The sequence below is a fragment of the Podarcis tiliguerta genome, assembly GCF_965153285.1.
Source record: "Podarcis tiliguerta genome assembly, chromosome: Z".
NCBI lineage: Eukaryota > Metazoa > Chordata > Lepidosauria > Squamata > Lacertidae > Podarcis > Podarcis tiliguerta.
The window spans coordinates 49699280-49945031 of NC_139553.1; the positions used below are offsets into that span (position 1 = coordinate 49699280).

General features: G+C 45.8%; 12 protein-coding genes, 1 long non-coding RNA gene and 1 pseudogene across 46 annotated transcripts; 6 read left to right on the top strand and 8 right to left on the bottom strand.

The window, feature by feature from the left end:
• Positions 1 to 2917: 2917 nt before the first annotated feature.
• LOC310669072 (UDP-N-acetylglucosamine--peptide N-acetylglucosaminyltransferase 110 kDa subunit) lies at positions 2918 to 81610 on the bottom strand. 3 transcript variants are annotated; one of them, XM_083422573.1, is made up of 22 exons: positions 81257 to 81610; positions 74714 to 74864; positions 64967 to 65210; positions 61677 to 61745; positions 57398 to 57514; positions 54707 to 54786; positions 51654 to 51849; positions 48475 to 48615; positions 47612 to 47712; positions 46469 to 46622; positions 43549 to 43650; positions 42507 to 42686; positions 32962 to 33120; positions 30584 to 30673; positions 28396 to 28521; positions 25142 to 25312; positions 24913 to 25029; positions 22495 to 22656; positions 14752 to 14904; positions 10843 to 11095; positions 10027 to 10150; positions 2918 to 4844 (listed from the first exon to the last, which is right to left on the bottom strand). In XM_083422573.1, exons 1-22 carry the CDS (start codon positions 81291 to 81293, stop codon positions 4670 to 4672), a joined length of 3102 nt encoding a protein of 1033 aa, XP_083278699.1. In that variant the 5' UTR covers positions 81294 to 81610; the 3' UTR covers positions 2918 to 4669. The 3 variants fall into 3 exon arrangements, with proteins under 3 accessions (XP_083278699.1, XP_083278698.1, XP_083278700.1); XM_083422572.1 differs by having other exon boundaries at positions 74714 to 74894; positions 81257 to 81585; XM_083422574.1 differs by lacking the exons at positions 57398 to 57514; positions 61677 to 61745; positions 64967 to 65210; positions 74714 to 74864; positions 81257 to 81610 and adding an exon at positions 55177 to 55200 and having other exon boundaries at positions 54707 to 54833.
• A 1595-nt stretch (positions 81611 to 83205) lies between these two features.
• LOC310669092 (BTB/POZ domain-containing protein KCTD16-like) lies at positions 83206 to 97191 on the top strand. 3 transcript variants are annotated; one of them, XM_083422636.1, is made up of 5 exons: positions 83206 to 84494; positions 86407 to 87213; positions 91880 to 91936; positions 96077 to 96205; positions 96586 to 97191. In XM_083422636.1, exons 2-5 carry the CDS (start codon positions 86418 to 86420, stop codon positions 97110 to 97112), a joined length of 1509 nt encoding a protein of 502 aa, XP_083278762.1. In that variant the 5' UTR covers positions 83206 to 84494; positions 86407 to 86417; the 3' UTR covers positions 97113 to 97191. The 3 variants fall into 3 exon arrangements, with proteins under 3 accessions (XP_083278762.1, XP_083278763.1, XP_083278764.1); XM_083422637.1 differs by having other exon boundaries at positions 83206 to 84485; XM_083422638.1 differs by lacking the exon at positions 83206 to 84494 and adding an exon at positions 84511 to 84694.
• On the top strand, positions 90157 to 91354 carry LOC310669126. Its single transcript, XR_014507026.1, has 2 exons — positions 90157 to 90632; positions 91035 to 91354. It is a non-coding gene; the product is annotated as an uncharacterized lncRNA (long non-coding RNA).
• Positions 97192 to 97309: 118 nt separating the features above from the next.
• Positions 97310 to 105333, top strand: LOC310669108 (Krueppel-like factor 5). Of its 2 annotated transcripts, XM_083422695.1 has the most exons (5): positions 97310 to 97955; positions 98555 to 99331; positions 100478 to 101024; positions 103744 to 103803; positions 104641 to 105333. In XM_083422695.1, exons 2-5 carry the CDS (start codon positions 99257 to 99259, stop codon positions 104817 to 104819), a joined length of 861 nt encoding a protein of 286 aa, XP_083278821.1. In that variant the 5' UTR covers positions 97310 to 97955; positions 98555 to 99256; the 3' UTR covers positions 104820 to 105333. The 2 variants fall into 2 exon arrangements, with proteins under 2 accessions (XP_083278821.1, XP_083278822.1); XM_083422696.1 differs by lacking the exon at positions 103744 to 103803.
• A 262-nt stretch (positions 105334 to 105595) lies between these two features.
• LOC310669099 (Krueppel-like factor 8) lies at positions 105596 to 115442 on the bottom strand. Of its 4 annotated transcripts, none has more exons than XM_083422666.1 (5): positions 114657 to 115442; positions 108075 to 108559; positions 107604 to 107706; positions 106920 to 107059; positions 105596 to 106699 (listed from the first exon to the last, which is right to left on the bottom strand). In XM_083422666.1, the coding sequence occupies exons 1-5, from the start codon at positions 114917 to 114919 to the stop codon at positions 106518 to 106520; spliced, it is 1173 nt and encodes a 390-aa protein (XP_083278792.1). In that variant the 5' UTR covers positions 114920 to 115442; the 3' UTR covers positions 105596 to 106517. The 4 variants fall into 4 exon arrangements, with proteins under 4 accessions (XP_083278792.1, XP_083278793.1, XP_083278794.1 ...); XM_083422667.1 differs by lacking the exon at positions 114657 to 115442 and adding an exon at positions 114450 to 114607; XM_083422668.1 differs by lacking the exon at positions 114657 to 115442 and adding an exon at positions 113749 to 113890.
• An 878-nt stretch (positions 115443 to 116320) lies between these two features.
• On the bottom strand, positions 116321 to 133916 carry LOC310669106 (ras-related GTP-binding protein A). Of its 2 annotated transcripts, XM_083422688.1 has the most exons (10): positions 133812 to 133905; positions 131434 to 131467; positions 130328 to 130427; positions 126650 to 126716; positions 125142 to 125364; positions 121371 to 121466; positions 120157 to 120279; positions 118884 to 118975; positions 116807 to 116922; positions 116321 to 116561 (listed from the first exon to the last, which is right to left on the bottom strand). In XM_083422688.1, exons 2-10 carry the CDS (start codon positions 131458 to 131460, stop codon positions 116464 to 116466), a joined length of 942 nt encoding a protein of 313 aa, XP_083278814.1. In that variant the 5' UTR covers positions 131461 to 131467; positions 133812 to 133905; the 3' UTR covers positions 116321 to 116463. The 2 variants fall into 2 exon arrangements, with proteins under 2 accessions (XP_083278814.1, XP_083278815.1); XM_083422689.1 differs by lacking the exon at positions 121371 to 121466 and having other exon boundaries at positions 133812 to 133916.
• Positions 133917 to 134089: 173 nt separating this feature from the next.
• LOC310669079 (H(+)/Cl(-) exchange transporter 5-like) lies at positions 134090 to 165142 on the top strand. Of its 4 annotated transcripts, none has more exons than XM_083422597.1 (14): positions 134090 to 134244; positions 137881 to 138037; positions 138538 to 138692; positions 139887 to 139986; positions 142404 to 142594; positions 151188 to 151310; positions 156080 to 156286; positions 160195 to 160275; positions 160826 to 161055; positions 161264 to 161573; positions 161851 to 162037; positions 163529 to 163933; positions 164126 to 164342; positions 164799 to 165142. In XM_083422597.1, exons 2-14 carry the CDS (start codon positions 137899 to 137901, stop codon positions 164887 to 164889), a joined length of 2436 nt encoding a protein of 811 aa, XP_083278723.1. In that variant the 5' UTR covers positions 134090 to 134244; positions 137881 to 137898; the 3' UTR covers positions 164890 to 165142. The 4 variants fall into 4 exon arrangements, with proteins under 4 accessions (XP_083278723.1, XP_083278724.1, XP_083278722.1 ...); XM_083422598.1 differs by lacking the exon at positions 134090 to 134244 and adding an exon at positions 134849 to 134984 and having other exon boundaries at positions 138541 to 138692; XM_083422596.1 differs by lacking the exon at positions 134090 to 134244 and adding an exon at positions 134908 to 134984.
• A 1763-nt stretch (positions 165143 to 166905) lies between these two features.
• On the bottom strand, positions 166906 to 171356 carry LOC310669112 (protein bunched, class 2/F/G isoform-like). Its single transcript, XM_083422706.1, has 3 exons — positions 170664 to 171356; positions 167971 to 168016; positions 166906 to 167850 (listed from the first exon to the last, which is right to left on the bottom strand). The coding sequence occupies exons 1-3, from the start codon at positions 170864 to 170866 to the stop codon at positions 167521 to 167523; spliced, it is 579 nt and encodes a 192-aa protein (XP_083278832.1). The 5' UTR covers positions 170867 to 171356; the 3' UTR covers positions 166906 to 167520.
• A 613-nt stretch (positions 171357 to 171969) lies between these two features.
• Positions 171970 to 183148, top strand: LOC310669107 (myelin proteolipid protein-like). Of its 5 annotated transcripts, XM_083422690.1 has the most exons (9): positions 171970 to 172315; positions 175340 to 175451; positions 178241 to 178327; positions 179510 to 179696; positions 179977 to 180232; positions 181185 to 181353; positions 181896 to 181969; positions 182099 to 182164; positions 182447 to 183148. In XM_083422690.1, exons 2-9 carry the CDS (start codon positions 175448 to 175450, stop codon positions 182516 to 182518), a joined length of 915 nt encoding a protein of 304 aa, XP_083278816.1. In that variant the 5' UTR covers positions 171970 to 172315; positions 175340 to 175447; the 3' UTR covers positions 182519 to 183148. The 5 variants fall into 5 exon arrangements, with proteins under 5 accessions (XP_083278816.1, XP_083278818.1, XP_083278819.1 ...); XM_083422692.1 differs by lacking the exon at positions 178241 to 178327 and having other exon boundaries at positions 171977 to 172315; XM_083422693.1 differs by lacking the exon at positions 171970 to 172315 and having other exon boundaries at positions 174907 to 175451; positions 179977 to 180133.
• A 1297-nt stretch (positions 183149 to 184445) lies between these two features.
• LOC310669103 (ribose-phosphate pyrophosphokinase 1) lies at positions 184446 to 190397 on the bottom strand. Of its 2 annotated transcripts, none has more exons than XR_014507013.1 (7): positions 189706 to 190050; positions 188230 to 188413; positions 187783 to 187881; positions 187228 to 187352; positions 186623 to 186796; positions 186185 to 186387; positions 184446 to 185533 (listed from the first exon to the last, which is right to left on the bottom strand). XR_014507013.1 is itself a non-coding variant. In XM_083422683.1 (7 exons), the coding sequence occupies exons 1-7, from the start codon at positions 189825 to 189827 to the stop codon at positions 185441 to 185443; spliced, it is 957 nt and encodes a 318-aa protein (XP_083278809.1). In that variant the 5' UTR covers positions 189828 to 190397; the 3' UTR covers positions 184446 to 185440. The 2 variants fall into 2 exon arrangements, 1 of the variants encoding a protein (XP_083278809.1); XM_083422683.1 differs by having other exon boundaries at positions 186185 to 186344; positions 189706 to 190397.
• A 3028-nt stretch (positions 190398 to 193425) lies between these two features.
• On the bottom strand, positions 193426 to 209073 carry LOC310669070 (FERM and PDZ domain-containing protein 3-like; the record flags this gene model as incomplete). Of its 12 annotated transcripts, none has more annotated exons than XM_083422560.1 (15): positions 193426 to 195894; positions 197160 to 197717; positions 199961 to 200090; positions 201423 to 201602; positions 202034 to 202123; positions 202221 to 202338; positions 202950 to 203086; positions 203390 to 203509; positions 203919 to 204050; positions 205007 to 205114; positions 205533 to 205619; positions 205750 to 205795; positions 206022 to 206124; positions 206243 to 206504; positions 208797 to 209073. In XM_083422560.1, the coding sequence occupies 14 exons, from the start codon at positions 206388 to 206390 to the stop codon at positions 194450 to 194452; spliced, it is 3402 nt and encodes a 1133-aa protein (XP_083278686.1). In that variant the 3' UTR covers positions 193426 to 194449. The 12 variants fall into 12 exon arrangements, with proteins under 12 accessions (XP_083278686.1, XP_083278687.1, XP_083278685.1 ...); XM_083422561.1 differs by having other exon boundaries at positions 206022 to 206150; XM_083422559.1 differs by having other exon boundaries at positions 205007 to 205135; positions 206022 to 206150.
• Positions 208313 to 218999, top strand: LOC310669080 (gamma-aminobutyric acid receptor subunit beta-4-like). Of its 4 annotated transcripts, XM_083422601.1 has the most exons (10): positions 209396 to 209616; positions 211762 to 211912; positions 212899 to 212987; positions 213665 to 213732; positions 213937 to 214157; positions 215332 to 215414; positions 215968 to 216105; positions 216289 to 216441; positions 217209 to 217426; positions 217545 to 218999. In XM_083422601.1, the coding sequence occupies exons 1-10, from the start codon at positions 209508 to 209510 to the stop codon at positions 217860 to 217862; spliced, it is 1548 nt and encodes a 515-aa protein (XP_083278727.1). In that variant the 5' UTR covers positions 209396 to 209507; the 3' UTR covers positions 217863 to 218999. The 4 variants fall into 4 exon arrangements, with proteins under 4 accessions (XP_083278728.1, XP_083278727.1, XP_083278729.1 ...); XM_083422602.1 differs by lacking the exons at positions 209396 to 209616; positions 211762 to 211912 and adding an exon at positions 208313 to 208349; XM_083422603.1 differs by lacking the exon at positions 211762 to 211912 and having other exon boundaries at positions 209493 to 209616.
• A 1020-nt stretch (positions 219000 to 220019) lies between these two features.
• On the bottom strand, positions 220020 to 239327 carry LOC310669071 (phosphorylase b kinase regulatory subunit alpha, skeletal muscle isoform-like). Of its 2 annotated transcripts, none has more exons than XM_083422570.1 (30): positions 239182 to 239327; positions 237201 to 237359; positions 236478 to 236525; positions 236103 to 236271; positions 235706 to 235788; positions 234210 to 234290; positions 234019 to 234117; positions 233237 to 233383; positions 233070 to 233123; positions 232799 to 232921; positions 232622 to 232717; positions 232437 to 232544; positions 232282 to 232360; positions 230791 to 230925; positions 230059 to 230168; positions 229645 to 229789; positions 227416 to 227494; positions 227128 to 227207; positions 226568 to 226744; positions 226406 to 226488; positions 225867 to 226003; positions 225396 to 225552; positions 225196 to 225275; positions 223881 to 223959; positions 223537 to 223666; positions 222753 to 222854; positions 222436 to 222665; positions 221999 to 222052; positions 221318 to 221518; positions 220020 to 220973 (listed from the first exon to the last, which is right to left on the bottom strand). In XM_083422570.1, the coding sequence occupies exons 1-30, from the start codon at positions 239257 to 239259 to the stop codon at positions 220800 to 220802; spliced, it is 3477 nt and encodes a 1158-aa protein (XP_083278696.1). In that variant the 5' UTR covers positions 239260 to 239327; the 3' UTR covers positions 220020 to 220799. The 2 variants fall into 2 exon arrangements, with proteins under 2 accessions (XP_083278696.1, XP_083278697.1); XM_083422571.1 differs by having other exon boundaries at positions 239017 to 239323.
• Positions 239328 to 241402: 2075 nt separating this feature from the next.
• LOC310668919 (small ribosomal subunit protein eS4-like) lies at positions 241403 to 243490 on the bottom strand (annotated as a pseudogene). The gene is made up of 5 exons (XR_014515519.1): positions 243424 to 243490; positions 243187 to 243281; positions 242641 to 242812; positions 242197 to 242354; positions 241403 to 241561 (listed from the first exon to the last, which is right to left on the bottom strand). The product of XR_014515519.1 is annotated as a small ribosomal subunit protein eS4-like (transcript).
• Between the last annotated feature and the right edge of the window lie 2262 nt (positions 243491 to 245752).

Here is a 245752-nt window from a genome sequence, read left to right on the forward strand (position 1 = left end):
TGCTGTTCTGAGAATTAAAAGGTCTAAGACAGGGGTCAGCAACCTTTTTCAGCCATGGGTCATTCCACTGTCCCTAGGACCTTGTGGGGGCCGGACTATATTGGGGGGGGGGGGAGAGAATCTAAACCAATTCCCAGAGAGGCATTTTAAATAAAAGGACACATTCTACTCATGTAAAAACACGCTGATTCCCGGACCGTCTGGCGGCTGGATCCTTAAGGTGACTGGGCCGGATTTGGCCCCCGGCCTTAGTTTGCCTACCCGTGGCTTATAGCACGGGTGTACAACGCATTGATCCTGAGCCCCCAGTCCATCCTGGGGTTGTTTTTGGTCGATCGCAGGGGCTTTCTCTGCAACCTCTGCTGCTGCCATTCTCCACAGCGCTGCAAGCTTGAGCGACTGTTCTGTCCTCCTCGTTCTCTCTCATGCTCCTTCCTCCGAAGCTGGCTTGCCATCCTTCCTGCTGTGCTCTTGGGGGATAGTGTGGTAGGGAGGGGGATGTTGCCTTCACAGAGGGAGAGCTGGAGGGAGGAAGGGAGGGAGAGAGAGCAGCAGTGGAGCCTCCCACCGAGGACAAATAGAGGGCTGGCAATGGGCAAACGGCAGAACGGCAGCGGTGGGGTAACGCCAAGATGTTGCCCGATGTCAGTTTTCCCTTTGGAGGCTTGCTGATTTTGGAGGGTCTCCTCACTGAGGGAGAGACTGGAGGGTTCAGTCCCCCCCAGCCCCCTCCCCCAAAAGAGGCAATTGATGGAGCAACCGTTTAATGTTGGAGCTTTCCGTCTCCTGCCAGCAAGTTGCAAAGCGGGCAACAGATCAGGGTGCATTAAAAGCAAGCGACAAATTAGTGAGATGGATAGGGCTCCAAATTACCCTTCGGAGTTGACACCAAAGTAACATCACAAGAGGCAAACATGCCTTCCTAAGCAGCGGAGGGTTTGCTAGGACATAGGCATGGCCTCTTCTCTTTGTTTGGTTCAGATCCTTCTGCCCCCAGGAGACAGCTGTGCATGCGCATTCTGCACTTTTGTCATCAGAAGCCCTTTTCTCCGGGTTGGGGAAACCCTGATGCTGCTAGAAGGTGCTGTCAGAGAACCTCCCGAGGCAGTCCCCTGCGCTTGGTCCCAGAGCAGTGGGGAGCCTCACCAGGAAAAGTGATGGTGGCGGCGGCGGCAGGATGGGACCAAGCAACCATCCTGGCTTGTTGTTTGTGGCCAGAGTAGGGTGTGTGCTGCTGCTGTTTTGAGGGGCGAGAGCTGCTTTAAACTCCCCCCTCCCGCATTGAGTTAGCCACCTCCTTCAACACAAGCACAACCTGCATGCAAGCGTTAATTGGGTCTGTATTCGGATGGTGCTGCTGCTGCCCTGAGCAGACAACACAGACATCACTGGCCCACTTCAGAGCTTCTTTCTCTAGCCCTGGCTACTGCCCGGAGAAGCAGCACCCAGTGAGAGCTCTGCAGCACACTCCACTAACACGGCCAATGACCTTCTGGGGTGGCCCCGAGGGGGTGTAAAATAAACACAGCTTAAAACACGTGTCAAGGGAGAGTATGTTTAAGTTGAAGAATGACAATGGGTAGATCACTGCCATTTTTTGATACTGAGTAGTAGATCACAACCTATTTGAAGTTGGACTAGTTTTCTATCTTGTGGTAACCTCCTTTCCAACTATGCTCAGAAAGAATGTCCCTTATCCCACCCCATAGATATTCTTTTAATTCTTCATGGATGCTGCTCCATATTTTTTTTTAAAAAAACTTTTTCGCATCCCCATGTGTGATTTCCTTTCCAGTTTTCCAGCTGCTGTGATTGCATATAGCAGGGTTCAGCAAACTTTTTCAGCAGGGGGCCAGTCCACTGTCCCTTGGACCTTGTGGGGGGCCGGACTAGATTTTTTTTGGGGGAAATAATGAACGAATACCTATGCCCCACAAAAAACAGCATAAACCTGGTGAACTTTTAATTCCTTACCCCAACAGTTATGGTTCGTGGTTTCCCATTTAATTTGATTTTGATTTCCAATGTGAGTCAAACTATATTTTAAACTAATCGTTTGATATTATGTTTTTTAAACTAATCATTTGATACTGTGTTTTTAATGTATTATATATTTGGTATTAGCCGCCATGAGCCCAGTCTTGACTGGGGTATAACATTAATTAATTTCTCCTCCTCCTCCTCCTCCTCCTCCTCTGCGAGCCTGGATCTGCTCCTACAAATATTGCAAAAATAGCACCCCGCACCACTCTGCTGTTATGAGAATTATAAGGTCTAAGACATGGGTAGGCAAACTAAGGCCCGGGGGCCTGATCTGGCCCAATCGCCTTCTCAATCCGGCCCGCGGATGGTCCGGGAATCAGCGTGTTTTGACACAAGTAGAATGTGTCCTTTTATTTAAAATGCATCTCTGGGTGATTTGTGGGGCATAGGAATTTGTTCATCGTCATCATCATCATTATTATTTCAAAATATAGTCCGGCCCCCCACAAGGTCTGAGGGACAGTGGACCAGCCCCCCGTCCACCCTAACCCTTTTTTAAAAATAAAGCACTTGTAATAGTAATATCTCAAGGCAGCCCTGTTTAGGGAAGTTTTTAATGACTGACATTTTAATGTATTTTTAATCTTTGTTGGAAACCGCCCAGAGTGGCTGGAGAATAAGTAATAACAACTTATTATTATTATTATTATTATTATTATTCAGTAGGGAGTCGCCCAAAGTGGCTGAGGAAACCCAGCCAGATGGGTGGGGTATAAATAATAATAATAATAGATGATGATGATTTTTATGGGCTAGCTTGGGGGCAGGTTCCTTTGCCAAGCAGCCTCTCGTTTTAAAGAATGAATCCAATATCCACACTAATAAGCAAACTCAATAAAAAATATTGCCCAAAAAACAGAAGAAACGCTCCAAGTCAGTGATTTTCATTTTTATTTGTCCGACACTTATCTGGAAATAGAAGCCATTACAGTGAGCAAGCAGAAAGAAACACAACGGGAGGAAAGACCCCTTCTTCCCTCACCTTTTTAAAAACTACACAAAGTGGTTAACCTTTCCAGGACATCTTCTTCTGGTGGAAAGCGAAAGCTCAACTCCCTAGTTTACTCCCAAGTAGATGTGTAGCCTTTCTCCACCGGCGGCAAAATTCAGAATTCTTCACCATGAAAAGAAAGCGCCGGGCACTGGGGCAACTAAATGCTTCTCGTCAATATTATTATCTATATCTAGAGAATCAATATAACCGAGCCCATAATAAGCCCAAATGAAGGGAACTGGTGCTGCAAAGATTGAAGATTTAACCTCAGGGCCCGGGACAAATGCTTCTTGCTGATATTATCTATATATAGATCATCGATACAATCCAGCCCATATTAAGCCCAAATGAAGGCAACTGGCGCTGCAAAGATTTAAGGGTTGACCCCAGGGCTCGGGCAACTAAATGCTTCTTGCTGATATCTATATATAAATAATCCATATAATCCAGCCCATATTAAGCCCAAACAAAGGGAACTGCAAAGGTTTAAGCACAGCTCAGGGCGACGTACCTGAGGATCAAATTCGGAATATAACGAAAGGCGCGTGAGGCCAGCCACAGATATAAATTATTGGCACGGATCCATGTGCAGCACCACCGCGAGCACAGAAAATGCACCACTCTTAATCTTTTCGGCGTTGGGCAGGGAAGCAATTTGGAAAACAACCCATCAGATACAAGCATTGCCCTCCAATCAATCATTTTATGGGCTAAAAGCTGGTCAGCAATACTTCGGATGTGAAAAAGGAGGTTTGCGCTCGACCGTGATATTTCCAAAAAGCTTGCTGAAGTGGAGGCGGAAACCCATACTTACCTGGAAGAGCTGCATTTGACAAAGTCAAAGCACCGGCGGCCCAGCACATAATTGTTCCATCAACTGAGAAGAGCACGTCCGAATGCGCCAACCTGGGCAAAAACCAACGCTCTTCTATTCAGTTTTCAGCCTTGATGGCGGTGTGCAGGCCTGCACCTCTGTACATAATTTGATGCCTCCCTGGAAGGATGCGCGGTTTGGCACCGGGTTGCTATCCTCCCCCCCCCCCCCACTTTACGCATTTTTTGGCGCAGTCAACCCTGTGTGAATTGAAGCTGAAAGAAACAAAACTTTAGGTCTTAAATTGCGCTTGCTTTTTCTGCACAGTCGACCCGGCATAAATTGAAGCAAAAAACAAACAACAGTAGCCCCAGAGAGAAGTCCAAGATTAAGAAAGCGGATGTTGGTTTGAGTGGTTTATAAAACCCGTAAAAGCTGCGGCGCGTTTATCCCTTCCATCAACCTTGGAAGAAGGATGCGGACTTAAAATGCTGTTAAAAGAGAGCCACTGACGGACCAAGAGGAATTCTTAACAACGTTATCTTTAAAAGCTCCAGATTTGTGTAGGAAGGGAGGGGGGGAGAAAAGAGACTTGTTCATTGGAAATCCGAATCAACTGACCATCCGTTCACGCCTCCCCGCGGCAAGAAGATCCAGAAAAGAGGGTTTTTTCAGGGGGTCAGAAATTGCTGGCCTCCCCGTCATGCAAGAACTAGAGTCACCGGTTGCTACCCAAATCACATCCTTGGCTCCCGCTTCCCTCTGCTCCGGAAGGAGGGACATATCCTGAAGGATTTATATTCCGTGGCTCCGGATCTTTAGGCTGATTCCCCAGTCTCGGCAGGCTTGAGGATGTGGTCTGGTTTGTGGCCGGCGGAGAAGTGGTCCCACATCAGGAGGTAGAGCCGCTCCAGTTCCAGGGTGTACTGCTTGGTGTTGAAGAGGGGGCTGGATATCCTCTGCTTCCACACCTTGCCGCGGATCTTCTTCAGGCTACGTGAGAAAAACGTTTGTTTATTATTAATTAATTAATTATTAGTAATCCATTTATTAATCAACATTTAATTGATTTTCCCGAAAAGAAAAAGAAAAAACAGGGGAAATCACAATCAAATTAAACAGTAATTCGGGTGGGGTCAACCTCCCTCCGCTCCCCCCTCCAGTTCCATTCTAATACTTATATATTTATTATTGCAAAAAGGAAACATTCCTCCAATTGTCCAAATTAAGAGGACGCCAGCAAGGTGGAACCTTTCTGTAAAACAAGGATTTTACGATTCCCAAAAAGAATCCCCCCTCTTGGTTCCTTTCTAATATACGTGTTCATGCACGTCCATGAAATCTTATATACCGTATTATTTTTCCGTCTATGAGATGCCCCCCATTTTTGCAGCAACAACCAATCACCAGTCTACCCTCGGCACTATCCACGTATAATTCGCCTGTCTTTAACACCTGCTCTTTGCAAACTATTGTTGTTGATGATGATGGTGATGATGATAATCATAGAATCATAGAGTTGGAAGAGACCACAAGGGCCATCGAGTCCAACCCCCTGCCAAGCAGGAAACACCATCAGAGCACTCCTGACATATGGTTGTCAAGCCTCTGCTTAAAGACCTCCAAAGAAGGAGACTCCACCACACTCCTTGGCAGCAAATTCCACTGTCGAACAGCTCTTACTGTCAGGAAGTTCTTCCTAATGTTTAGGTGGAATCTTCTTTCTTGTAGTTTGGATCCATTGCTCCGTGTCCGCTTCTCTGGAGCAGCAGAAAACAACCTTTCTCCCTCCTCTATGTGACATCCTTTTATATATTTGAACATGGCTATCATATCACCCCTTAACCTCCTCTTCACCAGGCTAAACATGCCCAGCTCCCTTAGCCGTTCCTCATAAGGCATCGTTTCCAGGCCTTTGACCATTTTGGCTGCCCTCCTCTGGACACGTTCCAGTTTGTCAGTGTCCTTCTTGAACTGTGGTGCCCAGAACTGGACACAGTACTCCAGGTGAGGTCTGACCAGAGCAGAATACAGTGGCACTATAACTTCCCTTGATCTAGATGCTATACTCCTATTGATGCAGCCCAGAATTGCATTGGCTTTTTTAGCTGCCGCGTCACACTGTTGGCTCATGTCAAGTTTGTGCTCAACCAAGACTCCTAGATCCTTTTCACATGTACTGCTCTCTAGCCAGGTGTCACCCATCTTGTATTTGTGCCTCTCATTTTTTTTGCCCAAGTGCAATACTTTACATTTCTCCCTGTTAAAGTTCATCTTGTTTGTTTTGGCCCAGTTCTGTAATCTGTCAAGGTCGTTTTGAAGTGTGATCCTGTCCTCTGGGGTGTTAGCCACCCCTCCCAGTTTGGTGTCATCTGCACATTTGATGAGGATGCCCTTGAGTCCATCATCCAAGTCGTTGATAAAGATGTTGAATAAGACCGGGCCCAAGACAGAACCCTGTGGCACCCCACTAGTCACTCTTCTCCAGGATGAAGAGGAACCATTGATGAGCACCCTTTGGGTCCGGTCAGTCAGCCAGTTACAAATCCACTGAGTGGTAGCATAGGTACTTGGCCCTTAGAAAATCTATGTCTCAGCACGTTTGTTGGAAAGACATTGAACCTAGCTCTAATGAAGGCATATCGGTGAGACGCGGCCATAAGCGATGTTAAGTAGGACGGAGCACGGTAGATAGGGGTTATGCCGAGATTTAGCGGTGAGCATACTCCACCACCAGCTACGAAATTTTGGTATAGCTCCGCATCATCCAGCCTTTGATTTATACACCTTTTTGCCACATTTAGATCCAGCTTGAGCAATTCAGTGGGCGAGATCTCATAGGACAGCAGTTTGGCATGGATTTTTCCTGACCACAAATTTGTGAAGTTATCTCGCCACATGCATTGAATGAGATAGTGGTCCGGGAGTTTATGCCAAAGTGATATCCAATAAATCAAAACTCTCCTCCATATAACTAACTCCACTGAGGGGATCTTCATTTCTAGGCGAATAGCCGCATTACTTACGCATGTTGGTAATTTTAGAAGTCGGCGTAAGAATTGGCTTTGAAGTGACTCTAAAGGTGAGAGGTTTGCAAAGACAGCCCATAGAGGTGCAGCATAGGCTATTGTGGCCATCACTTTAATGCTATACACTTTCAAGGCCGCCGGGATGAATAGGGCCCCCTCAGAGTAGAAAAAACGGAGGAGGGATTATGAAAGGGCTTTTGTCTTGTTTTGAAGATATTCAACGTGCGCTTTCCACCCTAAGTTGTATTGAAAATAAATTCCTAAATATTTAAATTTATGTACTTGTTCGATTTTCGTGCCCTCCAGTTTCCATGAATAAAGTTTTCGACTCCTTGAAAATATCAGTACTTTGGACTTGGTGTGGTTAATAGACAGATGATTAGAGTGGCAATATGTCGCAAAGATCTTTAGTGCCCTCCTTAAACCCACTCTGGAGTAAGAGAGTAGTACCGCATCATCTGCGTAAAGAAGTAAAGGGCAACAATAATCTGCTATACGAGGGGTGTGGATAAATTTTTGTGCTACGGCTAATGGGTTCCTCATATCACTGATAAGTAAGTTAAAAAGAAGAGGCGCTAGAATACAACCCTGGCGTACACCCCTATTTACTGGCACTGGATTGGTCAGGTCTCCAGCAGGGGATAATCTCACCCTGGCCACGGACCCGGCATGAAGTTGGGAGATAAGCCACAGGAGCCTTCTATCTATTCCCCAACAGGCAAGTTTATCCCAAAGTAAATTCCTCGGAATACTGTCAAACGCAGCTTTCAAATCTATGAAAGCTGCGCAAAGTTGACCACGACGAGGTGTCGAGTATTTCCGGGCTAAGTGATAAAGAATAATTGCCTGATCTGTTGTGGATCGGTTTAGTCTAAATCCAGCTTGCTCAGGTCCAATCAGGTCAGCCTCAACTGACCACTTCATCAACCTTGCCAGCAAGAAACGGGCATATATTTTCCCAATGGTCGAAAGCAGACTGATGTTCCGATAACTCCCTGGGTCGCCAGGAGGGCCTTTTTTGTAGATAGGGATTATAATGGCCTCTTTCCACGTTCCTGGTATTAAGCCCGTGGCATTTACTTGGTTAAACCAAGGGGCGCCAGATTTGAAATGAACATTTTTAACTCCGTAGGTAGGAGAAGTAAAAAAGCAAGTTAAAACTTCTATCAGGCAAGAAAAAAAATTCATACAGGTAATAGGATCACGCGGGACTATTCCTTCGTCTGGCTGATCCCCAGAAAACATTTCTCGGATAAAATCCGTATATCTATGAGCAAGAGCAGAGGACTATCTAATTCCCTTTATTTTAGTGGACGACTCCACCATCACCGGGATTGGGTGGGAGCGGTCGAGCAATTGCCAGTCAACACATAACTTGGTTGTCAGGGGAAGATGGTCACTAAAATGGGCATTATCAATTTTAAAAGAGGTGACGTACAGGAATAGATCCCGGGAGACCAATACATAGTCAAGAACACTGTTTGATTTTAACCCCCAGGTAGGTGAACTCTCCTGGTATGTCTGGAGGGCACCTGCCGTTTAATATAATGACATTGGGATATTTAATATAACAGGAAAGTAAAAAATCCTCTAGGGATTCCCATCTGGGAGTAAGATCAGCTGCTAACCCTCCCGGAGGTAAATAGACATTTGTAACCAATAAAGAGAAGTTTCCACCAGAGATCAGTCCGGTAATAGCATAAGGCGGAAATGCATGCACTAGTGAAAGTTTAACCCGAAGTTTAAGGGAGTTACCAATTGTAAGGCTGCCTTTTGGGCGGCCACCATTCGCTGACGGGTTAGCAGGCAAACATATAAACTCAAAGCCATTTAACTCGATTTCTTCCTCCACCCAGGTTTCTTGTAATAGTATGATAAGGAAGGAATTAATATATTTTTGGAATTCTGGATCTAATTTTTTGCTTTTCCGTCCAGCAATGTTCCAGCTTAGTATTGAAGGCTGGGGGTTCCCCGATCCTCCAACTGACTGTCAATCGGAAGGTTGGCTCAACTTTAATGCAGGAAGAGGGGAGCCAGTAAAGAAATCAGTTATCTTCCTCTGATGAAAAACTGCTCGTAAAGGCTGAGTGGGATTTGCAAAGTCATCAGGCTGTTGAGGTGGGCCACTCGATCCAATAGGAGTAGGACCATGAACAGGGGTGGGCCCCTTTTCCGAGAGAGTTTGGTGGGCCTATTAAAGCGGCTATTAAAGGCTTAAGGGATTAGCGGATTAGCTGCTAAAAGGCTATTAGTGGCTTAGATCAGCTGATAAGTGGCTTAGATCAGCTGTTAGGCGGCTTAGCCATCAGCTGTCAAGCGGCTTAGCTAACAGCTGTTAAGCAGCTTAGGGGCTTGGGAAAAAGGGGAGGGGGGAAAACCCAGGAATCGCAAGACATTTTCGTCTTGCGAAGCAAGCCCATAGCAAATTCGTTTTGCGAAGCACCTCCAAAACGGAAAACCCTTTCGTCTAGCGGGTTTTCCGTCTTGCGAGGCATTCGTCTTGCGGGGCACCACTGTAAGTGAAAGATATTATATGGAAAGATTGATTTGCTTTTAACTGTTTCTATTTTGTATCTTCTTCTTTTTACTACTTTTTATTTTTATTTTATTTTTATTTTTTTCTTCTTTTTTCTAATTTTTGTAACATATTGAAAACTTTAATAAATATCTTTAAAAAAAAAAAAGATGGATCAAACCGCGCACCACTGTCCTGCAAGCTCTGAGCAGCTAATCAGCCACAAAGAAACACACAAGAAAACCCTTTTTGCTCCTTCTTCAGCTGCTGCCCTGCAATATTATAATAATAATAATAATAATAATAATAACAGGCATGTCTCAATGAGTGCCTGTCTTTAGCAACTGCTCTTTGCAAACGGAAGCATGGCACTGAAATTGGAAGCGTGGCACTGAAAACGGAGTACGTTTGGCTTCCAGAAAAAGTCCACAAACCAGAACACTTCCTTCTGAGTTTGCAGCGTTTAGCTTCTGGGTCGTTTGAGTGCCAAGGCATTTGAGCACCAAGGTGCCACTGTATTCTAGGAAGATTTTTCTCCAAAGAAACATGATGCTGAATGCTACCTTCGGGTTTCGTGAGCTGCACAACCAATGTCGCGGCCTCTCCCAACCCCAGTTGCATGTCTACTTACTATTCTGGATCGGTCCCCAGTTTCACGGCGACGTCTTCGTATTCCTGTCGACTCTTCGCGATGAGCTCAGGGCACCCGAGGCAAGTGAGCTGGGAGGCAGCGACGCGTGAGGCCAGGGTTTCCCCTGCAAAACGGAGAGCAGCAGGTCATACAAAGCTCTGTTGCAAGCATGGTCTGTCCTCCTCTTGTTGAGCAAACTAAGTGCCAGAGGCACTTAGATCTAGCCCAATCGCCTTCTTAATCCGACCCGTGGACATGTGTTTTGACACGAGTAGAATGTGTTCTTTTATTTCAAATGCATCTCTGGATAATTTGTGGGGAATAGGAATTCGTTCATTTCTTTTTTCCAAAATATATTCCGGACCCCCACAAGGTCTGAGGGACAGTGGACCAGCCCCCTGCTGAAAAAGTTTGCTGACCCCTGCCCTATCCTCTATCCCTAACTCCTATCTCTAGCCCCTATCCCTATTTCTAACCCCCTAACCCTAAGCCCTATCCCTAATCCCTGCCGACAATGTTTGCAGACCCCTGTTGTTGAGGAACATCTTCTTGGTGGATTAAGGGAAGCACCCAAGTAGAAGGGCCCAATGCCCAAACTGGATAACCCAAGTCTTCCTTCCTTCCCACTAGCGTAACCATCTGGCTCACAACCAAGCCCTTGGGATACATAGGCCAACCTCCTGACAATCCCCCAGAACACCCCCCTCGTGGGAATCCCCAGGTCCAACTCAAAGCAACGTGTCTCGGCACCCAATACCAGAACAATACGCATAATCATCGTAATCATCACAATATCGACTCAAGCCGCCATCTCACCTGGCATGGTCACCATGGGGGTTCCAGCCCAGAGGACATCCATCCCGGTGGTGTGGCCATTGCAAAGGGGGGTGTCCAGGCAGACGTCGGCCAGCTGCCCCCTCCTCACATGCTCCTCTTTGGGTGCGACCGGAGAGAAGATGATCCGGTTCTGGGGGAGGCCCATGTTCTGCGCATACTGCTGGATGTTTGGTTCCCCCACAGCTGGGAAACGCAGCAGCCACAGGACGCTGTTTGGGACACGTTTCAGAATCTGCAAGTAATAGCAATAACATTAACAATAACAATAATAATTTATTATTTCTACCCTGCTCATCCAGCCGGGTTTCCCCAGCCACTCTGGGTGGCTCCCAACCGAATATTAAACAGAATAAAACATCAAACATTAAAAGCTTCCCTAAAGAGGGATGCCTTCAGATGTCTTCTAAAAGTCTGATAGTTTATTTCTTTGACATCTGATGGGAGAGGGAGCCACCACTGAGAAAACCCTCTGTCTGGTTCCCTGTAACCTCACTTCTCGCAGGGAGGGAGCCACCAGAAGGCCCTTGGGTGAGGGACCCCGGAGTCCAGGGTGGAGATGCTCCTTCAGGTGGGGTCTTATCCTGCGTCCCAGACGGAGCTGCCCTGGACACAGAATGGACCTGCACCTCCATGGACAGAGGTGAGTCCAAAATGACTCCCAGGCTGCGCACCTGGTCCTTCAGGGACAGTTACCCCATTCAGAACCAGGGAGTCCTCCACAGCAGCCTCTCCCCTGTACCCCAAGAACAGGACTTCTGTCTTGTCAGGATTCAACCTCAATCCGTTAGCCACCATCCATCCTCCAACCGCCTCCAGACACTCACACAGGACCTTCACTGGTTCAGATATGAAGGAGAGGAAGAGCTGGGTATCATCCACATACTGATGGAAACGCCCAGCCCCAAATCCCCTGGTGATCTCTCCCGATGCATTCATATCAATGTTAAAAAGCATGGGGGAAGAGGCACCCCACAAGTGAGAGCCCAGGGGTCTGAACACTCATCCCCCCCCCACACTTTCTGGATGTAGCCCAGGAGGAAGGAGCAGAACCACTGTATAACAGTGCCCCCAGCTCCCAGCCCCTCTAGACGGTCCAGAAGGATATTATGGTCGATGGTATCAAAGTCCGCCGAGAGATGCAGCAGAACCAATAAATAATAATAATAAAATATTTATACCCCGCCCTCATTGGCCAGGGCCAGGCTCAGGGCGGCTAACACCAAATATAAATTACAATAAAATGTAATAGAAAAAAACCCCAATTAATTAAAATACGGCTTAAAATACAGCCTCATTTTAGTAGTAGCCCATAAATCAAGACTATAAAGGGAGGAAACATCAGCTATTCACCCGAGCCAGCTATCCATGCTGGATGGGCCAGTATGGGCCAGCAAAAAAGCCACGGGAAAATTTATATGCCAAATCCCATATAAGGTGTCAGAGTGAGTCTAAGCCGAAGGCCAGGCGGAACAGCTCCGTCTTGCAGGCCCTGCGGAAAGATGTCAAATCCCGCAGGGCCCTGGTCTCTTGTGACAGAGCGTTCCACCAAGTCGGGGCTAGAGCTGAAAAGGCCCTGGCCCTAGTTGAGACCAATCTAACCACCTTGTGGCTCGGGACCTCCAAAGTGTTGTTATTTGTGGACCTTAAGGTCCTCTGCAGGGCATACCAGGAGAGGCGGTCCTGTAGGTACGAGGGTTCTAGGACACATAGGACTTTAAAGGTCAAAACCATCACCTTAAACCTGACCCTGTACTCCACCGGGAGCCAGTGCAGTGGCTGAATGTGATCCCGCGGCGAGGACCCCGTAAAGAGCCTCGCCGCAGCATTCTGCACCTGCTGGAGTTTCTGGGTCAGCTTCAAGGGCATAGAGCGAGTTAAAATAATCAAGCCTGGAGGTGACCATCGCATGGATCACTGTGGGCAGATCAGGGCGAGAAAGGTAAGAAACCAATTCCTTAATACGGCGGAGGTGGAAAAATGCCACCTTTGCTGTGGCTGCAACCTGCGCCTCCATGGAAAGAGAGGCATCGAAGGTTACACCCAAGCTCTTGACAGAAGGCTCTGGCACTAATTGCGCCCCCGCAAGAGATGGGAGTTGGCCCCCCAACCCCATGTTGTCCTGACCCAGCCAGAGGATCTCGGTCTTCGAAGGATTTAACTTCAACTGGCTCCCACGCAGCCACGGCTTCCAAGCATCTGGTCAGTGGGTCTGGGGCCGAGTCAGGGTGGCTGTCCATTGACAGATAAAGCTGGGTGTCATCAGCATATTGACGACAACTCAGCCCTAAACTCTGGACAATCTGGGCAAGGGGGCGCATAAAGCTATTGAAAAGCATCGGGGAAAGGATTGTGCCCTGCGGCACTCCACACAACAAGGAGTGCCGCAGTGACAACTCCCTTCCTGGATGTTTCATCCAGAAACCTACCAAAATGTTTGGTAACCGCTCTCTCAATTAACTGGGCGGTAATTGGATAGATCTAGAGATGTTTTCTTTAAGAGGAGACACACCATTGCTTCCTTCAACTCCCCTGGGAAAGTCCCTGTGCCAGATTGATGATCTCACCCGGGGGGGTGCACCTCGTCCGGACATGCTCTAATCAGCCAGGACAGGCACAGGTCAAGGGGGCAAGTGGTGGGCCTTCCGCTCAGAGGAATCTGTCTACATTGGCAAGGAGAAACAGTTTTCACCTTTGTCCCTAGCCCGCTGGAGATCCTTGATCGGCACGACCAAGGCAGTTTCAGTCCCATGATGAGGCCTGAATCCCAACTGGAGAGGATCCAAATGGTCTGCATCCTCCAGGCGTGCCTGGAGTTGTTCTGCAACCACCCACTCAATCCCCTTGCCCAAGAATGGAAGATTTGAGACTGGGCGATAGTTGGCCATATTGGCCGGGTCCAAATATGTTTTTTAAGAAGCGGTTTAATGACTGCCTCTTTTAGTGGCCCTCACAGAGGGAAGCATTTGCCACCCAGTGGATCCCATTGCCTAGCTCTTCCCAGCTCGCTTTTATGAGCCAGGATGGGCAAGGATCAAGGAGACAGGTGGTTGGTTTCACTCGTGCAAGCGAGTGGAACAGATTGGAATTGATTCATACAACTCGACTAGACAGGACTCTTAGCTCTCTCCCGCCCCATCCCTGATCCCACAGTGGAGTCTATCCCTTTCTGAATCTGAGCGACTTTATCTGCAAAAAACTTTCCAAAATCATTGCAGGAGATCTTGGGATCTTTCCCAGGCCCCGGTGGCAAAGGTGGTTCTGTGAAATTATGAACCACCTGAGTCTCCTCCTGCTGTTTTCTGCAGATGCAATGGGGCGGTGAAGTAAGTCCTCTTCGCTATCACCACTCAGTAGGCTCGATGTTGAGCTCTAACCCGTGTCTGGTCCGATTCAGAATGAGTTTTCTGCCACCGGCGCTCTAGCCGTCTCAGTGATTGTTTCATCACCCTCAGCTCTGGGGAAAACCATGGGGCTGTCCGGGCTCCATGCAATTGGAGAGGGCGCTTCGGAGCCAGGCAGTTGATAGCCCTGATTAACTCCGCATTCCATCACCCCCCAGGGAATCAGCTGAAAGGCCATCAGCATGGGATAAAGCACCCTCTACCACTCTCTGGAAATCATTTGGATCCATTAGGTGGCAGGGGCGGACCATCCGAATCAGTTGTGTCTCCTTGCAGAGGGGAATCAAACTAGGGGTCTCCAGGAGAACATCCACCACGACCTGAATCAGCTTGGCCAGGGAATCTTGGTGCAGCGGGGAGGTCGGTACACCAAAAGGAATCCTGTGCTGCCCCTATTGCCCAGCTTCCAGAACATGCACTCAGAGGACTGGGTCTTCCCAAATGGGCGCCCAGTGTGACTTCTGATTCGCCGCAGGGAGCTACTCACATTGGCCCACATCTGCAGGGTGGCTGGGTCAATCTTGTAAAGCTGGTTGAAGTTGCAGTAGACGACAGAGTCCTCCGGCAGCCCGTACTGGGAGCGGGTGGTGACAATGATGGTGCGTGGCACCTCCTCACCCGTTGCTGCCTTGTTGTTGATCTGAAAGAGAAGCCAGAAAGGAAAGATCAGAAGGAAGCTCAAGGGGCAGAGCTTTGACTCAACACTATGCAGCGTCAGATCAGAACCCAATCAATAGGCCAGAACGTTTATTTATTGACCATTTTGGCTGTCTCTCATTGATTTCACTCTGGCAACTTCTGCCTTTGGTGATTGGACATGAACCCAATCAATAGGCAAGAACTTTTATTTATTGGAAATAGAGGACACCATGGTGTCCTATTAGAAACATTAGAAACAGCAGCGCGGGGGGGGGGGATAAATATGGGCACTTAAATGGGTTACATATAGAGGTGGGGTGAGGGGTGGTGGATGGTGATGGGAAAAGGAATTATTTGTGGGATTGAGTGTAAGTATATCTGAAGACTTTTAAGGATTGTATGAAATGTATGTTTGTATGCTTGTATATAATAAAAAAAAATTTAAAAAATCGGTTATGATTAAATGGGCACAAGAGATGGGACACAATATCCAGACGGAGGAATGGGAAAAACGATGGAAGCATGAGATAAAATTGACAGCATATGTGGCGGTTAAAGAAAATTATATGAAAAGGATGTCTAGATGGTATTTAGCTCCAGTTAAATTAGCAAAGGAAAGCAAGTGTTGGAAATGCAAAACAATAGAAGGGACATTTTTCAGATGGGGTGGGATTACAAAATTATAAAGAATTATTGGGAAATTATCTATAATGAAATCAAAAAGCTTTTTAAAATAACTTTTGTTTAAAAGTTACTATCTTGGCTGTCTCTCATCACAGACCCAGTTCCACAGTTGCTGCTCACCATGAACCAACGCTGGCAGTATTAGCAGCAGATCTCTGTTATGCTTCAGTTGATATTTCATTCTTTTGCCAATCGTGCTGTTTTAAATATGCACTTTATATTCGACTACTTCAGTAATGATATTGTTTTAAATCTTAAGATTTTTTTAACTTTGCTGCGTTAAATGTGTGCAATCTATACTTGACCTCTCTTGTAATGTTTTATCTTGAAATCTTGGATAAATAATAACAATAACAGTAACAACAACAGTAACAACAACAACAACAACAACAACAATTTATTATTTCTACCCCGTCCATCTGGCTGGGTTTCCCCAGCCACTCTGGGCAACTCTCAACAGAACATCGAAAACACAATAAAACATCAAACTTTAAAAACATCAGTTGTCTTTTAAAAGTCAGATAGTTGCTTATTTCCTCAACATCTGATGGGAGAGTGTTCCACAGTGTGGGCGCCAGCACCAAGAAGGCCCTCTACCTGGAATACTTTACACCTGACTTTATTCCGCGCTGTTTTATCCTGGAGTGCTTAATTTGATGTTTTAACATCAACTGCTTTGGGATTTCCCCACTTAAAAACATAAAGCAATATAGAAATAAAAAGAGGAACATTGAATAACAACACTAGGCCTTTTCAAGCCCCCTGCATTTTGGTTATTTGCGAATGGTCCTATTTTATGAAGTCACTCCTTTTTATTTAACTGCATCCAAGTTGCTATAGATTACACTGAACTCTTAAAAGATTTAAAGCGGGCATGTCCAACTTCCAAGGGACTGAAATCTATTTCCACTATTAAAACAAAACAAAACACTGCCCATTGGATCGACCAGAAGTTGTGGAGTTTTTTTTGTGTGTGTGTGTCTCATTTTCTCTTTGTAGAATAACAAGGAGGCTCACAGGTCCTTATAATATTGGGGAAAACAGTTTGTTCTGGTGAGTATTAACCACTTTCCATTTTAACCTGAGGTCGGCCACTTGTCCCCTTTTAACTTTAATTTATTTGAATTAATTTTGGGGTGCATTTTAATTGATCGATTGCTTCTTTTTATGGACATTGTATTATTGATATGATAGCAGCCACTCTGATCCCGGCTCTGGACGGGGAGGGTGGGGTACAAATAAAAATTCTCCTCCTCCTCCTCCTTATTTTAGGGAGCCAAACTGTTGAGCTTTTTTCGGGGAGCTGAAGCTGTTGCGCTTTTTTATTATCATCATCTTAATTGCGGTCCAACGACCTATAACATGGATTCAGAATAAAATAGATTCATACAGACAACCCCCCAGAGAAGGGAGACCGAATCGTTATCTGTTTAGTCATGGGTATGTTGATCTTTGATTTGTATGACTACTGAAAGAAACTTTGCCACGGCCACTGTGATATCATTGGACTTGTCGTCCAGAAGATATTTGATATAGTAGGCTTCAGATTGACCCAGCCGATTTGCCAATAGTGGTTTAATCTATTGTTCCCTAGCTTGATCATATTGTCTGCAATGCAATAAAATATGCCTCATGCAGTCGACGTCCTGAGAGCGCACACAGATCCTATTTTGATAAGGGATACCTCTCAGTCTGGAGGCAGTGAGAGATTTTACTTTCTTGGGCTCCATGATCACTGCAGATGGTGACAGCAGCCACGAAATTAAGAGACGCCTGATTCTTGGGAGAAAAGCAATGACAAACCTAGGCAGCATCTTTAAAAGTAGAGACATCACCTTGCAAACAAAGGTCCGTATAGTAAAAGGTATGGTTTTCCAAGTAGCGTTGTATGGAAGTGAGAGCTGAACCATAAAGAAGGCTGATCGCCAAAGAATGGATGCTTTTGAATTATGGTGCTGGAGGAGAGTGTTGAGAGTCCCATGGACTGCAAGAAGATCAAACCTATCCATTCTGAAGGAAACCAGCCCTGAGTGCTCACTGGAGGGACAGATCCTGAAGCTGAGGCTCCAAGACTTTGGCCCCCTCATGAGAATAGAAGACTCCCTGGAAAGCCCCTGATGTTGGGAAAGATGGAGCGCACAAGGAGAAGGGGATGACAGAGGACGAGATGGTTGGATAGTGTTCTCGAAGCTAAAAGCATGAGTTTGACCAAACTGTGGGAGTCAGTGGAAGACAGAAGTGCCTGGCGTGCTCTGGTCCATGGGGTCACGAAGAGTCGGACACGACTAAACAACAACACCACCACCTCTCAGTCTGGCGCTTAACACTTCTGATGGGAATACATTTAATCTGGCTTGGGTGAAAAAATGCCGGTATGTTGGTACAGACAAATTTCTAAGACATGCAGGTGTCTGAAACTCGAAGCCATAGTGAATTCCTACTTCTAATGGGCCACAGATAACATGAGATTGAGATCGGAGATCACTATGTGATATGTCCCAGAGGCTTGCTGGCTGGATTTATGTTAACAGAGACCACATCCTGCAAGAACTCAATGAGATTATCGTTAGAAGTCAGGGAAGAATCTGTTGATATCTCAGCTACAGTAGCCAGCTCGGGTGTCCATTTTTTCCTACACAATGCTGGAACATTAGTTTTATCAATTTTCTCTTGTTCTATGTGAGAGCACTGAATTGAATTTTGGCCAATACAGTGGTACCTCAGGTTAAGTACTTAATTCGTTCCAGAGGTGCGTTCTTAACCTGAAACTGTTCTTAACCTGAAGCACCACTTTAGCTAATGGGGCCTCCCGCTGCTGTCCGATTTCTGTTCTCATCCTGAAGCAAAGTTCTTAACCCAAGGTAATATTTCTGGGTTAGCGAAGTCTGTAACCTGAAGCGTATGTAACCTGAAGCATATGTAACCCGAGGTACCACTGTAGTGGAGATGATCAGAGGCAAATGATCACTCTCAGTCCTGTTATCGATACTGAAGCTTTTGATTAATTTAAAGGCCTCCCTGTTACTGAGACAGTAATCTACTGTGCTAGCTCCATTAGAATTTATGAACTCTCCTCTGTCCCCCGGTAGTGCCCCGTTAACAATCATGAAGTCAGGACTTATTTGTAAAGAGGCCAGACAAAAGCCGGCATAGTTGATTTGGTGGTCTTTAGAAGACCTACGGGGGGGGGGGGGGTGCGCTTAAGGAGAAAGTCTGTTTTCCTTTAGTTTCATTAACATTGGAAATTTTATTTCCAGGCAGTTGTCATTTGAGCCTAGTCTGGCATTGATGTCTCCCACTATGTAAAAAGGTACTTAATTTGAAGGTACTTAATTTGAAGAGAGTAAAGGAAACGATGGAATTTATGCCATGTACTCTCAATCTGTGCTTGCACTTTGTATGGTGGAATGTAAGCTGAGACGATACTCTTGGACTCATAGTGCAAGGTGATCCCCTACGCCAGGTGCTCGAGAACTGAACACTCAGTAACCTGTGACATCAAGGAAGTGGAGATCAGAGTTACTGCTCCTCCCCGTCGCCAGGCCCACAAATTCAGGGGACAGCGGGAGAGGCGCAGCGTGCCTTTCCCGCTGTCCCCCGACTTGGTTAGAACGCTGGCGGAGGGCTTCCCCCTCCCCCAGCCCCGCAAGCTCCCAGAGCGATGCCAAAGCTGCACGCAGCTTCAGCATGGCTCTGGGTCCCGTTCTGGGGGTGGGGAAGCTCTGCTTTCCCCACCCCCAGCCCCGCAAGCTCCCAGAGCAATGCCAGAGCTGTACGCAGCTTTGGCCTTGCTCTGGCTCCTGTTCTGGGGGCTGGCGTCGGGGGAAGCTCGGGCTTCCCCCGCCCCAGCCCCGCGCCTGGGGCGGGGAATAAATTTTTTCCCCTTTATTTCCCCCACCAAAAATCTAGGTGCGTCCTATGGGCCGGTGCGTCCTATAGGGTGAAAAATACGGTAACCATCAAGGACTATGTTGTCCAGGTTTCCTGCAACGTTATCACATCAAAACACGTTATGTATTCACGTTATGTATGGAATCAATTTCAATCCGTTACCCCCGAGGATGTGGACAGGCTGCTTGGACGCGTGAAACCAACCACCTGTCTCCTTGATCCTTGCCCATCCTGGCTAATAAAAGCAAGCCGGGAAGGGCTGGGCGATGGGCTCTGCGGGGTGGTGAATGCTTCCCTCTGTGAGGGAACATTCCCAGATCCGCTGAAAGAGGCGGTCATTAAACCGCTTCTTAAAAAACCATCTTTAGACCCGGCCAGTATGGCCAACTATCGCCCAGTCTCAAATCTTCCATTCTTGGGCAAGGTGATTGAGCGCGTGGTTGCTGAACAACTCCAGGCACGCCTGGAGGATGCGGACCATTTGGATCCCTTCCAATCGGGATTCAGGCCTCACCATGGGACTGAAACTGCCTTGGTCGCGCTGGTTGATGATCTCCGGCGAGCTAGGGACAAAGGTGAGAGTTGTTTCCTGGTTCTGCTGGATCTCTCAGCGGCCTTTGATACAATCGACCATAACATCCTTCTGGACCGTCTAGAGGGGCTGGGAGCTGGGGGCACTGTTATACAGTGGTTTCGCTCCTTCCTCCTGGGCCGTGTTCAGAAAGTGGTGGTGGGGGATGAGTGTTCAGACCCCTGGGCCCTCACTTGTGGGGTGCCTCAGGGTTCCGTCCTCTCCCCCATGCTTTTTAACATCTATATGAAGCCACTGGGAGAGATCATCAGGGGGTTTGGACTGGGTGTCCATCAATATGCAGATGATACCCAGCTCTACCTCTCTTTCAAATCAGAACCAGTGAAGGCGGTGAAGGTCCTGTGTGAGTGCCTGGAGGTGGTTGGAGGATGGATGGCGGCTAATGGATTGAAGTTGAATCCTGACAAGACAGAAGTACTGTTTTTGGGGGACAGGAGGCGGGCTGGTGTGGAGGACTCCCTGGTCCTGAATAGGGTAACTGTGCCCCTGAAGGACCAGGTGCGCAGCCTGGGAGTCATTTTGGACTCACAGCTGTCCATGGAGGCACAGGTCAATTCTGTATCCAGGGCAGCTGTCTACCAACTCCACCTGGTACGCAGGCTGAGACCCTACCTGCCCGCGGACTGTCTCGCCAGAGTGGTGCATGCTCTGGTTATCTCCCGCTTGGACTACTGCAATGCGCTCTACGTGGGGCTACCTTTGAAGGTGACTCGGAAACTACAACTAATCCAGAATGCGGCAGCTAGACTGGTGACTGGGGGCGGCCGCCGAGACCACATAACACCGGTCTTGAAAGACCTACATTGGCTCCCAGTACGTTTCCGAGCACAATTCAAAGTGTTGGTCTTGACCTTTAAAGCCCTAAACGGCCTCGGCCCAGTATACCTGAAGGAGCGTCTCCACCCCCATCGTTCTGCCCGGACACTGAGGTCCAGCTCCGAGGGCCTCCTGGCGGTTCCCTCATTGCGAGAAGTAAAGCTACAGGGAACCAGGCAGAGGGCCTTCTCGGTAGTGGCGCCCGCCCTGTGGAACGCCCTCCCAGCAGATGTCAAAGCGATAAATAACTACCTGACATTCAGAAGACATCTTAAGGCAGCCCTGTTCAGGGAAGTTTTTAATCTGTGATATTTTATTGTATTTTTTGTTTCTATGGAAGCCGCCCAGAGTGGCTGGGGAAACCCAGCCAGATGGGCGGGGTACAAATAATAAATTATTATTATTATTATTATTATTATTCACAAAATGTCTCATCCCCTAGTTTGTTGGCCCAACCCGCTACTTTCCACGAGAAAATATTGCGGCTGCTCAATCCGTCATTGGCTTGGCTTCATTGTGGGGGACAAATTTTGATCAGCTCCCCCTCTGTCTCCGTAATAACGCAAACATTCTTAGGATGTAAAAGTTTTTGTTCCTGGGGTTGAGTTACAGAATTGTCCATGTTTTCAGCAGTCAGCTTTTTTTAGGGGGCCCAAGCTGCTGAGATGTTTTTTAAGGGGCCGAAGCTGTTGGGCTTTCTTTAGGGGGCCAAAGCTGTTGGGCTTTTTTTAGGGGGCCAAGCTGAAGCTGTTGAGCTTGTTTTGGGGGGGCCAAATCTCCCAGGACTCTCTCAGAAGGTCAAGCTTGCTTTTTGGAAACGGAGGCTCAAGGCTGTGCAAGTTCTGTGCAAGCTGGGTGGGAGGGGTATAAATCATAATAAATTCTTCTTTCACTCATTCCTTAATCAATTATCATCATCATCTCGTTGAATTGCAGGCGGATTCTGCTTCTGAGCAGTCCCAGCCCCATGGCTCCTCGAAAGTCCCTCCATTCCGTACATTTTATAATATATGGTGGGAATGCAAAAGGGTTAGAAATAAATGGGGAATGATATATATTGAATTAGAAAAAAAATGTTTAAAAAGACTTTTCTTAAGAAACCAGAAGCATTCCTCCTAGGAATTTTAGATCAAGATTTAGAAAAAGAAAATTAGAAATGATTTATCAATGCAACAACAGCAGCAATTAGCACAAGCATGGAAGACAGAAGAAATACCAGCGAAAGAACAATGGCAAGGGAAACTTATGGGATATGCAGAACTGGCAAAATTAACAGATAAATTACATGAAAATGATAGAAAAGACTTTAAAAGAGAATGGGAACCATTTACAACATATATATGAAGGGGCAACATAAAGAATTGGACTCATTGGCAGGGTTTGAATAAACCAGGCACCCCCCCCAACCTGCGGCCCTCCCGATGTTTTTTTTGGCCTACAACTCCCATGATCCCTAGCTAGCAGGACCAGTGGTCAGGGATGATGGGAATTGTAGTTCAAAACATCTGGAGGGCCGAAGGTTGGGGATGCCTAGAATAAACCAACACAATTGTATATAACCAAAAGCAAGACTATACACATTGGGGAAGTAACACCCAATCCTCTCACCTGAGTCGTTGCCAGCCCGTTGCTGATGTTGAATCCATTGATGGTGATCTGAATCTGCCCACGATTGATCATGTCAATCACGGCTTCAGCAATGGTGTTCATGGGAATGACTGGCATGCTGAGCCCAGCGGCGCCATCGTCCCCGCCGTCCGGACATTTCATCTGGAAGCCAAGATAATGGAATAATAATAATCCAGCCCCATGTTCACCACCTCGCTGCCACTCCTGTGCATTAGAAGCATGCATTGGAAGTGAAATGGATTTTGCTACAAAGTCGGCTACAATCAAGTTCTCAACACAGCAACCCCTCTGGTGGCTTTATTGTGTCCGCGTTTCAGGCATTTTAAAGTGGGGAGGGGGGAGAGCTATCATACGCGGGAAGATTGCAAGGTGATTATAAAAAAAGGGAAATGATATATAATGAACCGAGAGGGGGGATTATTAATCCCGTTTGCATTCCTTCCCATGGGAAAGTGTGCCTTGGTTTCGGAACAGACTTTCGGAACGGATGAAGTTTGAGAACCAAGGGACCACTGTGATTTCAAAAGAACCATCTTGCATTTGGCAAGATGTCACAATTTTAAAAGCCATGGGAAAAAATAGATTGAAAAGGCTCCTCATTGTATTTTAATCTTTTGCTGGAAGCTGCCCAGAGTGGCTGGGCATAATAATAATAATATCATCCTGTTAGAAGGGAAACCCAGTCAGAGTATAAATAATTTATCCTCCTCCTCCTCCTCCTCTTGGAAGCCGCCCAGAGTGGCTGGGGAAACCCAGTCAGATGGGCGAGGTATAAATAATTTATTATTATTATTATTATTATTATTATTATTATTATTATTATTATTTACTCCTCATGTGTTGGTCCGATGCCTGTGGGAAAGCTCTTCTCTTGTGGATACAGTGGTACCTCGGGTTAAGAACTTAATTCGCGCCGGAGGTCCATTTTTAACCTGAAACTGTTCTTAACCTGAGGTACTTTAGCTGATGGGGCCTCCCGCCACCCCCACGCCGCTGGATCGCAATTTCTGTTCTCATCCTGAGGTAAAGTTCTTAACCCGAGGTACTACTTCCAGGTTAGCAGAGTCTGTAACCCGAGATGCAACTGTAACGTGCTTTCTCTTTTTTCTTTCAAGTTTCTTATTTTCAATCTTTTATGTTTATTTCCATACACTCCAAACATTTTCCATATATACAATACTGGGATTAAACAAACCCCTTGGATTTCCCCACCCCACCCCAGTTTCCATATTTTGCCCTCTTTTCTTGCATGTAATTATAACAATCCATTATAGTCCATCTCCTTATTTACTACTCTAATTCATTTGACTTCATCAATGATATATCCATCCTGCCTGCAGAAAGCCACCTAATTCTATTTCAATTTGATCCTGACTTGTTTTTAGGGCAGGCTTCCTCAACCTCGGCCCTCCAAATGTTTTGGGACTACAACTCCCATGATCCCTAGCTAACTGGACCAGAGGTCAGGGATGATGGGAATTGTAGTCCCAAAACAGCAGGTGGGCCAAGGTTGAGGAAGCCTGGTTTAGGAGGTAATTTCATTATTATTTGATTTTTTAAAAAGTTACTAAGAACTTCACATAGTAAAAGACCAGAAACATATATTTTGGGAATATTGAACAGTGATATTCTAAAAGAAAAGACTTGATTTTTTCTGTATGCAACATCAGCGGCAAGAATTCTAGTGGCTAAGTACTGGAAGGGTAACCAGGTACTGACCAAAGAGGAGTGGCTATATAAATTATGTGAATATTTGGAACTGGCCAAATGGACGGATATAATAAGACTAAAGCCAATGAATACAGTCCAGGAGGAATGGAATTGCTTGAATGACTACTTAGAAAGACAAGGTTCAAATGTAAAAATTTGGCTGTGTCTAGAATGACCTGGTGAATGGAAAAGGGGAAATATACATATATACACATTTATATATTCAGATGAAAATAATACTAAAATACAGATAAAATATGAAAGGTGAAAGGAAGGGTTGTGAGAGTGATGGAAGTCTATTATTATTATTTTGCAAAATAGTATTTATTGTATTGAAATATGCTTTTCTTTATTCTTTGACTCTACTTTTCTTTGCATTTTTTTTCTTTTCCTTCTTTACTTTTTCCTTCTTTCTGTTTTATTGGATATTATTCTTTATGTATGCTTTTGTTTTGCTGTATTTACTTTGCAGTAAAAAATTAATAATAATAATAATAATCATAGTTTGATTTTATACTAATGTGATGTATTTGATGCTAGCTGCCCTGAGTCCGGTTTCAGACGGGATACAAGTAAGTTGTTTATTATTATTATTATTATTATTATTATTATTATTATTACTACTACTACTACTACTATTGAGAGCTAGACTCCAAAACCACCTACACACGCCTGGATTTTCCTGACCTTCACTATTTTCACGTCAGGCAGGCTGTCGAGGAATGCCTTCAGGTCGACACCGTTCAAAACAATCCGGTTGTCGTAGATGTGACCATTCGATTTGAAGTCGATGACGGCTTTTTTCTGAAAGAAAGACATATAATGCATCTGAAAAACACGGCAATTTGGATCTGGGCTTTTTTCCAAGAAAAAAAGACCACGATATGAAGCAGGCTGTTCCCCTCTTCCCAAATACCTTCAGGTGCGGGAACATATTGGCGTGATCACCAATGAAGAAGGTATTGGGCATGTAAGCCAGTTTTTCTGAATATTGCTCCGCCACTTCCACCGGGGATGTTTCCTGGTCAGTGATAATGTAATCCATGAATAAGGCCCCGCTGGTTCCCGGGTAGCCCAGCCACATTGCCTGGAAGGCAAACAAATGAGGGTTGTTAATTATTATGATTAATAATAATAATAATAATAATTTATTTCTACACCATCCATATCTGGCTGGGTTTTCCCAGCCACTCTGGGCAGCTTCCAACAAAAGATTAAAATACAATAAGGCAGCAAGGCAAGATATCCAGAGCTTCTTTTTTTATAAAAACTTATTCAAGAATTACATATATAGAGAGAGTGTCCAGTAGCCAATTAAGTTTGTTCTTGGTATAAGCTTTTGTGTACGTGGGCACTTCTTCAGATACAATGAATAATAATATAAATAAATAATATAAATAATATAATATAAATATATTAATATAAATAATATAAAGAACAAACTTCTTCAGATACACTAAGTAATAATATTTTGACTGTGTCAGACCAACTTGGCTACCTAAATGAATAAATAATATACATACGCTTAATTTGACAAAAAAGGAAGTGTCCATGTGTAAATCTTCTTCTATAAATTGCCAAAAATTAAGCTTGGGTTAAATTTATGCAGTCTCTTTTTAAGAGGAAGCCTCTGGCAAGATATCCGGAGTTTGCCAAAAAAACAAAACAAAACACCCCACCTTCTTAAAGAGGACCGTGTCTTTCGGCAAGATCTACAAAAAGGCCGCATAAAACAAGATAGTTGATCACATAATTAAGGATTTTCTTAAATCAGATTTTTTTCAATTTAAAGCAAATTTTTAAAATAAAGTTCTTTGGGAGGAAAAATCTTTCTAAAGATTCTTTGTTTAAGTTCCATCGAAAGCCATTGTGAAAGAAGGATTTGTTTAAAGTTTTCCATGTGTGCAGAAACTCAGCCTAAATTGTTGTTTTTTAAAAATTGTTTAACCACATCCGTTAACAAACATGGATGATGATGTTGTTGTTGTTGTTTAGTCGTTCAGTCGTGTCTGACTCTTCATGACCCCATGGACCAGAGCACGCCAGGCACTCCTGTCTTCCACTGCCACCCGCAGTTTGGTCAGATTCATGTTTGTAGCTTCGAGAACACTGTCTAACCATCTCGTCCTCTGTTGTCCCCTTCTCCTTGTGCCCTCCATCTTTCCCAACATCAGGGTCTTTTCCAGTGAGTCTTCTCTTCTCATGAGGTGGCCAAAGTATTGGAGCCTCAGCTTCACGATCTGTCCTTCCAGTGAGCACTCAGGGCTGATTTCCTTAAGAATGGATGCATTTGATCTTCTTGCAGTCCATGGGACTCTCAAGAGTTTCCTCCAGCACCATAATTCAAAAGCATCAATTCTTCGGCGATCAGCCTTCTTGATGGTCCAGCTCTCATTTCCATACATCACTACCGGGAAAACCATAGCTTTTACTATACGGACCTTTGTTGGCAAGGTGATGTCTCTACTTTTTAAAATGCTGTCTAGGTTTGTCATTGCTTTTCTCCCAAGAAGCAGGCGTCTTTTAATTTCGTGGCTGCTGTCACCATCTGCAGTGATCATGGAGCCCAAGAACGTAAAATCTCTCACTGCCTCCATTTCCTCCCCTTCTATTTGCCAGGAGGTGATGGGACCAGTGGCCATGATCTTCGTTTTTTTGATGTTGAGCTTCAGACCATATTTTGCACTCTCCTCTTTCACCCTCAATAAAAGGTTCTTTAATTCCTCCTCACTTTCTGCCATCAAGGTTGTGTCATCTGCATATCTGAGGTTGTTGATATTTCTTCCAGCAATCTTAATTCCGGCTAGGGATTCATCCAGCCCAGCCTTTCGCATGATGAATTCTGCATATAAGTTAAATAAGCAGGGAGACAATATACAGCCTTGTCGTACTCCTTTCCCAATTTTGAACCAATCAGTTGTTCCATATCCAGTTCTAACTGTAGCTTCTTGTCCCACATAGAGATTTCTCAGGAGACAGATGAGGTGATCAGGCACTCCCATTTCTTTAAGAACTTGCCATAGTTTGCTGTGGTCGACACAGTCAAAGGCTTTTGCATAGTCAATGAAGCAGAAGTAGATGTCTTTCTGGAACTCTCTAGCTTTCTCCATAATCCAGCGCATGTTTGCATGTTTGCAAACATGGATACACATGCCATAATGCTATTCTTTTACTTAAATTGTTTAAATGGTATCAAGGGAATGAGTCTTTTTCTCCTTCCAATCGAGTACAGCAGAAAAACAGTCCAAATAGAATCAAATCAGTCATTTTTGATAGGACTGTCAAAACCACTCTGAAAATTTATTCTTCCAAAAATGAAACCTTCCTCTTGTTGTAAATATTAATGTCTTAATCACATTTTTTAACATCACAGCGTTAACATCTTACGACTATGGTAAAGAATATTTTGGGCATGCAGTGGTACCTTGGTTCTCAAACTCTGAAAACCTGGAAGCGTTCCAGTTTTCAAACATTTTTTGGAAAGTCAAGGAGACTTCCAGAACAGATTAAGTTTGGTGCTTTTGTTGTTGCTATTTTGCGTTTCTGTTCTTCGGTCAATTTGTTTTTGTGACTGTGTGGACCCAGTTCAGCTACTGATGAATTGATTGTGTGACTGCGGAAACGAATAGAAGCTCCCCATCCAAACAATGACTTTAGCTACTGATGGATAGACCAATGGATGGACCGTGTGACTGCGGAAACGGATAGAAGCCCCCCATCCAAACAATGGCTTTAGCTGTTGATGGACAGATGGATAGAAGGATAGATGGACGGATAGCTACTGATGGATAGACGGACGGTGTGACTGCGGAAACGGATAGAAGCCCCCCATCCAAACAATGACTATCATCAGTGCAGGCAAGAATTTTGTTTAAAAAAAATTCTATCATCTACCATACTGTCTTATTTATTTTATAGTACAAAACATTGATGATTGCTTTCATTTGATGGATCAATGGTCTTGTTAGAGAATAAAATTCATGTTCAATGGCTGTTTGAGTGGTTGTTTTTCAAAGTCTGGAACGGATTAATCCCTTTTGCATTCCTTTCTATAGGAAAGCACGCCTTGGTTTGGGAACGCTTTGGTTTGGGAATGGACTTCCGGAACAGATGAAATTTGAGAATCAAGGGATCACTGTATGATGAACATTTCACTGTGACTTCCTTTACCTGGATCGGTGCCGGCCGGAGAGCAAACAGCTCGTTGCGGGCTCCTTTGGTGTAGCCATTCATGTTGATCAGGATATGTATGCCGTCTTGGTGAATGCGGTCAGCCGCCTTGCCATTGCACGGGACCTAAAACACAAACATTAGAAGCACGTTTATGGAAGTTTTGAATGGCTGGTGTTTTAATGTGTTTTTCATCTCTTGTTGTAAGCCGCTCTGAGTGGCTGGAGAAACCCAGTCAAATGGGTGGGGTACTTTAAGTAATAAAGTAGTAGTACAGTGGTACCTCGGGCTAAGTACTTCGTTCATTCCGGAGGTCCGTACTTAACCTGAAACTGTTCTTAACCTGAAGCACCACTTTAGCTAATGGGGCCTCCTGCTGCCGCCGGAGCACAATTTCTGTTCTTATCCTGAAGCAAAGTTCTTAACCTGAAGCACTATTTCTGGGTTAGTGGAGTCTGTAACCTGAAGCACATGTAACCTGAAACATATGTAACCCGAGGTACCACTGTAGTAGTAGTACATCTGCTAAGGTTGACTTGACAACCTAGAGACGATGTCCGAGCCCTCGAATGGTCCTTCTGAGCTTCTTTCCCTCATACAGTGCACTTGCCGTTGCTTTTGCAAAATCCCACACTGCAGGAAAGTGAGCTGTTTTGGCCAGATTGCCAACCTCGGGATACGTGCTCCATGACAAAAAGTGGGCAGGGTATCTGAAGCACTACTCTGCACCCATGACTTGAGAGCATCCAGGAATCATCTGAAATGTAGTTTAGGTTTAGGGTTAGGGGCTAGGGTTTAGAATTAGGGCAAAGGCTAAGGCTGGAGGTAGGCTTAGGCTAAGAATTATTGTTAAGAGTTATGGTTTAGGGCTTACAGCTAGGGCAAAGGCAAGGGCTAGGCTGAGATCCTTTCAATCCTAAAAAAAGCCCTTGCGCATGTTCACTTCATCAAACCTGGCCCTCTTTGAGAAGAGTTTGGACACCGACTAGTGATTTAAATCAAATCCACCCTGTTATATACATTACCAAGCAAGCACTTCGACCTGCCACTGGGAAGCCCCTGAGAAGCGGCTAAGTGACCCCCCCCCCGCCCCCGGTTGACAACCCTTCGGCCATGAGTTCAGACATGCTTTTCCGAGCCTATGCCTAAAAATCTGATTTATAGGTTATTGATCGCTAGCCTGGATGGTTTGCCTCACTAGCTAGTGCAGTCGAAATATATCTATATATATCTATATATCTATACATCTCTCTCTCTCTCTATGTATATATATTATTGTCCAGTAGCACCTTAGAGAGGGACGTGGGTGGCGCTGTGGTCTAAACCACTGAGCCTAGGGCTTGCTGATCAGAAGGTTGGTGGTTTGAATCCCTGCAACGGGGTGAGCTCCCGTTGCTCGGTCCCTGCTCCTGCCAACTTAGCAGTTCGAAAGCATGCCAGTGCAAGTAGATAAATAGGTACCTTCCTCTGGCGGGAAGGTAAATGGCGTTTCCGTGCGCTGCTCTGGTTTGCCAGAAGCGGCTTAGTCATGCTGGCCACATGACCCGGAAGCTGTACGCCAGCTCCCTCGGCCAATAAAGCGAGATGAGCGCCACAACCCCAGAGTCGGTGACGACTGGACCTAATGGTCAGGGGTCCCTTTACCTTTAGCAACTTAGAGACCAACTAAGTTTGTTCTGGGTATAACCTTTCATGTGCAGACACACTTCTTCAGATACCTCAAGAATCTACTAGTGCAGATTATTAATGATTTAACCCCCTCTTGATATTGCACATTCGTCCAAACAACATATAGCATCCAAGAACAGATGGTATCCTGCATTATAGCTTCTTCCTTCCGCCAGATTATGCATTAAAAGGCTGTTCTCTGCCATCAAAGAGATTTAGCAAAAGACAGAGAAGTAAACAGAGGCAGGAAGAGATGACCGTATCTCTGAATTTTATTTTGATTTTAAATGTGATTTGAATTGTATTTTAAACCAATTGTTTGATTTTGTGTTTTTAATATATTATATATTTGGTGTTAGCCGCCCTGTGCTTGGTCTTGGCCGGGGTATAAATAAAATTTATTATTCTTATTCTTATTATTATATCAGATCGCTAAACTCCTCAAAATGACAAATATCTTCCGGAAAAGGTTGCCTGGGCAAGAGCGTATTTAGGATATACAGGGGGAAAGAGCTCTCACCTGAGATAAATCAATAAAGTGATTTGCTTCAGCCATCACCTTGACCCGGAAGTTTGTGCCGTCGTCAGGGCTGAGGGCATAGCAGAAGACCTAGGAAAGAGAGGAATTGCTTAGAACTGAGGCTGACCAGAGTCACTGAATGAATGGAGGAATCTTTATTCGTGTCGGGCATCGCAATAAAACAATACAATATACAAAGAACGGAAATAAAAAGTCCATTGTATAAAATACATTTGAGGGTCACTTGAGCAGGGAGCACATGAGGCGCAGCAAAACACAGGCCGAAAAACAGTAGACAAAGCCCATCTTTCCCAAACATCGCAGGAAAAGGCCAGAATTTACGAAGCGTATGAACCATCACAGCTTTCCTCCATGATGAAGCAATTGCTAATATAGAATCATAGAACTAGGGAGTTTGAAAGGGCCACAAGGCTCATCTAGGCTAACCCCCTGCAATGTGGGAATCTTTGCCCAAGAGCTTCCCTCTTGTGGCTTATCCCCACAACAGCTACTGACTTTGGGTTTTAGTCAAGCAAACATTCTAATCCAGGTATTCCCAACCTGTGGCCCTCCAGATGTTTTGGCCTACAACTCCCATGATCCCTACCTCACAGGACCAGTGGTCAGGGATGATGGGAATTGTAGTCCAAAACATCTGAAGGGCCGAAGGCTGGGGATGCCTGGTCTAATTTGTCGGTGCCTAAATGATCTCAAGTGTCAGAACAACTTGACTGCCATCAGGAAATTTCTCACCGTCCCATTTCGACTCTCCAGCACCTGATCTGCATCACCGAGCAATCCCAAAATGCAGACAGCTTTGAACCTCGCAAGATCAGATGTCTCGCCCTGGACTGGACTCAAGGGACGATTCCGACAGATTCCACATGGGAAACGCTCATGTCCCTGCAGAGATGGTAGCACCAAATCGGTGGTGCATGTGCTTTATAAAAAGCCTGAAGGAGATGATTGTGTTGTTGTTTAGTCGTGTCCGACTCTTCGTGACCCAATGGACCAGAGCATGCCAGGCACTTGTCTTCCACTGCCTCCCGCAGTTTGGTCAAACTCATGCTGGTAGCTTTGATAACACTATCCAACCATCTCGTCCTTTGTTGTCCCCTTCTCCTTGATCTTTCCTAACATCAGGGTCTTTTCCAGGGAGTCTTCTCTTTTCATGAGGTGGCCAAAGTACTGGAGCCTCAGCTTCACGATCTGTCCTTCCAGTGAGCACTCAGGGCTGATTTCCTTCAGAATGGATAGGTTTGATCTTCTTGCAGTCCATGAGACTCTCAAGTGTCTCCTCCAGCACCAGAATTCAAAAGCATCACTTCTTCGGTGATCAGCCTTCTTTATGGTCCAGCTCTCACTTCCATACATCACTACTTGGAAAGCCATAGCTTTTACTATACGGACCTTTGTTGGCAAGGTGGTGTCTCTGCTTTTTAAGATGCTGTCTAGGTTTGTCGTGAGATGATTACCCCTCCTTTATTGCCCGTTCCGGGTTGCCCAACCACTACCCCAGAGTCCTCTCTCTTGGCAGATCAAGAGGAGCAGGTGACGGCAAAGGCGGCTAGGTTTTGAGCTGGGGCAGTCAGAATAAGATCCACTCTCGATTCAAAACCCTCAAATGTATTTGATATCATTGATTTTTCATTTCTATTCCTTGCAGATCATCTCGTCGTTTTATTGCTACAACCAAGGGCTGACACAAATTAAGAGGATAATGATGATGATAATTATAATAATAATAACTTTTATTTGTATCCTGCCCTCCCCGTCCGAAACCGGGCTCAGGGAGGCTAATACCAAATATGTAACATTGGTATAAAATCAAGCAATAACGAAATTACCTCCTGAAAACAAGCCAGGATCAAATTCAAATCCAATTAGATGGCTTTCCGCAGGATTAGGATTGGGAACAGTAAACGCTCATCAAGCCCAACTGTTTGCGCTGCTCTTATATGGGCCTGTGAGAACGCTGGGAGGCCTCTTTCATACTAGTTCTTACACAAAAAGAGAAGGGGAGTCAGGTTGAACCAAAGGCCTGACGGAACAACTCCATCTTACAGGCCCTGCAGAAAGATGTCAGATCCCACAGGGTCCTGATCTCTTGTGGCAGAGAGTTCCACCAGGCCGGGGCCAAGGCCAAAAAGGCCCTGGTCCTGGTCGAGGCCAGCCTAATCTCCCTGAGGCCCAGGACCTCTAAGATGTTATTATTTGCAGACTGTTAGATCCTCTGTGGGGTATACCAGGAGAGGCGGTCCTAGGCTGTATTCATTCGTTTGGCCCAACGTGGGGCTCGTACCCATGACCCCAAGATTCAGTGTCTCAGCGCTCTGCCGCCTGAGCTACTCACACGGCTGCCCTCTTGTGCACCTCACCTCAAATTTGTCCGTATTGTGCATGCCTGGGATTGACTGCATGAGATGGGAGGTGGGGTGGTTCCCAAAGTCAGAGCTCACGTAGCCAACGCGGAGCCGGCCCTCACTGCCTTTCAGGTCCTTGGGGTGCTCGTAAGGCGGCTTGTGGAGCACGTTGATCTGGCAAGGGGATTCAAAGAAGCCGGGTTACAGAAATGACATGGGGGGAGGGGGGACATGAGGCCACATCTTTGAAGTTGTTCCAATGTTACAAATATACATACCTTTGACTTGACAGCCCAAGAAAGACACCTAGCATTATGAATTTGCAGAAAATCTATGCTTTAACCGACTCTCCTCATTCCGACGCCATTTGAACCCTGAAAGGAAGGCGAATTTGGGCTCCACCTCCCTTCATGAGCCAAGAAGCAGGAAGTCATGTAGGCAGCAGGAACAGGGCATCCCGCCAGAATTCCCCAAGCCTGAGAGCACATACACGGCACCCCACCGAGGGAGGGACCAAGGGGGCAACCATAGACATCCGCCAAGGCAATTTAGCAAGGCAGGTGTTCTGAATGCCCATCTCCAGACAAGTCCAGTGGGAAAGGACGTGTCAAGAGTTTTATTGTTCTTTCGGTGATGGAGATTTAAGGGGTCTGATAAAGAGACCTCATATTGAATGCATAACCCTTGTATACCCCTCCCCATATGTGATAGTGCTAGTGATGTAGTGATGATGTATCAACGATGCTGCTTGAAGTGTATTCTGGAGGGAAGAAGGAAGTTTTAAAAGCTGACATCGCCCCATGCTCGGGGTTCTTACTCCTGGGCAGACCTGTGGTGCAACAGTAAGAATCATGGTCTACTGACCACTGTTTTGCTCCAAATTACCGGGCTAGGACTTCCTCCTTTTACTGACCGCATGGACCCATGGGGGACAAGTGCCCCGGTGAGATAGGCTGTCAAGGAGTCACTGACCCTGGAATTTTTTCGCTTAACAGCCATTGGCGCCAATATAGAGCAGGCTTCCTCAACCTTGGCCCTCCAGCTGTTTTCAAACTACAGTGCCCATCATCCCTGACCACTAGACCTGCTAGCTAGGGACCATGGAGTTGTAGGCCAAAAGCATCAGGAGGGCCGAGGTTGAGGAAGCCTGATAGAGAGCTCTACCTCTCTTTCAAATCAGAGCCGGCAAAGGTGGTGGAGTTCCTGCGCGGGTGCCTGGAGGTGGTTGGAGGATGGATGGCAGCTAACTGGTTGAGGTTGAATCCTGACAAGACTGAAGTTCTGTGGTGTGTGGGTGGGTGGGGGGGACTCCCTGGTCCTGAACGGGGCAACTGTGCCCCTGAAGGACCAGCGGCACAGTCTGGGGGTCATTTTGGACCCATAGAGCCACAGGTCTGTTCTGTGTCCAGGGCACTCCATCTGGGATGCAGGATAAGACCCTCCCTGCCCACGGACTCTCTTGCCAGAGTGGCGCATGCTCTTGTTATCTCCAGCTTGGACTACTTCAATGCGGTATATGTGGGGCTACCTTACTGCAATTAATCCAGAATGTGGTAGCCAGGGGCTACCAGGTGGCGCGTTGGAAGATGGCCAACAATAACATCTCTCTGACCCATATGAGGTAATTAAGAGGCTGCTATGGGAAGTATGCAGTCTTCCTACCCCCCCCAAGGAGATGAGGGGGCTGCCTTGCCAGCGATGTCCACAATGCACCCCCTGATCCTAGAGATGGAGGTGCCAGTCACTTGGCATCTGAAGTCAGATCTTCCTGACGCTGATTCCAACCAACGCGTGCTGGTTAGCTTCAGCTCAGAATTATAATTGGAAACATACGATTGGAATGAAGCTGAAGCACATACATCAAGTAACGCTCGAGAGATAAGACTGCTGATTAATGGATCTCTGTGACTGGGAGTGATGGACGGATAAGTAAATCACCTTTAAGAGACTGTATGTTTGGAATGAAGGGGGGGTGGAGGAAAAAACCTTTTTTCTTTGCACGATGTGATATTAATAACCCTCAACCCCAGATAGAAACAAGATCGTTGCGTTTTACTAATCACAAGCAGGAATTCAAGAACTGTGTGGGATGGATTATAGCTGGAGAGAGGATTGGTGAATGGTGAGAATGGAGGAAAATTTTATGACGCAGTTAAAAAATGGCGTCTCGGAGCTTCCGGGTTGGCGCCATCGGCGAAAGGAGGAACTTCTCCACAGAGAGAAGTGAGCTCCACAGGAATCGGGTCTGGCTGCCGCGGCAAAGGCAGAGACCCTCTAGAAATCACAGGCGGGAGAAGCCTGTGAGCCTGGGATTCGGCAGGCACCATTGCGCTCCCCCCAAAAGCAAGGGAACACCTTTTTTCCAGGGAGATCCCTGTCGGAGTGGGGGGGGGTGGCGCGGTGCTGCGGATCGATCACTACTTCTGTGGAGTGAAGCCGCTAATCTTTTGTCGGAGAGCGCTAACTTTTTCCTGGAAATTTGGAACATTTGACAGCAACAACCCGTGAGTAAAGCGGAATTTGGAACTTCTAAAAAGGATAAATTTATTGAATTTGGCTACGATCGGGGGAGGTCAGAAACAGGAAGTCCACCTTCCCCTTTTTGTAAATAAGCAGAAACAAAGAGACTGAGCTAAAACTCTTGAAAATAACTAATAAACTCCTAAGTTCTAATATTGAAATTAACGAACCCCCCCCCCCTTGAAGGCAGGAGAAGAGGGGGAGGGTCTTTATATGAGACTGAATAGACTTGCAAAGTGGCAGAGAAGGATTTAAAATTCCATCGTTCAGACCCTGGGAACGGGCTGCCATTGGAATGCGTACCAGCTACATCGGAAACGTTCTTTGACAGTTACTTAAATAAGAATGTAACATTGTTTTGGACTGTCTTTTCTTGCTACAAAAAGGTTAAATAGACTGGGAACAGTTACAAATTAATATTACTGTTGCAGTTAAGTTGTATAAAGGGAAAAAAAGACTAAGATAAACTTAGCCAGTAACTTTGTCCCTCTAGAGGAAACTTTTGAAATTGCTACAACTGACAAGTGCTTTAAGTGGAAATTCCCCATTGCATGTTATGACTTCGGGGTCGTGAGATCTAACCTTGAGCTGTGGAATTGTTATGGCAGATGGGAAAGGAAAAATAAGTACATCAACAGCAAGGTCTGGGAAACAGCTGCGAAAAGCTTCAGTATCTAGATTTACAACTCCATCTGCCCTACCTCAATTAAAACTAAAAGAAATGGTTACAGATGAAGGTGTGGCCAATGCTTTAAAAAAGATAAATGATTCTCTAGAACAACCTGCAAAAAAGTTGAAGAGACCAGTAGGAAAGTGGATGTTACAAATCAAAAGGTGGATGATACAAATAAGAAAATTGATGAGAACTCAGAAAGACTGATTAGTTTGGAACAAAAAGCTAATAGCAACACAGACTCTATTGAACATTTGATTAAAGAATCTAATTTGACACAGCAAACTGCAGAGGAGGCCAGGGGAAAAGTTGCAGTTGTGGAAGCCAAAGCAGAAAGTGTCCCAGACCTGGCGAGACAATTGGAGGATCATAAATTAAAATTTTCTATGCTTGAGCTCAAGGACAAACAGGTTAATTTAAGGATCAGAGCGATACCCGAGGTGGAAAAAGACAATTTGGCAGACTTTCTCACGCAACAATTTGTAGAATTTTGGGGACTGAAACAAGAGGACTTTAGAATTGTGAGAGCCTTCAGGCTTGGAAGAGGAGGGAGGAAGGAGAAGAACAGAGTAAGAGATTGTCTGATCACCTTAAGAACCAAAGAGGAAAGAGACATAATTTTAAGTCAGCATTACAAGAAATCCTTGGTGATAGAGCAGTCAAGAGCGGAAATTTTCAAAGATATTCCGAAACATCTTTTGGACCTTACGCCGATCCAACTACGCTGGATCGGCTGCTTTGCTGTGAAGGAACCAAATTATTTTTAGGTGGGAATTTCCCCAAGGTCTCTCCTTCACCTTTAAAGGAAGGAAGATAAAAATAAGATCAGAAGATAGAGATAAGTTTCTGAATAAACACAAGGAAGACCTGCAGAAAGAACTTGGAAAAGTAGGCCCGACGAATAGAACACCGACGGAAGAAGAGCAAGCACTTGGTGCAGTTGGAGGCAAGGAGAAAGCAACTACATAATAGCACTACAAATATTGAGCTGGAATATTAATGGCGCTAACTCCCCTGAAAAAAGGAAGAAGGTCTTTCATTTACCTAAAAAGGAACATTTGGACTTGATTTGTTTGCAAGAAACACACGTGGCAAGGCTACACAGGAAGTTATTAATTAATAAAAGATTGGGCCAAGAATTTATTTCATCAGATAAAGTTAAAAAAAGAGTAGTCCTATATGCAAAAGAGAGCCTATCACCAAAATTTATGTTTAAAGATGAACAAGGAAGAATTGTTGCAATTGAAATATATTCACAAGGAGAGAAATTCTTGATAATAGGCATTTATGCACCAAATGAAGGAAAATCGGAATTCTTTAAGAAGTTACATGAGACTCTTATGGACTATATGGAATACAATATGATTTTGATAGGGGACATGAATGGAGTAGTGTCTACAAATATGGACAAGGCACAGAGATAGGTAGTCACCAATGACAGCAGACTACCCAAAACCTTCTTTGACATAACTGAAAACATGTATTTAGTGGACATTTGGAGAACTAAGAATCCTTTAGGAAGAGAGGGAACTTTCTTTTCTGAGGCCAAGATGACATGGACAAGAATTGACCAAATCTGGGTAACTAGAAGTCTGGTACCAAAGACAAATAAGGTAGAAATCAGCCCTAAAACCTGTTCCGACCATAATGCGGTTAAGATGGAAATGAAACTGACACCAACTGGTTCCTTTAGATGAAGAATGAATGATGCCCTGTTTCGAAGTGAGGAATTCACCAAGAAGGCCCAAAAAACTCTGAGAGACTACTTTGAGATAAATATGAACACTACAGTGACAAAAAAGAGTTATTTGGGACGCAAGTAAGGCGGTTATGAGAGGTTTTTTGATACAACAGAGCGCTATTAGGAAAAGATCACAAAATGAGAAAAAAGATAAAATCCTGGAAAAAATAAAGGAGGGAGAGGAAAAATTGAGAGTGAAACCAAAGTCACAAGAGATTGTGAAAGAGATAAAGTTATATCAAGTACAATATATGAAATTGATGAACGAGGAAATAGAATGGAAGATTAGACAGATGAGACAAAAGACATTTGAATCGGCAAATAAGTGTGGGAAACTTTTGGTATGGCAATTGAAAAAAAGACAAAAACTTAATACAGTTACAAACTTGGAAGTGGATGGAAAGAATATACAGAATCCAGTGGAAATCAGAAAATGCTTCCAAAGGTATTTCAAACAATTGTATACACAGGAGAAGCAGAAAGAAATGGACATTGATAGATTTCTGGAAGTAAATGGACTACAAAAAATCTCTCAGGAAAATAAGTGAATGTTGAACCTTAAAATTACAGAGCAGGAAGTAGAAGGGGCTATAAAAAGCATGCAATTGGATAAATCTCCAGGACTGGATGGACTGACTTCAAGATATTATAGATCTTTGAAAGAATGGTTAATACAACCTTTAAAGGAAGTGTGCAATGAAATACTGGAGGGGAAAAAGGCACCGGAGTCGTGGAAAGAGGCCTATATTACACTTATACCAAAAACAGAGACTGAAAAGACACAACTTAAGAACTACCGCCCCATATCACTGCTTAATGTGGATTACAAAATTTTTGCAGACATATTGGCTAAAAGACTAAAAAAGGTATTAGCAGAGATAATTCATAAAGATCAAGCGGGCTTTCTCCCAGGCAGACACTTGATGGACAACACGAGGAACATAATTAATATTATTGAAAAATTACAGGAGAATATAAATACCAAAGCAGTTCTGATATTTGTGGATGCGGAGAAAGCCTTTGACAACATTTCTTGGAGTTTTATGAAAAAGAATTTACAGGGGATGGGGGTGGGTGAAAGCTTTGGAAATGGTATAGGTGCAATTTATACAGAACAGAAGGCCAAACTAATTGTGAATAATGTGGTGACGGAAGAATTTAAGATTGAGAAAGGAACGCGACAAGGGTGCCCAATCTCTCCACTGCTCTTTATATCGGTCCTGGAGGTTTTGCTGAATATGATAAGAAGGGACCAGCAGGTTGAAGGGATACAGGTGGGGGTTAAACAGTACAAATTGAAAGCATTTGCTGATGACTTGGTATTAACTTTACAGGAGCCTGAGACTAGTACTAAAAGAGCACTGAAATTAATTCCAAGATTTTGGTCCGGTAGCAGGTTTTAAGTTACATAAAATGAAAACAAAAGTGCAGGGGGAAAATTTAACTGCAATGGAGAGAGATAAGTTCCAGAAGGAGACAGGATTAACACTGGTTAAGAAAGTGAAATATTTGGGGGTGAATATGACTTCTAAGAATGTAAACTTGTTTAAAGACAATTATGAAAAATGCTGGTCGGAAGTGAAAAAAGATTTAGAAATATGGTCAAATTTGAAATTATCATTGTTAGGTCGAATTGCTGCTATAAAGATGAATGTATTGCCAAGGATGCTGTTTTTGTTCCAAACATTGCAAATTGTGGATAAAATGGATTGTTTCAAGAAGTGGCAGAGAGATATCTCTAAATTTGTCTGGCAGGGCAAGAAACCTCGAATAAAATTTAAGATACTAACAGATGCTAAAGAAAGAGGTGGATTTGCCCTGCCAGACGTTAAACTTTATTATGAATCAGCCACTTTTTGCTGGCTGAAAGAATGGATGCTTCTTGAAAACGCTGATGCTTTGGACTTGGAAGGGTTTAATAATGTATTTGGTTGGCATGCATACTTGTGGTATGATAAGGTTGAGGTTCATAGGGCCCTTAAGAACCATATTATCAGGAAAGCACTGTTTAATGTTTGGATAAGGTATAAAGACTTGTTAGAAAATAAAACCCCAAGATGGGTGTCACCAATGGAAGCGAAAGCATTGAAAAAACTCAATATGGAGGCCAAGTGGCCAAAGTATTGGGAAATTTTGGAGCAAGAGGGAGACAGGCTAAAACTGCAGTTTTGAAAAATTAAAAAACAGAGTGAGAGATTGGCTTCATTACTATCAAATAATGGAGGTATATAAATTGGACAAAAAATTAGGCTTCCAGGTGGAAAAATCAAAATTGGAAACAGAATTGTTAGAACGCAAAGTCAAAAACTTGTCAAGAATGTATAACCTGCTGTTCAAATGGAATACTCAAGATGAAATGGTGAAATTGGTCATGATTAAATGTGCACAAGATGTTGGACATAACATTATGATGGCTGACTGGGAACAGTTATGGACCACTGGTATGAAATTTACGGCATGTAATGCCTTAAAGGAGAATTTAATGAAAATGATTTATAGGTGGTACATAACACTAGTCAAGCTGGTGTAAATTGCAAAAATTTATCATTTGCCCGATAATAAATACTGGAAATGTAAAGAAGTGGAAGGTACTTTCTTTGGTGGACGTGCCCAAGGATTAAGACCTTCTGGGAAATGATATATAATGAAATGAAAAAGGTATTTAAATATACCTTTCTGAAGAAACCAGAGGCCTTTCTCCTGGGCATGGTCGGCCAATTGGTGTTAAAGAAAGATAGAACCTTTTTTATGTATGCTACAACAGCAGCAAGAATTCTCATCGCAAAGTATTGGAAGACACAAGAGCTACCCACCCAGGAAGAATGGCAGATGAAACTGATGGACTACATGGAAATGGCGGAAATGACCGGCAGAATCCGAGACCAGGGAGAAGAGTCGATGGAAGAAGATTGGAAAAAATTTAAAGTATATTTACAGAAATATTGCAAAATTAATGAATGTTAGAAGTATACTGGAATGAAGCTATATGGTTTTAGCAGAAGGGTTATTAAGAATTATATGAATATTAAGTGTTAATGTGTTAAAGTGGAAAATTTAAAGTTAAATTGTGTTAGGATAAATTATAGAATAAAAATTGAAGAGGAGGGAAAGGATTTGTTGAACCAGTTAATTTGAACTAGAATACAAAAAAGGGAGGTGCGAGGAAGTCGAGGAAATAAGCTAATGAAAGATTTAGATATAAATTTGGATGTGTGTTTTTGTGGGGGTTTTTTATGTTGCATTGTTGTATTGTTTTTTCTTTTTTTATTGTTGATGTATTGTTGTTGAATCCATGTATTGTTTTTCTTTATTGTTTTTCTTTTTATAATTATAAAATATCTAATAAATTTTATTAAAAATAAAAATAAAAAATGGCATCTCGCCAAGACAGGCTTGCCGGAGAAAGAGGGACAGGGGGAGGAGAATCAGGACCATTGGAAAGAGAAGGATTGTTGGAATGCAATCTTGACCTGACAGAGCCTCCTGATATATTTGGCAAGTCTGAGAAAAGTAAAGGACAGACCGAAGATTAATTTTTTTTTCTGGAAGTGTTGAACAGCGGCTGTCCCTGAGCGATATGATCTTTGGAGAGTACAAAACCCACACAGAGGATGCCTGTTTTCAATCTGCTTGTGAAAATTATCAGAGATCGTAAAGAAAGGAATAGAGGATAACAACAAGAAGATGAAGAAAGTAATAAAGGACTATCTGGATTGAACTGGATAGAACTGTTTAATTAAAGCAGTAATATAAGTGATGCTTGGACTCGCTCGGAGCTTTGGACTCGTTGGGAGCTTGATGTATGGGTACGCCCAACAAAAATTTAAAATTCGGCTGTATAATTTGGAACTAATGTGATTTGGATAATGTGATGTGATTGGCCTGTTAATAAAAATTATTTTTTTAAAAAACAAACAACAGAATGTTGTAGCCAGACTGGGGACCGTGAACAGCCACAGAGACCACATAACACCAGTCTTGAAAGATCTGCATTGGCTCCCAGTACGTTTCCGGGCACAATTCAAAGTGCTGATGCTGACCTTGAATGCCCTAAACAGCCCAGCAGATGAAACTTTCCTCTGGTTGTCAATATTAAGAGGATGCCAGCAAGATTGAACCTTTCTGTAAAATAAAGGATTTAAATCCAGTCTTACTGAGACCACATACCAACGGTCCCGAGAGATCTGCATTGGCTCCCAGTAAGTTTCCAAGCACAATTCAAACCTGAAGGAGCATCTCCACCCGGGGTCCCTCTCCCAAGGGCCTTCTGGCGCTTCACTCCCTGCAAGAAGCCAAGTTACAGGGAAGCAGGCAGAGGGCCTTCTCGTGGTGACGGCCGCCCTGTGGAACGCCCTTCCATCAGATGTCAAAGAAATAAGCAGTTATCTCACTTTTAAAAGACATCTGAAGGCAGCCCTATTTAGGGAAGTTTTAAAATATTTAATGCTGTCTTGTGTTTTTAATATTTGGTTGGCAGCCACCCTAAGTGGCTGAGGATACCCAGACAGATGGGCAGGGTAGAAATATATTATTATATTATTATATATTATTATATATCCAAAGCCAACATGCATTCAAACTCTGACGGAATGGAGCGGCGCACACCTCTTCACAGCATAGACCCACCTTGTCCAGGCAAAGGTTCCCATGTCTCTCGGCAATAGCCTTTCGGAAGCCGTGAGACAGCGGATACAGCATGCTGTGATGGGGGTGCACCGAAGGGAGCCGGTTCTTCTCCAGCTGGTCAGCCACAATACTGACAAGCTTCTTCATTCTCTCGTCGTAATCGGTCCAATCACAGACGATCTGAAAGGGGGCAAAGAAAACCAGGGTTCTAGATTCAGGTAGGTAGCCGTGTTGGTCTGATGAAGTCAAAATATATATAAAAAATTGCCCAGTAGCACCTTAGAGACCAACGAAGTTTTTCTTGGTATAAGCCAGGCACCCCCAACCTTCGGCCCTCCAGATGTTTTAGACTACAATTCCCATCATCCCTGACCACTGGTCCTGTTAGCTAGGGATCATGGGAGTTGTAGGCCAAAACATCTGGGGGGGGGGGGCGGCGCAGGTTGGGGATGCCTGATATAAGCTTTTGTGTGCATGCACACTTCTTCAGGTACATTGAAGCGGAAGTCCCCAGACCCTGATATACAGAGGGAGAAGTCCCCAGACCCTGCTATATAAGAGTAAGGAGAAGCCCCCAGACCCTGATATATAGTGGGAGGGTGAGTTGGGGTTTTTCTCCGAAGGGTAGTAGGAGTCAATGGGTATGGTCCACCTGCTGGCAACTGTGAACGACTGAAAAAACAAGGGATGGTATGCAGATGACCTAAAATAGTTTTAGGTTATGTAATGAGACACAGTCGTCCACAGGCTGACCATACCGATTGAGTCCTAGTACCCTTCAGAGAAATACCCCGCCCCACCCTCCCTCTAAATATCAGAGTGTGGGGACTTCCGCTTCAGTGTATTTGAATAAGTCTGCCTGCACATGAAAGCGTAGACACAGAACAAACTGAGTTGGTCTCTAAGGTGACATTGGACAATTCCTGAATTAGGTGACGCTTTTACCATTACCGTGGTACCTTGGGACTCAAACGCCGCGGTTCCCAAATGCCGGAAACCCTGGCAGTGTTGGCCCTTAATATGCTGAAAAACTCTGCCTCACCTGCAAACAGTGCGCCAGGTTGCAGTAAGCGTCAGGAAAGTCCGGCTTCAGTTTCAAGGCGGTGCGATACGAAGCAATTGCCTCTGGGATGTTTCCAGAATCCTAGAAAGGGAGGGATATTTCAGCAATTGCCACTAGCTTTTTTCTTCAACCATCAAAACCAAAGATGAAGAACAGACAGAAGGCACGATGATCCACACCTGGTGGACTTATAAAGTAACATTCAACAATCATTGGAATAGAACAGGAGTCAGCAAACTTTTTCAGCAGGGGGCCCTCCACTGTCCCTCAGACCTTGTGGGGGCCAGACTAGATTTTGGGGAGGGGAAAAAAAGGAACGCATTCCTATGTCCCACAAATAACCCAGAGGTGCATTTTAAATAAAAGGACACATTATACTCATGTCAAAACATGCCGACTCCCGGCCAGATTGAGAAGGCCATGGGGCCGTAGTTTGCCTCCCCATGCTATAGAATAATATTGAGTATCAGCATGTAAAAATTCAACAGAAACCTACTCTTAACAATTACAATAAATTGTAATTGATCGTACAATAAATGATTATTACAATGAATGATTATTGTAATTGATCACAGAATAAATGATTGTTACAATAAATGGTTATAAAACAACAGCAAGTCACAGTGTCTACAATAGCCACAGCGAGAATCTTAACAGACAAAGGATGGAAAGGAGAATCACATCCCTACTAAGTTGGCATAGCCAGCAAAAAGGCTAAAATACGCAGAATTAGCAAGAATATTGCTAATTATAGACAGAATTACGAGAGGTTTCGGAAGAAACATTTCATAGAGAACAGGACACTTGCAGAGTACAGTGGTACCTCTGGATGTGAATGGGATCCGTTCCGGAACCCCGTTCGCATCCTGAAGTGAATGCAACCCGCATCTGCACTTCGCAATTCGCCGCTTCAGCGCATGACGTCATTTTGAGCGTCTGTGCATGCGGCGAAACCCGCAAGTAATGTGCTCCGTTACTTCTGGGTCACTGCGGAGCACAACCCAAAATATTCATCCTGAAGCATATTTAACCCGAGATAGGACTGTATTGTCTAAATTTACAGGGGTGCCCAAATTTTCCCAATGAGGGCCAGATTTGACATGAGGGCGGGGCAAATTTGTTGAGCTGTTTTAGGATTTAACCCCAAGGTTGTTGAGCTCTTTTTAGGATTGAAGTTGTTGAACATTTGGGGGGGGGGGTTGCCCCAGTAAGTAAACCAGGTTACGTTCCCCGGCCACACGCTGGACATGTGTGGTCTAAAAAAATTTTTGGGAAAATTTAAATTCTTTGGCAGGTGTGGATTGACAAAGGACAGCAGGAAATATGACAAAACCAATGCATTTTGAGATCTAGGAGAGACGAGCGAAAGGGCGTCATCGTAAATGTGACGTAGGGGTGACTGGAAGTCACAATGAGATTTTTGGGTGTGCAACTCCACCATACTTTCCGCCTATATAAGCCACCCTCTATTTGGGGGGGCTCAAATTTAAGAAAATGAGCCATTCACCCACCCAATCACCCGTATAAGACCTCCCCCCATTTTTATTTCAAAGTAAAAAAAGCCACCTGACACGCTAAAAAGTACAGCGATTTTTTCATTTTCCTTTTTAAAAATTTATTTACAAACAAACACATAGACACAAAACAAAATTCGGATTATCCTACCACCCAAAATTTCAGACATTAAAACCACCCTTGTGGCTTCCCTCCACCTCCCCTCACCCTCCTATATAATATTTCACATTGCCATTTTTATTTCCCCCCTATTTATTTATTTTTGATTGTATTTTACATGCTAGTTGTCATACATTTTCAACACTATACATTACATATATGGATTCCCCACATCTAACCCTATACCCAACTCACCATTTACCCAAATACCCATGTGACTTCCTTCACTCACATTCACACTGCAATTTTTATCTAAATTTATATTTCTTAACTCTTTTAACTTACTATTTATTATTATTAAACCAGATTTACAAACATTAAACCAAACATATCAACATGTTAGTTTTTGAGCAGTACTTGAACACATAATCTTCAAACCATTTCCATTACAGTGGTACCCCGCAAGATGAATGCCTTGCAAGACGGAAAACCCGCTAGACGAAAGGGTTTACCGTTTTTCAATGCACTTTGCAGGACGAATTTCCCTATGGGCTTGCTTCGCAAGACAAAAATGTCTTGCGAGTCTTGAGATTTTTTTTCGCTCCCCACCCCCTTTTTCTAAGCCGCTAAACCGCTAATAGCCTTTTAGCAGCTAATCCACTAATCCCTTAAGCCTTTAATAGCCGCTAATAGCCGCTAAACCGCTAATAGGGTTGCTTCGCAATACGAAAAAACCCCAAGACGAAGAGACTCGCGGAACGAATTAATTTTGTCTTGCGAGGCACCACTGTATATTTTTATTTTCCAGTTTGATTGGTACCTTATTACTGCACTTAACCTTGCCAGTTCTATAAATTCAATTAGTTTCTTTATCCAGTCATCCTTTGTGGGTATATATTTCCTGTTCCAGTTTTGTGCAAGGAGTAGCCTTGCTGCAGCTGTTGCGTATAAGAATAATATCTTCCCATCTTGCGGTATTTCTTTACCTCTTATACTCAGTAAATATGCCTCTGGTTTTCCCCTCTAAATTAATTCTGATCATCTTTTTTATTTCCTCATGAATTTTTTAACGTTTCCATAGCCCCACCATAAACGTATCGGTGTGCCCTCTGCCTCCTCACACTTCCAGCATAAATTCCAATTCTCCCCTTTTTCTTTTTGCGCCCCATCTGTTTGGGACGGCTTTTGCCAGTTGTTTTCCTTTGTAAAAATTAACAGATTTCCCTGCTGCCCCCCCCCCCGCAGTTTTTTTAAAAAATAGATTTAGCAGAGACACAAAGCTCACCTTATGGATGGAAGCGAGGTTGCTGTGGGCATCGGCAAACGCGGGATTTATTTGGATAGCTCTTGTGTAGCACTGCAGAGCTCCTTGGACGTCTTGCATTTCCTTCAAGGTGTTCCCCATGTTGGAATAGGCGTCTGCAAAAGTGGGGCTTATTCTGACGCGGAGGGCGAGAGAAAAAGTGCAGTTTTGGTACAAAAATACACTGAAGTTACGCTGGAAATGTAAGGGTCAAGAAGGCTCTTTCTATGCTATATGGTGGTCTTTAGGGCAGTTCATTAAAAAAACTTTTTTAAAAAATGCCTTCTCCAAAGGCTTCACAAAATAGGAAAACGGCCAAGAAAACAGCTGTTTTCATGGAGGAGGGTCGAGATATTAACTGATATGCACGAAATTTCAGATATAGCTATATCATCTATGATGTCTGCAAGAATGTAGTTTGTGTTGGATATAAAACTTAATAAAAACTATATATATATAAAAATTAAAGAAGAATGGGAAAAATTTATTGAATACCTTAAAGGCCACTGTACATATTTAGAAATAATAATAATAATAATAATAATAATAATAATAATAATAATAGTATCCCGCCCTCCCCTGCCGCTAACATCAAATATATAACATTAGTATAGAATCAAACAATAATTAAATTACCTCCTAAAAACAAGTCAGGATCAAATTAAAATCGAATTAGATGGCTTTCCGCAGGCAGGATTGATATAACATTGATGAAGCCAAAGTAGCAAATAAGGAAATGGAATAGAACCGATCATTGTAATTACATGCAAGAAAGATGGCAAAATATGGAAACGGGGGGTGTGGGGTGTGGAGAGTTCGAGGGGTTTGTATAATCCCAGTATTGTATATATTGAAAATGTTTGGAGTGTATGGAAATAAAATGTTAAAATAAAAAACCCGAAAATAAAAAAAACCTAAAAGAAAAAGAGAAAGTGCATTATCCACAAGAGGAGAGCTTTCCCACAGGCACCAGACCAGCGCATGAGGAGTAATAATAATTATTAACAACAGCAACAATAATTTATTATTTATACCCAGCCACTCTGGGCGGCTTCCAGCAAAAGATTAAAATACGATAAGGAGGAGCTCTTTAAATCTATTTTCCTCATGGCTTTGGAAGCTCACCTGATGGCCTCCTTGTAGTGCATGAGGGCCTCCTGGAGCTTCCCCTGCTGTTGCAAAACACTGGCTAAATTTGAATGCGCAGCTGCAAACTCCGGGAAGACCTGCGGGGAAGAAGCTCACTCTTAGTTTCCCTGAGAAGCATTCTAAAGAGACGGAGGCCGCTCTTTGAGACTCAAAGGTTGTGGGCGTGAAATAAATCCTCATTTGGATTGACTTGCAAAAATTAAGGAGGAGGAGGAGGAGGATGGGGGGGAACCTATGGACTGCCTTTTTAGCATGCATAGGAAATACTGTTGGGAGATCAGACTGTCAAATGACCAATGCCGTATTTTAAAGAGCTCCTCTTTGATGCTCAAATGTGGCAGGGGCTGGCTGCAAAATAAATCACCATTTGGAATGACTTGTGGTAATAATAATATTAATAATAATAATAATAATAATAATGGGCCTATGAACTGTCTTTTTCGTACGCATAGGAAATACTGTTAGAAAATAAGACTGTCAGGGGATCAAGCTCAGCCGACACAGAGAAAAGCATGTGCCCAGCTTTAATTTCAATTTCTGTACCGTTCCTTAACACCTTGCTTTGTTCTTCTGATGAAGAAGTAGATTTTTGGTCATTCCAGGAGGCCCAGGAATATAAAAAGAGGGACAGACCCTCTTCCTTCCAAAAGGGACTTATCGGACCATGCTTTGTCGAACCTCAAAATGCTACTTCACTTTCAGTTCTTCACCATTATTTCCGTTATTGATCAAGAAAAATCTGATCAGTGATTTTTAAAAAGACCCAGAGTAGGAGTCCAGGGTACGCATGCCTAACCCTTATGTGTCAATTTAATTGTTGTAATTCTCCACGCACGTACCTCAAGAGCTTTCCGGTAGAGGCGGACAGCCTCCTCGATATTCCCTTGTTCTCGCTTGATGTTCGCCAGGTTATTAAGAGAATCCGCGTGAGTCGGACATAAACGGAGAGCTGTATTGTAGCATTCCTCAGCTTCGGCAACCTTCGAAACACAAAACAGAGTTTTTACGCGAATATTAGTATGTCTTTCACAGGAGCCCAAAAGGCTGCTCTGTAATGGGATGGCCGGATTGAGGTTTGATACGGCCCTCAGCTCCTGAAGGTAACTTGGTATTAGGGCGGTCCATAAAAAACTCTTTTTTTTTTAAAAATGCCTGCTCCAAAGGTCTTCTCTTACCAACAATAGAGATTATATAGCTATATCTGGAATGTCATACATATCAGTTAATATCTTCTTTATATATATGCCAGCTGTCCTTTGTCAACAACCAATTGTTGCTGTTTTTTATATTGAATATATGCTAAATGGTAACTGTTGCACCTCATAGGTATCTCAAGTCACAAAAGATGTATTTTATCCAAGTCATTGTTGAACTGAAATACAATTAAGAAGTATATTAATAGTGAAATGCAATTAAGAAGAAGCATATTAACAGTGAAACCCCACAATTGTTGAGCCTTTTTTAAGGATTTGACCCCAGAGGTGCTGACCTTTTTTTAGGATTAAAGTTCTTGAGCTTTTTTGGGGGAAGTTTTGCCCTAGTAAATAAACTGCCATGAGGGCCGGATTAAATCGACCAGAGGGCCAGATTAGGCCCCTGAACTGGAATTTGGACATGCCTGGTCTAAAAGAACATTGGGAAAATTTAAATTCTTTGGCAGGATAGCAAGAAATATGACAAAACCAATGCATTTTGAGATCTAGGAGAGATGGGTGGAAGGCCCCCAAAGTGGACTTTGGACATGCTTGGTTTAGGGGAACATAAATACAAGATCAGACTAATCTGATTCAAACTCTCTTTCCTGCACACTTACCGTCTTTTGAAAGATGTATTTAAGGAAGACAGTAAGGGAAATGGTTTTGGTCATACTAAATCAAAATTAAGAGACAGAGTTGCTAGATAGTAAAAGAAAATCATTGCCAAAAACGTATAAGAATGGCATACAAAGGATGAAGAAGTTAAGTCGGTTATAATTAAATGGGCTCAAGATTTTGGTTATAACATTGAATTAGATAAGTGGGAAAGATTATGGACAAAAACAATTTATTGCATGTACAGCACTAACGGAAAATTTAATGAAGGTGACATATAGGTGGTATTTGATGCCGACTAAACTTGCTAAAATATATATAACTCAAGATAAGGCATGCTAGAAATGCAAGGAGAAGGAAGGGAATTTCGTCCATAGGTGGTGGATGTGCACTAAAGTCAAAGTCTACTAGGATATGATTTACAAAGAATTGAAAAAGATCTTTAAATATACTTATTAAAAAACCAGAGGCTATTCTATTGGGTATTGTGGGAGCAGAAATTCCAAAAGTAGACTTATGTATGCTACCATAGCTGTAAGGACATTTTTAGCCCAGAAATGGAAGCGGCAGGAACTTCCAACTTTGGAAGAATGGCAGACAAAAACGACTGAATATGCAGAACTGGCAAAGCTGGCAGTGAAAATCCGAAACCGGCGCGACAAACTGTTTGAAAAGGACTGGAGTAAATTTATAAAAGATGTGAAAGAACATTGTAAACATCTGAGAATGTTTGATAGTTTGATTTAAAATATTTTGTCAAGATAATTTTTGAAAGTGATTTACAAATGCTAAAGTAAATTGTTTTAAGTAGAGTAAGAAGGTAAATAGGGCGATGTATGTTCAGGTAGGCAGCCGTGGTGGTCTAACGCAGTTGAAATATATAAAAAAATATATATATTGTCCAGTAGCACATTACAGACCAACTCAGTTTGGTCTTGGTAGAAGCTTTTGTATCTGAAGAAGTGGACCTACACACAAAAAATTATACCAAGAAGAAGCCAAGTTTAGCAAGCCCTGTTTAGGGAAGCTTTTAATGTTTGACGGACTATTGTATTTTAATATTTTGTCGCCAAGAGTGGCTGGGGAAACCCAGCCAGATGGGCGGGGTATAAATTTATTATTATTATTATTATTATTATTATTATTAGGTGCTACTGGACAATTTTTAAAGGCTGATATAGAAATGCTAAGGGGATTGTGACTGGGAGTGGGAGCGCGGGGGGGGAGTCGACGCTTGGTATGAGCAAAGTTGTATGTGACGATATGATTGGACATGAACGTGACAAACGAAAAAATAAAAGAGGACTTCTTCTAGGTTCTGTACCCCAAATCCCCCCCCCCCAAAAAAGGCCAATTTCAAGGTCACCATCATCCGGAAGGCTTTTTTCAGCAAACACTCTGACATACAGGAAGCAAAAGGGACCGGTTTCATTTTCTTTTTTTAATTTTTATTTTATTTATAACATAGCCCACAACAACTCATACATACAAACAGACCCACCACCATTGACTAATTATCAAAATTAAACTCCTATCCCCTTACACAAAGAAAACATAACATAAAAATAAAAGACTTTATCCTGTTAAATGGCCTCCTTATTTACTTCTTGTATACTATTTCTTTTGTATGGGATTATTACAATTTTTCCTAATTATGACTTAAACCACAAAGTCTCCTGTAGAAATTAATTGAAACAAGTCCAAGTGTATATTTTGGGGCATTGTTTGGTAAAGTATTCTCTGCATTTTCCCCATTCCTTTTGGAATTCTTGTCTGGGTTGTGCCCTAATCGTCTCTGTTAATCTGGCCAATTCAGCATGGGGTAAAAGCCTAAGAAAAAGTTAAACAACTTCAATCCTAAAAAAAGTTCAACAATTTAAGCCCTAAGAAAAGAGCTCAACAACTTCAATCCTTGCAAAAAGTCAACAACCTTGGTCTACCCTTATGGCCCTTCACTTCATCAAATCTGGCCCTTTGAAAAAAGTTTGGACACCACTGCCTAATAGGAAAGCTTCTGTATTTTTTTTTCACAGGCCCACCAGACATGTATCAGTGTCCCTTCTGCTTTACTGCACCTCCAGCACAGGTTTTTTGTTTGTTTTGTTTTATACATTTTAGCTATTTTGGCAGGTGTTAAGTACCATCTATAAAACATATTTTATATAGATGTTCCCCCCATCCCAAGGCAAAAGGGACCAGTTTCTTACGCTGCCTTTCTCTTTCAGCGCGTTGGCCAGGTTGCAGTAGGCGTCGGGGAAGTGGGGCTGGAGCTCAATGGCCCTCTTGTAGGTATCGATTGCCAGATCGATCAGCCCCTGTTCGTAATACACACATGCCAGGTTGCCGTGGACAACAGCGTGGTTGGGACTCAGGCTCAGGGCCCGTAGGTAGGCTGCAACGGCTCTGAAATGAGATCAAGGACTGGTTCAGTTTCATTGTCACCAGGGTGGATAAAAATCTGTTTTTTAAAAAATAAAATGCTTTGGGAGGACGATTAAGAGGATCGAGGCGGGGGGGGGGGCTGCTGATTCTTTTAGATTTGTTAGCAGCCTTTGACATGGTCGATCACAAACTTTTGGACCACCGCCTTGCCAACGTGGGGATTCAGGGCACAGTCAGACAGTGGCTGTGCTCCTTTATCTCAGGTCGGGGACAGAGGGTGGCACTAGGGAGGGAGTTGTCGCTGCGGCACTCCTTGTTGTGTGGAGTGCCGCAGGGCACAATCCTTTCCCCGATGCTTTTCAATAGCTTTATGCGCCCCCTTGCCCAGATTGTCCGGAGTTTAGGGCTGAGTTGTCGTCAATATGCTGATGACACCCAGCTTTATCTGTCAATGGACAGCCACCCTGACTCAGCCCCAGACACACTGACCAGATGCTTGGAAGCCGTGGCTGGGTGGCTGCGTGGGAGACAGTTGAAGTTAAATCCTTCGAAGACCGAGGTCCTCTGGCTGGGTCAGGACAACATGGGGTTGGGGGGCCAACTCCCATCTCTTGCAGGGGCGCAATTAGTGCCAGAGCCTTCTGTCAAGAGCTTGGGTGTAACCTTCAATGCCTCTCTTTCCATGGAGGCGCAGGTTGCAGCCACAGCAAAGGTGGCATTTTTCCACCTCCGCCGTATTAAGGAATTGGTTCCTTACCTTTCTCGCCCTGATCTGCCCACAGTGATCCATGCGATGGTCACCTCCAGACTTGATTATTTTAACTCGCTCTATGGTTAGACTCACTCTGACACCCTATATGGGATTTGGTATATAAATTTTCCCGTGGCTTTTTTGCTGGCCCATGTAGGACCAGCATGGATAGCTGGCTTGGGTGAATAGCTGATGTTTCCTCCCTTTATAGTCTTGATTTATGGGCTACTACTAAAATGAGGCTGCATTTTAAGCTGTATTTTAAGCAGTATTTTAATTAACTTGGGTTTTTTTCTATTATAAAAGGTAAAGGTACCCCTGCCCGTACGGGCCAGTCTTGCCAGACTCTAGGGTTGTGCGCCCATCTCACTTAAAGAGGCCGGGGGCCAGCGCTGTCCGAAGACACTTCCGGGTCACGTGGCCAGTGTGACAAGCTGCATCTGGCGAGCCAGCGCAGCACACGGAACGCTGTTTACCTTCCCGCTGGTAAGCGGTCCCTATTTATCTACTTGCACCCGGAGGTGCTTTCGAACTGCTAGGTTGGCAGGCACTGGGACCGAACGACAGGAGCGCACTCCGCCGCGGGGATTCAAACCGCCGACCTTTCGATCGGCAAGTCCTAGGTGCTGAGGCTTTAACCCACAGTGCCACCTGCGTTTTTCTATTATATTTTATTGTAATTTATATTTGTTGTTTGCCGCCCTGAGCCCGGCCCTGGCCAGTGAGGGCGGGGTAGAAATAAATAAATAAATAAATAATTCAGGAAAGAATTACTTGTTTTAAGTTTTTCATGTGTGCGAAAATTCAGTCCAAGTTTTTCTTGGGGAAAAAATGTTTCAGCACATCGGTTAAGCAACATGGATACATATGCTACCATGTAACTGCTTTAGTGAAATAAATTGCTTAAATTGTTATGAAGGAAATGTTTCTTTTCTCCTTCCAATCAAGTACAGCAGAAAAGTTGTTCAAATAAAAAGTGTTCACTTATTAAAGCTCACCATCATTTCATCACAATCGGGCTGTATATAGCAGAACCAAATCATTTTTGATATAACCGTAGAAAAGACTCTGAAGTTAGGATTCCAAAAAGGAAACCAGCCTCCAATTGTCAATATTAAGAGAATGCCAGCAAGGCTGAACCTTCCTGTAAAAGGGGGATTTAAATCAAGTCTTATGGATTTGGGATTTAAATCAATTTGCTTTAAATAAAATCAACCCTCTAGGCAACAATGGGAGTTTAGTTTGGGTATGGGTGCTGTCAGAGCTGGCTCCAGGTCCCAGCTCACAGAGGACCAACGCTAGCCGGTAGTAATGTACAAAAGTCTTTATTGAAGTACAGTTTCCATTTTCAAGCCGGAGCGCCCCAGCTCTACGTCTAGGGTTTAGACCGGCGAAGCTCCATCTGAATCTCCGCCCCCTGTACACCAGTTCAAGATTCTAGCCTTACTCCACCTCTTCCGTCTCTCCTTTCTCCTCTGGGTCCTGCTACCCCCCGGGGTCCCTTCCTTCCTGGATTCTTCCGACGCAGACGTTGACCCCCCTGACTCCTCCCGCTCTTTTCGGCGGGCTTTGGGACCTGGCTCCCTATCCGGGCTGCCAACTGTGCCGCCCTCCTGTACATTTGAACTTGGCGCGCGCGCCCAGCCTTCAACCTTCCTCTCGACCGTTTCCTCGCTCCCCGATGGAGGCGTGGCCAATCCTGCCTCATGTCCTCCCGCTGGCAGTGCGCCGCCTGATCCCGATGCCTGGGACTCCTCCCCCCTACTGCACTCTGGTGTGGACGCTGGTCCTGATTTCCAACTGCTGCTCTCTGAGTCCCCTCTGGCCCCTTCTTCCTGGGGTGTCCCCCTAGGCACCCCCCTTGCCCTGACCATGGGAGCCCCTTTCTGTGAATCTTCCGATTCGCTGGAAAGACTCAGAGACCTCGGACCGCTGTCATCGCTGACATTTCCTTCGGACTCCTCCCCCTCGCTCTCCATTTCCTCCCTTTCCTGTGCCTCTGCTCCTGAACCCCTGACAGGTGCAACCACTAAACTGAGAATATAAGATGTAATGTGATTATACGCAAAACCAATAAAAACCATTTATATAAAAAAGAGAATATAAGCTCTATGCCTATTTGCTTACCTGTCAAATATACGCGCCTCCTTCAAGACGTTCCCCAGATTAATGTAAGCATCCAGGAAGTTGGGGTCCAGGGTCACCGCCTGAAAATATTTAAGATAATAGATTTTTGTTACTAATACAGTCATACCTCAGGTTGAAGTAGCTTCGGGTTAAGCATTTTCGGGTTATGCTCCGTGGCGACCTAGAAGTAACAGAGCGCATTACTTCCAGGTTTTGCAGCTTGCGCACGTGCAGACGCTCAAAATGATGCCACACGCATCCACGGAAGCAGCAAATCATGACCAGAGCATGTTCGCTTCTGGATGCGAACGGGGCCCCGGAACGGATCCCGTTCGCATCCAGAAGTACCACTGTATAACAGCATGGTTACTTTTAAATAAGTGGGTCAACTTTGACCTAGGCTGCCTCCTACCTACATTCCTACCTTATCTATCTACCGACTTTATCTTATTATATATCTACTTGCCTACCTATCTTATCTATCTATCTATCTATCTACCTACCCTATCTATCTAATCTATCTACCTACCTACCATCTAATCCAGGTGTGGCCCAACTTGGCCCTCCAACCCCCATCATCCCTACCTAACAGGACCAGTGGTCAGGGACAATGGGAGTTGTAGTCCCAAAACAGCTGGAGGGCCAGGTTTGGCCATGCCTGAATCTATCTACCTACCTAATCAATCAATCTATCTAACTAATCTATCTATCCATCTACCAACCTTTCTTATGTATCTATCTAATCTACCTACCTAATCTATCTACCTACCTAATCTAGCTATCTATCTATTCTAATCGAATCGAATCTACCTACCTATCATCTATCTAATATATCTATCTATGCAAGGAATATCAACTGTACGACAAATGGTACCAACTAATGGTACTAACAGGACACCGGAGGCCCATTGCAGCTGAAAAAATGCCTCCAATTTTAATATAAAAAAGAATGGGAAACGTTTATTGCATATTGACAAAAGCAGTGCACACAGGTTAATACATTAGCAGGATTATTATTTTTAAAATACCCAACTGTAATGATTAAATTTAAAGTAAGGACAGTCCCCGGATTTACAAATCAGTCCCCATACAAAATCCATTGAAGTTGAAAAGTATCCCCGGACTCATTGAAAAAAAATCTGATAACCTTAAATTAGTGATGATGATTTTATTGAAGAAGAAGAAGAAGAAGAAGAAGAGGAGGAGTTTGGATTTGATATCCGGCCTTTCACTCCCTTTAAGGAGTCTCAAAGCAGCTAACATTCTCCTTTCCCTTCCTCCCCCACAACAAACACTCTGTGAGGTGAGTGGGGCTGAGAGACTTCAAAGAAATGTGACTGGCCCAAGGTCACCCAGCAGCTGCAGGTGGAGGAGCGGAGACGCGAAACCGGTTCCCCAGATTACGAGACTACCGCTCTTAACCACTACACCACACTGGCTCTCCAGTGATGATAGTGAATGATGATAATACAAAGGAACCAGGGGAGGCAGGGGAGGGAAGTCAAATAATCCCATAATGTGGGATTAACATTGATTGGGCATACAAGAATATTTTTTAAAAAATATTCTTTGATGTAATGATTTGGTTTTTTTGTGAAAACTAAAAAAATATTATACAGTGGTAACTTGGGTTAAGTACTTAATTCGTTCTGGAGGTCTGTTCTTAACCTGAAATTGTTCTTAACCCGAACTTTAGCTAATGGGCCCTCCTGCTGCCGTTGAGCCGCCAGAGCACGATTTCTGTTCTCATCCTGAAGCAAAGTTCTTAACCTGAAGCACGATTTCTGGGTTAGCGGAGTGTATAACCTGAAGTGTATGTAACCCGAGGTACCACTGTATATATTAAGAAATTACATCCAATTTTGACAGTGTTATTACAAACCACTTCATTCAGCCCTGCAACATCTTGCGAAGCAGCGATATACTAATAGGCAGCTGTTATTATGTGACATTGGTCAAGGCTTTCTGGGAAATATATGATGAGTTTAAAGAAAATGTTTGAAAATGCATTTGTCAAAAAGCCAGAAGCCTTCTCACTAGGTATAAGACTTCTTATGTCTGCAATGACGGCAGCAAGAATGCAACTAGCCCAATGGGGCTTAGATTGGATTGTTATGAATGAAAAAAAATAGTAAAAAAATATTTCAAAAGAGAATGCTACTTGCCCAATTAATGGGGCTTAGATCGGGTTATTAATGAAAGAAATGATAAAAAAATCTTTAAAAGAGAGAATGCTACTAGCCCAATTAATGTGGCTTATATTGGATTGTTATTAATGACAAAATTAATAAAAAATGATTTAAAAAGAGAATGCCACTAGCCCAATTAATGGGGCTTATATGGGATTGTTATTAATGAAAAAATAATTTACAAAGAGAATGCCACTTGCCCAATTAATAGGGCTTAAATCAGATTGCTATGAATGAAAATAATAATAAATTCTTTAAAAGAAGAGAGAACGCTACTAGTCCAATTAATGGGGCTTATTTAACAGAAGAAGAGAGAACACTACTAGCCCAATTAATGGGGTTTATATTGGATTGTGATTAATGAAAAATTAATAAAACATTATTTAGCAGAAGAAGAGAGAACACTACTAGCTCAATTAATGGGGCTTATATTGGATTGTTATCATTATCATTATTTTTCCAGGCCTTCCCATCTAGAGTCCAGAAACCCCATAACAGTTACCTTCTCAAAGTGATGAATTGCCAGCCAGATTTCCCCTTGCGCATTGAACACACAGCCGAGGTTACTCCACGCCACAGCAAAGTTGGGTTGGGTCTCGATGGCTTTCAGGTAGCAGGCCTTGGGAGGGTCGAGAGGTAGGTAGGTACAGGGGGAAGGGGGTATTTGCACAAAAGAAAAGCAAGAGAAAAGTCCCAGTTAGTATCCCTCCTCTGACCGGCCAAAAGTGATCCTGCGGTAGAGGCTCGCTCGCTGGCGCCAAACTAGCGTGCTGGCGGGTGATGCTGCGCCGGCGCAAACCAGGACCCGAGTGCAAATCCACCATTGTCAGTTATGCTGACCCTTCGATATATAGCAATTCTTTCCTAGCAAGCAATTCCTCGGCCAAGGCCAGGGCAGTTGCTTTCACACTTGCAATCGGCTTCCAATACGCCGCCGTTTGGATTGCAACAGTTTGGATTGCGACACAGTTTGGATAGCATCCTGGCTGAGGTCAGATGACCTTGGGGCCGGTCTCTCCCAAATATTCTCCAGTTGTCAAAATGACAGCAGGGCCTTGGTTCTCAAACGCCGAAAACCTGGAAGGAAGCTTCAAATTCTTCTTTTACAGCAGCCTTTCTCAACCTTGGGTCCCCAGATGTTGTTGGACTACAACTCCCATAATTCCTAGCCAGCATGACCTGTGGTCAGGGATAATGGGAGGTGTAGTTCAAGAACATCTGGGGACCCAAGGTTGAGAAAGGCTGTTTTACAGGAAGGCTCAACTTTACTGGCATCCTCTTCACACGGACAAGAGGAGGTTTCATTTGGGAAGCCACAAAATCCCTGCTACTCAAACGCCGAAAACCCAGAAGGAAGGGCTAATTCTTCTTTTACAGAAAGGTTCATATGGACAATAGGGCAGTTTATGAAAATAGTTTTTTGGAAAATGTCTGCTCCAGAGCTCTTATCTTACTACACTACGGATTATATAGCTATCTCTTAAATTTCATGCATATCAGTTAATATCTTGATCCTGCTCCACTGAAAAGCATTGGGTGTTCACTAGGGCGGTTCATAAAAAACTTTTTTTTGAAAATGCCTTCTCCAAAGGTACTACACGAGGGACCCTCCTTCATGAAAATAGCCGTTTTCGTATATCGTGAAGGCTGAAATGTCAATTCAGTGGAGCCGGGTCAAGATATTAACTGATATGAATGAAATTTCAGATATAGCTATATACTGTAATCCCTAGTGTAGTTAAGAAAATACCTTTGGAGAAGGCATTTTCCAAAAAAAAAACAAAAAACAATGAACCGCCCTAATGAACAGGCGCAGGTTTCCTTTTGGGAGTCCCAAAATCCCTGCTACTCAAACACCTTGGTTCCCAAACGCCAAAACCCCGGAAGGAAGCGTTCCTGTTTCTGGAGTTTTTTGGAAGCCAGATGTCTGACGCAGCTGTCGGAGATTGTTTCTGGGGCGCCTGCACCAATCAGAAGCTGCGCCTTGGTTTCCAAACATTTTGGAAGTCCAACAGGCTTCCGGAATGGATTAAGTTTGGCGCTTTGGTTTTTGCAATTAATTTTGTGCTTTTGTTATTTCTTGTATAGTACAGTACATTATCGCTTACATTTTATGGATCAATGGTCTTGTCAGATAGCAGAATTCGTGTTTTTGTAAAAGTCTGGAACGGATGGATCCATTTTGCATTCCTTTCCATGGGAAAGCACGCCTTGGTTTTGGAACACTTTTGAAACTGACTTCCAGAGCGAATGAAGTTTGAGAACCGTGGTAACCGGTCGTTAAAAACTTCCCTAAAGGTTCAGCCTTGCTGGCATCCTTGGTTTTGTAACGGATTTCTACTGTAAGTAGAAATTACATTAGAAGATCCAGAATACCCCAAGAAAGACACTGTCTCTCTCTTTTTAAAGAGCAAAAACTTGGCTCTCCAACCCTGAACTCACCTGTGCAGGACGCACACCTGAATGTTACTTTCACAACCTCAAATGACAGCTTTGCACAAAGGTCCCGGTCCCTGCAATGCGAGCGCGAGAAGTCGCCAGCGCTCCCTAACAGCACGCCGCTCGCGCCCTCGCTGCCAACTGCCGCGCTTTGCCGCAACGCCCCTGGGTGCTATGAGTGGCCAACCAGACTGATTCATCTGCCGGACAGGCCCACGCAGAAACTCAGGGGGGTGGGGAGTCTTAAATTTGTGCCGGAAACCTCAATGAATCGCAACCCAATTTTGCCGAGAGGCCTAGAGGAGCCGTCCACATGGAGATGAATTGTCTAGTCCACCATTCACAAGGGCCCCATCACACGCCGTGCGCATTTCCGCTGCGCCGCCCTTGCGCTACCGCAGGACCACAGCGCGTCATCGGCAGAGCAGAACGCTGCAATCCAAACAAAGAAGGAAAAAGGATAAAAAATGAACCACCGGGAAGAGTTAGATACTTTTAACTAAGTCCTTTCCCAATTATCTCTTTTAAATCTTAAGGTACTTTTTTAACGTTTATTTCTCGGAAAGAAACGTGGCTAGGACTATCAATTGCTCTCTAACGTTACTCGCTCGTACAGAAAATACTTAAGCAGTTTCCGAAGCCACAAGACAGAAGATTCAGGCATGGAGCAAATGGTTTTTGTCGTGGCAGTTACAAACCCGTTACCATATTTCTCATGTGAGTTTTCGGTGCGTTCCTTCCTGGAAGAGGAGGAGGAGGAGAGTTTCTGCTTTAGATCCAGCCCTCGAGCTCCCTCTCCTTACGCATGGAAAAGGTTTCCCCCACCTGAAACCTTCTAAATGTAATATCAGTGGTGGAAAACCAAAAACGAGAGAGAAAATAAAACAAGATCATTAGTAAAAAGTTCCAACAAAGCAATCGAAAATCTCTGGGTACGTCTTAACACGGGGGGTGGAGGGGGGGGCGGTTGGTCTGTATCAGGGGGGCATGCAGAAGGGAAAGGGGTTAATGGGGGGGGGGCAACAGCAAACTGGAAGAAAGGCTCCGAAACGCCCGCAACAATTGAATTTCAATTCAGGTGGTAAAGATTGTGCTGGTTTGGTCTTGCAAATGCACTGATGGCCAAAGAAATACATTGCCGTTTGTCCAGAATATATATAGATGTATTCCCCCCCCCCCCCGCCCGGTTTAATGGAGTTCTCGCGAAAAACGGAATAACACTTTCAAGCTAGGCGTGTCTCTCCAGAGCTCTGAAACAAAGAAGTCAGCAACCTAAGGCAGGCGCAGTATCTCAGCTGGTGACCAGTCACGCTAGAAGCCGCGGTGGCGTGCGATTCGAGTTAGCTGTCCGCCTGGCGCTTTGGAGAAGGCGTTTGGATGCCCCTATTCAGAGTCGGCACAATGGGGCTGCCTGGAGTGGCTGCCTGCCCAATCTGCGCTTGGAATTTGTCCATTCCCAGAACCCGAGAGCGGATTCTCCTGGAAATCGGCTTTTCTCCTCCCCCACCCCCCGCCCAGAACGGCAACCAGTCGGAAGCTACACTGTTGACGCACCCCACTCGAACGCACGCGCATGGGGCTGGAAGCGAAGGACCTCCGGAGCTACTCCTCGTTCCTCCGCGCCCCGGCAGCTGCGTTAAGGTGGCTTGTAACAAGGCAATTTCGGGTCCCGTTGGAAAGCTCCCCTTGGCGGAGAGCCGTTTTGGGGTTCAAATTCTCGGCTGGAAACCGGACTGCTAGAAGCCACCTTCCCACTTTCGGCCGCACGTTTTTCTTTGATCAGCTCATCTCCCGAGCAAACCAGCCACGTCACTTGACCCTTTGGACAAAGACAGATTGTTCGAAGGAAGCAAACCAGGACCAGGACTATTTGCCAGCCTTTCTTCCACTGTGGAGACGGGGGGGGGGGGGGGAGTTTAAAGAATCGTCTTTTTTTCAATGCCATATTCAGAAGGAAACATTCGATAAGGTTCTTCTCCACTTACAAGCCGCAAAGGACTTTAGAAGAGCGCCTGCTTCTCACAGGAACCACGAACTAAGTCAGCAGGCAAGCCTCAGTTTGGAAGGAATGTTTCTTTCCAGATCAGAGAATGGTGACGCCCCTGAGTCACATCACAATAGTGGGTAGTCTCGTTCTGCGGCAAGACTCAACGTCTTAAAACCAAGTATTAACGGGGGCTTGCCAGATCTGGCCCCGCAACTACGCTGGGGGAATTCAAGGCCTTCGGCTTCTCAGCCATTTCTTGGGAGTCTCGCAGGTCAGCGGAGCATCGAAGACTTGGCGCAAGCGTTCACATTCTCAAAAGACTGATGTTTTAAAACTCATTCTACAGAACACCTACCTTGGCTTCTTCCAAGCGACCCAGGGCTTTGAGCAGATTCCCCAGGTCACTACGCACGCAGTACAAGTCCTGGAAATTAAACGCATTGGGTCAGTCCCCAAAAGAGGAAATGGCAATGTCAAAAGATCATATACAGTGGGGCCTCAGTTCTTGAGCAGCTTAGTTTCCGAACAACTTGGAACCCAAAGGCTACAAGCCCGGAAGGGAGAGTTCCGGTTTTCGAACTTTGCCTCAGAAGCTGAACGGGTTCCTGAGCTTCCGTTTTTACTGTTGTGCAGAAAATTTAAGTCCCCCACAATTATAATTAAGGTTTTTCTCATCCTGTTTTACCCTTGCGCAGCAAATTTAAGTCCCCCCCCCCCAATTGTAATTAAGGTTTTTCTCATCCTGTTTTACCCTTGTGCAGCAAATTTAAGTCGTCCCCCCCATTGGGTAATTAAGGCTTTTTTCATCCTGTTGTACTCACACAGCTAATTCAAGTCCGTCCCCCCCGCATTGTAATTAAATCCTTCCGTTTCTGATGGCCATGTTCTGAGGCAATATTTGGTGGTTTTGTTCTTGCTATTTTTTTGCATTTTTGTTTGTGTGGCTTTTTCATTTTTGTGACTGTGGCTTGTTTTTTCGTTTTATGATTGATTGATTGATTGATTGATTGTGTGACTGCAGAAATGCATCAGAGCACCCCATCCAAACAATGACTATCATTAGTTCAGGTCAGAAAAAAATTATTTTAATTTTTATCATATATGTCTTATTTCTTTTATACTACAGAACATTAATGATTGCTTTCATTTTATGGATCAATAGTCTCGTTAGATCAGGCATGGCCAAACTTGGCCCTCCAGATGTTTTGGGACTACAGTTTCCATCATCCCTGACCACTGGTCCTGTTAGCTAGGGATAATAATAATAATAATAATAATAATAATAATTTTTATTTACACCCTGCCCTCCCCAGCCAAGGCCGGGCTCAGGGCGGCTAACAAGCAATAATAAAAACAAGTTGAATGAATACAACTTAAAAACAAGATTAAAATACAACATTAAAATATTAAAATATTGAAACATTAAAATATTAAAATGCAGCCTCATCACAGGAGGAGAAAGGGAAAAGAAAAAAGAAAGAGGGGGAGGGAATCAAATTGGCTCCAAGCCAAAGGCCAGGCGGAACAACTCTGTATTACATGCCCTGAGGAAAGAAATCAGATCCTACAGGGCCCTGAGAGTTGTAGTCCCAAAATATCTGGAGCGCCAAGTTGGGCCATCTCTGTATTAGATAGTAAAATGCATGTGAAATGGCTGTTTTAGGGGTTGTTTTTCAAAGTCTGGAACGGATTAATCTGTTTTGCATTCCTCTCTATGGGAAAGTGCACCTGGGTTTTGGAACGCTTTGGTTTCGGAACAGACTTCCAGAATGGATTCAGTTTGAGAACCAAGGTACCACTGTATATAGAAATTATCTCATTATCTTCTGTATATAGAAATTATCTCATTATCTTCGTCCTTCGTATGCTTGGTTCCTTTAAACATCAGAACCTTGCAGAAACAGACAGGTCTTGAAAACACCACCAAGAATAATATAGCAGGTAGCACTCCTTTGTTGATTCAACGTGGGGACAAAGTCAGCCCCACTTAAGACCCCCAAGGCGCTGCCCCAGATTAATATATGTGGCTGTATGGACTATGATATTCCTGGACTGGTACCAACAACAGGGGGAAGACACAAGCAATGAAAGGAGAGTAGCATAGATGGCCAGTTTCAGGTGGATAGCCGTGTTGATCTGTCATGTTGTTGTTTAGTCGTTTAGTCGTGTCTGACTCTTCGTGACCCCATGGACCAGAGCACGCCAGGCACTGTCATATTATGACTATGACTATGATCTGTCATAGTCATAATAAATAACAGGATGAAAGATGAAAAATTCTTTTTGAATAATTCCAGTGCCACCTTAAAGATCAACTAAATATAAGCTATCAAGGTATGAGTTTGACCTGTACCCCCCCCAAAACAGGGCTTTCCTTCCCCAAAGAAGGTCAACAACTTTGACCCAAACCCCCCCCCCCAAATGGGGGTAGATCACTGCCAGTTTTTAATTCTGTAAGTAGATCACAGCCTTTTGGGAGTTGGCCACCCCGATATACAATTAGAAGATGGGGAACGATTATGGAAAGAGGGAGTTAATTTGACGGCTTGCAGTTCGCTGAAAGAAAATGCTGTGGCATCTTTTAAGGCAGAATACTCTTCCTCGGGGCAAATAGGGGTTGCCTGAGTCGTGAATGAAAATGACCCCGTATTAGGGAAATGTATTCTGGCAACCTCCCTCTTACACTCTTTTGAGACTTCAACTGACTGCTTTTGACACCCTTCTGATGCAAACTGGGCATGGGGCCCTCTGACAACCAGTAAGTCATCTAATAGTTGAAATAAATAAATAAAATCTGAGTATCTGATGAAGTGTATATTACACATGAAAGCTCATACCTTGTATTTAGTTGATCCTTAAGGTGCCACTGGAACTAAAAAAGATTTTTTGTCTTTCATATTGTTATTTGTTATGATAGATGCGCAGTGTAAGCCATCACCTGGGCACTTGTTTAAGAGTGTTTGAAAACGCTCTTTCAAACAGTCAGAGCAAAAGCGATCCCGTATTTCTATGCATCAGCAAACCTGCTTCAAAAAAAGACTAGGAAACTACTGAGGGGAGTTCAAGCTTTTAGACATAGGTGAAATCATTACAGCGCAGTACCACTACAGCCTCGAGAATACCTAAGAGACTTAAAAGGTAAAGGTAAAGGGACCCCAGACCATTAAGTCCAGTCGCGAACGACTCTGGGGTTGCAGCGCTCATCTTGATTTGCGGGCGGAGGGATCTGGTGTGCAGCTTCTGGGTCATGAGGCCAGCAAGACTAAGCCGCTTCTGGCGAAAGCAGAGCGGCGCACGGAAACTCCGTTTACCTTCCTGCCTGAGTGGTGCCTATTGATCTCCTTGCACTCGGACGTGCTTTCGAACAGCTAGGTCGGCAGGCGCTGGGACTGTGTGACGGGTGCTCAACCCATTGCGGAGATTCGGACTGGTCGCCCTTCTGACCGACAAGCCCAAGAGGCTGTGGTTTGCACCACAGCGCCATCCGCGTCCCACTTCCTAAGAGTCTTGGCCTTTCTGAATAGGAAGAGCCAGCTGCAAAGCTTTTGAATCTGAAAATGGAATTGCTTTCGGAATCGCACTGTTCAAACCACAACTTAAGATTTCGGAGGGGACTCAGCCTTCTCCCGGAGGAATTCAACTTACAGGGTTGTACTGCAGGGCAGAGACATAGGCCTGCACCGCTCCTTCCATGTCGCCTGCGGCAACTAAAGCAGCGGCGAGGTTGATGTATCCGTCAATGAAGTCCGGCTTGAGGCGCAGGGCATGCCGATAGTGCTCGATCGCCTCCTGCAGTTGGCCCCGTTCCTTGTACACGTTTCCCAGATTTGAGTAGGCTTCAGCCAGCAGCGGATTCTGCTTGATTGCCAAAGTGCTGAAGTGAGCAGACCTGGGGGGGGGGGGGGGGCAATAGCATCTGGCATTTAATCTAATAGGTACTTTCGTTTATATATATATATATAATTTCCTCTTTTATAACCAATTACAATCAACAATTATTCAATTTTACATTTAACATTCTGTCCCGCCCCGCAACTTCCCTCATCTTTCTGGTTTGTTACAAACAGTGTTGTTTTCTGCATGTTGATGTACCATATTTTTCGCCCTATAAGATGCACTTTCCCCCCTCCAAAAATGAAGGGGAAATGTGTGTGCATCCTATGGGGCAAATGCAGGCTTTCGCTGAAGCTTGCGCACCGACCCCTCTCGCTCTCCAGGCTTCGCGCAGCTCTTCACAAGCCATGGGAGCCCGGCCCGGCTCCCACGGCTTGCGGAGAGCTGCCTGTTCTGGGGGCTAGGGTCGGGGGAAGCTCGGGCTTCCCCCGCCCCAGCCCCGCACCTGGGGGGGGGGGGGGAATAAATTTTTTTACTTTATTTCCCCCCAAAAAAACTAGGTGCGTCCTATGGGCAGGTGCATCCTGTAGGGCGAAAAATACGGTGCTTTAGATATTGTTACCTTATCTTCCTCCATATGATAATGAAATAAATTTGTTTATTCAAAACCTGCCAATGAATCCATTTCTTTATGTTGTTTTTGTAAATAGGTTGTAAAAGATTCCCATTCATTTTTAAAATCTCTATTGTCTTTTTCATGCAACTTATCCGTTAACTTTGCTAATTCTGCATAGTTCATTAGTTTTTCTTGCCACTGCTCTTTCATTGGTACTTCTTCAGTCTTCCAACCTTGAGCTAATAAAATTCTTGCCGCTGTTTTAGCGTACATGAATATTTTCCATTTCTCTTTCAGTAGTTCATGAGCTGAGATGCCTAACAAAAAGGCTTCTCGCTTTTTAACAAATGTCATTTTGAACACTTTTTTCAATTCATTATATATCATTTCCCAAAAGTTTTTAAGTATTTTACATTCCTACCACATATGATAAAAAGTGCCTTAACTAATAGGTACTTTCAACCCTCTTTGGTACCACCACCATCACATTATTAGATGGTGTACAGAAATCTACAGAACTCCCACACAAAACCATGATTCCTGGCTTGAGGCAAACAAATTCTGCTTGAGCAGCGGGAGAAGTAAATTGCATTTTGTGCAACCTGACAAGATGCCCACTCTTTTCATCTGAACCCATTAGGAGTTCCAGCTGATGAATGTTCAATTTAATATTTGCAGTTCTCTGCTCTCTGCCACATCCACCTGCACTTGCAACCAACACTGTCAAAAACCTTCTGAATTAGGTGCCAAAATCCCAATGGAGCAGAAAAGATTACTGATGTATGCAACCACAGCTGCTCGGATCTTAATGGTCCAAAGACAGAAAGAAGACAAAGTCCCTAGCAGAGAAGAATGGCAGATTAAGTTGATGGAACCAGGCAGAGGGCCTTCTCAGTGGTGGCGCCTGCCCTGTGGAACGCCCTCCCATCATATGTCAAAGAAATAAACAACAATAGGACATTTAGAAGACATCTGAAGGCAACCCTGTTTGGGGAAGGTTTGAAGGACTGATGTTTTAATGTATTTTTAATCTTTTGTTGGAAGCTACCCAGAGGCTGAGGAAACCCAGTCAGATGGACAGGGTAAAAATATATTATTATTACTAATAATAATATTAATGCCAAATTGGCAAAAATGACCGGAAGATCAGAAAACAGGAAGACCAAAATTTCAATAAGGAATGGAGGAAATATTTAATTTACTATATCTTAAAAACCATTGTAGACAGCTAAAATCATGGGTAGGCAAACTAGGGCCTGGGGCCAGATCTGACCCAATCACCTTCTAAATCCAGCCCATGGACAGTCCAGGAATCAGTGTGTTTTTACTTGACTGGAATGTGTCCTTTTATTTAAAATGCATCTCTGTTACTTGTGCGGCATAGGAATTCGTTCTCCCCCCCCAAAAAAAAATACAGCCCCCCCCCAAGGTCTGAGGGACAGTGGACTGGCCCCCGACTAAAAAAGTTTGCTGACCCCTGCCTAAAATCATTAGCAGGATGACTATGACACTTGTAGTTTAATGTTGACTTCTGGACATAATGGAGATGTAAAAGATGTGGATTATTATAAAATATGCCAGAGGAAATGGTTAAGAAAAGGACCCACAAAGGGGAGAAGGCAAGCCCAGGAGATTCTTTGGAATCTTGTTTTCATGTTGGTTGTTGGATAATCAATCGTATTTTTCCGTCTGTAAGACGTCCCCATGTACAGTGGTACCTCTGGTTATGAACTTAATTCATTCCGGAGGTGTTCTTCAGCTGAAACCGTTCTTATCCTGAGGCACACTTTCACTAAAGAGGTCTCCCGCTGCACACACTTCGCAACCAGGGGTAGCCACTTTCAGGTTAGCAAAGCTCATAACCTAAAACGTTCGTAACCGGAAGCATTTGTAACCAGAGGTACCACTGTATAAGACGCCTATTTTGGGGGACTCAGATTTAAGAATATGGGGGGAGATGCCCTAGAACAGGGATCCTCAACCTTCAGCCCTCCAGATGTTTTGGACTACAATTCCCACCGTCCCTGACAACTGGTTCTGTTAGCTAGGGATCTAATTTACCAAAGGAAAGGGACCCAGCTATCAGCAGCGATCGACCAAACCCTCCCAGGGGTCTACCAATAGATCATGCTCGACCTGTTGGACATCCCTGTTATAGATTATATCCCAACAGGATTTTACTTTACTTTTACTATACGGACTAGGACACTTGTACCTATGGGACCACCTCTCCTGGTATGCCCCACAGAGGACCTTACGGTCTACAAATAACAACACCCTGAAGATCCCGTGTCCCAGGGAGATTAGACTGACCTTGACCAGAGCCAGAACCTTTTCGGTCGTGGCCCTGGCCTGGTGGAACACTCTCTCACAAGAGAGCAGGGCCCTGCGGGACTTGACATCTTTTTGCAGGGCCTGCAGGACGGAGCTGTTCCACCACGGTTCAGCCTGACTCATTTTCTCTTTGTATAAGAACAAACACTAAGGAGGTTTCCCAGGCCACTCACAGGTCCTTATAATATCAGTGGAAACAGTTGATCCAGGCAAGTATTAACCGCTTTCCATTTTAACCTGAGGATTGCCGTTTATCCAGTCTAATCTTAATTTCAATTTTTTTGAATTAATTTTAGGATGCATTTTAATCGTTTGATTGCTTGTTTTTATGTATATTGTATTCTTTATATGATTCAGGTAGGTAGCTGTGTTGGTCTGACACAGTCAATATATATATAAAAATAAAAAAGAATTGCCCAGTAGCACCTTAGAGACCAACTAAGTTTGTTATTGGTATGAGCTTTCGTGTGCATGCACACTTCTTCAGATACACTGAAAGAGAAGTCAGGGTAGTAGGAGATGGGTGATTGGCTCAATGGGTATGGTAAACCTTTTGAGGACTGTTAAGGACTGCAAATACAGTGGCACCTTGGGTTATAGACGCTTCAGGTTATAGACGCTTCAGGTTACAGACTTCGCTAACCCAGAAATAGTACTTCGGGTTAAGACCTTTACTTCAGGATGAGAGCAGAAATGGATGGCAGCGGCACAGCAGCAGCAGGAGGCCCTTTAGCTAAAGTGGTACTGTTTTAAACAAAACCTGCCCTTATTCCCTTATGGGGTACAGAAGAGCCCTTATAGAGTCCTTTGTAGGTTTTCCATCAGTAAGAGAAAATAACAGAGGCCAATGAGAGAATATTGAGAAGTAAAGCAGTTCGTAGGCCTGATCTTTATTAAAGCTGTTGCAACAGGGTACCCCCCTCACACACAGGAGAGGTGAGGAGGACCCAGAACAAAGGTGTGCCTCCCCTTATATAGACATTTTGAAATTCCCTGTCCTGGAGCTTAAGACCACCCCCAGAAACATCATACATACATCACAGAAGGGGCGTAGCCCAAGACCACCCCCCAGATACATCATACCTACATCATAGAAAAGGCGGTCGACAACAGAAATCTGAGTGCTTTGTTTATCTCCTGTCTGCCAGGTTATCTGATAATGCCTTATCTGATTGCCTTTCCTGATAGTCTGGCCATTCCTTTGAGATGGTAATCACTTAACTCATGAGACAATGGGAAGGTTCCTTCACCCTCTCCCTCCTTGCAGAGAAACATTTGGTCAGTTTCGGAGTCAAAATGGTTTCAGGACTGTATTCCTGTGCTGCTCCAGACATGTGGTTTATATATTTATGTACATGTTTCTTTGGTACATTTATGAACATTTATTATATATCTAAGACCTTAAAATTCTTATAACAATTCCCCCCTTTGAGGATGTAATTTTTTCTTATAAATTTTTGCCCCACAAATAATAACATGGTATGTTGTAAGTGGATGCCTTTGTGTAAATATAGGATATCACATAAAAATAACGCATGTTGCATTTTGTTACTAAATTACTTGTGGCATTCTAACACTTTGGGAGAAACATTTACTCAATAGTGGTCTATGCTTTATACACTTAGCAGGAAGGTCCACTAATGACTGAAAAATGCAGTTTGTTTTGTTTCTGCTTTTTTTGCATGTTCTCAGGCGTCAAAGTTAGCTTCACCATACCACAGCAACAACAATCCCTGATGAATCCCCTTAAGGCTTTCATTTTGGCCACGTAGCCTTGTCTTTGCCTTTCTATGGGATTTTATTATCAAAGGCTCATGTCTTTCACTCATGGGAAATTGCTCACTTGCTCTTAAGGGACCAAAAAGCTAGTTGCAGCCCGGATAAAAAGGTAAAGGGACCCCTGACCATTAGGTCCAGTCGTGACCGACTCTGGAGTTGCGGCGCTCATCTCGCTTTATTGTCCGAGGGAGCATCTGGGTCATGTGGCCAGCATAACTAAGCCGCTTCTGGTGAACCAGAGTAGCGCACGGAAATGCCGTTTACCTTCCCGCCGGAGCGGTACCTATTTAGCTACTTGCACTTTGAGGTGCTTTCGAACTGCTAGGTTGGCAGGAGCAGGGACCGAGCAACGGGAGCTCACCCCATAGAGGGGATTCGAACCACTGACCTTCTGATCAGCAAGTCCTAGGCTCTGTGGTTTAACCCACAGCGCCACCCATGTCCCCTTGCAGCCTGGATACACTTGCCTTATTCAAACTGAGTCCAATTAGAATTTATAAAGCCCCATGGTTCTCAACTTTTCAAATCAATCTGTAAAACAAACAAACAAACAAAAAACACTATTCCGGAAAAAGGGTACTTGTCCAAATTAATCAATTTAACTCTATAAGGGATCATTCCTGCTAAATCAAAGCATATATGCCTTCATGAATCTGGTGTTTCATGGATCCTGAAGGTTCTCCTTGGTAAAGCGAGTTTTAACCCATTTTAAAATGGGTAGGGAAGGTTGGCAAAGTGCCAGGTGGGACAAGGAAATATGGTCATAATATTGAACTACGAAATAGCCTGATCTATTAGAAAGCATAAAATGCACGAGAATCCTCCATTGGGGTGTAAACAATAAGACACCATACACTAAACATAAAAACAATTACCGTATTTTTCGCCCCATAAGGCGCACCGGCCCATAGGACGCACCTAGTTTTTTGGGGGGGAAATAAAGAAAAAAAGTTTATTTCCCCCCCCCCCAGGTGCGGGGCTGGGGCGGGAAGCTGTCCCCCGAGCTTGTGGGGCTGGAGGCGGGAGAAGCAGGCTTCTCCCGCCGCCAGTCTTCTAACCAAGTCGGGGGACAGCGGGAAAGGTGTGCCGCGCCTCTCCCGCTGTCCCCCGAGTTTGCGGGGCTGGCGACGGGGAGGAGCAGGCTTCTCCCCCCCGCCAGCCTTCTAACCAAGTCGGGGGACAGCGGGAAAGGCGCGCTGCACCTCCCGCTGTCCCCCGAGTTTGCGGGGCTGGCGACGGGGAGGAGCAGGCTTCTCCCCCCCGCCAGCCTTCTAACCAAGTCGGGGGACAGTGGGAAAGGCGTGCCGCGCCTCTCCCGCTGTCCCCCGAGTTTGCGGGGCTGGCGACGGGGAGGAGCAGGCTTCTCCTGCCGCCAGCCTTCTAACCAAGTCGGGGGACTGTGGGAAAGGCGTGCCGCGCCTCTCCCGCTGTCCCCCGAGTTTGCGGGGCTGGCGACGGGGAGGAGCAGGCTTCTCCCCCCCGCCAGCCTTCTAACCAAGTCGAGGGACAGCGGGAAAGGCGCGCCACGCCTCTCCCGCTGTCCCCCGAGTTTGCGGGGCTGGCGACGGGGAGGAGCAGGCTTCTCCCGCCGCCAGCCTTCTAACCAAGTCGGGGGACAGTGGGAAAGGCGCGCCGCGCCTCTCCCGCTGTCCCCCGAGTTTGCGGGGCTGGCGACGGGGAGGAGCAGGCTTCTCCCCCCCGCCAGCCTTCTAACCAAGTCGGGGGACAGCGGGAAAGGCGCGCTGCACCTCCCGCTGTCCCCCGAGTTTGCGGGGCTGGCGACGGGGAGGAGCAGGCTTCTCCCCCCCGCCAGCCTTCTAACCAAGTCGGGGGACAGTGGGAAAGGCGTGCCGCGCCTCTCCCGCTGTCCCCCGAGTTTGCGGGGCTGGCGACGGGGAGGAGCAGGCTTCTCCCGCCGCCAGCCTTCTAACCAAGTCGGGGGACTGTGGGAAAGGCGTGCCGCGCCTCTCCCGCTGTCCCCCGAGTTTGCGGGGCTGGCGACGGGGAGGAGCAGGCTTCTCCCCCCCGCCAGCCTTCTAACCAAGTCGAGGGACAGCGGGAAAGGCGCGCCGCGCCTCTCCCGCTGTCCCCCGAGTTTGTGGGGCTGGCGATGGGGAGGAGCAGGCTTCTCCCCCCCGCCAGCCTTCTAACCAAGTCGGGGGACAGTGGGAAAGGCGCGCCGCGCCTCTCCCGCTGTCCCCCGAGTTTGCGGGGCTGGCGATGGGGAGGAGCAGGCTTCTCCCCCCCGCCAGCCTTCTAACCAAGTCGAGGGACAGCGGGAAAGGCGCGCCGCGCCTCTCCCGCTGTCCCCCGAGTTTGTGGGGCTGGCGATGGGGAGGAGCAGGCTTCTCCCCCCCGCCAGCCTTCTAACCAAGTCGAGGGACAGCGGGAAAGGCGCGCCGCGCCTCTCCCGCTATCCCCCGAGTTTGCGGGGATGGCGATGGGGAGGAGCAGGCTTCTCCCCGCCGCCAGCCTCCAAACCAGGTCTGGGGACAATGGGATTGCGGCGTTCCGCCTCCCTGCTCTCCCCCGAGCTTGTGGGGCTGGGGCTCTCCTGAAGCCTGGAGAGCGAGAGGGGTCGGTGCGCACCGACCCCTCTCGCTCTCCAGGCCTCAGCGAAAGCCTGCATTCGCCCCATAGGACGCACACACATTTCCCCTTCATTTTTGGAGGGGAAAAAGTGCGTCCTATAGGGCGAAAAATACGGTACACACAATAACTGGGTCCCCCCTTTGTGGAAATGACATACTGCCAGACACATTTTAGCATTCCTACATAATAACTCATAATACACACAACATACAAATAATCCCACACCAGTTGGATATCTTGAGGCAATCATGTGATTTGGAGACAATTCTTGCTGTTTTACATCTCTTTGACAAAATTTTTGTTAATTTGGACACAGTACTTCAGGTTAAGAACAGTTTCAGCTTAAGGATGGACCTCCAGAACAAATTAAGTTCTGAACCCGAGATACCACTTTAGTCCTACAGGAGAAAGCAAGGAATAGTATGCAAATGATTAGCACATGTAATGAGACAGGAATCCAATATCTCTATTAAGACCAGGTCTCTCCATAGTTTGCAGTTTAATGATAAGTCAACTTATCACTAAACGGCAAATTATGGAGTTTACAACTTGCTGAATTGCGACTTATTACTAAACTGAAAACTATGGAGAGACCTGGTCTGACTAGAAATATTGGATTCTTGTCTCATTGCATAAGCTAAAGCTATTTTTGGTCATCTGCAAACCATCCCTTGCATTTTCCTGCAGGACTAATTGCAGTCGTTCACAGTTGCCAACAGGTTGACCATACCCACTGAGTCCTACTACCCTTTGGAGAAAACCCCCGCCCCACCCTCCCTCTATATATCAGGGTCTGGGGACTTCTCCTCCCTCTATATATCAGGGTCCGGGGACTCCCCTCCCTCTATATATCAGGGTCCAGGGACTCCCCCCCCCCTCTATATATCAGGGTCCGGGGACTCCCCCCTCTATATATCAGGGTCCAGGGACTCCCCTCCCTCTACATATCAGGGTCCGGGGACTCGCCTCCCTCTATATATCAGGGTCTGGGGACTCCCCTCCCTCTATATATCAGGGTCCGGGGACTCCCCTCCCACTATATATCAGGGTCTGGGGACTTCCGCTTCAGTGTATCTGAAGAAGTCTGCCTGCGCACAACAGCCAAGTGTTGTTATTATTATTGACTACAAGTATTAAGAAGATGTTAATCATGGAGGCACAGGTCTGTAATCCTTTTTTAGGAAAAGGTTCAGCTTTGCTGGCATCCTCTCAATATGGACAAGCAGAGGAAGGTTTCCTTTTGGGAACCATAAAATCACCCATCTCCTACTACCCTTCTGAGTAATACCCCACCCCACCCTCCCACTACATATCAGGTCTGGGGACTTCTGTTTCACTGTATCTAAAGAAGGGCGCCTGCACACAAAAGCTTCGACCAAGAACAAACTAAGTTGGTCTCTAAGGTGCTACTGGACAATTTTTTAATTTTTATTTATTTATTTTCGGCTATTTTTGGTCATCTGCATACTCTCCCTTGCTTTTTCCTATCGGACTCATTGCAGTCGTTCACAGTCGCCCACAGGTTGACCATACCCATTGAGTCCTACTACCCTTTGGGGAAAAACCCCGCCCCACCCTCCCACTATCTATCAGGGTCTGGTTAATTATAATAAATAATACACTTTTATTTGTATCCCGCCCTCCCAGTCTGAACCTGGGCTCAGGGAGGCTAACACCAAATATGTAACACTGGTATAAAATCAAGCAATAACGAAATTACCTCCTGAAAACAAGCCAGGATCAAATTCAAATCCAATTAGATGGCTTTCCGCAGGATTAGGGTTGGGAACAGTAAACGCTCGTCAGGCCCAACTGTTTGCGCTGCTCTTATATGGGCCTGTGAAAACGCTGGGAGGCCTCTTTCATGCTAGTTCTTATACAGACTTCGGTTTCTGTGTATCGGAAGAAGGGCACATGCCCACATAAAGCTTAGAACCGCAACAAACTGAGTTGGTCTCTAAGGTGCCACTGGACCATTTATTTTATTTTATTCTTTCTATGATGTTAGCCCAGGGTTCCTCAACCTCGGCCCTCCTGCTGTTTTGAAACTACAATTCCCAGCATCCCTGACCACTGGTCCTGCTAACTAGGGAGTTGTAGGCCAAAAAACATCTGAGGGCTGCGGTAGAGGACGCCTGTTAGCCACTCTGAGCCCAGTTTCGGCAGGGGAGGGTGGGATACAAATGAAATGTATTATGGTTTTATTATTATTACTTTGAAAGGCCCCAACCTCCTACCTGTCCAGCCTGCGACATTGGAAGTGAATGGATGAGAGCAGCAACAGGACGCCGGTGTTGTCGGGCTCCTGTCTCCACAGTTGCATGCAGTGCCTCTCAGCCGCTTCAAAGTCTCCTGCCTGGTACTCCCGGTGAGCCAACTCTGCCAGCCCTTGGAAGGAAAGCAGACGTTTTGTTGGTTCTGAAGGATCACCAAGACATTTGGAGGGGGGAAACAAAAAGTTAGAAGAGGGGAGGCAAAAGAGGACAGATGGCAGTGTGCAAATAAAAAGGTGAAATGCTTGGCGTGATGCAAAACCCTAAGGGGGTCTGCCAGGCAAACACAAACAGATCAGCTAAATGTCAAAAGCAGGGGTCAGCAAACTACAATTCCCATCATCCCTGACCCTTGGTCCTGTTAGCTAGGGTCGATTGGAGTTGTAGTCTCCAAACAGCTAGAGGGCCGAGTTGGGCCATGCCTGATCTAGAGCAGTGGCAGCCAAACTTTGCCCTCCAGCTGTTTGGAGACTACAGTGCCCATCATCCCTGACTGCTGGTCCTGCAAGCTAGGTATGATGGGAGTAGTAGGCCAAAAACATCTGGAGTGCCGAGTTTGAGGAAGCCCGCTTTAAATTATAATCTGGTGGAAGGAAGGCGCGATCATGTTGGGCGCCTTCTGACCTTCTTTGACGTAGAAGCATTGGGAAGAGGGCAACAGGAATGAGCTGCATGTAGGCAGCTGGGGAAGCCATACAGGCTACACCAGCGGTCAGCAAACTTTTTCAGCAGGGGGCCGGCCCACTGTCCCTCAGACCTTGTGGGGGGGGCAGTACTATATTTTTGGGGGGGGGAATGATGGGTGGGGTAGAAATAATAAATTATTATTATTATTATTATGAACTGGGCCTGAGTCTGGGCTGGGGAAACTGAGCCAGATGGGTGGGGTATAAATAATAAATTGTTGTTGCTGCTGCTGCACATCTCATAGAAAAGTATGCTAAGAAACTGTGTGGTGGGCTTTACGCAGCCTTCATCGATTTGAAAGCTTCATTTGACTCAATTTTGTGAGTGAAACTCTGGGATAAGTCAAACTCCTCAAGTAAACACAAAAGACAACTGTGCTTGATTAAATGCTTATATCAGGGGTCAGCAAACTTTTTCTGCAGGGGGCTGGTCCACTGTCCCTCAGACCATGTGGTGGGCAGGACTATATTTTGGAGGGGGGGGGGATGAACAAATTCCTATGCCCCACAAATGCATTTTAAATAAAAACACATGTTCTACTAATGTCAAAAACACCAAGCAGGCACCACAAATCACCCAGAGATGCATTTTAAAGAAAAACACACATTCTACTCATGTACACACACTGATTCCCGGACCATCCAAAGGCAGGATTGAGAAGGTGATTAGGACGCATCCAGCCCCTGGCCCTTAGTTTGCCTACCTATGGTCAAAAGGATCAGTCACCTTTCATTTCATTCGATCCCTTCCAGTGCCATAAAATCTTAGAATTCTAGAGTTGGAAGAGTCCTCTAGTCCAAATGCCAAAATTCAGGAATCTGAACATACAGCCCACCCCAACCAATTTGATACTAAACCATATAGTGTTCGAAACTCAGATATATAAGCTAGACGCCAAATGCCTCCTTAGACCAAAGTTGCCGTCAACAAAACGGAACGTCTAGTTCTCATTTGGGGGCAAAAAGGCTCCAAAGTCTTATTTTTCAAACGATGGTGATTGATTCTGAGCTGAACATTTGGCTTGTTCAGATGACAATCTTGAACTAGGTGAAGATCTTTGAGAACTGAAAGAAAAAAAGCCATATATATACAGGCCCATTCTGGCCTCTTTTTCTTAAGGGCGACTGCTCCTACTCAGGGTAGATAAAAATCAATGATTTAAAAAATAAAATAAAAATCAGACTTTTAAAATAAAATGCTTTTGGAGGAAAAATCTTTCTGAAGATAGTTTTCTATTTAAGTTATAGTCCAAAGGCTATAAACTTAGACTGAAGGAAATAAGGATTTAAGATTTTCATGTGTGCTAAAACTCAGTCTAAGGTTGTTGTTGTTTTTATTTTTTAAAAAAGTTAACCGCATCAGTTAACAAACATGGATACATATGCTATCATGTTATTTTTTAGTTAAATAAATTGTTTAAATTGTTATGAAGGAAATGTTTTTCTCTCCTTACAATCAAGTACAGCAGAAAAGTTGTCCAAATATAAACCGTTAACTTATGAAACCTCACCATGATTTCATAATTATCGGTCTATGTATTTCTAATAGTAGAACCAAATCAGTCATTTTAGATAGAACTGTAAAAAGGACTCTGAAAAGTTATTATTCCAAAAATGAAGCCTTCCTCCCCATTGTCAATATTAAGAGGATGCCAGCAAGGTTGAACCTTTCTGTAAATAAAACACATTTTTTCACTCCAAAAAGAAAACCTTCCTCCACTTGTCAATAATAAGAGCACAGGTAGGCAACCTTAAAGAACAACTAAACATAAGCTTTCAAGGTATGAGCTTTCATGTGTAATACACACTTCATCATATACTCTGAAGCAGACTTTTGCCATAAAAGATGTAACTCACAGCTGACGCACATTTCACCTGCACACATTCAGCTTGACATGCTTGCCAATAATAGTAAGCCACTCTGGACTGCTTCCAACAAAAGATTAAAAATACTTTTAAATATCAGTCATTTAAAACTTCCCGGAATTAAAAAAAATTAAAGGGCCATGTGCCTTTGGTGATCCCACTCTCCATCGTCCCCAAGGTGGATTCACAAGATGCCGTTTGAGCAAACGTAACCCCCAAGCTACGTTGAGAATTGCCTGTATATACAGAATTTTTCGTTTGGACACTTTGAACCGTTCTCCAACCAAGATCAAAAAGTTCTAGTGGTTGACATTAGGACATATAGCAAATATTGACCACAAACTCGTCTCTTTCTTCCAGGCAATGTAAAGGGACATCAATCCCCACCCTTTGAGTTTTAAGTGACTGATGTTTTAATGTACCGTATTTTTCGCTCTATAGAACAGCCTTTTTCCCCTCCAAAAATGAAGGGGAAATGTGTGTGTGTGCGCGCATCCTATGGAGCGAATGCAGGCTTTCGCTGAAGCCTGGAGAGCGAGAGGGGTCGGTGCGCACCGACCCCTCTCACTCTCCAGGCTTCAGGCAGCTATCCGCAAGCCTTTGGAGAGCTCCAAAGACTTGCGGATAGCAGCCTGAAGCCCGGGGAGCGCAGCGCGAACTCCCACTGCGCTCCCCGGGCTTCAGGCAGCTATCCGCAAGACTTCTGAGCGCGGTGGAAGTTCCCGCCAGGCTTTGAAGGCTTGTGGATGGCAGCCTGCAGCCTGGGGAGCGCAGCGTCAACTCCCGCTGTGCTCCCCGGGCTTCAGGCAGCTATCCGCAAGCCTGAAGTCCCCAGCCCCGCAAGCTCTGGGAGCAAAGGCGAGGTTGACGCTCCCCGACCCGTTCTGGGGTCAGGGGAAGCTCGTGCTTCCCTCGCCCCCAGCCCCGCAAGCTCGCGCAGCCTCTCCCGGCTGGAGAGGCTGTGCACGGCTAAAGAGGAAGCCAAGACAGCAAGCAGGATGGATCCCGCTCGCTATCTCGGCTTCTTTGCTCTTTGGGGCTGGGGGGGATTTTTTTTCTATTCCCCCCCCCCAAAAAAACCTAGGTGCGCCCTATGATCCAGTGCGCCCTTTGGAGCGAAAAATACGGTATTTTTAATCTTCTGCTGGAAGCCACCCAGAATGGCTGGGGAAACCCAGCCAGATGGGCGGGGTAGAAATAATAAATTATTATTACGATTATTATACCTATATTCTCTGCTGCTCCTGGGAGGGGCTTTGTGGAACCCCTGACTGCAACTGTGTTTCAAATATATCTGTTTCTTTTGTTCAAAAACAAAAGCAACCGCACACTACAGTTCAGGCTTCCTCAAACTTGGCCCTCCAGATGTTTTGAAACTATAATTCCCATCATCCCTGACCACTGGTCCTGCTAGCTAGGGATCATGGGAGTTGTGGGCTAAAAACATCTGGAGGGCCGAGTTTGAGGAAGCCTGCTGTAGTTAAATGAGAATATGCAATGAGCAGATGGCTTATTAAGGAGTTAGGACCATCACATCTATCATTCAGGCTGGAAGTAATCTTGCACAACATCGACTTCTCTGTAATTTTCCTTTCAAGCCGGCTACTTATTACGAGGTCAGTAAACAAGATCAGCAGAGCAGGTTGACACCTAGAGCTGAATTTCAACTGCGTAGACCTACTTTTTTATTTTCATGTGCTGCCAATGACCAGGCACAGCACTCGAGTATGAGCTGAGATTTAGACTACATCACATTCACATGTCACACTACCTACATATGGCCTTTGCAAGTAAACCACCCAGGGCCGGATTTACGTATTAGCTCAACAAGCTCTAGCATAGGGCCCCCCTCTCTTGGGGGCCCCCAAAAACATTAAAGGAAAAAAACCTGGATGTACATTTCCAAAATATAAGATAAAAAACGAATAAAATAAAACTGACACACAACAACAGTGCTTGGTGTTGTGTCGGCTCCTATTTGTGATGTGCAAATGGCTTTAGATACCTATCAGGTCCATAAGTTACCATATAGCATGTACTGGACTGTCCGGGAATAAGTTACCATATAGCATGTACATGGACTGTCTGGGAATTAGCATGTTTTTACATTAGTAGAATGTGTCTTTTTATTTAAAATGTATCTCTGGGTGATTTGCGGGGCATAGGAATTCGTTCATTCCCCACCCCCCAAAATTTTTTTAGTCCCCCCCCTCCCCCAGGTCTGATGAACAGTAGACCGGCCGTCAGCTTAGAAAGTTTGCTGATCCCTGGACTAGGTTGTGTGACTGTCTTTCCTCAATAAACCAACAGTCTTCAGCCAGGTAATTTAGGATATTCAGGGGTTTTTTTTGGGGGGGGGGGGTGAACCAGCAACCCCAGATGAGCAGACCTAAGAAGCGTAAATCTGCTTATCTATTTGCCCCAGGGGGTGGTTTGGTCAAGCTGGGTTTCAGGGCTGCAGATAGGCACAGAGGCTGCCCGCCCACCCCAACAAACAGCTGCTACCCTGCCTAGTGACTGTATTTTTCCGTGTATAAGACTGTATTTCCCCCCAATTTCTTTAATTCTTGATTTCCTCGACATCTGATGGGAGGGCATTCCACAGGGCGGGGGGCCAACACCAAGAAGGCCCTCTGCCTGGTTCCCTGGAAAGGCCCTCTGGAAAGGAAGCCTGGCCTCCAGGGTGGAGACGTTCTTTCAGGCCTACTGGGCATAGGTTCTATAGACAAAGTGAACTCAACACAGGCTCTCCTTGTGCATCACCCACATCAAAACAAGCGTGAAAGAGAGAGAGAGCAAACAATAAGAGAGCGGAAAGAAGCAAGAGCGCCTCTCCTACTCCTATTTATTTGGCTTAATGAAAAGAAGAAGATCCCCTAAAAAGTAAGATTTGCAGCCAGACAAAATGGGTATTTTAATATTTTGCTGGGAGCCACCCAGAGTGGCTGGGGAAACCCAGCCAGATGGGCAGGGTATAGGTTAAGCATCCCCAAACTCAGCCCTCCAGCTGTTTTGGGACTACAACTCCCATCATCCCTAGCTAACAGGACCAGTGGTCAGGGATGATGGGAATTATAATCCCAAAACAGCTGGAGGGTCAAGTTTGGCCATGCCTGGTATAGGTGAAACTGACGGGGAAGAATCCGGAACCAGCAAGCCTTCCACAAATACTGGAATAAATTTACATTACATTTGAAAGACAACTGTAAGCAATCAACATCATTAGCAGGGTGATCTGAAGATTTGTCAGAAGAAACTGTGACCGAATTCAGGATGCATAATGGAATAACTTCGGGAACGACATCACAAGAATAGGAAAGGATGTGAAATGCATAGGAGGCAAAATGGAAGTTTGTAAAAACCATCGGGTGGAAGAGAGGCTCAGCAGAGCCAAAGAGATTTGATACAAGGACATGAGGTCATGCAATGCGACTGTATGTCAAATGAATAAAAATTATTATTATTTTTAAAAAGCAGATCGCGGGGTATAAATAATTAATTTATAATCATCACCATCAATTGTTGTTGTGGTTGTCACTAGACCAGGCATAGGCGAATTCCAGATGATTTGAGGCCACAATTCCCAGCATCCCTGGCCACTGGTCCTGTTAGCTAGGGATGATGGGAGGTGTAGTCCCAAAACAGCTGGAGGGCCTCAGCCTCCGGGGGTAGCCAAGGCGGCGCCACCCGCCACACCCCCACCGCGGGTCGGCCCTCTCCCCGTCGGGGGCCAAGCCGGCGTACCTTCCCCCCCCCCGCCTCCTCCTCCTCCTCAGTCCAACCCCGACGGAGAGGCTCCTTCGCCGCTCTGCGCCCTTTCGGGGCCCAAAAGGCGCTCGGGCCTACCGGGCCCAGGCCGGCCGCCTGAGGGGAAAGACCTCCGTCACATCCGGGGACTCGCGCGCGCCTCGTGGCTCTCCCCTGAGGGGCTAAGCGCCTCCTTCTCCTCCAGTACCTGTGCTGTCGGCAACGTTGCCCACGGAGGCTGCCATGGCTCCGGCGACTCAGCTCCCCGTCCGTCAGCGGCAGCGGCAACTTGCGAAATGGCGGTCGGGGCGCGCGCGGAGGAAAGCGCTAGCCGGAACCGGATCTCCTTTCGACAATGTAGTCCCACCGCTTCCCGCGCCTCGGGGGGTGCGGCGCGCTTCCCTGCCGCCGGATGAGAAGTTGAAAAGAAGAAGGGAGGCGAGATGCCGAAGTATCCAGGGCTAGAGAAGCCGAAACGGCTGCCAAGAACCGAGGGCGTTCGCGTGTATCCCTCCTCCGCGAGAAAGCCAACACACTGCAGTAGATTGGGAGGCGCGCATGCGCACTGGAGTACACTCGGCGCCTCACCTAAGGAAACGCGCGCGCTCCGTCTGCTGGCGCGCATGCGCTCTGAAGGACACTCGCCTCCGCGAAAGAAATGCGCGCGCTCCATCGGCTGACGCGCATGCGCTCTGAAGGACACTCGCCTCCGCGAAAGAAATGCGCGCGCTCCATCGGCTGACGCGCACGCGCTCTGGAGGACACTCGGCTCGCCTCAGCGAAAGGCTGAGGGGTGCCGCGCGCAAGGGCCGGCGGGAAGGGGGGGAAGGGCGGGAAAGTGATGGCCGAGGGCTGGGCAAATCAAGATTCATTCATTCGTATTGTTGTTTTGTTGCAATGGGCGAGGGCTGACGCAAAGATTTAAGCATGCATTCATTCATTCATTAAGTGATACATTTTTGATAGTCATTCAGTGCCTCTTTCGATTACAGTATTTCTGGAAAATTGGAAATTTCATATGTCGGTCCCACTGTAGCTGCAGACTTCCAGCAGATTATGGTCTGGGTCTCGGAAATAAACGATTTTATGGGGCCAAGCGCCCCAGTTGTGGCCGCTGGGCCTTCTTCAATGCTGACCCCACAAACCAGTTAGAAAGCGAATTTCGGGGGGAGGCTGAAAATCCATCAAGGACCATTCACAACATCACAATAATAATAATTTTTCCAACGCCTTTTTAAAAAATAGATTTTAAGTTTTACAACTATTCCATTCATTGTTAAAAATAACACTTAAAGTTAAAAAAAACCACAAGAAACACCAGAACCTGATAGTAAGATTCAACATCTAATAACAACAAAAATGTTATTTAAAATAAATTTTATTTTTTAAAAAATAAATTTTAAAAATCCAATTTTTAAAAAAGAATTCATTGCAGCCCCTACCCTAACCTTCAGGTGCTCCACCAGCTGTTCCAGAGGCATCTCTTGTGACAAGGCAGATGTCCAAAGATCCAGGGATCGGCCCGTGGGCTCTGGATTCAAATCCTTCCCCACCCAGAGGTTGAACTTCTGGTGGCTAAAATGCAGAGCTGGGCAGTTTCCCTGCGAATTAATTCATTTTCACCTCTTTTTTTGTTATTGTTTGTCAAAAAAATGCAAGAAAGATTTTTTTAAAATAATTTTACTCTCGATTCTGTGTATTTTCTTTTTTCTTTTTCTTTTATCAGTATGTTCTGTCCTATTCTTTTCATTTCCATTTTTTCCTTAAAGGTATTACTTTATTTTTGGTATACATGGGTGTAAGGATTAATTCATTTTCACCCTTTAGGACGGTTAAAAGGTAAGGGTAAAGGGACCCCTGATCATTAGGTCCAGTCGTGGCCGACTCTGGGGTTGCGGCGCTCATCTCGCTTTATTGGCCGAGGGAGCTGGCGTACAGCTTCTGGGTCATGTGGCCAGCAGGACTAAGCCGCTTCTGGCGAACCAGAGCAGCTTCCCGCTGGAGGTACCTATTTATCTACTTGCACTTTGACGTGCAAGGTGGGCAGGAGCAGAGACCGAGCAACGGGAGCTGACCCCATCGCGGGGATTTGAACCGCTGACCTTCTGATCAGCAAGTCCTAGGCTCTGTGGTTTAACCCACAGTGCCACCCGCGTCCCTAATGGTTTCTAAAAAAATATTTTTAAAAATGCACTAAGGATTATTTTTTAAAAAAGGATTTTGCTCTCTAAAGAGACCGTCAATCCCTCAAACAAAAGCAATCTTTTATATTATTTTCCTTTTCCCTTTTTTCTTAACCAAAATTACTTTATTTCTCGCGTATGTGGGTATAAGGATTAATTTATTTTCACTTTTTTTGTTATTGTTTGTAAATTTTAAAAAAATGCAATAGACTATTTTGTTAAAAAAGAAAATAATTTTGTTCTCTAATGAGACCGTCAATCCGTCAAACGAAAACAATCTTTTATATTCTTTTTCTTTTCCATATTTACTTAAATGCATTACTTTATTTTTTATATATGTGGGTGTAAGGATTAATTTATTTTCACCTTTTTTTGGTTATTGTCTATAAATTAAGAAAAAATGCAATAAATTTTTTATTTCACTTTTAAAAAGAATTTGCTCTCTAATTTTGCTCCCTAAAACAAAAGCGATCCTCCATGAACCATACTATAAAATAAAAAAATCTTGGGAGATGATAAATGGGTGGCCATTCCCATCACCTGAAAGGAAATGATTTCCATGCCCAGGACCCAGATTTTTTAAAATGAAAATCGGATTTTTAAAATTCAATGAGGTGTTTTTAAAAATTGGTTTAAATTTAAAAATGAAATTGGTTTTTAAAGATTTTTTTTTAAACTGCCATTTGAAGGTGAATTATCCTCTAACGAGACCGCTGATCCCTCAAACAAAAGTAATCCTCCAGAGACCGAGCTATAAAATAAATAAAATTTTGTACATCCCTAATTGCTATCCTAAACCCCTATCTCTATCCGTAACCCCTAGTCCTAGCCCAGTTAGCGCGGAGAAAAGCGAGCGCTCGGCTGCCCTCTTTGGGTACCCGAGGCGACTGTTGGATGATGCGCTTCCGCCCCCGAGCGTGCCGTCAGCGATCGGAGGGGGCAGGGGGGGCTGCCGAGGCTTACAGCGGATAAAAACGGGGCCAGACCGGGCTGGGGGCTAGAGGAGGCGCGCCGGTGTCGCGGGGGCGAGCGCGGAGCGTGGACGTTGCAAGCCGCTAGCCATCTACGCGCCCTCGCCGCTGTGTCGCACGGCGCGCCTCTCCATCCCTCCTGGCTCCCCATTCTGGATGCGCCCGGCTCGGGGGCGGCGCGGGGCTAGCCGCTCCCGTGGGGGGGAGGCAAGGAGGGACGAGCAGCGGCGGCGGCGGCAAATCCTAGGCTGCCGCGTGGGCGCGCTCGCTTTGGAGAGGACCGGTAGGAAAGGTGGGACCGGACGCGCGTTTGACGCATCCGAAAGGAGAGAATTCGGTAGGGACGGGGGTTGGGGCATATGAACCCAAACCGGTGTGGAGGGGGGGGTAGCGGCTCCAGTAGGAGGGGGGCCGAGGCGGGATGAGCACCGCGGCGGTTCCTAGGGTGCCGCTTGGGCGCGCTCGCTTTGGAGAGGACCAGCCGCTTGCAAGGTGGGAGCGGACGCGCGTCTGGTGCAGTCAGGCGCCGCAGGATCCGAAAGGAGAGAATTCGGAGTTGCTGGATGGGTGCGGGGCGGCGGCGGAGCATGTGGACCCAAACCGGCGCCCCCTCGGTCTTCCCCAGCTCTTTCCCACGGGGTCTTTTGCGCAGCAGGATGCCAGGAACTCTCTGCCCCACAAGTCCTGGGTGGAACCCCGAGCTGTGGGAGCAGTTCCTCGAGGGGGCAAGAAAGAAAGGCACCCCAAGCTCGCCGCCATTCACACGCGCGCTGCACCCTTTCGCCTGCCCGGAGTCTGTGCGCGCGTCAGGGTGTTCCGACGGGTGCGGCCGCATCCTGCGCGAGGAACCAAGCGACCGGGGGGGGGGGAGCCGCTTGGGACGCGGCGCAAAATCCCCTCTTCTTGGGAGACTCGGCTCTGTGTAGATCACACGTGACGACGGGACACGTGGCTCTTTTGCAGGCCGGCTCAAGGCGGAGGGCAGGGTGGGGGTGGCTGGGCGCTTAAATCCGCTTGTGCTGAATTACGTATTTTTATTCATAAACTTAATAATGCAAACCCATTGGGCAATAACAAAAGTTCCTTTAGAAACACCATTTACAAAGACTCTTAGTTTAGTCTCTAGAAATATGCTATAACATGAAAGAATAATAGATTATCTATGAGGCAAATGACTAATAATTATAAATATCTTTATTAATGTGGAATTAAGTGTTATAACCTGTACAATGCAATTGTAGTTAATACAAGGCAGTTTCCTATTTGGAATAATAATAATAATCTATCATTTCTACCCTGCCCATCTGGCTGCATATCCCCAGCCACTCTGGGCGGCTTCCAACAAAATATTAAAATACAATAGTCCTTCAGATATTAAAAGCTTCCCTAAACACGGCTTCCTTCAGATGTCTCCTAAAAGTCTGGTAGTTGTTTTTTTGTTTTTTCCTTTGACATCTGGTGGGTGGGCATGCCACTACAGAGAAGGCCTTTTGCCTGGATCCCTGTAACTTCGCTTCCTGCAGTGAGGGAACCGCCAGAAGGCCCTTGGCCCTGGAATAATAAAATAATAAATAAAATAAATAAATAAACAAAAAGGAATAATAAAAGCCTTTTTTACAGAAAGGTTCGGCCTTGCTGGCATCCTCCGAATATTGACAAGCAGAGTGAGGTTTGATGGCGTTTTTTATATAGTATCAATATCACCATTGTAGTCCACACTGTTCATGGGGACAGCAGACCTTTGTGTCCTTGTGACACTTAGTGAGTGTAAAATATGGTATTTCTAGTAATATGTCCCATTCAAAAATAATGCCAATACTATACACGCCTGTCCATAAAAAAATTATTCAACAGGACTAATTATATTAATACATCTACCCAATACCCATTCAATTGAATAATTTTATTGCAATTCATTGTAATGTATACTGTGTCTACAAACAGCACACAAACATGATCTAAATTACAATACTTTTTTTTTAAAAAATCTTATATTTTGGAAATGTGCATCCAGTTGTTTTTCTTTTAAATTTTTCCGGGGACCCCCCAAGAGAGTGGGGCCCTAAGCTAGAGCTTGTTGAGCTTATACATAAATCCAGCAGTGGCTGATGGCTGACGCAAATATTCATTTGTTCATTCAAACGGCCTGCGGGTCGCAGCATCTGGCCGCCCTAATGCCTCTTCTCTGGCTGGTTCTTTTTCAGGTGAGTAGGAAATGGCCTTGGCAGACCCCGGCGGTGGCAGCACCCAACCCGGCTCAGACTTCCCGGAGATTGTGGAGCTGAACGTTGGCGGTCAAGTCTACCTGACTCGCCGCAGCACTCTGCTGAGCATCCCTAACTCGTTGCTCTGGGAGATGTTCACCCACAATGGTGCCCGGCCTCTGGCCCGCGACAGTAAGAACCGCGTCTTCGTCGACCGAGACGGCTTCCTCTTCCGCTACATCCTCGACTACATGAGAGACCGGTGCCTCGTGCTGCCGGAAAACTTCCCGGAGAGGGGCCGGCTGCGGCGCGAAGCCGAGTACTTCCAACTCCCTGAGCTGGCCCGGACATTGGCGCCCAAAACCGGCCAGCAGGACTCAGACGAGGAAGGCCAAAGTGACTCCGAGGATCTTTCCCCTGGGCCTGACGCCCCGGGAATCTTGCCTGACGGACAAAGCACAAGGATACCCGGCTTCATCACCATCGCCTACCGGGGCTCGTACGCCCTGGGCCGGGATGGCCAGGCAGACGCCAAATTTCGCCGGGTGGCAAGGATCACGGTCTGCGGCAAGACAGCACTGGCCAGGGAGGTCTTCGGTGAGGCGCTAAACGAGAGTCGGGACCCCGACCGGGCGCCGGGGCGCTACACGTCCCGCTACTACCTCAAGTTCACATTCCTGGAGCAAGCCTTTGACCGGCTGGCCGGCGCCGGGTTCCAGATGGTGTCCAGCAATTCGACGGGGACCTGCACCGTCGAGCCGGCGGACGGCAAGATCTGGACCTCGTACGCCGAATACGTTTTCTACCGTGAGTGACGCTCCAGCCGAGCCGAACCCAAACACACGCAAAAGCGACCCTCCCTCGATCCTCCCTGTAGAGTGTAGACAAACCAACAAACCCTCTGGCCTCTCCTCCCTCGCTTCCCGAACCGAACCCTCTCTGGAGCCTTCTGAGTAGCGCAACCCTCCTCCCCGGCTTTCTCTGAATCATGGACTTGGATGCTGTGACATGTGGGGTTTGTCTGTGATGATGTATCCATTTTGCCGAGGGGAATTCCCTCGGATCACCAAACCGAGATGCCTGCCAGGAATATAGAAGCAAAACGGTGGTCTTGATTCGAAAGACAGTTGCAGCAGGACTCGCACCCCAAACAAAGAGATGCTCCCTCTTTTATCAGTTCTCCCTTTCTCCCCTGGGGAAGCACCATGCACCCATCACAGATACATCATGCATATGTCATGTAAAGGGGGGAAATTCCAGGGTGAGTGACTCCTTGACAGCCTAGCTCACCGGGGCACTTGTCCCCCATGGGTCCATGCGGTCAGTAAAAGGAGGAAGTCCCAGCCCGGTAATTTGGAGCAAAACAGTGGTCAGTAGACCATGATTCTTACTGTTGCACCACAGGTCCCCCCAGGAGTAAGAACCCCGAGCATGGGGCAATGTCAACTTTTAAAACTTCCTTCTTCCCCCCAGAATACAGTGGTACCTTGACTAAAGTCCAGACTATTATAACTCCGTTTTGGACTAAGTCCAATTGCAACCCGGAAATGACTGCTCCGGGCTGAGTCATTTTTTTGATATAAGTCAGGCCCGGCTGCTGTTTTAGGGGTTGCTTTTCATCATCTGGTTCCTGTTGAGTGTGTTTCGTTTGTTAATTGAGTCCCTCGCTGCTAATCAGAGGCTTCCTGTTGAGTCTGCCAGCTGTTGAGTCTCGAGCACCCATGCAACACAGAGGTGATATTTGGAGGTTTAGTTTTTGCTATTTTTTTTGCATTTTGGTTTGTGTGGCTTTTTCAGCTTTTTGACCGTGACTTCATTTTATGGGACTGATCTGTGACTGGCTTGTGATTTCGTTTTTGTGACTTGTTTTTGTGACTGTGTGGAACTGGTTGATTGTCTGGCTGCAGAAATGGATAAATGCCCCCCATCCAAACAATGACTATCATCAGTGCACGTAAGGAAAAAAAAATGTTAATTTTTTTCATCTACACTACTGTCTTATTTACTTTATAGCACAGTACTTTGATTATTATAGGGACACGAGTGGCGCTGTGGGTTAAACCACAGAGCCTAGGACTTGCCGATCAGAAGGTCAGCAGTTCGAATCCCCGCAACAGGGTGAGCTCCCGTTGCTCGGTCCCTGCACCTGCCAACCTAGCAGTTCGAAAGCACGTCAAAGTGCAAGTAGATAAATAGGTACCGCTCCAGCGGGAAGGTAAACAGTGTTTCCATGCACTCCTCTGGTTCGCCAGAAGCGGCTTACTCATGGTGGCCACATGACCCGGAAGCTGTACAACGGCTCCCTTGGCCAATAAAGCGAGATGAGCGCCGCAACCCCAGAGTCGGCCACGACTGGACCTAGTGGTCAGGGGTCCCTTTACCTTTACCTTTACATTGATTATTGCCTTCATTTTATGGATATATGGTCTCGTTAGACAGTAAAATTCACGTTAAATTGCTGTCTTAGCAGGTGTTTTCCATTGTTTAGAACGGATTAATCCATTTTCAATTACTTTCTATGGGAAAGCATGCCTTGTTTTAAGTCCGCTTCGTTTTAAGACCAGACTTCCGGAATGGATTACGGTCTTAAATCAAAGTACCACTGTACACTTCACATAGCATCGTTGAGACATCATCACGACATCACTAGCACGTCGCAAATGGGGAGGGATATACGGGGGTAACGCAAGTTCAATATCGTATGCCTTTCCCGACACCCCTTATGTCCAAAGTCTGTTTCGGGGGCCTAATCCCCCGTTTCCGGGGCCAGATGTCGGCATTTCCCAGGGACAGTCTCAGAGTTTCCAAATCCGTCCCCGGATTTCATTTCATGTCTCTGGATTTCTATTGTCAGTGTTCTAGATCTATGAATAGGGAATGAATCTTGCGTGATTGGTTCAACTGCACAAGACACATCATACGGGGATTTCTAGAGAGGCAACATGGCGGACGCCACAGGCACCATACAGTGGTACCCCGCAAGACGAATGCCTCGGAAGACGAAAAACTCGCAAGACGAAAGGGTTTTTCATTTTCTGAGGTGCTTCGCAAGACGGATTTTCCTAAGGGCTTGCTTCACTAGACGAAACGGCCCTGCCTCTCCTGTCATGGCGACGGTCACTGCACGCACACTCGCTTCCCCGCTCCTCCGGCTCCCTTCCGGCTGACGGCTCCTCCGGCTCCCTCCGACCTTCCGGCTGACGGCCGACCTTCCGGCTGCCTCGCGCCGCTGCCCACCCCCCTCGCGCGCTCCCCTCTGAGAGCCGCTGCCGCCAGCAGCCAGCGTTGCAGCCAGAGTCGCGCTCCTGAGCCCCGCCGCCCTCCAGCAGCCGCGTCGCCCGGTGGCCGCAACGCGCGGGTGAGTCCGAGGTACCGGCTGCGGCAGCTGTCCTGCTTCTCCCCGCCCCTCCCCGCCGTTGTTAGTGTTTAAATGCAGTGGTGCTTCGCAAGATGAAAAAACTCGCACAACGAAAAAACTCGCGGAACGAATTAATTTCGTCTTGCGAGGCACCACTGTATCACTACAATAATCCATGAGATATTTTTTATACATGTCCCATTTTCTAATAAAGGTTTGATCAGGGCGGTTTCATGGTTTCTCTGTTAACTTTGCCTATTATTATTATTATTATTATTATTAAAGATCATTTCTTTGTTCTAGCACATCTCATAGACAAGTATTATTATCATCATCATTATTATTATTAAGATCACTGCTTTGTTCTAGCACCTCTCATAGACAAGTATTCTTATTCTTATTATTTAGGATCATTGCTTTGTTCTAGCACGTCTCATAGACAAGTATTATTATTATTATTATTATTATTATTATTATTTGTTTTTTATAAGATCTATTACTTGATTGTTGATGTAAACCTCCAAAAGGCATTTTGTACCATCAGGTTTCAACTTCTATCTTCAGTACTTTAATGGCTAGCGGCTGATGCAAATAAAAGATTGTCCTGATCTGGAAAAAAAATTAAAAAGTAAAACCAGGTTTGTCCATAACAAAAAGGAAAATTGGGATATTTGTTCCAACGTTCTAACATCTATCGTCTCTCAACATTTCTTTGTCTAACACACTATGTATTTCTGTTCTCTCAGTTGAATTTTGATGATAATATCTGATCTTGGATCACAGAAGTTCTTCAAAGGCTGCCACAGACACCATATACCTACAATAATCCATGAGATATTTTTTATACATGCCCCATTTTCTAATAAAGGTTTGATCAGGACAGTTTCTCGGTTTCTCTGTTAACTTTGCCTATTATTATTATTATTATTATTATTAAAGATCATTGCTTTGTTCTAGCACAAATCATAGACAAGTATTATTATTATTATTATTATTATTATTATTATTATTATTATTATTATTACTTATTTAATTTCCATACTGCCTGATACCCGAAGGTCTCGGGGTGGTTTGCATAAAATACCAAATGCATAAAATCAAAACAAAACCAACAACCCATTTAAAAAAAACTAGAAGAGCCAGCATTTTTTAAAAGGGTATAGGATGCTAAGAAAGCGCGTGGTCGGCTTGACGCGGCTTTAATCAATTTGATTTTTTAATAATAATAATAATATTTATTCAGTTTTCCATTTTCTCCTGGGGATTCCAGGCCCAGACATACCAAAAAAATGCAAAAAGGAGTATTCTTGTATGCGACGGAAGCAGCAAGAATATTCATCGCAACGAATTGGAAGGGAGAGAAAATCCCAACAAAATGAGAGTGGCAAAGTAAGTCGGAGTTTGCAAAAATGACAAAAACAGAGGTAATACTGAGATTTATTCAAAAATGGGACGTGTTCAGAAAATAACTAGAGGATTATTGCAGTAAGATGACATCAGCGGCAATGTTCGAACAACTCCTGTGTTTGGATGTGCAAATATAAGAGAATATAACATTGGCAAAGATTATTAAAAAGAAAATAGAGGTAATTTTTTGTTGTCTATTTTTTAAACACAGATAACTTTGATTTTTTGCCTTTTTTGAAGTTTGAAAAAGCAATCTAAAAAGGGAGAAAATAGAGATTAATAGTTCATCAGAAATCAGGAAATACATGGTGAGGTGGCAGGAGGTCATAGGAATTTAACAAGAATGGATTGAGCAAATATTGATATTCTTTGGTATTTTCGTTTGGGGTTTTCATACACTTTTCTTTAATTTCCCCAGAGGGGTTGGGGAAACCTAGGCAGATGGGCAGGGTAGAAATAATAAATTACATTATTATTATTATTATTATTATTATTATTATTATTTCCAATAAAGCATTTAATACAAGAAGAAGAAGATACCAGTGTGTTTCAAAACAGCAACGGGAATTCCTAAAATCACTATCCAGCCTTTATTTAAATAATAGTAGCCGGCTGGAACTGAAATGGGAGATTGTTATATTATGAGATTGATCTTCTGTAAAGCTGCCATTTGCTGATTACTTTCTCTCCCTTTCTTCCTTCATCCAGGTCCTCCGGCTTGTCAGGATTCCCAAAAGGTGTCAGGAGAACACCCCCCTTTCCCAGGTAAGAAGAGTTCCACTTTCTCTTTCTCTCAAGTCTCTATAAAAAGTGCAAGCCAGATTCTTTCTTTCTCTCTCTCTCTCTCTCTCTCTCTCTCTCTCTCTTTCTTTCTTAGAACCCTCAGACTTCTTCCCTTCTTTCCTTCACGAGTTCTTACCATATCCCACAATTAACTGCATCTCCGCATTTTCCAAATAATTATACAAATCACATATAAAGATAGAATAAAATTTGACATAACAAGCACCTTCACATTCCTGCCAGCGGTTTTAAATGTGTACAGTGATCTTTTCAATTAAGGAAAAATCTGGCTTAAAAGAGATGTAGAGCTGGGTCTCATGTTCAACCCGCCAAGTGTTTTTAGTAGGTCATTCCAGCTTCTCTGGGGCCACTTCTTCTCCTGCTTTCCCATAATCCTATTAGCCTGAGAGAAGGGACTGAGCTATAAGAGGAAAAAAGCCCCTCTCTTAGCAGCCCCGCCGACAGCTTGAGATTTTAAATCTTTAAATCTTTAAATCAGTCGCTCACATCAGGATAGCTCCTTTGGCCTGCTGACGAGCTGCTGGAGAATAATAATAATAATAATAATAATAACAACAACAACAATAACAACAACAACAACAACAACCCTATCCCTAATGTTGTTGTTGTTTAGTCGTTTAGTCGTGTCCGACTCTTCGTGACCCCATGGACCAGAGCACGCCAGGCACTCCTGTCTTCCACTTCCACCCGCAGTTTGGTCAGATTCATGTTTGTAGCTTCGAGAACACTGTCTAACCATCTTGTCCTCTGTCGTCCCCTTCTCCTTGTGCCCTCCATCTTTCCCAACATCAGGGTCTTTTCCAGTGAGTCTTCTCTTCTCATGAGGTGGCCAAAGTATTGGAGCCTCAGCTTCAGGATCTGTCCTTCCAGTGAGCACTCAGGGCTGATTTCCTTAAGAATGGATGCATTTGATCTTCTTGCAGTCCATGGGACTCTCAAGAGTTTCCTCCAGCACCATAATTCAAAAGCATCAATTCTTCGGCGATCAGCCTTCTTGATGGTCCAGCTCTCATTTCCATACATCACTACCGGGAAAACCATAGCTTTTACTATACGGACCTTTGTTGGCAAGGTGATGTCTCTACTTTTTAAAATGTTGTCTAGGTTTGTCATTGCTTTCCTCCCAAGAAGCAGGCGTCTTTTAATTTCGTGGCTGCTGTCACCATCTGCAGTGATCATGGAGCCCAAGAAAGTAAAATCTCTCACTGTCTCCATTTCTTCCCCTTCTATTTGCCAGGAGGTGATGGGACCAGTTGCCATGATCTTTGTTTTTTTTATGTTGAGCTTCAGACCATATTTTGCGCTCTCCTCTTTCACCCTCAATAAAAGGTTCTTTAATTCCTCCTCACTTTCTGCCATCAAGGTTGTGTCATCTGCATATCTGAGGTTGTTGATATTTCTTCCAGCAATCTTAATTCCGGCTAGGGATTCATCCAGCCCAGCCTTTCGCATAATGAATTCTGCATATAAGTTAAATAAGCAGGGAGACAATTTACAGCCTTGCCGTACTCCTTTCCCAATTTTGAACCAATCAGTTGTTCCATATCCAGTTCTAACTGTAGCTTTTTGTCCCACATAGAGATTTCTCAGGAGACAGATGAGGTGATCAGGCACTCCCATTTCTTTAAGAACTTGCCATAGTTTGCTGTGGTCGACACAGTCAAAGGCTTTTGCATAGTCAATGAAGCAGAAGTAGATGTCTTTCTGGAACTCTCTAGCTTTCTCCATAATCCAGCTCATGTTTGCAATTTGGTCTCTGGTTCCTCTGCCTCTTCTAAATCCCGCTTGCACTTCTGGGAGTTCTCGGTCCACATGCTGCTTAAGCCTGCCTTGTAGAATTTTAAGCATAACCTTGCTAGCGTGTGAAATGAGTGCAATTGTGCGGTAGTTGGAGCATTCTTTAGCACTGCCCTTCTTTGGGATTGGGATGTAGACTGATCTCCAATCCTTTGGCCACTGCTGAGTTTTCCAAACTTGCTGGCATATTGAGTGCAGCACCTTAACGGCATCATCTTTTAAAATTTTAAATAGTTCTGCTGGAATACCATCACTTCCAGTGGCCTTGTTATTAGCAGTGCTTTCTAAGGCCCATTTGACTTCACTCTCCAGGATGTCTGGCTCAAGGTCAGCAACCACACTACCTGGGGCATCCATATCTTTCTGGTATAATTCCTCTGTGTATTCTTGCCACCTCTTCTTGATGTCTTCTGCCTCTGTTAGGTCCTTACCACTTTTGTCCTTTATTATGGTAATCTTTGTACGAAATGTTCCTTTCATATCTCCAATTTTCTTGAACAGATCTCTGGTTCTTCCCATTCTGTTGTTTTCCTCTATTTCTTTGCATTGTTTGTTTAAGAAGGCCTTCTTGTCTCTCCTTGCTATTTTTTGGAAATCTGCATTCACTTTCCTGTATCTTTCACTATCTCCCTTGCATTTTGCTTGCCTTCTCTCCCCCGCTATTTGTAAGGCCTCGTTGGACAGCCACTTTGCTTTCTTGCATTTCTTTTTCATTGGGATGGTTTTCGTTGCTGCCTCCTGTATAATGTTGCGAGCCTCCACCCATAGTTCTTCAAGCACTCTGTCCAGCAAATCTAAATCCTTAAACCTGTTCCTCACTTCCACTGTGTATTCATAAGGGATTTGGTTTAGATTGTATCTTACCGGCCCAGTGGTTTTTCCTGCTTTCTTCAGTTTAAGCTTGAATTTTGCTATAAGAAGCTGATGATCTGAGCCACAGTCAGCTCCAGGTCTTGTTTCTGCTGACTGTATAGAGCTTCTCCATCTTTGGCTGCAGAGAATATAATCAATCTGATTGCTGCCCTTCTGGTGATGTCCATGTGTAGAGTCGTCTCTTGTGTTGTTGTTTATGATGACCAGCTTGTTCTCTTGACAGAACTCTATTAGCCTTTGCCCTGCTTCGTTTTGATCTCCAAGGCCAAACTTGCCAGTTGTTCCTTTTATCTCTTGATTCCCTACTTTAGCATTCCAATCCCCTATAATGAGAAGAACATCCTTCTTTGGTGTCACTTCTATAAGGTGTTGTAAGTCTTCATAGAACTGGTCAATTTCAGTTTCTTCAGCACCAGTAGTTGGTGCATAAACTTGGATTACTGTGATGTTAAAAGGTTTGCCTTGGATTCGTATCGAGATCATTCTATCATTTTTGAGATTGCATCCCAGTACAGCTTTTGCCACACTTTTGTTGACTATGAGGGCCACTCCATTTCTTTTACGGGTTTCTTGCCCACAGTAGTAGACATGATAGTCATCCGAACTGAATTCACCTATTCCTGTCCATTTTAGTTCACTGATGCCCAGGATGTCAATATTTATTCTTGCCATCTCATTTTTGACCACATCCAACTTACCCAGGTTCATGGTTCTTACATTCCAGGTTCCTATGCAATATTTTTCTTTACAGCATTGGACTTTCCTTTCACTTCCAGACATATCCGCAACTGAGCGTCCTTTCAGCTTTAGCCCAGCTGCTTCATCAGCTCTGAATCTACTTGTACTCTTCCTCAGTAGCATGTTGGACGCCTTCCGACCTGAGGGGCTCATCTTCCAGCGTCATAACTTTTATATGCCTGTTGTCTTTGTCCATGGAGTTTTCTTGGCAGGGATACTGGAGTGGCTTGCCGGTTCGTGCTCCAGGTGGATCATGTTTGGTCAAAACTCTCCACTATGACCTGTTCATCTTGGGTGCCCTGCTCAGCATAGTTCATAGCTTCTCTGAGTTATTCAAGCCCCTTCGCCACGGCAAGGCAGTGATCCATGAAGGGGGGCAAGGCAGTGATCCATGAAGGGGCTATCCCTAATACCTGTCCCTAACTCCTATCCCTATCTCTAACCCTTATCCCTAATAACAACAACAACAATCTACCCTGGTTGGTCCCTGCCAGTTTTGATATTGGATTGTAGATTGCAGCCAACTTCAAGTTGGACATGCCTGGATATGACGATTGTTGGTTACATGTATTTTCAGCAACTTGGAAGTAAAGTTGGGGAGGGAGATGCTCATCTTAGTCCTCTCTCTCTCAGTAGTAGTAGTAGTAGTAGTAGTAGTAATTTATTATTATTTATACCACCCCCCCCCCCCAGGAAGCCTCTGGCTCAGCGTGGCGCCTTCTGCAGCACCAGTGGGAACAGAGAAGGACGTCCGGAAAAGCCTCGCCTCTTCCTCTGAGCCCATTTTGGACCTCCGGACAGATTCGGCATCCGCGCTTCCAGGTGAGATGCTCAAGAAAATCACCCTTTTAGAGTTTAAATTGGGAGAAATAAACGCAGTAGACGGACAAAAGATTCTCAAGGGGAGGAAATCCCATGGCGGGAAGCTGGTTACAGGTGCGTTTGAATATCTGAAGTTCAAGGCTTCCGGCTAAGACGCAGGGATGCCCTCCTCAAAGAATAAAGATGCGCCAGTCTTGGGCATAAGGAACAGTAAGAAGCTAAAGCCCTCCCCTGCTGGGACTGGAGGCAGGCTGGAGGCTGGGGGTTACAAAGAAGTAGGAGGAGTGGGTTGACCCCATATTCATCATTATTATTTACTCATCTCTTCTCCTCCTCTCCTCCTTCTTCTCCTGCTTCTTCCTCCTCCTTCTCTCCTCCAGTGTCCACCAGCACCACAGCAACCGCCCCGCCAACTGCCACGGAGCACCCCCCCACCGCCACCCTCAAAAGACCCCCCGTGCTTCCAGCCGGGGCCACCACCGAACCGGCCCCACCAGACCTACCCCAGAGCTCCAAGGAGGCCACCCAGGAGAGACCTTTCTCTTCCGCCAACTTCTCCCCCGACCCAGATCCGGCTTTGCCCCCTCCTCCGGATCAAGACCCCCTCCCGGAAACCAGGGGATCTTGGGGGTCCTTGCCGTGGCCGGAGGCCCCTGAAGAGTGCGGCCCGCCCCGGCCCACCACCTTGGACTTCTCCAAGCCCCTCCAGAAGCTGGAAGAGGCGAAGCAGGTGGGCGTTGAGAACGGGCTGGAGGGTGGCCCGCCGCCTCCCGGTGAAGAGAGGAAGGCTCTGCAGTTGGAGCTGGGCAAATGCATTGAGGACTTTCGGAGAATCCGAGTGCCCACCTCGTTCCCCAACAAGAAACGGGCGTGGCAAAGCGAGCTGCTCCAGAAATACCAGCTCTGAGGGACTCTCGTGGATCCATCAAACGGACCGTACTATAAAATTGTAGATGAGAAAAATTAAAATGGATTTTCCCCCCTGACCTACAGTGGTGATAGTCGTTGTTTGGATGGGGGACTTTGATCCATTTCCACGGTAATGCCATCCATCCATCCATCCATCCGGAGCTGAACTGGGTTCCGCACAGTCGTGAAAACAAAGAAAGCGAAAAAGCGGCAAACTGAATCTGCTCCGGAAGTCTGTTTGACGTCCGAAATGTTCAGAAGCCGAGACGCAGATTCCAGTTGGCACAGGCACCCCGGAAAGGACCACCAACAGCTGCGTCGGACATTCAGCTTCCAAAAAACGTCCAGAAACCAGAACACTTACTTCTGGGTTTGGGGCATTTGGGAACCAGCGTGTTTGGGTACCAAGACATTTGGAAACCAGGGCATTTGCTACCAAGGCGTTTGGGTACCAAGACATTTGGGAACCAGGGTGTTTGGGAACCAAGGCGTTTAGAAACCAGGGTGTTTGGGAACCAAAGCGTTTGGGAACCAGGGCTGATGCGGTCGATGTTTGTTGGAAGTACGAAGGTTATCGCCTCTGGCATGCAGAGCATCCCTGGGTGTGTTCGCAGGAATGCATTTCGGATTAATTTGATTTTCCGGTCCATTGTGATTCCCTCTATGCTCCCGCCCCCTAGCGCATTGTCCCAGCATGTCGGTTGTGGCCAAGACAGTCTGCCAAGGGAAATGCTGTTGTTGTTGTACTGTTAAAGGCTGTATTTTGCAGCTTCATTGCTTTCCAGGAACGGTTGCCAGGAAAACCCGGCTCAGCAAACACACCTCACCAAGGAGGCCAGTGGTGGGTGGAAAAATAGGCGCAATCCAGCACAAAACACGTACACTATATTAACTGTTTCCATGCTGTGGCGGCCACTGAGCAAGATGACGTCAGTTTTTTTAGATACTCTCAATGTTTCAGGAAGAAAAAAACCGTTACACACAAACGTATTTTCATAGAACCAGTGCTTTTTATTTTATTTTATTTTTTAATGTTTAGGAGTACTCTCTTTTCCCGACTCATCTCGAAATACAGTCCATTTTTGGAGGATGCCAGCAAGGTTGAACCTTTCTGCAAAAAAGGGGCTTTTATGATTCCAAAAAGGAAATCTTCCTCCGCTTGTCCATATTAAGAGTATGCCAGTAAGGTTGAACCTTTCTGTAAAAAAAGGAAAAGGAAACTTTCCTCTGCTTGTCCATATTAAGAGGATGTCAGCACGGTTGAACCTTTCTGTAAAAAAGGGATTTAAATCTTAAAGGGTTTTATTCTGTTTTTCATGTGTCAGGAGCTGCCCAGAGTTGCTGGGGAAGCCCAGCCTGATGGTCGGGGTATAGATAATATACTTTAATATTACCATTATTATTATTATTATTATTATTATTATTATTATTGTATTTCAGTAGTGGAATGGTCCAAATAGCCTGGGAACCACCGAGAATCGAGGAGATTCAACCTGGAAAGACTGCACCAAACCTGCCCTTCTTTCTTTCTATTTCTCCAACAAAAAATAAAAAATCCTTCTATCTTGTGTTCCTTTAAAGAAGAGGGTTTCTGGCCCTCTCATTGGCCGGAGTTGAGTGAGATCCCTCCTGATTGGCTGACAGAGGGAAAGAACTGCCCACTTTCAGACAGGTAAATTTTTCTTGCCGCAGACTGGGATATTCTTAAAGCTGCAGATTAGATGCTTCCGGGTGCCTGATTCTCTGCATTGTCAAAAAAACCTGGTTTTTCTTCTCGGATTTGAGTTTTTTTGCAACTGCAAAGTGGGAATTTTTCGTGCAACAAGATTTGGGATTCTTGAGACTGCAGAGCAACTGGATTCCTCAAGATTAGGAAGAGGGCCTTATTTTTGCCTTGTCCAAAAAACTTGCTTTTCTTCTTTGATTTGAGTTTCACAACTCTGCAAATTGGGAATTTTTCGTGCAACAGATTTGGGATTCTGGCTCCAAATTATTAACCAGCCAGTCAGCTTTCCGAGGAGCCAAATTGTCCCAAAAATCTCATTTTTTTTCTCGGATTTGAGTTTTTTCTGCAACTCTGCCAAGTAGAAGAAGGGCAGGGTGGGTAGGAGGAGCTGCGGCCCAGTTTCGAAACCCGCCAACATGGAAGACACAGATGTCTTCGAAGACATCCAACCAACGGTACAAATCTCAGAAAATCAACAGGCTCTGGCCCAGGTAAGTGAGCTGCAAGAAAACCCCATATTCTGGGTTTTTTATTTATTTTTCATTTTTTCATTTATATATTTACTTACTTACTTAATTTTTATACCACCTTACACCCAAAGGTCTCGGGGCCGTTCACGTAAAATATCAAATACGTAAAATTGAAATAAAAACAATAATTCAGTAAACACCCCCTGCCTAATTGGCGCATATTGGCCTGAATACGGTACCGTATTGGACCCTTTAGCTTTTCACGGTTGGGATTTGGGGGGAAAATATGAGGCTTATATTTGGGACAATACGGTACATACTTACTTGGCTCAATGTCATTTTTCATTGTCTCCCTAGTAAATTATTGACCAAGGTCAATATTTGCTCCTCAGATTGTTCAATCTTGGTCTTGACCCCGGGTTCAAGATGCTTGTTCTTTTTCCTTCGAGAACACTCTGAGGATAAGAGGGCAAAAGCAGGGTGGGTTTGATTTGAATTGAATCGATTTAAAGGATATGAAATCCTTTTTCAACCTTGATGTGGCATCCACTTAATATGGACAATCAAGAGGAAGGTTTCCTTTTTGGAATAATAAAATTCTTTTTCTACAGAAAGGTTCAACCTTGCTGGCATCCTCTTATATGGACAAGCAGAGGAAGATTTCCTTTGTGGAATCATAAATTTTCAGAGTCATTTCTACACTTCATTTTTAAAAAAATGTTTAACCACATCAGTTAACAAACATGGATGCATATGGTACTATATTATTCTTTTACTTAAATAAATGGTTATTAAAGAAATGGTTATTTTTCTCCTTCCAATCAAGTATGGCAGAAAAGTTGTCCAGATATCGGCAGTTAACTTATTAAACCTCACCGTCATTTCATAATCTTCGCTCTATGTATTTCTAAGAGTGGAACCAAATCAGTAATTTTTGACAGAAGTATAACAACGACTCTGAAAATTTATGATTCCAAAAAGGAAACCTTCCTATGGTTGCCAATATTGAGGATGGCAGCAAGGTTGAGCCTTTCTGTAAAAAATGATTTCATTATTCCAATTAGGAAACATTCCTCTGCTTGTCCACATAAGAAGGTGCCAGCAAGGTTGAACCTTTCTGTAAAAAGGGGGATTTTATTATTCTACTAACTGCCCTTTCTCCTCCAGGCCCCCTTCGAAATGGACCAGTACCTCTCAGGACATTTGCCCGCCACTCCCCTGGACGTCGGGCAGAAGTACCGCCGGGAAAGCGCCTCCGTGGTCGACGAATACTTCTCTGCAGAGTTGCCACCTTCCACCCACCTTCGCACAGGCCTCTACCGGCCCCCCAAGCCCCTCGCTCCTTTCGCCCGGGTCAAATCGGAACCCGGCACCTTCTTGGCCAGGCCCGGCCCAGCCGGGGCATGGCAGACCCTCCCCGACTTTGGCAGCGCTTTCCACGTCTTCTCCAACCCGGGTCGGATCTTGGGGTGCCTGTCCCTGGGCACCGGCCTGCCGCCGTCACCACCAAACTCGCAGCCTGGCAGCCCGGAGGTTGCCGAGGGCATCTCTCAAAGGCAGGACCAGGCTGCCTCGTCGGTGAAAGGACCCCTCCAGGGCCAAATGCCAACACTGCATGGTGGATTGCGGACCCTCGCCGTGCCGATCCCCAAGTACAGCCAGAGCAACAACCCAGAGCTGGAGAAGAGAAGGGTCCATCATTGTGACTACTCCGGTAGGACCAATCCTTCTTTACTGAAAGGTTCAGCCTTGATGGCATCCCCTGAATATTAACAAGGAGAAGGTTTCCTTTTTGGGATAATAAAATCCCTTTTTAGACAAAGGTACAGCCTTGCAGGCATCCTCTGAATATTGACAAGGAGAGGAAGGTTTCCTTTTTGGGATAATAAATTCCTTTTTTTACAGAAAGGTCCAACCTTGCTGGCATCCTCTTAAAATTGACAAGTGGCCTGAATATAAGCTGCACTTTCACTTTTCGCGGTCAGAATTTGGGGAAAAAGTGAGGCTTATATTCAGGCTGATACGGATTATTGTTATTGTTATTATTATTATTACTACTATTATTATTATTACTGCCACTGCTATTACTACTACAACAACAACAACAATAATAACAATTTATTATTTATACCCCGCCCATCTGGCTGAGTTTCCCCAGCCACTCTGGGTGGCCCCCAATCAAGTGTTAAAAACAATACAGCATTATATTAAAAACTTCCCTAAACAGGGCTGCCTTCAGATGTCTTTTGAAGATAGGATAGCTGCTTATTTCCTTCACATCTGAAGGGAGGGTGTTCCACAGGGCGGGCGCTACTACCAAGAAGGCCCTCTGCCTGGTTCCCTGTAACCTCATTTCTTGCAATGAGGGAACTGCCAGAAGGCCCTCGGAGCTGGATCTCCGTGTCCAGGCTGAATGATGGGGGTGGAGATGCTCCTTCAGGTCTACTGGGCCAAGGCCATTTAGGGCTTGAAAGGTCAGCACCAACACTTTGAATTGTGCTCAGAAATGTACTGGGAGCCAATGCAGATCTCTCAGGAACAGTGTTATGTGGTCCTGGTGGCCGCTCCAAGTCCGCAGTCTAGCTGCCCCATTCTGGGTTAGTTGTGGTTTCCGGGTCACCTTCAAAGGTAGCCCCACGTAGAGCGCATTGCAGTAGTCCAAGCGGGGGAAATCTAGAGCATGCACCACTCTGGGGAGACAGTTTGTGGGCAGGGAGGGTCTCAGCCTGCGTACCAGGTGTAGCTGGTAGACAGCTGCCCTGGACACAGAATTGACCGCTTCCTTGGACAGCTGTGAGTCCAAAATGACTCCCAGGCTGTACACCTGGTCCTTCAGGGGCACAGTTACCCCATTCAGGACCAGAGAGTCCTCCACACCTGCCCGCCTCCTGTCCCCCAAAAACAGTACTTCTGTCTTGTCAGGATTCAACCTCAATCCATTAGCCGCCATCCATCCTCCAACCGCCTCCAGACACTTACACAGGACCTTCACCGCCTTCACTGGTTCCGATTTGAAAGAGAGGTAGAGCTGGGTATCATCCGCATACTGATGAACACCCAGCCCAAACCCCCTGATTTCATATAGATGTTAAAAAGCATGGGGGAGAGGACGGAACCCTGAGGCACCCCACAAGTGAGGGCCCAGGGGTCTGAGCACTCATCCCCCACCACCACTTTCTGAACATGGCCCAGGAGGAAGGAGCGAAACCACTGTATGACAGTGCCCCCAGCTCCCAGCCCCTCTAAACGGTCCAGAAGGATGTTATGGTCGATGGTATCAAACACCGCTTAGAGATCCAGCAGAACTAGAAACAGCTCTCACCTTTGTTCCTAGCCCACCAGAGATCTTCGACCAGCGCGACCAACGCAGTTTCAGTCCCATGATGAGGCCTGAATCCCGAATGGAAGGGATCCAAATGGTCCGCACCCTCCAGGTGTGCTTGGAGTTGTTCAGCTCAATCACCCGCTCAATCAGCTTGCCCAAGAATGGAAGATTTGAGACTGAGTGATAGTTGGTCATATTGCCCGGGTCTAAAGATGTTTTTTGAAGAAGCGGTTTGATGACCGCCTCTTTTGGCGGGTCTGGGAAGGCTCCCTCACAGAGAGAAGCTTTCACCACCCCGCAAAGCCCATTGCCCAGCCCTTCCCGGCTAGCTTTTATAAGCCAGGATGGGCAAGGATCAAGGAGACAGGTGGTTGGTTTCACGCGTCCAAGCAGCCTGTCCACATCCTCGGAGGTAACAGATTGGAATTAATCCCACGCAACTTGATTAGACAAGGGACGCGGGTGGCACTGTGGGTTAAAGCCTCAGTGCCTAGGGCTTGCCGATCGAAAGGTCGGCGGTTCGAATCCCCGTGGCGGGGTGCGCTCCCGCTGTTCGGTCCCAGCGCCTGCCAACCTAGCAGTTCGAAAGCACTCCTGGGTGCAAGTAGATAAATAGGGACCGCTTACTAGCGGGAAGGTAAACGGCGTTTCCGTGTGCGGCTCTGGCTCGCCAGAGCAGCGATGTCACGCTGGCCACGTGACCCGGAAGTGTATTCGGACAGCGCTGGCCCCCGGCCTCTTTGAGTGAGATGGGCGCACAACCCTAGAGTCTGTCAAGACTGGCCCGTACGGGCAGGGTTACCTTAACTTGATTAGACAGAACTCTAGCACTCTCCCACCCTGGCCCTGCTCCCACGGTGGAGTCTACCTCCTTCTGAATCTGAGCGACTTTATCTGCAAAAAAAACCTTTGCAAAAGCATTGCAGGAGATCTTGGGGTCCCTACCAGGCCCCGGTGGCAAAGGTGGTTGCAATAAGATTGCGAACCACGTGAAAGAGTCTCCTGCTGCTGTTTTCTGCAGATGCAATAGAGGCGGTGAAAAAGGCCCTCTACTACTACTACTACTACTACTATTTCACCCCACCAATTCATCCCGATCTCTTCACAGGTTGCACAAAGGTTTACACCAAAAGTTCTCACCTGAAAGCACATCAGAGGACTCACACAGGTATGTGCTTGGCTGCGGCTAAACCTGAGGGCGGCGAGATGTGCTTGTAAGGGAGATGATTGGGGTGGAATTAGAAATGTCCCCCGCCCCCTGGTGGATTTGATTTAAATGCAGTCGATTTAAATAACCATTTAAATCCCTGGTCAGTAAGAATCAATTTAAATCCTTTTTTACAGAAAGTTTCAGCCTTGCTGGTATCCTAATATGGACGACTGGAGAAAGGTTTTCGTTTTGGAATGATTAAATTACTTTTTTTTAGTTCAACCTTGCTGGAATCCTGTTAATATTGACAAACGGAGGGAGGTTTCATTTTTGGAATAATAAATTTTCAGAGTAGTTTTTTACAGTTATATCCTGGGTAGATTTGATTTAAATCAAATTGATTTAAATTTAGATTTAAATCACAATTTAAACCCCTAGTCAGTAAGACTTGAATTAAGTCCTTTTCCTTACAGTAACACTGTAAAAACTACTCTGAAAAAAAGAAACCTTCCTCCACGTGTCCATATTAAGTGGCTGAACCTTTCTGTAAAAAAATGATTTTATTATTCCAAAAATTAAACCTCCCTCTGCTTGTCCACATTAAGAAGATACCAACAAGGATGAACCTCTCAGTAAAAAAAGGATTTCAATCAAGTCTTACGGACTAGGGATTTCAATCGCCATCCACCTCCAGGCATACCCAGCACCTTCGCTGGTTCCGATTTCTGGGTGCCATTCGAACCCGCAGCCCCAACCCCTGGGCATCTGCTATGAAAATGAGCCCTGGGAGGAGAAAGGCTGGGCAGATGTTTCTAACGCCGCTCCTTTTCCTTCTTTCTTCTGCCCCCTTTCCAGGCGAGAAGCCATATCGGTGCACTTGGGACGGGTGTGAATGGTGCTTCGCCCGATCTGACGAGCTGACACGCCACTACCGGAAACACACGGGTGCCAAACCCTTTGGGTGCCTCGCCTGTGGGCGATGTTTTTCTCGATCGGACCACTTGGCCCTGCACATGAAAAGGCACCAGAACTAAAGATGGAGGCCCCCAGCCAAAGAGCCACATTGTCCATATTAAGAGGATGTCAGCAAGGCTGAACCTTTTTGTAAAAAATGGGATTTTATTATTCCAAAAAAGAAACCTTCCTCCGCTTGTCCATAATAAGAGGATGCCAGCAACTCTGAACCTTTCTGTAAAAAAGGAGATTTTATTATCCCCAAAAGGAAACCTTCTTTGGTACTCAAACACCCTGTAAGAGTGCCCCATCTACTTGGTTTCCCCTCCGACCCATTTTTGATTTTATTTTATACATTTTGAATGTTTTGCTTAAATACCATCTGTCATTGTGTTAAATTTTGTGTTAAATGCCATCTGTTAAACATCTTTATCCCATTTTCCTTTATCGCCTCGCAAGCCACAAATCTCCAACTCTCCATCCATAATTTCCCCCATGATGATAATCGAATCATTTTACTACCGATATCCATAGCCTATTGGATCATTACCTCTTTTATATCCCATTGCAGTAAAATTCCATATATTTTAGAAATCACCTTTGTCTTGCAATAATTCTTGCAATAATTCTTTATCTAATATTGAAATTTCACTTGCAAAACCTGTTTGTTTTTTTATCTGCTTTGAACACTTCATTTTGTTGGTACTGAATCCAACCTGCGGCTCATTGGTTTTTGTGACTGTGTGGATCCCAGTTCAGCTATTGATTGATTGTGTGATTGCGGACACGGATCAAACCCGCCCCCATCCAAACAATGACTATCACTAGTGTAGGTCAGGAAAAAAATAAATTCCAATTTTTATCATCTACAAGATCTTATTTATTTTATCGTACAGTCTATTGATTATTGGTTTCATTTCGGGGATCAAATTCTCAATAAAGAGCAAAATTCACATTCAAATGGCTGTTTTTAAAAGTCCGGAACGGATCAATCAGGTCAGTGCAGGTGAGGAAAAAAATTAATTTCAGTTTCTATCATCTATAAGATCCTATTTATTTCATAGTACAGTCCATTGATTATTGGTTTCGTTTTGGGGATCAATGGTCTTGTTAGAGAGCAAAATTCATGTTAAATTGCTGTCTTAATCCGTTTTGCATTCCTTTCTATGGGAAAGCATGACTCGCACTTGGAACGCTTTGGACTGAAGTTTGAGACTCAAAGTAACCCTGTCCTGTCTTATTTACTTCATCAAACGGTCCATTGACGATTGCTTTCATTTCAGCGATCAATGCTCTCGCTCGAGAGGAAAATCCACAAACAGCTCTCAATCAATCCCTTTCTATGGGAATGCGCCACTCACACTCGGAACCCTGGGAAATGTTCATGTCCATATCCCACCCAAAATCTCATATATTGATCCATACAAGGAAGACCCTCCTCTGTTGCCCCCAGACCCCCCCCATCCGCCAAAGGGGAAACTACCCCCATCGGTCGAACCAGGTTTCAGGTTCAAGTCCGGCTCGACCCCTTCTGCCAAAGGGGAATGGCACCCGTCAATTGAGGTTATTCCTCTTATCCCCAAAAGGAAACCTTCCTCCGATTGTCCCTATTCAGAGAATGTCAGCAAGGCTGAACCTTTCGGTAAAGGTCCGAGAGACTCCACCCATCTTGGCTTGGGTATCAAACTCGCTGTCATGGTTCTTCACTCTGCCAAAGTTTCTCCTTTGACCCCTGGATATTTGGGGGGGGGGTCCGAGGGTGACCGCCGGCCCTCCTTTCACATCATGATGTGTCTCCGGCGATGGAGAGCCAGATGGTCCGAGCGTGAGAAGCTCCGGTCGCAGTCCGAGCAGCGGAAGGGCTTGATGCCTGTGTGTTTCCGGAAATGCCGGGTCAATTCATCAGAACGGGCAAATTTCCAGGTACAGCCCTCCCAGGTACACTTATATGGCTTCTCTCCTGCAGGGGGCAACAGAGGGTTATTGTTTTAGTAACATGAAATAAATAGGATGCCAGCAAGGCTGTCCCTTCCTTTTAACAAAGGGATTTTATTATTCCAAAAAGAAACCCTTCATCCCATTGTCAGTATTAGGAGGATGCCAGCAAGGAATTTATTATGATAAAAAAAGTCTTCCTCTGATTGTCAATATTTAGAGGATGCCAGGAAGGTTGACCCTACCTGTGTGTATCCTTCTGTGCGCTTTTAAGTGTGAGCTCTTTGTGTAAACTTTGCTACAACCCTCAAAGTCGCACTGGTGAATGCGCCTCTTCTTGAGGTCCGGGGAGTCGGTCTGCTGCATCTGGCTCACGGAGGAAGGCCTGGCAAGAGATTGGCAGAGAGGAGGGGAGTAACAAAATACTACTACTAGTAGTACTAGTTTATTATTTCTACCCCACCGACCTGGCCACTCAGTGTTAGAAATAAACTAACAATTAAAAAAACAGTAAAAAACAGACACATGACAAACACCAGAACCTGATAGTAAGACTCAACATCCTATTATTATTATTATTATTATTATTATTATTATTATTATGATCCATACCCCTCCCATCTGGCCACTCATTGTTAAAAATAAAAAAACAATGAAAAAAACAGTCAAAATCAAGGACGGGAAACAGCAGAACCTGAGAGTAAGATTCAACTAACAACAACTCTATCCCTAATCCGTGTCCCTAACTCCTATCCCTATCTCTAACCCTTATTGCTAACCCTAATCCTAATAATAATAATAATAATAATAACAGTATAAATTAAATCGATTTAAATCACGATTTAAATCCCTAGTCCATAAGACTCGATTTAAATCCTTTCTTTACAGAAAGGTTCATCCTTGCTGGCATCCTCTGGCAGGAAACTCACTCTCTCTGGAGCTCGGGGAAGGAGGCCGGGTGGCTCTCCGAAGCGCTGTCGTCGCTCTCGCTGCCAATGCCAATTGGGCAAATGGAACCGGGGTCCACTTTCACTGCAGGGAAAAACAAAGGCACATTCAGAAAAAGGACAAGACTTTCCGGGAGATATTTGTAGTTTCCTGGAGTTTAGTGATCTGACATAGTCATTTCTCCCTGCCTTTGTTTACTTCCCCTTTTGGGAATAATGAAATCCTTTTTTTACAGAAAGGTTCAGCATCCTCTTAATGTGGACAATTAGAAGCAGCTTTCCTTTTTGGAACAATGAAATCCTTCGTTTAGTGAAAGGTTCAGCGTTGCTGGCATCCTCTCAATATGTAGAATCGGAGGAAGCTGAGAAAATCCTTCTTTTATAGAAAGGTTCAGCCTTGCTAGCATGCTCTTAATATTGTCATGATCTATGACCACCCTGCAGCGCCCTCACCAGACCCGGCGTCCTTCCCGTCGCCCCCGATGAGGGGCACCGTCACGGCGGCTGCCGCCACCCCGTCGGCCGGCACGGCGGCATAGACGACCGGCAGCGACTGGACCACCAGCGGGATGGTCTGGAGTTTGCCCATCTTGCCGGGCAGCTGGAACGAGGGGATCGTGTGGATCACGTGCAGGATCTGCTGCCCGCCGCTGCCCTGGCTTGAGGCCAGGATGGAGCCCGGAGACAGGACAGCTGGGATGGCCGAGGACGCGGAGCCCAGTGGCGCCGGTGACACGGCGGGCGGTGCACCGGTCCGGAAGCAGGAGAGAGGGATCTGGGGCACTGGTGGCACCTTGGTTTTGTGGACCGACAGATCCACCGGCTCGGCCAGCAGCTCCTCGGGGGGCTCGGTCTTAATGTCACCCAGCAACGCGGCCGGCAGCTCGCCGTCACCCAGCAGTGGCGAGGAACTCATGGTGGGCAGAGGTGCTGGGAGCCTGGGGAAGGGAAGAGAAGGGCCAGTCAGGTCTGGGTTCCTGAACACCTTGGGAAGGTTTTGTTATTGAAATCATAAACCCCCTTTAGTCTTAACAGAAAGGTTCAGCCTTGCTAGCATCCTCTGATTGACAATCAGAGGAAGGTTTCCTTTCTGCAATAATACAGAAAGGTTCAACCTAGCTGGCATCCACTTACTTTTAGACAAGCTGAGGAAAGTTTCCTTTTTGGAATAGTGAAATCCCTTTTTTTACAGGAAGGTTCAGCCTTGCTGGCCTCCTCTGAATATGGCGAAGTGAAGGGAGGTTTCCTTTTTGGAATCATCAAATCCTTTTTTATACAGAAAGGTTCAACCTTGCTGGCATTCCCTTAATATGGACAACTGGAGGAAGGTTTCAATTTTGGAATAATAAGATCCCCTTTTTTTACAAAAAGCAGAGGAAAGTTTCCTTTTGGGAATCATAAAATTCTTAATGAAATTATTGTTCTTCTTCTTTATTATTATTATTATTATTAATTTTATCTTTATACCGCCTTATACCCAAAGGTCTCAGGGCAGTTCACATAAAATATTGCATACATGAAATCAAAATACAAACAACAACGCTATAATAGTATGATGATAATGATGATGATGATGATGTCCTAAGGCCAAGACTGTGAGCACTCATGATGCTCCCTGCCCAAATAAAACTGAAGATGCTTTTTTTAACAGAAAGCTGGGGGTTGCAAGTGCCGCCAAAAGCTTTGCAAAAAGGGCCCCCCTGGCTGCAGCCGGACCCCCAAGACCTTTCCAAGAGTTGACAAAGGGCAGCCCCGGAGAACTGACTCGGGTGTGGGGCACCCCTCCAAAATGCACCCACCCACCCACCTCCACCCACAGTCAAAAGGAAAGCCCAGCCAGAGTGCCCTGCCTTTACAGAAAGGTTCAACCTTGCTGGCATCCTTTTTAAAATATTGACAAGCAGAAGGTGGTTTCCTTTTTGGAATGATAGAATCTGTGTTGTTGTTTTTTGTTGTTTTTACAAAAAGGTTCAGCCATGCCGGCCTCGTCTTAATATGGACAACCGGAGGAATGTTTTCTTTTTGGAGTCATAAGTTTTCAGAAATGCATAGACTATTAGACCAATAATTATAAAATTATGGGGAGGTTTAATAAATTAACTGTTTCTGTTTGGAAAACTTTTCTGCTGTGCTTGATTGGAAGGAGAAAAGGAATCATTTCCTTCATAACTATTTAAACAATTGATTTAACTAAAACAATAACTAAAACAACATTATGGTATATGTATCCATGTTTGTTAACTGATGTGCTTAAACTTTTTGTAAAAGAAAAATTTGGGGCAAGCTTCCTCAACCTCAGCCCTCCAGATGTTTTGAGACTACAATTCCCAGCATCCCTGACCTGCTAGCTACGGAGCATGGGAGTTGTAGGTCAAAAACATCTGGATTGCTGATTTTGAGGAAGCCTAACTGTCTGAGTTCCAGCACACATGAAAAACTTTAAACAAATCCTTCTTTCCTGATGAATAGCCTTTGGACTAGCTTAAAGAGAAAATCTTGAGAAAGATTTTTCCTCCCAAAGCATTTTATTTTAAATATCCGATTTAAGGCAGCTCAGAGAGAGGAAGGGGGGAGGGAGAGATATGTGAAGGCAAGGCTTGCTGGAGCATTACAGGGAAGCCAGCCTGTAGGCTCTGTTGCCATGGCAACCGGATGCACCTGAGGATGGAGGATGGAGCTGGTACCCAGGCCCGCATCTCTTTCTAGATGAATGCGCACCTCACTTTTTGAATTTTGAGTGCGAATTTTGGGGGCGGGAGGGAAGCAAAAGTCTCTCTGCGCACGAGGCAGCGACGAGAGGACGGAGGGCCCAGAGCTCGGCCTCTGGGGCAACGTAGAGTTCCCCTCTGGCCCCTCGCAGGGAGAAGGGACCCTTCCATTGTCCACCTGCCCACCAAGGGGGCCAAGAGGGACCCGGTCTCCCTGCTGGTCTGAGGCTACTGGTGCTGATGCTGCCAGGTACCATGCTCTATCGGGTGCATCCCATTGCCGTGGCAACAGAGCCTGCAGGCTGGCTTCCCTGTGATGCTCAAGCAAGCCCTGCCTTCACATCTCTCTCTTTCTCTCTGTGTCTTTCTCTCTACTTTTTTGCTCTCTATTCCTCTTGAGGAATCTCCCTTCCTCTATCCCTCTCTTCTTTCTTTCCCTCCCTGGACTACTTCTTCTTCTTCTTTTCTTTCTCTCTACTTTTTTCTCTTTCTCTCCATTTTTCTCCAATCTCCCTTCATCTATCCTCTCTTCTCTCTTTCCCTCCCTCTTCCTCCCTGGACTACTTCCTCTCTCCCCCCCCCCCTTTATTTGCCAGCAGAGAAGGGTGAGGCCCGGAGGAAATTCCTGCCATAGGTGCGGACACGGCTGCAGGCGGCTGGGTGTGCCCCCATCTCGCCAGCTCTTTAGGCCGGCCAGAGCTTTCCTGGATAATAAGGATCATTTTATTATTTCTACTCCGCCCATCTGGCCCTCTCCGCCCAGCTTCAGCTGCCTTGACAAGCCCTAAGCAAGGAGGCGAATCTGGCCCAGAGCCAAGTGCAAGGCGTGGCGCCCGCCCATCCCCTTTGCAACCTCTCCATGACCTGGCGCTACCCAGGCCCTGCCCAGAGTGGAAGAATGTGGGCGTTGCTGCTGCCGCTCGCTCTCCACCCAGCACAGGCTGGGTGTGCCTCCCAGACTTAAAAAAAACCCCTAAAACAGCAATTTAACATGAATTTCTCTATCTAACGAGACCTAAAAGGAAAGCAATAAGCAGTCTTTGGACCCCTGGGCTCTCACTTGTGGAATGTCTCTCCCCCCCCCCCATGCTTTTTAACTTCTAAATGAACCTGCAGGGAAAGATTATCAGGGGGTTTCCGCTGGGGGTTCACCAGTATGCGGATGATATCCAGCTCAGCCTCCCTTTTAAATCAGAACCAGTGAAGGCAGTCAAGGTCCTGTGTGAGTGCCTGGAGGCGGTTGGAGGATGGATGGCGGGTAACAGATCTGGACGAGACTGAAGTCCAGTTGTGCGGGGGCACCCTGGTCCTGAATGGGGCAACTGTGCCCTTGAAGGACCAGGTGCGTAGCCTGGGGGTCATTTTGGACCTATGGAGGCGCAGGTCCATTCTGTGTCGAGGGCAGGTCTATCTGGATGCAGGATGAGACCCTCCCTGCCCGCCAACTGTCTTGCCAGAGTGGTGCATGCTCTGGTTATCTCCCACTTGGACTACTGCAATGCGCTCCATGTAGGGCTACCTTGGAAGGTGACCCAGAAACTACAATTAATCCAGAATGTGGCAACTGGGAGCGGCTGCCAAGACCACAGAACACCGGTCTTGAAAGACCTACATTGAATCCCAGGACATTTCTGGGCACAATTCAAAGTGTTGGTGCTGACCTTGAAAGCCCTCAATAGCCTCAGTCCTGTAGACCTGAAGGAGCGTCTCCACTCCAGACACTGGGGTCCCTCTCCCGAGGGCCTTCTGGCTTTAAGAAGACATTGGAAGGCACCCCTGTTTAGGGAAGTTTGTAAGGTTTGACGTTTTAGTCTGTTTAATATTTTGTTGGCAGCCGCCAAAATGAAGAACACTGGAACAGTGGGGGCGCGACCTGGAATGGACAAGAAAAGAGGGGTGATAACCCCACGATAACCCCACTCTGGAAATCTTTGGAAAGAGCGCAGGCCAGAAGGACATGAGCCACCAATTCAGTCCTGCCATCTCCACACAGTTTTTCCCAGTGAGATTTTTTGGAATTGTCCCTCGAGGACAGCCGAAGGTGGTACATTCAATCTTGCAAGAGTAGAAGTGCGTCGCTATTTTGGAATTACAGTGGTACCTCGGGTTAAGTACTTAATTCGTTCCAGAAGTCCGTTCTTAACCTGAAACTGTTCTTAACCTGAAACACCACTTTAGCTAATGGGGCCTCCTGCTGCCGCTGCACGATTTCTGTTCTCATCCTGAAGCAAAGTTTTTAACCCAAGGTACTATTTCTGGGTTAGTGGAGTCTGTAACCTGAAGCGTATGTAACCTGAAGTGTATGTAACCTGAGGTACCACTGTATCAGAGTTGTGCAAATAGGGTGCCAAAGAGTCGAATAGGTGGAAAGTAGTGATACCATGGGGAAAATTTCCCGATTGTGGCCAAGTTGTTCTGACGCTCGAGATTGTTTAGCTTGTTTGCTTGACTAAAACCCAAAGTGATTAGCTGTTGTGGTGATAAACCACAAGAGTGAAGTTTTGGAAAGACAATTTCAGTCCAGGCGCTCTGATGACAATCTTTTCGTACTAGGGATATTAGACGGGGGAATTCGAGTTCAGACGAAGCCAGCCGCGTGGTACCCTGGTTCTCAAACTTAATCCGTTCCGGAACCCTCTCTGCGCCCTCTGCCGCTCCCGTTTCCTGGGGTTGTGCCGCCTCCGCGCTTTCGCCTCCTCCGCCCACCACCCGGGGGCGCCCCCGCCTGTCAACCCGGAGCCAGTCTCACTCCATCGCCTCGCAGACACCGGGGGCGCAGTGGCCACCCATGGATCATTCTCACGGAGCCTGCTCGAGCCCCGCACTCGCTGCCAGACAGGGGCTCGAGCGCACCCCCTCGGGAGACGCCAAGCAGAGGCTCTCCCGTGCGCAAACGTCGCGGCTGCCGGTCCTCCAGCTCTTCCTCTTCCCTGCGCGCTGCCCGCCGCTCCCATTTCCTCGGGGGGCACCGCCTCCGCGCTTCTATCTCCTCCACCCACTCACCGCCCGGGGGCGCCCCCACCTGTCGACGCGGAGCCAGCCTCGCTCCCTCGCCTCCTCCGGGAGCGCAGCGGCCACCCTGGCTCCACCCGCGGGATCGTTCTCACGGAGCCTGCTCCATCCCCCCACTCCCCGACTCGCTGCCAGCCAGAACCAGGGGGACTAGGGAGCAGCAGTGCCGTGCCAGAAAGCCCCCGCCCCCACCCCACCTCGGGAGAGGCCCAGCAGTGGCTGTCCCGTGCGTTATAACAGGCGCAGCGGCTCGGCCTCTCCAGCTCCTCCTCTTTCCTGCGCGCTCGACTGCGCCCTCTGCCGCTCCCGTTTCCTCGGGGGGTGGCGCCTCAGCGCTTCCGCCTCCTCCGCTAACCGCCCTTGACCGAGGCTTCCTTGCCTGCTTAGCGCCGCCGCGCCGGGCGCACCTCTCTCCGCGGGTCCCCATGCGCAAAGGCAGCCTGGCTGGACGCGCCGGTGGTGATGGTGGCGGCGGCGGTGGCTGCTCTTCTCCGCCGAGCCGGCCTCCCTCACCCATCTGCCCGTCCCTGACCCCACCCACCACCGCCTCCACCCACCGCCCCCGCCCCCACCTGTCAACCCGAGCCGGAGCCAGCCTTCCCCCTCCCCCCGCCAATCCACCAGGGGCGCAGCGGCCGCCACCCTGGCTCCATCACCGATGGGATCGGCTCACGGAGCTTGCTCGAGCCCCAGAACCGGGAGCGGCGGCGGGGGAGGTTGAAGCAGCAGAGCCGCGCCAGAAAGCCCCCACCCCCGCCACACCCCCTCGGGAGACGCCCAGCCGAGGCTCTCCTCGGTTAGTAACAGACGCCTCCAGCTCCTCCTCTTCCCGGCGGGCTCGGCTGCGTCCTCTGCCGCTCCCGTTTGCGGGAGGCTTGGCGCCGCCTCCGCGCTTCCGCCTCCTCCGCCCACCGCCCTTGACCGCTTCCCTGCCCACCCACCCGCCACCTCCTCCACCCACCGCCCTGCTGGACCACTTCCCTGTCCGTTCCTCTCGGCGGCGGTCCCCGTGCGCTAAGCGAGCCTGTCTGGCTGCTTTTCTGCAACGAGCCGGGCTCACCCACCCATCTGCCTGTCCCTCACCCCACCCACCACCGCCTCCACCCACCGCCCTGCAGGACCACCTCCCAGCCCGCTCCGCGCTGGGCGCACCTCTTGCTGGGGGTACCCAAGCCTGGCTGGACGCGTCGGGGGCGGCGGCGGCGGCTCTCTTCCGCAGAGCCGCGCTCCCCCACCCATTTGCCCGTCCCTGACCCCACCCATCACCGCCTCTACCCACCGCCCACTGCCCCGGACCGCTTCCCCGCGCGCTCACCGCCTCCGCGCAGTGCGCTCCCCTCGCCGTGTGCGCAAAAGCGAGCCTGACTGCTGGACGCGGCGCCGGTGGCGGCGGCTCCTCTCTCCCCCACCCAACTGCCTGACCCCACCCAGCGGCTCCACCCAGTCGCGACTCCACGGGCTGTCAATCAGCAGCGGCGGTGGGGGGAGGGGAGGAGGCAGGTGGCCAAATTGCGCGGCCGAGGGCGCAGCCGCCGCCGCCCTCCTTCCTTCTCCCCTCCTTTTCCACCCTTTTACCATTCCCCCCTCCCCGCACCAGCAGGAGTCGATCCGGGTTGGGCTGCTCCGCCCTTTCTGACTCTACCTTCCCGCGGACAGGAGGCAGGCAGCCTTTCCCAGAGGCGAGTCCAGCCTTCCAAGTCCTTTTATTGGCTTTCCAAATTAATACGAATCAAACCTAATTATTTTAATCTAATACAATTTTCTAATAATATTAATAACAACAACAACAAATTATTTCTACCTCTCCCATCCGGCTGGGTTTCCCCAGCCACTCTTGGCAGCTTCCAACAAAAGATTAAAAATACATTAGAATGTCTGTCATTCAAAACTTCCGTAAACAGATGTCTTCTAAATGTCTAATTTAGTTGTTTATTTCTTTGACATCTGATGGGAGGGCGTTCCACAAGGCAGGCGCCACCACCAAGAAGGCCCCCTTCCTATGTTGGCAAATACAGTGATACCTGGATTCTCAAACGTAATCCGTTCCGAACCCAAAGCACACTTTCCCATGCAAAGGAATTCCAAACAGATTAAACTATTCCAGACTTTTAAAAACAGCAATCTGAACATAAATTTTACTTTCTAATGAGACCACTGATCCATAAAATGAAAGCAATCACTAATGTACTGTACGGTAAAATAAATAAGATACTGTAGATGATAAAAATGAAAATTAATTTTTTTTCTTACCTGCACTGATGATGTCATTGTTTGGATGCTTCTAGCCATTTTTGCAGTCACACTGTCAATCCATCAGGAGCTGAACTGGGTTCCACACAGCCACAAAAAGAGGAACCGAAAAAGCCACAAAAACACCAAATCAAGAGCAATAAGCAAAGTACCATTTGACTTCCGAAATGTTCAAAAACCAAGACGCGGCTTCAGATTGGCGGAGACACCCCAGAAACAATCGCCGGCAGCCGCGTTGAACACTCAGCTTCTGGAAAATGTCCGAAAACTGGAACACTTCCTTCGGGCTTTTTGGCGTTTGGGAAACCGAAACCAGGCCGAAACCCCGGAGGAAATGGACCCAGAAAACCAGTTTCTGTGAGTTATGTGGCTATTCCCTGTGTGTGGAAAACGCAGGCAGCCAACCTGCTTCCCGCTCCAGTGCCCGATCCGGCTCCAGACTAAGCCCTCCGGACGTCTGCAGAGCCCCACCCCGGTTCACCTTTGAATGTATTTTTCATCTTTTGTGGGCAGCCGCCCAGAGTGGCTGGGAAAACCCAGCCAGATGAGCGGGGTAGAAATCATAAAATTATTACTGTTATTATTATTATTATTATTATTATTATTCACTTGGGCTCTGCAGAACTCCAGAAGGGAAAACAGGAGCGCTGTTTGCAAAGGTGATAGCGCCGCGAGAACAGTTTTCATCTGGCGAAGATTTTAAGCAACAACAGAAGAGACAGACAGTGGTGCATTTATTAGACATACAGGATGAGCATTTATTATCTCATAACATTCCAAATTTAATTGCCATTTCCAGAGTTGCAGATGGTTGCACCCTTTTCCAGCGTCGGCTGAGCCTCCCTGGGCAGAAGCAGTCGGCGCTGTGCCGCTCAGCGCATGAGGAGGCTGTGCTTGGGCCCGTCCACCCTCTCCAGCTTCTCAAAGTGCTTGCGAGCGTTGCGGATGTTGATCAGGGTGGCGGCAGAAGCTGGAAGTGAGCCGGGAGAGGAGGGATGAGCTTCCTGGCTTCCCCATACCTGAAGAACTCCCCACCACTGGATTCCCCCAACATTGGACCATTCAAAGGAGCACTTTCCAAATTTTCCCATAACTGCGGAACTCCCCACCATTGGATTCCCCCGGGACCTGAGCGCTTTCCCAACTTTCTGATGCCCACAGAACTCCTTGCCACTGGATTTGCGGAGGATTTGAACCCGAGCCTTTCAAACTTACGTATGGAAGGGTCGGACATGACGACCATCACGTAGGTGTTGGAGGTGAAGATGTCGATGAAGGCGGCGAAATTCGAATTGCGCACCTCCATGCTCTGGAAGGAGGCGGCCAGTTTGCTGGTGGTGGGGGAGGACATTTATGAGCACAGCTCAAACATTCCAGGATTCAGATTTGCAGTTTTTGATTTTACAAATTTATATTTATATGGATTTTAATGTCATAAATTCAGTATTAATAGAAGATTATATTTACATCAAATTTATAAATACAGTGGTGCGTCGCAAGACGAAAAGAATCTGTTCCGTGAGTCTCTTCGTCTAGCGGTTTTTTCGTCTTGCGAAGCAAGCCCATTAGCAGATTAGCGGATTAGTGCTATTAGCGGTTTAGCGGCTATTAGCGGCTATTAAAGGTTTAAGGGATTAGCGGATTAGCTGCTAAAAGGCTATTAGCAGCTTAGTGCCTTAGAAAAAGGGGGTGGGAAGCGGGGGAAAAAATCCAGGAATCGCAAGACATTTTCGTCTTGCAACGCAAGCCCATAGAGAAATTCCTCCTGCGAAGCACCTCCAAAACGGAAAACCCTTTCGTCTAGCGGGTTTTCCGTCTTGCGAGGCATTCGTCTTGCGGGGCACCATTGTATTATAAATTCAATATAAGTATTAAATCTGCATTAAATTTAAAAATATATTGAAATTTTATTGAATTGAAAAATATTATAAAATAAACATATATTAAAACTATTAAATTTTATAAATTTTATTATAAAATATATATAAATGTTGTTATATTAAATCTACATTAGATTTATCCATAGAGTAAATTAAATATAAATATATTAAATCTGTATTAAAATTATAAATACATTCATACCTCGGGTTAAAGACGCTTCAGGTTGAGCGTTTTCAGGTTGCGTCCCGTGGCATCCCGGAAGTAACAGAAAGGGTTACTTCCAGGTTTCGCCACTCACGCATGTACGTCACGCGCATGCGCAGAAGCGGCGAATCACAACCCGCGCACACACAGACGCGGGTTGCTTTCCGCTCAGGGCTCCAGAACGGATCCCGTTCGCAACCAGAGGTGCCACTGTATTGTAATTTAAATATAAATATTTGATTTATATCAAATTTATAAATATTATCAAATAAATATATTAAATCTGTATCAAATTTATAAATAGTATAAATTAAATATAACTTTATTAGATTTCTATCATATTTATAAATTATACTATAAAATAAATAAAAATATATTAAACCTGCCTTACATTTATAAATAGAATAAATTAAATATAAATATTATATTGAGTCTGTCTTAAATTTATAAATAGTGCAAATTAAATATATATCAAATTTATCAATATTATGAAATAAATATAAATATTAAATCAGTTTTAAATTTATAAATAGTGCAAATTAAGCATGAATATTATATCACATTTAAGCTACATTTGTAAATATAAATTGAATTATAAAACAAAGATAAATATTATATTAAATCTGTACTAAATTTATAAATAGAATAAACCAAATACAAATACTACATTAAATCTGTATTAAACTTAGAAATATTATCAATTAATTGCCAATCTTGTGAACTGTATTTGGGAAACAGTTTAAATTGACATTTTAGACTTGTCAGTTAATCGACTTCCCTCCCTGCAGCCTCATGGTTACCGTATTTCCTTTCTACGTAATAGCATTTGTAATTTATCCTACTTATCTTTCATCATTTCAATTGTCACATTTTAAATTAAATATAAGAAGGTATGAATCATAAAAAAATAAGAAATTACATTTTAGACTTGTCAATTAATTGACAACATTATCACCTCATTTTATTTTATTTTATTTTATTTTATAATTAAATAATCAACTAAATTAAAACTTGCATTTGAAGAATTTTAAATTTGAGGATTATAATTTTAGGATTAAAATTATAAATTATATTTGATGTTATCACTTAAGCTTATACATGATTATAATAATGAGACAGACCTAATTTCCATGTCACGACTGCCAAGCTATTTTCCAGAATTCCACCCCCACCCCGAAACGGCCGTCTAAAGTAACATGTTTCTCACCTGCAGCTCAGTTTGAACTGTTTGATAATATTGCTGATTTTCTCAAATCGGTGGATGTCTCGCTGCTCTTTGCACTGATAGTGGGAAATCACCTGTAGGGAGGGGAAAACCATAATAAATTTCTTTTATTTCTACAGAAAGCATTGCCCAATTCCTTTCCCAGAATGCTTTGCTGGAGAGGCAAACAAAATAAAATCTTTTTTTTTTACAGAAATGTTCAGACTTGCTGGCATCTTCTGAATATCAATGAGCAAACGAAGGTTTCTTTTCGGAATGATACATTTTTAGAGCAGGGTGAATTTGATTTGAATCAAATCAATTTAAATAACGGTTTAGATCGCTTGTCAGTTAAGGATTTCCTCCAACTGTCGATATTAAGAGGAGGCCAGCAAAGGATTTAAATCAAGTCTTACTTTATTGGAAGGAGAAAAACAGTCATTTCCTTAATAGAATTTAAACCATTTATTTAACTATTTGTTATTATTAATAATAACAAATAATAATAATAATAATAATAATAATCCTATCCTGAATCCAGATCCCCAGCTTCTATCCTTATCTCTAAAACCTATCCCTAACCCTAATAATAATAATAAATAATAATAATAACAATAACAACCCTATCACTAATCCCTATTCCTGTCCCTAAATCTAACCCTAATAATAATAATAATTTATTCTTTATACCCCGCCCATCTGACTGGGTTTCCGCAGCTACTCTAGGTGGCGGTAGCAGCAGTGAAACGTGAGTGTTCGTAGTTCATTAAAAGGTTGGTTTTATTCCAAAAAGATTACAGATTGCTGAGAGCTCCCCTCCCGGGAATCAGTCTCCACTTTAAGATGATGACTCGACTGAGTGTGAAGTGTTGCATTTCCTTCGACAAAACCAACGTGGGAGGAACCTTCTCTTAGCATATTGTGACATAGTTTGCTGCCTATCCTGTACTCCCCCTTTTCTATGCTCGGGAATACTCAAAGGCTGACCTGCCATCTCTGAAAGGCTATCTGCAGATTCCTCTAGCCTGGGAGATGACCCTTCTCCTACTTCCTGGGAATGAGTTTCCACGGCCACCTCTCTTATCTGCATTTGGCTCTCTGCCCGGGCTGGCAGACTATCTGTAGGCCTGACAGCGGCTCCCAACATAATAATAATAATAATAATAATAATAATAACAACAACAACAACAACAACAACCTTATCCCTAATCCCTATTCCTAACCCTAATAACATCATCATCATCATCATCATCAACAACAACAACAATAATCTTACCAGGAAAGTCGCCCGCTCAAAAAGAAGGACCTCGTCGGCTTCAATGATCTGCGCAAAATTCCTCAGGTTGGTCTCCAATTGCTGAACGTTGGGGATAAGCTGGTAGACTATACTCGACCACGCCTGCCCCGCGAAAAATCAAATGAAATCAAATTAATTTGTGTTATTAAATCAAATTAAGGAATGAAATCAAACAAATTTGTGCTATAAATGAAACTCAGTTGAACGAAATTGAATGACTTGGTGTTATGAAATTAAACTAAACCAAATTCACTTGAATTAAGGTAGTTTTTTTCCTTTGCAAAAACGAGTCGCATGTTGGCAAGTCATACGGAGTCCATTCCAGAGGTCCGCCCAGAAACTAAAGCAGGGAGCTCCTGATAAAATCCCTTTTTACAGAAAGTTTCAACCTTGCTTGCATTTTCTTAACAGTGACAATCGCAGGAAGGAATAATAATAATAATAATAATAATAATAATAATAATAATAATATTGATGATTAATCCATTTTTTACAGAAAGGCTCAACCTTGCTAGCATCCCGTACCAAAGGCCCGAGTTTGAGGGGGTACAAGGTACAACTATATGGGCAAAAAAAGAAAGAAAATAAAAGATTTTGGGCACTCCTTGTAGAGCGTTTCATCCCAGATGGAGGTCTGGAAGCAGGTACATTGAATTAATTTGAATGAAATTGAATTAACTTGAATGAAATCGAATGAATTTGTGCTATTAAACTGAATTAACTTGAATGAAATTGAATGAAAACAAATGAATTGGTGCTTTTAAATTGAATTAATTTGAATGAAATTGAATTAATTTGAAGGAAACCATATCAACTTGAATCAAATCAAATGAAATCGAATGAACTGGTGCTATGAAATTAAGTTGAATTTCAAAGGAATTCACTTAAATGAAATTGAATGAATTTGTGCTATGAAATTGAATGAATTTGAATGAAACTGAATCAACTTGAATGAAATCGAATGAAATCGAATGAATTTGTGCTATGAAATTAAGTTGAATTTCAATGGAGTTTAAATCAAATCGAATGAATTTGTGCTATGAAATTTAAATGAATTTCAATGAAATTAACTTCAAGGAAATTGTGTTATTCAGTTGAATTGAAGAATTGAAAGGTCAGAGTTTGAGGGCATTGGGAACCAAGGTACAACTGTATGAGCAAAATGTATATATATATATATATTTCAGTCACACCTTGTAGAGAGTTTCATCCCAGATGGAGGTCCGAAAGCAGGCGCACTCCAGCGGGCGCGAGAGGCGCTTCAAATCCTCCTCCCTCTCCTTGAAAATCTGCAGGAGACAAAATCCATCTTGGCAGCGGGTTGGACTAGATGACCCTGGTGCCCCTTCCCCATTGAAATCCCTCGCCTATCAAACTTGATTTAAATCTATTTACAGAAAGCTTCAGCCTCTCAAGAGGGAGAATACTTTTCAGAATCATAAAATAATAATAATGTTATTCTTTATACACTGCCCATCTGGGTGGCTCCCAACAGAATGATGATAATCATGATCATATTTTGCCCCTTGCAGTCGACGTGGAGCACTCGTCCGTCTGCTTCCTGGGCAACCTGGTCCTCAACCTCTAGGAATGTGACGGATAAGTACCTTGCCAAGTTAAAAGGGACCCCTGGCGGTCACCAAGTCTGACCCACCACCAGGCAGGACTCTCTCCTCAAGTAGCCTGGACAGATGGTCGCCCAGCCTCTGCTTGAAATCTAAGCGATGGATGGAAATCGCAATTTAAACCCCTCGCCCATCCAACTGGGTTTAAATCCCTTCTTTACAGTACAGCTCAGCCATGCTGGCATCCTCTTCATCTTGATTTTTCTCATTGACATCCCAATTCAAATCCAGATTTAAATCAGTCAGACTCAGGCTTTGCTGGCCTGCTCTTAATTTGGACAATCAGAGGGAGGTTTCCTTTTTGGAATAATAAAATCCCTTTTTTACAGAAAGGTTCAGCCTTGCTGACACCCTCTCAATATGGCCAATCGGAATTCCTTTCCAGAACCCTAAAATCCTTGCTGGCAACCCTCCTAAGACCGAAAACCTGAGTCTCCAACCCCTATCCCTATCCCTATAATTTCCTGCTCATCTGGCTGGGTGTCAGGCGGCTCCCAACATAATACAGTGGTACCTCGGGTTACATACGCTTCAGGTTACAGACTCCACTAACCCAGAAATAGTACCTCGGGTTAAGAACTTTGCTTCAGAATGAGAACAGAAATCGCGAGGCGGCGGCACGGCACCAGCATGAGGCCCCCATTAGCTAAAGTGGTGCTTCAGGTTAAGAACAGTTTCAGGTTAAGAATGGACCTCCAGAACGAATTAAAAAATCTACATCAGACATTCAAAAACCAACAAGGCTGTTATCCCAGCCTGGTTAGCCCCCTAAAAACTCTGATACCCCATTTTTATGTACTGAAGTTCTCACCCTGGGCCAGCAGGGGGATACTGTAGATAGTTTTCACCCAGGGCCGCATATGCAAATCAGGAATTGAAAGTGACATTCAGTGATTGGATAGTTACAGAAAGTTGTTACTGTTGACATGTAGTTGAGCTCTATATAAGCAGGTTGGCTGAACCCTTCAATTCAGTTCTGTTCTGGCCTGTGAATAAACAAGAGCTGTCTGAAGAATCGCTGTGTCGTCTGATATGTTCACCCACAACTTAACACCCATAATTAAATACAATATACTCCCATAGAGATTACCTGACACTGCATTTAAAACCAAAATAGCATTTGGATAGAAACTGTTTCTCAGGAGGCTAGTCCTAGTCTTTATAACCCTGTGTGAGCACTAGCCTGCACTATCTCTGCAGTTTCCTATGGCACCTGGAAGCATAGATTTGATCCAAGGTGAGAAGAGTGCACCCAGTTATTCTCCCTGCAGTCTTTACAACCCTGGACAGCTCCCCCCCCCCGACCGTGCAGCTCCCAAACCGCACACACAGACCGTAAGTTAATACACACTCATCAGTACAATGGTAAAATGCCATCAACAGGTCCTCTGAAAGATTATTTTTCCAGAGTATTCTCAGAAAATATAACCTCTGCTGTGCTCTCTTCATAAGGTCTTGCTGTTTTCTCCCCAAGTTAGGTCATCTCTCAACTCCATTCCCAGAAATCAAAACACCAAGACCTGTTCCACACACTTCCCCTCAATAATAAGTCGCTGAATATTCAATTTACATTTCCTAAAGTCCACAATAATCTCTTTTGTTTTCTTTAAGTTAAAGAGTAAGTTGTTTTTCCTGCACCACTCCCCCAACTGCTCAACTTCCTCCCTATAGGCTGCTTCCCCCTCTCCAGCCGTGATTAAACCAACTACCGTTGTATCATCTGCAAACTTAATGATCTTATTACTGGGATTTTGGGGGGCCCAGTCAGCTGTATAGAGTGTATATAAAAGCGGGCTCAACCACGCACCCCTGCAGCATTCCCGTATTCATGATGAAATCCGCAGAGACGTGGGAACCCATCCTGATCCGTTGGGAACGGTTTGACAGAAAATCTAATACAGTGGTACCTCTGGTTAAGAACTTAATTCGTTCCGGAGGTCCATTCTTAACCTGAAACTGTTCTTAACCTGAGGTACCACGTTAGCTAATGGGGACTCCTGCTGCTGCTGCCGCCAGATTTCTGTTCTCATCCTGAAGCAAAGTTCTTCAGGTACTATTTCTGGGTTAGCGGAGTCTGTAACCTGAAGCGCCTGTAACCTGAAGCGTCTGTAATCTGAAGCATTTGTAACCCAAGGTACCACTGTATCCACCTGCACAAACACGGTGAAAGTCCCAGGTCTAATAGTTTGGGCAGCAATCTATGTGGAAGAATAGTATTAAACACAGAACTAAAGTCTACAAATAACAATCTCGCCCTTGCTTCTCCAAATGAGTCAGGACAGCATGTAAAACTATTTGCCACAGCATCCTCTGTGGATCCCTTTGCCTTGTACGCTAACTGGTAAGGGTCAAGTCCCACTGGCAAACAAGATATGTTGCAGTTCCTCAACAGACTTTCGAAACATTTCATTATAATGAGTGTCAACACCACAGGGCGAAAATCATTCAGACTATCTTTGGGTTTTTTGGCAAGGGTATAATGGTAGCGGATTTCAGACAGGGTGGAACAGTGGCCTGGGCCAGAGACTGGTTAAAAATCTTCAAAAAGATTTGTGCCAGTTGGTCCGAACAATCTCTTAGCACCCTGCCAGCCACTCCATCCGGGCCCATGGCCTTCTTTGTGTTTACTTCCTTTAATATTCACCTCACTTCTCCCTCTTCTACCCTGGCAGCATTTCTTAATATGACCCTCTTAATGTGGCCAATCAGAGGCAGCTTTCCTTTCCAGAACTGTAAAATCCTTCCTTTATGCGGACGTTCAGGAAGGATTTCACGGTTCCGTCTCACTGGCACCCTCTTAATATGGCCAGAGACAGCTTTCCTTTCTTTAAGCAGAGGTTCAGCCTTGCTGGCAACCCTCCTAAAACCGATACCCCTAACCCCTATCTCTATCCCTATCCCTAATAATAATAACCTGCCCATCCAGCTGGCTTTCCCCAGGCACTCTGGGCAGCTCCCAACACAAGATGATGATGATGATGATGATGATGATGATGATGAAGAAGAAGAAGGGGAGGAGGAGGAGGAGGAGGAGGAGGAGGAGGAAGAGGAAGAACCCTATCCCTAACACCAAGTCCTATCCCTAACTCTATCCCTATTTCTAATAATAATAATAATTTATTCTTTATACCCCAGCCACTCTGGGCGGCTCCCAAAATAAAATAAAATAAAATAATAATAATAACCCTATCCCTCATCCCAGCTTTGCTGACACCCTCTCAATACAGCAAATTGGAGGCAGGTTTCCATTTTCTTTACAGAGGTTCAGCCTCGCTGGCAACCCCCATGACACTGGAAACCTTTGGTAGAATTAAAGCCAGGGGTCCCCTTTTCGCTCACCAGCTCGCGCTGATCCTCCTGGACCAAGTCCATCTTGTGGACCAGACAGAAGACTTTGGCATCAGGCGAGTTCTGCAAGATGGCCTCCAGGCACGACTGGTAGTAGTGCATGTCCTTCTCAAGCTCCCGACTCTCGACGTCAAAGACGTAAATCAGAACCTCGACGTTGCGGAAGATGTTGTCCCTCTGGCTGGTGAAGTAGTTCTCCATGAAGGTGTCCTGGCTGAGAAAACCGGGGGATTTAAATTATTTTATCCCAGTTAAAAAAACAGTTTCAAATTTCAATTCTATGCCAATTCAAAACAGGTTTGACCGGTCTCAGTCAGGGAGGGCAGGATACAAATAAAAGTTTATTATTATTATTATCATCAATTTTCCAGGCTGGGCAACCAATTCAGGCCATTTCATGCCATTTCAGAGGGGGCTAGCAAGGCGGAACCTTTCTGAAAAAAGGGATTTTTTTTATTTCAAAAAGTATTGTCTCTATTCAGAGGTTGCCAGCAAGGCTGAAGATTTCGATTGGATTTAAATGTTACGGACCAAGGATTTAAATGGTGGATTTAAATGGTGATTTAAATGAAATCCACCCAGCATATCAGTGTAAAAACCACTCTGTGAATTGAGGATTCTATAAAGGAAACGTTTCTCCGCTTGTCGATATTCAGAGGATGCCAGCAAGACTGAGTCTTCCTGCTAAAAAAGGCATTTTATTCTTCCAAAAAAGAAACCTCCCTCTGCTTGTCCATATTAAGAGGAGGCCAGCAAGGTTGAACCTCTCTGTAAAAAAAGGGATTTTATTACAGTGGTACCTCGAGTTTAGTACTTAATTCGTTCTGGAGGTCTGTTCTTAACCTGAAACTGTTCTTAACTTTAGTTAATGGGGCCTACTGCCACCGCCGCGCTGCTGGTGCACGATTTCTGTTCTCATCCTGAAGCAAACTTCTTAACCAGAGGTACTATTTCTGGGTGAATGGAGTCTGTAACCTGAAGCGTATGTAACCTGAAGTGTACGTAACCCGAGGTACCACTGTATTCCAAAAAGGAAACCTTCCTACGGTTGTCCATATTAAGAGGATGGCAGCAATGTTGAACCTTTCTGTAAAAAAGGATTTAATTCCTTGCTGACTACTGATCTAGATCATGTTTTATATCAATTTGATTTAAATCATCATTATTATTAGTAGTAGTATTTTCTTTATACCCCGCCCATCCAGCTGGGTTTCCCCAGACATCTGAAGGCAGCCATGTTTAGGGAAGTCTGGCTGTTTTAAATCTGGAACCGAATGGGGATTGAAATGAGAAAAATCAGGATGAGAAGGATGCCAGCAAAATCTGAGCTGTCCTGGCGAGGGGTTTAAATTGTGATTTCCATTGTCTGGATTTCAAGCGGAGGGCAGGCGGCCGTCTGTCCAGGATGTTTGAGGCGAGAGTCCCGCCTGGCGGCGGGTCAGACTGGATGACCACCGGGGGTCCCTTTTAACATGGCAAGGGGGGCAAGAGGTACTTACCCGCCGCAGTCCCAGAGGTTGAGGACCAGGTTGCCCAGGAAGCGGACATGCGAGTGCTCCACGTCAACTGCAAGGGGCAAAATGAAATTATTATTATTGTAATTATTCTGTTGGGAGCCGCCCAGATGGGCAGTGTATAAAGAATAACGTTATTATTAGTAGTAGTAGTACAACAAAGCCAGTGGACCTGATGGGATACCTGCCGAAATCTTAAAAGTGGGTGGAACTGAACTTACACAACAACTTCACAAGCTCATCAAAAAAATCTGGGAAAGAGAAGAAATCACAGCAGACTTTAAGGATGCCAAAATTATCAATCTCTTTTAAAAAAGGTAACGGAACTGATTGTGGAAACTATTGAGGCATGTCTCTATTAGCCGCGGCCAGCAAAATTATTGCAAGGATCTTAGCAAACTGTCTCGTAACAATATCCAAGGTGACCCTTCCTGAATCCCAAAATTGTTTTCAGCCTTCTAGGGAGACAGTGGACATGATTTTCACCGCTCGACAGCTTCAAGAAAAATGCAGAGAGCAAAACCGACCCCTGTATATGGCGTTTATTGACCTGACTAAAGCCTTCAACACTGTAAATCATAATGCCCTGCGGACTGTCATTCTGAAAATTGGCTGCCCTCCTTGATTGGCTGCCCTCCTTCATTCAACTCCTCTATGATTACCATATTTTTCACTCCATAAGATGCATTTTTTCCTCTTAAAAACTAAAGGGAAAGGTCTGTGCGTCTTATGGAGTGTGTGGTCCCTGAAGCTAAACTGCTGGAATGCGGCACACTCCTGAGCTGCTCTTTGGGACTGGCTGGTGAAACCCCGGGTGCCGGCAGATCAACCGGGGCTTCCCCCGCCAGCCCCGCCAAGCTCTGGGAGCAGCGGGAAGGCTGCGTGCAGCCTGTCTGCTGCTCCCTGAGCTGCTCTTTGTGGCTGGGGGGGGGGGGGACCCGGGCTTCCCCCTCCAGCCTTGAGCAGCTCTGGGGTAGCCCGCGAAGCCTCCGCAGGGCAGCAGGTTGAAGGCTCCCCGCTGCCCTGAGGAGGCTTTGCGGGCTACCCCAGAAATCAGAACAGCTAGAGGGAGTGCTACGTAGTGCTATCCCTGGCTTCTGCGGGACGTGGGGGAAGGGACAGAGCACACAGCTCTGTCCCTTCCCCCCACCTCCCAGAAAAGCCCCCAAGAGCCATGCTCTCTTTAAAGAGCGCATGGCTCTTGCGGGAGGCTGGGAGAAAGCCAGTAGGCTTGCTTTCGCTTGCTTTCGCTGAAGCCAGGAGGGCAAGCGGGAATGGTGTGCACCGATTCCGCTTGCTCTCCTGGCTTCAAGGATAGCCCCGCAAAGCCTCCTGAGCGAAGAGGGAGGAGCGCTCCCTCTTCGCTCAGGAGGCTTTGCGTTGCTTTCTTATTTCTTGTTTTCCTCCCCTAAAAACTAATTGCGTCTTATGGTCCAGTGCGTCTAATAGAGCAAAAAATACGGTATATGACAGCAACAATCACAGATAACAATGCCTCTCAAAGTGAACCATTCACAGTGGGATCAGGTATTAAACAGGGTTGTGTTATTGCCCCAACTCTATTCATTATTTTCATTGCCATGATCCTACACTTTGTTTAAGGGAAACTCCCCACCGGAGTAGAAATAATATATCGAACAGATGGAAAGGTCTTCAATCTGAGCAGGCTGAAAGCAAAAAGTAAGGTTACCATAACTTCCATCATAGAGCTTCAATATGCTGGTGACAATGTAGTGTGTGCACGCTCAGAGGATGACCTCCAAACCATCCTAAATACCTTTGCAGAAGCTTACAAAAAGCTTGGCCTGTCACTCAATATCCAAAAAACCAAAGTGCTGCACCAACAAGTACAAAATAACCCCTCTGCTGCGCCACAAATCCAACTCAGTGGTGTAACATTGGAAAATGTCAATCACTACTCCTACCTAGAAAGTTATCTTTCCACAAGGGCTGACATTGATTCCAAAATCCAGAATCACCTGAGCTCTGCGAGTGCGGCTTTCTCCCAAATGAAGTGCCAAGTGTTTGAGGACCAGGACATTGGCAGGGAAACCAAAATGCTTGTTTACAAAGCTATTGTACTTTCAACCTTACTATATGCTTGTGAAACATGGACCACTTATAAATGCCACCTCCAGCTTCTCAAAAGATTCCATCAACAGTATATCCAAAAAAATTTACACATCACTTGGGAAGACAGGCAAACTAATATCAGTGTACTGGAAGAAGCAAAGGTCACCAGTGTTGAAGCAATGATTCTTCAACAATTGGTCATGTTGTGGGGATGCCTGATTATCGTCTTCCAAAGCAACTACTCTATTCCGAACTTAAAAATTGAAAGCATAATGCTGGTGGTTAGCAAAAGAGGTTTAAAGACTGTCTCAAGGCAAATCTTAAAAAATGTAATATAAACACTGACAACTGGGAAACACTGGCTTGTGAGCGCTCCAGTTGGAGAACAGCCTTGACCAAAGGTGTCATGGGCTTTGAAGACACTCAAACTCAGGACGCAAGGGAGAAACGTGCCAAGAGGAAGGCATGCTTGGCAAGCCCTCACCGTGGTCAACTCTCGCCTGGAAGTCAATGTCCCCACTGTGGAAGGACGTGTAGATCCAGAATTGGCCTCCACAGTCACTTACAGACTCATTGTTAAAACCGTTTTTATGGAAGACAATCTTACTCGGCTACAAGTGATTTCCAAAGAAGAATTTTTATCGTTTGCCAAAGAACAGCAGCAGAAGAAGAATGAGCTTGAAGAAGAAAAAGAAATAGAAATTGAGATAATTATTCCTACTACTATTCTCATTATTTTCATCCTCATTTATCAAAGAACAACAGTGCCAGAATAAGAAGGATCTTGAATGAGAATGAGCTGAAAAAGAGCAGGAGGAGGAGGAGGAAGAAATTATTATTCCTATCATCATCATCATCATCATCATCTTTATTTGGCCAAGAACAGCAGCACCAGAATGAAAAGGAGATTGAATAAGAAGAATGAACTGAAAAAGAAGATGAAGAAGAAGAAAAAGAAGAAATTATTATTCCTATTATTATCGTTATTTTCATCATCATTTGGCAAAGAACAGAAGCAACAAAATAAGAAAATGAGCTTGAATAAGTAGAATGAGCTGAAGAAGAAAATGAGATTATTCCTATCATCATCATCATCAGGCCAAGAACAACAGAACCAGAAGAAGAAGAAGAATGAGCTTGAATAAGAACAAACTGAAGAAGAAAATGAGATTATTATTCCTATTATTATTATTATTATTATTATTATTATTATTATTATTATTATTATTCCTATTATTATCATCATCATCTGGCCAAGAACACCAGCACCAGAAGAAGAATGAGCATGAATAATAAGAACAAACTGAAAAAGCAGAAAAAGTTCATTCTCCTTTTTATTATTCTGGCACGGTTCTTTCCCTAATAATAATAAAAAAAATGAGCAAGCGACAGCAAAGGTTGCAAGGTTCTCAGCAGGAGTAGTAATAATAACAAGAAATTGAATTAACTTGATTGAAATCCAATGAATTTGTGCTATTAAATTAACTTGAATGAAATCAAATGAATTTGGGGGGGAAATGGCAATAAAACATTGCCCCCCCATTTTTATTTTATTTTTTTCCCCTCTCTACCCAGCACCCTTCCTCTTACTTGTGGCGCCCAGTCGGCGGGTGTCGCGGGCGATGTAGTTGGCAAAGATGATGGACCTCATGCTGGTTTTGCCAGAGCCGCTCTTGCCCATCAGGAGAACCTGGGGCAAATAAAGAATAAATCATAAAATTATTAATAAAATTGTTGTTGTTAGGGTTAGGGGTTAGAGATAGGGTTATTATTATTATTCTGTTCAGAGCCACCCTGAGTGGCTGGGAAAACCCATCTGGATAGACAGTGTATAAATAATTACATTATTTTTTATTGAGGGTGGATTTGATTTCAATCAAATCGATTTAAATCACAACTTAAAAAACTCGTCAGTAAGATTTGATTTAAACCCCCTTTTACAAAAAAGCTTCAGCCTCGCCGGCATCCTATGAAATTATGGAGAGGTTTCATCACTCAGCTGCTTCTATTTGGACCCCTTTTCTGCTATACTTGATTGGAAGGAGAAAAAGAATCATTTCCTTCATAACTCAACAATTTATTTCACTAAAACAAGAACATTATAGCATCACGATTTAAATCACGATTGAAACCACACGATTGATTTAAATCCTGTTTCAGGTTTAGGCTTGCTGGTATCCTCCTAATACTGACAACCGGAGGAAGCTTTCCTTTTTGGAATAATATATTTTCAGTGTAGTTTTCACAGTTACGGTATATCCAGGGTGAATTTAATATATCATTATCTCAAAAGTGACTGATTTGCTTCTTCTCTTAGAAATGTATAGACCAATAATTATGAAATGATGGTGAGGTTTAATAAGTCAACTACTTATATTTGGACAAGTTTTTTTGCTGTACTTGATCGGAAGGAGAAAAATAATCACTTCCTTCATAGCAATTAAAACAATTTATTTCGCCAAAAGAAAAACATGATCACATATGTATCCATGTTTGTTAGCTGATGTGCTGAAACAATTTTTTTAAATAAAAAAAAAACTTCTGACTTGAAAAACTTTAAATGAATCCTTATTTCCTGATAAACAGCCTTTTCACTAGAAAGTAACTGAAAATAGAAAATCTTTACAAAACGGAGGTGTTTGGGGTCCAAGGTTTAACTGTATAAGCAGCAGGCCAAGAGAAACTACAGCCCTCACCTTCTTCTTCATGGCTGCGTTTGGCATCACACGCCTGCAAGGAGAAAAAATATATATTTTATAACATAACAATACAATACAATACTAATAACATAATATGATCCCACCCATTATAACATTATTATTAACATTATTATTATTATTATAGAAGTCACCTGGTGTGGAAAAGGTGTGGCAAAAGCAGCAGGCCCTCAGCCAGTGTTGTAATATGATGATGATGAGGATAATAATAATAATAATAATAATTTAAAAAAACAACCCTATCCCTTAACCCTAACCCTAATAATAATAATAACCCAATCCCTAATCCTGTCCCTAATTCCTATTCCTATCTCTAACCCCTATCCCTAATATGGTTTTCCCAATAGTGATGTATGGAAGTGAGAGCTGGACCATCAAGAAGGCTGATCGCCTAACAATTGATGCTTTTGAATTATGGTGCTGGAGGAGACTCTTGAGAGTCCCATGGACTGCAAGAAGAAGATGGAGGGCACAAGGAGAAGGGGACGATAGAGGACGAGATGGTTGGACAGTGTTCTTGAAGCTACGAACATGAATTTGACCAAACTGCGGGAGGCAGTGGAAGACAGGAGTGCCTGGTGTGCTCTGGTCCATGGGGTCATGAAGAGTCGGACACGACTAAACAACAACAACATATGAGTACAGTATATACGACAAGTATATTAGTATATAGTACAACAGTATACCATTATATGTTATACATATTATATATAATAGTAATTATTATTACTGGGGAAGTTGGCTAGAGAGATTATGGAATACTGTAGTAGTAGAAGTAATAATAATAATAATGGAATTTGACAAGAGTAATAATAATTATTATTATTAGGGAAGTTGGCTAGAGTAGTTAGCTAGAGCGATAATATAATAATAATAATAATAATAATAATAATAATAATAATAATAATAATAATAATAATAATAAATAAGGGAAGTTAGCTAGAGTGATAATAGCATTAATATTATTATTATTATGGAAGTTAGCTAGAGTGATAATAGAATAATAATAACAAGTGAAGTTGGCTTGATTATTAGCATCATCATCATTAGTAGGGAAGTTGGCTACAGTGGTAATAGTATTATTATTATTATTATTATTATGGAAGTTGGCTAGAGTGATAATAGAAGAAGCAGCAGAAAAAGAAGCAGAAGAAAAAGAAGGCGGCAAGTTGGTTAGAGTGTGTTGCAGGAATTTATGTATAGGTGGGGGGGGGTTGCCCCTCCAGCAGATATCATGCACATGTAGTGCACTACCAAAATCAGCACAATCGCTTTTGTGACTTTTGTGATTTGTCCCCACAAAACACTGCATCACAGTTTCTTCCTATCTATTCAAAGGGCGATCCTGAAGCTGAGGCTCCAATACTTTGGCCACCTCATGAGAAGACTCACTGGAAATGACCCTGATGTTGGGAAAGACGGAGGGCACAAGGAGAAGGGGACGACAGAGGACGAGATGGTTGGACGGTGTTCTCAAAGCTACAAACATGAGTCTGACCAAACTGCGGGTGGCAGTGGAAGACAGAGGAGTGCCTGGCGTGCTCTGGTCCATGGGGTCACGAAGAGTCGGACACGACTGAACGACTAAACAACAACATTCAAAGGGCCTTTGCTGCATGATACCAAGTGTAACAATTCACTGATAAATATATCTCTGTACTGGCTCACTGGGAAAACTTCAGAAATTCATATAGACTTGTGAGGTCAGCTGGTGGAGGGCAAGGGGAACGATGGGGAAGGGTCCAGGATGCTCAGATTACGGCCACCAGACCTTCCCTTTCATGATGTAACTGTGATGTAACCATGATGTAGTTAGAGGGGGTGTAACATGGGGATGAGCAGCTAATAAAAGTTTGGGGGCTCTTTTCTTCGGGGCTTCCATCTTGTTTCACCTGGTGGCAGGTGGGAGTCCTGCTGTAACAGTCTTCAATAAAGACCAAGCCTACTGGCTGCTGTTTTGCTCTGGTATTCCAGGGCTGGTGCCCTCGGAGCCCTCAGATTTCTCCGTTAACAAGTGATAATAGCATTATTATTATTATTGAAGTTGGTTAGAGTGATAATAGTATAATTATTATCATTAGTATTATTATTAGGGAAGTTGGATAGAATGATATTATGATAATTATTACGGACGTTGGCTAGAGTTAGAATAATGATAATGATGATGATGATAATAATAATAATAATAATTAGTAGTACTGTAGTAATAGTATTCGGGGCCCTCCAGTCCTTCCCAAGCGCCACATTCCCCTCAAGAACCAGAGTTCCTCTGAGCTTCTCGGGAAGACGAATCCTCCCTTCTTTTTCCCTTTTCCCGACTAGGCTGCAAAAGCCCCGGCCTCGCGTGATCCACTTACCCAGCGACAGACGGCCGCGCCCGGGGGAGAATCAGCGGAGGAGACGAAGCAACTTGAGCGACCTCTCCCTCGACGTCGCTGGAGGCTCAGGTGACTTCAGCCGAACGGCAGCGTGACGAAGGGACGCAAAGGAAGGGCAGAGTCACGCGTGGCGAACGAACGTCGTAGCGTCGCGACGACACGTAAAGGAAGAGCAGGGTCAAGCGAGGCGAGCGGGCGTCGCGGCGTCCCGAAGCCGAGGCGGCCATGTTTAAAAAGGGCAGGGAGGAAAGGAGGTCTTTGAATGCCAAGACTGATGGACAAAGAAGGAAACCTAGGGGTCATCTAGCCCAACCACCTGCCAATCTCAGCGCCTGAATGACGGAGTGATTGCCAGGGAGAAACGCCGGGTTACGTGCGAAGGAAATCGCGGGAAACAACACAACCATAGACGGTAAGAGAGAAACCGCATATCACAGTCTCCCATATGGTCTAGCGGTTAGGATTCCTGGTTTTCACCCAGGCGGCCCGGGTTCGACTCCCGGTATGGGAAATAGGTATCTTTTTATTATTATTTTCCTTATCTGAAATAAATCAATTAAAAGCTATGGAAGATGAATAACAAGTAATGAGAGCTCCCACGTTTCGACTACTCCGTTTCAGAGCCTATAAACGCAGGTCACAGATCACAGTCACGTGGTGTGAACTCGCTCGGCCTATAACGGCCTACCTAGCAGGGCTGTTGTGAAAAGGGTTCCAAGGCAGGGAAGGACCGGGAGCTCCTGAGAGGAAAAGGGGGAAGATCAATCCATCAATCACGCCCCTCCAGCAACAGCCGCCATCCCCCATCACCTCCTCCTCCTCCTCCTGCACAGAAGGCCGGCCCCTTCTCTGGCCCCGCCTCTCTAGCGCTCCCAGTACCAGCATCAGTTGAGCGGTTGCTCCTCCTCCTGAAAGGAAGCCCCGCCTCTTCACTGCCCCCCCAGCAAGTAAGCCCCGCCCTTTCTCTGCCCCCTCCCGCCTCCAGCATCAGCAGAGCGCTCTCTCGCTCTCCAATCACCTCTCTCCTCCTGTGACAAACCCCGGCCTGTCCCTGCCCTCCCATTCTTTTTCCGCATCATGTGATCTGCCGCGTCACGTGAGAGTTCAAGATGGCGGCGCCCGCTTGCTGAGGAGAGCCGGGATTTCTCGCAGGTGAGCCAGAGGCGCCTTCACAGTTTCCTATTATTATTATTATTATTATTAATATTAAGAATATTTATTAGATTTATGTTGCCCCCTGACCCCTCCAGTTTCCTACTAATATTAATATTAATATCATTTATTTAATTTATGTTCCCCCCAGCCCCCCTCCAGTTCCCCATTGCCCCCAAAGTCCCTCCAGTTTCCTAGTAATATTAATATTAATATATTACTATCCAAAGCCAAAGGCGCCTTCAGTTTCCTATTACGTTTTATTAATATTAAGAATATTTATTCATGTTGCCCCCAGACACCCCTCCACTTCCCTTTTCCCCCCCAAACCCCCTCCAGTTTCCTATTAATATAATTTATTTAATTTATTTTGCCCCACAGACCCCCCTCCAGTTCCCCAATGCCCTCCAAACCCCCTCCAGTTTCCTATTAACGTTAATATAAATATAATCTATTAAAGTTATATTCCCCCCAACCTCCTCCCCCAGTTCCCTGTTACCCCCCTCCACTAATATTAATATCATTTATTAAAGTTATATTGCACCCCAGGCCCCCCTCCAGTATCCTATTATTATTATTATTAATTAATTAATTAATTAATTAAATTTATATTGCCCCCTAGACTCCTCCCCAGTTCCCTATTGCCCCACAGAAATGCCCAGTCCCATGAGGCAGCAGTGAGCATTTCCCTCAGTTTGCCATTGCCCCAAAGACCCCCCACCAGCTTCCTATTGCCCCCAGTTCCCCATTGCCTCATATGCCCCCAGGTTCCTTGGCCTCGAAACCCCCACTGTCCCCAGAACCCCCATTTCCCTATTGTCCCACATGTCCCCAGTTTACTATTTCCTCATATGCCCCTCAGGTTCCTTGCCCTCCAGTCCCTCCAGCTACCTATTGCCCCACAGATTTCCCCCAAGTTCCCTATTGCCCCACAGACCCCACCAGTTCCCTATTGCCGCATACACCCTGCAGCTTCCTTGCCCCACAGACCACCACTGCCCCCAGACCGCCCAGCTTCCTATTGCCCCACATGCCCCCAGTTCCCTGTTGCCTCATACTCTCCCCAGGTTCCTTTTTCCCCAGAATGCCCCCAGATCCCTTTTGCACCCCCAGACCCTCCCCCCAGTTTCCTATTGCCTCATATACCCCTCAGGTTCCTTGCCCCACAGACCACCACTGCCCACAACCCCCCCCCCGTTCCCTTGCACCCCCAAGTTCCTTTCCCTCAGTACCCCACTGCACCCGAGAACCCTTGCCCCACAGAACCCACTGCCCTCCAGACCCACCCCCCAGTTCCCTATTGCCCTCCGGGCTCCCCCAAGCTTCCTATTGCCCTCCAGACCCCCCCCCCAGCTTCCTATTGCCTTCCAGACCCCCCAGCTTCCTATTGCCCTCCAGACCCCCAGCTTCCTATTGCCCTTCAGACCGCCCCAGCTTCCTATTGCCCTCCAGACCCCCCCCCAATTCCTTATTGCCCCCCACACCCTCCCAGCTTTCTCTTGCCCCACATGCCCCCAGTCTCCTATTGCCTCTTACACCCCTCAGGTTCCTTGTCCCCCCCCAGACTCCCACTACCCCAGACTCCCCAGTTCCCTACTGCTCCCCAGACACACACACACCAGTTTCCTATTGCCACTTCCCCATCTTTGGCCCCCGCTGCTACCCCAGGGAAGAAGAGAAGTTTATAAAATGTGCTGCGGGTTACAATCAATGGGGTGAGAAACGTGTGCGGGGTATTGCAGTGGATTGCACTCTGGGTGGACTGAAATCAAATAGATTGAAATCACAATTGAAATCACTCCTCTGCCAGACTAGATTTCAATCCTTTTTATGGAAAGGTTCAACCTTGCTGGCATCCTCTGAATATGGGAAATCGGAAGAAGGTTTCATTTATGGAATAATGAATTTTCAGAGTCTTTTTTATTCTTGAGAATTTAACATCACGAGCCGTGATTGCTGCCTTACCGGGGGCTTCCATAGATTGGATGCTCACAAGAGAGAGACTGTCTTGTCCAATTCAATTTAAATTTAAATTAGATTCAGAAGCAAGAAAAACGTGGGCCAGCTTTCATTGGAAAGGCTGTGTCAGCGGTGAAGTGGCGCAAGCTTTTCCTGCCCCGCCTTGGTCAGCTAACTTGCGTTTCCGGTTCTGTGGCCGCCCTTACAAATGCACAATTGATTTGTGCATTTTGGGAGGGGTGAGCATGAGTTGTGTTTCTGGCACTCATGCGTGCACATTCTTATTGGTGCAAGCATTCAAATATTATTATTATTGTTGTTGTTGTTAATAACAACAACAACAATTCAACAACAACAATTCAGCTAGGTCAGTGGGGGCAAGATGCCTCTGGCCAGGCGTTGACAGTGGATGTTCAGCCCGACTTCTGCTTTTTGGTGCAATTTAGCTGCCACAGCGGAAGAAAAAAACAGTTCTGCAGAAAGGAAGGGTGATGCCTTGCACAATCATCACAAGGAGCTCCTTGCACGGAGGCCAAGAGCCCTCCGAACTCAGCTGAAATACTCTCCAAGGAAGGGAGAGCTGGGAGGGACGCCGAGAGGCATCTAGTCCACCCTTGGGCAACTCAAAAATCCCCCCTGTCAATCACATTTGGATCGGGGTTGGGGTAGATGACCCTGGAACTCTTCCCTGTCTATCATTCTAGCAGGGGGTTGGACTAGATGGCCAGCTCAACCAATCAGATACCTTTCCAGCTGCAGGTTGGGCTGGATGACCCTGGAACCTTCCCTGTCTATCATCCTAGCAGGGGAGTGGGACTAGATGAGCAGCTCCACCAATCAGATTCCTTCCTGGCCATGGGTTGGGCTGGATGACTGCCCGGTGTCCCTTCCAACCTTCCTATAGGAAAGACTTGCCTCTCCTTCTCTCTCGCCACAGATCCTGGACTGGCGGCCGATGGAGGGCCGCCATTTCCGGTGCGGAAGCTTCCAGAGCAGCACCAGCGACGAGGACCTGGTGGAGGTCGGCGACGGCGGGACTCTCGACTTCTCCCTGGCGGGCGACGTACCCCCTCTGGACCAAGAAATGGCGCCAGGTGTGTGTGTGTGTGTGTGTGTATCACACAACATTTGACATTTGATTTTCCTCAGACGTTTTTGGCATTTTCCTCACCTGCTTAAAGATCAACCCATTCTCTGGGGAAATGACTTTGCTCTCCCGGGACTTTGCCCCTTCAACCCCATTCGCATTTGAGGCTCGTAATGCAATGGCTGGCAAGGGAGCCGCTGGTGAGATCTCAAACCCAGGCCTGTTGCCTCCTAGAAGAAGGGTTGAGCCAACAGATTTAATAAGAGGACACAAAGCAATTTATTGTGATTATATGTGAAAATTAATAGAAATTAATTTTTTTTAAGGGAAATTAATAGATTAATTTTTTTTAAAAAAATCAAATTTAAATTGGATTTCTTTTCTCTTTAAAATGGATATTTAAAATGAAATGCTTTTGGAGGAAAAATCTTTACAAAAAATTAAAAATAAAATCATCCTCTTAATATTGACAATATTTTGAAAGAATAAAAATTTAAATCCTCTCAGCAGGTTTCGCCTCGTATGCCGGCAACGGGTTTGACGAAATCGGCCAGATGCGCGACTTCCTGGAAGAGCCGCTTCCTGGAGTCGGGACTTACGAAGATTTCAACACTATTGACTGGGTGCGAGAAAAATCCCGAGATCGAGACCGGCACCGCGAGGTGAGGGTTCCAGGTTTGAATCTAGGTCTTCGCAAGTGGATATGGCTCTCTTCCAATCAACTGAGATCCAGATTCAAATCCCGTCGGGCTTGCGGTTCCAATCTTTTCCCTATTTTACAAAGAGATTCAACCTCACTGGCATTGATGTTCCATTTAAATCCCTATTTAAATCAGTGTGGCTGCTTTAAATCAGGATTCAAAACCGGGATTTAAATTAAAGATCAGTGCCTTGGAGGTTGAATCTTTCCATAATCATGCAGACTTTTTATTTTATTTTAAGGAAAGATTCAACCTCGCTGGCATTGATGTTCCATGTAAATCCTGGTTCGAATCTCGATTTACCGCATTTTTCGCCCTATAGGACGCACCGGCCCATAGGATGCACCTAGTTTTTTGGGGGGAGGGGGAAAATAAAGAAAAAAATTATCCCCCCCCCCCCAGCCACAGCTTCAGCGCGACTCGCGCTCCGGGCAGCAGGCTGCTATCCGCAGCCTAGGGAGCCCTGCAGGAACTCCCGCGGGCTCCCCAGGCTTGCGGATATCTGCTTCAGCGAAAGCCTGCAGTTGCCCTATAGGACGCACACAGATTTCCCCTTCATTTTTGGAGGGGAGAAAGTGCGTCTTATAGGGCGAAAAATACGGTAAATCAGCCAGACTTGATTTAAATCCTTTTTTTACAGAAAGATTCAACCCAGCTGGCATCTTCTTCATATTGAATTTTTACTTAAATCCCCGTTCAAACCCAATTTAAATCAACCAGACTTGATTTAAATACTGTATTTTTCGCTCTATAACACGCACCCGACCATAACACACACGTAGTTTTTAGAGGAGGAAAATCCGTAGGCATGCCACCCGTAGGCATTACCTCCATACCACGCACAGACATTTTCCCTTACTTTCTAGGAGGAAAAAAGTGAGTGTTATGGTGCAAAAAATACGGTACTTCTTTTTTTACAGGAAGGCTCAGCCTTGCTAGCCTCCTGTTAATATTGACAATCAGAGGAAAGTTTTCTTTTGGGAACAATAAATTCTTTTCATCCCCTTCCACGACATTTATCAGCCCAGAAGCTTTGGGAAACGGGTTCAAATCGGGAGAAGAAACAGCCCATTTTGGGGACAGTTATTTTTATCTTTATTTTCCCAATTTTCCCCAGTTATGGCCAATCTAATCCCATTTTTTTCCCTTGCCCAGATTACCAACAGGAGCAAAGAGTCGACTTTCGCCCTCATCCACAGCATCAGCGATGCCTTTTCAGGGTGGCTGCTCATGCTCCTCATCGGACTCTCAGCAGGTGAGAAAACAACAAACCTAAAAGAGGAATAATAAAATTATTATTATTATTATTATTATTATTATTATTATTATTATTATTATAAAATTATTATTATAAATAATATTATTAGATAGAATCACCTTTTTACAGCAACCCAATCAGTACAAAAAGATGTTGTAAATAGGATAAATTGATGGGGTGAATTTTATCTGCAATTTAGCGGAACCACCTGCTCCATCAGGGCCCAGTATGGGCCACATGATCTCCTGCAACGATTTTGCAAAGTTTTTTGCAGATAAAGTCACTCAGATTCAGGAAGAGGTAGACTCCACCGTGGAAGCAGGGCCGGAGCGGGAGAGTGCTAGTGTCCTGTCTAGTCAAGTTGCGTGGGATCAGTTCCAATCTGTTACCTCCAAGGATGTGGACAGGCTGCTTGGATGAGTGAAACCAACCACCTGTATTCTTGATCCTTGCCCATCCTGGCTGATAAAAGCTAGCCGGGAAGGGCTGGGCAATGGGCTTTGCGGGGTGGTGAAAGCTTCTCTCTGTGAGGGAGCCTTCCCAGACCCACTGAAAGAGGCGGTCATCAAACTGCTTCTTAAAAAACCATCTTTAGATGCAGCCAATATGGCCAACTATCGCCCACTTTCAAATCTTCCATTCTTGGGCAAGGTGATTGAGAAAGTGGTTGCTGAACAACTCCAAGCACGTCTGGAGGATGCGGCCCATTTGGATCCCTTCCAGTCAGGATTCAGGCCTCATTATGGGTTCTGTTCTCTCTCCCATGCTTTTAAACAACTACACGCAGCCACTGGGAGAGATCCAGCAGAACTTTGAAGGGGACTCGGAAACTACAACTAATCCAGAATGCGGCAGTTGGACTGGTGACTGGGAGCGGCCACCGAGACCACATAACACCGGTCTTGAAAGACCTGCATTGGCTCCCAGTACATTTCCGAGCACAATTCAAAGTGTCGGTGCTGACCTTTAAAGCCCTAAACAGCCACGGTCCAGTAGACCTGAAGGAGCGTCTCCATCCCTATTGGTCTGCCCGGACACTGAGGTCCAGCGCCGAGGGCCTTCTGGCGGTTCCCTCACAGCAAGAAGCCAAGTTACAAGGAACCAGGCAGAGGGTCTTTTTGGTGGTGGCGTCTGCCTTGTGGAACGCCCTCCCAGCACATGTCAAAGAGAAAAACAACTACAGTGGTACCTGGGGTTACATACGCTTCAGCTTACAGTTAATACTGCTTACAGACTTCGCTAACCCAGAAATAGTGCTTTAGGTTAAGAACTTTGCCTCAAGATAAGAACAGAAATCGTGCTACAGCGACACGGCGGCAGCAGGAGGCCCCATTAGCTAAAGTGGTGCTTCAGGTTAAGAACAGTTTCAGGTTAAGAATGGACCTCCAGAATGAATTAAATACTTAACCCAAGGTACTACTGTACTAGACTTTTAGAAAACATCTGAAGGCCGCCATGTTTAGGGAAGCTTTCATTGTTTGATGCATTACTGTATTTTAATATTTTATTGGAAGCCGCCCAGAGTGGCTGGGGTAGCCCAGCCAGATGGGCAGGGTATAAATAATAAATTCTTATTATTAGATATAATCATCTTTTTACAGCAAGTCCAGGCGGCTTGCCATACATATAAAAACACTATGTTCTTGATGTTTTATATGGGATAAATTGGTTTGGTGAAATAATAATAATAATAATAATAATCCGCATTGGCCCGAACATTAGCCGGACTTTCACTATTCAAATCGATTTAAATCAGCACTTAAATCACCATTTAAATCCCTCATCCGTCAGACTGGATTTACAGAATTTACTTTACTGGAATTTACTGAATTTAGGTTTTCTCTACTGAAAGATTCAACCTTGCTGGCATCCTCTTAATATGGGAAGGCCTGGGGGGAAACTGGAAAACTTAGGGGGGGGAACCAGGTTTTTTTCCAGAAGAATGGATATTAAAGCTATATCAAACTGTTTTTTCCCTTTTTCCCGGTAAAAAAAACCTGGTTTCCCTCTATTTTTTCGGGTTTCCCCCCTAGGCCTTCCCATGTCTATTGTGCCTGTTATTCTCTCCTCCTCCATAATTGTTCTTGCACCAAATTAAATAGTGATGGAGAGATGTCAAAGTGCTTTTTTAAAAAAAAAAGAAAAAGAAAATTAATCTGAAGGAATTTAAAGGATTTTTTTTTAAAAAAAAATGGGGAAAACTGAGAATTTTGATTTTTTGAAAATTAAATAGCAATATTATTTTTTTAAAAAAATGAAAATACACAGGGGCTTTGGTAGGCTCAATTGTCCCTTTAGCCCATTGGGTGATATAGATAGATAGATAGATGATAGATAGTTAGATAGATAGATAGATAGATAGATAGATAGATAGATATGTGCTTTTTTAAAAAAAATAAAATCAAAATACACAGGGGCCTTGGCTGGCTTGATTGACATCTCCACCCATTGGCTGACGGATCTGAAGGAAGGCGTGTGCCTCAACGGGTTTTGGTACAACCATGAACATTGCTGCTGGAATTCCCGAAATATCACTTTCCAGGACCGGGACAAATGTCCGGAGTGGCAGACGTGGGCAGAGCTTCTGACCAGAAAGAAGAACGGGGTGAGTGGCTTCCCCCGAATGTCCCCAGAAATAATTGCAAATTAAATCACGATTTAATTCACAATTTACCATATAGTGAAAACTATATACAGTGGTACATTGGGATGCAAACGGGATCTGTTCCGGAGCCCCGTTCGCATCCTGAATAGAATGTAAGATGCGACAGGGGATCTGCGCGTGTCACGTTTTGCCGCTTTCACGCATGCATGTGACGTCATTTTGAGCATCTGCACACGCGTGAGCGGTGAAACCCGGATGTAACGCGCTCCATTACTTCCGGGTCACCACGGAGCGCAACCCAAAAATACTTATCCTGAAGTGTATCTATCCCGTGATATGACTGTACACAATACCCCCTGGTGGCCAGGGTGAGAACTTCAATACATAACACCCCTCCCCACTGAGATAAGGCATTCATTCGTTACAATCATAGTGGTTCCATTACGTACAGCAGTACCCTTATTGGTTTCAATAAGACACATAAGCATATCGATTCCAGTTTTACGAATTCGCAGGCATAACTGTTTCACTATCAACTATATTGTCTGTAAGACTCACCATCACATATTATTTGACCCCATTCACCATACAGCTTTACATGTGCAGTTTGTCCAGTGAACACAGTCTTTTAAGTAAACTGGTCGCTTGGAAACCCTGCCGGACCACTGAGGGCCAGTACCAGAGTCCGGGTGGCCACCCGATTCTGGCTGCGATTGTGGTGCGACCAAATGTTCCCCAAGTTCCCTGGCTCTGCTGCTGTCAAAGGAACCGCCGCGAGCGGACTCGGTGGACGGTCAGAGGCCGAGTCTCTGGGGAGCCAGGCAGACCCACTGAAACGGCTTGGTTCGGCTCCACGCCCTCAGTTTGTAAGGAAGATGTAGGTGGAGCCTCACCTTCCATTAGCATCCGCTCCGTAGCTGGGGCCACAGTTGGGGGCACAGCAGTAGTTTCCAAATCCCCAACCCTGCGCCTTAGCTGGTCTATGTGCCAGTCCCACAAGCATCTGTTCTCGAGTGCCACCTGGTACGAACGGGGCCTTGTGACTCCCACTACCGTGCCTGGCACCCAAGGAACATTGCTGTTGGCATACAGATTTGAAAATAAGGGACCAGCAGCCTTGAAATAAGGGACCTGCAGCCTCACCTGTTCCAGGCACTCCAGTCTTCCTGTCCTCCTGCAGTCTGGTCAAACTCATGCTGGTAGCTTCAATAACACTGTCCAGCCAACTTTGTAACCAGAGGTTCAACTGAATAGAATCTGAATCACATGCACCACAAGGCCTATGCAGCCTCAACTTAAGATGGCTCCCCGGCTTGGCTTTGCACTGCAAAGTTTGCAGCAGCACGTGCAACAAAATGGCGTCCAGCATTCAAAAACCTCCTCAGCTTGCAGTAACTAGCCACACACACACAGCCTCCCCCCCCTCGCCACAAGATCGCCAGTCACCCACCATTTTAGTCAACCAGCTCCTTTCTTTTCCTCCATAAGTCAATCGAAGGAGCCTCCAAAACAAATTCAAAAGCCCCCCCCCCCGAGATCTCCTTTCCTTTTCCCCCACCATGTGCCCCCGCTCCAGATGGACCTTTTCACCGGCAAGGGTAAGTGGGCCATTGATGACGTGTCCATCCGATTCCGATCCGAGCACTTAGCAAAGGTATGTTCAGCTTCTGAGCCCCTCTGAGCCAAAGGCAGAAAGCCCAGCCAGCAGCCAAACGAAGCCTCAAAGACAACCACCGTCACCTCTCCGCTGGGAAGCACTGAGCAAAGGCGAGTCCCCAGGCAACGCAGCCGATTTGATCAGCACAAGGCATACAAGCTACACCCCCCCAGTCGTTCTTAGATTTCTTATTGGGTGAGCAACACAGCCAAGCAACACAGTTGGAGCCTCCCTCCTGCTTCCTTTGAAATTTAAGGGACATCCACCAATAAGGGACAGCAGCGGGACATGGCGCTGGAATAAGGGACTGTCCCTCCAAATAAGGGACGCTTGACAGCTATGCCAAGGAATGTCCCCCACAAAGTTCTGGGCAAAAACCTGATCCCCTGGAATAAAGGACCGTGGCGCGTTAGTACAGCCCGGGGGCTTGGCCACACCGGGTGCAGCTGGTCAAGGAGAGACCGGAGGCGGCAGCCCATTAGCAGTTCAGCCGGGCTCCACCCTGTGGCTACATGAGGGGTGATGTGCTGCATGAGCAAGTATTCAGCGACCCGCTCGTGCCAGTCCCTCTGTTCCAGGCACGCCAGTGCCTCTTTTGCTGAGCACACCATTCTCTCGGCCTGCCCGTTGCGGGCCGGGTGAAAGGGTGTCATTAGGGCATGGCGGATGTCCATCCCCAAGAGGTACATTTCAAAGGTGCCTGATGTGAACTGAGGTCCGTTGTCCGAGACGAGGACATCAGGACACCCATGTGTCGCAAAGAGGCCTCACAGCACCCGGATGACGGCATCGGTAGTGGTGGAGGGCATCAGGGCCACCTCCAGCTATTTGGAATAGGCATCCACCACTACCATAAAGGTCCGGCCATGAAAGGGGCTGGCAAGATCGATGCGCACCCTCGACCAGGGTGCCTTGGCATCTCCCAGGTGTTACCCTTAGCTGCCGGCGGTGCAGGTCTCAACTCTTGACATGCTTGGCAGGAGGCAACCCAGGAAGTGATGGCATCGTCCATGTTAGGCCACCAGACGTAACACCGAGCCAAAGCCTTCATTTTGACGATTCCCGGGTGGCCAACGTGCAGAGCCTCAAGGACACGTTGGCAGAGTCTTTGGGGAACCATGACTCAGTCTCCCCACAGTAGGCAGCTGCGGTGAGCTGAGAGCTCGTGCTGTCTGGTTGCAAATGGCTGGAACTCTGGTGCGAAAGACCCTTCCAGGATCCCCTCCACACCCAGTTGAGTACACGGTTGATGGTGTGGTCCTGGGCAGATGCGGAGATTACATTGGCGGCTGATACTGGAGCTGCTGGGAGGTCCTCAATTAAGAGGAGCAATGAAGCAGGAGCCGGGTCTTCCACAAATGCTGGAAAAGGGCAACGACTGAAGACCCTCGGCGTGGCCTATCTATTTTCCAGGGCGATGGACAAGCTGCTAGTTGTAAGCTGCCAGAAAGACAGTCCATCGCAGCATGTGTGGCGAGAGGACTGGTGGAGTTGGTCACCAGCGAGGAGGCCCAGGAGTGGCTTGTGGTCAGTGATGAGGTTGAAGGTTCTCCTGTAGAGGTATTCATGGAACCTCTTTACTCCAGCCACAAGTGCCAGTGGCTCCTGGTCAAGCTGGCTGTAATTCCGTTCAGCCGGAGACAGCGTCTGGGAGAAGTAGGCGAGCGGTGCTTTCCTACCATCTGGAAACTGGTGACTGAGAATAGCTCCAGTGCCAAAGGGCGAGGCGTCACAGGCAAGGACCAGCTACCTGGCTTCACTGTTCTGTACCAGCACACTGACCGATGAGAGAAGGGCTTTGACTGTATTGAAAGCTGTGTTTCCCGATGACCCCAGTACCTTTGTGATGGTACCTTTGTGCTGAGGAGGCGGTGTAGAGGCTCAGTTAGTGTGGCTTTGTGGGGCAGAAACATGTTGTAGAAGTTCAGAAACCCCAGGAACACCTGCAACTCTGACATGCTTTTTGGAATCGGGGCCTGCTGAATGGACCGGATCTTGGATGCCATCAGGTGAAGACCGGAGGCGTCGATAAGGTAGCCCAGGAACTTCACCTGGAGAACGGCGATCTGGCACTTTTCTTTTTTCACTTTGAGCCCAGCCTCCTAGAACCTGGTCAGCATGGTGCGGATGTGCTTGAACAGTTGCTGATTTGAGTCTGCGGATACCAAGACGTCATCAAAATATGACACCACGCCCGGAAGCCCCTGCAGGAGACGCTCCATGAGGCTTTGAAAGATGCCAGGAGCGACACTCACCCCGAACTGTAGCCAGCGGCACCGGAATGCCCCTCAGTGGGTGACGATCGTCTGAGCTTCAGCGGTGGCATCGTCAACAGGCAGTTGTTGATAGGCTTGGGCAAAGTGATCATGCTCTTCTGAAGTTTACTATACAACGGAAAGGAGCAGCCAAGCATACTAGGACTCAATTTCTTGACTTTAAGAAAGCCGACTTCATAAAACTTAGGGAAGTGCTGGGTGAGATCCCATGGACAGTAATACTAAAAGGAAAGGGAGTTCATGATGGCTGGGAGTTTGTTAAGAGGGAGATAGTAAAAGCACAACTTCAGGCAATACCAATGAGACGGAAACATGGAAGGTGCCTAAAGAAGCCAGGGTGGCTATCTAAAGAACTTTTAACTGAGTTAAGATTAAAAAAGGATGTGTACAAAAAATGGAAAAGGGGGGAAACCACCAAAGAGGAATTCAAACAAATAGCCAGCACGTGTAGACACAAAGTCAGAAAAGCTAAAGCACAGAATGAACTCAGGCTTGCTAGAGAGGTTAAAAGCAACAAAAAAGGCTTTTATGGGTATGTTCATAGCAAAAGGAAGAACAAAGAAACAGTGGGGTCACTCAGAGGAGAAGATGGTGAAATGCAAACAGGGGACACAGAAAGGGCTGAACTCCTCAATGCCTTCTTTGCCTCAGTCTTCTCCGATAAAGAAAACAATGCCCGACCTGAAGAATTTGGAGGAAATGATTCAGCAGAGGAAACACAGCCCAGAATAACTAAGGAGATAGTACAAGAATACTTGGCTAGTTTAGATGTATTCAAGTCTCCAGGGCCAGATGAACTGCATCCAAGAGTATTAAAAGAACTGGCAGATGTGATCTCAGAACCACTGGCAGTCATCTTTGAGAATTCCTGGAGAACAGGCGAAGTCCCGGCAGACTGGAGGAGGGCAAATGTTGTCCCTATTTTCAAAAAGGGGAAAAGAGAGGACCCAAATAATTACCGCCCAGTCAGTCTAACATCAATACCAGGGAAGATTCTGGAGCAGATCATTAAGCAAACAATCTGTGAGCACCTAGAAAGGAATGCTGTGATCACCAATAGTCAGCATGGATTTCTGAAAAATAAGTCATGTCAGACTAACCTGATCTCATTTTCTGACAGAATTACAAGCCTGGTAGATGAAGGGAACGCAGTGGATGTAGTCTACCTTGATTTCAGCAAGGCATTTGACAAGGTGCCCCATGATATTCTTGTAAAGAAGCTGGTAAAATGCGGTCTTGACTATGCTACCACTCAGTGGATTTGTAACTGGCTGACTGACCGGACCCAAAGGGTGCTCATCAATGGTTCCTCTTCATCCTGGAGAAGAGTGACTAGTGGGGTGCCACAGGGTTCTGTCTTGGGCCCGGTCTTATTCAACATCTTTATCAACGACTTGGATGATGGACTCAAGGGCATCCTGATCAAATTTGCAGGTGACACCAAACTGGGAGGGGTGGCTAACACCCCAGAAGACAGGATCACACTTCAAAACGACCTTGACAGATTAGAGAACTGGGCCAAAACAAACAAGATGAATTTTAACAGGGAGAAATGTAAAGTATTGCACTTGGGCAAAAAAAATGAGAGGCACAAATACAAGATGGGTGACACCTGGCTTGAGAGCAGTACATGTGAAAAGGATCTAGGAGTCTTGGTTGACCACAAACTTAACATGAGCCAACAGTGTGACGCGGCAGCTAAAAAAGCCAATGCAATTCTGGGCTGCATCAATAGGAGTATAGCATCTAGATCAAGGGAAGTTATAGTGCCACTGTATTCTGCTCTGGTCAGACCTCACCTGGAGTACTGTGTCCAGTTCTGGGCACCACAGTTCAAGAAGGACACTGACAAACTGGAACGTGTCCAGAGGAGGGCAACCAAAATGGTCAAAGGCCTGGAAACGATGCCTTATGAGGAACGGCTAAGGGAGCTGGGCATGTTTAGCCTGGAGAAGAGGAGGTTAAGGGGTGATATGATAGCCATGTTCAAATATATAAAAGGATGTCACATAGAGGAGGGAGAAAGGTTGTTTTATGCTGCTCCAGAGAAGCGGACACGGAGCAATGGATACAAACTACAAGAAAGAAGATTCCACCTAAACATTAGGAAGAACTTCCTGACAGTAAGAGCTGTTTGACAGTGGAATTTGCTGCCAAGGAGTGTGGTGGAGTCTCCTTCTTTGGAGGTCTTTAAGCAGAGGCTTGACAACCATATGTCAGGAGTGCTCTGATGGTGTTTCCTGCTTGGCAGGGGGTTGGACTCGATGGCCCTTGTGGTCTCTTCCAACTCTATGATTCTATGATTCTAAGTCCAGTTTAGCAAAGACCTTGCCATCACTCAGGGAATGCAGCAGGTGACTGAAGCGCCTTGTTGATTGTGCACTTGTAGTCTGCACATATTCTCACCGACCCATCCGGCTTAACAGGCGTGACAATGGGGTTTTCCTACTTGGTGTGGTCAATCGGCTCTGAGAGTAAATGGGACCCGGCGTGGCTCTAGCTTGATGGGGGAAACTTGCGGATCAAGGCTAAAGGTAATGGGCGTTCCTGTATATTGGCCTAAAGTGCCATTGAAAACCTCAACAAAGTCTTTGATTAGGCCATCAACCTCCACGTCAGAGATGCAGTTGATGCCAGTGACTTTCAGGCCGAGGGCATCAAACCAGTCTAGCCCTAGGAGGCTAGGCCGCAGGCCTTCAACCACCACCAGTCAGCAACCTGGAACTGGCCGACGTCTACCACAGAAATGTTGTTTCCCTGGCAGTCTCTCAAATGTATGTGGTGTGAGTTGAGTTGCCTCTTGGACAACTTGGGCACAAGTCTTTTGATGCTGCTCCAGGATACGACAGACAAGGCAGACAGTCAATCTCCATGTCACACGGAGCTCCTTCACTGAGCACGGTGACACGTAGGCGAGTTGGTTTGGCCAATCGTGAATCCGGACAAGCAGTGGCAGTTGGTGAGGGCGAAACAGCTTCCGTTGGCGGACCAGGGTGAAGACCTGGACTTGCGAAACGGTGAAGGTGGCGTGTCGGATGGAGCAGATCAGCAGACCTTAGCAATGTGGCCCCTTCTGGAGCATCACTGACAGATGGCGTCTCTGAATCGACACTTGACACGGGAATGATTGCCTCCACACCCAGCACATTCTAATTTGTCCTTGTACCACTGTTTGAACTTTCCGCGCTCCCGCTTCGTCTGGTACACGTCGTCTGGTACACTGCTGGCCTCCTCATGGTGCACTGGGATTGGCTTCTTATCAGGATGCAGGCTGCTGCTCTTGCGAATCTCCTGGGCAGAGAGTTCAGTTGCTTCTGAGGCCGCAGCCTCCTCAATGGTCTTCTGTGGTGTGAGGTCAGGCTTGGCGAGAAGACGCCGTTGCAGATGGTTGTTCCGAACACCGCAGAAAATTTGATCCATCAGGGCATCGTCTAAGTCTTGGAACTCACAGTTCAGCGCAGCTTTTCGGAGGGCGGCGATATAGTTGTTGATCGACTCCCGCTCTGCCTGGTCCGGTGGTAGAACGCATGCTGGACAGCAATTTTGGACGGCTTTGGAGCGTAGTGGTTTTTTAGCTTCTCTTTTAGCACGTCCCATGGTGCTGCCTGGACTGCTAGTGGCACAAAACTCAGGCCGTCTCAAACACCTCGGGCCCACAAAGGCTGAGGAATAGGCCCCACTTATGCTCCTCTGACCCTTTGTCAGCTCGTTTGCTTGGAGGAAGCAGGTGAACCGAGCAGTAGAGGCAAGAGTGAAGCCATGGTTCCGATGACGGATGGGATACAGTGCTCTAGCCAGAACGGTCAGCTCTGAATTGGGTTCTGTTCAGTGATTCTGCTCAGTGTTTCAGCTCAGTGATTCCACTCAGTGAGCATCCGAATCTGGCTGTGCTCTGATGTCCATCTAATCCTACCTTCGTCACCAGTATTAAGTAGTGGGTGGACATAGCAGACGACACAGAGTGGTTCTTTATAGTAAGCTGGAACAGAACTGAACAGCAAACAGCTCAGCCGGCCTGCTTTTATAGGCAGCCGGCTGTCAACACTGTAACAACAACAGCCCAGGGTTTCCTGTCTAAATTAACTGACGTGGACCTGAGTGAAAACTATATACAAGATACTCCTGGTGGCCAGGGGGAGAACTTCAGCACATAACGCCATTCACATTTTAAAGATTTAAATCCTATTTCAGTTGCAATTTCTATCGTGATTTCAATCTCAATGGAAATCCCTTGTCCGTCAGATTGGATTTCCATCCTTTCTTTATAGGGAGATTCAGCCTTGCTGTTATCCTCTTAATACAGACTGTATCGTTTTCAGAGCAGGGTGGATTTTATTTTGTTTTATTTAATTTATTTATATTATAATATGTATTTTATTTTATTATTCTGTTTTGTTTACTATATAATATTTTATTTGATTTTGGTCTATAATATTTATTTTATAATATTACATATTTTATTATTATATTATATATTATTCATTTTATAATATTATAAATATTATAAATATTTAAATTTATTCCAATCCAATCGATTGAAATCCACCATCAGTCAGACTTGATTGAGATTATCTCTTTAATGATAGGTTCAACCTTGCTGGCATCTGATTTTATTTTTATTTTTTAAGAAAATCGTTTATTTTTATCCCCCCAATTTTAGGGCGCCCTTGCCTACAGCCTCAACTACTTCATCTACACCGCCTGGGCGCTGCTCTTCTCACTGCTGGCCGTGCTTCTCGTTCGCGGTTTTGCACCCTACGCTTGTGGGTCGGGGATCCCCGAGGTAAGGCCAGCTAATCGATTATCAAGTCAATTTTGGTGCGACTTCCCACATGCTAGATTTCTGGCTGCAGGGATTTCATCCCCTCGTGCTCCCAAAATCTGAATAATTGTTGTAAATAACATGACTATCAACAGTATGAACTTAATAAATAATAATAACTCATAATGCATAGTATAAATAATTATATAAATTAAATAAGTACAAATTATTATCAATATTAATATAAATAAAATGAATAATACTATTATACTTGGATGGATCACTGCCTTGCCGTGGCGAAGGGGCTTGAATAACTCAGAGAAGCTATGAACTATGCCAAGGAGAGCACCCAAGACGGACAGGTCATAGTGGAGAGTTTTGACCAAACGTGATCCACCTGGAGCAGGAACCGGCAAGCCAATCCAGTATCCCTGCCAAGAAAACTCCATGGACAAAGACAACAGGCATATAAAAGTTATGACGCTGGAAGATGAGCCCCTCAGGTCGGAAGGCATCCAACATGCTACTGAGGAAGAGCGGAGGACAAGTACAAGTAGATCCAGAGCTGATGAAGTGGCTGGGCCAAAGCCGAAAGGACGCTCAGTTGCGGATATGCATGGAAGCGAAAGGAAAGTCCAATGCTGTAAAGAAAAATATTGCATAGGAACCTGGAATGTAAGAACCATGAACCTTGGTAAGTTGGATGTGGTCAAAAATGAGATGGCAAGAATAAATATTGACATCCTGGGCATCAGTGAACTAAAATGGACGGGAATGGGCGAATTCAGTTCGGATGACCATCATATCTACTACTGTGGGCAAGAAACCCGCAAAAGAAATTTAGTGGCCCTCATAGTCAACAAAAGAGTGGCGAAAGCTGTACTGGGATGCAATCTCAAAAATGATAGAATGATCTCGATACGAATCCAAGGCAGACCTTTTAACATCACAGTAATCCAAGTTTATGCACCAACTACTGGTGCTGAAGAAACTGAAATTGACCAGTTCTATGAAGACTTACAACACCTTATAGAAGTGACACCAAAGAAGGATGTTCTTCTCATTATAGGGGATTGGAATGCTAAAGTAGGGAATCAAGAGATAAAAGGAACAACTGGCAAATTTGGCCATGGAATTCAAAACGAAGCAGGGCAAAGGCTAATAGAGTTCTGTCAAGAGAACAAGCTGGTCATCACAAACACTCTTTTCCAACAACACAAGAGACGACTCTACACATGGACATCACCAGATGGGCAGCATCGAAATCAGATTGATTATATTCTCTGCAGCCAAAGATGGAGAAGCTCTATACAGTCAACAAAAACAAGACCTGGAGCTGACTGTGGCTCAGATCATCAGCTTCTTATAGCAAAATTCAAGCTTAAACTGAAGAAAATAGGAAATACCACTAGGCCAGTAAGATACAATCTAAATCAAATCCCTTATGAATACACAGTGGAAGTGAGGAACAGGTTTAAGGATTTAGATTTGCTGGACAGAGTGCCTGAAGAACTACGGATGGAGGCTTGCAACATTATACAGGAGGCAGCAACGAAAACCATCCCAATGAAAAGGAAATGCAAGAAAGCAAAGTGGCTGTCCAATGAGGCCTTACAAATAGCGGGGGAGAGAAGGCAAGCAAAATGCAAGGGAGATAGAGAAAGATACAGGAAATTGAATGCAGATTTTCAAAAAAATAGCAAGGAGAGACAAGAAGGCCTTCTTAAACGAGCAATGCAAAGAAATAGAGGAAAACAACAGAATGGGAAGAACCAGAAATCTGTTCAAGAAAATTGGAGATATGAAAGGAACATTTCGTACAAAGATTACCATAATAAAGGACAAAAGTGGTAAGGACCTAACAGAAGCAGAAGACATCAAGAAGAGGTGGCAAGAATACACAGAGGAATTATACCAGAAAGATATGGATGGCTCATACACCCCAGGTAGTGTGGTTGCTGACCTTGAGCCAGACATCCTGGAGAGTGAAGTCAAATGGGCCTTAGAAAGCATTGCAAATAACAAGGCCAGTGGAAGTGATGGTATTCCAGCTGAACTATTTAAAATTTTAAAAGATGATGCTGTTAAGGTGCTACACTCAATACGCCAGTAAGTTTGGAAAACTCAGCAGTGGCCAGAGGATTGGAGAAGGTCAGTCTACATCCCAATCCCAAAGAAGGGCAGTGCTAAAGAATGCTCCAACTACCGCACAATTGCACTCATTTCACACGCTAGCAAGGTTATGCTTAAAATTCTACAAGGAAGGCTCAAGCAGTATGTGGACCGAGAACTCCTAGAAGTGCAAGCTGGATTTAGAAGAGGCAGAGGAACCAGAGACCAAATTGCAAACATGTGCTGGATTATGGAGAAAGCTAAAGAGTTCCAGAAAGACATCTACTTCTGCTTCATTGACTATGCAAAAGCCTTTGACTGTGTCGACCACAGCAAACTATGGCAAGTTCTTAAAGAAATGGGAGTGCCTGATCACCTCATCTGTCTCCTGAGAAATCTCTATGTGGGACAAGAAGCTACAGTTAGAACTGGATATGGAACAACTGATTGGTTCAAAATTGGGAAAGGAGTACGACAAGGCTGTATATTGTCTCCCTGCTTATTTAACTTATATGCAGAATTCATCATGCGAAAGGCTGGGCTGGATGAATCCCTAGCCGGAATTAAGATTGCTGGAAGAAATATCAACAACCTCAGATATGCAGATGACACAACCTTGATGGCAGAAAGTGAGGAGGAATTAAAGAACCTTTTATTGAGGGTGAAAGAGGAGAGTGCAAAATATGGCCTGAAGCTCAATATCAAAAAAACGAAGAACATGGCCACTGGTCCCATCACCTCCTGGCAAATAGAAGGGGAAGAAATGGAGACAGTGAGAGATTTTACTTTCTTGGGCTCCATGATCACTGCAGATGGTGACAGCAGCCACGAAATTAAGAGACGCCTGCTTCTTGGGAGGAAAGCAATGACAAACCTAGCCAGCATTTTAAAAAGTAGAGACATCACCTTGCCAACAAAGGTCCGTATAGTAAAAGCTATGGTTTTCCCAGTAGTGATGTTTGGAAGTGAGAGCTGGACCATCAAGAAGGCTGATCGCCGAAGAATTGACGCTTTTGAATTATGGTGCTGGAGGAGACTCTTGAGAGTCCCATGGACTGCAAGAAGATCAAACGCATCCATTCTTAAGGAAATCAGCCCTGAGTGCTCACTGGAAGGACAGATTGTGAAGCTGAGACTCCAATACTTTGGCCACCTCATGAGAAAAGAAGACTCCCTGGAAAAGACCCTGATGCTAGGAAAGATGGAGGGCACAAGGAGAAGGGGACGACAGAGGACGAGATGGTTGGACAGTGTTCTCAAAGCTACAAACATGAGTCTGAACAAACTGCGGGTAGCAGTGGAAGACAGGAGTGCCTGGCGTGCTCTGGTCCATGGGGTCACGAAGAGTCGGACACGACTGAACGACTAAACAACAACATTATACTTGAAATATACAAGAAATATGGATCCCTAGATTTCTAGCTGCGGGGATTCCCTTCCCTCCTGCTCTCAAAATCTGACTGGGGATTTAAATCGCCGGGATCTTTTCAACTAGAAATGTGACTGGGGTTCATAATAAAAATTAGTAATTATTATTATTATAAGCAACATGACTTTCAATAATGAGAAGATAAGAAATAAATAATTATGCATAGTACAAGTTATTATATAAATAAAATAAGTATAACAAACGTGATGAAGAAGATAAATATTAATATAAATAAAATGAATAATAATCAATATTAATTTTTATTTATTTATACTTATATTCTTTATAATTACAAACCATAATAAATTGGAAAATAATGATAGAGCATAAATCAGGCATAGGCAAACTCCGGCCCTCCAGATGTTTGGGACTGCAATTCCCCTCATCAATGTCTTCTATAGATCTGTTTGGATGTTTTATTCAGTTCATACTTTGATATTTAGTATTTGGCAGTTGACCCATTATGGTAATGTTGGAGACTTTGCAAGAACTTCTTCACCTATGAAAACACATTCTGGATTTTTCTGAAGGGACATTCTAGACAAACATTTGGTGATGATGGTAATTGCAGTCCCAAACATCTGGAGGGCCGGAGTTTGCCTATGCCTGGCATAAATGATAACATGATAAATAAAAATAATGATAAATTATAATAAAATGATAAATAAAAAATAATGAAAGAATTGAAATGATGATAAAAAATGAGAGCGTGCAAATGATAATAAAATGATAAAAAATAATAAGTATAAATTATAATTAAAAAGATAAATTATAAAAAAGTGTTATGTACTGAAGTTCTCACCCTGGGCCAGCAGGGGGATACTGTAGATAGTTATGCAAATGAAGGATCGAAAGTGATGTTCAGTGATTGGATAGTTTGTATGCAAATGAAGGATCAAAAGTGACGTTCAGTGATTGGATAGTTTTAGAAAATGGCAACAGTTACATAGTTCTGGAGCTCTATATAAGCAGGCTGACTGAACTCCTCAGCCAGTTCTGTTCCAGCTTACAAATAAAGAGCTGCTTTGGAAGAATCACTGTGTCGTCTGATATGTTCGCCCACAACTTAACAAAAAGGATGAATAAAAAAAATATAAATAACATAAAGAATCATCATCCTAAAAATATAAGCAGTAATCCTTTTATTCTTTGCACCCCATCCCTCTGGCCATGACGCCAACACCCCTCCCTTCCTCCAAGCACTGAGTGCAAATCCCCAAACTGACATTTCTCCCCCTCCCTTTTCCAGATCAAGACCATCCTGAGTGGCTTCATCATCCGCGGCTACCTGGGGAAGTGGACTCTGCTGGTCAAGACGGTCACCCTGGTCCTGGCCGTGGCCTCGGGGCTCAGCCTGGGCAAGGAGGGGCCCCTGGTCCACGTGGCCTGCTGCTGCGGGAACATCCTCTGCCACCTCTTCACCAAGTACCGGAAGAACGAAGCCAAGCGGAGAGAGGTGAGGGACCCCTGGGGCACGTGCAGAAATCCTCTGGTTGTCAATATTCACAGGATGCCAACAGGGCCGAACCTTTGCGTAAATAGTGGATTGGATTCCTGACTGGGGGCTGACTGGTGACTGGGGGCAGCCGCCGAGACCACATAACACCAGTCTTGAAAGACCTAAATTGGCTCCCAGTACGTTTCCGAGCACAATTCAAAGTGCTGATGTTGACCTTTAAAGCCCTAAAAGGCCTCGGCCCAGTATACCTGAAGGAGCGTCTCCACCCCCATCGTTCTGCCCGGACGCTGAGGTCCAGCGCCGAGGGCCTTCTGGTGGTTCCCTCATTGCGAGAAGCAAAGCTACAGGGAACCAGGCAGAGGGCTTTCTCAGTAGTGGCACCCACCCTGTGGAACGCCCTCCCATCAGATGTCAAAGCAACTACCTGACATTCAGAAGACATCTTAAGGCAGCCCTGTTCAGGGAAGTTTTTAATGTGTGATATTTTAGTGTATTTTTGGTTTCTATGGAAGCCGCCCAAAGTGGCGGGGGAAACCCAGCCAGATGGGCGGAGTACAAATAAATTATTATTATTATTATTATTATTATTATTATTATTATTATTATTATTTCAGTGGTGATGAATGGGTGGATGGATGAATGAATGAATGAAGCTTCACCTTCCACTCAGTATTTGAATAAAGGAATGAAGCTTCACATGGCAGTCAAGCTTTGAATGAATGATAATAATAATAACAACAACAACAACAACAACAACAACAACAACAACAACAACAACAACAATAATAATAATTTATTTATACCCCACCCATCTGGCTGGGCTTCTGGGTGGCTTCCAACAAAATATTAAAATACAATAATGCATCAAACATTAAAAGCTTCCCTAAACAGGGCTGCCTTCAGATGTCTTCTGTCAGGGAAGAGTTAGAAGTTTTCAGTTTCTCAGAGGGAGAAAGCATTCCCCAAGGGGGGGGGGAGAGCAGTGAATCTAATAGAAGGGAGCAAGAGGAACAACAGGGAGGGACCGGCTGTTCCCAGGAAAGGCAAGGGTTCAGTTCTAGCTCAGATTCGGAGGAGGGGAGATACAGGCCAGCTCTAGCCAGGAGGTTAGAAAAAAGAGCGGGAAAGCGAAGGGAGAGGCGCCTTCGCCATTTTGAGGGTGGCTGGTCATGGAGAAGCAGAGCTCAGAAGGTATCTGAAAGAAGTGACTCTGAGGAAGAATAGTTAAAGTTGAGAACCGTTTATAAGATTGTTTTGTTAATACGCAATAAAAAGTTTTATAAAGAACAAGAAGCATTTGTGTGGTGATCTGAAGAGGACAACGACCAGTCCTGACATCTTCTAAAAGTCTGGTAGTTGTTTTTCTCTTTGACATCTGGTGGGAGGGCGTTCCACAGGGCGGGTGCCATTACCAAGTAACTTGGCTTCTCACAGTGAGGGAACTGCCAGAAGGCCCTCAGTGCTGGAACTCAGTGTCTGGGCTGAACAATGGGGATGGAGACGCTCCTTCAGATATACTGAACTGAGGCCATTTAGGGCTTTAAAGGTCAGCACCAACACTTTGAATTGTGCTCAGAAACGTACTGGGAGCCAGTGTAGGTCTTTCAAGACCGGTGTTATATGGTCTCGGCCGCCGCTCCCAGTCACCAGGCTAGCTGCCGCATTCTGGGTTAGTTGTAGTTTCCGGGTCACCTTCAAAGGTAGCCCCACGTAGAGCGCATTGCAGTAGTCCAAGCGGGGGAAATCTAGAGCATGCACCACTCTGGGGAGACAGTTTGTGGGCAGGGAGGGTCTCAGCCTGCGTACCAGGTGTAGCTGGTAGACAGCTGCCCTGGACACAGAATTGACCGCCTCCTTGAACAGCTGTGAGTCCAAAATGACTCCCAGGCTGTGCACCTGGTCCTTCAGGGGCACAGTTACCCCATTCAGGACCAGGGAATCCTTCACACCAGCCCGCCTCCTGTCCCCCAAAAACAGCACTTCTGTCTTGTCAGGATTCAACCTCAATCCATTAGCCACCATCCATCCTCCAACTGCCTCCAGACACTTACACAGGACCTTCACCACCTTCACTGGTTCTGATTTAAAAGAGAGGTAGAGCTGGTTATCATCCGCATACTGATGAACACCCAGCCCAAACCCCCTGACGATCTCTCTCAGCGGCTGCATGTAGATGTTAAAAAGCATGTGGAAGAGGACGGAACCCTGAGGCACCCCACAAGTGAGAGCCCAGGGGTCTGAACACTCATCCCCCAATACCACTTTCTGGACACGGCCCAGGAGAAAGGAGTGGAACCACCGTATAACAGTGCCCCCAGCTCCCAGCCCCTCTAGACGGTCCAGAAGGATGTTATGGTCGATGGTGTCAAAAGCCGCTGAGAGATCTAGCAGAACTAGGAAACAGCTCTCACTTTTGTTCCTAGCCCGCTGGAGATCATCGACCAGTGCGACCAAGGCAGTTTCAGTCCCATGATGAGGCCTGAATCCCGAATGGAAGGGATCCAAATGGTCCGCTTCTTCAAGGCGTGCCTGGAGTTGTTCAGCTCAATCACCTTGCCCAAGAATGGAAGATTTGAGACTGGGCGATAGTTGGCCATATTGGCCGCATCTAAAGATGGTTTTTTAGGAAGCGGTTTAATAACCACCTCTTTCAGCGGGTCTGGGAAGACTCCCTCACGGAGGGAAGCATTCACCACCCCATGAAGCCCATCGCCCAGCCCTTCCTGGCTAGCTTTTATAAGCCAGGATGGGCAAGGATCAAGGAGACAGGTGGTTGGTTTCACTCATCCAAGCAGCCTGTCCACATCCTTGGAGGTAACAGATTGGAACTGATCCCACGCAACTTGACTAGACAGAACTCTAGCACTCTCCCGCCCCGGCCCTGCTTCCACGGTGGAGTCTACTTCTTCCCGAACCTGAACAACTTTATCTGCAAAAAACTTTGCAAAATTGTTGCAGGAGATCTTGGGGTCTTTACAAGGCCCCGGTGCCAAAGGTGGTTCTGTGAAATTGTGAAACACCTGAGACTCCTGCTGCTGTTTTCTGCAGATGCAATAGAGGCGGTGAAAAAAGTCCTCTTTGCCGTCGCTATCGCCACTTGGTAGGCTCAACACTGAGCTCTAACCCGTGTCCAGTCAGATTCAGAATGAGTTATCTGCCGGCGGCGCTCTAGCCGTCTCAGCGAATGTTTCATTGCCCTCAGATCTGTGGAAAACCACGGGGCTGTCGGGCTCCATGCAATCGGAGAGGGCGCTTCGGAGGCAAACAGTTGATAGCCCTGGTTAACTCCACATTCCAGCAGGTCATCTGGGAATCAGCTGAAAGGCAATCAACATGGGATAAAACATCCGCTACCACTCTCTGGAAACCATTTGGATCCATTAAGTGAATGAATGAATCTTTATTTGCGTCAGCCATCGCCCATAGCAATAAAACAATGATACACTGATCTGATACAGTGGTGATGCCAGCAAGGCAGACTAGTGGTTTAATGATGATTTCAATCATGATTTAAATATTTTTAAAGTCTGAAAAATTATGATTCCAAAGGCTTCCCCTGGTTGTTGATATTCCATAAAGAAACCTTTCCGTAAAGAAAGGACTTGAATCCAGTCTGACAGATTGATTTCAGTCAATTGGATTCCAATCATATCCACCCAGTCCATCCCTATTATCCAACCTGATCAATTCCTGCTTGTCAATACGCAAAACAATCTTACAGACCTGGAAAGAAAATGTGCCCTTTTTTATTTTTAAAAAAATGTATTAAATTTTCCATTTTAACCGTCAAATAATAACCCCATGAAAAAGATTAATTATAATACAATCCAAAAGACCAATTTTTGATCCATTTTTATATCTTTGAAGATTGGCCTCTTTTAACTTTCTCAACTTTCCTGATTTAGGTCCTATCAGCCGCTGCAGCTGCTGGGGTCTCTGTGGCGTTCGGAGCTCCCATAGGAGGGGTCCTTTTCAGCCTGGAAGAGGTAATCAATCAATCAATCAATCAGGTTGTTACGGTAAAACCTGATTTAAATTTATGGAAAATTTCATTTATCCTAAAAATGTTACTCACTAAAATTTTCTCTGCCCATCTGACTGGGCTGCCCCAGCAACCCTGAGCAGCTTCCAACAACTTTTTCTTCTTCTTCTTCTTCTTAAAATTGTATGATGATTATAGTAACATTATTATTCTTCATTATTAAATGTTATGATAATTATATTGACATTATCATTATCATAATATTTATTATTAAATTTTACGATAATTATATTCCTATTATTATTATTCATTATTAAATTGTATGATGATAATATTCACATTATTCTTTTCTATCAAATGGCATGATATTTATATTAAAGTTATATTTTATATATGATTATGTTAAAATTATGATGATTCATTATTCAATGGCATGACGATATTATATATTAATATATTAAAAATTATATAAAATAATCATTATTTACAACAACCAAGGACAAATTAAATTATAATTACATACTATTCTCATTTACACGACTCTATGATCCCAGGTCAGCTACTACTTCCCCCTGAAGACGCTTTGGCGCTCCTTCTTCGCTGCTCTGGTGGCCGCCTTCACCTTGCGCTCCATCAATCCCTTTGGCAACAGCCGCCTGGTCCTCTTCTATGTCGAGTTCCACGCCCCCTGGCACCTCCTCGAACTCGCGCCCTTCGTCCTGCTGGGCGTCTTCGGCGGGCTCTGGGGGGCTGCCTTCATCCGTGCCAACATCGCCTGGTGCAGGTGCGTGGGACATGCACACGCATTCAGATTGCGCCCTGAGATAATACAAATTTTAATAATAATAAGAATAATGTCATATTTCTTCTACATGCCATTGCATGTCTCTTCTTGAGTGAACATGCAATGTATATTTCTGGGAAATTTAATTGAAAATTCCATTTAACATTCTGGAAAATTAATTTACTTTTCCTGGATTTTTCCCCTGCAGGCGGCGTAAGACCACCCGGCTAGGCCGCTACCCAGTGGCTGAGGTCCTGGTGGTGACGGCGGCCACGGCCGTCCTGGCCTTCCCTAACCAGTACACGCGCATGAGCACAAGCGAACTCATTTCGGAGCTCTTCAATGACTGCGGGCGCCTCGACTCCTCGCAGCTCTGTGACTACATCCGCAATGGCACCCCCGGGGAGGGTGGGGGGCCCGACCGCCTAGCCGGCCCCGAGGTGCAAAGCGCCATGTGGCAGCTGGCACTGGCGCTGGCCCTCAAGGGTGTCATCACTGTCTTCACCTTCGGGATGAAGGTGAGAGCCAGCCGGGCAGGTGTGACGCCGAGATTGCACTGGGATTGTGTTGATTGTGCTCATATTGCGCTGGTTGTGCGCTGATTGTGTTGATATTGTGCTGATTGTGCTAATATTGCGCTGATGCCGTGAAGGGCAAACGTACTGCTGCACATGCCTGGGGGGGTGTCATGAACATTGCCTTCCCCTAAACCCCGATTCTGGTGGTGGGCTGGTGGTGGGTACAGCTGGGCACTACATTTCCCAGGCCACTGACCCTTCCCGCTTTCTCCCTTAGGTGCCCTCGGGGCTCTTCATCCCCAGCATGGCAGTGGGCGCCATCGTGGGGCGCCTGCTGGGCGTTGGCATGGAGCAGCTTGCCCTCCACCACCCCAACTGGGTGCTCTTCGAAGGCTGGTGCCAACCGGGCGCCGACTGCATCACCCCGGGCCTCTATGCCATGGTGGGTGCGGCCGCCTGCTTGGGTGAGTGGTGGCAGGAGTTATGCGTTGCTGGCATCCTCTTCATTTTGACAATGAAGGTTTCCTTTTTGGAATTGTAAATTTTCGATCTTTTTTTAGTTAAATAAAATTCATTTCAGTCGTGATTTGAATCAGTCAGGCTTGATTTCTTACAGAAAGATTCAGTCTTGTTGGCACAATCTTTCTTTTGGCAAGCAGGTAGAGGTTAAATCGGATTTAAATCAAAAACTTATCCGATTTAAATTTTTAAAAATCTGATTTAAATTTTAAAAATTGTGTTAAATAAAAAAACTGATTTGAATAAAAAAACCAAAATTGAAAAAATCTGATTTAAATTGAAAAATCCAGACTTAATTAGAAATATCAGATTTGAATCAAAAGGCCGATTTATATCAAAAAAATTCCATCAATTTTTTTTTTAAACCCATTTAAATTTTAAAAAATCCCATTTAAATAAAAGAAATCCAATTTACCCGTATTTTTCGCTCTATAAAACGCACCCGACCATAACACGCACGTAGTTTTTAGAGGAGGAAAACAAGAAAAAAATTATTCTAAACGAAGCAGTGGATGTATGATTTTTGTGGTTCATGCTGTGGCCACAGACATGTGATCTGACAGTGAGTTTGAAGTAGCCCAATGCAAAAATCCTGAGGATCCATGTGGATCCATGCATTGTAACCACGTTTTTGCACCACTGCGACCCCAGGCAACAGTGGGTGCGTGAATTGTTTGGTGCAAGATGTAGCCATGGACATGCTATGTGATCTGATGGTGAATTTGGGGTGACCCAGTGCAAAAATCCTGAGGATCCATGTGGATCCGTGCTTTGTAACCACGTTTTAAGTGGGGAGGGAAGGAAAAGCACTCAGGGGACAAGGAGCACGCATGGGGTGGGTGGGGAAGGATGCTGCTAATAATGAAGAAGAGGGGAGGAACCAACCGGACAGGACTCATGTAAGCGGCTCCTCTCCTCTCCCGCTTTGCTCCTTTAAAGCAAGCAGGCTCTCTGTCTCTCTGTCTCTCTCTCCTCCTCACTCAGCGGCTCTTCTCCCGCTTTGGTGTTTCAAAGCGAGCCACGGAGGAGGGAAGGAAGGGGAACCATCGATCCTCTGCTCACGACTGCAGCAGATCCACCCGTTGGCATTCCCTCCATAACATGCACAGACATTTCCCCTTTCTAGGACGAAAAAAGTGAGTGTTATGGTGCAAAAAATACAGTAAATCAACAAAATCCCATTTAAATCGAGCAAAAAAATCCAATTTAAATGTTAAAAAACCCAATTTAAATTTTAAAAAACCATTTAAACCCACAAAACCCAAAAAGAAATCCAATTTAAATATTTAAGAATCTAATATAAATGTTTTAAAAGTCCATTTTAAACAGAATTCAAATTTTAAAATTTTGATTTCATTTTTAATTTTAATTTTAAAAATTTGGTTTCATAATAATATTGATTTTAAATAATTGCCGGTTCATCTCCCCCCTTCCAGGCGGCGTCACCCGCATGACCGTCTCCCTGGTGGTCATCATGTTCGAGCTGACCGGCGGCCTGGAGTACATTGTCCCCCTCATGGCTGCCGCCGTGACCAGCAAGTGGGTGGCCGACGCGGCAGCCGGGCGCCAGGGCATCTACGACTCCCACATCCGCCTCAACGGCTACCCCTTCCTCGAGGCCAAGGAGGAATTCACACACAAGACCCTGGCCGCCGACGCCATGCGCCCCCGCCGACCCGCCGACCCGCCGCTGACTGCCCTTCCGCAGGACGCCATGACCCTGGGAGACGTAGAGGGGGTGCTGGGCTCCACCGGCTACAGCGGGTACCCGGTGGTGCTGTCCCGGGAGTCACAGCGCCTGGTGGGCTTCGTTCTACGGAGGGACCTGCTCATCTCCATTGGTGAGGGGTTCAAGAAAGGTTAAGCCTCACTGGCATTATCCTATTCCTCTCAGTTTCTGGTCAAGGTCCAGGTTCGAATCCCCATTGGGATTGATTGAAACGCCAGCAAGGCGTTTCCATAAAAGGGGGGAATTTCAGTTGGCTGAGTTTTGCACCCGGACCAATCCTCCTCTCTCTTTCCGCCACCTCCAGAAAACGCCCGCCAGACCCAAGAGGGGATCGTGACCTCCTCAATGGTCTCCTTCTCCGACCACTTGCCCCCGCTGCCCCCAAACTCGCCGCCCATCCTGAATCTCCGCCCCATCCTCGACCTCAGCCCCTTCACCGTCACTGACCACACACCCATGGAAATCGTGGTGGACATCTTCCGGAAGCTGGGCCTCCGACAGTGCCTGGTGACGCACAATGGGTGAGGCACCAGGTGCAAGACGGGTGTGCAGTGGGTACGAGAGGTGTCAGGTGCAAGACAGGTGCCGGGTGTGAGAGATGATGGGTGTGACACACGCAGGTGTCGGGTGTGAGGGGTGCTGGGTTCAAGATACATCGGTGCTGGATGTAAGGGATGCCGGGTGCGAGACACCCGGGTGCTGGGTGCAAAAGATGCGGGTGCTGGGTGTGAGGGATGCCAGGTGCGAGACATGTGAATGCTGGGTGTGAGGGGTGCCAGGTGCTAGACACGTGGGTGCTGGGTGCGATATGGACAAGCAGAGGAAGATTTTTCAGACCAGGGTGGATTGGATTTAAATCGAGTTTATTAAAATTAGTTTTCACCACCCTGACCCCAGAATAGGGACCTGGGTGAAGACTTGAGTTTGAGAATTACACCACCATTCTCTTCCAAATTAACTGTTCTTTTCTTTTCTAGGAAACTCCTGGGAATCATCACCAAAAAAGATGTTTTGAAACACATCGCACAACTGGCTAATCAGGATCCAGATTCCATCCTTTTCAATTGAAAGCGGATTCGGGAGCCAGGTGCAAATGCCGTCTCCCACATGAACCTCTAGCCAAGATTCCTCTTGTTTTTCTTACGGAAAATTCAGATCAATCAAATAATAATCATGTTTTCTTTCTTTCTTTCTTTTTCTACAAAATTGCACTATGGAAATTTGGCAGAGATTTTGATTTCACTTGAAGAAGAAGAGACTTAATTGAATTTAGATTTTGGAAGCGAGATTCCGGGAAGGAATAAAGGAAATAAACTGGAAATAGATGTTGACCGCTTTCTCTTTTCATCCATATTCATAATATGGTGCCTTTGCCCTCTTCCAAAATGGCGCCCATGCCTCCTCTTCCCACTCTCTGCTCATATTATGGCGCCTTTGCCCTCTTCCAAAATGGCACCCGCGCCTCCTATGCCCACTTCACGTGGCAATTCCCGCTCATATGGTGCCTTTGTCCTTTTCCAAAATGGCGCCCGTGCCTCCTCTGCCCACTTAGGAACCGCCCTGTTCCAATATGGCGACGATGCCTCTGCCCACTTCTGAAAATTCCCTCATTGCTTGCTGCTAGTCATAATGACGGCTTTGCTTCAGCTTCAAAAATGGCCCCAGTGCCCTTGTCAAAGATGGCGGGTGTGCCTTCAGCTCTTTAAAGCCTTAGCTTCTGCCCTCACTTCCTTTGCCTGCTGCCCAAAGGGTGCCTTCCCTTTTCCAATATGGCACCACCAGCTTCCCCTGCTTCCCCCTGTTACCTTCAACATCATCATTAGTGCTTTTTTCTGGGGGGGACGCATAGCCCTAAATATTTTGTGAATCTAAGTTTGGCCTCATGGGCGAACAAGAGCAGCGAACAGAAACGCTGTTTACCTTCCCACCAGAGCAGTACCTATTTATCTTCTTGCACTTTGACGTGCTTTTGAACTACTAAGGTTGGCAGGAGCAGGGACCGAGCAACAGGAGCTCACCCCATCACGGGGATTCGAACCGCCAACCTTCTGATCGGCAAGTCCTAGGCTCTGTGGTTTAACCCATGCGTCCCATGCTGCTTGTTTATGATTATGTATTTGTACATATTTAATTACAGTAATATAAAATGATTATGATTACTATATCATAGTATATTAAAACTTATTATTTATCATTAAATCTTATGATGACTATTTTATAGTATATTCACATTATTATTATTTATCATTAAATTTTACAACAGTTCTATGATAGTCTATTAAAATTATTACTATTTATTATTACATATTGCAATGATGATATTCACATCATTACTTTGGTAAATTTTACGAAGATTATATTCACATATTATTTATTATTAAATTTCTCAACGATTGTTGTAAATTTATTATTTTTATTAAACTTTACGAAGATTATTGTTATGTACTGAAGTTCTCCCCCTGGCCACCAGGAGTATTGTGTATGTAGTTTTCACTCAGGTCCACGTCAGTTATTTTAGGTGGGAAACCCTGGGTTGTTGTTGCTACAATGTTGACAGCCGGCTCCTATAAAAGCAGGCCGGCTGAGCTGTTTGCTGTTCAGTTCTGTCCAGCTTACAAATAAAGAGCTGCTTTGGAGAAATCGCTGTGTCATCTGCTATGTTCGCCCACAACTTAACAATTATATTCACCTTGTTATTATTAAATTTTGCAACAATTATATTAAAATTCTTGTTTTTATTCAATCTTATGATTATATTCACATCATTATGATTTGTTATTAAATTTTGCAACGATTATGTTAAAATCATTATTTTTATGAAATTTTATGAAGATTATATTCACCTCATTATGATTCATTCTTAAATTTGTTAATTACACCCTGCCAATTCTATGGTCCCACAATAGACCCCTTTGAACTGCCACTCTCCTGGCAGTGGCAAAGGCACCTTTGGCTGCGTGCAGAGTGCCATTGCCCAGAGCCACCCCATGGAGGCTCCTCCAGAAAAAGGGAGGACCTAAGGATGGCTTCCTGATTGGCTGCCCTCTCCGGTTTGCCCTCACCCAACAGAGCAGGATACAGAAGAAGATTCCATTTCCATTTATTGCTAGGCCACCCGATCCCTGCAGGTATAAAAATCACAATACGCAAAACGCAGAATATGCAAATGCAGAATATGCAAAAATCATTAATGGAAGAAAAACAATCAGCCCTCTTTCCCCACCCCCCACCCAAAAAAACCCCTATTATTATTTATTAACTTTTACCAAGAACACTAGATAGATAGAGATAGATAGATAGATGATAGATAGATTATAGAAACTCTACCCATGTAAATGCCAAACTTCCAATTTCAAAGAGAGAAGCTTTGATAAATTACAATATAAATTACATCCAGAGCGTTCCCCTGATCCAGCTAGCCGATATCTCCCTCCCCAGAAGACGTCAGTGGAGAAACCCAGGTCTTCATCATGATGCCCCACACTAGGTCCTTTCGTCCCAGGACGGTCCTGAGTTCGAGTCCAGTCCGATCTCTAGCAGACTGAGAGAGAGCGAAGGAGTCCCCAAGTTCGAGTTCATCGGTTGGGGGTGGGGATCTTAAGGTCATGATGGGCCACCAAGCTTGGTAGCAGGACCTGGGAGGAGGTTCTTGAGGTCTTCTTGGACCACCAACTTCACCTGAATCTCCCCAATTTTATTTCAAGTGGGAGGAATGCCAGGTTCGGCATTGAGGGAGGAGGAACCAGATCTAAGATGGGAGTTTGGTTTTCTAGGAGGACCTGGGAGAAGGATCTCAAGGTCTTGGAGGACCTTCATCTTCCGGGCTCTTGGGTCCTCAGGACAGGGTGGCCGGACCTGCAGGGGCTGACGGGACTCGAGGTTCTGGAGCTGTTCTGGGCTGGCCAAGTTCTTAAGCAGGTGGTTCTCCCGCTGCAGACGCCCGTTCTTCTCCAGAAGCTCCTGGATCTGGTCCTTCAGGAGGTCCACCTCCTCTCGCACTGCGTACACCAAATGGGTCTTCACCAGGTCCTGCCAGGGAGAGATTGGGGTTGAGTCGAGGACAGGAATCTCAACCATAATGGGGGCGGGGCGGGCGGCAGGGATGGGGGCAGGGCAGGCAGGCGCCGGCCCCCTCAAGGCGACACTCACCAGGGCCTGCTCAATCTTGTCGCCGATGGCTCTTGAATCCGGATCGCTGCAGCAAGAGTGGGGAAAGAAGAAGGGAAAGTGGAGTGAGACCCAGATCGGCTCCTTTTCGGAGGCGCACCTGTCTCCCACCTGGATTGAGGGGGGATTTTGAGAGCTGGAAAAAATGGCCACCAAGCATAGCTATCAAGTGTCCCTTATTTGAAGGGGCAGTCCCTTATTCCAGCGCCATGTCTCTCTGCTGCCCCTTATTGATAGATGTCCCTTAAATGATATCCCTTAAATTTCAAAGGAAGCTGCTCCTCTCCCTGCCAGCCAGGGAGGAAGGAGGCTCCAACTGTGTTGCTTGGCTGTGTTGCTCACCCAATAAGAAGTCTAAGAACGACTGGGGGGTGGAGCTTGCATGCCTTGTGTGTGGCTAGTGAATGCAAGCTGAGGGGTTTTTTGAATGCTGGACGCCATTTTGTTGCACGTGCTGCTGCAAACTTTGCAGTGCAAAGCCAGGCCAGGGAGCCATCTTAAGTTGAGGCTGCATAGGCCTTGTGGTGCATGTGATTCAGATTCTATTCAGTTGAACCTCTGGTTACAAAGTTGGTTGGACAGTGTTCTCGAAGCTACCCAGCCTGAGTTTGACCAGACTGCAGGAGGACAGGAACCTGGAACAGGTGAGGCTGCAGGTCCCTTATTTTGGCTGCTGGTCCCTTATTTCAAGGCTGCTGGTCCCTTATTTTCAAATCTGTAAGTTGACAGCTATGCCACTAAATGGGGCTCTAACCCAATGTTCTGACCTGGGGGAGGCCACGCCCACCCAAGCACAAGCTCCGCCCACTTGGCCCCAACTGCCAACCTCGTATCTTCATTGCAGTGGATTGGGCTAGATGACCAGGGTATCCCTTCTCTTGGGGGATTCCTGCATTCCAGGGGGTCCCTCGTTGCATGGGGTTGGGATAGATGACCCTGAGGGCCCCTTTCCCTTGTCCATCATTCTTGGATCGATACATGCCTGTTTCTCACTCCCTGGCAAGAGATCAGGCTTGGCTGCCAGCAGACGCAGGACTAGAAAAACAGGAAGAGGGTTCGAGAGATGCCAAAACCTTGTAGGCATGTCAAGATTACATAAGGAGGGAGCAGAATATGTTGTTGCTCAGACCACGCCAAAAACCTCCCTTCCAGCACCCTCTCCCAGCCCAACCCCAAAAAAGCAGGAATCCCCCAAGAGAAGGCACACCCAGGGTCATCTAGCCCAACCCCCCGGCAATGCAATTGTACATTTTTATTTTTATGTATTTCATTTAAATATGTATTTCATTATTTTCTTATGATGTATTTTGCATTTTGTATGTATGTATTTTTATTTTTTATGTATTTTTAATGCCTTTCTATTTTTATGTATTTTGTCATGTGTTTTTATTTTTATGCATTTTTATTATATAATTTTTAATGTATTTTTATTTTTACATATTTTTACGTATTTTTTCTTTTTAGATGTTTTATTTTACTATTATGTATTTTATTATATATATTTATTTTTATGTATTTTCTTATGCAATAGAAATTGCATCCAGCCCAAACTCCGGGCATCTAGCCCAAACTCCTGCACGGGCATCTAGCCCAAACTCCTGCAATCCAGGAATCTCCATACAAAAGGGACACCCAGGGTTATCCCGACTAACCCCCCAAAAGCAGGCATCTCAGTATAGAAAAACCTAATCCACCTCACACACACACCCAATGCACCAGAACATCAGATAATGCTGGAGCATGGACCTCGAACCCGCCACCTCCTTCTTCTTTCCTGGGAAGAGGAACACGCCGTTCTCTTCCCAGCTCTCCTGATCCAAATTTCTATTTCTATTTGTATTTCTCCTTGCTTGGCAGGGACCCAGTTCCAGCTGCTGGGCGGATACTGGTCCTGGCAGGACTCCCAGTTCCCTGCTGGCCGGCACGCCAGGACACGAACCTGGGGCGGGAATCTCAGGAATGTCAACATTGAAGCATGAAGCTGGAAGGGGCACCCAGGGTCATCTAGCCCAACCCCCTGCCATTCAATTGTGCATTTTATTTTTATGTATTTTATTATGTATTTTTATTTTGATGTCTTTTCTAGGAGGGACACCCAGGGTCATCCAGTCTAACCCGCTTCCGACGCTGCAACCCTATGATTTCTTCCCCGGTTTTACGCAAACACTCAGCCTTGCAGGCATCACCTGGCGAATTCATTTCTGGAATCATGACTGAATAACAACAACAGCAACAGCAACAGCAACAACAACAACAACAACAACAACAACAACCCGCCTATCTGCCTGGGTTCCCCGCCTCCCTCGAACCCGACTGTTCTATGATTTCATGATGCTTTGCTTGGGGTTGGACTAGATGACCCCCTGGACCCTCTGAATCTACATTCCCATTCCTCGAGGGATCTTCCAGCTGCTTCTGGGCCCCCGACGTGCGGAGACACGTGCAGCAAGACACGCCCAGACACGCTTACACGACACGTGTCGGCTCGCATGCTTCCTGTTGTTCTGGGGAAGCGCCCGCCCAGCTACGGCCGAGGACGCAGAACCGAGAAGATGGGGCCATCAGTGGTGGTCATCCAGCCCCAAGCCGCGTCTCTCGGCTCCAGCACCCAGGAGGACAGGTGGCCCTGGTCTGGGGTGGCACCTAACGCCCCCCCCCTCCCTAACAGCACCCACCTGCGGAAGAACAGCAGGATGGAGAGGAGGGTCGTATCGGCGGGCTGGTGGACGTTTTTCTGGCAGACCAGCTGCACCAAGGCTTGGTTGGTGGTGGTCATGGTGAGGTTGCCCCTGGGGCCGCGCTGGTAGCCCCGCCGCGGGCTGCCCTCGGGGCTGGCCAAGGGGTCCAGGCTCCACTCCTCGGAGGAGGAGGTCGACATGGCGCTGGGCAGGACTCAGGAGAGGTGGGGAACTGGTGAGGAACCACCAGTGGAGATAGCAGTGGTCCAGGAGAACTGGTCCCGCAGCTCCCAGCTGAGCGCGCCGGGCCGCAAGGAGCTAACCAGTATATCTCGGAGGGTTCCTGAAGACCTGGCCACCACCAACCCTGCCGAGATGTCCACCACCAAGCTCTTCCACTTGTCCAAGCAGTCCAGCAGCTGCTCCTGAGCAGGAGAGGTCTCCTCTGAGCCAGAAGAACCCAGCGATCTCCTGGGCGCGGCCAACTCTGCCGAGATCTCCGAGGTGTCCGCGCTTCCCACGTCCCTCCAACCAGCCAACCCGCTGTCTCCGTGATTCGGGAGCTACCTCCTCCTTGGCACGCCCCCCAACCCGGCCGAAATGCCACCAAAAAGCCTTCGCCCGAGCTGCCCAACAGCTGTCCCTCCGTGGCATCCAGCCAGATCTCTAGACGGTGGCGCTGCCCCCTGCTCGCTGGGAGAGGGCGGCCCAAGGGGCGGACCCGGGGGAGCCACCAGCGCCACCGCCGCGCGCGCCACCCAGAGGCAAGGCAGGCAGGACTTGGTGGTCGTGGTGGCCTCTCGGCAGGGTTGGGTGCGCCAGGGAGGTCGCCCTGAAGTCCCCGAAGTAGAGTTCGAGATACCCCAGATAGGCGGGGTAGAAAGAAAGAAAGAAAGAAAGAAAGAAAGAAAGAAAGAAAGAAAGAAAATGATGATGATGATGATGACCCTCGAAGCTCTCCTCGCAAATCTCCAAGGAAGGAGAGGACAAAATGGGAGAGGTTATTGTTATCAGTTATTATTAGTAGTAGTAGTATTAACATCAACATCATCTTCATCATCATCGAAAATCGCAAATTTTCGATTTTCGAAAATGAGCAAATTTCCAGCTCAAGGAAGGAGAGGATAGAATGGGAGAGTTGGAAAGAACCCCGAGGGGCAGGCGAGACATTTATCCTAGAAGCCGATAAATATCAGTGGCAGACGGTCCGTGGATAGTGCGGTGCAGCGGGTTGAACTATTATTTGTGCTTTTTTCCTTTCTTTCTTAAAAAAAAAAACATTTAGGGCTACTCTCCTTTTCCTACTCCTATTGAAATACTGTACTGCCACTCCATGAGGCCAAACTGAGATTCGCAAAATGTTTGGGGGTATGCGTCCCCCCAGAAAAAAAATCTTCTTCCTCTTCTTCTTCTTCCATTGAAAACGGCACAATTGACAAGAGGATAAAATGCTATCCTAAGCATGACTGACCCATGGGATCCCTGCAACTCGTTGATACGATCCAGTCTTCCAGCTGAAGCCTCCAGGGAAGCCTATGGCGCGTGCAGAGCGCCGGTCCCAAGGTCGACTGCGCTGGGCCATGGAGGCTCCTTCCCCCAAAAGGAGGACCTTTGGAGGGAAGAAGGGCGGGGTGCAGAAGGACTTTGGGGTAAGTGGCTGAAGGGGCTTCCCCTGCCCAGGGGAAGCCCCTTCAGCCACTTACCCCAAAGTCCTTCTGCACATGCTCATGGTCGCCCGTGTCACCTCCTATCATCTCTGTTAAAAAGACTCTGGCAGGCGAGGGAGGAAGTGAGGGCAAAAGGAGTCGTAGTAGCGGATGGGCGAAGCCGGCCCGGCCATCTTCGACGAGGGCAGTCGGAGGTCTATTAAAGCGCGTGGGCAACGAAAGGAAAAGAGGACGGAAGTGATTGCGAAAAGGGGGGAGTGAAGGCGGCGGCGCCATGTTTGACGAGGGCAAAAGCGCTCTTTTAAACAAAATAGTGTTTTTCCCCTAGGAGAAAAATTTAGGTTGTTTACATTTAAAATCTGTTGTCATTTTCTGCAACAAAATAGTGTCCCCCCACTCCCAGTAAAGCATTAGGGTAGCAGACGCAAACCCCATTTTATTCCTGTATTCACAATGCACTATGTTTAAAGTAAGTTTTTTTAAAGATGCTAAACCTCATATGCTCATAATTTCTTAATTTTTTTAAATATATATTTTAACATTTTTTAATTTTATTTTTTAAGGGTTGGCATGTAACAACCTATTTTTTAATTTTTAGTATTTCTGCTTGAGAATCATAGAACTCCTGCTGAAAGATGGCCACACCCAATTCTATCTATAAAATATATTTTTTAAAAAATAAATGCCTTGCAGGGGTCAGACTGGATGACCCTTGGGGGTCCCAACAGGTCCAGACTGCATACAACCCCGCATTCTTGCTTTTGATTTCCCCCCCAACAAAAATATGAAATTCATTTAAAATTCAGCTGATGAGAAGGTCACAAATGAAGCATTGATTTGTGAGCTGCCCTGAGACCTCCGGGTATATAAATTCTAATGATTATTATTATTGCAAGGCTGCATCCTTCTGCAAAAAAGAGGGGGATTTAAATCAATGGGGTTTAAATCAAACCTGTCTTGCTCACCCTCATTTCATCATTATCAGTTTATGTCTTCCAGGTTTGTCAAGATGAAGGGGATACCAGCAAGGCTGAACCTTTGTGTGTAAAAGGGGGGAGAAATCAGTGTCGGAAGGGGAGTTGGTCTGGATGACCCTTCCAGCTCCATGCTTATGTGCTGAGATTCCTGATCCTGGTGTCAGTCAATAAAAGACGTAAAAATGATAATACATTCTCAAACATGTAATCAAACAAATGCATGATAAAATACACAAAAAATTAAAATGAAATATATAAAAAATAAAAAATACATAATAAAACACGTAAAAAGAATACATTCTAAAATAGGGGATGCCAGTGAGGCTGAGGGGGAAGGAACCTTCGCCTTGCAGCATTGGAAGTGGGGTTGGTCTGGATTACCCTCAGGGGTCCCTTCCTTCTCCCCACAATGCCTCTCCTTCTTTGCCGAGGGACAAAGACCTCTCTGCCCTCCTGCTGGAGGATCTATGGTCCTCATTGTTCGGATGTTCTCCATTCTCCATTGTTGGGAATAGACAAAGAGGGTCTTGTTTTTCCCCCTGGGCAGCTCCGCCAGCCAGCTCCTCTCCGCGCTGGCCCTGCCAGGCGGCCCCCGAATCCTGAAGGAGGCCATAGAGGGCCAAAGGCATCCCTCGCGGCACCTGCTGGGGGAACTGGGCCAAACTGGGGAGGGTGGAAGGATAGGATATAGAAGAATAGAATCTTCTCCTCCTCCTCCTCCTCCTCCTCCTCCCTTTAATGGTGATTCCGTAAGGGACTGTGGAGGCCAATTCTGGATCCGCACCTCCTTCCACAATGGAGTTTCCCAGTGAAGGTTCCTTCCTCTTCACCCGTTTCTCCCTCACGTCCCGAGTTCAAGTGTCTTCAAAGCCCATGACTCCTTTGGTCAAGGCGGTTCTCCAATAGAAGAATATACCTTATTGGCCCGGATAGAAGCCCTATTTTCCTCTGAGATAGGCGAGATCCCTTCAGGTATCCATATTTCCTGGAGAAGTCTCTGATTTAAAGAAGCCATCCCAGTTTCCAATCACCTTCCTATTGACAAATCCTTTTTTTCATTACGCAAAGACTCGGCCATGCTGGCATCACCTTCCTATGGACCAATCTGGGAAATTCATTTCTGGAATAGTAACTTATTTACTTCTGCTCTTAGGAAGACATCGACCGATCACAATGAAATTGTGGTGAGCAGGGCAGATTCTTCACTGTTTTTCTAGAAAACCAGGTGTCCCCTATCTTAGATCCTACCTGCTACCTCAGTGCAGACCCTGACCTTCCTCCTTCTTGAAATTCAATTGGTGAGATTGATGTGAGGCTGGCAGTCCACCAAGACCCAGACCCAGATGTCAACCACCCTTCTGTTGCTCCACTTGATTCTCCATAAAGGCAGAACCTGACCTTAGTCCCTCTTGAAACCCATTGGGTTGGACTCAGGTGAAGATGGAGGACCACCAAGACCCTGAGAACCTTCCTCTTTGCCCTGCTAGCAAGTTGGTGGTCCACCGAGACCCTGAGTCCACCCTTAGAATCCATGTGATCCTGGCCTTTGTCCCTCTTAAAATCCATTGAGTTGTACTCATGTGAAGACGGAGCTCCACCAAGCCCCTGAGAACCTTCTCCCATATCCTCGTGGCCACCTGGTGGTCCACCAAGACCCTGAGGTCCACCATTCTTCTATTGGTCCACTTAATTCTCCATAAAGGCAAAACCTGACCTTTGTTCCTTTTGAAATCCTTTGGGTTGGACTCAGGTGAAGATGGGGGGAGGGGTCTACCAAGACCCTGAGATCCTTCTCCTTTGCCCTGCTAGCAAAAGTTGGTGGTCCACAGAGAATGTGAGCCACGGGTCCTCTAGCCTGAGCTCAGAACTTTCCACCAAAGCTGGAAGCTCCCACAGATCTTAGGACTTTCCATCAAGCAGATCTTGTCCATCTCAGAGTTAACAGGGAGGAGAAGGAGCAGGAGGAGACAGGGCCGGCTTCTCCTTTAAGGGGCATGGCTCTACACAACAGATCCCTTTTTCTTTGGAGGATCTGAGGGGGCAGAGAGAAATCCAGCGAAGTGAGGAGGAGGAGAAGAAGACCGGGTTGTCCTAGCTGAAGAAGAGACCAGTTGCACTCCACCTGAACCCCAAGGCGATGGGTGAGTTGGACCAGGGGGAAATTTATCAGTATCTCCATCACCCATTAATTTGGCCATGGCGGATCTCAGGGATTTGGGAAGCCGTCCCGGGTTCTGATCTCACCCCGGACTGTCCCACTTGTCCTGAGACCTCTGAAAAGTGATGTGTTTCTGGGGTGGGAAAGAGGACCTCCCTATTTTCACCAGAGACATATTGAGGGACTGGAAGAAGGGGGTCTGTATCTTCATTTTAGGGGATAGAAGAGGAGGTCTGTATTTTCACTGGAGAAATATTTGGGGGACAGAATTGGGGGTCTCTATTTTCATTTTAGGGGATAGAATAATAGGTCCGCATTTTCACAAGAAAAATGCTGGAGGGATGGTAGAAAAGGACCCCCCCCCCCCCCCCGTTTTCACCAGATAAATATTTGGGGGATAGAATAAGGGGGATAGAATAAGGGGAATATTTGGGGTATAGAAAATAAAAGTTCATTTTAAGGGGTAGAATAGGAGGTCTGTATTCTCACAAGAGAAATATTGGGTAGGTGGGCTAGATCCCTCCAGCTCTTCACCTCCCTTTCACAGCGACCTGGCCAGGTAGGTCTCTCGGCTGAGAAGGGAGGGGTTCGAACCCAGGACACCAACTGCTACACAGCCAGAGAGTTGGAGCTGTAGCCAGCCAGAGGGAATAGGACCCAGGAGATTGGCTAAGCAGTTAAAGGGACCGGAAAATTGGGGGGAACCCATTTTTTCCCCTTTTCTCCCCAAAGCCACTTCCCCCCTGAAAAACTGAAGGGAAAAAAGAGTGTGGAATATTAAAACTATCAAACTGGTTTTTATTTCCAATTTTCCTGGTTTTATCCCAGGCCTTCCCATCTGTGCCATATGACTACCGTATTTTTCGCTCTATAAGACGCACCAGACCACCAGACGCACCTAGTTTTTGGAGGAGGAAAGCAAGCGAAAAAAATATTCTGAATCTCAGAAGCCAGAACAGCAAGAGGGATCGCTGTGCAGCAAAAGCAGCAATCCCTCTTGCTGTTCTGGCTTCTGGGATAGCTGCGCAGCCTGCATTCGCTCCGTAAGACGCACACACATTTCCCCCTACTTTTTAGGAATGAAGAAGTGAGTCTTATAGAGCAAAAAATACGGCAATCTGTGCCATATATACAGAGTAAAAAACAATGCTCCTGTGAAATAAAGCTGTCCATTAATGGGCCCCCACGTTTATTTTCACAAAACTGCCCTGAGATTCCCGGGTCAGACTGGATGACCGCCAGGATCCCTTTCAGTTCTGGTGTTTTCTGTACCAGCCGGGACCACTCTCTGGGAGGCAGCATGAAGGAGAGCATTGTTTCAAACTCACAGCCCATCCCTCATTGTCCATTGTCTTCGGGACAATAGGAGCCTTTTTATCTCTGTGCTCTGCTTCGTCCCACATCCCCTCCATCCATCCCACCCCTGAGATGAAGAGGCGACGAATGGTCCAGTTAGAGTCCCGGGAAGAGGGCTCTGGTTCGAATCCTCAAAACCTTCCTGGCGGGATGAAAATAAAGACCCCCAATTCTATCCCCCGAATATTTATCTGGTGAGAATCCCCTAAAATGAAAATAGAGACCTCTTGTTCCGTATTTTCATTTTAAGGAATTTTGTTTCCCATAATTCCTGGCAGAAATTAAAAAAAGTTTAAGAGAGTTTTTATGGAGAGTTGCTGCCAAGATTTTAATCGTAAAAGGTGGAAAGGGAGAGGATATCACAATCAAATCAGGCTAGCAAAATCAATTAAACAAATAAGCTAACTAACTAAATAAATAAATTTAAATAAATTAAGAGAGGATGTTGAACTAGCAAGACTATCAGCAAGGTGACAGACAAAAAATTTACCAGAGAATGGGAAATATACAGAGTCTGCGTAAAAGAACATGTTCAAAATATCAGGTTTCGACTGAGCTGTTTGTAAAAAGGAGAACCGTATCAAATAAGATTTGATATAAGGTGAAATAAAAGGAGAGGAAATAAAGTTGTGTTAAAGAACCTAATTCGGGAACATAATGGGAAGATCAAAGGTCACGTTAATTAATGTACAAAACAAGTATCCATTCAGAAATGTAGGATTTAAAAAAAAATTCTATCTCGTCTTTTACATTTCTTGATTATTTCTCTTATACAGTTTTAAAACCAGTAAATCATTAAAAAATATATTGATTATAGGGGATGGAATAGGATGTCTCTATTTCCATTTTAGGGGATGGAATAGTTCTCTATTTTCATTTTAGAGGATAGAACGGGAGGTCTGTCTTTTCACCAGCGAAAGATTGGGGGGATAGAATTGGGGAGGTCCCTATTTTCACCCGGCCAGGTAGGTCTCGGGGATTTGAACCCGGGGCCCTCTTCCCAGGACTCTAACTGAACCATTCCGCACCATCCCTGGGGTGGGATGGGGGGCAATGTGGGACGGAAAGATCAAGGCTCCATTGTCCCAAGGACAATGGACAATTGAGGATGAGCTGAGAGTTCAAATCCAAACCTGACACTGTTTCTGGCATCTCAGAGCTGCTTGTTCCCAGCAGAGATAAAGCAGAACATTGGACCAATTGACCCTCGGGGTCAAATCCAGATTTCTGCTCCTATTTTGAAATTCCTGCCAATTCAATGACCCTCGGGGCGGCGGGGTCTCAGCATTCCAGGAAACCCAGCCAGATGGGTGGGGTATAAATAACAAATTATTATTATTATTATTATTATTAGAGAGGAAGGAGCCTCAGGGAGGCCTGCCCGTCCTGCTGACCCTTGTATTTTTCGCAATGTAGATAATGTTAGCGGCGGGCCTGAACCCCAACCAACCACGGCTCCGCAGAACTCGAACCCGGATCCAGTTCCCCGAGCCGGTTCTCCAGGTAGCCATCTGAAGCCTGAGAAACCCAGAGCCTGCCTAGCAGGGCTGGGTTGCCCTCCGATGCGAGGCCACGTTGAGATTCCCGCCTTTCAGGGGTGGGACTGAATAATAATAATAATAATAATAATAATAATATCGTTTAACCACATCAGTTAATGTGGATACATATGCTATCATGTTATTGTTTTAGTGAAATAAATGGTTTAAATTGTTATGATGGTTTTTCTCCTTCCAATCAAATGCAGCAGAAAAGTGGTCCCAATAGAATTTCTTAAACCTCACCAGAATTTCATCATTATCGGTCTATGTATTTCTAATAATAGAACCAAATCAGTCATTTTTGATGGACGTGTAAAAACGAATTTATGATTCCCAAAAGGAAACCTTCCTCTGGTGGTCAATATTCAGAGGATGCCAGAAAGGCTGAATCCTTCCTGTAAAAAAAGGATTTCAATCAAGTCTTACTGACTAGTGATTTAAATTGTGATTTAAATTGTGACTGAAATTGATTTGATTTTAAATCAAATCCACCCTGCTGCGAAGCAAGTCGAAAAGACTTTCCTTACGAATTTCAAGGTCCGGCGAATGCGTTTCAGGGGATTGAGGTTTGATGCAGCCCTCAGCTCCTGAAGGTAACAGGGCCCTTTATATGTCCAGCTGTCCTTTGTCAACAACAAATTGCTACTGTTTTTTTGTGTTGAATAAATGCTATATGGTAATTGATGGAACTCATAGGTATCTCAAGCCATTTGCACATGTTGCCAGACAACCAGTCCATGCAGAATGTCAGCACCCTATATATAGAAATGAGCAAAGCAGTGATAGTTTGAGGAGCAGGGGAGCAGGCGAGCAGGCGGGGCCCATGACTTACATCATAGGAGCCTACACAATACAAAACACGGTTGCTGTATGTCGGTTTTATTTGTTTTTTATCTTCTCTTTTGGAAATGTACATCCAGGTTTTTCCCCCCTTTGAATTTTTTGGAGGACCCCCAAGAGAGGGGGGGTGCCAAGCTACAGCTTGTTGAGCTTAGACATAAATCTGGCACTGGCGCTGCCGGTAATTCGACGTTGAGATTCCTGCCTAGCTGGACTGGATGATAGCGATAGGGATAGGGATTAGGCAACTCTTCCTCAATAGGTTTCTATCCTTCTCTCCTTCCTTCTTCCCGCCCCCTTACAGGTCTGTTAGAGTGCTGTGCCCGCTGCCTGGTGGGGGCGCCCTTCGCCTCGCTGGTGGCCACGGCCCTGTGCTTCCTGGGGGTGGCGCTGTTCTGCGGTTGTGGCCACGAAGCCCTGACCGGCACCGAGCACCTGATCGAGACCTACTTCTCCAAAAACTACCAGGATTACGAGTACCTAGTCGATGTGTAAGCACCTCCCGACGTTCCTTTTCTTCGCCTTCGTTCCCTCGTCCGTTCCCCTGTTCGTTTACCAATACATTCTCCCATTCATAGTCTGCAATCCGTTTTTCACTGCATGTCCACATCAAGTTAAACTGCGACCACACAATCCATCTTCTATCAGAATAATATTCTGCAGTCCTTTTTCAACCGTATATCCCTCCTAGCTCTGGTGGGGGGTCAGACTGGATGACCCTCGGGGTGCCCCCACTGTACCGACGGCCCCCCTCTCTTTTCTCCCCCACAGGATCCACGATTTCCAGTACGCCATCTATGGGGTGGCTGGCTTCTTCTTCCTCTTTGGTGCCCTCCTGCTGGCTGAAGGCTTCTACACCACTGGCGCTGTCCGGCAGGTCTTCGGCGACTACCGGGCCACCGTCTGCGGCAAGGGCCTGGGCGCCACGGTAGGCCACAAGGGGAGGGGGCCCCGAGGACACCGGCCCGGCCGCTCCTGGGAGCTGGTGTGTCACTGTGTGGGAAAATGGCTGGGCCATCCTGATAAGGTGATCTTCTCCTCTTTCGCACCCAGCGCTGCTGCCGTTCGAACCCGGGGCATGAGACTGCTGACAGTGGGGGGCGTTAAGGAGAGTATGACCAGGATATATTGCATAAGTCTTGTCCTTCCTTCCTCTGGTTGTCCAGAAGAGGAGGCAGCAAGGCTGATCCTTTCTGTAAAGAAAGGATTTTATCCTTCCAAAATGGAAACCTTCCTCCGCTTGATTCTAGGTGCAATAATTGGGAATGGCTTTACTTACTAGTTCCAAGGTCCTTGGCCAAAAAAGAGGAAGTTCCACGTCTAAGGAATCCAGCAGGGCACTTTTAACCCCTTCCTGCGTTTGGGCCTCCATCCCGGAAGGACGCTCCTGGCACCAAGGGACTCGCACTTGTGACACATGGTGCCATCAGAAAACCACCTGCTGTGCCTATGGAGCCCCCCCCCCCCCAATCCCGGGCCGTCTGAGTATTCCTGCTTTCCCAGTCCCAGATTTGACTTATGAGGGTTGCAAGAAGAGGTCGCCGTTTTCATTTTATGGGACAGAATAGGCGGTCTGTATTTTAATCAGATTAATACTTGTGGGATGGAATAGAAGATCCCTATTTCATTAGATAAAATATTTGGGTGATGGAATAGGAGATCCCTGTTTTAATCAGATAAATATTTGTGGGATGGAAGAGGTTTCTGTTTTCATTTTAGGGGATAGAATAGGAGGTCCCTATTTCCATTTTAGGAGATGGAATAGGAGGTCTCCATCTTCACCTGAGAATGACCCAAATATAAGCCGCCCCTAAAAATAGGATTTTAATGGATCACCTGCCCACCCCTTGGGGGAATATCTGGAGGAAAGGTCCAAGTGGCTGGGAGTTCCTCAGGTCCCAAAGGTCTCCAGTCTCATGCCCCATCCTCCGGAAGCTCCTGGCGAATCACTGACTCTCGTTTCTTCTCCCTCCTTTCAGTTCGTGGGCATCACCTATGTCCTGACCGTCCTCTGGCTCCTGGTCCTGGCCTGCTCGGCCGTCCCTGTCTATGTCTACTTCACGGCCTGGACCACCTGTAATTCCATCGCCAACCCCACCAAGACGGCTGCTGGCATCGGGAACCTCTGCACAGACGCCCGGATGTATGGTGAGGAAGAACCTAGTTTCCTGGGCCACCTTGGGGAGGAAAAATTTCATGAGGGGTCTCCCAGGAAGAAGGTTCTCAAGGTCCTGGTGGAATAGGACATGGAGAAGGTTCTTGAAGTCTTGTTGGAACACCAAGTTGGTAGCAGGACCTGAGAGAATCTCAAGGTCCTGGGGAAGCCCCATCTTCCCACGAGTCTCACCCAATGAATTTCCAGAGGGATGAAGGTCAGGAAGGATCTTGGAGTCTTGCCATCAGGACCTTGGAGAAGGAACTCGGGAGGCTTGGTGGTCCTCCAACGTCACATGAGTCAACCCAAGGGATTTTCAAGGGGGGGAAAGGTCAGGTCCTGCCTTTAGGGAGAATCCTATGGACCCTGATGGTGGGCTCAGGGTCTTTGTAGAACACCAACTTGTTCTCAGGATCTGGGAGGATGTTCTCAGGGTCTTGGTGGGCCTCCATCTTCACATTTCAAGAGGGGCCAAGGAGGTGGGGTGAGGTGGCCCTTCAGCTCTCAACTGTTCTGTTTTGGTGTCCCACCACAGGTGTCCTGCCATGGAATGCCTCCCCGGGAAGAGTGTGTGGCCAAAGCCTTCTCTCCATCTGCAAGACATCCGAGGTGAGTTCTCAGTGGTTAAGACTAGAGAACTTTCATGTTCCTTTCTACCATTCTGTTTCTACGTTGAGTTCCTTCAATGGGTGACCCATTCTCTTCCTCCTCGTCCTCCCTCTTCTCCTCATCCTACAGTTCCAGATGACGTTCCACCTGTTCATCGCGGCCTTTGTGGGAGCGGCAATCACCTTGGTGGCTCTGGTAAGGACAGCTTCCCACAACTCTTCATCTATGGGTGGAGGGTTTGAACCACACGTGGGGCAAAGGATGGGATGGAGGTCTCCAGCAGAACCCTGGAAAATCAGCAGGACTCAGCTGCTGACTCCTTCCGATGGTCCTGGGAGGAGACCTGCCGAGCTGTCAGGGAAACCAGGAGGAATGGGCAGCAGACCATGGTTGATGGTTTCCAAAACTGCTGAGATATCAGGGGAACCAGGAGGAATGGGTTTTAGCAATTCTGCCTCTGTTCCCCTTCCTTCGTAGGTGACGTTCATCATTGCGGCCACCTACAACTTCGCCGTCCTGAGGCTGATGGGCCGGGGAACAAAATTCTAACCTGGCACCCGCCTGGGCTGAGAGACTCCCTCCCTCTTCATAATAATAATAACAATCGGTATTATTTGCACCCTGGACTGGTCTTCTAACCGCGAGGCTCTAACCAGGCGGCTGCCGACCTCCTGCTCTAACTGCCCGCCAGCCAATCAGCTCATCCCCATTTGCCGGGGTTGGACTAGATGACCCCGGGGTACCTTTTCAAAAGCAACCATGATTCTATGATCTCACTCGACCCAGCCGGACCCAAAAATGGGATTATTCCCAGTCCGGGGATTTCGTCGGCGCAGGAAACCGATGTCGGAGCGAGAGAGAGGAGGTCCTCCAACCTGTTAGTCCTGCTTTTTGGAGGCAAAATCACTCCAGCCCCTTGAAGATCCCCAAAAGAAAGTCCTTTTTTTGGAAAAAAAATAATTGCAGTTTTATGCTCCAAACGGCGGGAAATCATTCAATGGGATGACACCATTTTTTTGTAAGAGGCTAATAAAAACATACACGTATATATATATATATAATGTGAAAACCGACTGTTCTTAACACGGCGTGCGGAAAGCTGAGATAACGAAGGATAATATCAAAAATAAATAACGAAGGATAATATTGAAATAAAACGAAGGGTGAATTTCACAAGAAGAGCTTGTCGGTTTTTTAATGCTTCACTTTGTTTCAGTGGGGAAATGGGATGAAACTATCATATTGCCTTAAATAAAAGTTCCCTTTTCCCCCAAATTCTGACCGGAAAAAGTTAAAAGCGTGGCTTATATTCAGGCCAATACGGTACCAATCCAACAATCTGTCAAATGCAACAAAGAAAATGCAATGATTACATTTCCGGCAACAAGGATATTACAATTCTGCTTTCCTTGGTTCGAAATAAAGGGAGGCTACGCCGTATTTTTCGCTCTATAAGACACACTTTTTCCCTCCTAAAAAGTAAGGGAAAATGTGTGTGTGTCTTATGGAGCGCTCCCTCTTGCTGTTCTAGCTTCTGGCTTAGCCCCTCAGTTCCTTACCCCACCTCCCGGAAAAGCCCACAAGAGCCGTGCTCCCTTTAAAGAGCCGCGTGGAGCTCTTTAAGGGGAGCGAAAAATACGGTTATATATCCATATTTATATTTTTATATATGTATTATGATCCATCTGTGTCTGTCTATGTTTCTCTCTGTGTGTTTTAAAATATTCCTCATGAAATCAACCTTCATTCCAATTACCGGTACATTTCCAACAACAGGGATGATGATGATGATAATGATAACAACTTTTATTCTTTATACACCACCCATCTGGCTGGGTTTCCCCAGCCACTCTGGGCGGCTTTCAAAATTATTATTGATAATTTTTAGAGAATTGGCCCCCACCCTTCTTTTCTATGATGGAAATAGGGACAGCCCAATGTGTCCCATGACATTTTTAGGGCCCCTTGAGTGTCATGCAGTCCAGCCACTTCCAATAAAATAATAATAATAGTAATAATAACAACAACAGCCCTATCCCTAATAGTAGTAGTAGTAGTAGTAGTAGTAGTAGTAGTAGTAGTGATAGCAGTAGTCTGGGCGGCTTTCAACAGAACAGAAATAAAATTATGATGATGATGATGATGATGATGATGATCATCATCATCATCATGGAAAATGGCACTGGAGCCCCTTCTGACTCTATCTGGCTTCCAGCAAAATACTAAATACTTTTATTTTATATATATTTTTAATTTTTTTTTATATTTTATTGTATTATTATATTATATTATAATTATATTATATTATTTCTATACCGCCCTATACCCGAAGGTCTCATGAATACAATAACTCATCAAATATAAAGAGTAAAGTAAATCTATCTCAAGTAAATCGTAGAAGAGGAAGAAACTACAACTTGCAGCATGCCAGGCTGCGATCCACCCCCACCCCCTGAAAATGAAGGAATAGAGGAGATTTTGGGCTTTTAAATAAGAGTTTATTATTCATTCGTCCATCATCAGGAGTTGAACCTGGAACTGGGGAACAGGAGCTTCAGGAGTCTATAATTCCCAACAGGGCGCCCGAGGGCGAAGGGTTGAAATAAACAGGATTTTTTCCGAGTGGGGAGAACTATAGCAGCAATTCCCCCCTCTGAAATGAACAGGACACATCCTATATTAACCCGCAGGTTAATATTTTTTTCATTTAAAGCACGCTAGAATTCCCATACTGCCACCCGGGATCTGAGACCAGAATCCGAAAAAATTGGGGTTATTTTTTTGGGGGGGGGGAATAATGGGAATCGAAAGTTGAGATCGGATGAAATGAATAGACGCGAAGACAGGGAATCCAAGCTCAAAATTAAGTGTATTTTTGAATGGGGTTTAAGGGAGTTGTAGTGCCGCCAGGCACCTGCATCCGAGCTCAAAATTAAGTGTATTTGGGTGGGCGATAGGAGACAGAACGAAATGAATGTGGTTTAGGAGAGTTGTGGCACCACTGGGCGCCTGGGGGAATTCTAGCACCAACACCAGGCGCCCCGATTCCTCCAAAAAGTTGTTTTTTTCTGGGGAAGGAAACTAGCAAGGGGTACAAGAAAAGAGGGGAACAAATGGGATTTGGGGCTGGGAGTGATAGCTTTAAAACCCCAAATCAAAGGGCAGGGAATTGTAGCGCTGACACCAAGTAATTGGATTGCCCCATCGGATATGAACAATAAATACCCCATTTTAAATTGTGTTTTAAATTCCGGCCTCCAGGCACCTCCAATTGAAAGGATTTTGGGAAGTGAAAGGACCAGAGAAACGAGTAGATAGAATGAGCCCCAAATTAGACCCACGCTAGAATTCCCACCCACCAGCGCCCCAAACTGAAAAAGGGGGAATCGTGGGATAAAGCCAACTCAGCACTCTGTACATGCACAGAGGCCTGTTTTTCCCCTAAGGGAATTTGTGCGCCAGGGTTGGGAACTATAGCGGGACGTGGCTGAACAGGTAGGAGACAGACTCGCCGTTGTGGGTGCGGCGGATAGCTTCAGCCAGGATCATGGAGATGTCAATCACCTAGGGGGGAAAGAGAGGGAGAGGCAGGGTTAACTGGGCACCAGGAGTTATGAGGAGGAGTTTGGGTCAGCAATAAAACAAGATGAATGAATGAATAAATCTTCACTTGCCAGTCAAGCTTTGAATGAATAAATGAATGAATGAATGAATGAATGAATGAATCAATCAATCAATCAATCTTCACCTGCCAGTCAAGCTGTGAATGACTGAATCTTGATTTGTGCCAGCACTCTGCCATCACAATAAAACAACAAGATGATAGACAAAGAATAGAAATGCGATGCGGCGAGGTGGAGCGAGGAAGGGGCCAAATAATCTGGGACAGGCCATAGAGATGATAATAATAATAATAATAATAATAATAATAATAATAATAATAAAAATAAAAATAATAATAAATGACAGTGGAAGGTCTGAGAATGATCAGAAATGTGCCAGAGAGATGATAATAAAATGATAATAATAATATTAATATTATTAATAATAGATGACAATGGAAGGTGTGAGAATGATCAGAAAGTTGCCAGAGATGATGATGATGATGATGATAACAACAATAATAACAACAACTGAGGATGTTGATGGAAGATATGAGAATGATCAGAAACATGCCAGAGAGATAATAACAATAACAATAATAATCCCCCCTACCTGGATTTTGGGGCAGTGCTTCATCTTCTCCTCCTGCGGGATGGTGTTGGTGACAACAACGGCCTCAAACCCTGCACCGTTAATCCGGGAGATGGCCGGGCCGGAGAAGATGCCGTGCGTCAGGATGGCGTAGACCCGGGTGGCACCCGCCGAGAGGAGCCTGCGGGGGAAAGCGGGTTGGGCTGGATGACCACAGGGGTTGCCTTCCAAGCAGGGTGGGTAAAGATCAATGATTTTTTGAAATAATAACAACAATAATAATCTGATTTTTAAAATTTAAATCTGATTGTTTTCAAACATTTAAATCAGATTTTTTAAACATTTAAATCAGATTGTTAAAATTTAAATCGGATTTTTAAAAATTTAAATCAGATTGTTAAAATTTAAATTGGATTTAAAAAAAAATTAATTGGACTTCCCCCCACTTAAATCACTCACTTGTCTGCGGCATGGCAGATTGTCCCGCAGGTGTCGGCCATGTCATCCACCAAGATGGCTGCCCTGTCTTTGACGTCGCCCACCAGGACCATGCGGTCGACCTCGCTGGCCTTCTTGCGCTCCTTGTGGATGAGGGCAAAGTCAACGTTTAGGCGGTCAGCGATTGATGTCACCCTGGGAGAAGGAGGTTCTAGGTTGAGATGTCTTGATTTAAAATCCTTTTTATTATTATTAAAATCCCTTTTTATGAAAAGATTCAGCCTTGCTGGCATCCTCTTAATATGGACAAGCAGAGGAAGGTTTCCTTTTTGGAATAAAATCCCTTTTTTACAGATAGGTTCAACCTTGCTGGCATCCTACAAATATTGACGAGCAGAGGAACAGCAGGGTATAAGTAATAAATTGTTGTTGTTGTTATTATTATTATTACTAGTAGTAGTAGTAGTAGTAGAATGGGAGATTAAAAGGATGGAGCAGCTGGGAGAGTCCCGGGGGGGGGGGGTCATCCACTCCAGCCCCCGGTAAGGCAGGAATCTCAACGCAGAATCCCCGAATGGTAGAGCTGGAAGGGACCTGTGAGAAATTTTTGGAAATTCTGGGGTCACCTTTTGGCCCCCCCGGCGTCTGGCGAGACGATAGTGCAGTTCTTCCACTCAGCGATGTTCTCCTTGATCCACTTCAGAACAGCCGGCTCGGCATACAGGTTGTCGACGGGGATGTCAAAGAAACCCTGGGCCAGGAAGCAGAAGCAGAAACATATATTTATAACCCCATCCGTCTGGCTGGGTTTCCCCAGCAACTCTGGGTGGTTCCCAATCATCATTATTATTAATAATCTGATAAAAGCAGTTGGAAAATGGCATAAAAAGCAGACCATAATAAAATGGTCAACGTAATAATACTGTAGTGGCCTGAATATAAGACTCACCCCCCAAATTCCGCCCGTGAAAAGTTAAAGGGTGGCTTATATTCAGGCCAATATGGTACCATATTGACCTGAATATAAGCCTCGCTTTTTCCCTCCAAAAAAGCGCTCAAATATTTCACAACATATTAAAATTTAAAACAACATTATTAACGTAAGTGTTAAATAGTCAAAATATTCAGAAAGTTCACAGATGGCTATTCAGGCTGGACAGGATCAGCCCTGGGGGCCCCACCTGGATCTGAGAGGCATGCAGGTCCATAGTGATGATATGGTCAGCGCCGGCCACCGAGAGCATGTTGGCGACGAGCTTGGCAGAGATGGGCGCCCGGCTCTGCAATGGAAAGGGGGTCGCTGAATCGGGTGCTGTGCTACAACTCCCATCCTGCTTAGCAGGCAGGTTCCCACCCATAACCCAGCATAGCTAGCAAGACTCCAACTCCCATCCTGCCCAGCAGCTAGGATCACAACTGCAATCAGGCCTAGCTAGCCAGACTCCAACTCCCAGCATGCCTAGCTCGAAAGACTCCACTTCCCAGAATGCCTAGCAGGCAGGTCTCCAATTCATTCCACCTATAACTCAGCCTAACTAGCAAGACCGGGACATCGCCACCCTCAGTCCAGTCAACCCAGCAACTTCGCCCCCTCACAAGTGTGCCATTAATCCCGTCCCCCCGGAAACCTTGTCCTTCTTGTCCTGCCGGGCGTAGGGAAAGCAGGGAATGACGGCTGTCACTCGGCTGGCCGACGCAATCTTGCAGGCGTTGATCATGATCAGCAGCTCCATCAGGTGGTCGTTGATCTCGCCGCAGCCGCTCTGGACAATGTAGACGTCCTCGCCGCGCACGCTCTCGCCGATCTCCACGCTGCGGAGATTGCACCCCCCCCCCGATTTAAATAGATTTTTTTTCCCGATTTAAATTGGATATTTTCCATTTAAAAGGGATATTTTCGATTCAAATTGGATGATTTTGATTTAAATTGGATTTTTTTTAAAAAAAATGCTTTCTAAATATTTTCTTTTTAAAGTACATTCCAGTCCAAAGGCTACTCAGCAGGAAATTAGGATTTATTATTTTGACTGTTATTTTGGAACCGGTTCAGTTGTAGCCTATAATTGTTGTGTTGGTGGTGGTGGTTAAGGGTTAGGGTTAGAAGTAACAATAGGACTTAGGGCTAGGGATTAGGAATAATAATAATAATAATAATAATATAATATCAGGAAATAAGTATATCACGTGTGATATAAGTTTATCACAGTCTTTTTTTTAAAAAAAATGTTAAATCACATCAGTTAACATATACTATCATGTTATTGTTTTAGTGAAATAAATAGTTTAGATTGTTATTAAGGAAACAATTATTTTTCTCCTTCCAATCAATCAAGTTGTCCAAATAAGTAAGTTAACTTACTTAATATAACTCACCAGAATTTCATAATTATCTGTCAGTTTATTTCTAAGAGTAGAACCAAATCAGTCATTTTTGATATAACTGTAAAAACGACTCTGACAATGTATCATTCCTAAATGGAAAACTTCATCTGGTTGTCAATAGGAAAATAATACAAGCAAGAATGAGTCTTTCTGTTAAAAAATGATTTAAATCAAGTATTACTGATTTAAATCGATTTGCTTTAAATCAAATCCACCCTGCAGAAAACTACAGTTCCCACAGCGATGCCAATCTCTGTCATGGAAAGCTACAGTTCTCATAGTGGTGCTCCGCATTTCTTTCATGGAAAACTACAGATCCCAGAGTGCTGCCCCCATCTCCTGCTTGGAGAACTACAGTTGAGGACATGCCCCCAGTCCCCTAGAGACGCAACACTACATCCAGCCTGGAGGAACTACAGCTCCCAGCCTGCCCCGCGCACTCCCCTCAGACCCAATGGCTCCGTGGCCTCGGAAAACTACCCTTCCCAAGCTGTTCCGCGACCACACGTACGCCCAACCTACCACGTCCCTTGCGGGAACCACACCTCCCATCATTCCCCGAGCGCTCCCCTCAGACTCATTGGCTCGCTCGTCTCGAAGATCTACCCTTCCCAGCCTGCCCCGCGGCCGCGCATGCGCCAAACCCATCACGTCCCTCGCACCCAGCATGGAACTACCCTTCCCAGGTTGCCCCGCGGCGGCCAAGCATGCGCACAACCTACCACGTCTCCTGGTTGGAGAACTTCTTGGTGACCACCTTGCCCAGCTCCAGGCCCAGCCGGTCGGCGATCCTCTGCGACAGGTCCTGGTGCGAGGAGCCGCTGAAGAGCTTGATGTTGGGCATCCTGCTGGCCAGCGAAGCCGCCGGCGAGAACGACGTGCCCGAGCGCGACGTCGAGGCCTCGCCCACCTCCACCCCGGGGACAGGCCCGCCGCGGGCGGCTCGCCGCTCGCCCTCGGCCGCCTCGCGCCGCTCCAGCAGGCCGAGGAACGCGTCCGGGAGCGCAGGCCGCGCCCGCCGCCTCAGACGACGGAGCCGCACTGCGCCGCCATCTTGGGAGCGGGCCTTTATATTACCTCGGGCGGCGCGCGCAGGCGCGGCTCGCCAAAGGCACACCCACTCGAGCGAGGGGCGCTTGCGTGAATGGTGAGACAGGCCCACTTTGGAGAGGCGCGCCTGCGCAGAAGCATAGACGGGCCCGCTTTCGCGAGGGTGAAAAGAGGCGGTGAAAAGGGCCGGGAGGCGCGTGCGCAGAGGGCAAAACACTCCCCTCCGCTAAAAAAGCACTTCTGCGCACACGGCTCCTTGAAACGGAGTCGCCTCAACGGGTCGCCAGGCAACGCGCGCCTCTTCAGCGAGCGAGACACGCCCCCACCGGCGACGGACGCCTGTGCAGAGCCTGTGCAGGAGTATCCAGTGCAAGTTTGCGCTTGCGCTGCCGGAGGAGGCGCGTGATTGGTCGAAGAGAGACGAAGGGCCGAAGCTGCCGCCCTGCACGGCTTCGAGGGGCCCGTGTGCGCACGTGCGGACTCTGTAAACGAGGCAGGCAGCAATCCAACCGGTCAGTTGCAAAGCGCTCAGCTTCCATTTCTTGGGGAGACTTTCCAGGATGGGAAAAGTTATTTTCCGGGAAAATAACGGAGGCATAAACCTCACCAGCGCCTTAATTCCCAACCTTTTATTTATTCATTTATTTATTTATTTATTCATTCCTTCATTTATAATAATAATCTATAGCGATCCTTTGACATTCCTTAGTTCTTCTGCAGGACCCCTGCGCAGCGCCAGTGAAAGTGAGAAGAAGCGAAAGGAACTTGCAATATCGAATAGAGCCTTGTCATTTTGTAACCAATTGAGTTATTATTATTAATAATAATAATTGTTAGGGTTAGGCATGAGGCTTAGGGATAGGAATTAGAGATAGGGCTGTTGTTGTTGTTATATAATAATAATAATAATAATAATAATAATAATATAAAAAAACACCAGGTTTTTTCCAGGCCTTCCCATCTCTAAACTTGAGATTATTATTAGGGTTAGGGATAAGGGTTAGAGATAGGGATAGGAGTTAGGGATAGGGTTGTTGTTATTCTTATTAAGTTATCATTATATTATTATTATTATTATTATTCTGTTCAGAGCCTCACAGAGTAGCTGGGGAAACATGGCCAGATGAGCACGTATCAATATTTTTTTAATTATTTATTTATTACTTATATCCCCGCCCTTCTGGCCAGGCTTCCCCAGCCACTCTGGGCGGCTCCCAAGAGAATATCTAAAACATGATAAAACATAAAACCTCCCTTCCGATTACATTTCCAGCAACAATGATTATAATTATGGTTTCCTTTGTTCAAAATAAATGGATTGATATCGTGTATATATATATATATGCCATCGAGATAGAGAAACACCCTCACAACATGAACAAGCGTGACGACACATCCCGCTTGCCAGACATCTGGAAATTAGCCCTCCCCACAAAATCTGACACCAGATCCAGAGGCACACAGAACGCCATCACCAATCAACCACACCAGACCCAAACCCAGACCCTCTCCACAGATAAATTACAGACACCATCCAGTAGCCAAACCAGGGTGGCACCTCCGGATGCTGCACCCCCCTGCAATCCCTACACAGATCTGGCTGGCACAGGCCACAAAACCACAGCTCGCCCCTATACACGAAGCCAAGCCAGAGCACAACCAAGTGCAGTACAGCCATCTTCTCAGAAAAACTCTTCACAAAGTTCAAGAGTTCAAGACACGAAGGCTTTAGCAACTAATCCACACCTAATGACCCACCTAAGTGGGATTCAGGAAATCACTCAAGAAATCACTCAAGATATCCCTCAAGTAATTAAGGAACAAAAGAAGAAAAGGCACACTAGCCTGGGAACCTCCTCTCTGCCCAGAACATTGGAGGCTATACACCACACCTCCTCAACAGTATTTATAGGAACTCAAACACTGAGATCCTGCTCTGTTCCAGTAACAAGAAGCCGAAAGCACCAGCCTGAAGATGACGAGTGAGACCTCGTCGAAACGTCGCCTAGACACCCCAACTTTTACACGGGAAGACACCCGAGGACACCAAAACCTGCATTCCTGTACCCGTGAAAATCTACGAAAGCATATATATATATATATATACACACACACACACACACAAAATTTGTGTATGTATACACTGCCCATCTGGGTGGCTCCCAATAGAATATTAATAATAATAATAATAATGATAATAATGATAATAAATAACTCTATCCAATCCCTATCCCTAACTCCTATCCCTAATAATAATAATGCTATTAGTTATACAACGCCCATCGGGCTGGGTTCCCCCCAGATTTTTTTCCAGGGGGCAAAGGCTTAAAAAACCCCACCATAACCCGCCCCCAACCTGTCCCCTCGCACCCAATTTCCCCGTTTTACCCCCAGGCCTTCCCATCTCTAAACCTGAGCCTGCAGAACTCCTGGCTGCAATTCTTGGAATATTTCCCAAACCGCCCAGAGATCTTGGGTAGGGATGGGGAGGCCTACAGGAAACCAGGTTTTTCCCCTTTTTTTAAAAAAAAGCTGTTTTTTCTATAAATGGGGTGGGAGATATTCAAACTATGTCAAACTGTTTTTTTTAATTCCCCTGGGGGGGGACAGCTTTTGGGGGAAACCGGAAAAAAAAGTTTTTTCCCCAGGCCTTCCTTCTCTAATCTTTCCTTTATTTTTTAATTTAATGTTATTGTTTCATTGTATCTCATCATTATTAGTGATTATTAGCATTTTTATTATTATCAGTATTTGTATTATATGATTATTGCTGTTATTTCTATCCCACCCATTTCATAAAGAAATAAAAAATAAATCAAGGAAGAAATATGATGGTTTTGGGGCAACACAGGACAAATAATAATTGTTGTTGTTGTTGTTAAATTCAGGAGCCAAAATGTCCAAACTCCATGGCGTTCCCGATCTGTATTATTTATATCCCACCCATTTCATAAAGAAATAAATCAAGGAAGAATGTTCATGATTATTTTCAGTTAATCCTCTCAGATGGGCTAGTACAAACAATAAAATGGATACTGGATATTGGTGCATATTGTTGTTGTTACATTTTTATGTTTATATTATTATTTATTTCCCCCAAATTTCATAAAGAAATAAGAGTCAAGAAAGGACTCGGATTATGTCCGTTTTTCAAAATTAACATTATTATTAATATTAATATCAATTATTAATATTATTTGCTACTTAATATTACTTAATATTATTACTTGATTTGATTAGTTATTTAATAGTCCACATTAATATCATTATATATTAATTTTACCCAACATTATTCTGGATTAATTAATATTGTTTAGGAATAGTCCATATTCTAAAATAAATATTATTATCGATTTTTTTTAGAGGGGGAGAGATGTCACAAACACAAGATCGATATGAAGATTCATGTATTGGCATAAATTTGCATATAAGTTTCACATCTTTCTATATAGACAATCTCAGATCAAAATTACACAGATATAATTTCCATATATCTATACATATATAGTCTTTATTATGTATAATATATACAGGCATGTAAAAAAGGGGGGTTTTCTGTGTCCAGAGGGAACCGCAAAGGTCATCCAGCCCAACCCCAGGCAAGGCCACCTCAGTGCCAATCATTGTGGTACCAACCACTGTGGTTGCCAGAGTCATCCAACCATCTCCCAGCTTCCTTCTTTTCCTTCGTCCCTCCATCTTTCCATTCTTCCTTCCTTTGTCCCTACTTCCTTTTCTCTGTCCTTCCTTCCTTCCTTCTTCCCTTTCTCTGTCCTTCCTACCTTCTTTCCTTTGCCCCCCTCCCTTTCTGTTCTTCCGTTCTTCCTTCCCTGTTTCCTTCCTGTGTTCCTTCCTTTCTTCCTCCTTCCTCCCTCCTTTCTTTTCTCTGTCCTTCCTTCCTTCCTTCTTTCCTTTGTCTCTCCCTTTCTCTGCCCTTCCTTCTTTCCTTCGTCCCTCCTTCCTTTTCTCCGTCCTCCCTCCCTTCCTCCCTTTCTTTGTCCTTCCTTCCTTTGTCCCTCCCTCCTTTTCTCCGTTAATCCTTCCCCATTTCCTTCCTCCCTTCCTCTATCCTCCCTCCCTCCCTCCCTCCTTTCCTTCCTTCGTCCCCCCTCCTTTTCTGTCCTTCCTTTCCGGCCTTCCTTCCTTCATCCCTCCCTCCCTTTCTCTGTTCTTCCTACCCCATTTCCTTCCTCCCTCGCTCCCTTCCTTCTTTCCTCCCTCTCTTCACTGGAGGGTCCTGTGCCAATTCTTGCAGTGGGTGGGGTCACCCGACCGCATCCCGGCTTTCAGAGCCGAGGAGTTGGACTACATGACCGGGCTCCCGCCAATGGAGCCCAGGGCACTTCAGCCCTCTGAGAGAAAATTGCCGCCTTCCCCGCAAAACAGCCGCCTCGTCACACTTCCCTGGACGTCCTCTCAGCAAGCCTCACTTTTGCTGCGCACTGGCTCCTCGCCCGCCTGCCTGGCTGCTGACTCCTCCGCCGCCCTTGCCAGGGCAGTGTAGTTCCTTGCCACCTCCTCCACCTGAGCCAGCAGTGCCCGCCGCCGTGCCTCTTTGCCCACCACTGCTGCCGTCTCCGCCAACCGCGCCAGCACCCGGAAGCTCCCGGCAACGGCCGGCAGCAGCCGTGCCGGGCTCTTCTCGGCACCCGCCACCCGCCGGCAGGCGGCCCTCAGCTCCCGGAAGGCCAGTGCCAGCTCCCGCCGGCCCTCATCTGGCACCGACGCCCCATTCCCTGCCGCTGCTGCACATTGCCGCAGGGCGCCCAGCAGCCGTTCAGCGTCGAGCCTCACCGCTGAGAACCCACCGGGGAAGGCGTACTCCCGGCCGCATAGCTCCCGGATGCGGTCGAGGCCCGATGCTGCCCTCAGGTCAATCTCCTGTGTCCGGGCTGCTGCATCCGGCATTGGCGGCACCGAGTAGCACAGCTCATCGGCCTCGTCGTCACCTCCCCGCCCTGAGAAGCAGGAGCGCACTGAGCAGCAGCCCTCTCCACCCGGCCCCAGTTGCCGTGGGCACACGTCATCCGGGAAACGCGGCGCTGGATCACCCTCTTCTGGAACGGCCCCTTCCCTGCTGGCGCAGCGCTGCAGCTTCTCGTAGCGTGGCGCTGCTGCCACCACGCACTCAGTCCCCAGGCAGGAGGCGCTCTTTTCCACATCTCTCGGCTCTGGGCTGGCTGAGCGCACCCGTCGACTCGGGAATCCTTGTGCCACCTGCTGTGGGCAACTCTCTCTCCCTCGGCAGTCGCACCGTGACACACTGGGCGCTGTTGGCACAGGGCTGGTGCCAGGTGGGCAACCACAGCCCCCCGGCACCGGACCCTTCAGGAGTTGCTCCAGGAACTCCAGTTCAAACTGCTTCACTTTCCGGAGTTGCGCCCGGCGCTCATCCGTTTCCCGTTTGAGCCGTGCTGGGAATGTCGCTGAGAAGAGCTTCCGGAAGCGGAACGCCGGCCGGGGCACCCGCGGCTGTGCCGGGACCTCCAGATCATCTCCGTGTGGCACCTTGGGTTCGAGATCAGACACTTCCTGGGGTGGGGGAACCATAGTATCTCTCCGGATCCTATCCACCGGCACCTGGCAGCTCTCTGTCTCCTTCTGGGGACACTCCGGTTCAGGGTTCGAGGGGCAAGGCTGAGCACTGGGACTTGGTTTGGCCTCGGCGAGCCACGCTGGTGAGGACTTCCCAGTCTTCGCCTGCCAAGTGGGCGCCCCACAGCCTCTCAAGCGGAAAGGTAGGTCCTTCTGGACCAGGAAGCCATCCGGGTCAACCCGTTGCGCCAGGAAGTAGGTGGCGTTGGGGGAAGCGTCTGCGTCATGGCCGGAGTCGGGGTCGAGGGCGGCCAGGACGATGAGACCTGGAGAAACCACAAGGGCCGGGAGCATTAGGATGTTGAATAATAATCCTAATACTAGGGTTATTACCCTATCCCTAATCCCTATCCCTAACTCCTATCCCTATCTTGAACCCCTATCCCTAACCCTTATTATTATTATTATTATTATTATTATTATCTTATTATTTCTACTCTGCCCATCTGGCTGGGTTTCTCCAGGCACTCTGGGCAGCTCCCAAAACACAACAACAACGATGATGATGATGATAATCATAATCATAATAATAATAATCAACAACAATGATAATAATAATGTTGTTGTTGATGATGATGATAATCCTATCCCTAATCCCTATCCCAAGGGATGGATTCAACTGTAGTGATCAGATGGGATTACCATGAGGAATTATAAAATATGCATCAAGCCATTGTGTCCACGATGAATGCATTGTGTTGACTGGGTTTAATTCATTGCCAATAATTTCTGACCAAATCCCACAACCCTCTGCATCTCTGGCCATTTCCTCTACTGCCCATTTCTCTTTCTTGACAAGTCACGTACACAGCCCAGGCATGCATCCTGGGCCATAAAGATAGTGGGCAAGTTTCTTTGATGTAGCTTTTCTGAAATGTTAATCTCAGGATGTTGATCTTAGGGCCTGGAAACAGATCTCACCTGAAGGTGATAATGATTGCTGTCTTCCTGGCCATCCTTATGTATATTGCTTGTTTATCACCTCCTGGGGTTGCCAGATGCACTCCTTTGTAGTTCTGTTTTGTTTACCCCAGAAATATGTGTGCTTAATTAGTTTTAGTAGTTTAACTTTGGTTTTGTAAAAAGTTCTTTTGTGAATAAGATGACCTGGGCGGGAGGGTGGAGAGACAGATTATTATACGCACCCTTCCCAGAGTCTTGCTGGTCAGAGTCTTGCATCTGTGTGTATTCTTATTGATCAGAGTTCAATTCTTCCTTTACTTTGAGAACACCTCACTCAACACCCTCTTCAATACTACTACTACTAATAATAATATTGATGATGATGTTAATAATAATAATAATAATAATAATCTATCCCTATGCCTGGGGGTGGACTTCACACTCTCTTCAATACTAATACTAATATTACTACTACTACTACTACTACTACTACTAATAATAATAATAACTCTATCCCTAACCTGGGGGTGGACTTGACACCCTCTTCAATACTACAATTACTACTAATACTAATAACCCTATTCCTAATCCCTATTTCAGGGGGTGGGCTCGACACCATCTTCAATACCCGTGGCTGGCGCCGGTGGTCCATCCTCCGCCTCCGCCAGGGCTTCTAGGGCCTGCAGGGTCGACACCAGCGCCTCGTCAAGATCCTGGGCTCGTTCCCGGACCGTCCGGGACCCCGGAACCACCGCCTCGACGAAGGTCACCGGTAGCTGGCACCCGGCATCCTCGCTTGGTGCCACCCGCTGGCGCCGGGCGTCGTCCTCATCAGAGCTATTGTCCCCGAAGCCAGGTGGCGGTGCCGCGATGGCCAGGGTGGTGGTGGGGTCGTCCTCATCGCCCTCGCTGCCCGGCGGCGGCAGTGCTGTCAGATCCAGGCCAGCACGGCCCAGGCTCCGTCCGGGACCGTCCACCGAGCGAGCTCGGGCACGCCTGGCACCGCAGCCCTCGCCCTCGGCACCCGGGAGTTTCAGCACTGGATCCGACTTGGTCCTGGGCCGCGTTTCCCCATCTCCGAAGATCCGGTTCTGGTTGAGGTCGGGGCGGCGGCGGCGTGGCAGCTCCGGTGGCATAGCACGGCGGTTGCTGCAGGCACTACGGTTCCCAGCCTCCTTCTCTCTGCCTGGAAAAGGAGAGACTGGAGGGTGAGGATGGTTGCCAGGGAAGGTGCTCCGGGGTTGTATAGTCCAACCCTCTTGACCCGTGATTGGCCTGATTCAAACCTGGAACCTCCTGCATTTCCGTAGGGCATTCATATTTTCTGCACCTAAATGTATTATTATTACTATTATTATTATTGATGTCTCTATTATCAGTAGAGAAATATAAACGCATGATTGTTGTTGTTTTGTTGCTGTTGCTGTTATTGTTGCTGTTATTTCGGATGCCCCTATTTTCATAGGAAAAATGTAAAATTATTGTGGTCATTATTATTGACGTCTCTATTCTCAGTGGGGAAACGTAAAAGCATTATTGTTCTTGTTGTTGTTATTTAGGATATGCTTATTTTCATTGGAGAAATGTAAGATGATTGTCCCTTTTCTCGTTGGAGGAATATATGAGTGGACAAATGGGCGGGATATAAATCAATTGTTGTTGTTGTTGTTAACAGGGACCCAGGCTGGCTTCCCTCAATCTGGGATTTTATTCCCTTTGGAAAAATCAGACATCTCAGCTGGTTGGAATTTTCTGAGCTTGGAAATGTACCTGTCTTGGTCATGGGAGCTGGTATATAAATTCTCATTCTCATTCTAATAATAATATAAGTATTAATATTCATATTAATATTTGAATACTATATATAGTAAATTATATATCTGGGAACTCCAGGATGTAGGCCTGTAGATACATTCAATTAATTAAAAAGAAAGAAAAGAATAAAAAAGAATAGCATAGCATGGCATAACATAACATAAAATATAACAACAACAACAGGGGGACCCAGGAATTGAGCGGTATATAAATTCAATTAATAATTCTATTATTATTATTGACGTCTCTATTCTCAGCAGAAAAATGTAAAAGCATGATTGTTGTTGTTTTGATGCTGTTGCTGTTATTGTTGCTGTTATTTAGGATGTCCCTATTTTCATAGGTGGTGCTGGAGGAGACTCTTGAGAGTCCCATGGACTGCAAGAAGATCAAACCTATCCATTCTGAAGGAAATCAGTCCTGAGTGCTCACTGGAAGGACAGATACTGAAGCTGAGGCTCCAATACTTTGGCCACCTCATGAGAAGAGAAGACTCCCTGGAAAAGACCCTGATGTTGGGAAAGATGGAGGGCACAAGGAGAAGGGGACGACAGAGGACGAGATGGTTGGACAGTGTTCTCAAAGCTACAAACATGAGTCTGAACAAACTGCGGGAGGCAGTGGAAGACAGGAGTGCCTGGCACGCTCTGGTCCAGGGGGTCACGAAGAATCGGACACGACTAAATAACAACATTTTCATAGGAGAAATGTAAAATTGTTGTTGTCGTCTCAACAGAGAAATGTAAAAGCATTATTGTTGTTTTGTTGTTATTTAGCATATGCATATTTTCATAGGAGAAATGTAAGACTATTATTATTATTATTATTATTATTATTAAAATTGTCCCTTTTTGTTGGAGAAATGTAAGAGTAAATTTAATAATAATAATGTCAGAGCTGGCTCCTGGTCCCAGCTCACAGAGGACCAACGCTAGCCGGTAGTAATGTATCAAAGTCTTTATTGAAGTATAGTTTCCATTTCCAAGCCTCAGCGCCCAGCTCTACGTCTAGGGTCTAGACCGGCGAAGCTCCGTCTGAATCTCCGCCCCCTGTACACCAGTTTAAGACTCTAATCTTACTCCACCTCTCCCTTCTCTCCTTTCTCCTCTGGGTCCTGCTGCCCCCCGGGGTCTCCTCCCTCCTGGACTCCTCTGACGCAGACGTTGACCCTCCTGACTCCTCCCGCTCTCTTCGGCGGGCTTTAGGACTTGGCTCCCTACCCGGGCTGCCGACTGTGCCGCCTTCCTGTACATTTGAACTTGGCGCGCGCGCGCGTTTAACCTTCCTCTTAACCGTTTCCTCGCTCCCTGACGAAGGCGTGGTCAATCCTGCCTCATGTTCTCCCGCTGGTAGCGCGCCGCCTGATCCCGATGCCTGGGACTCCTCCCCCCTACTTCCCTCTGGTGTGGACGCTGGTCCAGATTTCCAGCTGCTGCTCTCTGAGTCCCCTCTGGCCCCTTCTCCCTGAAGTGCCCCCCTGGGTACTAATAATAATAATAATAATAATAATAGGGGCCCAGGCTGGCTTCCTTCAATCTGGGATTCTGGGATTTCATCCCCTCCAGAAAAATCTGACTTTCAGCTGCTTGGAATTTCCCTTGCTTGGAAACGTACCTGCCTTGGTCATGGGAGGCGGTGCGACCGGGAAAAGCGTCCTTCTGGAGTCGGCCAGTAGGTGGCAGTAGCCAGAAATGAGGCCAGCAAAATTGGTGGCTTCTGGCCACTCCATCAGAAGCACCAGCGGCTGGGGAGAGAAGTAGTATTGGAATCATAAAATCATAAAATATTGATCTTTATTATTATTATTAGAATAAGAGGACTATACAATATTCTACCTCAGGTTGAAGTAGCTTCGGGATGAATATTTTCAGGTTGTGTTCCGTGGCGACTCGGAAGTAATAGAGCACGCGCTTCCGGGTTTCGCCACTCGCGCATGCGCAGATGCTCAAAATGACATCATGCGCATGCACAGGGCAAATCGTGACACGTGCAGAAACGGGTTGCGTTCGCTTCAGGATGCGAATCGGGCTCTGGAACCGTAGGAGTGCACATTTCCAGAGTGTGGGGATCAGATGGGATTACTATGAGGAATTATAAAATATGCGTCAAGCCATTGTGTCCGCTATGAAAGCATGGCATTGACTGGGTTAGATTCATTGACAATAATTTCTGATCAAATCCCACAAGCCTCTGCATTTCTGGCCATTCATCAGGCATCAGGTAGCTTCTTTGATGTAGTTTTTTAAATCTTTAGATAGATCTTAAGGGCTAGGAAGAGTGTTCACAAAGACATGGTAAATACTACCCGTCCTTCCTTCCTTTATTGCTGTTTATGACCTCCAAGTTTGCTGAATGCATTCTTCCTTTTTAGTTCTGTTTTATTTACCCCAGAAGTATGCATGCTTAAATTAGTTTTGTAGTGTAACTTTGTCCCCACGTGGGGTTTTTTTAAATGCTCAGAGGAAATCTGATTGGTTTTTATGAACACTGGGTAAAAAGTTCTTTTGTGAATAAAACGACCTGGGCCGAAGGGTGGACAGGAATTATTATTATACGCACTCCTCCCAGAGTCTTGCTCGTTGAAGCCTCTGTGTGTTATCAGAGTCTACTCCTTCCTTTGCTTTGGGAACGCTACAGGAACAGATCCCATTTGCATCCAGAGGTACCACTGTATTCTTATTGTTCTCATCGTAATAAAGCCTGAATATTATTTAAATGAAAAATCTGATTTAAGTAATAAAAATCTAATTTAAATCAGAATATAAATTGAATCAAAAGAATCCGATATAAATTGAAATAATCAGATTTTTTTAAAAATGTGCTTTAAATTAAAATCTGATCTAAATCAAAAAATCTGATTCTTTGAATAATTTTTTTATTTAAATAGAAAAAATGTGATTTAAATTAAAAATGTGATTTAAATAAAAATGTGATTTAAATCAAAAACCAAATTTAAAATTTAAAAATCTGATTTAAATTTTTTAAATTCAGATTTAAAAATTTGAAAATCTGAAAAAAAACCCAAAGAAAATCCGAGTGACGGGATGGCCCCCAGGCGGCCCTCCAGCCTGCCCACCTTTGCATCCACAATGCCGGTCTCCACCCTTGCCACACCCGGGTTCTCCCGGAAGAGTTGGACTCTGCTGATCTGGCCGAATTCGCAAAGGACAGTGGTCAGGTTGGTGCGGAGGTCGATGACGTGACTCACGCCATGGCGGGGGCCCACCAGGAGGGTGGGGGCCGTGTCCTGGCCGTCCTACGAGAGAGTCAGAGTAGTCAAACTCAGACCTGGAACCCAGAATAAGGACCCGGAACCAAACTGGAACTTGGAACCAGAATCCAAGCCCGGAACCCTAGCCGAACTGAACTGGAAACCAGAACCAGGAACCGGAAACCAAAACCCATAACCTGGAACCAGAATCCAGGAACTGGAACTGAACCAGGAACCGCAACTGGAATCAAAGCCGGGAACCAAACCGGAACCTGGAACCAGAATCCAAGCCCGGAACCCTAACCAAACTGAACTGGAAACCAGAACCAGGAACTGGCAACCAAACCAGAAACTGGAACCCAGAATACAAGCCCGGAACCTGGAGCCCGGAACTGGGAACCAGAAAACAGAACCTGGCACCAGAATCTGAGCCCAGAACCTGAAACAGAAACCAAACCAGAAACCGGAAACCCTACCATCCCGACAGTCTGGAAGATGACACCGGAGAAGGTGGGCAGCCGGTCGAGGAGGCGTAGGTACTGGAGCTTGGCCCGGGTAGGTGAGACCTGCGAGGAGAGAATCGGGGGGCCCCTTGGGGTCATCCAGTCTGACCCCAAGCTCAAGGCGGGGGTTAGGGACCCATCCCAGGAGTTAGTGTCCCACCTGGGCGCCGCGCCGCTGGTGCGCCTTCAGCTGTTGTGAGAGCGACCGGCGCAGGAGCTTGTCCTTGGTAGCCGGCAACAGAGAGGGAGGCAAGAAGGGCTCCAGACCCCACTCCTTCCTGGGGAGAAAAAGGAAACGCACACACTCCAATTTACCGTACTTCCTTCCTGCCTACCTTTCTCTGTTCTTCCTTCCTTCCTTCCTTCCTCCCCCCTCTCTCACTCCCTTTCTCAGTTCTTCCTTCCCCATTTCCACCCTCCCTCTGTTCTTCCTTCTGTTTCCTTCCTTCGACCCTTCCTCCTTTTCTCTGTCCTTCCTTCCTTCCTTTCTCCCTCCCTCCCTCCCTTTGCTCTTCCTTCCCTGATTCTTTCCTTTGTTCATTTCCTCATTCCTCCTTCCCTTTCTCTATCCTCCTTCCCTCCCTTTCTTTGTTCTTTCTTCCTTGTTTCCCTCCTTCCTTTCTCTGTTCTCCCTCCCTCCCTTCTTTCTGCTGTCCCTCCCTTCCTTTTTGTTTTTCCTTCCCCCTTCCTTCCTTTCTCCTTCCTTCCTTCCTAAGGAAGGAAACAAATAAGGAAGAACAGAGAAAGGGAGGAGGAAAAAAATAAGGAAGGAAGGAAGAAAAGAGAAAGGGAGTGAGGGACGAAGGAAGGAAGGACGGTTGGCTGTCCCAGGTGTGGGAACAAGGGTTGGTCAGGATGACCCTCAGGGTTCCCCCCGGAACTCACTCACTCGACGTTTCTGAGCGCCACCTTGTGGCTGGGACGGGTGGCTGAGACAGTGATATAGATGTGAAGCGCCGTCAGGACCAGGAGCGACTCCGGATCGGGGTCGGCACCAAACCGCTCCCGGATGACATCGTTGCGGCTCTGGAGAGGGAATTATAAGCACCGCCTAGTGGTTACCGCGAGGGACTGGGAAGCAGTGACTAGTGGTTATTGACTAGAAAGCAGCACCTAGTGGTTTGTGAGTTGTAAGCAGTCCCTAGTGGTTAGATCGAGGGACTAGGAAGACTAGTGAGCTGGAACTAGTGCTTACCCCCAGTAAAATAATAATAATAATAAATTTGTACCCCACCCATTTAAGGAGCAGTTAGGACCACTAGGTGGAGCAGCCGGCTAGAAGGAAGGATTGGGACCCTCTAACCACACATTCACACACCCCCCGCTGACCTGGATGTAGAGGTATTCGAAGGCGGCGGCGTCTCGCCGCAACAGTTCGGCAGGGTCTTTGGGGTAAAAGCTGACCCGAAAAAGGCACCGCATGCCTTGGTAGTGGGTCCGTTGAACGACCTGGGGGGAGGAAGGAGAGCTCTGGCAAGGGGGTGGGCTAGATGACCCTGGGGTCCCTTTCCCCTGTCCATCCTTGTGGGATTTGGGAGGAAGGGAGGGCGGGACGAAGGGAGGGTGGGAGGGATGATGGAAGGAAGGAGAAAAGGAGGGAGAGACGAAGGAAAGAGGGAGGGAGGGAAAGAAGGAAAGAAGGAAGGAAGGAAGGAAGGAAGGAAGGAAGGAAGGAAGGAAAGAGAGAGAGAGAGAGAGAGAGGGACGAAGGAAGGAAAGAAGGTAGGAAAGAAGGAAGGAAGGACAGAGAAAGGGAGTGAGGAAAGAAGGTAGGAAGGATGAATGGGAGGGAGGGAGGATTTCAAAGCTCTGGTGGGGGGGGGTGGACTAGATGACCCCCGGCTCCCTCCTGACTCACGTGGGCCAAAGGCTGCTGCTCCTGTAGGAGGAGAAACTGGTGGCTCCGCTCGGGGCTGCGGTATTCCAAGACGAGGGAAAAATGCTCAATCCGCCGCAAGGAAAGGCGATCCTGGAGGGTTGCCATCACATCCTGGGAGGGTCGAGAGAAAAGCATTTTTGGAAGAATAAGAAAAATCCATTTTTTTACGGATGGCACCCCCTTTGCTGGCACCCCCTTAATAGTGACAATCAGAGGGAGGTTTCCTTTTTGGAATAATTAATTTTTACAGTTCTATCAAAAATGACTGATTTGGTTCTACTATTAGAAATACACAGACCGATAATTATAAAATGATGTTGAGGTTTAATAAGTTAACTTTTTATTTGGACAACTGTTTTGCTCTACTTTACTGGAAGGAGAAGAAAAATCATTTCCTTAATAACAATTATTTAACTCAAACAATAACATGATAGCATATGTATCCATGTTTGTTAACTGATGTTGATAAAAAAGGACTGTATTTTAGCACACATTAAAAACTTAAAATAAATCCTTCTTTCCTGATGTATTAAGAATTACAATGTATCAAGAATTAAGAATGTAACTTAAATAGAATTAAATAAATAAAATAGAATATACAGTGGTACCCCGCCAGACGAATGCTTTGCAAGACGGAAAACCCGCTAGATGAAAGGGTTTTCCGTTTTTCAATGCGCTTCGCAGGACGAATTTCCCTATGGGCTTGAGATTTTTTTTCGCTCCCCGCCCCCTTTTTCTAAGCCCTAAACCTCTAATAGCCTTTTAGCAGCTAATCCGCTAATCCCTTAAGACTTTAATAGCCGCTAATAGCTGCTAAACCGCTAATAGCGCTAAGCCGCTAAGCTGCTAATAGGGTTGCTTCGCAAGACGAAGAGACTCGCGGAACGAATTAATTTCGTCTTGCGAGGCACCACTGTAACTTCAATAAATTCCTTTGGACTAGAATGTAACATAATAGAAAATCTCTAGAAATATTTTTCCTCTGAAAGCATTTTACAAGTCACTAACCACTACGCGCTGCTTCCCAGCCCCTTGCTCTAATCACTAGACACTGCTTCCCTTTCTACCTTGACAGTGGTGCGGCTGTCGAAGGTGAAGGACTTGACCTGCCCGTTTTCAAGGAAAACCTTCAGGACGTTGGGGATGAGGAGGAGGGCTTCTTTCTTCAGCATCTCCTGCGGGCGGAAAAGCAGAGGCTGGCGGAATAATAATAATAATAATAATAATAATAATAATAATATAATAATAATAATAATAATAATAATAAAACAACTACCTGACTTTTAGAAGACACCTGAAGGTAGCCCTGTTTAGGCAAGTTTTAAGGTTTGATGTTTTATTCTGTTTTTAATCTGTTTTTAATCACCCAGCTGGATGGGCCAGGTATAAATATAAATATAAAATTTATTATTATTATTATTATTATTATTATTATTATTATTATTTATTACTTATACCTCACCCACCTGCCTGGGCCTCCCCAGTCACTCTGTGCAGCACATTAACTATCCTTAACAAGCCCAAAGAGACAACGGAGACATGAAGAAAGGAGACGACCACATCCCCACCCTTCCAGAACTTTCCAGAACTCACCGGCTCCGGCTCCAAGAAGCGCACTTTGGCAGGATTGGACCTCAGCTTGGCCTTCTTCGCAGCACTGATGAAGGCCGACTTGGGCGACTGGAAGGGGAGAAGGAAAAGACGGGCCTTGTAGGAGAGGTCAGCTGCCTTCCAAAATCTCAGCCGGAAAAGCAGATTCCCGACTTCCCAGGGGGTGGGGGTTGAGATGGATGACCCCCGGGGATCTCACCTGATGGGTTTGCAGCACGGTGAAGACAGCGGACTCCTTGGCGCTTCTGTGGCAGGAAAGGAACAAAGGAGACATTTAGGGTTTCCTTGAGATTTCTGCCTCTCCAGGGAGTTGGACTGGAATGACCCTCGGGGGTCCCAGCTCCCCTGCGTTGAAATTCCTCCAGAAAGAATCCATGGATTTGTATAGGAGGCAGGAACTGCAGCTCTTAAATTTCAGAAGGGTCACCCAGTCCGACCAGCGTGTCTTGAACCCACTTCCTCCTTCCTCACCTCACAATTTCGATGAATCTCTCCCGGGCAACATCACTCACGTCTTCGTCACCGATGGCCCAGATCTGGTCCCCGGGAAAGAGTTTGTCCTCCGAGGGTCCGCCTGCCAAAGGAAGGGGCAGCTGGTGTCTGTCGGGGGGAGAGAGACCCTCAGCGTCATCTAGTCCAACCCCCTTCCAACTCGATGATCCGATGCTGAGATTTATCCCTGGAATCCTCACCTGCCACTACTGAACGCACCACCACGGGCCTCTCGCCACCGGCCACAAAGCCAAACCCTCTGTCCGGGTGGCGCCGGATTGTCACCTGTCGGAAGGCCTCGGAAGGCGGTGGTCCCCATTCCATAGCATCCCAGCTTTCCTCTGGCATTGCATCTCCAGCGGCGGGAGAAGACAGGATTCCAGGACACAGGGAGGGAAGAATCCTATCCACGGTCTCTATTCTAATGCACAGAATCTGGGATGCCAGCAAGGTTGAACCTTTCTGTAAAAAAGGGATTTTATTATTCCAAAAAAGGAAACCTTATCCCTATCCGTATCCCTAACTCCTATCTCTAACCCCTATCCCTAACCCTTATCCTTAATCCCTAACCAGGGGCGTCTTACCTATAGAGACTAGTGGCATGGGGCATCAGGGAAGAGGTGGAGGCTGAATGCAGCTCCTCCCAGCATCAGCTCGTCACCCTTGCCTGCCTCCTCCAGCCCTGCAGGCAGCACTGTCCTCCCTAAAAAAAGGTGGACAACTCTGGGAAACGGGGGGGGGGCGCACCGGAGGGAGCTTTGCACCACGGCGCTTGATATGCTTAAGATGGCCCTGCCCCTAACCCCAACCCCATCCCTACCCCTAACCTCATGCCTAACCCCCAACCCCTATCCCTATCCTCAACCCCTAACCCTTATCTCTTCCCTGCATTTCAGCCTTCATCAACTGCAAAGTTGGCATCGATTTGCACATTGCATTTTTGCCAACCAGGTCCGGCATTATGGCTTTCCTTTGCCATTTTGTAATCAACTGCAATTCAATAACTGCTTGCATTTTTTATTTTATTTTTAAACCAGAACCATTTTATTTATTCCTTGGGACACAGCTTCTCCACAAAAAGGCCCCACAAATAATGCAAACGTAAATGTCCAGTTAAGCCACCACCTCTTTTAATATTCACAATAGAGCTCAAAATATTGCTTTTTAAAATTATAATTCATCACATTTCAGCTGCTGTTTGCAGTTGGCATTCAGATCCAGGAAAATCCAGCAGCAGCAGGGCCTGATCCTGTCTCAGAGGAGGAGAACCCTACTCACTGTGGGTGGGAGAGATGCCCTCTGGCCATGTCACCTCCTCCTTTTCTCCTTCCAGAAAGAGTGGGGAGGGATGGAGGGAAGGAAGAATCAAGAATATGAAAGGAATTGGCTCCTGGCCTGGTCCCAGAGAAAGGGATGGGAAAAGAGAGGGGGGGGGAGAGAGAAGAGAGGGAGAGAGGAAGGGAGATTTGAGAGAGGAATGGAGAAGCAGAGAAAGAAAGTAGAGAGAGAGAGAGAGAGAGAGAGGAGATGGAGAGAAAGGGTAAGGGGAGATGGGGAAGAGAGAAGGGGAGAAGGGGGGGAGAGAGAGATGCGACACTGGAGGGAGAAGAGAAAGAAAGAGAGGAGAAGAGAAGGGGGGAATGGGGAAGAGAAAGAAGGAGGGGGGGTCGGGAAAGGAGGGGGGGTCGGGAAAGGAGGGAGGGGGAGGGAGGGAAAGAGAAAAAGAGGGGGGGGAGAGATAAAGGGAGATTTGAGAGAGGAATGGAGAGGGAGAGAAAGAAGGAGAGAAAGAAAGAAAGAGAGAAGAGAGACGGGGAAGGTGAGAAAGAGAAGGAGGCCTGAGATTCATCCGGCATCGGCATGACCTGTTTTTGACATCCTAATAATAGTAATAATAATAATAATACAGTAATAATAATAGGCGTTCCTCTGACCCACCAAGCTTGTAACTCCATCCAAAGTAGCCTTGGCGGTCCCTTCCCGCCCTATTATTATTCTCCTCTTCTCTCCTTCCCCCCATCTCTCCTCTCCTCCTCTCATTTCGCCGTTCTCTCCTTTGATACCTTCCTCGGAGGTCGGGTGGTTGGATGGAGATTCTTGGAAACGGACCATTCCTGGCGGCAGGAATCTCAAGAGAGAAGCCTGGAATCCAGTGAGGTGACATTCGTGGTTCCCCCAAACCCCGAGGTCCTTTTCACACGTACTATGAGCAGCGGGTCAGACTGGATGACCCTCAGGTACCTTCCCTTCCATTCGCCAGGCAATCACTGGTGCCGCGGAAAGGATCGAAATGGACTTACCCGCTTGGTGTGCGTGTAAGGAGGTCTTTGGGAGGAAACCTGTCCCCCAATGGGGGTCCCCCACGCCCCACATTCGCCCCACAACCGTCGCCATCCGTAGCCCCCCAAAAGCACGAGGCGAGATGGGGCGCCGGGGCCGTTGCATACCCCTTTGTAAAAGCGGGGTGGGGAACCAAAGGGATCTGCCCGCCTGGGGTGGGGAACACATACCCTCCAAACTGCCCCCTTCGTAGCCCCGCCAAGTGCAAGCTTTGGGCTACGGGGCCGCCCATCTTTCGAGAAAAGAGGGGCGGTAAGAGGGAGGGAGCCGTTTGGGGGGGCATTAGGAGAACTTGGGGGCCCCTCGACCTGCTCCGTCGGGAACCCCAAAACCAGAAGGGGGAGGGCGCATACCTCGGGCGCAAGCAGACCCCCTCCCCAGTTGTGGTTTTTTTATGGGGGTCGCGGGCCTTACCGGGACTCCCTGCGGCCCCCCGAAATCGGGCCGGGAAGACGGCGGGGGGGGGGGGCAGCTCCGGCCGCGCCTGCGCACTCGCGGCGCTCGTCGTCACTGCAGTACACGGGAAGGGAGGGGGGAAGCGAAGAGGGAGGGGCGCCCCAAAAGTCATCCAGACTGACCCCCCCGCGAGGCGGGAAACGGAGCGCAGGATCCTAGAATGGGGGAGCTAGAAGGGAGCCCTAAAAGTAATCCAGTCTGACCCCCCTACAATGCAGGGATCTAGAATGGGGAGCTGGAAGGGAGCCCCAAAAGTCATCCAGACTAACCCCCCTGCAATGTAGGGATCTAGAATGGGGAGCTGGAAGGGAGCCCCAAAAGTCATCCAGTCTGACCCTCCTGTAATGCAGGGATCTAGAATGGGGGACTCAGAAGGGAGCCTCAAAAGTCATCCAGTCTGACCCCCCCCCCGGTTGTATATAGATTCTAATAATAATAATAATAATATGATGATGATGAGATTCCTGCCTTGCTGTGGGGGGGTCAAACTAGATGAAACCGGATCTAGTCCGGCTGTCAGATTTTTCCCCTATACATCTTTTGGGGGGGGCGGCGGCGGCGGCGGGTGGAAATGGAAGGTTTCGGGCCTCGCCAGAATGGAGCAAAGCATTGTGGGAGAATCCCTGGAATGCGGGGTTGCTTAGCAACTGACCACCGATGCAGTAGAGGATGCTCTTTTTTTCCCGTCTGGAGGGGAATTGGAGAAGCGAAGAGAAAATCCTAGAAGGGCCAGGCTGGAAGGGGATCCCAGGGGTCATCCAGTCGGACCCCGAGCAAGGCATGAACCTCATGAGAGATTAATAATAATAATAATAATAATAATAATAATATACCACCCTATACCCGGGAAATAACCTTAGAATGGCGGGGGCAGAAGCGGGTCAGACTAGATGACCCCATCAACCCTTTCTCCTCTCTCTTTCTTTCTCCTTTCTCTGTACTCTCTCTCTCTTCCCCCCTCTTTCTCTCGTCTCCATTCATCTGTCTCTTTCCCCCATCCCTCTCTTCTCTCTCTCTCTCTTTCTCCTTTCTTTTCTTTCTTCTCCTTTCTTTCTTTTCTTTCTTTCTTTCTTTCTCCACTCTATTTTTTCTCTCTTCCCCTCCTCTCTTTTTCTCCTCTCTTTCTTTCTCCTTCCCTCTTTCCTCCATCCCTCTCTTCTCTCTCTTCCCTTCCTTCCTTTCTCTTCTCTTCCTTTCTTCTCCTCTCTCTTTCCCCATCCCTCTCTTCTCCCTCATCTCTCCCTCTCATTCTCCTCTTTCTTTCTCGTCTCCCTCTCTCTTTTCCCCCCTACTCTTTCTGTCTCCTCGCCCCCCCTTTCTGCGCTTTGAGGGCGATTTCCCTTTATTTTGGAGAAAAAAATTGCTTTTTTCTTCCGGATTCTCATTTCCTTTATTTTTGGGGTTCTCCCCCCCCAAAACTGCTCTTCCTATCACGTGATTCCTTCTCCCTCCGTCCCTCCCTCCCTCCTCCTCTCGGAAAGGCGGAGCGCGGAGCATCCTCTGCAGCGGCCGCCGGGCCAAACAGAGGCGAGGGCCTCCCTGCGCCCCCCCCCAGGAGCGGATCCCACCCCCTCCCCGGCGCCCCCCGAGCGCGGATTTCGAGGCCTGCGCGCCCTTCCCCTCGAAAACGCGCATTTTTACGCATCCAGACGGATCCGGCGGCGACCCCCGCCCTACGCCACCCTCCAGGAGCGCATCGTTCACCGGCGCCCCCCAAGTGCGGGTATTTGTGCCCCCTCCCAAAAGGCATCGGGACCCCCCTGCGGATTGGGCCCGAGTGAGGATTTCGCGGCCTGGCTGCGCCCCCCGAGAGCGCATTTCGCCGCCGGAGGGATCCAAGGATCCGGCCTCGTCCTCCTCCACTCCTCCCCCCGAGACCGGATTCCACCTTTCCCGGAGGTCGGCGCATTTCCCGCTCTACAGCCTTCGGAAGCGCAACTTCCACTTTGTCGGATCCGTCCGTGGACCGGCCAATCTCGCCTGTACCCCCCCCCCCGAAAGCGCATTTTCGCACGCTACGCGCAGACTCTCCTCCTGCAAAGGCGCATCTCCTCTCCAAAGGCGCATTTCCACGTCGGCGCGCAGCTTCTCCTCCTCGGATCCGGCCCCGGTCCCGCCATCCTCGCCTGCACCCCCCGAAGGCGCATTTCCCACGTTGCGCGCAGATTCCATTGGGGGTCTGTCCTCCTCCAAAAGCAGGACCTTCGGGCGGCTTCTCCTGGGCGCATTTCCACGTTGGCGCGCAGCGTCTCCTCCTCGGATCCGTCCCTGGTCCCGCCGTCCTCGCCTGCGCATTTCCCACCTTTGGGCGCCTTTCCCCCCAGCGCATCCTTCCCGTGGGCCGGAGCGTCTTCATTCGCGGCTTGCGGCCCAGACAGCGCATTTCCCGCCTTTGGGCGCGCAGCCTTTCCTCGCATCAGTCCTTCCTCGCCTGCGCGCCCGACGGCGCATTTTCCTTCTGACTGTCTCCCAAAAGCGCATTTTCTGCATTTGGGCTTAGCCTTTCTTCGTCTGTTCAGACAGTCTCCGCCGGCGGCCGATCCTCACCTGCGACCCCCAAAAGCGCATCTCCCTCCGTTGGCGCGCAGCCTTTCCTCGTCTCCACGCTCAAGAGCGCATCATTCCTCTTGGCCAGAGACTCTCTGCCGGCGGCCCCAAAAGAGCATTCCCCATATTGGGCGCAGCGTCTCCGATTGCGGCCTCTGGAGCGCAACTTCCGCGTCCCGCCGCCGTCTCCCAAAGCGCCTTTTCCACGTGCGCCCGCTCGCCGGAGACTCCGTTGGCTCCTCCGTTGGCCACCCTGCGCGCAACTGGAGCGCATTTCTTCTCCCGTCCGTTTTGCGCCATGGCGAGTCTGCCGGGAGGAGCCTTTTCCAGCGCCTGCTGAGCGCCACTCTTCGATTCGGATTTCCATTCGCTTCAGGTGAACCGGCCGGCCCCACCGCTGCCCCCATTTTGGGGGTGCTGCCCCCCCACCCCACCCCGACCTCCCACCCCTCGGAAATGCGGGGACTGCGCGACGGCGCATGGGTTGCGCTGTGTCTCCTCCTCTGCTGCTGCTGCTGGGCGCACAGGTAGGTTGGGGGGCTCACCTGGGGGTTTTGGAGGGCGGAAACGTAGCACGGTTCTCCCTTGGGGTTTTGGGGCAGTAGAAAGGGAGTGGGGGGCTCCCCTGGGGGGTGGGGGGCTGTCGGGTAGCGGAGGACTCACCTGTGGGTTTTTTTAGGGGGTGGACAGGCAGCAGGGCCTCCCTGGGTTTTTTGGGGGGTGGACAGGTAGCGGGAGTTTCCCTAGGGATTTGGGGGGCAGACAGGTAGTGGGGGCTCACCTGTGGGGTTTTAAGGGGGCACAGGTAGGTTAACTTTGGGGGACTCCCCCAGGGTTTGGGGGGACCGACAAGGTATCAGGGGGTTCACCTGTGGGGGTTTTAGCGGGCACACAGGTGGGTTAACCTGTGGGGGGTCACCTGGGTTTTTTTAGGGGGTGCACAGGTAGGCTAACCTGCAAGGGGCTCACTTGTGGGGGGGTTCTGGAGTCCCCTAGCTGCCCCCCCCCACAGAATAGGGGAGAGACTCCTCCAATTGCCACAAAAAGCATGATACCCCGATATTTCAAACCCACCCCCCAATTTACATGAAATTCATATAATATATTATATTGGGGTTCCCAGCTGGAATTCAGGGGGGCAAGTTTAAAGGAGGCCATGAGTGCATGAAGCATGATGCCCAATATCTCAAATGCCCCAAATCTATATGAACCCCACAATATTTTATTCCAGCTAGACACCCCAATAGAATATATGATGGGCCCCTCCAAGTTTATTGGGGCTCCCAATATCTTCTCCCAAAATTTCATTCCAGCTGGGAACCCCAATATAATAGATTCGGGGGCAGGTTTAAATGATGCCATGTGGGACCCTCCATGTTTTAAACCAGCTGGGCATCCCAATATACAAAGGACCCCCAAATGTATAGGGTGCCATATGGGGTGGGGCTCAATGGGGACCCCCCAATATTTTAACTCAACTGCTTTGAGGCCATGGTCTTCTCCTGTTTTGCAGCCCCTCCACTGGCAACATATCGGTGGTCAAGGACATTGTGGACAAGCTCCTCAAAGGCTATGATGTCCGCCTGCGGCCCGATTTTGGAGGTAAGGCAGCGTGGCCTAAAGGTTAGAGCATGAATCCAATTGATAATAAATCAGGTAATCAATAATACGCCGGGTCATAAATAAATAAATGATTACCTATTATCCACTTTTATTATTTTCTTATTAATCTATGTTTCGGTTTTATTTCGGAGGTAAGGCAACGCCGCCTAAAAGAGCATAAATCTAATCGATAATAAATTAGATAATTAATCATAAATAATAAGTTAGGGCATAAATTAATAAATGATTATTTCTTATCCCCTTTTATTATCTCTTTTATCATTTTCTTATAATCTATTGTTCGATTTGCTGTTATTCCTTATTGACTTTTAGTCTTTATTTATTATTTATTATCTAAAGTTATGATTTATTGTTTATAATTTAATTTCTTAATTTTATGGGGTTATTTTTTTATGACTATTTTATTATTTCCTTTTATTATCTCATCTTCCCATTGAGGATTTCATTTTATGGTTTCATCATGTGATCATCTTTAACATTTTATCACAAGTCAATAAATTAACCAATTATGAGTTTCATTAGCAATTAATAATTTTATTACTTCATTTTAATATAATAATCTATTATTGTAATATAATATGATATAATATAATAATATAACATAATATATCTGTTGCTTTGGTGTTGTTTTGTTACTGTTATTGTTATTATTTCAGGGAACCCTGTGGTGGTGGGGATGAGCATCCACATCTCGAGCATTGACCAGATTTCTGAAGTCAACATGGTAAGTAGGACGAACTTCCACTGGATCCAGATTCGAATCCTGCTGGAAAGGATGGATTTCCTTCTGTCCTTCTTTCCTTCTACCCTTCTTTCTTTTTCCTCTTCTATCCTTCTTTCCTGCTATCCTATCCTTTCTTCCTTCTTTCCTCCTATCCTTCTCTCCTCCAATTTCCCCCATCTCTCTCTTTCTTTTCTCCTCTGCCAGGACTATACCATAACCATGTACTTCCAGCAGAGCTGGCGGGACAAGCGGCTTGCCTACGGCGATCTGCCGTTCAACCTGACACTCGACAACCGAGTCGCCGACCAGCTCTGGCTCCCAGACACCTACTTTCTTAATGACAAAAAGTCCTTCCTGCATGGGGTCACCGTCAAGAACCGCATGATCCGCTTGCACCCAGATGGCACCGTCCTTTACGGCCTGAGGTGGGCAGATATTAATGATATTAATCACCAATAATCAAGAACCGATTTGCTCCTGCCAGTTCGTTATTGCAAATACGGTCAATTAATGGGTGGTTTCGTTCTCGCCTAGTGATCACCGCAAACTGGGTGCTAATCAGTTTTTTATTGTGCGTGTTGATCATAACAGGGCGGGGCGATTAATGGACAGGTCATTATTAATGGACGGATCATGATTAATGATTATTAATGGACAGGTCATGATTACTGGATGGATCATGATTAATGACGGCTTTCATCCTTGCATAGTGATCACGGTTAAATATTATCAATTTCAATACATTTTGATAGTCCATAAAAATTAGCCATCCGATAATAATAATAATAATAATAATAATAATAATAATAATAATAATAATTTATTATTTATACCCCGCCCATCTGGCTGGGTTTCCCCAGCCACTCTGGGCGGCTTCCAAAAGAATATTAAAATACTGTGATACATCAAACATTAAAAGCTTCCCGAAACAGGGCTGCCTTCAGATGCCTTCTAAAAGTCTGGTAGTTGTTGTTCTCTTTGACATCTGGTGGGAGGGCGTTCCACAGGGAGGGCGCCACTACCGAGAAGGCCCTCTGCCTGGTTCCCTGTAACTTGGCTTCTCGCAGTGAGGGAACCGCCAGAAGGCTCTCGGTGCTGGACCTCAGTGTCCGGGTAGAGCGATGGGGGTGGAGACGCTCCTTCAGGTATACTGGACCGAGGCCGTTTAGGGCTTTAAAGGTCAGCACCAACACTTTGAATTGTGCTCGGAAACGTACTGGGAGCCAATGTAGGTCTTTCAAGACCGGTGTTATATGGTCTCGGCGGCTGCTCCCAGTCACCAGTCTGGCCGCTGCATTCTGGATTAGTTGTAGTTTCCGGGTCACCTTCAAAGGTAGCCCCATACTTACCTATTTATACTTATCAATTAATACACATTAATAGTTCATAAAATTAACCATCCAATTAATACTTATCAATTAATACTTATCAGTAGGCAAAATTAGAGAAATATTTGCGAGTTCAGATATTGGACCAGGAATATCATCCAAAAAGGGGTTGGAAAATCCCCCCAAAATCAATATATAGCATTCCCCGCATCCGTCAATCAGGGATCCCCATAATGGATCCTGGGAATCCTCTCTCTCTCTCTTTCTGCAGGATCACGACAACTGCCGCCTGTATGATGGATCTCCGGAGATACCCCCTGGATCAGCAGAATTGCACCCTGGAAATTGAGAGCTGTGCGTATCATTCAATTCAATTAAATTCAATTATTGCTTGTTAATCAAGGAATAATTAAAAGTATTATCCAGGAAAAATCAAGGAATAATTTTAAGGCAGGAATAATTTTAAACCAGGATTAATTTTAAACAGGAATAAGTATAAAATAAATTAAAATAAAATAATTTCTTGTTAATCAAGGGATAATTAAAATGAATTTAACTTTAAAGCAGGAATAATTTTAAACCAGGTTTATTTTGAAACAGGAATAATTTTAAGGCAGGAATAAAATAAAATTATTCCTTGTTCATCAAAGAAAAGTATTATCCAGGAATAATTTTAAACCAGGGTTAATTTTAAACCAGGAGGATTTTAATTGGGGAATAATGTTAATCCGGGAATAATGTTAAAACAGGAATACTTTTCCACCAGGATTAATTTTAACCCAGGATTAATTTTAAGACAGGAATAATTCTAATCTGGGAATTAATTTTAACCCAGGATTAATTTTAAGGCAGGAATAGTTTTCAACCAGGAATCATTCTCATTGTTTCTTATTTTCTTTCCTCCCAGATGGCTACACTGTTGACGACATTGTCTTCTTCTGGCAAGGAAACTCTTCGGCCGTAACGGGGATGGAGGTCTTGGAGTTGCCCCAGTTCACCATCATCGAGCAGAAGCTGGTCACCCGTGAGGTGGTCTTCACCACTGGTGGGTTGCCCTGTCGGATCATCTAGTCTAACCCCCTGCCTGAAATCCTGGGGTTGTCAGACACAGGGTGGGAGACCACGGTCCTCCAGTCCACCCTTTGCTGAAGATACCAGAGATGTCCTCACCGATTCATCTGGATCCTGGGGTCCCGTCCGGCTTGACCATCTCCTCTTTCTCCAACAGGCTCCTACCTCCGCCTGTCGCTCAGCTTCCGCATCAAGAGGAACATCGGCTACTTCATCCTGCAGACCTATATGCCCTCCATCCTCATCACCATCCTCTCCTGGGTCTCCTTCTGGATCAACTACGATGCTTCAGCCGCCCGGGTGGCCCTAGGTGAGGAGATCCTGAGATCTTGCTCCGGGGTCCTGCTACCAAGGGTCCATGTGATTCTCCCTAAAGGCAGAACCTGACCTTTGTCTCTCTTGAAACATATTGGGTTGGACTCAGGTGAGTATGAGGTCCACCAAGACCCTGAGAACTTTCTCTTATGTCCCGCTAGCAAGTTGGTGGTCCACCAAGACCCTGAGTCCATCAGGATCCATGTGATCCTCCCTAAATGCAGGACCCCCTTGACATTCATTGGGTTGGATTCAGGTGAAGTTGGAGGACCACCAAGCCGCTGAGAACCTTCTCCCATATCCTGGTAGCAAACTGGTGGTCCACCAAGACCCTGAGGTCCACCATCCTCCTAATGGTCCATCTGATTTTCCTTAAAGGCCCTGACCTTAATCCCATTTGGTGAAGTGGTGCCCAGCTCTCCAACCCATTAAGGTCATATGGAATCCAGATTCAATATGAAATCATTGGATTTCCATGGATGTTTTTATATATTCATCTTCAGTCACGATATCGCTTGACTTCCAGTATGAAAAGGTTTGATTTCACTAGGCGTTTCTATATATCCGTCTTCAATCATGACATCGATTGATTTCAGAGTATGAAAACATTTGATTTCAATATATCAGTCCCATCTTTGGATATTACAAAAATATTTTGATTGTTGATCATGACGGAGGTTTGAATTATGGTGCCTTCCCTGCGCTATAATTCTCGGCCACGCAACTAACCCTGTTTCTTCTCCCACCCGCCGCGGCACCCAGGGGTGACGACCGTCCTCACCATGACGACCATCAACACCCACCTCCGGGAGACGCTACCCAAGATCCCATACGTCAAGGCGATTGATGTCTACCTGATGGGCTGCTTCGTCTTCGTCTTCCTGGCGTTGCTGGAATATGCCCTGGTGAACTACATTTTCTTTGGGCGAGGGCCACGCCAGCAGAAGAGACGGGCCCGGCGCCTGGAGCCCCGGACTCAGGTGCGAGATTCCTGCCTAAAAAGTGGGTGGGGATGGGTGAACCTCAGGGTCCTGTATTTGAGGCCGAGATCTCTGTGGGTTGGGATAGATGACCCTGAGCTCCCTTCTCTCCTTCCAGCCCGACCCATATGGCAACCTCCTCCTAGCCGGCGTCTCCGACAGCAACTGCCCGCTCTTCTCCACGTCACCCTCGCCAGACCCACGCCCCTGTGGCCTGCGCGGGTTCGAATCTTCAGGCACCGCCCTACACTCTCGGAAGGCACCCGCCTGCCGCACCGCCCGGGCCAACTGCCGCCTGCGCCGGAGGTCCTCCAAGCTGAAGCTGAAGATCCCCGACCTGGCCGACGTCAGCACCATTGACAAGTGGTCCCGGGTTCTATTCCCCATCACCTTCGGCTTCTTCAACCTTCTCTACTGGTTGTACTATGTCAACTGACGTCCAACAGGGAGAGCTCCAGGCGCCGGGTTCAGGTTCTGCCCCCACTCCTACCCCAGCCTTGCCTCCTCTCCGCTTCCCATTTGTTCTGTCCCCTCACAGTCCCTTCCTCTTCCCTTAAGAGTCACTTCCTGTACACTCTCAGGCACTTCCTGTTCCCTTACAGGCCCCTTCTGTTCTCTCACCACCCCTTCCTGTTTTCGAACAGCCCCTTCCGGTTTTACCCCTGTCCCTTCCTGTTCCCTTCAATTCACTTCCTCTTTGCTCTCAGGCACTTCCAGTTCCCCCACAGTCCCCTTTACTCTCCCTCAGAGTACCTTCCTGTTCTCTCACAGCCACTTCTGTTCCCTCTCAGGGACTTCCTATTTCCTCATAGTCCCTTTCATCTCCTTCACAGTCCCTTCCTGTTCTCTCCCAGTCCCTTCTTATTCTCTCTGAGTCCCTTGATGTTCCCTTAAAGTCCCTTTCATTTCTCCCTCACAGCCACTTCCTGTTCCCTCTCAGGGACTTCCTGTTCTCTCACAGTCCCTGCTTATTCTCTCTCAGTCCCTTCCTGTTCTCTTAAAAGTTCCTTCCTGTTCCCTCACAGCGCCTTTTTGTCCCTTCCCCTCTCCTTCCCTCCCCACTTCCTGTCCCCTTGCAGCCACTTCCTGTCCCCAAACCAGCCATGGAGAACCCACCGTTTCGAGTAACGGGAAACGAGGAACAAGCCACGCCTCCCAACTTCCAGTACTTTCTCTTCCTCCTCCTCCTTGGACCGGCTGGGCTTCCTTCCCACCGGCCACTTCCCTTCCGTTGCTTCTGCCATTACAGGTTCCGGTGGACGGACTTTTCCGGAACCGACTTGAACCGAGTTTACAGTTTTCTACCTAGCGACCGACCGACCAATGGGATCTCTCCGTTCTCACATTTTGGGTTTTCCCCCCCTTGTTGTTCTGGGAGGGATTTGGGGAAAGTGCTCCTGAGCGTGTGCAGAGTTCCTTTCCCCCCCCTAAGCAATGTACATGAACCTTAAAAAAACACATTTTGGAAACTGTACGATATCCGTCGGTTGGGAATCTTTCTCGTCTTTTTTTTTCCCTTATAAAATCGGGAGAATTTCACTTTAAATATACGGCCTTGGAAGAAAAACAACAACCGGTGTCCGTTTCTTTCCTTTCAAAAACAGGGCTGCGGGGCTATGTTTTATTATAATAAAACATCATCTATAATATATAGATATTAATTAGATCTCATTTATATTTATATGATATACACACATGCTTAGACATATTATTGATATATCCTTATATTATTGATATATATATTCAATATATTATTAGATATATAAAAATAATATAATGATGTATTGCGTAATATATCATATATTTATCTTGTTTATGGTTATATATATATATATTGGCAGAAGAAATGCAACCACTATGCAGAGAAATATAGATGTATATATCATTATTTAATATTTCTATATATATTATTTTTACTTACCATTTATATTTATAATTATTTATAATTATTTTCCATGAACCGTCCTGAGACCACCAAGTATGTGTGTGTGTGTTTATATTTGTGGTTTGTATGAGAAATTTTGGGCAATATTGGGCAATATCATTAAGGAGCGTCTCCACCCCCATCGTTCTACCCGGACACTGAGGTCCAGCACCGAGGGCCTTCTGGTGGTTCCCTCCCTGCGAGAAGCCAAGTTACAGGGAACCAGGCAGAGGGCCTTCTTGGTAGTGGCGCCTTCCCTGTGGAACACCCTCCCACCAGATGTCAAAGAGAACAACAACTACCAGGCTTTTAGAAGACATCTGAAGGCAGCCCTGTTTCGGGAAGCTTTTAATGTTTGATGTATTATAGTATTTTAATATTCTTTTGGAAGCCGCCCAGAGTGGCTGGGGAAGCCCAGCCAGATGGGCGGGGTATAAATAATAAATTATTATTATTATTATTATTATTATTATTATTATAAAATTACGAATAAGTGAATAAACTTTCCATTGAAGAGCAGAGAAACAAAGAGGCTGTGGAGAGGATTCAAACTCGGAGATGTGGACAGGAAATGGCTACAATATATCTAAATATGCAACACATTTAGTAGCATTTCATAGTAGGATTTCATTCCCCCAAATCGTTTTGAAAGCAAAATCATTTCAAATCGAAAAACGAAATTAAGGCATTTTATTGGAGACTTTTGAATGCCAAAATCATTTCAAAATCAAAATCATTTCAAATCTGAAAACAAAATTAAGGCATTTATTGGGAAACTTTTGATCGACAAAATTGTTTCAAAACCAAAATAATTTCAGATCGGAAAACGGAATTAAGGCATTTATTGGAGACTTTCAATCTACAAAATCATCATTTCCAACATAAAAAGGACATTTTATAGAAGTTATCAAAATCATTTCAAAACCAAAATGAAAGGAATACTTTTTATTTGGGGCCTTCCATCACCTTCCTTGGCGCATGGTATTTTTGATTTTTAATAATCATTTAAATTATTATGTTTAAGAATTATTAAAATGATTAAATACTTTGAATAATTAAAGGACTGATGTAATTAAAAAAATTTAAAACCCATGCATTTATTTAAATTATTTAAATTATTAAATAATCTTTAAGTTTTAAAATTATAGAAATAATTACATAATTTTTAAATTTAACAAACACTAAAATGATTAAATCATTTTAAAATTGATAATTGAAATGATTAAATGATTTTAAAATCATTGAAATGATTACCGGGTAAATGATTTTTAAAATTCAACAATTAAAACCATACTTTTCATAATTTCAAGCCTTCCAACGCCACACAGCCTTGAAAAATCTTCCCTCCCTGAATAAAAAACTTCCTTTGTGTTGGGAAACCTAATTTGCATATAATTTGCAAGGCAAAGGCAAGATAGAAAGACTATTGAGAAATTTGTTTGTTCTTGGCTACTGCATGCTGCAGCTGGCTTCGGGGAGGAACTCCTGCAGGTAGGTGATAGCCACTTTGGACAGGTAAGTCATGGTGCCAAAGCGGCCGCTGGGGGCACTGTCATAGAGCAAGGTGCAGATGCCTGTGGCGGGGTCCCTCTCCAGCATGGCGTCATCCGCACCCAGGACTTTCTGCATTTGGTGAAAAAAAGGAAAAAGGAGACAAGAGTCAAGGTCAGAGAGCAGAAATCGGTGCCATTATTTCATCTTTGACACCAATGTCACCAGCTTAGCTGCTCCGTTTCCCCAGGAACTATGCTGTGGGGCCGGGTGATCAATCAATAAATCATCCCAAACAGGTGCAGAAAATCAATAAAGACAATCGGCCAAAAATACGGGTGAGATGTCGCCATTTGGCGCCGCGATCCCACTTCTAACACCAATTTTGCAAGCAATGCTGCTCTGTTTACCTGGGAATGGTGCTGTGGGGCTTGGGTGATCAATCAACTGCTCCACCCAAGGGTGCCCGCCCTCACCTGCTCCTGGCGGAACGCTTCGTCCGCCATCTTGATGATGTCATCGATGCTGACAAGCCTCCCGGCTCCATCAAAGTCGACCTCAGCCAACAGGGTCAACACCCAGATGGTTTCCACGCAGAGCTGCCGGTATTCTGGCTGCGGGATCTTGTTCAGTGCCGACTCGACGCCAACAGCAAACTTGATCTCACCCGGTGTCATCTGTCAAAAATGGAAAATGGGCGTCAGGATTTGAACCCGTGTCCAGCGGGAAACGGTAAAGAAACCAGGGGAGACTATCCTCTCTCTCGTTCTTGCTCTTTTCATCTCTGTTTTGATCCCTCTTTTTTAAACTCTGTTTCAATCTCTCTCTCCATCTCTCTCTTTATGTCTCTCTCTCTCTACCGCACCATCTGTCTCCCTCTTTCTCTCCCTCTTATCTCTTATCTCTTTCCTTCTTTCTTTCTTTCTTTCTTTCTTTCTTTCTTTCTAACTCTCTTTCAACCTCTCTCAATCTTTCCATCTTTCTTTCTCTCTCTTTCAATCTCTCCATCTCTCTATGTCTCCATCTTTCCCTCATTCTCTCCCTCTCTCTCTTTATCTGTCTTTCAATTTCTCTGCCTCTCCCTGTTTCCATCTTTCTATCATCATCATCATTAGTATTATTATTATGTGCCAGTAGGGAAACCGAGTTGCCATTACCTCTTGGGTGGCGGAAGACGGGAGGACAAAGCCACCGATGGATAGACCGTGGCACTAGGAAGAAAAGAGTGGAAATGGAGTCACCCTCTTGACAAATTTGCACCCAGGACCTGCTCCAGAGTCACACTCAGATTTGTGCTCACTCTAGATTCAGACTCAAAGAGACTAGCGCATGCACCAGATTCAGCCTCATGCACTTAGGATCCGAATTCAGGAGATACGCATTCACTCCAGATTCGGCCTGGCACACTTTGGATTCATACTCAGATGTGTGCCTGCTCCGGAGTCATGCTCAGATTTGCACACACACCAGATTCGACCTTGCACACTTCAGATCCAAACGCAGGAGATTCGCATTCACTCCATATTTGGCCTCATAAAACTCAAATCTGGGAGATTCGATCCTGTTCTGGAGTCACACCAGATTTGGCACTCACCTTCTGCAGGACCTTCCACACCTTCGGATAGAAGCCCACTGGCACCCGGTTGAGGGCGCCGTCGAGACGCCGTCGCCGTCGCCACCCGCCTTGACGTGTCTCCTTGGTGGGGCGCCAATCACCCCCCTGCTGGATTTCGCTCCGGAGCTGGGCGATTCCGGCACGCTCTGTTTTGGTGGCACCAGCCATTTCGCGAATGGAGACACCAGGTGCCGAGTCAGTGGTACGCACTGCAGGGAGACAGCGGGGTTTTCAGTGCTGGATCGGGGTGGAAGGGAGCCCCCAGAGGAATCTAGTCTGACCCTGCAAGGACTGACCGCTGCGCTCGACGCCGAATTCCTTTCCGCTCAGAATGTGGTGCAGGAGGCTTTTGACGTCTGATGGGCTGAGGTTCAACAAGGTCTGCGTGGCTTCGTCGGCTGGGAGATAGGGAGGGAGAGGGGAAAGGAAGAAAGAAGGGAAGAGGGAAAGGAAGGCAGAAGAAGCCGAGAATGAAATAAAATAAAGAAGAGCAAGCAAAGGAAGCAGAGAAAGGAAGAAGAGAAAGAAAGAAGAGAAAGCAACAAGAAAATGCAGAGAAAGGTAGGAAGAAGAAAGAACAAAGAATGAAGAGAAAGGAAGAAGGAAGAGAAAGAAGAATGAAAGAAGAGAGGAATAAATAAAAAGCAGAGAAAGGAAGAATGAGAAAGGAAGAAAGGAGAATGCAGAGAAAGAAAAAACATAAAAAAGAGAAAAAAGAGAAAGAAAGAGATAAAGAAGAGAAAGAAGAGGAAGGAAGGAAAGAAGGGAAAGGAAGGAATGAGAGAGGAGAGGAAGGAAGGAAGAAGACAAAGCAGAGGAAGAAGGAAAATGGAAAGGCAGAAAGAGCAGAAAGAGAAAGGAAGAAGAGAAAGCAGAAAGAAGGAATGAATATAAAGAAAGAAAAAAGAGAAAGAAAGAAAAAGAAGCAAAGGGAGGAAGAGAAAGAAGCAGAGAAAGAAAGAGAAAGACAATGCCATATATCTGCTATTATATGGGGAAAATACTGTATTTCTCCTATTATATGGGACAATTTCGTCTATTTTATGGAATTGGTGGCCTTGTGACTAGGCTCCTGCCTACCTGAGCACGACAGCGACTGCGCCAGCTCGGTCGCCATCACCTGGATGATGAGCCCAATGCGGAGGCGGAACATTTCGGCAAAGAGGGCCGGCTGTGTCCGGATGTACATGGCCAGGTAAACCATAATTTCCTGGAACCAGAAGAGAGGGAGAAACTACGACTCCCAGAGGATTACGGTTCCTGGAGAGTAAATCTCCAGGGAATGAACTACGACTCCTGGAGGACTATGGTTCCCAGGGAGCAAATTTATGGGGAACAAACCACTGTTCCCGGGAAAGCCGGGTGCCCAGAGTTCCTGGAAAACGGGGTCCCCACCACTGTTCTTCCCAGCACCCAGCACTCACCTGGGTCAAGATGCAGATGCTGAGGTTCCCCTCACTGGCATCCTCAATCAGGCGCGTGAGCTCCTCATACGGAAGGGGGCTGGCAGGGAAAAACAGCTGAGTTGGGAAGCCGAGAGTCATCTAGTCTGACCCCGATGAAGGCAATAATTTCTCACCAGACATGAAAATTTAACCCAGGACACTGGGATCGAGAGTCGCCAGCTCTACCAACTGTTTTTTATTTTTACGCAACATTTCGATGACAAATTTAATAAGGATCATAATTTAAATTTAAATAATTTAGATTTACGGAAATTAAGAATAAGTAAAAAAAAAGTGATAATACTAAGTTAAAAATTTTAAGCTTACATTTAATTTAAATCTGAACTTAAATTGGCGAATCTAACAAAATTAATTTAATTTAAATGATTTAAATTTATGGAAAGTAAATATTTAAATTTTAAAAACAAGGCATTATTTAAGCTTACATTTAATTTAAATCTGAAATTGAATTTAAATATTTAATACCTAACCACTTAAATTTGAAAATTTAAATGTAGAATTTGAATTCAAGTTAAATGTAAATGTAAACATTCAATAATAATCATTTTGTTTTTAAGTTGTAATCATTCAACTTGTTTTTATTATTGCTTGTGAGCCGCTCTGAGCCCGGCCTTGGCCGGGGAGGGCGGGGTATAAACAAACATTATTATTATTATTATTATTATTATTATTATTATTATTATTAAAATTTCAAAATTTTAAGCAAATTGAATTTGGATTGTACTTAAATTTAGAAATTTTATTAGTCTAATTTAAGTCTAAAAATAATTTTAAATTTTAAAACAAAATTAGCATTAAATTTAAATCAATGAAAATGAAAAAACTGACAATAATTTATAATTTAAAATTAATATTAAATTGAAAAATTCAATCAGTAATAACAATAAATTCATACCTTTAGTATTCTACCTGTCATGGCCCATTTTCAGTTGGCCTGTACCAGCAAATTAAAAAGCTTTAAGTTAAATTAAATTAAGTCTCTGAAAGGAGAGATGACTTTTGTACAACGAGAATGCAAGAAAATCAAATTAATTAATTGATTGATTAATTAACCTAGGAGATTAAAACTGTACCCATCCTCCAGCTCCCAGTAAGGATACTGGGACTAAGGCCAACGTGCCCCTGGTGCAAGAGACATGGGTTTGACCCCTTCTGGAGGTCCAGATACCCCCATTTTGCCCCCGATTATCTCCCCGGTTGGGATTGCCCCCCAATTGCCTTCACCATTGGGATGGCCCAGTGCCAGAATCGAGTGGCGACCCCAAAAACTCACGCCGAGATGGTCCGTTCGCGAGGCTCCGGGGGGAGACCCACGGTGAGGTGCTTCTGGTGTGACAGGAGGCTGGTACAGGCCTGGGGAGAGAGAAGGGTACCTTCTCATCTACATTGACCCCCTTGAACTCTTCCCAAAAGGAGGCTGCCCAGAACCCTATTTTTTCTTCAAAATTTTAATATTTTTTCAAAATATTCAACCTCATCCAAAGCTTCTGCCTTCTTTCTCAGGACGCCGGAAATGTAGCGGATCAAGCCCCACTGCCGAGCGGTGCCAGCTTTCGAATACAGCTCCGTGAGGAGGTCACCCACGGTGGCTCCCGCCTCACCATATAGCTCCGTCTCCCAATCGGGACCCCTAAAAGGAAGTGTCCAAGTCGGAAGGGGACCCCAGAAGGTCATCCAGTCCAACACCATCTTAAAAGCCAATAATGGCAGAGAAATAGCATTTGAGTGGGATTATGGGAAAGATTATGGAAAACAATAACATAAAATAAGGAAGGAGGGAAGAGAGAAGGGATCCTGTGCAAGTGCTCTTAAATCCCAGGAAAGGACCCGGGGTCATCCAGTTTAACTCCCCGCAACGCAGGGCGATATACAGATTTAATCAATTCACCGAGGCCCGAAGTTCTCATGAAGGAAACGCCAATGGAAGAAAACTTTAGTTCCTACTTGAGGCTGTACAATATGGATAGGCAGTTGGCCTGATCCTGCAGGGTGGCACAAGCCCGGAGCTGATCCACCAATGACCGGCAGTCCACGTTCCCGTCGGCATCTTTTGGGAGGTCCGCCTCGGCGGGGAAAGACTTCTGGGGGCAGGGAGGGAGGCTGGTTGAGTGAGGAGGCACCCCAAATGTCACCCAGCAAAAACCACTACGAGGCGTCTCAAAATGGAATGGGAAAATGCCCTCCCTCTTATGTAGCTTTAAAAAAAGGGAAAGAAATAAACCTTCCCTCTGGCTTGGCTTTGAGAAATGGGAGTTTGGCATTGCAAGGGAAAAGCCTCGCTCCAATGGGCTTCAAGAAATGGGAGGTTTGGGCAGGAGGGGAAAGCCCTCCCTCTTATGTGGCTTTAAAGAAAGGGAGGGGAAAAGGGGTTTTTACCTTCTATGGGTTGGCTTTCAGAAACGAGTGTTTTATGCAGAACTGAAAAGCTCTCCCTCTTGCATGGCTTTTCCCGCCCCCAAACCCAATCAGAACTGGCTACTCACCTTGCCATCTGGCGGCGACCCCAGAAGGTGGACTGAGTGGCGTGACTCCTGGAAGAGGCTGGAAGGGATGTACATGTCGACATCTGCAAGGAGTAGGTGGAATGGTTGGGCTGGAACCCAGAGGTCATCCAGTCTGACCCACTTCTGGGAGGCCATACTTACTCTCCACATGGAGCTCCTTCGCCTTTGACCGCAGAGACACCAAGTCCTGGGTGGTGCGCACTGCCGCCCGGAAGCGGTGCAAGCCGGCTTTCTGAGCCACGGGGGGAAGGTGGGCCTTGGGAGCCGCCTGGTGGAGGAGATGGTCCAGGTATTGGGCCACCTCGTCGCAGATGTCCGCTGGAAAAGAGAGAGGGGTGATGTTTCTCTGTGAAAAGAGGGGACGTCCTACCATACCTTCTGACATCTCTCTGATGGGATCTGGGACACCTTTAAGGCAGCGTCTGTGTAGCCCAGTAGGTCCGGATTTGAACCCTTTGCCAAAAATGGGGATGTCCTATTCTATCCCCTCCGGCTTTTCTCCGATGACATGGGACAGCACTCCGACTGGGATGCTTTTAAGGCTGCAATCAGAACCATAAGGTTCGTCTCCAGTCTGAGCGAGCGATTGCAAAGAGGGACGTCCGGAGGGTATGTTCCGGGTTCAAGCCACCAATGCCCTCTGATCACAAGCCAGGATGGCTTCAAAAAAGCTGCGGCATGGGAACACATCAAGGGCTTACCATCCGGCCCAGCGTCCATGAAACTCAGGTGGGAGTGGCATGAGGTGGTGAGGAAGTCCAACAGGCGACCAGTCTGGATCCTGCAAGGATCAGAGAATCATAGGTGACCCCCGAGGGATCCCTCCAAAATCGACCATCCTAAGAATGAAATCCTGGCAAAAGCTTCCCATAGATAAATCAACCCAGAGCCAGATTCTTCTGTTGGGCTGATAATGATAACGATAATAATAATTTAACTATTTTGATGCCTCCCATCTGACAGCATTAAATGATTCCTGCAATCCTCACCTCGCTCCTCCGAAATATCCGTCCTGCAATTTCCGCAGCATGGCCAAAACGGCCGGGTGGATGCCATCACCACTGTCATCTGGCCAGGTGGAAGAAAGGAATGAAAAGGGAAGGGAAGGAGAGAGAAGTTAGGATGGGAAAAGGCAGCCATTAGAATAGAAGAGAGAAGAACGAGATCGAAATAAGCAGCGTAAAAGGGTGGCCATGAAAATTCAAGTCAAATCAACCCCTGAAATTCAGTGGAATTTCTGAATTATATTTTTTAAAGGAAGTCAACAGATTGAGATAAAGTTGAAGGAAAGTTCAAGTTAATTTGTTAAAAAGTATGATATTTAATAATTTTTTGAAATTTAAATTCCTGAAATGTTAAAAAAAAGTAGAGAAATGCGCATTGATTTGTTAACATTTCTGAAATGTCATAAAAATTCAAGACAAACTGTTAAGGGAAATGCGGACTAAAGTTGAATTTGTTAAGATTTATAACATTTAATAAATTCCTGAAATTGAAATTTCAAAAAATATGGAAGTCAAAATATTAAGGGAAAGATGCGTTGATTTGTTAAAATTTCTGAAATGTAATACGAATTAAAGTCAAGCTGTTAAGGGAAATACGTATCAAAGTTGAAGTGAATTTCTTAAAACTTCTAACTTTTTTTTAAAGCATTTATTAATTTTCCAATAAGAACATCTAATTAACATATCAAATCAAATCCAAAAAAACAAAAAAACTTTAAAAAAAAATTCCAATTGCCTTCCAAATTGTAATAATTTTTTGTTTTGGCTTCCCACGGTCTGAATTCTGAAGCGTTTTCAACATTGTAGTCCTGCCTCTCATCATCATCAGTGGTTTTCATAATTCCATATCGTGATTTTATCCTCCACGTTTTGTCTCTGGCTCTGTGATCCTCATTCATGTCAGAAAACAGACACTTTTTTTTCTATGGATTGCAGATTTGTCCGTATATCATACTCTTTCAGCTGTTTTTGTTTTTCATCGCACCGCTTCATTTAATTGCATCCATTCCAGACTCTTTGAGAATTGTTATTTTGGCAGCTCCCAAATTGTTAATCTTTCCCATCAAGCTGTTATCAAAGAAACAGAGAGAAACCTCCTTCTAGAACTCCTTGTTGATTTATTCTTAAGCAGACTGTTTGCAATGTAGCCATATATCAGACAGTTAACAATTGGCCTTTGGAATCCACCCAGTCCCCTCTCCGGGCCCTAGAGGGGGGCTGCCAGACATCCATTTAACCCTTTCTCTTGCTCATAATAAAAAATTCTTTTTGCAAACAGCTGTATATATAATATTGTTTCCAGTCTTTATGACCAACCATCAGTTAGCTTCTGTTTCTCTTAATCAGGGAGGTATTTCAGATATTCCATAAGTGCGTAGTGGGTAGACGCCATTTTGTTCTTTGTTTTCGTCTTTAACGGGCATTTCAAATCTTAAAAGAAAAGTGGGTGGGAATAGGTCCCAATTACATATAAAAGCCCATCTGTACTCACTTTTTGAAGAGCAATTTAGGTTCTTAATGAGGCTTGGCATGCAAAACGAATTGTTAATGTTAGAAGAAGAAGAAGAAAAAACATACCAAGCCCCTCCAGATCCCAAACATCATGATGAGGATCTCTTTGAACTTCGATCTTTTACACCAGAGACTGTACATACTGCAGGTTTTTTTCCAGCTTCATCAGTTCAGAGCGTGTCTGTTTGGTTTTCAAATCTTTATATTTTCCCAAACAGATGCCTCCGGCTATGGGGTGGCATCACAGGAGTGTCAGTCCGTTTCTTGCTCCGTGACCCAGTGCCCCTGCCCTGGGGAGGCTGCCAGGGCTGATTACCCCCATATCAGCCCTGCATTATCGGAACGGCTGGAGTCCGATCGTGTGGGAATCTGCCATTTCCCACCGCCGGAAACAGGAAGCCAAAATTTCTGACTTTTAATAAAGATCCAATTTGAGCTGTTAAGGGCGATATGTATGAAAGTTGAAGCAAAGTTGTTAAAAATTGTTAAAAGGGAAACGTGTACAAAAGATGATTTGTTAAAATTCAGGCAATTTAATTGAACTTTCTGAAATTTCAAAAGGGTTTTAAATGTCAGAAATTTAATTGAAATTTAGTTGAAAATTCCAAAATTTAATTTCTGAAATTCAATTGAAATTTCTGAAATTTCAATTTATTTATTTTTTTACAAATTTATTTTAAATTTAAAACACACGAGACACACCAAGCATCATGTGCGAGACGGGGAAGGTGATGGTGGGACGCCCTGTCATCCTCCAGCGGCTGCACAGGTAAGAGAGATCTGTCCGGAGCATTTCGACGATCATTTTGTTATCCAGCGCCAGGAAGAATTGCTGCTGGTCGAGAAACTGTGAGGAGGGAGGGAGAGGTGGGTAAACAAGGGGGGGAGGGGAAAGGGGGATATATTGAAACATTTTTTTTATCGTTGTATCCATGAAAGAGAATGGAAAACGGTGCTTTCCCCCCAGAGGGGGAAATAACAGCTATGATCAAATTGGGGATTTTTTGTTAAGAGGATAAACTAATTGGCGGCGTTCTCCTGATTCACCAAATTTGCGGGGCGGGGGGGGGGAATTTGAAGGGGGTTGGACTGGATGACAGCCAGGGAACTTCCCACCTGTGGCGTGAAGGCAAAGATGGTGCTCCGGATATCGTAGAACTTCGAGGTGCCCAGAACGCCCATGTGGCGGAAGGGGCGCCCACTGAGGGTCATGTGCTGGTTACGGCCTGTGGTGAAATAATAAAATAATAATAATAATAATAATAATAATAATAATAATAATAATAATAATAATAAATTATTTACTCCCTGCCCATCTGGCTGGGTTTCCCTAGCCACTCCAACAAAAGAAAATAGAAATACATTAAAACATCAGCGGAAGGCAGTGGAAGACAGGAGTGCCTGGCGTGCTCTGGTCCATGGGGTCACGAAGAGTCGGACACGACTAAACAACTAAACAACAACAAAGCATCAGTTGTTTAAAACTTCCCTAAAAGGTCATTCAAGGAAATGTTATAGGGTTTCGAACCCGCACCTTAGATGTTGCCTTAAAGGCGTCCCACATATCTTCTGATTCTATCCTGCTCATTTTATGTTTATTTCCCATAATCCCACTTGAATATCTTTTCTCTGCCGTTCCTCCCCTTTATTTCTAAACAGAATCAATTATCGCACATGTTTTGGGGTCAGACTAAATGACCCAAGGGTCCCTTTCTCCTCTTCCAATTCTATCTTGCTCATTTTTTTTTATTTCCCATAATCCCACTCGAATGCCTTTTCTCCACTGTTCCTCCAATTTGTAATTTTTTGGAGTCAGACTAAATGACCTGGGGTCCCTTTCCACATCACCTAATCGGGCGTAGATATGGCTGAGGATCCTTGCCGGTTGCACCCGGATCGGACAGACGCCGGAAACCGTCTCCGCCTCAATCCCCTCCTTCCTCAAAGCCGATTGGATCCCCTCCGTCTCGGCCAAGATGCAAACTGTGGGGAAACCGGAGTTAATCTGGAGCCGCTCCAGTCCCAGAAAACCCCGAAACAGGCATCAATCAAGGAATCAGAATTCAAACCCCAAACCCAAGTCTGGCCCAACCTGGGTCGGACTAAACTCGGCTCCAATTTTATGAAATATCCTATTATCCTGGAGACTATTAAAGCACCAATAAAAATTTGGATGAATATAAATAAAAATAATAAGGATGACCCCTATCAACATGAGAAATTAACAATATGGGCCAACCCAAAATTAAAAATTGGAAATCAAGTAATAATTTGGCAAAATTGGATGAAAAAAGGTATTTTGACATTGAATCAATTAATTGATGAAAATTACAAATTTGTGGAATATAAGACTGCAAGTAAAGTATGGATTAACCAGTGAAACACCATGGCAATACATCCAATTGAAACATATGTTGGAAAGGCAGTTTGGCTATAGCAGCATCGGAAACACCCATGCTGCTACAAGATTCAATTTGTGCAACAAAAACAAAAATCTCTACACTTGCACTATATAAAACCCTACTCAACAGGAAGAAATATGATTTAGAATACGATATACAAAAATGGAGTGAAGAGTTGGAGGTACAGATAACAAATGATATATGGGAGTCAACAGAAATAGTCTCCATGGATCTAAGACTAAGACTTATTCAGCAGAAAATAGTAATATTCAGTGTCCACTGGACTCCAGCAAAACTATACCAGAAGAAAATAACAAATGCAGACAACTGCTGGAGATGTGATAGTAAAAATGCGAACTTAGTACATATGTTGATTAACTGCCCAAAGATAAGATCATTTTGGTGTGAGGTGAGGATATTTATAGCAAGAGTAATAAAAAGAAATTGTTATTTAGGGGAACTGAATTTAATTCTAAATTATATTCCAAAAATGTGGGAGATTTCAAGGGGTCAAAAAAAATGGATGTACCGTGCTATATTAGAAGCAAAACAACTTGTTTTGATGAATTGGATGAGCCGCAAAAAGATTCTATTGAGCACATGGATAGATAATATGGACAGACTAGCTACATACGAACGAATTGCATGTCGGCGCAAATTAAGAATGGATAAATATCAATAAATCTGGAAGGAATATTTAAGCGATAAGGTGGATAGTGGTGGGAAGTAGGGGGAGGAGAGAGAGGCAGGAAAGTATTGTTTAAAAGGTGGTCATAGGTATAACAATGTATCCAAATCTGAATTGTCAAACTGCGTTATTATTGTTATTATGGTTTTTGTTGTATGTGTCTTTTGTGGTTGATGTTTGTATCAAAAAAATTATTAAATAAATCTATTTTATTTTTAACCCCCCCCCGCCCCCCCGGAATGGGCTTACCTTGGACCACCACGTCTGGCTTGGGGACGGTCGAGAAGCGCCGGTTGAGAGGATCAATTTCGCCCGGCGCCAGGAAGCCCTAAGGAGGGGGGAGACGGGTTTGATTCCGGAGCAGGACCCTGAACCTGGGACCCCGGGCACCCAAGGGTGCTCACCTCGGAAAGGAGGCACCCCAAGATGTACAAGGACTGGCCCCACATCAACGGCAGCTTCCCCATCGGAACCCGGTCCACCGTGTGAGGGTTTTGGCATTCCTCGTCGACCTGCAGGGAGAGAAGGTTGTGGGTTCTAGAAATGGGAACCCAAACGGCAGACCCCCCCCCCAAATAAAACCGCTCACCTTGTCCGATGGGACGCTGTAGAGTTCTGGGATCAAGCGGATCCCATCCTTCCCCTTGATGAGGATGCCTTCCAGGGCTTCCCGGTACTCCCGGACCTTTGGACAGACATGCATTAATCAGGGAATCGGAATTTGAACCCTGAACCCAACCTGGGTCATCAAAGCCCCCCCCCCAACCTGCTCATCATTGCCGTGAAAGATTCCGTCAATCAGCAGGTAGGTCCAAAAGAGTGGCCACTCGCACTCGATACTCTCGAAAAGCTTCAGCTCGGAGGGTTCGTAGTAGAGGCGTTGGGGGTCCTGGGAAAATAAGAAAATAAATAAGTTAAAATAAAGAAATATATATAAAAATGAAATGAACAAATAAAATAAAAACTAAACAAACAAAAAAATTAAAATTGAAAAACATATAAAATAACAAAACAAAACATAACAGAACAAAACTCACCTCTTTGGGAGTCCGGTAGCCATCGCGGAGGAACCGGCAACAACCGTAGCGACCCTTTGGAAGAGAATGGGAAACTGCTTTACAATTAATTTTTACTGATTTTTCCCAATGTGACTTTTTAAAAAAGAAATGAGAAAATGATTAATTTTTAAAGAAAATTTTTTTGCCTGCAGCTTGTCGATGATTTCCCGCTTGGTTTTCTCCACCACCTCAGCGTCTTCGACGGCAAAGGCTGGGTACGAGATGATGGACAGGAGGCTGGCATCAATCTCCTTGGAAGCCGACGCCCTCGGCAGCATCGAATGGAGGATGGACTGCGGGGAGAGGCAGACGAATCATAGAGCACCATCCTAGAAAGGTCATCTGGTCTAACCCCCTCAAGAAAAGGGAGATCAGGAAAGCAGGATGCAATCATAGAGCCGGAAGAGACCCGAGGGCCACCAAATTTCAAGGCTAATTTCAAATTGTGAAAGTGAGTTTAACATTTTTAACTTTTAATGTTAATTTAAAATTTTTAATGTTTTCAATTTCAAAGTTCCCATGTTAGTTTTAAATTTAAATTTTTTAGTGTTAATTTTAATTTTAAATTTACTTTTCTTTATTTTAAATTTTAAATGCTAATTTTAAGTTTTAAATGTTAATTTAAAATTTTAATGTTAATAATTTTGTTGGATGTCATTTTTTTGTTAATTGTATCAATTAAAAAAAGTTTCAATGTCCATTTGAAATTTCCATTTCTATTCAATTTCAATTTTCAATTTTAAAAGTCTCAGGCATCCGGGACGGGTGGCCCTCCAAGCTCTGCGTTCAAAACAAACACCCTGAGGAGGAGGCTACCTAGAACCCTCTGGATTTTAATTTTGGGAATTTTCTAAATTGTAAATTTTCAAAATTTTCAGAAATTAAAGTACTTCGGTAACTCGACCCCCCGCCGAACCCAGGTCTGTACCAGGCAGTGCTGCACCTCGTCCGACAACACATGGATCACTGATTGGGGGCTTCCGTTGGCCCCGAAGAGGTCCAGCTCGTCCAAGGCCTCGAGGGCTGCCTGCAGAGGGAGAAAGAGCACCCATGGATGAGCACCCATGCTTAGGCACCCCTGAGTGCGCACCTGATTCCGCCTCGTCCCGTGCCCCTCACCTTGGCCATGCCGACTGAGCTGGCGTTGAGCTCCGTGATGCCCCGGTTAGTCTTGTCGCCACGTTCCCAGATCCCGAAATCCTGCCCCACAAAAAACATGGGTTATTATTATTATTATTGGGGGTATTAGGGGCTACTGTTTTTATTATTGCTATTACTAGCAGCTATTATGATCCTGAGTTCGGATTATGGGCTTATTATTTTTATGAGGAATTCTTCTGAGGGGTGTTTGTTATTCTTAGGGGTTTGTTATTCTTATTTGGTTGACCATTTTTATTAGGGGTTATTATTATTGATATTATTAGGAGTTACAGTGGTACCTCGGGTTACAGATGCTTCAGGTTACAGACTCCGCTAACCCAGAAATAGTACCTCAGGTTAAGGATTTTGCTTCAGGATGAGAACAGAAATTGCACAGTGGCGGCAGCGGGAGGCCCCATTAGCTAAAGTGGTGCTTCAGGTTAAGAACAGTTTCAGGTTAAGAACGGACCTCAAGAACGAATTAAGTTCTTAACCTGAGGTACCACTCATGAGGTATTACGATCATGGGTTCCTATAATTTTTTATTTTTTAGTGGGTTTATTCTTCTTAGGTTTGTTACTCATAGGGGTTATTAGGAGTGACTGTTTTTCTTAGGGGATATTATTATTGCTATTATTAGGGACTTATTACAATCATGGGTTCGGATCAAGCTTTTATTATTTTTATTAGGGGTTCTTCTTAGGTGTGATTCTTTGGGGTTTCTTATTCTGTGGGGTTATTATTCTTATTAGGGGCAATTATTATTGCTATTATTAGGGGTTATTATTTTATGGGTTATTTTTATTATTTTATTGGTTATTTTATGGGTTATTCTTATGGCTTATTATTATCATGGGTTATAATGGGTTATCTTTATTATGGATTAGTACTAGGGGTTATTATTTTTATGGATTACTAATATGGGTTATTATTCTTATGAGGTATTATTCTTATATTATTGTTATTAGGGGTTACAATTTTTATTAGGGGTTATTTTTCTTGCTATTATTAGGAGTTATTATGATCACAGGCTCAGATTAAGGGTCTATTATTTTTATTTTTATTATGATTTATTTTTATGGGTTGTTCTTATGGCTGATTATTATTATTATTATGTGTTAGTATTAAAGGTTATTACTTTCATGGATTCCTACTATGGTTTATTATGCTAATAGGTTGTTCTTAGGGGCTTTTATTCTAATGCGTAATTATTATTTATAATTTTTATTATGGGTTGTTATTATGGGTTATTTTTATGGATTATTATTTTTATTAAGGATTATTCTTACAGCTTAATATTATCATGGTTGTTATGTTTTTTATGTGTTAGTATTAGGGGTTGTTATTTTTACAGATTCCTATTATGGGTTTGTTATTCTGAACGCTTCTTATCATAATGGGTTCTTATCGGTTTCTATTTTTATTGTGATTATTTTTCTCAGGGGCTTCACTCGGCACCACCCACCCCAACCCACCGCCGTTTTATACGCTGCTTCTATGTAGAAAACCAGGTTTTGCACGAAGTTGACTTCATCCAGGCTGTGGACGATATGCAGCCCTGCAAAAAGAAAGGTATTAATAGAATAAAATAAAAGAATGAAAAATGTATGTTTATATATATATATATATATATATATATATATATATAGTATACTATACATATATAAATATATATATAGCATGATAAAAAAACAATAATAAAAACAAAATAAAAATAAAAATAATAATAGAATAACATAAAATAAAATAAAAACCAAACAACAACAACAACAACAACAATAATACATTAATAATAATAATAAAAGAATAATAATAACAGAATAAAATAAAAGAATAAAATAATTTAATAAATAAATAAATAAAATATCTCACCTGATGCCGTCATCTGGGCCAGCATTAGGAGGTACAAGGAGGTGGCGTCCAGTTGCAAGTGACCCCACTGGTCGTCACCAACGACGGTGGCGCAGGTTCCGGGTGCAAATTTGGCGTGCAGAGCATCGCGGGGGCTCTGGGTATATTTAAAGGCCTCCACTTTGTCCACCTGGAAGAAAAATGGGACATCTAACCTGACCCCAAATATCAGCTCTGGGAAATGCTGTGTGGACCCTGTGTGGTCCATAAAATGGCAGGGAATTGAGGGATGGGACACCCCAGTGGTCATTTAGCCGGACCCCGAATATCAGATCCGGGAAATGTTGCAAAAACATGGGAAGGTACACCTAGCGGTCATCAAGCCTGACCACCTACCTGTCTCATCATGCACTGCAGCAGGCCTCGCATCAGCTTAACCACGCTCTGCGGGGAGAAGAAAAACGCCGCTGTAAACTCAAAACTCAAAACTCGAACTCGGGACGGACAACCCCAAAGCTCCTCCAACCCAGGCCCGAGGCCAGGGGTTCGAATTGCCGACCTGGAGATCCGCAGCCAATAGAGTTTGTTTGTCTGTATCTCGTTTTTTCCGCTCTGCTTTTCGACTTGGCATTTCAGGCACTTGGCCTAGGAATCGGGTTTCGATCTCGCCCCCACCCCCACCCCGGGGTCATGTCAGGACAGGCAGAAAACAGCTGCCCTGGCTGAGAGGCATTGCGGCTCTCAGGTTACAGCGTGAGATAGGGAGATGTATTGCCAGCAAGGAGGACCCAAAAGAGGATTCCCAAGAAGGGTGCTTTCCCACCCCAGGGTTGGGGGGAAGGGAAAAGCCAGTCTTTGGGGGAATGGGTTTTTGGGTTGTGGGTGCGAGTTCTTTACCCGCCAGGAAGCCTTCAGGCCAGAGGGGTGGCAGCCTAGCAATATGCTCGGCGCCTTGGATAATATTATTTTAATTTCATTTCATTTTCATTTTCACTTTGTTATTGTGTTCTATCTTATTGTATTGTATTTTTCTTTTCTTTTAATTTCTTTCCATCCCTATTTTATTTTATATTGTTTTATATTTTATTTTATATTATTTTCCAACTTTGCCCTAGTTACCTGCTCCAGCTCATACGCCTTGGCCTTGTCCTCGTCGCGGTCAGCATTCTTGCGGTAAGCCAATCCCAGCGCCCAAACTGCCAGGACGCTGTAGACATTGTCGCGGACCCAAGCGTCCGGGTGGTCAGCGCTGGCTGGCAGCAGGCCCGTCACGGGGTTCTGCAGAGAGATGGGCCTGTTGAACACCTGCCTGCTTGCACACCCTGTAAAAAGCCTCCTCAGGCGCTCCACCTGTTGAATATCTGCCTGCCTAGCAGACATTTCCATGCCTTCAAACCCTTAAAAAAAAACCTACTGCTCCGCCTGTTGAACTTCAACTGCTTGGGTGCCGGACATTTCCATGCCTGCCCATTGTACAAAAAGCCACCGTCTGCTGCTCTGACTTGAACTCCTGCCTGCCTGCCTGCTGAACATTTCCATGCCTTCACACAATACGAAAGTCCGTTCGCTGCTCCACCTGTTAAACTTTTGCCTGCCTAGGTGCTGAACATTCCCATGCCTTCATGTCCTGCAAAAAGCCCGTCTTTGCCACTCCACCTGTTGAACGTGCCGAACATTTCCATGCCTGTAAGCCCTGCAAAAAGCCTCATCTGTCGCTCCCCCTGTTGAACTCCATCTGCCTGCACACCCTGAAATTTCCCTCATCCACCTCTCCACTTGTAAATCCTGCCTGCTTACTCATCCTTGGAAATGCCCCATCCGCAGCTCCACCCGCTGAAATTCTGTCTGACTGTTGAACATTTCCATGGCTTCATGCACTGCAAAAAGCCCTAGTCTGCCGCTCCACCTGTCAAACTCCCTTCTGCCTGCACGCTGAACATTTCCATACCTGTCACCCACTGCTCTGCCAGTTGAACATCCGCCTGCCTGCATGCTGAACATTTCCAAAGTCTTCCTGCCCTGCAAAAAGGCCCCATCCGCTGCTCCACCGGATTACCTCCCGGCTGCCCTCACACAATGCAAAAAGCCCTGTCCGCCACTCCACCTGTTGAACTCCCATCTGTGTGCAGACCCTGAAAAAGCCCTCATATGCCACTTCACCTGTTAAACTTCCACCTGCATATGTGCTGAACATTTCCATATGTTTACGCCCAGCAAAAAAACCCATCCACTGCTAAACCTGTTTAACTCCCCTCTGCCTACTCACCCTAGAAAATGCCCCATCTGCCGCTCCAGCTCTTGAACTTCTGCCTGCCTGTGTGCTGAACACTCCCATGCTTGCCCATACTTGAAAAAGCCTCATCTGTTGCTGCACCTGTTGAACTCCCACCTGCCTGCACACCCTGAAAAGTCCCTCATCCGCTGCTCTACCTGTGACTCCCGCCTGCCTACTTATCCTAGAAAATGCCCCATCTGTTGCTCCGCCTGTTGAATTTCTGCCTGCCTCTATGCAGAACATTTCCATGGCTTCATGCACTGCAAAAAACCTCACCCATAGTTCCACCTGTTGAACTTCAGCCTGCCTGCGTTCTGGACATTTCCATTCCAACCCCCACCCACCGCTTCATCTGTTGGGCTCCCGCCTGCCTGCAAAAAACCCACCCACCTGCTGAACTTCCGGCCTGCACCCCGAAGATTTCCATGCCTTCATTCAATGCAAAAAAGCCCCGTTCGCCGCACCGCCTGTTTAACTCCCACTTGTCCCAAAGCCCCATCCACCTGTTGAACTTACGCCTGCCTATTTCTATGCCTGCCCGCCATACAAAAAAGACCCGTCCGCCGCTCTACCTGTTGAAATCCTTCTTGCCTGCAAAAAAGCCAACCACTGCTCCGCCTATTGAATTCCCGCCTGCCTCCCTGCAAAAAACCCACCCACCTGTTGAACTTCCGCTGGCTTTCAGGCCGAACATTTCCACGCCTGCATTCAATGCAAAAAAGCTCTGTTCGCTGCACCACCTGTTAAACTCCCACCTGCCCACCTGCCCGCCTACACCCCAAACCCTACGCTCCGCTCCATCCGCTGAACCTCCGCCTGCCTGACCTGGTGCCCGAGGATCGTTTTCTGAACGAGGCGGGCATAGCCGTCCAAGCGGACCCCAGAATTGCTCCTGCTCCGCATGACTCTCGAGCTGCTCTGGAGCCCAGCTGGTGCGCCAACGTAACCAACCTCTCCTGGCCCCGCCTACTTAACCCCTCCTCTGCAGACAACGAACTCCCGATCCACCCGCTCTATACGACGCTGCCCAGCAGAAAAGGGGTTAAACCGCCTCTTGCCGACCCTGGCAGCGCGGTACCCCAAGAGACCGAAACCCTTACCAAAAAAAAAAAGCGGGGCTCAGACTGATCCCGGGGAGCCGCTACACCAGAAGCGGGGCTTCTGCGCCGAATCCTCACCTCCGCCGCGCCTCGCAAAGGTCATCGGAGTGTGGACTAGCGCCCTGCCAGGACCTGCACCCGGCGTCTCCGGATAGCTCCTATTATACTGAGCGGTTTGGTCTGGAGCGTTTCGGGAAAGGCGTTCCCCCTTGCGGGCAGAGAAGGAACTGCGTCTACTGCTTCGTGTTTTCTTACTAGTTTTTATTTGTTATTATTGCTTTCTTCCTAATAATTATAAGAAAACAATCATAATAACGCTTTCTTCCTCTTTTTATTATTTTCTTCTTAAGTTCCTTTATTATTAGTATTGCTTTCTTCTTAATAAGCAATTTTTCTTTTTGCTTTGTTTTCTTTTTATTCTTTCCTTCTTACTGATACTACTACTACTGCTACTAATAAATTTTTATTCATACCCCAACCTCCCCAGCCAAGACCGGGTTCAGGGAGGCTAACAACCAATAATAAAAACAAGTTGATGAAAATACAATTTAAAAGATTAAGGTACAACATTAAAACAATTAGGGAGCAATCTCATCATAGGGGGAGAAAGGAAAAGGGGGAGGGAATCAAACTGATTCTGAGCCAAAGGCCAGGCCCTGCAGAAAGAGATCAGATCCCACAGGGCCCTGGTCTCAAGAGACAGAGCATTCCAACAGGCTGGAGCCAGTGTTGAAAAGACCCTGGCTCTGGTTGAGGCTAATCTAACTTCCATAGGGCCCGGGACCTTTAGGGTGTTGCTATATATGGACCCTAAGGTCCTCCGTGGGGCATACCAGGAGAGGCGGTCCCGTAGGTACGAGGGTCCTAGGCCATGGAGGGCTTTAAGAGCCCTTCACATTTTCTTCCTATTATTGCTTTCTTAATAAGCAATAACACTTATTGCTTTATTATTACTGCTTTTTTCTTATTATTGCTTTCTTATTGTTAAGAAGGAAGCAATAAGAAAGCAGTACTAAGAAGGAGCAATAAGAAAGCATTATTATTATTGCTTTTATTATTATTAAGAAAAAAGCAATAATAATGCTTTCATTTTACTGCTCCTTTCTTCTTCTTAGTATTGTACGGCTTTCTTATTCCTTCCTTCTTAACAGTAAGAAAGCAATAACCCACCATGATGGGCAGAGATGGGACCCAAGGTTCATCTATCCCAACCCGCTGAAATGCAGGAACTGCAGCATAGAATAGGCAGAGTCAGCTAGTCAGGAGAAATGCCCTGGAAATGCCACTTATATTTAGCCTACCACTTATATTTCGGTCTCGGGTTCGGATTTAGATCAGAGCAAGGAGTCCCTCCAAAAGGCATCGGCGGCTATCACTTGATATTCCTCTCTCTTTAAGGGTCACCCCCGGAGCTGTCACTTGATATTCAGCTCCCTTCCCTGTGACTCAAAAGGCCTTTTTCTTGGCTGCTAATAACTGCATTTTGACCAAACTGCGGGAGGCAGTGGAAGACAGGAGTGCCTGCCGTGCTCTAGTCCATGGGGTCACGAAGAGTCAGACATGACTAAACAACAACAAATAATTACATTTGTTACTGTAAAAACTGCAACCGTTATTTGCGATAATAGCTGCAATCATTATTGCAATAATAACTGCATTCGTTGTTGCAATAACTGCAATAGTTATTGTAATAATAACTGCAATTATTGCAATAATGGCAACCATCATTGTAGTACTAACGGCGATCATTATTGCGATAATAATGGCAATCATTATTGTATGCAATTATTTTTGTAATAATACCTGCCACCGTTATTGTAATAACTGTAACCGTTATTGTAATAATAATTGAAATTATTTTTCCAAGGGCCAAGTAGGAGCCGGCCCCAAATGTTTCCAGGCGGAAATAAGAATAAAGCCACTCAAGAGAAGAGGAGCCCCAGAGCCACATTGCAAGATGCTTTTATTGGCGAAAAATAATTCTGCTTTCCTCATTCCTCCACACACGTCTTCATCCACTGCTCTGTTTGGCCGCCAGCTGCTTGTCTCGCGATAGTGAGGCAGATGCCTTTCCCACGAGGCAGCGAGATCCACGGCTTGTTGCCCTGGAAGGAGTGATAAGAGGCACTTATTATTATTATTATTATTGGATTGATTAGCCCAATCTTTTTCAACCTGCACTCTCATTGAAACAAACTGAGTGCAATTTAAACCAAATCCAAATTTCACGCCCCAAAGGGACTCCAGCTCAATGTACTCTTAATGTGCTCAGGAGAACCCCGAACTTGATGAAATCATAGTTACAGGTAGGTAGCCGTGTTGCTCTGCCGTATTCAAACAAAATTCAAAACAAAATTTAAAAAATTACTTAGTTGGTCTCTAAGGTGCTACTGGAAGGATTTTTTTTATTTTGATGAAGTTGGTTCTCCTTGGTGTCGCATCACATTCCCCCCGTTAATATCAGGTCATGCCTCACAAATATCCTTGCATTACAGTATACTTGCTTTAAAAAAACAAAAAAGAATTACATGCAAGAACAGAAATGGCACTGAACTGAATCAATTGGGTGGTGATTTATTTGGAACAGCTGTGGAAACAAATCCTTGAAAAATAAAAACAACAGGAGAATATAAAAGTAAGAATATTTCAAAATGGAAATATAATTTTTTAATAAAAAAATGCAGAGGAGAGAATGAATTAAAATAATTTCAAAAATGGGAATAATATGGCCAGTGCCCACCTTGCCAATGACGAAGATGTTGGAGAGTCTGGTGGCGAAGCTGTTGCCATTGGTGTCCTTGATGTGGACCACGTCAAAGGAAGCCGGGTGCCTCTCGCGGTTGGTGATTACCCTGATGCGCCCCAAGTTGGCACCCCCCGTCACCATGCAGAGGTTGCCTGTCAGAGAGAAGAGGGAGGGAAAGGGTCAGAAGGTGCCTGGGCAACAATGGTCCTGCGAGGCGGAATTGGGACTGGCAGGGGGAACAGATTAGATAGATAGATAGATAGATAGATAGATGATAGATAGATAGACAGACATACATATGCATGTATATGGAAATAATAAAACAAAACTGCCTCAAAAAATATGGGTGCTCTGGAAGGGAGCCTCCAGGGCCAGAGGCAGTCTCCCCCCATTGGGGAAGGATTCCGGTGTGCTCGATGTGCTCAGAGGAACCGCTACCTGTGTCAAACTTGATGAAGTCGGTGATCTTGCCCGTCTGCAGGTCAACCTGGACGGTGTCGTTGACCTTGACCAGGGGGTCCGGGTAGCGGATGGTGTGGGCGTCGTGCATCACCAGGCGGGGGGTGCCCTTGGTGCCCACCAGGATACGGCGCACCTTGCACAGCTTGTACTGCCGGGAGGAATGGGAGAAATCTGTCCTTTTGTCAATATTAAGAAAAGGCTCCCTCAACCTTGCCCCTCTAGATGTTTTTGAGACTACAATTCCCATCACCCCTGACCACTGGTCCTGCTATCTGGTGAACATGGGAGTTGTAGGCCAAAAACATCTGGAGGGCAGAAGTTGAGGAAGCCTGATGAAGAGGATACCAGAAAGGTGAGTCTTTCTGTAAAAACGGGATTTGAATCTGGTCTAACTCATGAGGGATTTAAATCACAAAAGTACTCCGAGCACTGATCATTCCTTCCTCTGGTTCTCCATCTTAAGCCAGCAAGGCTGAGTCTTTCGGTAAGAAAAGGATTCAAATCGAGTCCCCCAATTCTCACCTTGGCCTCCTCGGGGCTGATGCGGTGCATGGCAAAGCGCCCCTTGGTGTCATAAACCAGGCGCAAGTGCTCGCCCGTCTTCTCGATGCTGATCACTGCGGGGAGAGAGGGCAGTTGTTACAGTGGGATGCCAGTGTGGTGCAACTGTCACGTAAACCCAGTTTTCCGCCCTGCAGAATGTCCCACCGCTGGAAATCAAGCATTTCAAACCCCGCTACTAGAAACCTAGGGCCTCACCCATGAAGCCCGCCGGGTAGGTGATGTCAGTGCAAACCTTGCCATCAATCTTGACAAAGCGCTGCATGCAGATCTTCTTGACCTCGTCGCCCGTCAGGGCATATTTTAGCCGGTTTCGGAAGAAAATCACGAGCGGGAGGCACTCGCGCTACTTGTGGGGTCCTGTCGATGGGAACAGCGCCTAGAACCCCAAAAAGAAAAGGGAAGGTTACAGGGCAGCAAACCTAGAGCGCCTGAAACTGCAACTCCCAGAATCCGGTTGGTTTGGCCTTGTTGCTATTATTATTATTATTATTATTATGCAACCGTGAGAAAATATCTGAAGGCAGCCATCTCTAGGGAAGCTTTTTAATGTGTGTTATTTTTTAAAAAAAATCTATTTATAAAATATAGACAGACTTCCACTGGTCATGGAAGCTCAATAATCTATATACCGGTATTTTTTTATTTAGTGTTTTATTCATGCATTTTCCCAGATGTTATTTTACATCCCTTCATTGTCCTTCAATGGCTGCATTCGTTTCTCTCTGGTCAGGGACAGAGGGTGGCGCTTGGGGGGGAATTGTCATCGCGCCACTCCCTGGTGTGTGGAGTGCCTCAGGGTGCGATTCTCTCTCCGATGCTTTTTAACATCTTTATGCGCCCCCTCGCCCAGCTTGTCTGGAGTTTTGGGCTGGGTTGCCATCAGTATGCCGATGACACCCAACTCTATCTGTTGATGGATGGCCATCCTGACTCGGCCCCAGACACACTGACCAGATGCCTGGAAGCTGTGGCTGGATGGTTACGTGGGAGCCGGTTGAAGTTAAATCCTTCGAAGACAGAGGTCCTCTGGCTGGGACGGGACGATTTGGGATTGAGGGGGCAACTCCCATCTCTTGCGGGGGTGCAACTAGTGCCAGCATCGTCCGTTAAGAGTTTGGGTGTAATCTTCGATACCTCCCTCTCTATGGAGGCGCAGATTACAGCTATAACAAAGGCGGCATTTTTTCATCTCCGCCAAGCTAAGCAGTTGGCTCCTTATCTCTCTCGCCCTGACCTAGCCACTGTGATCCATGCGATGGTCACCTCCAGACTGGATTATTGTAACTCGCTCTACGTGGGGCTGCCCTTGAGACTGACCCAGAAACTCCAGCGGGTGTAGAATGCCGCAGCGAGACTCCTTATGGGGTCGTCGCTGTGAGATCACATTCATCCGGTACTATACCAGCTGCACTGGCTCCCAGTGGAGTACAGGATCAGGTTTAAGGTGCTGGTTTTAACCTTTAAAGCCCTATACGGCCTAGGACCCTCGTACCTATGGGACCGCCTCTCCTGGTATGCCCCACAGAGAAACCTACGGTCTGCAAATAAAAACATCCTGAAGGTCCCAGGCCTCAGAGAGGTTAGGCTGGCCTCAACTAGAGCCAGAGCTTTCTCGGCTGTGGCACCAATCTGGTGGAACGCTCTGTCACAAGAGACTAGGGCCCTGCGGGACTTGACATCTTTCTGCAGGGCCTGTAAGACAGAGCTGTTCCACCAGGCCTTTGATCAGGGCGCAGCCTGACCCCCTCCTCTGGCAATCTGCACAAGGTCTTGCTTGCTGGTTGCCATCAATTTGTTTTTGATTGATTTTATGGTGAAAAGTTTTTAGAATGTTGGATTGTTTTGATTGTTGTTAGCCGCCCTGAGCCCAGCTTTGGCTGGGGAGGGCGGGGTATAAATAAAATTTATTATTATTATTATTATTATTATTATTATTATTTATTATTATTTTGTCAGAATGTTCGACCGACTCACTAACTTATCCTTCCCCAAGATCCTTTATTTTTCTACATATTGTTATTTTGATCTATAATGTTGTGTTAGTTTCTCTATAACTTGTTATTATGCATTGTGTTCTAATTTTGCATTTTTCTGCTATAAACTATCCCGGGATGAACGGCGGGATTTAATAAGAAACCACAAAGAATTTATAGATTTAATATAAATTTATGGACTTAATAAGAAACCACAAGAAATTTATAGATTTAATAAACAACCACAAGGAATTGAATATGTAAATAAGGGGAAAAATTAAGGGTAAGGTGTTTAATAAAGAAGGTAAAACGAAGAAGCCCAGGTGCAAACTAACGCCTGAAGGCTCCCCTTTTAAAAAGGCTTGTAAAAGGTAATTACAAAAAGATACTTGCAAAGACTCCCGTCAGCTTGTCCAGCATCCAGTGTTTGGGGGCTGCCACCCGTTTCAGGTGCATCTTAGGTCCTCGAGCCTGAGGGGGCGAAAGCAGGCAAAGGGTGTGGGTTCAAACCTGCCCGGATGTTTAAGCAGATCATTCTCGCAAGGCGGCGG

Bases quoted from the DNA above. Each gene is read 5' to 3' on its own strand.
- LOC310669103 (XM_083422683.1), bottom strand. From the start codon at position 189,827: ATGCCCAACATCAAGCTCTTCAGCGGCTCCTCGCACCAGGACCTGTCG. The intron at 186,345-186,622 runs GTGAGTGATTTA...TTTCCCCCGCAG, and splicing joins ATCTGCCATGCCGCAGACAA to GCTCCTCTCGGCGGGTGCCA. The intron at 185,534-186,184 runs GTAGGGGGGATT...TTTCCCCCCTAG, and splicing joins AGCACTGCCCCAAAATCCAG to GTGATTGACATCTCCATGAT.
- LOC310669071 (XM_083422570.1), bottom strand. From the start codon at position 239,259: ATGCGGAGCAGGAGCAATTCTGGGGTCCGCTTGGACGGCTATGCCCGC. The intron at 225,276-225,395 runs GTTGAATATTTT...CTCTCTCCCCAG, and splicing joins AGGCAGAAGCTTTGGATGAG to GCCTGTACCAGCCTCCTGTC. The intron at 223,667-223,880 runs GTGAGTGCTGGG...TTCTGGTTCCAG, and splicing joins GCATCTGCATCTTGACCCAG to GAAATTATGGTTTACCTGGC.
- LOC310669079 (XM_083422597.1), top strand. From the start codon at position 137,899: ATGGAGGGCCGCCATTTCCGGTGCGGAAGCTTCCAGAGCAGCACCAGC. The intron at 160,276-160,825 runs GTAATCAATCAA...CTATGATCCCAG, and splicing joins TCCTTTTCAGCCTGGAAGAG to GTCAGCTACTACTTCCCCCT. The intron at 163,934-164,125 runs GTGAGGGGTTCA...CGCCACCTCCAG, and splicing joins GGACCTGCTCATCTCCATTG to AAAACGCCCGCCAGACCCAA.
- LOC310669099 (XM_083422665.1), bottom strand. From the start codon at position 113,283: ATGGGAGCGGCGGGCAGCGCGCAGGGAAGAGGAAGAGCTGGAGGACCG. The intron at 107,060-107,603 runs GTGAGTTTCCTG...ATCTCTTGCCAG, and splicing joins TTCCCCGAGCTCCAGAGAGA to GCCTTCCTCCGTGAGCCAGA. The intron at 106,700-106,919 runs GTAGGGTCAACC...TGCCCCCTGCAG, and splicing joins GCACAGAAGGATACACACAG to GAGAGAAGCCATATAAGTGT.
- LOC310669092 (XM_083422636.1), top strand. From the start codon at position 86,418: ATGGCCTTGGCAGACCCCGGCGGTGGCAGCACCCAACCCGGCTCAGAC. The intron at 87,214-91,879 runs GTGAGTGACGCT...TCCTTCATCCAG, and splicing joins CGCCGAATACGTTTTCTACC to GTCCTCCGGCTTGTCAGGAT. The intron at 96,206-96,585 runs GTGAGATGCTCA...TCTCTCCTCCAG, and splicing joins TTCGGCATCCGCGCTTCCAG to TGTCCACCAGCACCACAGCA.
- LOC310669112 (XM_083422706.1), bottom strand. From the start codon at position 170,866: ATGTCGACCTCCTCCTCCGAGGAGTGGAGCCTGGACCCCTTGGCCAGC. The intron at 168,017-170,663 runs GTGGGTGCTGTT...CTCTTGCTGCAG, and splicing joins ATCCTGCTGTTCTTCCGCAG to CGATCCGGATTCAAGAGCCA. The intron at 167,851-167,970 runs GTGAGTGTCGCC...TCTCCCTGGCAG, and splicing joins ACAAGATTGAGCAGGCCCTG to GACCTGGTGAAGACCCATTT.
- LOC310669106 (XM_083422688.1), bottom strand. From the start codon at position 131,460: ATGCCAAACGCAGCCATGAAGAAGAAG. The intron at 116,923-118,883 runs GTGAGAAACATG...CCCCACCACCAG, and splicing joins CAGTTCAAACTGAGCTGCAG to CAAACTGGCCGCCTCCTTCC. The intron at 116,562-116,806 runs GTAAGTTTGAAA...GCTCACTTCCAG, and splicing joins CATGTCCGACCCTTCCATAC to CTTCTGCCGCCACCCTGATC.
- LOC310669108 (XM_083422695.1), top strand. From the start codon at position 99,257: ATGGAAGACACAGATGTCTTCGAAGACATCCAACCAACGGTACAAATC. The intron at 99,332-100,477 runs GTAAGTGAGCTG...TTTCTCCTCCAG, and splicing joins ATCAACAGGCTCTGGCCCAG to GCCCCCTTCGAAATGGACCA. The intron at 101,025-103,743 runs GTAGGACCAATC...ATCTCTTCACAG, and splicing joins CCATCATTGTGACTACTCCG to GTTGCACAAAGGTTTACACC.
- LOC310669072 (XM_083422572.1), bottom strand. From the start codon at position 81,293: ATGGCAGCCTCCGTGGGCAACGTTGCCGACAGCACAG. The intron at 46,623-47,611 runs GTGAGCTTCCAA...CCTCCGCGTCAG, and splicing joins CACTACAAGGAGGCCATCAG to AATAAGCCCCACTTTTGCAG. The intron at 22,657-24,912 runs GTCAGGAAAATC...CTTGGCTTCCAG, and splicing joins CTGACGTGAAAATAGTGAAG to ATGAAATGTCCGGACGGCGG.
- LOC310669107 (XM_083422690.1), top strand. The intron at 179,697-179,976 runs GTAAGCACCTCC...TCTCCCCCACAG, and splicing joins TACGAGTACCTAGTCGATGT to GATCCACGATTTCCAGTACG. The intron at 181,970-182,098 runs GTGAGTTCTCAG...CTCATCCTACAG, and splicing joins CCATCTGCAAGACATCCGAG to TTCCAGATGACGTTCCACCT.
- LOC310669080 (XM_083422601.1), top strand. From the start codon at position 209,508: ATGCTCTTTTTTTCCCGTCTGGAGGGGAATTGGAGAAGCGAAGAGAAA. The intron at 215,415-215,967 runs GTGCGTATCATT...CTTTCCTCCCAG, and splicing joins CACCCTGGAAATTGAGAGCT to ATGGCTACACTGTTGACGAC. The intron at 216,106-216,288 runs GTGGGTTGCCCT...TTTCTCCAACAG, and splicing joins TGAGGTGGTCTTCACCACTG to GCTCCTACCTCCGCCTGTCG.